Source organism: Rana temporaria, chromosome 5 (genome assembly GCF_905171775.1).
Source record: "Rana temporaria chromosome 5, aRanTem1.1, whole genome shotgun sequence".
Taxonomy (NCBI): Eukaryota; Metazoa; Chordata; class Amphibia; order Anura; family Ranidae; genus Rana; species Rana temporaria.
In genome coordinates, this window is record NC_053493.1 from 170978549 (window position 1) to 171200889 (window position 222341).

At 45.0% G+C, this 222341-nt stretch overlaps 1 protein-coding gene across 5 annotated transcripts; it reads right to left on the reverse strand.

Annotated features, from left to right (window-relative positions):
* Positions 1-24242: 24242 nt before the first annotated feature.
* On the reverse strand, positions 24243-218810 carry TERT (telomerase reverse transcriptase). 5 transcript variants are annotated; one of them, XM_040353377.1, is made up of 16 exons: positions 218369-218810; positions 210191-211805; positions 199786-199981; positions 180761-180947; positions 165649-165831; positions 157763-157924; positions 151919-152014; positions 130621-130706; positions 122432-122545; positions 111069-111140; positions 101721-101906; positions 97893-98019; positions 97740-97801; positions 66530-66654; positions 38491-38628; positions 24243-24879 (listed from the first exon to the last, which is right to left on the reverse strand). In XM_040353377.1, exons 1-16 carry the CDS (start codon positions 218636-218638, stop codon positions 24776-24778), a joined length of 3723 nt encoding a protein of 1240 aa, XP_040209311.1. In that variant the 5' UTR covers positions 218639-218810; the 3' UTR covers positions 24243-24775. The 5 variants fall into 5 exon arrangements, with proteins under 5 accessions (XP_040209311.1, XP_040209313.1, XP_040209312.1 ...); XM_040353379.1 differs by lacking the exon at positions 165649-165831; XM_040353378.1 differs by lacking the exon at positions 122432-122545.
* Between the last annotated feature and the right edge of the window lie 3531 nt (positions 218811-222341).

Consider the following 222341-nt stretch of genomic DNA (forward strand, 5'->3'; position numbering starts at 1 on the left):
TGGCGCTTCCGTTGAGTTCGGCGTAGAATATGTAAATGCATAGATACGCCGATTCACGAACGTACGTGCGCCCGTCGCAGTAAAGATATGCCGTTTACGTAAGGCATTTTCAGGCGTAAAGTTATTCCATCAAATAGCTGGACTAGTAATGTTAAGTATGGCCGTCGTTCCCGAGTCGAAATTTGAAAATATTACGTTGTTTGCGTAAGTCGTCCGTGAATAGGGCTGGACGTAATTTACGTCCACGTCGAAACCAATACGTCCTTGCGGCGTACTTTGCCGCAATGCACACTGGGATATGTACTCGGACGCGCATGCGCCGTTCGTAAAAAACGTCAATCACGTCAGGTCACCCCCTATTAACATAAAACACGCCCCCTCAGCCTAATTTGAATTAGGCGCGCTTACGCCGGCCACATTTAGGCTACACCGCCGTAAGTTAGGAGGCAAGTACTTTGTGAATACAGTACTTGCCTATCTAACTTAAGGCGGCGTAGCGTAAATACGATACGCTACGCCACCTTAAAGATGCGGCGGTCTTTCTGAATACACCTAAAAGACTGACTTCCTTTTTAGTTGCTCTCAGAACATGTCAGGTAGCCTGAGAAAGGAAGCTCTGTTTCGAAGTGATGCAATATGTAAACTTAAATCCCTGACCTTTTGGGGATGCTTTTCAGCTTGTAATATAAATCTCAATCCATATAGCTCTTACTAAGCACTGTCTATATGTGTGCTGTTTGTTGGTCCTGTTGTAATAATGTCCAAATTCTTAAAAAAATTCATCGGATTTTGAAAATGTTGCTTTCAACTTTTAAAGTATACCTATTCAGCTAAAAGCCCTAATGAAATAAGTTTATCGTGCCACAACAAGCTACTCCTTTGCACAACAAAAGCTTCTCGTAAGGCCCCTTTCACATGTGCGGACTGTATGTCCGCATTTTCATCCATCCGTTGCGGATGAAAACGGTACATACATTGGTCCCTATGTGATTGCGGGTGTCAGCCGATAACCTTTCGCTGACACCCGTAATCACCCGCCTCCGCAAAGATCCGATTTTTCGGACGGAAGAAAATCCTATTTTTCTTTGGTCTGGCGGATCGGATTGGGTGGACACGGACATACGGTCCGTGTTCATCCGATCCCCCATAGGGGAGAGCGGAGGAAAGACAGGGCGGTCCCTGCACAGTGTGCGGGTACCGCCCTGTCAGCCGACAGCTCAGCGGGGATTTTACAGAGGATCCCCGCTGAGCTTTACGGACACACGGAGGCGGATCATTACTGATCCGCCCCGTGTGAAAGGGCCCTAAGTCTTGCAATCATCCTAAAAGTCGTCTGAAGTCACTATGGGCAGTGGGCACCCTTATTGAGCCTGCAGCAGCTCTACCACTAAGCAACAGAATATACTATCTAGAAACAGCGGGCAACATTTAGGTTAACATAGGTCCTAATGATATAACTGATCTGGCAGAAAGATCCTCCATAAACAAAATACATGAAATGGTTCATAGGAAAATTGAAACCTTTAAATAGATCAAGGGGGTGAATAAGGTTCAGGAGGGCAGTATTTTTAATATGCATCCAAGACCAAGAACACGGAGACATGACCTCAAACTAGGAGGAGGAAAATTCAAAACAAATCTTAGAAAGTATTATTTTACCAAAAGAGTAGTTAATGCTTGGAGCAGACTTCCAGCAGAGGTAGTGTGTCTGTCAGACAACAGTAAGTGGATTGAAACATGTTTCGCAACAGATCGATCTCTCTCTCTCTCTCTCTCTATATATATATATATATATATATATACACACACACACACACACACAGTATATATATATATATATATATATATATATATATATATATATATATATATATATAAATAAGAAAAAGTTGACAGACTCAATTTTCTTTTCTGCCGTCATTCTTCTTTGTTTCTATGAGAGCTTGCATTTATACATGTATGGATATGTAAACGTCTGTACAGGCAAGGCAAGATTAGGAACACGGGACATGACCTCGAACTAACTGGATGAAAGTTTATTTGTTTTCTTCTTTTAATTTTATTTTGCCTTCTTTCCTCACTTTTTTTCTTTTGCTGATACCTTTGTGATACCTATGTGTAGGAAATATGGTAGGCACTTTTCCCCCATCTATTGTGAACACTTGTTAGAGACTTGAAATTGTGGTATTTACCTGACCTTGCCTTTACACAATTTGTTCTGCATTGTCAATTTATTTTGAAAGATTCCAATAAGAATATTGAAATTATTAATTTACTGAAAGGGTAGGTAAAGCTCTGAATATACCTCCAGCAGAGGTAGTGAGTCAGGTAAGTGGAGTAAAAACTTGGGACAAACATAGATCTATATATAAATGTATATCTATATATATCTCTATCTATATACATATATAGATAGAGATATTATATATATATATATATATATATATAGATAGAGATAAAGGGCCAGATTCACATAAAAAGTAAGCCGGAGTATCTATCTGCTGATACTCCGGCGTACTTTCAAATTTGCCGCGTTGTATCTTTATTTGGAATTCTCAAACAAAGATACGACGGCATTTGGCTAAGATCCGACAGGCGTACGGCTTTGGATCTTAGGATGCAATACTTCGGCGCCCGCTGGGTGGAGTTCGCGTCGTAAAGTTGCGATTGCTATTTAGGTGGTGTAAAATTAGACAGCCCATGTTACAGTATGGCCGTCGTTCCCGCGTCGAATTTTAATTATTTTTTTTTTGCGTAAGACGTCCGAGAATAGGAAAGGACATAACGTACGTCGCCGTTCAAAAAATTACGTTGGTGCGACGTCATTTCACGCAAAGCACGGCGGGAAATTTCAAAACGGAGCATGCGCAGTACGTTCGGCGCGGGAACGCGCCTAATTTAAATGATACACGCCCCATTTGAATTAGGCGGGCTTTGCTGGACGGCTTTACGCTACGCCGCCACAAGTTTACAGGCAAGTGCTTTGTGAATCAAGCATTTGTACCTAAATCTGGCCCATTATATATATATATATATAGAGAGAGAGAGAGAGAGAGAGAGAGAGAGAGAGAGAGAGAGAGAGAGATAGACAGATAGATAGACAGATAGATAGATAGACAGATAGATAGATAGACAGATAGATAGATAGATAGATAGATAGATAGATAGATAGATAGATAGATAGATAGATAGATAGATAGATAGATAGACAAAATACAGTACACAAACATGTGTCAGACTTGATGGATCACTTGGGCTTTTTTCTTCCATCACCCATCTATGTTTCTATTTCAAAAACAATACCCGGTCACGTCCAAGGAAAATAAAATAACAGGCTTTTTGCTTGGACAATGGAAGCCAGCAGAGCTTCACCTCATTCACTAAGCTAAGGGGTAGCTAGATTTCTTGTACAGTGAACAGCCTATTTGCCTTTAGTAAATCAACTCAATCTCTATATAGAAATAAATATTCCAATAAATTGTGTATAGTTTACAGGAAAAAATAACTAACCTTCAGTAACATTCCTTGTAATGACATATTGGCTTAAAAAAAACAGCAACAGCCATCGAAGAAGTGAGCCCCTGCTAGTACATACAGACGGCTTTCGTGATAAATGATCCATCTCTTCGGTAGAACAACCATGAAATGAGTTCCTCGTTCACCAAGGTAGCAACTACCTTCAAAAGGAAATGCATCCATTGTAGATATATGCAGATTAAAGCTGGAAAGGCTTGGTGCACCACCCCTTTTCACCTCTTGTTAGCAACACAAACAGTTTAATTAACTTAAAACCTGCAATCACATAGACAAATGTAAGGATTTATAACTCATTAATATATTTGTTTATTATGATATTTTTGTTTATTATGATATTGTTTTACTAAGTACTTTTTATTCTCTTTACTTTAATAAATGCTTCATTCTTTTATTTTTACAATACTGCCAAAAAGTATTTCTGTACACAGCACATTTATATATATATTTAGGTCTTAGATTTTATTTGCAGATTTGTAGATTCCTTTTTTTTCTGTGTATTTAGGCGTTTCTGATGAGTTATAGTTTTATACACTAAGCCATTGTAGTACAACCTTCACGTATTCACTGGTTATTGGTTGTGGAAAAAAAGGGAAAGTCATAGCAAATGATGTTCAGAATTATCTTCTGTCTGAACTAAAATAACAATATTGTAAATGGCAAAAAGTTTTTTTTTTCCTTTTAATCATGACAGTATGAACATGACAATCCATAATCAATGATATCCGTTAATAGAAATACGTATAACATGAACAGAGAATTAGTAGATATCAATAAAGTAACAGATCAGGTATCAGCACAGCAGCATAAAGTATCCATAAACTTTGAGCCGTAGCCTCTACAGCAAGTAAATCCTGCATTGTGGTGGAGGAAATATAGAATAACATAATTGTTATGTGCATACCAAAAGGAACAAAAAAGGTACAAAATAACAGGCACAGAACCACTATGAGGGAGTAAAGCATATGTGGTACCTGTGAAAAGGCCATTTGCCCTTCCCCTCAGTAATCGTACCTAACCATAGAAGCATATCGAGTATTATTTTTCTGGGTTGTAGAGACAAAGGGCCAGATTCACGTAGATGGGCGTATTTTTGGGCGGGCGTAACGTATTTGATTTGCGTTACACCGCCGCAAGTTTTTCAGGCAAGTGCTTTATTCACAAAGCACTTGCCTGTAAAGTTGCTTTGGCGTAGCGTAAATCACCCAGCAGAATTAAAATTTGGCGGGTAGGGGGCGTGTTTCATTTAAATGAAGCGCGTCCCCGCGCCGAACGATCTGCGCATGCGCCGTCCCTAAAAAATCCCGGCGTGCATTGCTCCAAAGGACGTCATTGGTTTCGTCGTGAGCGTAACTTACGTCCAGCTGTTTTCTGAATCGACGTACGCAAACAACGTAAAATTTCAAAATTCGACGCGGGAACGACGGCCATACTTAACATTGGCTGCGCCTCATAGACCCAGGGGTAACTATACGCCGGAAAAAGCCGAACGCAAACGACGTAAAAAAATTGCGCCGGGCGGTCGTTCGTTTCTGAATCGGCGGAAAATCCTCATTTGCATATTCGTCGCGTAAAAAAAACAAAACGCCACCTAGCGGCAGGCCTGGAATTGCAGCCTAAGATCCGACGGTGTAAGACATTTACACCTGTCGGATCTTAGGAATATCTATGCGTAACTGATTCTATGAATCAGTCGCATAGATATGACTGGCAGAACTCAGAGATACGACGGCGTATCAGGAGATACACCGTCGTATCTCTGTGAATCTGGCCCAAAAAGTAGATGTCTAGATAAGGGGTAAAATGAAAATAAAAATGAGGAAAAGGAGAAAGAAAGGAGGAAGGGTGGGGAGCAAAAGCACAAGACGTCAAGTTCCCTAATGGGAAAGACCTCAATTTAAAGGGGTTGTAAAAGTAAAAACTTTTTTACCTAAATATCTTCCTTTACCTTAGTGCAGTCCTCCTTCACTTACCTCATCCTTCGATTTTGCTTTTAAACGTCCTTATTTCTTCTGAGAAATCCTCACTTCCTGTTCTTCTGTCTGTAACTCCACCCTTGAGGGGGAGGGGGCAAGCAGGAGAGTCAGGATGCCCACTAACACACAGCTCATTTCTCCATCTGCAACGTAGAGAGCGTCCTGACTCTCCAGCTCGCCCCCTCCCCTCTCAAGGGAGGGGGCGAGCACGACACTCCACACCAGGGAGAAAGCCTTGCATTACTGTGTGGAGTTACAAGCAGAACAGGAAGTGAGGATTTCTCAGAAGAAATAAGGACATTTAAAAGCAAAATGGAAGGATGAGGTAAGTGAAGGAGGACTGCACTAAGGTAAAGGAAGCTATTTAGGGATTTTTTTTTAACCTTTAAGAATAGGCCAAAAAACTTATGTAAGGGCCCTTTCACATGGGTGGATCCCATGATGATCCGCCCGGTGAACATCCGCTTGCTCAGCAGGGATCGCTCCGTTGATCCCCGCTGATCCGGCAGATGACAGGGCGGTCCCCGCACACTGTGCAGGGACCATCCTGTCAGATTTCCGCTCTTCCCTATAAGCGGATCGGATGAACACGGACCGTCTGTCAAACGTCAAAAACAAGATACAAAGCCTTATCCTTCTTCAAAGGGACTGAAGTTACTAATGCCATATGGGCATGCACATACTCAAGGCTCTGTATATGCAGTGGGTGTGCGGGACAGTTTACCTTGGGGCCTGATCCAATGAATGTTGATTTGAATATAGTGGGCCAGAGCCACAAAGCGCGGCGCTTCTTTACGGCCGGCGTAGTGTATCTAAGATACACTACGCCGCCGTAACTTACAGCGTATTTCCCGTATTCTCAAAGAATTTGCGCCGTAAGTTACGGCGGCGTAGTGTAACTGTGTCGGCGTAAGGGTGTGCAATTCAAATGGATGGGATGGGGGCGTGTTTTATGGTAATACGTCTTGACCCGACATAAATTACGTTTTTTCTGAACGGCGCATGCGCCGTCCGTGGGGGTATTCCAGTGCGCATACTCGAAATTAACCCGCAACAAGCCAATGCTTACGACGTGAACGTCATTCTACGCAAAGCCCTATTCGCGAACGACTTACGCAAACAACGTAAAATTTTCAAAATTCGACGTGGGAACGACGTCCATACTTAACATAGGATACGCCTCATATAGCAGGGAAAGGACGTAAAAAAATGCGCCGGCCGGACGTTCGTTTGTGGATCGCCGTATCTAGCTAATTTGCATACTCGACGCGGAAATCGACGGAAACGCCACCTAGCGGCCAGCGTAAATATGCACCTTAGATCCGACGGCGTACGCCAGTCGGATCTGGCCCAGCTTCAGGCGTATCTTGTTTTGTGGATACAAAACAAAGATACGCCGGAGCAAACTAGAAGTTACGCAGCGTATCAATAGATACCCCAGCGTAACTTTTGTGGATCTGGCCCAGGGTTTGTAGTTGGACCTGTGGTGTCAGGAGACAGAAGAGAGAGGTCGGACATAAGGAGGGTCAGTCTTCTGCTCTCCTCCTGCCTGGACAGAGCCACATTTGAGTGGAGGTAACTAATCCGATATAAAGTGTCATATTGTGATTTATTTGCCATTTAAGTGTGCCTCTGCTTTTGTTGTTATTCTCAGGTTTGGAATCCCCTGAAAGCAGCTTGAATATAGTATTGAGCTATATTGCTCTTAATCTTAGTTATTGCTTTCCAGATGATACTTGAATATATACTGTTACTTTTCACAGAAATATTGCAGTAAAGACAATTTCTGTGTTTTACCATAATGTGTGTGTTTCCCATTGGTCATTGCACTTACACTATTACCATGTGTGCCAGGAGGGGCAAAGACTGGTATTGGGGTTGAGAGGCAGAGTACGCAAAAAAACATACTTAAGCGGCTCCTGTGGGGGTAGTGCTACACGGAAAAAATCCCAGTATAGCCAGCATGTGTTGTGTTCCTCTGTCTTGTCCCTAAGGGCAGAGGTCAAATGATCTACCGTAGCTGTTGAGTATCGTTCACCCTGGCAAAACATTGCGGCACAGTAGGTGGGCATTGTTGTTTCCACAGGCTGAGGATGCATGCCCTGGCTGCAAATAGTAGATGTTTCAGCGGGGATTTACTGTATTTCTTACTGGACATTAGAGTCAAATTAAAGAGCACTGCCGCTGGATTGGCTAAAAAGGGAAATGTCTGAAACTTTGTAAACAATCTGCAGTACCTGCTGCAAGAAAGGGCACAGCTTTGGACACTTTCAGAAGACGTTGATAAGCACGCCAGTCTGAGTACCGCATTGCCAGCATTGTGGGCTGTGTCTGGGGAATATTGGAAATGAAGTCCGGTACCAACGAGACAATTTTGAATGTGATCTCCTGGTATTTGTTACAAATAGAAGACTTCTGAGCATAGAAGAGAATCTGGGTCTTTTGGTCCTCTGAGAACATAGTGTTAAGATCTCTTTCCCATTTACTCAAATATGGGGGGTCATGTTGAGATGATAGCTGACAGTAAAATACCATAAAAGTAGGAGAGAGATTTTCGTAAGGGCTTATCTCCCAGGGAGAGATCTTCAAATGAAGTGGGTTGTCTGTGGAAACAGGTATGGTCTGAGAGGGCCTGAAGAAAGTGGCAAAATCTTCCACCTGCCTAAAATAGAGGAGTTGAGGGCCCAAAATAAGACTGATGGCCTGATCCATCCAGAGGGGTCAAGAAAGGTTGAAGCTCTAACCAGGTTCAGGTCCGGCTGGAGTTGAAAGTTTTTTAGTGAAGCCTGGCACAAAGTCTAGGTGGCCAATAATAGGCGTCAGTGGAGAGGGAAAGCTGGTCATCTTAGCCATCCTGCAGAACCTGCAGAGTTCCCGTAAAGTGGGCTCAATCAAGGAGTAAAAGTAATCTTGTCTCTACACTTCATCAGTACTTAGGGCTTTAAAAAAAAAAAAAAATCTGTTCTATGGGGTTTATTTAATAAAGGCAAATAGACTGTTCACTTTGGAAGGGAATTTTCCCAGAGATTATTGAATGAGGTGAAGCTCTGCTGACCTCCATCACCCAATTATCCACTTCAGCTCCAGAAGATTTATCCCCCTTGATGACCAGGCCATTTTTTGCACTACTGTACTGGGTTCTTTTAACTGAAAATTTCGTGGTCATGCAATGATGTACCCAAATTAAATGTATGTCCTTTTTTCCCCACAAATAGAACTTTCTTTTGGTGGTATTTGATCACCTCTGGTTTTTATTTTTTGCGCTATAAACAAAAACATTTTTGAAAAAATATATATATATTTTTTTTTACTTTCTGCTATAAAACACATTCAATAAATAAAACATTTTAATTTCTTCATCAATTTAGGCTTATATGTATTCTGCTATATATTTTTGGTAAAAAAATCCCAATAAGTGTATAGTGATTGGTTTGCAAATGTTAAAGCATCTACAAACAATGGGATAGATTTATGAAATTTTATTTCTCTATTTATTTTTACTAGTAGTGGTGGGACTGCGAAATTGCAGTGGACAAATCGGACTCTAATGCCTTGTTTCCACTGCACGGAACGGTTCGGGTCAGTAAGAATGGAGCGGTTTAGAATGGACCGGTCTATTCTCGTGAGCGTTTCCACTGCAAATCGGACCGTCGGGGACCATTCAGGATTTAGAAAAAATGCCTAGCACGTCCACCAATCAGTGGAATGTATTGCATCTCCTCCCCTAATGGAACCGTTCCATTTCCTATGGCCCCACATCTGAAGCAGGACCCAGAATGGTCCGGTACGTTTCGGTTTAATGGCACACTTTCGTAGTGGAAACACCCAAAATAGCGTACCTAACCGAACCGTACCGAACCGATCCGCTCAGTGGAAACGAACATAAGTGACATTTTTTTGGGAGCCAGTGACAGCAATACAGTGATCAGTGCTAAAAATATGCACGGACCCTGTACTAAAGACACTGGCCCGGATTCAGATAGATTTGTCTATCTATCAGCGGGAGTAACGTATCGCAGATACGGTACGCCGCCGTAACTTGGGGCACAAGTTCTGTATGCAGAAAGAACTTGCGCCCTTATTTACGGCGGCGTAACGTATGTGTGTCGGCGTAAGCCCGCCTAATTCAAATGGGGATGATGTGGGCGTGTTTTATGTAAATTCACTGTGACCCCACGTATTTGACGTATTTTACAAACGGCGCATGCTCGAAATTACGCCGCAAGTCGTCATTGCTTTACATGTGAACGTAACTTACGTACAGCCCTATTCACGAACGACTTACGCAAACGACGTAAAATTTTCAAAACTCGACGCGGGAACGACGTCCATACTTAACATTGGCTACGCCTCATATAGCAGGGGTAACTTTACACCGAAAAAAGCCTAACGTAAACAACGTAAAAAAAATGCGCCGGCCGGACGTACGTTTCTGAATCGGCGTATCTACCTAATTAGCATATTCATTGCGTAACTATACGGAAGCGCCACCTAACGGCCAGCGTAAATATGCAGCCTAAGATATGACGGTGTAAGACACTTACGCCGGTCGGATCTTAGGAAAATCTATGCGTAACTCATTCTCTGAATCAGTCGCATAGTTACGACCACGAACACTCAGATACGACGGCGTATCTGGAGATACGTCGTCGTATGTCCTTTCTGAATCCGGGCCACAGACTTGAAGGGGTTAACATCAGGGGCGATCAAAGGGTTAACTGTGTGCCTAATCAGCGCACCTCCTTCCCGGCTCTCTCCTTGCTGCTTTCAGCACTGAGCTGACAGAAATATTGATCTGCTGTCACTACTCCTGTCAGCCTTATAGTAGAAGGAACTTGCGGAGCCCCCCCATCCCTACAATACACACTGTGCGCACAGGGCAATCCCCCCTTGTCCCGGCCTTGCTTGTACTAGAGGAAAGCATTTATCCATGTTCTGCTTTGCAGAAGCACAGGATTAATACCCTCCCTTTTGACAGAATGGCAGTCTGCCTTGTTTACAAAGGCAGACTACCATTCTGCTTGTGTCCTGACCGATCGGCAAGTCCACTGGACCAACTGATTGGCTCCAGTTGTGTCCAATCACAGTGGTAGCAGGTGGCACATGTGCGCGCCCCAGAGCCAGAAGTGCAGGATCACATACTAGGTACGTGATCCTGAGCAGGAGAGCCACCTTGCCACTCTAAATATACACAGTCAGGGTCGCCATTAGGGGTGTACAGCCAATACAACTGTAAGAGACCTGCCAGAAGAAGGCAGGGTGAGTGAAGGGGAGCTGTGTTGTGCACTATGGAAATGTTCTCTGCAGCTTCTGCTGCTCTGTGTCATTGAGCTCTTTACTGCCACCTCTGGCTACTATGTGCACCCCTCGTGTGAGCTGCTGGTACTCTGCTCCTCTGTGTCAGCAACATGTCCGCTTTGTGAAAATGAGCTGGGACTAGGTAGAAAGATTTCCTTTACAAGTAGGGGCTGCGAAGAAAGGGGAGGGGCCAGAGGATTGTGTGTTTACAGATTTGTTTATGTGTGGGGCTGATAGATATATATATATATATACACACACAGGTGTGGGGGCTGACATATATAAAAGGTGGTGGTGGGGGGGGGGGGGCGAAGCTGACATATACAGGTGTGGGGGTGCTGACATATATACAGGTGTGAGGGGGGCTGACATATATACACTTGTGTGTGGGGCTGACATATATACGGGTGTGAGGGGGGCTGGCATATATACAGGATTTAGGGGGGGTGACATATATACAGGATTGAGGTAGGGACTGAGTGCGTACAGGTGAGGTGGCTTGTGTGTATTTTCGGTGGGATGGCATGTGGGCAAGCCTTGGGGAATGTTGGTGGTCAGACTCGGGGGGGCCCAGGCCTAAAGCCGTGTAAGGGGCCCAAAAAATTCTGATGGCTGCCCTGTATACAGTCGGCAAGTGGTTATGTGCAAGCAAAATACTGTTTTTCTTTATTTTCCTTGCATTTAAATTAGGTATTCTTTGCAAAGTGAAATTGCACAACATGCAGACTAAAATCTGGGGAAGATTCCTCTCCAAAGTGCATCTTACTATATGAAGACATGCATACTAGCGTATTCATACTAAGAACATGATAAATTAACTTTCTCCAAATTAATGTGCTTTATACTGCTCACTAATAGTATATGCAAAGGTTTCCTATTGTTTCTCAGCAAAACGGTTTTAATAATGCATTAATAGAGAGGAAAGTGTGATAACAGAACACATACAGTATATGTTGAAGAAAACTGGAAAATACAATGCTTTGCGTACAACGTTTCTAACAGGACACCTGTGAGAAAATTAGCATCCTCTTGGTTTCACTTCACACCTTAATTATGCCTGTTCACACTTCTATTGTTACAGACGAGGAGGACATGTTACACTAAATGTTTACACACATTTGGTTTCTGTAGATCATCACTGATGTAATATTGCAAGCAACAGCATAAGCATTAAATAGTATGTGTATGGGAACCGAAGATTGTGACTTCTTTCAAAGACAGGCTGGGGTGAATGATTCTTTGTACTGTATAGCGCTGCAAAATGTATCATTGATGTATAAATATGTGAATATTACAAACTGTATACAATTTTTGAATACAGAAAATGTTCTACTTCTCCTTCAGTAGTATAAAGTGTATGTGTAGCCAAATGTTTTTTATTATTTTGGATAAAGTAGTGATGGTTAAAAACTAGGGTTGTCCCGATACCGATACTAGTATCGGTACCGATACCTGGACAGTCAGGGTAAGTGGCAGCTGGTGCTCAAATTTTTTGGGGGGCGCAAACGAAAAAAACAAAAAAACAATTGCAGCCTCACTGTGCCCATCAAATGCAGCCACTGGGCCCATCAAATGCAGCCACTGGGCCATCAATTGTCACCACTGTGCCATGCCATCAAACGCAGTCACTGTGCAATGCCAAACACAGTCACTGTGCCATGCCATCAAACGCAGCCACTGTGCCATCAATTGTCACCACTGTGCCATGCCAAACACAGTCACTGTGCCATGCCATCAAACACAGCCACTGTGCCATGCCATCAAACGCAGCCACTGTGCCATCAATTGTCACCACTGTGCCATGCCATCAAACACAGCCACTGTGCCATCAATTGTCACCACTGTGCCATGCCATCAAATGCAGTCACTGTGCCATGCCATCAAACGCAGCCACTGTGCCATCAATTGTCACCACTGTGCCATGCCATCAAACGCAGCCACTGTGCCATGCCAAACACAGTCACTGTGCCATGCCATCAAACGCAGCCACTGTGCCATCAATTGTCACCACTGTGCCATGCCAAACACAGTCACTGTGCCATGCCATCAAACGCAGCCACTGTGCCATGCCATCAAACGCAGCCACTGTGCCATCAATTGTCACCACTGTCCCATGCCATCAAACACAGCCACTGTGCCATCAATTGTCACCACTGTGCCATGCCATCAAACACAGCCACTGTGCCATCAATTGTCACCACTGTGCCGTGCCATGCCATCAAATGCAGTCACTGTGCCATGCCATCAAACGCAGCCACTGTGCCATCAATTGTCACCACTGTGCCATGCCATCAAACGCAGTCACTGTACCATGCCATCAAACGCAGCCACTGTGCCATCAATTGTCACCACTGTGCCATGCCATCAAACGCAGCCACTGTGCCATGCCATTAAACGCAACCACTGTGCCCTTTAATTGTCGCCACTGTGCCAATTGTCGCCGCTGTGCCAAGTAAAGTGCCCCTCCCCGCCCGGCACTTACCTTTCTGGGGGTCAGTCATCTTCCTTCCACGTCCCTCGATGACGCTTCAGCCAATCAGGTTACCGGTAACCAGAACCCGTAAACCTGATTGGCTGAGACGCCTGTCAGTCTTATCTAAGGAACGCACCCCCCGTACGTCCCTTAAATAAGTTACCTGGAAGCCGACTACAGCCTGAGGGCTGTACTCGGAAAACCTACCAGAGCCGCTGGCTCAGATAGGCACTTCCACACAGCTGCCGTTATTCAGGTGGCCGGCATTCACCATCTGGCCATCTGAATAATCGGCGGCAGTGGCAACAATAACATAGATTTATGCAATGCATGAATCTATGTTATTATAATCAGTGGCGGTGCAGGAGCCAGAGGGGCCGGCGCCCTCTATAGACGCACCGCCACTGGTTAGGGTGATCAGTGCGGTGGGGGAGTTACAAGCACCGATCACCGCTGACTGACCTTGTATCCTCCTCCAGCCCCCCTCCATTCTGCTGCTGTCTCCCTCCGTGTCCCCCTCCATGCTGCCGTCTCCCTCCATGTCCCCCTTCGTGCTGCAGTCTCCCTCCATGTCCCCCTTCGTGATGCCATCTCCCTCCGTGTCCCCCTCCATACTGCGGTCTCGCTCCGTGTCCACCTTCATACTGCCATCTCCCTCTGTGTTGCCGTCTCCCTCCGTGCTGCCGTGTCCCCCTCCATGCTGCTTCATGTGCCCCTCGGTGATGCCGTGTCCCCCAGCTGAGCCCTTGTCGGGCTGGGAGGGTTTACCTGCAGGCCCTGACTGACGAAAATACCGCTTCTGAGTGGAGAATGAAGGACCCGGCTTTCGGCGCGGCTCCTTCACCTTGGTGGACTGAGGGAGGAGAGTGCTCTTACCCCCAGTGACATCCTTGATAATGTCATCCAGCGAGGTACCAAAAAGCCTCCCACCCTTGAAGGGTCAATCTGCCAGGGCTTTTTTGGATGCTTGGTCAGGAAACCAGCATTTCAGCCAAATCAGGTGGCGCAAAACCACTGCCGAAACAGAAGCTCTGGATATCAGGGGGGCTGAATCCAGTGTAGCATTAGACATATACAAGGCCCTGGACCAACTGGTCAGCCAGTCTAATAAATTCGGGAGGGAGCTGGTGCTCCTCCACAGTCTGGTGCAAAACTTTTGTCCATTCAGTGAGTGTCTGAGACACCAGGGTTGTGGCCACAATGCAGACCCCAACATGGTAAATATGGAGCTGGTCAGTGCCTCGGACCTCCTATCAGTTTGATTCTTGAAGGCAGGGGTCCCATCTATAGGGAGAGTGGTCACCTTATTTAACTTAACCGGGCAACCGGGGGGTCCAATACCGGAAGAGAAGCCCATTTTTTCAAGGGGCTCTCCTCAAAAGGGTACCGAACCACCAGGCACTGAGGAACTACAAAGGACTTCTGTGGCTTTTCCCATTCCTTATCAATGAACTTGTCAAAGAAGGACACATAAAGAAAAACCTTCACAGAGCGGTCTGATTTGTGGGACCCAAAAAAGACCAAGCCCTCAGAGGATGCCTCAGCTGCACTATCCAGCTTAAGGGAGTCCCTTACAGCATTGATAAGAGCACTGACAAGCCCTGTCCTGTACTGACCCAAGTGAGGAGTCTTCCTCACAAGGAAGGTCCTGGTCCACATCTTCTGACAACACAGAACCTGGGACCTGAGCCGCAGCCAGGTCCAGGTCTGAGTCAGAGCATTCCCCAGGGGGATGGTGAGGGGAGGGGGCGCTTTTTACTCCCATTGAAATGAATTTATATAATTTATAAGTATGTGAGGAAAATAATCTTTGCACATTTACCACATAAATTTCAAAACTAATGTAAAAGATTGTTTTTTCAAACAATTATTCCATTATTCCATTAGCAGACCAAGCTGTCCAGCAAAAGTGGATTTCAAACAAGCAATTTAACCCTGGCCTTATATGGGGTATCCGGTTCCTGAGAGGCGGGGCTTCTGCTCATGTGACCGCTGTGATTGGCTGTCACATGGTCGGAAAGCTCCTGATTGTTCGTATGCATCTGGAGCTTTCCAGTACCTGCTGGCTACCATGTTTGGAGTGCACTCTCAGCACAGTAAGTTGTTGTCACAAGGCCACATATATGCACCTGCTTGGCGTTAAGGCCCACCAGTAGTGTGGCTGCATAATCATATATGTGTGTGGCCGACATCTAGGGGTTAAAACAATGACACAGGTGCTTATAATGGTTGGCTTTCATTAATCTCTTCCCACATCCTCCCGGTAGCCCTTTAACTGGGTGTTTACCACAGGGGGGGTAAGTGTCCTCATAACATGATCATTGTGATTGGCTGTCTAAGTGGTCACGTGATTGAGAGCCCATCCTGCTAGCCCACAATCATAACCAGAGACCGGAAGCTGCCAGTGGCAGCTCATTAACTGTGTTGGGCATGCACAGTAAGCACAATCTCAGCACAGAAACCTTGGCTGTTTTATGTGGTTAGCAAGAGGCTAAAACAGTTAAAGCTTATATCACTAGCTGGAGTTTGGCTTTAAACTGTAGGTCACTTGTGTCCATCTAAATCAGGGGTCCTCAAACCTTTTAAACAGGGGGCCAGTTCACTGTGCCTCAAACTGTTGGGGAGCCGGACTATAGCTTGAAAAAAATATGATCGCATTCCTATGTACACTGCACATATATTATTATGCAGAATGCAGGGTTCAGGAGTGCGTTACGCTCAGAACGCAGGGATCAGGAGTGCGTTTGCTCAGAACGCAGTGATCAGAAGTGCGTTTGGCTCAGAGGGCAGGGATCAGGAGTGCGTTAGGCTCAGAACGCAGGGATCAGGAGTGCGTTAGGCTCAGAACACAGGGATCAGGAGTGCAGTAGCCCAATAATTCAGGGATCAGGAGTGCGTTACGCTCAGAATGCAGGGTTGAGGAGTGAGGTTTTTTCCCCGAAAGGTCTGGTATGCTACGCCGTTTTTTTTTTGCAAGGAGTTTCTCCTTAATACCAGACTCAAAGGGCCTGGTATTGTCAGGTTCAAAGTCGGATCCCATTCATTGAAGTTGGACAGAAGTCAGACATGAAGTCACAGGGCAAAGTCGAATCCAGTCGTACGACTGTCGTGTCATACCAGTGTGAACCCGACCTTATCTGGTAAGAAATTAATCTCTATGCGACATGTTAAATTGATGGAAGGATACCAAGTAGGAGCAACACCAAGGTTTCAGGGATCAGGAGTGCGTTGGGCTCAGAAGGCAGGGATCAGGAGTGCGTTGGGCTAAGAAGGCAGGGATCAGGAGTGCGTTGGGCTCAGAACGCAGGGATCAGGAGTGCGTTGGGCTCAGAACGCAGGGATCAGGAGTGTGTTGGGCTCAGAACGCAGGGATCAGGAGTGCGTTGGGCTCAGAACGCAGGGATCAGGAGTGCCTTGGGCTCAGAACGCAGGGATCAGGAATGCCTTGGGCTCAGAACGCAGGGATCAGGAGTGCGTTGGGCTCAGAACGCAGAGTTTAGGAGTGCCTTGGGCTCCTGATCCCTGTGTTCTGAGGCGACCGCACTCCTGAACCCTGCGTTCTGAGCCTAACGCACTCCTGAACCCTGCGTTCTGAGCCTAACGCACTCCTGAACCCTGCGTTCTGAGCCTAACGCACTCTTGAACCCTGCGTTCTGAGCCTAACGCACTCATGAACCCTGCGCTCTGAGCCTAAGGCACTCCTGAACCCTGCGTTCTGAGCCTAACGCACTCTTGAACCCTGCGTTCTGAGCCTAACGCACTCATGAACCCTGCGTTCTGAGCCTAACGCACTCATGAACCCTGCGTTCTGAGCCTAACACACTCATGAAGCCTGCGCTCTGAGCCTAACGCACTCCTGAACCCTGCGTTCTGAGCCTAACGCACTCCTGAACCCTGCGTTCTGAGCCTAACGCACTCTTGAACCCTGCGTTCTGAGCCTAACGCACTCATGAACCCTGCGTTCTGAGCCTAACACACTCCTGAAGCCTGCGCTCTGAGCCTAACGCACTCCTGAAGCCTGCGCTCTGAGTCTAACGCACTCCCGAGGCCTGTGCTCTGAGCCTAACGCACTTCTGAAGCCTGCATTCTGAGCCTATGCGGGGATCAGGAGTGCGTTGGCCTAAGAACGCAGAGATCTGATGTGCGTTGGCCTAAGAACGCTGGGATCTGGAGTGCGTTGGCCTAAGCACGCAGGGATCTGGAGTGCGTTGGCCTAAGCACACAGGATCTGGAGTGCGTTGGCCTAAGCACGCAGGGATCTGGAGTGCGTTGGCCTAAGAACGCAGGGATCTGGAGTGCGTTTGCCTAAGAACGCAGGGATCTGGAGTATGTTGCCTAAGAACGCAGGGATCTGGAGTGCGTTAGCCTAAGAATCCAGGGATCTGGAGTGCGTTAGCCTAAGAAAGCAGAGATCAGAAGTGCATTAGCCTAAGAATTCAGGGATCAGGAATGTGTTACACTCAGAATGCAGGGTTCAGGAGTGCATTAGAGGCTCAGAAGGCAGGGATCAACAGTGCATTAACCTAAGAATGCAGGGAACAGGAGTGCATTAGCCTAAGAACGCAGGGATCAGGAGTGCATTAGGCTCAGGAGTACATTAGGCTCAGGAGCGCGTTATGCTCAGAATGCAGGGTTCATGAGTGAGTTAGGCTCAGAGCGCAGGGATCAGGAGTGCATTAAACTAAGAATGCGGGGATCAGGAGTGCATTAGCCTAAGAACGCAGGAATCAGAAGTGCATTAGCCTAAGAATTGAAGGATCAGAAGTGCATTAGCCTAAGAACTCAGGAATGTGTTACACTCAGAATGCAGGGTTCAGGAATGAGTTAGGTTCAGAATGCAGGGATCAGAAGTGCATTAGGCTCAGAAGGCAGGGATCAGGAGTGCATTAGAGGCTCAGAAGGCAGGGATCAGGAGTGAATTAGCCTAAGAATGCAGGAATCAGGAGTACATTAGCCTAAGAATGCAGGGATCAGGAGTACATTAGGCTCAGAACACTGGAGTGTGTTACACTCAGAATGCAGGGTTCAGGAGTGAGTTAGGCTCAGAACACAGGGATCAGGAGTGCGTTAGGCTCAGAATACTGGAATCAGGAGCCTGCGTTGTATGGGAGCCATTCTCCCAGCGATTGGAGGGGAAGAGAGAGGCAAGCCGCCGCCGCCGGTTGTTTAGAGCGCGGGGAACATAACGGCTTTCATTTCATTAGCTGTGTGTTCCCCGCCGCACACCATCATATACAGTGCCTCCTCTTTGTCCGGGCACTTTGATAGACAAATCACTCATCAAATCCTGGACATGTAGCCTGCATTGGGGACACAGACTGCACTGGCAGACACAGGCTGCATTGGTGACACAGGCTGCACTGGTGGGCACAGGCTGCACTGGTGGGCACAGGGAGGCTGCATTTTTGGGGATGTTGTTAATATTTATTTTTATAACTTATTTCTGCATAAAACATTTAGGCCAGGTTCACACCTATGCGAATTGAGTGCGGTTTAAACCGCATCTAATTCGCAGGACATTTCAAAATACATTGTTTTCAATGAGGCTGGTTCACATATGTGCGATGCATCCGCACTGCGTATTGCCTCCAAACCGCATGCGGTTTTTATGTCTTGCGGTGCGAATTCAGTCCCATTATCTTCTATGGGTACGCATCTAATTCGCACATGTGTTCAGTTCTCTGCAGGAGTTTCTCTCATTCAGCTCAATACAATTCTCCCCCACTCTCCTCTCACCCGGAAGTTCTCCCAGGTCTCCAAATTCGCACCTGATCTGCAGCTAAACCGCAGTTGATCTGCAGAACACCCTCTAGAGAAATCTGCAACGACAACGCAGCTCAAAAAAGCAACGCACTAGTGTGATTCCGGCCTAAAGTGTAATTTCATAAGATAATTTATGAGGGCTTGTTTAGGGGTGGAATTAGGGGCAGGGCAGGCTAGGGGTTGGGCGGGGCAACTGGTGGCGGGTAACCCTTGAGGCCTGGCTAGTAGCTCAGGACTTGAAACTTTGAGCCCTGAATAAAGTATCATTTACTATTTCTGGCTCAAGTAAGCACTCTCCAAATTTGCTTTCTATTAACCACTTCCATTCAGGGCAGTTATACACACATCCATACCAGGCCTATTCTGGCACTTCTTTCCTACATGTACAAATCATATTTTTTTTGCTAGAAAATTACACAGAACCCCCAAACATTATATATGTTTTTTTAGCAGACACCCTAGGGAATAAAACGACGGTCATTGAAATGTTTTATCTTGCACGCCATTTGCGCAATAATTTTTCAAACGCCTTTTTTTGGGAAAAAAATTGTTTCATGAATTAAAAAAAGAACAAAACAGTAAAGTTAGCCCAATTTTTTTGTAAAATATGAAAGATGATGTTACACCGAGTAAATAGATACCTAACATGTCACGCTTTAAAATTGCGCACACTCATGGAATGGCGCCAAACTTCGGTACTTAAAAATCTCCATAGGCAACGCTTTGAATTTTTTTACAGGTTACCAGTTTAGATTTACAGAGGAGATCTAGTGCTAGAATTGTTGCTGGCACTCTAACGCACGCGGCGATACCTCACATATGTGGTTTTAACGGCGTTTACATATGTCGGCGGGACTTGCGTGTGCGTTCGCTTCTGCGCGCGAGCTACTGGGGACAGGGGCGTTAAAAAAAATATTGTTTTATTTCTTTTTTTACATATTTATTTATTTTTTTACACTTTTTTTTTATTTTATTTTTTTTTATTATCACTTTTATTCCTATTACAAGGAATGTAAACATCCCTTGTAATAGGAATGTGTGTGACAGGTCCTCTTTATGGAGAGATGCGGGGTCAATAAGACCGCACATCTCTCCTCCAGGCTGGAAAGCATGAAATCGGTGAAAAAAAATTCACCGATCTCATGCTTACGGTTGCTTAGCAGCCGCAATTGCGGCTTTGTTTACTTACATGTTTAATCACATCGCGCCCGGGTCCTCAGACGGTCATAGAGATGACTGGTGACCATCTGGTCACCAGTCATCTCTATGCTTCCTGCCAGCGCCGGACGATTCGTTCTCCGGGCCCCCGATGGCACGGGAGAGCCCGGAGAAGCACCGGATGGCGGCGGGAGGGGGGGATGTCCCCTCCCGCCGCCTGTAAGAACGATCTAGCGGCGGAATCGCCGCTATGATCGTTCTTACGTTGTGCAGAATCGCCGGCAGGAGAGAAGGCTATCTGAATGATGCCTCTAGCTGCAGGCATCATTCAGATATCCACCCGGAAAGCCCAGGACGTCATATGACGTCCTCCTGGATCGAGGAGGGGTTCCTGCCGCCGTCATTTCACAATGACGCGGTAAGGAAGTGGATAAAAAGAATGAGGATCTATTCAGCAAATCTGTAGTTTTTGTTATAATCAGTGTCTGAAAAAAAATTCATGTAATTTCAGCTAAAATAGGTCTACTCTCTGCCTACAAATTGCCCGTTATAAAAAAAGATGAGATTCTGTTCAGCAAATCTGTAAAATATTAAAAAATGGTGTCTGAAAAACATAGTTTCATGTAATATTTTTAACTGAAAAAGGGACTGCCTACAAATTTGCCTCTTTTCAAGAATGATTAGATTTTCTGCAGGAAATTGGTATAAGTTGTGTATTCCTTATCAGGAAAAAGAAATACATTCCGTTATTCCTTTATTGAATACTGCTCTGAGCAATTTATTGTACACCTTTGAAAACGTAAAGAATTTAAACAACAAAGAAAAAAAAGTACTTTAAAAACAATTGCCTCCCACTTGGACAAGAACATTTAAGTGGTTTACACAATGAAACAAATACTCTAGAATGTACCTTAATACGGTTTCAAAAATATACTTTCACAAATCTAGTGTACTTTAGTGTATAATCCACTTGCCCAGGGTTTCTGTTACCCATTTAAGCAGATCCATATGGCATCAGTAATTGCCCATTTCCCTTTTTTATAGGGTATATAATCTGGTGTTATGTGAACACAAATTACCCATTTAAAAATGCAGGCCATGTATTCTCAATTCAATCCATGGTTAGTTGTATGTGTCTCAACCAGGTAAAAACTGTCATGCCACGTACACACGACCGTTTTTCGGGTTATAAAAAAATGACATTTTTAATGGTCTAGAAAAAAACAAAGTTTTTTCCAACCGATTGTTATGATCGTGAAAACAAAATGCTCTAGCAAAGCTCGGTGACGTACAACACGTACGACGGCACTATAAAGGGGAAGTTCCATTCGAATGGCACCACCCTTTGGGCTGCTTTTGCTGATTTTGTGTTAGTAAAAGACGATTTGCGCTTTTCAGTCTTTTTACAACCTGAAAAACGGTCGTGTGTACGCGGCATTAGAGTCAAGGGTAGCTTGTGAGAGTCTTACAGCAGCAAGGGTGCTGAAATTATTTATATCATTAAAGTGGTAATAAACCCACAAATATATATATATATATATATATATATATATATATTACAGCTTACCAATCATTACATGTGGTGACTACATCAGTTTGCTTTTCTTTGGCTCATTTCCCTCTGCTTTCACCTGGTGAGCTGGCCCGTAACAAACCTCCTGTATTAGAGAAAGACACCACTCTGGAGGAATGAGAAGAGGAGGCACACCAAACCCCATTATTGGCATTCTGAGGGGGAGGCTAGTGTTAAATGTAATGGCAGATTTAGAAGCACTAACAAATTGAAGCCAAACTCCAGCTCACACTTTATAAGCAGTTACAGCAAACATTTTTATTTATCTTTTGGGATAAAGGTTTTCCATTAATAAATAAAAGCTGATCATTTTTATCACACCTGCCAGTGTTTAGTGTTTTTTCTCATCCCTGGATTACCAAATGAAAATAGAAGAAAGAAAGCCTAAAAAAAGGAAACTAATGCAGACATCACATCTAAGATTTGGTAAGCTGCAATAAAATAATGTTTACTTTTGTGTTTAACCACTTGCCGCCCGCCAATGACAAATTGACGTCGGCAAAGTGGTTGTAGAATCCTGACCGGACGTCATATGACGTCCTCAGGATTCTCAGCCGCTGCGCGCCCCCGGGGGCGCGCATCGCGGCGATCGTTGTTGCGGGGTGTCAGTCTGACACCCCGCAACACTGATCTCGGTAAAGAGTCTCTCACGGAGACTCTTTACCACGTGATCAGCCGTGTCCAACCACGGCTGATCACGATGTAAACAGGAAGAGCCGTCGACGGCTCTTCCTCACTCGCGTCTGACAGACGCGAGTAGAGGAGAGCAGATCGGCGGCTCTCCTGACAGGGGGGGTTCGCGCTGATTGTTTATCAGCGCAGCCCCCCCTCGGATCGCCACATGGACCACCAGGGAAGCCCACCCTGGACCACCAGGGAAGCGGGCAAAAAAAAAAAAAAAAGGCTTGAAAAAAAAAAAAAAAAAAAGTCTGAAAAAAAAAAGCAATAAAAAAAGATGCCAATCAGTGCCCACAAATGGGCACCGATTGGCAACATGTGTAAATCAGTGCCGCCCCACAGTGTCCATCAGTGCCACACCACAGTGTCCATCAGTGCCACCCCACAGTGTCCATCAGTGCCACCCCACAGTGCCCATCCATGCCCAGTGCCCACCTATCAGTGCCCATCTGTGCCACCCATAATTATCCATCAGTGCCGCCCATGAGTGCCCATCTGTGCCACCTACGAGTGCCCAGTGCCGCCCATGAGTGCCCAGTGCCGCCCATGAGTGCCCATCAGTGCCGCCCATGTGTGCCCATGTGTGCCGCCCATGTGTGCCCATCAGTGCCGCCCATGTGTGCCCATCAGTGCCGCCCATGTGTGCCCATCAGTGCCGCCCATCAGTGCCGCCTATGTGTGCCCATCAGTGCCGCCTATGTGTGCCCATCAGTGCCGCATACCAGCGCCGCCAATCAGTGCCACCTCATCTGTGCCCGTCAGTACTACCTCATCGGTGCCCATCAGTGCCGCCATATCAGTGCCCGTAATTGAAAGAGAAATCTTACTTATTTACAAAAAAATTAACAGAAAAAAATAAAAATTTAATTTTTTTTCAAAATTTTCAGTCTTTTTTTAGTTGTTGCGCAAAAAAAAAAAAAATCGCAGAGGTGATCAAATACCGCCAAAAGAAAGCTCTATTTGTGGGAAAAAAAGGACGCCAATTTTGTTTGGGTACAGTGTAGCACGACCGCGCAATTGCCCTTCAAAGTGCGACAGTGCTGAAAGCTGAAAATTGGCTTGGGCAGGAAGGTGCGTAGGTGCCCTGTATGGAAGTGGTTAATACTGCTTAAATATTTGTGTTGCTTTTATGTGCCCATTTGGATACCTCACATCTTTTGGTCCAAGCTAGAATCTGATAAATCCTGTATTTGCCAAAAGACCTAGTTTGTCTCGCTGTACCTGCAGATTAGTCTGCTTTATTGGCCTTTACAACAGCTTAGTTTAATAAAAATAAAAAATCCCACTGCACCATATATATTTGTGGGTTTATTACCACTTTAATGATATAAATAATTTCAGCACCCTTGCTGATGTAAAACTCTCACAAGCTACCCTACCCTTGCTATGCCCTGTCCCAGTCTATCTTTGTCTGAGAGAGCACATGGAGGATTCCAATGTCTAATGATAATGTCTGACCCGCATATAGATTAAGGGATCATTCACCCCATAAGGTGCATCCAAGTTTGCACTTTTGGCAGACCCTTAAAGCAGTATTTAACCCACAAGAAAATATATTGTAGCTTACCAATTCTTAGATGTGGTGGCAACATTTGGTTTCCTTTTTAGGCTTTCTTTCCTTTATTTCACCTGATGATACAGCCAGCAAGTCTGGTTTATTTGTATATTTAACAGAACAAGCTGTCCTGCAAAGGTAGCAGCTAAGAGGACTAAGACAAACTATTTAACACTGACAGGGGTGCTTACAATGATCAGCTTTTATTTATGTAAAACCCCTATCCCAAAAGGAAAAACTAATTGTTGCTGTAACTTCTTAAAAAGTGTAAGCTGGAGTTTGTTAGTCCATCTATATCTGCTAGTGCGTCTAACATCAACCTCTCCCCAGACTGACAATACTGCTGTCCAAAAATAATACAGCCACCCTATCTAATGATTGGTAAGCTGCATTAAATTTTTGGTATTGGGTTTAATAAGGGTATATTTTTAATGGTCTGCACTATGCATGTAAAAATAGTGAAGCATGATTTTCAAAATTGTGCCTCACCAAACAGCATGGTACTGTTGTATGTGTGTTTGCCAATGCATGAGGGAGCCATTAAGAATTGTGGTGCAGGAAAAACACACAATTTTGCATATGTTCCCACAGCACACCTCGTGTGAACATGCCCTCTGTCGCCACAAAACCAGATTGTTAGTCTCACGATCTGTATATGAATGAAAAACAGTAGCCCTGGGCAGGGGTATGCTGTCTCTTTGAGAAGCTCCGATTTTAAACAGCAAAATTCATTACAGTTTCAACACATACTATACAAAGTAGCAATGTTAATCTGTTATAGTTGAAAAGTCACGATGAAGTGAAGGATGAGTTACTGCTCTTAACAGGCTAGTGGTTTCCTCGGGCAGTATTGTCGTCACCTGAATTTTGCCTAAAACAACACAAAATAAAGTAAGCAAGATGTCAAAATAAATAAGCCTACAGAAACATACAGCATAGACTTTAGATGATCGCTAAAACCTGTAGATTTGGAACCTAAAATGGAGCTCCACAATATATATTCTGAAGCCCCCATTTTAATGCATTTAAAACATAAAATTGTCTATTATGAAAGACATTCTTTAAAATATTTGGGCTCCCAAAACAATTCCAACATGGCCAGCAGCTGAAATAGGTTCTTTCTTAGGCTACTTTCACACTGGGGCATTGCGCCGTTGGTGGTAAAGCGCCGCTATTTTTAGCAGCGCTTTACCGTCATTTTTTCATTGCTTTTAACCCCCGCTAGCGTCATTGATTTCAATGGGCAGGGGCGATTTAGGATCGGTGTATACACCGCTTCTACAGTGCCTCAAAGATGTGGCTGGCAGGACTTTTTTGAGCGTCCTGCCAGCGCACTGCTCCAGTGTGAACGCTCTAGGGCTTTCACACTGGAGTGAAAGAAGAGGCTCTTCCAAGGCACTTTGCAGGCGCCATAAGATTTCCATCGGACAAATCCGTGGATTTTTGTCAGAAGGGCATTGGCTGTGAAGTTGTTCTGCATACAGACGGCAGGACTATTTCAGCCAACATTCACAAAACTGTGTTTTTTCTGCTCTTTAGCGCTACCCTTTGGGCAACTTCTGCTAATGTTGTCTTATGGTTAGCATTGGTTCGGAGCATGCGTGTTTGAACTTTGGATTTTAGTCCGACGGACTTGTGTACACACGACCACATAATCCGACAGAACACATTTGTTGTCGGACAATTTAAGAACATGACCATCCAACATTTGTTGTTCAAAATTCCGACAATTGTTCGATAGAGCATACAGACGGTCGGATTATCCCTCACAACACGTCTATCGGACAATTATTGTCGGAATATCCGATCGTGTGTATGGGCCTTTAGTGTTTCTTATTACTGAAAAAAAAACAGGTACCTCTCAGTAGTGTATCCTTGAAGTTAAATTCAAAAAGACCTAAACAAACTTATTCAAATGAAAAAAAAAAAAAAAAACATAATAATTTGCCTGCTTAAATATTTATAATTGGTTCATCTGTATTATGCATCACATCTCGTTCAAATTTCAAATCCGATAATTGATTTTCATGTAATATTTTGGTTCCAAAGTTTCTGTTTTTGATTCTGTTCAGCAAATCTGTAATTTTTTTTAATAAAGTCTTTGAAAAATATACAGTTTGTTCATTTTACAAGTTGAAAGTTTGTCTGCCTCCAAAATGTCCTTGCATTAAGATGGAGGAGATTCGGTTTAGCGAACCTGTACATTTTTATAGTGTCTTTTAATAAAGTATAATTTATTATTTGTGGCTGAAGTAAGCCAACTCTCAAAATGTTCTTTCTATTAAAAAGGATGATGATCAATCAAGCAAATCTATAGATTGTTAAAATCCGTGTCTGAAAAAAATACAGTTTAATGATATAATTTTGGCTGAAATACTCTCTGCCTATAAATTGGCTGCTATAAAAAAAAAAAGATATAATTCTGTAAAATATGTGTAGGCTTTTCACCTGGCCTACTGTTTAGTTTCTTTAATAATTTCAGGAATATTTAACCACTTAAGGACCCGCTCATGTACATATACGTCGGTACTTTAAAGATGGATATCTCGGCAACGGCAGCAGCTGCTGCCACAACCGAGATATCCATTTTCACTGTGAGCGGTCCTGTAAACGATAACGGTGGTCTCCGTGGCAGATTCGCCCCGTGATCACCGATATCAGCGGCGGGAGAGGGGCCCCCACCCTTCTGCCGCTTACCGGAGCCTTCGGTAGCGGCGGAGGCGATACGGTCCTGTCCCCTGGTCGGCTGGGATACGAGTGAGGGCAAGATGGCCCCCCATCCATAGCAAGGCAGAAGTGACGTCAAAACCTCACTTCCACCCATGCTTCTTAAAGCAATATTTTCTAGTTGTCATTTTTTTTAAATGACCATTTTTTTTTTTTTTTTTGCATTTAAGTCTAAATGTGAGATCTGAGGTCTTTTTGACCCCAGATCTCATATTTAGGAGGACATGTCATGCCTTTTTCTATTACAAGGGATGTTTACATTCCTTGTAATAGGAATAAAAGTGATCCATTTGTTTTTTTTTTTGTTTTTTCAGTGTAAAAATTAATAAAATAAATAAAAATAAATAAGAATACAACATTTTTTTTTTAAAGCACCCCATCCCGACGAGCTTGTGCGCAGAAGCCAACGCATACGTGAGTAGCGCCCGCATATGAAAACGGTGTTCAAACCACACAAGTGAGGTATCGCCGCGATCGTTAGAGCGAGAGCAATAATTCTAGCCCTAAACCTTCTCTGTAGCTCAAAAGATGCAACCTATAGAATTTTAAACGTCGCCTATGGAGATTTTTAAGGTTAAAAGTTTGACGCCATTCCACGAGCGGGCGCAATTTTGAAGCTTGACATGTTGGGTATCATTTTACTCGGCGTAACATTATCTTTCACAATATATAAAAAATTGGGCTAACTTTACTGTTGTCTTTTTTTTTTATTCAAAAAAGTAAATTTTTTCCAAAAGTGCGCTTGTAAGACCGCTGTGCAAATACGGTATGACAAAAAGTATTGCAATGACCGCCAATTTTCTTCTCTAGGGTGTTAGAAAAATATATATATAATGTTTGGGGGTTTTAAGTAATTTTCTAGCAAAAAAAAATGTTTTAATTCAATCTTATTTTATTCAGAGGTAAAAGAGAAAAAGATAGAGGGACAAATATCGTCTCAAACATTACATACAGTAAAAGCAAATATAACAACTGTAAGCATCTTGTTTGCCGTAGAGAAACCATGTCTAAGTTATGTGATAAAAGGGAAAAGAGGGGAGAAAAAAAAAATTATATCCCCTATTCCCGTTATATGGAATAGTAAGTAGTTGTGTCTATCAACCTCACTTTAGTGAGGGGTTCAACTTTGAATCACACGCGGTATATTAGGAGAGATTATACACGGATCTGGAAGTAAAATAAGACCCGTGGGGGTCTCACAATGGGTAGATAGTAGAGGTCGACCGATATATCGGTCGGCCGATATATCGGCCGATATTTGACCGTTTTTAAGAAATCGGCATCGGCCGATTATTGTAAAAAAATCGGCCGATTTTCGGCTGCCACACTAAGTCCCGCTCCACCTCCAGCAGCACAAGAAATGAATCCCTCAGCCACGCTGCTGGTAGTCTGCGCGCCGGCCCCGCCCCCCCCTTTACCTCGGCGGGCTGTAGCAGAAAGCAAACATGTCACAAGCCCGAGTAGCTGCAGTAGTTGTCTGTGCGGAGATCACACTTGTAATGCTTCCTGCATGCTGGGACGGTGGCGGGATTACTGAACATGGGCTCTAGGCTACAGCTCCAGCCGTAGCCTAGAGCCCATGTTCAGTAATCTCGCCACCGTCCCAGCATGCAGGAAGCTTTTGTGATCTCTTCGCACAGACAACTACTGCAGCTGCCGAGGTAGGGGGGCGGGGCCGGCGCAAAGGCTGAGGCTACCAGCAGCGTGGCTGAGGGATTCATTTCTCGTGCTGCTGGAGGCTGGCAGCCTGATACTGGGGTAATGTACAGTATTCATATTATCTATGATAGGTGCCTCGGCTCTCTAGTGACAGTACTCTACTCACGTGGGAGCTCACAGGTGTCATCCAATGGGCAGTGCTGGAGGGAACAGTGTGTACATGTCAGAGCACACCCCTCTCCTGTATACAAACTCATATACATACTCCTGTATACACACACATTTTATATATATCCATCCCCCACCCACGGCCAGCTCCATCCATCCATCCACCCCCCTCTACAAAGCATCTCGCACCCACGGCCAGCTCCATCCATCTCATCCTCCACAATGCATCCCCCACCCACGGCCAGCTCAATCCATCAACCCCCCTCTACAAAGCATCTACCCACCAACGGCCAGCTCCATCCATCCACCCCCCTCTACAAAGCATCTCCCACCCACGGCCAGCTCCATCCATCCACCCCCCTCTACAATGCATCTCCCACCCACGGCCAGCTCCATCCATCCACCCCCTCTACAAAGCATCTCCCACCCACGGCCAGCTCCATCCATCCCCCCCCCTCTACAATGCATCTCCCACCCACGGCCAGCTCCATCCATCCACCCCCTCTACAAAGCATCTCCCACCCACGGCCAGCTCCATCCATCCACCCCCCTCTACAAAGCATCTCCCACCCACGGCCAGCTCCATCCATCCACCCCCCTCTACAAAGCATCTCCCACCCACGGCCAGCTCCATCCATCCACCCCCCTCTACAATGCATCTCCCACCCACGGCCAGCTCCATCCATCCACCCCCTCTACAAAGCATCTCCCACCCACGGCCAGCTCCATCCATCCACCCCCCTCTACAATGCATCTCCCACCCACGGCCAGCTCCATCCATCCACCCCCTCTACAAAGCATCTCCCACCCACGGCCAGCTCCATCCATCCACCCCCCTCTACAAAGCATCTCCCACCCACGGCCAGCTCCATCCATCCACCCCCTTCTACAAAGCATCTCCCACCACCCACGGCCAGCTCCATCCATCCACCCCCCTCTACAAAGCATCTCCCACCCACGGCCAGCTCCATCCATCCATCCCCCTCCACAACGCATCACCCACAGCCAACTCCATCCATCCACCCCCCTCCCTCCATCCACAGCCAGCACCATCCATCCACCCCCCTCCCTCCATCCACAGCCAGCACCATCCATCTCTTCCCCTCCACAATGCATCCCCCACCCACGGCCAGCTCCATCCATCCATCCCCCTCCACAATGCATCCCCCACCCACGGCCAGCTCCATCAATCCACCCCCTTCCCTCCATCCACAGCCAGCACCATCCATCTCTTCCCCTCCACGGCCAGCAACATCCAGCCATCCCCCTCCACAACGCATCTCCCACCCACGGCCAGCACCATCCATCTATCCCCCTCCACAACGCATCCCCCACCCACGGCCAGCATCATCCATCCCCCTCCACAACACATCCACCGCCAGCAACATCCAGCCATCCCCCTCCACAATGCATCCCCCACGCACAGCCAGCACCATCTTTCCCCCTCCACAGCGCATCTCCCACCCACGCCCAGCACCATCCATCCTCCTCCACAATGCATCCCAATCCAAAAATCGGCCCAAAATATCGGCCGCAAAAATCGGCATCATATATCGGCCATCGGCTGCCCCTATTTCAAAATATCGGCATTGGCATCGGCCAGAGAAAAACCCATATCGGTCGACCTCTAGTAGATAGCCATAGGCAGGTCGGGGCCACGATACGTTAGCTCCATGAGGTCTTAGGGAAGCATTTAGAGATCAAGAAAAGGACAAGAAGCAGGGGCAGGTAAAAAGGGGGGCAAAGAGATCGGGGACAGGAATCGAGAGGCAAGGGTCACTCCATCATGGCTTCAGGGTCACATCTTCCACGCCACACTCGGCCCAAGATGCAAACTCAGAAGAGTATCGGAACATGGACCACGAGGTCCAGGTGAGAGAAAACTGCTCACTCTTACCACCCTCCTCTGCCAACAGACGCTCAAGGTCCCTTATGCGGTCCACTTCCACAGCCCAGTCCCCCAGGGAAGGCATGATTGCCGATCTCCAATGACGGGGGATCACCACTCTGGCCGCCGCCAGGAAGTGACGTAGTACATCATTTTTGATGGATTTGAGCGTGCCAGGAAGTATAGATAAGAGGGCCATCTCAGGGGAAGGGTGGATAGAGGTCGCCATCAATTTGCAGTATAGTTCGAAAATCCGCTGCCAGAATCCCCTCACAGGAGGGCAGTCCCACCAGATGTGGAGCATGGTTCCCTGGGATTCAAGACACCGCCAGCAGGTTTTCGGCACTGCCGGATTGAAATGATGGATAATTGTCGGGCATCTGTACCATCTCGTTAGCAACTTGAACCCCTTCTCTTGGGTCTTAGTGGCCAAGGATAGTTTGTGTGTCAGGACAAAACACTTCTTCCAGTCAATAAGGGAGATAGAGTGGCGAAGGTCCATTTCCCAGGCCGCTGTAAACGGCGGGGGGTCAGGGGAGAAGGTATTAAGCAACAGGGAGTAGAGCTGAGATACCACATGTGTTGGAGGATCCGCCTGCAGAAGCAGCGCCTCAAACTCCGTTGGTTCAGCAAGGATGCCCGGAATGGATGGGAAAGTCCGAATGTAAGAAGTAATCTGTTGCCTCAGAAGCCATTGCATGGGGTGTCGGGAGGTCAGATCGGTCGGGGTATCAGTCCTCAAGGTGGGGTCTGCACGGAGGACCTGGGCAAGTCTCCCATGGTCCTCCTTTCGCCACGGTCCGAGTCTCGTTACGGACATGGCCGGCGGAAAGGCAGGGGTCCCGAAGAAGGGAGTCATGGGCCCCATGTGGTCCGATAAGCCCCTCCTAGATCGTAGGCGATCCCAAATCCGGAGCGTTTGAAGGGTAAGGTCGCCGAAAGGGCCCGAACTCCCCCGAACCATGGGTAAGGTCCACGGGAGAGCGGAGAGATCAACAGGGTTCATGTGGCTTTCCAACTGAACCCAGAGTTTGGTTGAAGAGTGATGGAACCAGTCTAATATACGAGTGAGCACCGCAAAAAAAAATGTTTTAGTCTTGTAAACGCCAAATCCGAAAAACAGCCAAGGTCCTTAAGTGGTTAAGTAAACTTATGCTCACCACTATGAAAGCCTGGGAATAAAATATTAATACAGTACCATTAACTCTCACAGGCAAATTCAAACCTCCCTTATTTTTGTGTTGCATACCGTATGAAAACTGAATCTCATATTGTTTTTTTACTTACATTTAACAGATTTTATTTCACCCCACCCTCAGTATAATGCTTTTTAGGCTTTTTCAACTCTACCCTGCTAGCCAAGAACTTTTTTCATAATCTCCCTGATTTGGTAAACATACTCACCTATAACTAATATTTTCAAAAATAAATTAGGTAGTTGCCCTTACTTTGAGTCACTCACTGAAATTCTGAAAAATCAAGCATCTTTTTTGATTTGTGTATGGGAAATACCCCAAAGAAGCAGGTATAAAGTGACCAGTTTAAATTTTTTACAATGCTGGTAATTGTTCTAGTTCAATGGTTCCAAGTCGATGACGCAAACCAGATGGTCAGCATAATAGACTGGTGACCATCACTTTCAAAAGAACAATGAGTGCCCACATATTTATCTTACAAAAGATGTATTTTTTAAACCCTGCTGTAATTTATATGACCCTGTCATTTTGCCCTTCCAATCTAACCCACTGTTTAATCAGTAGTAAATGGATTTTTAATTGGTTTGTTAGGGGACACATGGGAAATAATGACACAAAAGGGTAATACTGCTGCCTATAGGAGATTGAACACTTGAAAAAAAAAAAAGATGATAGCCTAATAAAAGAGCTCCCATCAAGCTCTGAAAGTTTTTTAGGAGAATGGATGTTGTTAGTCACTGGGACCAAGTGGCTTGCACCCAAGGGTTCTTAAGGAACTAAGTCAAATAATTGCCAGATCACAGTTCCTAATTTATAAGAACAGTCTACTGACTGGAATGGTACCAGCTGAATGGAGAAAAGCCAATGTAGCACCAATATTTTAAAAAGGGCCAAGATACATCCCTGGGAATTACAGACCAGTTAGCCTAACATCAATTGTATGCAAGCTCTTGGAGGGAATGATAAGGGACTATATACAAGATTTTAGCAATGACAACAATATCATTAGCAGTAATCAGCATATATTCATGAAGAATCGTTCTTGCCAAACCAATCTATTAACCTTCTATGAGGAGGTGAGCTGCCATCTAGATAAAGAAAGGCCCATAGATGTGGTGTTCCCCATAAACGTTTACTGTACAAAGTAATGTCCGTTGGCATGGACCATAGGGTGAGTACATGGATTGAAAACTGGCTACAGGGGCGAGTTCAGAGAGTAGTGATAAATGGGGAGTATGCAGAATGGTCTGGGGTGGAAAGTGGGGTCCCCCAGAGTTCTGTCCTGGGACCAATCCTATTTAATTTATTCATAAACGACCTGGAGGATGCGATAAACAGCTCAATCACTGCATTTGCAGACAATACTATACTAAGCAGGGCAATAACTTCTCCCCAAGATCCCCAGAACTTTGCAAGAAGATTTGAACAAATTAATGGGGTGGGCAACTACATGGAAAAATGTAAAATAATGCCTTTGGGTGGCAAAAATATGAATGCAATCTACTCATTGGGGGGAGAACCAATGGGGGAATCTAGGATGGAAAGGACCTGGGGGTTCTAGTAGATGAAAGGCTCAGCGATGACATGCAATGCCAAACTGCTGCAAAGCAAACAGAATATTGGCATGCATTAAACAGGGAATAAACTCCAGAGATAAAACGATAATTCTCCCACTCTTTTGGGCCGCACCTGGAGTATGCTATCAAGTTCTGGGCACCATTCCTCAAATTGTCATTAAACAATCCAGAACTGCTAGCATGGAGAGATTGCCAATTCACACAGCTAGGAAGATCAGAGGAGAACAGGGTGGAGGGGGGGATCTCATCTCTTACGACTCAACTCATGTAAATTAGCATAAATTAACCAATGCTTCACAACAGATGTCACTGCACAATCCATGGTCTGTCAGCTCATCCTCACTTAGCAAGATCACTACCTGCATTGGCTTAACTGGGGGATTGAACCAGAACATTTATAGAACCCAGTGGGACTATACTCAGCAACTGATCCCTCGGTCAATCATATTCTTCTCTGGACAACATTCATCTCACATCCACATCCAGGGCTTAATATCCTTATTATCCCCACAGAAGGTTATTACAACTTGGAAACTAACAAGGAATTACACCAAAATCAAAACCGTCTTTATTGACCAAGAATTATTGTTCCATGCCCCCCTAGATATATAACTGTGTGGGTAACTCTGTCATCATTCAGAAGGGATGCAATCATGTTATAAATCTATGGATTATTCCCATATTGCACAATGAGCAGGATACATGATTGATACCCCAATCTGTGTTGCAGACAGACCCTTCTCACTCTTCAACAGAGGAGTTCATGGGCTCAGTGTGTGCTTTTTTCTTTTATTAAATAACAACGTTGTTATTCGGTGACAGGTGGAGGGTTTATACATTTTATGATGTTTGTCTTTGCAATATTGTGTGTCCAATAAACTCATTACATTTTGATACTGCATAAACAACATCTGGGGGTCACTTTATACCTGCTTCTTTGGGGTATTTTCCCATTAATACATTTAGTCTCTCTCCTTTTTTCTGGTATGTAGACCCACCCCTCTGGAGGGGGAATGACGAATGCTTTAAGTCCCAAGTGATTTCTCGCCTCTAGGGTGAGTCCTTTTTCTTTGCTGTTTAGCATACTCGTATCAAAAGGGCCTGAGTTCCTTAACCACTTGACCACTGGGCACTTAAACCCCCTTCCTAACCAGACCAATTTTCAGCTTTCGATGCTCTCACAATTTGAATGACAAGGGCAACCATCCGACTACTTTTGTGGAAGACCTCTTGCGAGAACTCCTGCCGGAGGCCTGCTTCTCCCCTCAGTATGTGGTGGAAAGGGCTCACCAGGTCCCCCCGAAGCCGGCCCCCCCTGGAGGCCTGCCGCGGACCCTTATTCTCCGAGTCTTGAACTTCCGCGATAGGGATGAGATCCTCCGTGCCTCCAGAGCCCTGGGGGAGCTGCGGTAACAAAACAATAGACTGCTCATCTTCCGGACTACTCCGTGAACACAGAAAGCACGCAAATCGTTTGACCAGGTGAAAGCGGCCATGCGGGCCAGGAATATTCGATACAGCGTCTTGTTTCCAGCGCGCCTCAGAGTCCAAGTTGGCGAGTCCACACGTTTCTTCAACTCCCCTCGTGAGGCCTCCGCGTGGCTGGACACCTTGCCGCGGGATCATTGATGCCTGGAACTGTGAGTTTGATTCTATGCTGCTGACGGTGTGCCCCCCGGAGGGGGAGACATGCCAAAGTTTCGGCTTGTGTTGCACCTGTTGTGCCTTTGGTAACCATCACCCACAGTTTAAGAATCTACCCCTGATGGAGTCAGGAGAGGACAGTGAGCTACTTCTCCGCAGGAGAAATCTGAGATATATTGGTGTTTGATGCGTCCATTTTGCCTGGATTACACCATGCTGCCGTTTGTGGGGGAATGACTGTCACTTGGACCCCTTTTCTTTGTGTTATTTTTAACTACTTTTTTTTTCGTCCTTTCCAGTCGAGATTACCCTGGGTTTCCTCCCGCATGGACTATGTAATGGACCTGGCGGGAGCAATGGAGCGTTGTCCCTGTAAGCCCGCTCAAGCCCCCCAAGGATTTTGTGGGGAGGCAACTTTGCCGCCTGCACAGGCCCTCATCTGGAGGCCGGCAAGCCGACATGTTCTTTGGGTTGAAGACCCTCCTCGGTTCCAGGAGGATGGGTGGGGTGGGGGGGACGTTTGGCCCCATGAGGGCTGTTTTTTTGTTGGGGATTTTGTTTTTGGGGTGTTTTGTGGTTTATTTTACTATTATGCCTTATTTCTCAATTCAGACAATTAGTGGTTCAGCATTGTATTATTGTAAGCTCTGTCCGTCCGAGGTCCTGGGACTAGTTTCGGTGGCTATTTTGTACACTTATCCTTACCTGATTATTGCTCCAAGAGTCCATGTCCACACTTAACATTATTTCCTGGAACACCAGGGGGCTCAATTCACCTACTAAACATTCTCTTGTATTCCAATTTCTCAGGGCACATCACCCGCATGTATGTATACTTTTGGAAACACACCTGGTGGGGAGCAGAACTCTCGCATTACATAAACCATGGGTGGGCCATCATTATCACTCTACATACTCTAATTTTGCGAGGGGGGTCAGTGTGCTGGTGCACAAGTCCCTTTCGTTTCGCCTGCTGGATCCAGTCTTGGACCCGGACGGTAGATTTGTTATACTTCATGCTAAAATTCACTCCTTAACCTGGACCGTAGTGGGGTTGTACCTGCCGCCTCTGGCCTCTCTGACCCTGCTGAACCAAGTGACGACTAAGATAGCTGAACTTCAATATGGTCCCTGATCCTGGCATGGACAGGATGTCGTCGGTGAGGCAGGCCTACCCTGGTCTGGCCAACTGGGCGGACACCTATGGGCTCACGGATGTGTGGAGGTGGAGAAACCCCCAGGCCCGAGCCTATACGTGCCGATCGGCGTCCCACAAGACGTTCTCTCGCATCGATCTGGTATATGCGGGAGCTCCTGTCATCCGGTCATGGATGTTCGCATATTGCCTAGGGGGATCTCGGATCATGCGCCACTGCTCCTGGTTCTAGATCCTTTTTTTGGGTCTGATCCCTAACCTGTGGAGGTTGTCGAGATACTGGATCTCAGATGCTGAGGTGGAGGGACAGTTTGGAGTGGAACTGACCGGCTACTGGGCGACCAACGCTGACTCTGCTGCGGCGGTGACGGTGTGAGAGGCCTTCAAGGCTGCGACACGGGGTCACTACCAGACCATTATTGCCAGAGTTCGTAAAGAGCATAGGACAGAACTGACCAGAGCTGAGAGGGAAGCATCACTAGAGGAGGCAACTTATGTTAGGACTAGAGACCCCCGGCACTATGCACAGCTACAGGCCCTGACTAGAGAGGTCCTCCGCCTGCGCACCTCGCTCACCCAGAAGAAACTGTTGGCTCAGTCTCAGAGAATTTTTTGAATAGGGGGAAAGGTCGGGAAGACTTCTGGCCTGGCTCTCTAAGGAACAGACGGGGGGCCTAAGCATCTCGCAGATACAGAACTCTGTTGGGGTCGCGGTACACTCCCCGGCTGAGATTAATCTCTGCTTTGCTGAATTTTATTAGGCACTATATAGATCCAGGGTGGATTATGGGAAGAGGACCTAACTCGCTACTTGGCTGATGTCGACCTACCGGTCCTCACATCTACGTACAGAGATCGATTGGACTCTCCCATTACGGTAAAGGAGATCCTCCAGGCACTGAAGTCTATGCAGCCTGGCAAGTCGCCGGGGCCTGATGGTATCCCTGTAGAGTTCTACAAGCACTATGCAACTGAACTAGCCCCTAGACTGCAGGTCATGTTTGCCTCGTCGAAGGAATCCGGGGGACTTCCTGACACCATGAAGGAGACGGTCATTGTTGTGATTCCCAAGCCCGGGAAGGACCCGTTGTTCTGCTCCTCGTACCGCCCCATATCCCTCCTGAACGTGGACGCAAAAATATTGGCCAAGGTGCTCGCCACTAGGTTAAATACGGTCATAGCGGCTCTAATTCACCCGGACCAGACTGGGTTTATGCCGGGCAGGGGCACGGATATTAATATTAGGAGGCTCCTTACCCACATAGACAGGGCGGATGAGGACTCAACGGGTGTAGTGGCCTCACTCGATGCAGAGAAGGCTTTTGATTCTGTAGAGTGGGGCTACCTTTGGAGGGTCCTCATGGGATTTGGGTTTGGTCAGGGGTTCCTGCACTGGGTGCGTATGTTATATACTAGCTCAGTAGCCAGAATCCGTACCAATGGCTGCCTCTCAGAGACTTTTTCACTGGCCCGGGGCACGCGACAGGGGTGTCCACTATCCCTGGGTCTATTTGCACTTGCGCTGGAACCGCTGGCCATACAGCTTAGAGCCGAGGAGAGGCTGCGTGGGCCCGCGGGAGGAGAAGTTGTCCCTATACGCGGATGACACTCTGTTATATCTGGAGGATACTTCATCCTCGCTGCGAATGGCATTGGAGATGTTTAACCGATTTGGGCGCTACTCAGGGATTCGCATAAACTGGGACAAGTCGGTCCTGTTTCCGCTCAGTCCCAGCCTCCTAAGACCCCCGTTAAATAGCCCGCTCAGGTGGGTGGACGAGTTCACCTACTTAGGCGTTTAGATCATGATCAGGGTGGAGGATTATGTGGGAAATAATATACAACCCCTAGTGAAACAAAATCCGGCGGTGGCACTGAAGGCGGCTATCTTGGGCTCGTACGCAGCACTCAGCAACCTGCTGTTCCGGGGTCTCGGGGCTAGTCCCTCCATGACATCGCTCATGCGTACTCTGGCCGAGACCCGGTCGTATGCATCCCCGTGAGGTGTGTAACTCGCCATCCAGTGAGGCTATGTCGCGGCCGACCTAGAGTGAAGCTGTGGTCTGCACATGCTCGCTGGCCAGTTGATTGTAGATCTTGCAGGAAAAAAGATTGGTTTAAAAATAAAAAATAAATAAAAATTGCCAGGACCAGAGATCCCAGCAGGGAACTAGGTCCTTACTCCTGACTAGGCAGAAAACAAATCTGAAGCCCTATAGCAGAGAGGGGGATGTATACCACCTAGGACTGCCCATAGGCATAGCCAAGTCTTTTTTCTGCATAGTGTCCTACTCCTGTAATGGAAGCGGTATAAGCCAATGGTTCTGAATAAGGCAGCGCTGTGTCTGTCAATGAACGGAAGAGAAATGCATTTTTATTCAACAGCACTAGTGTGAACCTAGGCTAGCAGATTGTTATCACTAATATCTTTGTGACCCAACAAATATCACAACAGCCATCTACTTACAATGTTGAAGCGAGCCAAGCAAACATTTGTACAAAGCCTTGTGCTTAGACAACTTGGTGATGAATGCATGGTAGCAGAGCCACTGCGCTGATTCAAAGGAGAATAGTCCAGGTGCATTCTTCGTTCCAAGAGCAATTCCTGCAGATATATAAAAAAATACAAATGATACGTATACATGAAAAGTGTAGATTATGTTACAATTAACAAAATTATGGAAACAAAATGATAATGCATGGCAAAAAATTTTAGAAACAATAGATATGTGTAACCCAGTGGGTATGTGCATTTTTTTAAAAGTAAATAGATACCGAACATGTAACGCTTTATAATTGCACGCACTCGTGGAATGGTGACAAACGATGATACCTAATAATCTCCATAGGCGGCGCTTGAATTTTTTTTACAGTTACCAGGTTAGAGTTACAGAGGAGGTCTAGTGCTAGAATTATTGCTCTCACTCTGACGATCGCGGCGATACCCCACATGTGTGATTTGAACACGGTTTACATATGCGGGTGCGACTTCCGTATGCGTTGTCTTTGCTGAGCGAGTTATTTTGACATTATTATATTGTGTTTTAAAAAATAAAAAAAATTTGATCACTTTTATTGCTGTCACAAGGAATGTAAACATCCCTTGTGACAGTAATAGGTGGTACTCCTTATGGAGGGATCGGGGGTCTAAAAGAGCCCAAATTCCTCCTTTACACGTCAAAGTATTTAGATCGCCGAAAACAGCAATTCTGAATACTGTATATTTTTTTAAATCTGGCGCGTGTTTACATTCAGGAGACTGGCAGGAAGCCATTTACGGCTTCGTGCCAGTCTCTCTCTAGGTGCCGCATCATGGATCGGGTCTCCCGGTAGGATGGGAGGCCCGGTAAGAGCGGCGGGATGTCCCCTCCCACTCCTCCAGGATTCTCACCGGAAAGCCGATGCGTCCGACTTCAATGAATGGGGATCCAACTTCGATCCCCGACAATACCAGGTACTGTCAGGTATGAATCTTGAGGAAAAACGGCATGGATATCCCCTCTAAGAGCATACCAGGCCCTTTGGTCTGGTATGGATTTTACCATACCATACCCAAAATCCATACCAGACCCTTATCCGAGCACGCAGCCAGGCCGGTCAGGAAAGGGGGTGGGGATAAGCGAGCGCTCGTCCCTCCTGAACCGTACCAGGCCACATGCCCTCAACATGGGGGGGTGGGTGCTTTGGGGCAGTTAAGCCCTGTGCCCCCCCACCCCAAAGCACCTTGTCCCAATGTTGATGAGGACAAGGGCCTCATTCCGACAACCCTGGCCGTTGGTTGTCGGGGTCTGCGGACAGGGGCTTATCAGAATCTGCGAGCCCTCTTTAATAAGGGGGCCCCCAGATTCCGCCCCCCCACCTTATGTGAAAGAGTATGGGGTACATTGTACCTCTACCCATTGACCTGGAAAAAAAAAGTGTCAAAAATAAAACAGACTAGACAGGTTTTTAAAGTAATTTATTAGGCAGCTCCGGGGGTCTCTCCGACTTCTTCTCTCCTCTCTCTCCGGTTTTTCTCCCTCCGTCTTCTGCCGGGTCTCCTCCACTATTTTCTGCTCTTTTGCTCCCTCTTGCCTGATCTTCTCCATTGTCTTCTTCCCTCTGCTCTTCTTCCAATGTTGACATGCCACTATATATATTGGCATGGGCGGGGTGACATCTTTCAGAGGCCCCACCCCTTATGATATCACTGCCCGTGGCATGATGGGTGGTGACGTCACAAGGGGCAGGCCTCGGTGACCCCACCCCATGCCAATATAAGAAGTGGCACAGAGCGGGAGAGAGTGTTGTGTCAACATCGGAAGAAGAGCAGAGGTAAGAAGACAATGGACAAGACTGGGCAAGAGCGGGCAAAAAAGCAGAACTTAGCGGAGGATAGCAGAGGAGACTTGGCAGAAGAACCGGAGAGAGAGCGGAGAAGAGCCGGAGAGGGCAGAAATCGGAAGAGACCCCCGAAGCTGCCCATTAAATTACTTTTTTTTTTCCCACCCTACGCAGCCACATCCCCGTAGTCGGAGGATAATTTTTCTTCCATAGAAGTGGAATGCAGGCCTTGGCTGCATTCAGGAGGTGTCTCACAATCGACTTTTTGTAACTCCGAGCCAGGATTGAAGTAGCATGGAGCAAAATAGCGGCTGGGTCGTCTTTGATTTGATGGTCTGTACATTTTTGAGTGACCTCGCGGACTGTCGTCCAGTATTGCTGCAGTAGAGGGCAAGACCAGAAGAGGTGGAGGAGCATCCCCCTCCCTATCTGACATCTCCAGCATCTGTCTGTGGTGGCCGGGAAGAGCTTGTGTAGTCGGCTGGGAGTGTAGTACCATCGGTCAGAATCTTATAATTAAGTTCCTGAATCTTTGTGCAGATAGAGGTTATTAGAGAGCACTCGATAATAGATTGCTTCTGGGCGTTGGAGAATGAGCACTGCAAATCTGTTTCCCATTTTTGTAAAAATTGCAACTCGGGTTGTTCCGCAGGGGAGGTGAGCATAGAATGGGTTTTGGATAGAACATTGGGCACCACACCCTCCCCCCCACAGTAATCCTCAAACGTTGTCAAGGCACGATTGTGTTGCGTTGGGTTAGGTATTGAGTGGCGGAAATGATGCAATCTCCGTGAATTTCAGAAAGGGAGCCTAAACTGGCCATATGTCGTCCGTTAACGTGACCACCGAGGGCCAACGATTGTCAGTCAGAAAATCAAAGGAGATTGTGGCGCTGAAAATTAGTGACACATGGGTAAAGAAAGAGTCCGCTGAATGGATGATGAATCCTTGTTACAAAAAATAAATCAAGAAAATTCAAAAAATGAAAAATGACAAAAATAAAATAAGAAAAATGTGAACCTGGGAATGATGAGTGATGCGATGGGTCTTGGAGGGAGAGACACTGTTCTGTGATGAGCTGATGGTCCCAAAATCGCTGTCCTAGGGCAAGCCTTCCAAAGCAGGGGAGACCAGAGCAGGGACTCCAAACATGTATGCAGGATAAGGAAAAATAAAAAACAGAGGGCGCCTCCAGGTTAAACGTTTAAAAAGCTTGTTTAATACACAGACAACAGTGTTAACTTACATAGTAAAATCTTAAAATCCAGTATGGAAATTTACTCGTTCAATGCTGGGGGGGGGGGGGGGGGGGTAGAAGGGACGTTGATCCGGGCTAGTTGTTATGCTGATCTTGCTCTCTGGTTGCTCTCCTAAGCCAGTCAGTCCTTTTGCTGTGAAAACAGCTGGTCCGGAGGGATAGTGGAAACGAGGCCCGGATCTCAGCGTAGGCCGCGGTGACGTCACCAAATGCGACGACGTTTCAAAGCTGGCGCCGTCGAATGACTTAGCGCGCATTTGGTGACGTCACCGCGGCCTACGCTGAGCTCCGGGCCTCGTTTCCACTATCCCTCCGGACCAGCTGTTTTCACAGCAAAAGGACTGACTGGCTTAGGAGAGCAACCAGAGAGCAAGATCAGCATAACAACTAGCCCGGATCGACGTCCCTTCTACCCGCCCCCCCCCAGCATTGAACGAGTAAATTTCCATACTGGATTTTAAGATTTTACTATGTAAGTTAACACTGTTGTCTGTGCATTAAACAAGCTTTTTAAACGTTTAACCTGGAGGCGCCCTCTGTTTTTTATTTTTCCTTATCCTGTCAGTCAGAAAATGGAGGGCCTAATCTCTGCCCGATGTCCGAATCGTCTCATAAGCCGCCTCGTCCAACCCGGGGGAAAGGCAGGATTGCCCAGTATCGGATACATGGGTGATTCCCTAGAGGAAAGAGTGGTTGTAAATAACGTGGAGACGCCTCTCCGGAGAGTAGTGCCTATCACCGGGTGTAGTTTCATTCCTGGGGGGAGTCGATCATAGCACCAGACGGCCCCTCCTAGCTTGGCGGCAGACTGCGCCTGCTCTAACTGTGTCCACAGTTTGTTTTTTGCCATGCCGGTTCCAATCTATTATTCTCCCTAGGTGGACTGCAGAATAGTAGTGCCGGGTATCGGGGAGAGCCAGTCCTCCGTAATGTTTAGGCAAAGTTAGATATCGCCTCTTCAATCTAGGCCTAGACTTTGCCCAGATAAACCTGGTAAAAAGGGAATTCACTTGTTTGAAATATTGGAGCGGGATCCTAATTGGTAATGCCTGAAATAAGTAAAGGAACTTTGGGAGGATGGACATTTTCAGAAGATTACACCTGCCGAACCAAGAGTGGAGGCCACCAGTTCATTCCTCCAAAAGCAACCTTGTTCTGGTCAGCAGAGGTGGGAAGTTGAGCTCAAATGTACATTTCAAATCTTTAGGAATCAGATTTCCCAGGTAGGAGAGGGAGGTGTCAGACCATCTGAATCCGAAGTGCGATTGCAGCAAGTGAGGTTTACTAGCCGGTATATTAATCCCTATGGCAGGTAATTTATCATAATTGATTTTAAAGTTAGACAGCCTTCCATACCTGTCGAATTCCTTAAGTAGGTTCGGGAGAGACACTATCGGGTTAGTCAGTGAAAACAGAAGGTCATCCGCATAGGCCGCGATTTTGTATTGGCCCCCGCCCACCTTCACCACCGCTATATCCGGATTGGACCTTACAGTACACAAAAGGGCTCCAAGACCAGTGCAAAGAGAAGGTGCGAAAGCGGGCAACCCTGTCTTGTACCATTTGTAATCTGAAACGGTTCCGAAAGGATTCCGTTTGCCTTGACTTGGGCCGAGGGAATAGAGTAAATGCTGATAAATTACTTTTTAACCTCGTACCAGTGTGAACCTGGCCTTAAGCCTCCTACACAGCTGTTTCAGTTAATGATGGTGTTTCAAACTACATATGAAACTTATTATCATTGGCACCTGCTTAGTATAATGGTTACTCATTCACCTGACTCTAATTCCACAAAAGCCCCAACTTTGGGCAAGTGTACAAAGTGTGCAAGTGTAAAAATTGATGCTGGTTTAAAGGCAAAAGGGTAGACACACCAAATATTCATTTGATTTAGATTATTCTTCTGTTCGCTCACTTTGCATTCTGTAAATTAATAAAAATAAACAATTAAAAAGTAAACATTTTTGAAAGCATTCTTACATTACAGAAATTCTTCACAACTACCTAGAAATTTTGCTGTATACTGTATATATACTGTATATATAAGGAGGGGGGGGGGTTGTGAGGAGAGAACATTAATAGAAGTGAGGGACAGCAAGAAATGGCAAGGCAATTCAGGAGAGGTGGCAGGTGAATCCTACGGACAATGCCAAGAAAAAGGCTAGTTCTTGTTCCAAGCTTGCACTTTCTACTTCCTTGAAAGAGTAATTCCCATATGGTAAAGGCTAGTCACTTTCTTGTGTGCATCATAGTTTGTGCTACCCAAGGATTGGTTTTGAAGTGGAACTAAACTCAACGATTTAACAGTTTCAAAAGGCAGTTACATGTCTTTTACAGTTACATGTGTTCTGTAAAAAAAAAAAAAACAATTAGAGATCTCCAATCACGTCACTTCCGGTTACTGTAAAGCATCAGTAATTGGAGATTTACACAAAATTACTGTTTTGACACATCATCGGCAAGCATGTACACTCTGGTACATGAAGAGTTTGCCGTTTTGACAGAACAGTGGCTAAAGTTGGCGCCGCCTTGAAGGTGGCCATGTTGTTGGTTAGTATCAGATGGACCAACAATGTCTGCTCATAATATTGTGTACTGGAGTGTATACACGTGTAGTGTCAAACCAGCAATTAGTGTAAATCTCCAATTACTGATGCTTTACAGTAATCGGAAGTGATGTGATTGGAGATCTCGATCAATTGGCTATTTTGACACAACACTGAGGTAAATGCTGTCACATTTGCTTGTGCTGTCAACCAAACTACCAAACCATCAAATGGCTAGTGTCACAACTGATCACATGTGCAGCACCATGGCAGTTGCAGATCAAACAGAGGCCAGATGGCAGCTTCCTAAACAGAAAAGTATAGGAGGGTTTAGTTCCACTTTAAATCATATTATCCCCAACTGTGTAGCCAGGGCCTGGAGTAATATATTGGGCCAAGGGAAATTCAGTGTGAAAAAATAGTGTATGATGAGCTTGTTTTAGGGCTCAGTCATCATACCAGGTTCATAGGGACTATGTGGGGCAGGATTTCCCAGTGCAGTACCACCACATGACAAGGTGAAAGGCTTGTTCCCTATAAGATCAGTTCACACAACCATGGCCTAATCAAGCTGCTTACATACTATTCAGTTGTATCAGGTATTATGGGAGCTAGAGGTCCTATCCTGTGTACAGTTTCTTCCATCTCTTGACAAAGTTGACTTGAATGAGGAGGGGCATGTTAAATAGATCTCTAGTGTCTGGATGGTTTCAAATATATTTTCTGGGGGCGTGGCCAAGACCGGCATGTGAGAAGACGTGTGTCGCACAGCGCCTCCACGGCACAGTCTATTGATCCTCTCCCAGCAGTGATCTGACAGCTCCGAACGGCTTTCCCACTGGCTATCAAACCGGTCACCCTCCCGGTCCACCCGCCGGCTCTCTGCACTCGCAGAATGGCAAAAAAAAACGATGATTTTCCGGGGCTCTAAATCCAAGATTGCGCCGCCGCAGCCCTGGCTAAGCGCACGCCACGAGGCACTGAGAAGTCCAAGGAGGGGACCAGTAAGCGGTCGCTAAAGGCGCAGGGTAAGGACTACCTGAGAGACATGACTTATACCCAAAAGCTGGGGGGTCCCCAAGATCAGACCGCGCGGGGGGGGGGGGGGCATCAGAGCAGTCCCACATGGCAGTGCAGGCCCCACAGGAGCAGTCAGATGGAGAGGCGGGGAGCAGTGGAGAGCTGGTCGGTAGAGTGGAGCAGTCTCTTCCCCAGCAAGCAGATACAGATGCTGATGCAGAGGACACGGTGCAACCGACTCTGGCTGAGATACTCAGGGCGGTACATGTTTGCTCTTTAAGGGTATTCACTGAAGCAGTGCAGTTTGGGGGACTGAGAGAAGACGTATCCCTGCTGAGACAGGACTTACAAAAGATCCGTGAACGCACAACAGCGGTAGAAAGCCGGGTGAGTGAGAATGAAGATAAGCTGCCCCCAGTTGCTCGGGAGGCCCATGTTGCACATCAGCTTGCCAGAGACACTAATAACAGAGCGGATGACATGGAAAACCATTTAAGGCGGAACAACGTGCGCATAGTGGGGTTGCCAGAGAAGACCCAGGGCCGGGACCCCACGACCTTTGTTGAAGGATGGCTGATGGATGTCTTCGGTAAGGAGTCCTTTTTTCCCATTCTTCACGCTAGAGAGGGCGCATTGCACGCCTGGTCGCCCACCACAGCCTGGTGCCCCCCTTAGACCCATCCTTGACTGTCTCCTGCATTATAAAGACAGGGAGGCAGTGCAGCGACATGCCAGGGAGAAGGCTAATGTCCAGGTGAATGGAGTCCGGGTGTACCTCTACCCGGACTTCTCGGCGGAGGTGCAGCGACGCCGGGCCAAGTTCTCTGATGTGAAGAGGCGCCTACGGGCACTACAACTGTGCGGGGATAACACTAAAAGTGAAAAAGAAGAGGGTGCGTGCTGAAGTGCTATAGAATATATACCAAACCGAAATTTCTAAATGTGAATTAAACAGAAAGGTATATATATATATATATATATATATATATATATATATATATATATATGGAGTGCAGACCAGTGTTGGATATATCACATATGTGAGAAGATAGTGATACAAGAATGAAATCTATTAGTATAGTATAGGAATAAAAGAAGGGGAACATCCCTATGTGAACATAGGTTTCCAAAATTATGGAAACCAGAGACCATACATGGATAGATAAAAAGATCGAACGAGTGAAAAATGAAGGGCTATATGTGGTGCTAGTCAATTGTGATTGTACATGAAAGTATGTTGTCAAGCCTTCTTGCCACCATTGATGTGGAGTCTCTGTACACGAGTATTAAACAACTTGACGGTTTGAAAGGGGTAGAGAAAGCCTTACATGAATCAACTCATATGAGGCAGGAACAAATCTCCTATATATTGGAAGGTCTACAACTGGCTATGCAGAATAACCATTTTTGGTATAATAGGGAATACTTCGTACAGACCAGGGGTGTAGCCATGGGGGCCCGCTATGCCCCCAGTGTGGCTAATTTATTCATGGATATGTGGGAAGAACAGTACGTCTATGGCCGCAATATAACACAAATGAGATTATACAAACGTTACATAGACGATATCTTCATTTTGTGGGAAGGAACACCTGAAACATTAGAAAACTTCATGAAAGACTGGAATAACAACATATATGGCATCAAATTCACGGGCAAATGGCATGCAAATACTATAGAATTCCTGGACCTCGAGATTTTCAAGAGCGAAGAAGTGCTGTGTACCCAGAAGTTTTTTTTAAAAACGCACCGGAATGGGTACATACCCACATCATGTTGTCACCACCCCAAGTGGATATCCAACATCCCAAAGGGACAACTCCTAAGGATTAGGAGGAATTGCCACAGGGTTGAAGATTTCGAAAGACAGGCGGATGTCTTAATCAAAAAGGTCCGTGGAAAAGGGGTACCAACTAGCACAGTTGACCAAACTTAAGGAACAAATACGTAAAACAGAAATAACCACATTATTAAGACAAAACCCACACAAACCCAAAAGGAACACCAATGACATAGCCTTCATAACAGGGTACAGCACCCAACATTGCCAGCTGGAAAAAATCTTGAAGAAATACTGGCCCATATTAAAGGAAGACAGAACACTAGGAAGTATTCTGCCAATGAAGCCCAACTTCATTTATCAGAGGGCACCTACTCTGAGGAACCATTTGGTCCACAATGTAGTAAACCCACCAAAAACAGTGGAAATATGCCCAGAACTGAAGGGTTTCTACAGGTGTCAAAGATGCCTCCCCTGTAAGAAGAGTAAAAAACAAGCCAGAAGACGTCTGAAGTTTACATCTAGCACTAACAAAAAGGAATTCCAAATCAAAAAGCTCATCACGTGCAATGTCACATACGTAGTGGAATGCCCCTGCAAATTACAGTTTGTGGGGCGTACAACCAGACCCCTTAAAGTCCGCATTCGAGAACACATAAAAAATATACGGAAAGGATTCCCTAATCATAGCCTATCCAAACATTTCAGTGAAGCCCACAAAAAAAGACCCATCACAAACGATCTTTTATGGGGTGGACATAATACAAGACCACTGGAGAGGCGGAAACAAAAAGATACAATCCCAGAATGAAACAGAATGGATATACCGTTTGAGGTCCTTAGCCCCTAAAAGGGATGAACTTGGACATAGACCTCAATTGTTATATATCAAATTACTAGAAATCCTATGCTCACCCCAGCAAGCCATCAGCTCTCATTCAACAAAATCACTACAATCAAATATCTCATGCCGTTACTGCAAGGCAGAGAGGGGTTCCCTACTGACTATGTCTGGAAAAACTCATTCAGATTCAAGAAAGGGGCCACCCTCCAAGTGATTGGATCCATCTACCACCAGTCCTGAACCTATTGACCCACTGCCCCAACCTCCAAGAATTTCTCCTTGGGGAATGAGACAAATTTCTCATCCCACACCAGCTGGTGTGGGGCAGGGACTGTCAATCATATTAACCCCCTGTAGGTGGGGGAGATTACAACCCTGTGCACTAGTTCATGCTTTTAGTCACATCTTATATAAATAATCAAAACCACTTTCACTAATGGCACCACTGCCAATCACATGACACTAAAGAGGCTGAATGAAGCCCCAGACATATTACAGCTCAACACAGAAGCACAATATTACTCTTAATTTTCACGCACGATTTAAAAATGTTATGCACTAGCTCTTTCTCAAACAAATTCCTTGAGCCTCCAAGTTACATAATAACAAATTATGCACAGCTTGAGGGCACTTTATGGTAGTTCATACTGCACATACACCCATAGGAGAGGAAGGCTCCTCCCCCACCCTTAAACATCTGATTGGGGTATGTGTCATAAATAACTGCTTATATGCAGTAGGGACAGAGGAGTTGACTTTCTCATTTATTTCATTTTATATATATATATATATATATATATATATATATATATATATATAATCATTTTTTTTCACTTTGATTACCAACCCCTGTTTGATACAAGTGCATTTCTGGGGACTAATTTTTTCCTTTCTCTCTCTCCAAAGTTGTACCCATGCATATGATGCTGGTATAGAAGACTGACCATATGGCTAACCGGCATCCGAGACCCTAGTTAAATACCAAACCCTGACACCACTGGCGGTCTCCCTTAATTATAGTAAAAATACTTATTCCACGCGTGCCGCTGTACTCACAGCAGCGCAATTACATCTTTTTCAGTATAAACCGAGACCCGCCTGTGAATCTCTCATACACAGACACCACTCTAAGGATCCGATTTGTGCGGGAGGTTTTGTATACTCCCATAAGGGAGGGACCTGGCTGCCGATTAGAACATAAAAGTAAGTGTGATGTGATAGGCTGGTATCACCTTTGATAACGTCCATTCGACGAAACGCTTCAGGTGACTCAGCCGCAAGCACGTCACACGTCCTACGTCAGAGCCAGTTCCGGGTAAGGAGTTTACTGCGGTGGAACGCAAACACACTCCACGCTCGCAGCTTAGCCGCAGCACTACCCAGGACCTGCCTGACGCTCTGCTCCATTATTTTTAACAATTTTTATTGCATCTCGGCCAGTTCTTGCTTTTTATTTTTAACCCGATTTTTATTTTCTGTTGGAAACTGTTGAAGTTTTTTACAAACAAATTCGCCCAGAGTACCTGGACCTACTACTCTATGTGGACTTCTTTTTTCCTTTCACGTCCATCACCTTAACCACCACTGCACGAGGTTCCTGTGGACCGCAAAGGATCCCACCTGGTATCAGCTGGTAAGCGATCAACACACCCCATTGGTTCCGTAAGGCTCAACACCCCCTTGTTGGGACTACTATCATGGTGAGTGGGGACCCAGAAGGGGGGAATACAGAAGTCCGTTTGCTGATCCAGACATAGGATTTAAGGCTGGCAGCAACTGTTTATCCACCTATCACTGTATTATGTACTGCACAATTTATTGCTAAGATACGGGACTGGGGGCAGTAAGATATATTGTGGAACCTAGGGGGGCTCCCCATGATCAGTCACCCAGTCACAGAACTTGCATCTGTTTATTTGTTGCTCATCACACTTTTATATATAAGTGTGGTTTAGTGCATTGGTCAATCACCACAGATTTTGTTTTTTATATATAAGTGTGGTTTATCGCATTGGTCAATCACATACGGATTTTGCTGTATTTATACACGTTTGATCAGTGGGAGTGCATCCCACTGAATTACTTCACATCAATTCCATCTGTTTCTTCTGTGTTTGCATCACCATTTTGTTTTTTTCCTTGTTTGCACCACTAATCAATATTTACTCACACACCTTAGTGGAGGTGCAGGAGGGAAGCTTAGCGGTTTAGGATATACCGGACACACACCTCCAGGACATCACTGGCTAAGCACTTCCATATCACTTATAAGCCCATCAGTGGGTATAATTTATCACAATTACTCATTAACTAGGGGACCTTCTAAACATTACCGGAGGCTCTTTGTATGAGCCCACCGCACCAAGGTGCCCGACACTCTAATAGAGAAATGGATGGACAGCCGCACTCCAAAAAGTCTTGAAAAAGACGTGCTGTTTATTGATGGAAAAAATGCACAGCATACAATCAGCATACAGTGGGGAAAATAGCTGACACGTTTCGCATTGACTTTCAATGCTTAATTATAGCTATGATTAAGCATTGAAAGTCAATGCGAAACGCGTCAGCTATTTTCCCACACTGTATGCTAATTGTATGCTGTGCATTTTTTCCATCAATAAAGAGCACGTCTTTTTCAAGACTTTTTGGAGTGCGGCTGTCCATCCATTTCTCTATCCGCATGTCCTGTGCATTGCCAGCACCCATTTGGTTCCTGAGCAGACAGTGATTGCCTGGAGGTGCTCACCTGGAGCGGCGGCTTTCTCACCTGCCCGACACTCTAACTCTTATTGGTATAATTGGTCACATTGAAGATAAGGACACACAAAATACTACACCTCAGCAGCGCCACTACCCTGAATTCAGCTTTCATCTCAACCATAGGGCATTATTAAGCTCCTTTTTAAAAAAAATAAAAATAAAATAGAATGAAAAGGGTAAAACAGGAGTACAGATCCAGAGCAATCCAAGGGGAAAGGGGAACGAGGGTTATATGTTAAAGGGATTTTATAGGGAGAAATTGTATGCATTGTTTTTGTCTGTCTGTTTATTGTTTCTTTTTTACTTTGATTGGAAAATGAGATTTGTTATAATAAAGGAAAAAAGTGATTACAAAAAAAGTGACACGCCTGGTAATATCAGGAACCCAGAGGCCACCACTCCCCTTAGCATCTTTAATTTGTGTTTGTGTATCCTGAACTGTCGGCCCACATAAAGTAGAACATAATGTCAAGAAACCAAGTGGTAATGCACTGGAAATTGTTTGTAATAAGTACAATACTTTGGGGAGAATGCTCATTTTTATTATCTTATTCTGCCAGTCCAGGAGCAAGAAGTCCTTTGCCAAGCCTTTAAGTCTGATTAACTGCCAAACATTTATTGTATGATGTAGACGAGTGTCTCTCAGCCAGGGTGCCATAGCACCACTGGTGTATCGTTTCCAGATGCCAGGGGGTGCTCCGCTGTGTCTGGTATTTTTGCACAGTGTCATATGTTTCCGCACCATGGGAATGCATGATGTTAATTCAGGGTGGGCAAAACAGTCCCAGCATTCAGAAGGGATGGAAGTTTATCCCTTTAAGAGCAGCTCAACCTCCCACCCACTCTGCCATGCAGGCCCGTCGGAACAGGACAGGCAAAGCAAGCAACTGCTGGGGGCCCCCCGAGCTGGCCAGGGGCCCCCAGCAGCCACTTGCTATAAGTGCTGCAGCCTGTAGCGTTAGGCTGACCAGACGTCCCTGGAGGAAGTTTGTCCCCGCTTTGCAGGGTCGGGGAAGTCCGGTCACTGACAGATCGAGACAACAGACTGATTCTCCCATCCGTAGGACAGGAGAATCAGTCTGCACATTACGGGCCAGTGTCTGCAGCTGAGTGGAGTGAGTGTCTCTGACACTCCTCTCACACAGCCCAGCGAGTTCACTCCCCCCTCCCTGCATTGAACATGAGACACCACAGCTCCTCCTCCTGTCTCACCTATCATGATGTACAGCTGTGTGCAGGAGAGAGAGGGAGAGATGTGTGCGGGAGATATGAAGAACTGCAGTCCTGGCTGCTACACATTCCAAGCTGTGTGTATGATGTCTGAGCCACCAGCTTCCAGCCTCGTCCATCCAATGAGTGAGCTCTGCATTTACACTTTGTTCAGTGAACTGTACTTTACACTCTGCATTTACACTTTGTTCAGTTAACTGTCCCTATATGCTTCCCTCCTCCATCTACCACCCCCCTTGTTGTTCCATTTAGAACTTTTATGCAGCAAATACTTTGATTGTTTTTTTTTTTTTAATCAGTACACCAGTAAAAATATATATATGATCCAGTTCCCTCCAAGTGGATAGGAGAATTCTCCCACTTTGCACCAATGGCTGAACAATCAGGGTTTCGGTCCTACCCCTGTAATTGACAGCGCTGGTCTCTGTCTCTATGGCAGAACAATTAGGACACAGTGCTGGTTATGTTATGGGGCTGATAGGCACATGTGCAGAGCGCAAGTACAATTGGCTTTAGACAGGCTATGTCTGTGTTAAGGATGAGCTCTGGCGTGTTCGCATAGAACACGTGCAGAGCCCGCCAGGAAGTGAGCACGGCGCTGTGCTAATCACAGCCAGGGAGACATTGTCCCGATGCTCGGCTGCAGGGATCGTGAAATGTCTCCCTGGCTGTTATTAGCGCAGCGCCGTGCAGACTTCCTGGCGGGCTCTGCACGTGTTCTTATATGAACACGCCAGAGCTCATCCTTAGTCTGTGTACTGTTGGGTACATTTCCATTTACTTCCTGTCACAAGGATGCAACAGGAAGTGAAAGGAACTCATAAAGTGAGGAAAAGTCCCCTCTAGGGACTCATTCGCATGTGCAGTATCCCGTGAAAAGCAATCCACTTTGAATCATTCTTCATAGGGCATTTGGCAGGTGGCGAGGTGTTATGTCACTTTCTCACTGCTTGATTTAACCCCGTAAATGCCGCACTAGTGTGCTGCAATCACATGCATTGCATTTGGTTGTGGGGCAGTTGCGGCACTCCCCTTAGGCCCCATACTCACGAGCAAACATGTCTGCTGAAACTGGCCCGCAGGCCAGTTTCAGCAGACATGTTTGCTCGTGTGTGGGCGCGAGCGGGCCGAATTCCAGCAAACATTTGCCCGCCGGGCCTTTTCCCAGCGGGCAAATATTCCTGGACTTGTTTTAAAACAGCCCGCTGGAATTCAGCCCGCTCGGACATGTACGGTCGTCAGTACAGACCTACCGTACATGTCCAGGCGCCCGCCGTCCCTCGCATGCGTCGAATGACTTCGACGCATGCGTGGAAGCATTTTAAAGGCGGGCCGCCCACGTCGCCGCGTCATTGTCGCGGCGACACCGCGTCATCGACGCGGCGACACCGCGGACACGCCCCGCGTATTGTTTACGCGCGGACTTCTGTACGATGGTGTGTACAACCATCGTACAGAAGCCCTCTGGCAGACATGTATGGTGAAAACGGTCCGACGGACCGCTTTCACCATACATGTTTGTCCGTGTGTACCCGGCCTTAGACTTGCATTGGTTGGTAACGCCCACCTAATGTGACATGCTATTTAATTTTTGCCATGGCATTGGTACAGCTCTGAGCGGACAGACTAGCAGGCTCAAGGGCCTGGTTTTACCATCCCCCAGCTGCACATGTGAATGAAGCCTTAAGCCCCTTTCACATGGGTCCAGAGAAGAGCAGGCAGATGACATATTTGTGACCGCTTAGTATCTATGCTGTGGTTCTTGTAGGCTTTGCGTGCGGGGAGGGTTGGGGGGCCTCCATGTCCAATTTGCTTGGGGCCCCCAAATTCCTTCAAACGGCCCTGCTGCCATGCTGCCATAAACAAGCTGTTGAAGATCAGAAGGATAACTCTCTTGTAAATATAGGGGGGAGGGGGGCGCTGAGGACTCTGATGTGAAAGGATGTGAGGAACTGAGGACCGTGATCTAAAAATGGAGAAGGGGGATTAGGACTCTGATGTGAAGGGGGGGGGGGGCTTCTGATCTGATAGGTAAGCCCATTTTAGGTTGGGATGCCTCAAGATTTTGCATACTTTCAAAAGTGCCGTGGCTGAAAAAAGGTCGAGAAACACTGATGCAGACCATGTGAAACTGAATCTTTTCTTCAGGGAGGTTACTGTGCTATGTGTACTGTTTTGGAGTGGCATATGACACACCTCTCCATTCTAGCTTCTGCTTTTTAGGCTGAGAGGTTTAAGTAATGCAAGTATATAATTCCATCCTATTCTGTCAATTGCCTTCCCTACATCATTGGATAAGAGGGAGACTGTTAATGCATTTGTGACCACAGAATGTGATTTATAGCTTTTGTGGTATTGTATGATTGTAGATGGTGATTTGCCCTATGGAAGCCCGGTGTAGTTTAGATAGATCCTTTTGGGTGAAAAAAACATAGTGGAGTCTGGAGTAATTATTGTGAGTGTGGGAACGAGTAGTTCTTATCTGAGGGGTCCAATGTGCACCAAGCGGGAGATTAACTAAAACTGGTGCAGCTCTGCATAGTAACCAATCCCCTTTCTAACTTGGGTTGTTCAAACGAGTCTGGATTACATCCACATAGGCTAGGCAATAGCTCAGTTGTTATCCACAGCAAGCTGTAGAGATCATCCATGCATATACCTTCCTCCACCTAGACAGAATTAAACAGAGTAGTATTATAGATCTATATGCATACTATACCTCTATGTTAACTTATGTTCCTCTGACTTGTCTCATAAACAGGGCTGCCATCAGGGGGGTACAGGCAGTACTCAAGTAAAGGGCCCAAGCATCCCATGGGGCCCGACTGGCCAGGGCCCGCTCCTTCTACAGAAACTTTTTTTGGCAGCAGCCAGGGCCGTCTTTAGCACAGGGCAAACGGGGAACCTGCCCTGGGCCCAAACTTCGTAGGGGCCCGTGCTACCTGTGAACCAATGATGGCTTTGCAGAGTGCACAGAGGACATGGGAGGCTGGATTCCTTCCTAATCTAGCCAGCAGTGAGGGGGTGGGGCCGGGAGCTCCACTGACATGCTGACCCCACCCCATGTAGCATTTATGCTCGGAACAGAGTGGCTGTAGTTCGAGCAGTGATTGGAGTGGGCACGTCAGTGGAGCTCCCGGCCCTGCCCCCTCTGTACTGGCTAGGGAATACAGAGGTCCGGGGAGCTCCACTGATGCACCCACTCCGATCATTGGCTCTCACTACAGCCACTCTGTTCCGAGTGGAGCTCCCGGTCCCGCCCCCTCTCTGCTGGCTAGCGCGCGAATACAGCCTCCTGTGTCCTCTGTGCACTCTCCAATTCTCGGGTAATCTCATGCAGTATGTCTGCAGTCTCTGGTAATTTCGTGCAGTATGTCCGCAGTCTCTGGTAATCTCGTGCAGTATGTCCGCAGTCTCTGGTAATCTTGTGCGGTATTGTCCGCAGTCTCTGGTAATCTCGTGCAGTATGTCCGCAGTCTCTGGTAATCTCGTGCAGTATGTCCGCAGTCTCTGGTAATCTCGTGCAGTATGTCCGCAGTCTCTGGTAATCCCGTGCAGTATGTCCGCAGTCTCTGGTAATCTTGTGCAGTATGTCCGCAGTCTCTGGTAATCTCGTGCAGTATGTCTGCAGTCTCTGGTAATCTTGTGCAGTATGTCTGCAGTCTCTAGTAATCTTGTGCGGTATTGTCCGCAGTCTCTGGTAATCTCGTGCTGTATGTCTGCAGTCTCTGATAATCTTGTGCAGCACGTCTGCACTCTCTGACCCTCTCCTGTAGTATGTGTCTTAATGTGCCACTTTACTTGCTCAATTATATGGGATTGCTCCACTGCTCAGCAAGTGGTAATGATGTGCATTAACCAATAGCAACTTATCAGTGAGCGCTAATAATATGCAGTAACCTCTAGCAACCAATCGGCAAGCAGAAATTATGTGTTGTAACCTCTAGCAACAAGCCAGTGAGCGGTAAGGATAGGCTGTAACCTCTGGCAAACAATTGCAATTGCTTCGTGATCTGCTGCAGTAAACAGATTTTGAGTCTGCTATTTTTTTGTAGGTCTCAGAATGGAGGGGGCAAGAAAATGTTTGTCCAAAATTTCTGATGGCAGCCCTGCCCATAAAGCAAAGATCAGCTCTTCCATTTGTTCAAGTTGATTGGTCCTCCAGCAATCTAATGTAAGAGGAGCTCGTCCAGAGAGCAAAGTCCCTGTAGTTATCCAACCAGAGTATTTTAAAAACAGAGTACCTCAGAAGTCCCTGTGGGGCTTGCGAAAGAAAAGATGTGTCAGTGAGACCGGGTATGAACCCCGGGTGACCAACAAGTGGCGTCATTGGGCATGGAAAGGCCAACAAGACAAGCCTCGGCAGCCTCCTGTTCCAGCAATACCCAGAGTTTAAAGTCGCTGTGTCGGTGTCATGAATATGCAACAAGTCTGTCTGCTTACCTGATCTTCATGTGTCCATTAGAGGCTGACCCTGCTCTGGTTCCCCTTTTTATCACTTCCTCTTCCTGTATGGCTCCACAATAGTCCATCCCAGGAAGCCTATATTAACCGTTGCTCTACAGGTCTGCAGTGCTGTTCAACAGTGTTCCTATGCTTAGTTCCTGTCTGCAGTATAGTTGCTAGTTCCTGTTTGCAGAGTGCTTCGTTCATCTTCCGTGTACCGTTTTGGCTTGTTCCTGACTTCCTTGTCTGCCTGTGCCCCTGACTATTTGCATGTCCCACGGTTATCCTTGTCTGCCTGTTGCCCTGACCTCGGCTTGCCCATCACCACTGTTTGTCCTGCTGACTGCTTCCCCTTTCTCCCTGCGGAGTGTGACTTGAGGAATCTCGGGGATGCGACCTGGACCCAGTTGCGGCCAAGACCATCCTTACCATCAAAGGCTCTGGTGAATACAAAACTGGGTCTTAGACTCCGCGCCCTGGGTGATCTTAGGTTCACGCTTCGTCTCTGCTAGCAGTAGTCGGCCATAGGATTCACCACCCTGTGGTGCATCCCTGACCCCAACGGGGTGCACTTGTCACCTGGCTATGTGTGACCTGACAGTTTGAACAGCCATGAATCCGGCCGACATGCCGCTCCCCGCAGATGATCCATTACAGTGCATTGTTCGCAGACTCGAGACGCATGAAGCTAATCAGGATCAGGTGATGCGTTTCCTTCAGGATATGGCTTCCCGCTTTGATCAGCTTCAGACCTCGCTGGGAACCCCGAATCCGCAACCCCAAGTACAACCAGCAGCTGCACCTGTTGCACCAGTCGCATTCACTGAAGTTATCACCTCCAATCCGTTTTTCTGGAGACTCCAAAGCCTGCAGGGGATTCCTTAGCCAATGCACTATTCATTTTGAGCTCCTGCCCCAGTACTTCTTGTCTGATCGGGCCAAGATAGCCTATATCATTTCTCTCCTCTCCGGGGAAGCCTTAGCCTGGGCTGCCCCTCTGTGGGAATTGAATGATCCAGTGGTTTCTAGCCTGCCTCTTTTCTTGAAACTTTTTCGGAATATCTTTGAAGAACCGGCTTGTGTCTCTTCAGCAGCCAGCGCCCTTTTACGTCTCCGCCAAGAATCCCGTTCAGTGGGACAATATTCTCTTCAGTTCCGTATCCACTCAGCTGAACTGAGCTGGAACAATGAGGCCTTAGTCGCAACCTTTTTGCATGGCCTATCTGATAGAGTGAAGGATGAACTAGCAGGAAGAACCATCCCCACTGATCTGGACGGAGTGATCTCCTTGTGTAATCAGATCGATATTCGCTTTCAGGAAAGGACCCTAGAAAAGCGACGCCAACATCCCTTGGCCCTTAGTCAGCCTGAGCTCCCCTCTCTTCGACCCGTGGAGCATCCCTTGCCAACTGAGGAACCCATGCAGCTGGGTCGGACCAGGCTATCCCCTGAGGAACGTGCCAGGCGCAGAACTCAAGGCCTGTGTCTATACTGTGGGGGCAAAAGTCATTTTCGTGACACTTGCCCTCTTCGCCCCGAGAAACGCTCGGGTTCAATACATCTGGAAGGTGGAGTATTGGATCCAGAAATATCTCCTTCACCTTCTCGTCTTTTTCTTCCTGTGTCCTTTCATTTTGGTGCTTCTTCTCATTCGGTCTCGGCATATCTGGATTCCGGAGCCGCTGGCAATTTCATAGACTGGGAAATCGCATCGTCCATGAGACTTACCCTTTTGCCCCTCACCACACCATTGGTGGTCTCGGCAATTGATGGCACTGTTCTCCCGGGGGGTCCTATTCGCTTCCAGACAGTCCCTGTTAAGATGTCAGTAGGCACACTTCACCAGGAGTGGATATCCTTCCTTGTTCTACCTAAAACCTCAACTCCTATTGTTTTGGGTCTTCCTTGGTTAAGACTCCATTCTCCTCACATTGACTGGACTGCCGGACAGATCCTGGCTTGGGGTCCCTCCTGTTCCACGTCTTGCCTTCCCAAGGTTGCCCCAAAAGAGAAACTTCCTGTTGCCACCATTCCAGAATCTTTTGCTCGTCCTACCACATGTAGTGGTGTCCGGAATGTGTCCTGCAATAGTCAGGCTGATGCACTTTCTAGCCAATGTAGCACTCTGGATGAGGAGCCCGTCTGTGAACCTGAGCCGATCATTCACTCCAGTTTACCGTTGACTGTCCCTAAAACGCACAGCCAGGCTAACTTGTCTGCGAGTTCTGCAGTCACTATGCCTTGTGATGCGATTCGGGTAATCACTACACCTGACTATGCTATTCAATCGGCCTCTGCATCAGCTACGCCAGGTCAGCCCATGCCCAGTGAGCCTCCTACCTTTTCTTGTTCAGGCCCTCCTGCAACCTGTCTAAGGGGCTCAATCCATCCTTTGGATAGATTGCCTCATTCGGCCAAATGGGGTTTTCTACCTTGTTTTCATGGCTCTCTGCATTCTGCTGGTTTCCCTGCTATCCAGCTTGACTCCTGTGCCCTGTCACCTTCTAACCAACCTGACTTCAGTGTTCCTCTGACTCCTGCCCAGTCTGATGGTCCTGTGCTTAACCCCCAGTTCATCTTTAAGGGTCTGCTTGATCCTCCTCGGATTCCTGTTGACCCTCTCATGCCCTTACTTATTCCTAAAAGGCCTTTGGTCCTCAATAAATCCTCTCCTCCTGTCCCTACTTCGGTTCTGGTCAATGAGGATACTCAAGTTCTGGATTCTCATCTCTGCAGAGGCATTCTTCAGTACCTTGTGCTTTGGAGAGGATTTGGTCCTGAGGAGGCGTCTTGGATTTCTGCATCTGAGATCTTTGCGCCCCATTTGTCGAGGAGGTTTCTTCTGGGATTCCCCTTTAGCCCTGGCTCCAGGCTGGGGAGGGGGAGGGGCCTTAAGAGGGAGGGTACTGTCATGAATATGCAACAAGTCTGTCTGCTTACCTGATCTTCATGTGTCCATTAGAGGCTGACCCTGCTCTGGTTCCCCTTTTTATCACTTCCTCTTCCTGTATGGCTCCACCCTAGTCCATCCCAGGAAGCCTATATTAACCGTTACTCTACAGGTCTGCAGTGCTGTTCAACAGTGTTCCTATGCTTAGTTCCTGTCTGCAGTATAGTTGCTAGTTCCTGTTTGCAGAGTGCTTCGTTCATCTTCCGTGTACCGTTTTGGCTTGTTCCCGACTTCCTTGTCTGCCTGTGCCCCTGACTATTTGCATGTCCCACGGTTATCCTTGTCTGCCTGTTGCCCTGACCTCGGCTTGCCCATCACCACTGTTTGTCCTGCTGACTGCTTCCCCTTTCTCCCTGCGGAGTGTGACTTGAGGAATCTCGGGGATGCGACCTGGACCCAGTTGCGGCCAAGACCATCCTTACCATCAAAGGCTCTGGTGAATACAAAACTGGGTCTTAGACTCCGCGCCCTGGGTGATCTTAGGTTCACGCTTCGTCTCTGCTAGCAGTAGTCGGCCATAGGATTCACCACCCTGTGGTGCATCCCTGACCCCAACGGGGTGCACTTGTCACCTGGCTACGTGTGACCTGACAGTCGGTACCAGTACACCACCCTGGTCATATGTGCCGCAGTTTAATACAGGGCCAGGTCCGGGAAACCGAGACCGCAACTAAGCTCCTGTCGTAACAATAATGCTCTGCTAAGACATGGGTTTTTACCTCCCAAAATGATTTTGATAAATTGAAAGTACCGCTGGTAAGTCTTGGGTATTTTGACAGGCAGTAAGTAAGTAAGTAATAAGTACAGGCCAGAGAATCCCACTTTTTAAGATCAGCAGTGAGTGTTGACATGAGAGGCTGGTAGTCGAGAAGAATTTAATTTAGGTTTGGAGAGAAATTTTTGTTCCCAGGTATTGAATCGGCAGCCCATTTGAACGGGAAAAAGGGGCATACGTTTGCCATGGTAGAGTCCAACAAGGAGACATTCAAGGCCAACGAGTCTTGCAAGTTGACCTCAAAATTAGATAGCGTACCATAACGTTTTAATTCCTGTAACAAGGAGGGTAAGGAGGCAAGAGGCTCAGTAATATAGAATAAAAGATCGTTGGCATAAGCCACCACTTTGTGTTGGTATTGGCCAGTTTTAATGCCTCTGATATAGTGTAGAAAGGGGTCCAGGGAGAGAACAAATAGCAAGGGAGACAGGGGACAGCCTTTCCAGTGCCGTTTGAGATGGAAAAAGAGCTGGAATCATAGCCATTTACCGGTACTGTAGTGGTGGGATTCTTAAAACTGGCTGAGATCCAGGACAGGATGGGGTCTTGTATTCCCACAAATTTGAGCATCTCCTGGAGAAAAGCCCAGTCCACACTGTCGAAAGCCTTCTCAGCATCTGTGGACAGAAGCAGGAGGGGAATATGGGATCATTTTGCTTTTTTCTATGATGTTCAGTGCCCAAATAGTGTTATCCATGGCCTTTCTAGTCTGTATAAAGCCAGCTTGATCTGTTGCAATTAAACATTGCAACAAAACATTCATTCTAGAATCCAGGATTTTGGTGAATAGTTTCACATCACAATTTAGAAGGGAGATGGGCCTGTAGCTGGCACATAATAATGGGTCCTTACTCAACTTGGGGATCGCTGAAATAGAAGCACGCAGCATATCCACAAGGAAGCTGTGTCCATCTAAAATGGCGTTTAAGGCCGTGAGAAAGAAAGACGCCAAAGAGTCCTGGTACGTTTTATAGTAGGGAAGGGTGAATCCGTCAGGTCTGGGTGCCTTACCAGGCACAGTATCAGCTATGGGCTTAGATAGATCCTCTCACTTTTCCATCATCAGTGAAGGAAGGTCGGTTTCTCGAAGATAATCGTAGATGTCTGAAGAGTTATGGAGCTTCGACCGAGAAGTGGAAGTTGGGCCCAAATTGTATGGAAAGTCTTCATCAGTTCTGGGGAAAAATTTACTTTGGAGCCTGACGACAAGAAAAAAAAGCTGGAACATACATCTTAGAGCGCGTGTCTGAATTTGTCACACTGCCATAAAATAGTTAACAGTTAAAGAACTGAAATGTTACTTCATTCCCAACTTATCATCATTTTCATTTAAGCTATCGCTTTCTGATGGGTTTTCCCCTTCCTTGTCAATGGCTACAACACCAATATTCAAAAAACTTGTTGGAACCCCTCAGCTCTGTCTTGCTTCTTCCCTTTAAATCAGAGTTTTCAAACTGGTGGCCCTCCAGCCTCGCAATGCCTTGTGGGAACTGTAGTTTCGATGCAGCCGGAGGGCCACCAGTTTGAGACCCCTGCTTTAAATAAAAGCAATGGAATGACACATTAACTGAGACTAGCAAACAATCTCTCTACTTTTCCCTGTCAAACATCTAGCTGACTTATTCTACTTGAATTTTTTTTTAAGCCTTTGACACTGTTAACTTTTTGTTGCTACTCCATACTAGTTTTAGCTATTAAAAATCTTGCTGCTCCATGGATTTGCTCTTCAGAATGCTCATCAAGTAGATGAAAACATACCCCTGCATACACACCAATATAATTATATTTGTGCTTTTTTTTAACAAAATATACTGTTCCTTATTAATAAGGAAGTAACTACAGTATCTCACAAAAGTAAGTACACCCCTCACATTTTGTAAATATTTTATCATATCTTTTCATGTGACAACACTGAAGAAATTACACGTTGCTACAATGTAAAGTAGTTAGTGTACAGCTTGTATAATAGTGTAAATTTGAGGTCTCCTCAAAAAGACTCGGCGCACAGCCATTATTGTCTAAACCGCTGGCAACAAGTGAGTACACCCCTAGGTGAAAATGTCCAAATTGGGCCCAATTAGCCATTTTCCCTAATGTGACTCGTTAGAAGGTCTCAGGTGTTCATGGGGTGCAGATGTGTTAAATTTTGTGTTATCGCTCTCACTCTCTTGCACTAGTCACTGAAAGTTTAACATGGCACCTCATGGCAAAGAACTTTCTGAGGATCTGAAAAAAAAACATTGTTGTTCTATATAAAGATGGCCTAGGCTACAACCGTATGCAAATGTTTAGGAACCCAACAATTACCATGATTATCATTTATAAATATTTGGGTGTTTGGATCAGCAATTTAATTTTGATCTATCAAATAACTGAAGGATACAGTAATATTTCGGTAGTGAAATGAGGTTTATTGGATTAACAGAAAATGCGCAATATGCATCAAAACGAAATTATACAGGTGCATAAATTAGGGCACCCCAACAGATAAATCAAATCAATATTTAGGAGAGCAGAAATAACAGCCTCTAGACGCTTCCTATAGCCTGTAATAAGTGTCTGGATTCTGAGTGAATGTATTTTGGACCATTCCTCCTTACAAAACATCTCCAGTTCAGTTAGGTTTGATGGTTGCCAAGCTTGGACAGCCCGCTTCAAATCACCCCACAGATGTTCAATGATATTCAGGTCTGGGGACTGGGATGGCCATTCCAGAACATTGTACTTGTTCCTCTGCATAAATGTCTGAGTAGATTTTGAGCAGTGTTTTGCACTGGCCACACAGCCCCACAGCATGATGGAACCTCCACCAAATTTTACTGTGAGTAGAAAGTGTTTTTCTTGGAATGCTGTGTTCTTTTGCCGCCATGTAGAACACCCCTTTTTATGACCAAATAACTCAATATCTTTGTTTCATCAGTCCATGGCACCTTATTCCAAAATGAAGCTGGCTTGTCCAAATGTGCGTTTGCAGAAAAGGCTTCTTTCGCATCACTCTCCCATACAGCTTTTCCCTGTGCAAAGTGCGCGGAATTGTTAAAGGATGCACAGTGACACCATCTGCAGCAAGTTGATGTTTTAGGTCTTTGGAGGTGGTCCGTGGGCTGTTTTTGACCGTTCTCACCATCCTTCACCTTTGCCTCTCCAATATTTTATGTGCCTGCCACTTCTGGACTTAATAAGAACTGTGCCTGTGGTCTTCCATTTCCTCACTATGTTCCTCACCGTGGACACTGACCCCTTATATCTCTGCGATAGCTTTTTGTAGCCTTCCCCTAAACCATAATGTAGAACAATCTTTGTTTTCAGGTAATTTGAGAGTTGTTTTGAGGCCCCCATGTTGCCACTCTTCAGAGGAGAGTCAAAGAGAACAACTTGCAATTGGGCACCTTAAATACCCTTTCTCATCATTGGTTCCGCCTGTCTATGAAGTTTAAGGCTTAATGAGTTAACCAAACCAATTGTGTGTTTCAATCAGTGCCGATCCTGACCTCCCTGGGGCCCTAAGCAAAATTCTGCTGAGGGGCCCTCTACCTGACCCGTAATGCCGTGAGCTATGTAAATCATTTGCCATTGCCACACAGTCACACCTGACACTTCAGTGCTCCCAATACAATCATCCCTCCTTTAAACGAAACAGTCAAAGAATAAGTACAATATAGAACAGAATGAGCACCCAGCAGGGAGACCAGAGGATTAGGATGTGGGCAGCACACAGAAGGGAGACCAGAGGATTAGGATGTGGGCAGAACACAGCACCCAGCAAGGGGACCAGAGGATGTGAGCAGAACACAGCACCCAGCAGGGGGACCAGAGGATAAGGATGTGGTCAGAACACAGCACCCAGCAGGGAGACCAGAGGATTAGGATGTGGGCAGAACCCAGCACCCAGCAGGGAGACCAGAGGATGTGGGCAGAACACAGCACCCATCAGGGGGACCAGAGGATAAGGATGTGGTCAGAACACAGCACCCAGCAGGGAGACCAGAGGATTAGGATGTGGGCAGAAAATAGCACTCTGCAGGGAGACCAAAGGATTAGGATGTGGGCAGAAAATAGCACTCTGCAGGGAGACCAGAGGATTAGGATGTGGGCAGAACACAGCACCCAGCAGGGAGACCAGAGGATTATGATGTGGTCAGAAAATAGCACTCTGCAGGGAGACCAAAAGATTAGGATGTGGGCAGAAAATAGCACTCTGCAGGGAGACCAGAGGATTAGGATGTGGGCAAAACACAGCACCCAGCAGGGAGACCAGAGGATGTGGGCAGAACACAGCACCCAGCAGGGAGACCAGAGGATTAGGATGTGGGCAGAAAATAGCACTCTGCAGGGAGACCAGAGGATTAGGATGTGGGCAGAACACAGCACCCAGTTATTCTCTAGTCTATTGCCAATCATGGTGGAGGGTAATTTCATTTTGCAGATTTCCCACACATTAGTGAATTCTGCAATTCAGCCATTTCAGCTCTGCTTTGTCCCTTGTGATGGTGCATTGTACATACACCAAGAGATTTTCTGATTTCTGTCGACTTTAGAATCACCATATTTACCCCTGCCACACACACAATACAGAGTGCACCTTTTCTGCCTGCCATCTGACACATCTGTTACTTCACTGTTTACACAAGCCTTGTAAAAAATTATTGCAGTGGGGGCTGACTGTTCACTTTGCATGAAAAGAGACAGCTTTTAGAAGTCAGGCACAGAGGGGCTCAGGGTGAAGAGGCAGCTCAGCACTTCCAGAGGGAACAGTAATGAGAGGCGAGGATGAGAGTCATACAGCAGATAGTTAAACAAGCAGAAAGATCAGACTAGAAGGATCCGAAGGTGGTGAGAGTCAAAGTACAGGGAGCAAAATACAAGGGGCTTCTACAACAATGCATAGGGAAGAATTACGATCACTCACGGTACCTCAGTAATTATATATTGACCACGCATCACTTCCCTGCCATCCCACGCTGACACACTAAGCTGTGTCAGCTCTCTTCCACCCCCTGCAGGCTGGAGGGAGGAGAACACACACTCTTCTCTCCAGCTATCTTACCACACTCAAGGTGGCAGAGCCGATCCGCCCTATAACACGAGTGGAAGGCGGGGCCCCAAGTAATTTTCGGGGGCCCTACGCAGCTTGTGTTGTGAGCGTATAGGGAGGATCGGCTCTGGTTCCAATTAATCAGTGCCAAGTAGTTACAGGTATTCAAATCAACAAAATGACAAGGGTGCCCTAATTTAACTACTGAAATATTACCGTGACCTTCAGTTATTTGATAGATCAAAATGAAATTGCTGATCCAAACACCCAAATATATATAAATGATAATCTTGGAAATTGTCAGGGGTGCCTAAACTTTTGCATACAACTGTACAAGAAGATTGTCAAGACACTAAACCTGAGCTGCAGAATGGTGGCCAAGACCATACAGCGGTTTAACAGGACAGGCCCCACTCAGAACAGGCCTCGCCATGGTCGATCAAAGAAGTTGAGTGCACGTGCTCAGCATCATATCCAGGGGTTGTCTTTGGGAAATAGAAGTATATGTGCTGCCAGCATTGCTGCAGAGGTTGCAAGGGTGGGGGGGTCAGCCTGAAAGTGCTCAGTCAATATGCCGCACATTGCATCAAATTAGTCTGCATGGCTGTCGTTCCAGAAGGGAGCCTCTTTTAAAGATGATGCACAGGATAAGACAAGCAGACTAAGGATATGGATTACTGGAACCATATCCTGTGGTCTGATGAGACCAAGATAAACTTAATTGTTTCAGATGGTGTCAAGCGTGTGTGGCGGCAACCAGGTGAGGAGTACAAAGACAAGTGTCTTGCCTACAGTCCAGCATGGGGGTGAGAGGGTCATGGTCTGGGAGTGCATGAGTGCTGCCGACACTGGGGAGCTACAGTTCATTGAGGGAACCATGAATGCCAACATGTACTGTGACATAGTGAAGCAGAGCAAGAACCCCTCCCTTTGGAGACTGGGCCACAGGGCAGTATCCAAACACCTCCAAGACACCACTGCCTTGCTAAAGAAGCTGAGGGTAAAGGTGATGAACTGGCCAAGCATGTCTCCAGACCTAAACCCTATTGAGTATCTGTGGGGCATCCTCAAACAGAAGGTGCAGGAGCGCAACGTTTTTAACATCCACCAGCTCTCTGATGTCGTCATGGAGAAGTGGAAGAGGACTCCAGTGGCAACCTGTGAAGCTCTGGTGAACTCCATGCCCAAGAGGGTTAAGACAGTGCTGAAAAATATATTGACACTTTGGGCCCAATTTGGACATTTTCACTTAGCAGTGTACTCACTTTTGTTGCCAGCAGTTTAGACATTAATGGCTGCGTGCCGGGTTACTTTTAGGGGACAGCAAATTTACACTGTTATACAAGCTGTACACTCACTACTTTACATTGTAGCAAAGTATCATTTCGTCAGTGTTGTCACATGAAAAGGTATAATAAAATATTTACAAAAATGTTAAGGGGTGTACTTACTTTTGTGAGATACTGTATGTGTTCTTTCATTTGTTAATATATAATTAGAGTATTTAAATATAAAATTATTTCAGTTGCTGTAATGTACCTTTGTTCTTGGCTTTAAAAATGACGTATAGACACGGAGCCATTTCAGAAATTACAGTAAGAAAAAAAGATGGATTATTTTTCACTCTTTGATTAAACGGAAGCTGTAAAACACATGCATGGAACCTAGAGTGGGTAAAAACAGGTTACATTTTTAATATAAAAAGAAAAATTCTACCACTAGTACCTTGGTGACATCCTAGTTTAATAACGATACATACATTTTCTGCATAAAAAACACATGGAAAGTAGGTTATATGGTTTAAAAATGGCATAGTTCACACCAGTGCTTTCAGTTCCAGTGCATTCCAGTTCCAGTGAAAAAAGTAGAGCATGTTGCATTTTTTCTGCACTGGACTTGCATGTCCATATGTAAGGTTAAGAAAAAGAGAGAGGAGGAAAAAATGCACTGGATTGCGTCAAAAACGTGCATGCAGAAAAGCATCCTGACTGTGTTTCTGTGGTGTGAACTGGCCCCAAAAATGCATGCAGTGTTTTCCATGTATTCCAATGGCTCTAGTTCACACCAGTGCAGTCAGTTCCAGTCAGTTTCTGCACCGGAAATTGACCTGGAACTGACTGCATTGGTGTGTAAACCAGAGGGGTCCTGCCATGTACTTGCCTAAAATGAAGGGCCACACTGTGTTGTTTGTAACCATTACCCGGTTCCCGACCGGCTCACGCAAATATACTGCGGCAGAATGGCTCTCCTGGGTGAAATCCCATACATATACGACTTTGCCCAGAAGAGGCACCAGAGGACGCGCACGTACGCTGCACAGCGAGGGACCCAATGCACGTGATCACGTGCACGAGAGCCAGCACGGGGATTTGTGTGTGTGTAAACACACAAATCCCTGTGCTGTCAGAGGAGAGGAGACAGAGAAACTGTTTCTACAAAGTAGGGAGAACGATTTGTCATCTCTCCTAGTTAGTTCCATCCCAACACAGTGAGGCAACACACAGTTAACCCCTTGATCACCCCCTAGTGTTAATCCCTTGCCTGCCAGTGACATTTATACAGTAATCAGTGCATATTTATAGCACTGATCGCTCTATAAATGTAAATGGTCCCAAAAATGTGTCAAAAGTGTCCGATCTGTCTGCCGCAATACCACTAAAAATCGCAGATCACTGCCATCATTTGTAAAACAAATAATAATAATAAAAATGGCATAAATCTTTCCCATAGTTTGTAGACGCTATAACTTTTGCAATCAATACACGCTTATTGCGATTTTTGTTTACCAAAAATATGTAGAAGAATACATATTGGCCTAAACTGATGAAGAAATGTATTTATTTTTTTAAATCAGGGGATATTTATTAAATCAAAAAGTAAAAAATATATATTTTTTTTTCAAAATGTACTTTTTTTTGTTTATAGCTCAAAAAATGTTAACCGCAGAAGTGATCAAATACCACCAAAAGAAATCTCTATTTGTGGGAATAGTCAGTTAAAGCGATGCAGTGCCAAATTGTAAAAATTGCTCTGGTCAGGAAGGGGGTAAAATCTTCCGGGGCTGAAGTGGTTAATGTTCTGCACATGCTCTAAAATCAGTTTTCTCAAGGGACATTTTGGGTGACCTACATATTGCAGGCCACAAGGACATTATAACACATACAAAAAATGCTAGTGTTACAAGTAATGAGCGTTCTTGTGAGTTTCTGACCTGTGGGAAGCGGTGTTTCACCAAGTCCACACAGGCGGACTCTGTCGCTACATCGGATAACAAGTCCCTCTCTGCTCGCTGACCGAGGAGGGGCTTGTGCAGAGCCGCCATCTCCTATGGGGAGATCTGATGAAAATAAACAGCATGTTCGTTTTCATCAGATCTCACCCAATCCGATATGGACAGAAGGGGACGTATTGCCATCAGTCCGATTTCGGCGGATTGAATGTCAGCGGACATGTCTCCGCTGACATCCGACGCTCCATAAGACTGCATGAAGCCGCGGTTCAGGTTCGCCGTAAAAACTGACAGGTGGACCTGAACGGTCCGATCGTGTGAAGGGGGCCTAAGTCACAAGGTGGCATCATGAAGATTAATGAGCACACTGAGGTTTGGATCGTGCTAATGAAGATTTGTATTTTGAGAGCACATTTAATGTTGACATCTGTATCACGTGTGCTTACACCAGGTAAACTAATGTATATTTGAAAACATATGAACGCATACATTTAAGTTGGTGGTATTTATTATCCACTAGGGTTCCGACTAGGGTATTGGTATTTAAGAACCACTGGATTAAAATAAAGGAAACAGACCATTTATGCTGAAAGTAAACACAGCTTCACTTACATTCTCCAAATAAAGCTGTCAGAACAGTACAAACACCGTGGGGCGGTGAATTTTTTATTTGTTTCTTACATCAAAGTTTTTGAGTGGCGGGGCACAGGATATTGCAGCCAGTTACAGCTGATATGGGGGGGGGGGGGGGGTTGCCTGCGACCGTCCGACAGAGTAGATTAGCGGGGGGAACGTGTCTATGCGGGAAAGTCCCACGGAATCCGTGCGGGTTGAGAAGTATGCAAACACCCCAACAAAAACTTTTTTACCACAGTTCGTTAAAAATTAGGAAATATGCTGGTGTATAAAAAACACACAATGGTGCAATAGATACAGTAGCATCATAGGTCATACATGGGAGGAGGAGATGAAGGATGTAAAGCAACTGGTCACATATAGTGGAAAGATAGAGATTAAGGGATTCATGTTCAGATGTGTATGATGATGGAAGTGAGGGGTTAATATACAGGTCATTAGAAACAAAATGGAGTTCAGATGTAGAAGGGAGGAGGCTGAGGTGAAAGAGTTAAAAAATGATCCCATAATAAACCCCCTCCTACCATAAATCTGTTTCTTTTGCCCTGGAACTAGAAAATTATCTTTCATTTGTTAGTTCCTCCTGTTGTAAAAGGAAGGGACTGTAGTACTGTTTCCATTTTGTTATCACTGTGATTGCTCATCACAGTGATTCACAGATGTCCAGGAGGGAGCTGGGCCATCATCTGCCTCTGCCTGTCCCACACCTTCATCCCCTGAACATTGTGACCCTGACCCCCTGGTCACCAAGAGACATTGGTGGAGGGGAGTGCCCAGACCTCCAATGAAGAGGTGGTGGAGGATGATGTTGTCCCTATGGGTGAGGAGGTGTGCCTCAATTTGGAGGAATCCTACCTCTCGGCTGAGCTGTCGCACACCTCAAGCCCCATCTCTTCCAGCCCCTAAAGATCCAGCCCCATCACACCCACTCCCTCAAGTGCCTCCCCCTATGCCAGGCCTCAAGCCTCTCCTGGCCCCAGGAAGGCTACCAGGAAGACCAGGGGGGTTCCCGAGTTCCTTCTGGAACATTTTACAAGGGCACAGGACTCCCAGACCCGCCATATGGGTGAGATGGCCGTGGAGATGCGGCGTGTGGCAGAAAGCCTGGCCTCCACGGGCAACATAAATGATGCTCTTCGCGTTTTTTTTCCCCTCAGGTCATGAGGTTTTTTTCCCCCCCTCAATTACTGCACACGGTGAGGCGTGCAGATTATAGTGCGACTGGTGTGTGAATGGGGGGGGGGGTGACACTCCTGCCAGCAAAGGGGTGTCACCCTCGGTCGTTGGGGAGAAGTTATCCCCACGACTGTGTGAATGTGGTATGAATGGTCAGCGACATAATTGGAGTCTTGGCGTGGCGTTGCTGCTCCCAAGTCCTGCATGGTGGACTTGGGCTAATCCAATGTGATGTGGTGTGTGTGAGCTAGGGACCACAGTGGTGTGCATGCGTGCATTCTCCTTGTGCCATGATGAATGTGTGTGTTTAACGTGCAAAGACACGTTCCACGAGGCATCTCTTGACTGCTGATCCCTCAGCAGACGGGGTAGCCTCGGGCAGGGGGGGGAATGTCTGGTTCAGGGGTCAGGTCATCACGTATGTCAATCTCCAGGCCCTTTCTCTCGGCAAAGTTGTGCAGCGTGCAACATGCACCGATGATCTGGCACACGAAGTTTGGGAAAAACAACAGGGTCCTCCTGGACTTATCCAGGCATCGGAAACGGGACTTCAGGATGCCAAATGTGCGTTCCACCACTGCACGGGTACGTATGTGTGCTTCATTTTAGTTTCTCTCTCCTCTGGTTTGGGGATCCCGGAATGGAGTCATGAGATGGGGCCCAAGTGCATATGCAGGGTCACCTGGAAGGGAAAAGACAGGAGGATGTTTTTTTTTTTTTTTTTTTTTCTTTTTTATCCGCCTCAGAGAACTATCAGGATACTCAATCAATTTGCGTTCAGTTCGCAGTCTCCTTAGTTCGCATCATGGTTGGAAAAAATTTATTTTATTTTTTTTATTTTTATTTTTATTTGTTGTTTCTTTCTTTTTTTCTTTGTTATTGCAAAAGTGCTTTTTTTAAATATGTGTCAATAAATGTACAAAAGGAGAAAAAGGAAAAAATACTTAAATACATAAATAGATACATTAGTTTCCCCAAGCCGAACAAACCCTCGCCCCTTGGGGATCCCGGAATGGAGTCATGAGATGGGGCCCAAGTGCATATGCAGGGTCACCTGGAAGGGAAAAGACAGGAGGATGTTAGTCTTGCATGTGCCCCTCATGATGTCTGCATCATGGGGTCGGACAGTCATGCCTGACTCCCATGTTACTCACCAACCAGCCAGCTGTCCCCATACACGTTTTGTTCTAATTCCGTTGGGATGTTGCTTTGACGGTATATGTAGCTGTCGTGGCTGGCCCCTGGGTGTTTGCCACGGACGTGCCATATGAGGCCTTGGCCATCGACTATCACCTGTACGTTGATGGAATGCCAGTGCTTCCGATTGCGGTATATGTGCCCTGTGTCACAGAGGGGCCGTAGTGCCACATGTGTGCAATCAATGGCCCCCACGGTGCGTGGGAATCCTGCAATACTGAAGAAATCCTGCATTGCCTTATGCCGCAGGTGCTCCTGGGTGGGTCTGATGATGTGGTTGGACATGCGTCTGAGGATTGCGGGGACAACCTGGTGCACACATTTGCTCATGCTGGTTTGTGACATCCCAGCCACTACTCCACTTGTACGCTGAAAAGATCCACTGGCGAGGAAATGCAGTGTTGCCAGGACCTTGACCAGTGGCTGCACTGCATGTGAGCGTTGTGTCTGGCTGGTGATGTCATCATGCAGGGTTGTGGCTAATTCCAGGATGGCATCAGTGTTGAATCTGAAGATGCGATACACCTCAGAATCCCCCATGCCAAAGACGTTCATGCGCGTTCGGTATATCCTCTCCCGTGCCCTCCTCCTTCTACGCGCCTCTGCACACACTAGTAGTGCTATGACCATGCCTGCCCCTGGCATGTTGGCATACGAATGTGTTGTCCTGCAAGTGTGGTTGCTCAGCTCGTCCGTAACGGTGCTGCTGTAGTTGCTCTCCAGCTGACTTGCGCACGTCTGGTGCAAAGTTACCCCTGCTTTATGAGGGGTAACTTTAGGCCGGACGTATGTCTTACGCGCACCGCGCATAGCCTGCGTCGGACGCACGTACGTTCCGGAATCGGCGTATCTCTCTCATTTGCATATTTGAATAGGAAATCAATGGGAGCGCAAGATGCGCCCAGCGTAAATATGCGCCCACGCTACGCCGGCGTAGAAAAGTTACGTCGGTCGGATGAAGCCCATTTTCAGGCGTATCTGATTCTGTGGGTACGGCGCATAGATACGCCGGCATATATATACACTTACGCCGCGCATCTCGAGAAACGCCGGCGTGTCTGTGAATGATCGTTGATGGCTCAGTGCACAGACTGTCTGAGGGCTATTTCTGAAGTGCCATTTTTAAACAGCACTCCAGAAATAATAGTCTATAAAGGATATACAGGTGTTGGAGGCTAAAGTTTGTAAGCAGGACAAAAGTGTTTAAAAATTCATTTTATTTATCCTTAATCTCCAACCCAAATTATTTGTTTTAGTTTTGGACAATATCGTGGAAGGATTTCAACTTGCTTGCTGTCCATTTCCAGACTGGGGAATTTCTGCTTACTTCCTGTCCTGGTGATAACACAGAATCAAACCTCTAGGTGTTAAAATAAGAGTAAAACATTTATATGGCTGTCTTTGTCATGCTGACAGAGCAGAAAGTGAGAGAAAAATCTCATCAGTTATAGAAGTAGCAACAAAAAAATTGTTTTTTTGGACTGAACATTAAATCCTTCTCTCTTACGTTCATGGACGGACACAGCCTTCACAAGTCTTGACAAGTGGGTTATGTTCCTGTTCATAGGAGAGGACTAGGCAGAACATGTTAGATATTTAAATACATGTTACTTTAACAGAGTTGAACAGCCCCGCACAGGGGGCGGTCCCTCAGGACATAACCCTCCTCCCTGCAGCCTCAGTTTGTAACAAGCAGTACAAACCTAAAAAAGAAGGGATGGGTGCTGTGTCCTTCCATGGACGACAGAGAAAATAATTTTATAGTGAGTACAAAAAATCCTATTTTCTCTCATTGTCCATGGACGGACACAGCCTTCACAAGTCTTGACAAGTGGGACGTCCCCAAGCAGTGTCAAAAAACGAGGGGTGGGAACAGTATCAGTAAACAACAAACAACTACACCCCAAACAAGCAGAACTCCTCAATGGAGGAGGTGTAACTCTAAAAAAGCCACCTGCAAAATCTTGCGGCCGAAGGAAGCATCTGAACATGTACTCACATTAACCTTGTAAAATTTGGAAAAGGTGTGAATGGACTACCAGGTTGCCGCCTTACACACCTGTGAGACAAGACGCTTGATGCCGCAAAGCCCAGGAAGCACCAATTGCCCTGGTTGAATGTGCTGTAACCGGAAAGGGGGGCGCCTGCCTCTTAAGAGCATAGGCCTGTATGGTGGTCTGCCTGATCCACCGAGAAATGGTGGCCGACGAGACCACCAGGCCCTTTTGTGGAACAGATACCGACACAAAAAGTGAGTCAGACCTCCAAAACTGAGCTGTAGCAGACAGGTACACCCACAAAGCGCGTACCACGTCCAAAGTATGTAGTGCAACCTCCTTAGGATGTGCCGGCCGAGGACACAAGGATGGAAGTACGATGTCCTCGTTAAGGTGAAAGGCCGAAACCACCATCGGGAGAAAGGAAGGTTACGGGCACAACACACCTTATCCTTATGGAGGACCAAGTATGGCGACTTGCAAGACAAGGCCGCCAACTCAGAAACACGTCTGACAGAAGTAATGGCCACAAAAAAAGCCACCTTCTTTGATAGTGTCAAGAGAGGAATCTCTCTGATGTTTTCAAAAGGAGGGTCCTGAAAAACTGAGAGCACCAGATTCAAATCCCATGGAGGAAGAGGTGGTTTAAGAGGGGGAAGTATATGACCAACCCCCTGCACAAAGGTACCCACCAGGGAATGGGCCGCTAAAAGAACACAGCCAAGGCTGAAATCTGTCCCTTAATGGTGCTTAAGGCAAGTTTCTGATCCACTCTACGCTGTAAAAACCATCTCTGCACACAAAGATATATAGGCCTTCCAGGTGCGATGGTAGATCTTCCTGGAAAAAGACTTCCGTGCCCTCAGCATGGTTCAGATGACCGAGTCGGAAAGACCTTGGTCCCTCAATACCTGGCTTTCAATAGCCATGCCGTTAAAGCCAGCGACTGTAAAGCAGGATGAAATATGGGACCTCGAGACAGAAGGTCCGACCACAATTGGCAGGCGTCAGGGTGCATCCGCCACCAGGCGCACGACGCGATTGGCGTACCAAGGATGCCGGGGCCAATCCGGAGCGATTAGAATCATTGGAATCCCTTCGGCCAGGGGATGCTCCTCCACCTGATGAGCAGACGAGGAAGCAACTTCAGTGGGGGAAAGGCATAAAGTAGCCAATACTGACCCCACGGGGCCACCAACGCATCTGCTCAGGGATCTCTGGACCTGGCCATTACCTAGACACTTTGCGGTTGAGGCGAGAGCCCAGGAGATCCACGTCCGGTGTGCCCCACCTCCTGCAAAGGAGTTAAAACACCTCCAGATGAAATGACCATTCTCCCTGGTCCAGCATTTGGTGATTCAGGTAGTCTGCCTGGCAGTTTTCCACGCCTGAAATGTAGACGGCCGACAGAACCGGCACGCTTCTATAAGCCCACCGCAGGCTGTGAGCGACCTCGGACGCTGCAGCCAAGCTCAGTGTTCCCCCCGATGGTTGACATAAGCCACCTCCAAGGCGTTGTCCGACTGGATCCTGATTAGGTGACCTTGCAACCTCCTCGACCACGAGGAGAGGCATAGCCGGATCGTCCGAAGTTCCAGGACATTGATTGGCAGATGGGATTCTTCTAGAATCCATTGACCCTGGGCACACTGGACCCCCCCCAGACGCCCCCCCCAACCCGCGAGGCTGGCGTCCATCGTAATCACCTTCCACTGGAAGGGAAGAAACGACTTCCCGGACCAAAGAGCCGGGGATCTCAGTCACCAATTCAGAGAGACTCTGACTAGTTGGCTTGCCTGAATCTGACGATCCAGAGACAATGGAGATTTATTCCATTTGGAGAGGATCTCCTTCTGCAACACTCGAGTGTGGAACTGGGCATACGGTACTGCCTCGAAGGAGGCAGACCCAGGAAGGACTATCAGACCCAGGACTCGCATGCAAAAATGGAGAGACGACCATTTGCGTGATGCCAACAGCTTCACCGCAGACTGAAGAGTCTGCAATTTTTCCAGGGGGAAGAAAGACTGTCGCCTCCGAGGAGTCCAAAATCAACCCTAGGTACTCCAAATGCTAAGTCAGTACCAGGACCGACTGCTGAATGTTTAACACCCACACGAATTCTTGGAGGGTCTGGCTGGCTATAGACACATCCACCTCTAATTCTGAGCCAGAAACTGCTCTCAGAAGAAGGTCGTTTAAGTAGCCCACAATGGCAATGCCTCGCAGTCTCAGCAAAGCTAGGAGCGAGCACCTTGGTGAAAACTCTTGGTGCCGACGATAGTCCAAAAGGAAGGGCCACAAACTAATAGTGGTCTTCCACTATCGCAAAGCGCAGAAACCTCTGGTGACTTGCGCAAATTGGGACATGCAAGTATGTGTCCTTGATGTCCAAGGACGCCAGAAAGTCCCACGGATGGAGTGCAGCCACCACTGAGCGAATGGATTCCATGCGAAACTTTCTTACTCTCACAAAGGCATTCAGGGTTTTGGAGGTCCAAGATTGGACGGACCCCGTCCTTCTTCGTGACCACAAACAGGTTCTAATAAAATCCCTGAAACCTCTCGTCCTGCAGAACGGGTAAAATTACCCCGCAACATAGCAAAGTCTTGCACTGCCCCCAATAGGGCAAACCGACGAGCCAGAAGGAGAGGGAGACTTGAGGGAAATAATTTGTTTGGTGGATAGGAAAGAAACTATCTTTTACCGCAAAGAGACCACCTCGCAGTCCCACTGGTCGGAGAGCAGGGAGGTCCACCGAGCTGTGAACCTGCGAAGCCGCCCCCCAACCCATGAGTTGGGCGGGGGCAAAACTTCATGCGGTGGAGGGTTTGGATACCGGTTTGTTCGGCTTACGCACCCAGGGACGTTTCTGTCCCCCAGCTGAGCACTTGTCGGCCTGGGAGAGTTTACCCGTGGACCCTGACTGACAAAAATACCTCTTCTGAGTGGGAAACAAAGGACCTGGCTTAGGGCGTGTCTCCTTCCCCTTGGTAGACTGAGGGAGGAGAGTGCTCTTACCCCCAGTGACATCCTTAATAATGTCATCGAGCGAGGTACCAAAAAGCCTCCCACCATTGAAGGGTAAATCTGCCAGGGCTTTTTTGGATGCTTGGTCAGCAGACCAGCATTTCAGCCAAATCAGGCGGCGCAAAACCACCGCTGAAACAGAGGCTCTGGATATCAAGGGGGCTGCATTCAATGTAGCATCACAGACATGTGCAAGGCCCTGGACCAACTGGTTGGCCAGTCTAATAAATTCGGGAGGGAGCTAGTGCTCCTCCACAGTCTGGTGCAAAACCTTTGCCCATTCAGTGAGTGTCTGAGACACCAAGGTTGCAGCCACAATAGGCCGACAATGCAGACCCCAGCATGGTAAACATGAAGCGGGTCAGCGCTTCAGACCTCCTATCAGTATGGTCCTTAAAGGCAGGGGTCCCTTCTATAGGGAGAGTGGTCACCTTATTTAACCGAGCAACCGGGGGGGGGGGGTCAACCACGCAAAAGCCCATTTCTTCAAGAGGCTGTCCTCAAAAGGGTAACGGACTGCTAGACGCTGCGGAACCACAAAAGACTTCTGTGGATTTTCCCATTCCTTATCAATGAACTTGTCAAAAAAAAGACACATAAGGAAAAACCTTCACAGAGCAGTCCGACTTTTGGGACCCAAAAATTACTGAACCTTCAGTGGATGCCTCAGCTGCACTATCCAGCTTAAGGGACACCCTTAACAGCACTGATAAGCGAACTGACAAGTGTCCTGTACTGTACTGACCCAAGTCCATCGTGTGTTTTTTTTTGTTTTTTGCATCTCTTTGGAATTCAGATTACCACTACAAAAAAAATAAAAAAAATGTATGAAGAAAACATTTTGGCCACAAGCTATAGTTTGCATAAATATAAAGATAACATGCCAAAATGCCTTTATGGAAAAAAAAAACAGTACACTTAAAGACAACAGATATTGCTGTTCGCTCCCCTTCAAGATGCCTTTGTTGGGCGCAGTGCGTCCATCGTGTGTTTTTTTTAGTTTTTTGCATCTCTTTGGAATTCAGATTACCACTACAAAAAAAATAAAAAAAATGTATGACTGTACTGACCCAAGTGAGGAGTCTTCCTCACAAGGAAGGTCCTGGTCCACATCCTCTGACAGCCCAGAACCGGGTCCTGTGCCACAGCCAGGCCCGGGTCTGAGTCAGAGCATTCCCCAGGAGATGGCAGGGGAGGGGGCGATTTGTACCCCCTTACGCCGCTTCCACCCTGGCAACAAATGTCTCCAGGACTGCCAACAAAGTGTCCATGGGAACTGCAGGGGCACCTCAGGCATGTTTGGGGAAGAAGAGGCAGATACTGACTTCATAACCACAGATCGCTCTCCGGACCTATTCAAGACCTGAAAAAGCCAACCCCCTTGCTGTGCTGACTGGGGGGGGGTTACCCAGGGGACTCACCAACCCAGCAAGAAACTGCTCAGCGCCGCTGCCTGCCCTCTGTACACAGCGTGTGCTGTGAGGAAAAAGCTCTGAGGTAAGAGGTCTGTGAGTAGATTAGTGCTGGCTTCTGAATGGTGCGCGGCACATGAGGCCAAAACCCCACACAGAATGGCCGCCGGACGCCTCAGAGTAAACAGGGCATGGCCACGGTAAAATGGCAGACCACAATAACAAGCTGCACCAGGGGACTCACCAACCCAGCAAGAAACTGCTCAGTGCCGCTGCCCGCCCTCTGTACACAACGTGTGCGGTGAGGAAAAAGCTCTGAGGCAAAAAGTCTGTGAGTAGATATGTGCCGCGCACCATTCAGAAGCCAGCACTAGAGGCCAAAACCCCACACAAAATGGCCACCGGACGCCTCAGAGAAAACAGGGCACGGCCACGGTAAAATGGCAGACCACAATAACAAGCTGCACCATAGCGCGACCACAACAAAATAGCCGCCAATGGGAATTTCCAATACAAACAGCAGACTGCAAAAAAAATCTGAGTTAGACTTACTAGTAACTCTGTTTCCAGGAGTCTTCCAGGACAGCCCTTGAGAGATGGAGCTCCTCCCTGGACAGCAAACACATCACCTCCAGCTCTTTAAAAGGCGGTCCCTCAGGCACCTGGTCAGTTTTATCCAAGAACCGATGGACGGAGCTGAAATACAGTTAATACCGTACATACAATTTATTTTATCTATGTACATATACATACTCAAAAATAGGGTGGGAATGTGCTGTCCTGGAAGACTCCTGGAAACAGAGTTACCGGTAAGTCTAACTCTGATTTTCCCAAGCCGTCTTCCAGGACAGCCCTTGAGAGGATGAGCAAGCACTCACCAGTTAGGGTGGGACCACTGCTTGGAGGACTTTCCTCCCGAAGGCTTGATCTTGATCACTTAAGACGTCCAATCAATAGTGTCGTATGAACGTTGACATGCTTGACCATGTGGCGGCCTTGCATATCTGCTCTGGGATAGCGCCGTCTCTTTCTGCCCAGGACTGTCACCTGTCACCCAGCTGGCAGTTGATAGAAGAATCTCAAAGAAAGAAAATTAAAAATAAAATAAACCGAAAAGTTTCTTCAGGGCGCTGGGCCCAAAGGGAGCCACGTCCTTCTCCTTGCTAGGCAGAAAAAAACTGAGGCTGTATGCTGCAGGGAGGAGGGTTATGTCCGGAGGGACCGCCCCCTGGGCGGGGCTGTTCAACTCTGTTAAAGTAACATGTATTTAAATATCTAACATGTTCAGCCTAATCCTCTCCTATGAACAGGAACATAACCCACTTGTCAAGACTTGTGAAGGCTGTGTCCATCCATGGATGATTAGAGAAAAAACATCCGTGCCTTATCTGTGCCCCATCGGTGCTCATCCATGCCACATCAGTGCTTAATGCGTGCCACATCAATGCCTCATGCGTGCCACATCAATGCTAATCCGTGCCACATCCATACCTCATCTGTGCTCATCCATGCCACATCATTGCTCATCCGTGCCGATTCATGCCTTATCCATGCCACATCAGTGCTCATTCGTGCCACATCAGTGATTATCCATGCCACATCAGTGCTCACCTGTGCCTCACAAAAGTGTAAAAGGTAGTCAGGAAATTAGATGTGTAATTTATGTCCCTAGAACACCTGATGGTGCTCCCTGTATGTTGGGCCTTTGTGGCTAGGCGGTTTAAAAACTCAGGAGGCGTAGCAGAATGTATTTTGGGGTGTAATTTTGCTATGTACATGATATGTGTTAGAAATATCTTATAAATTGACAACTTTGTATTGAAAAAAAAACAAAAAAACAACGTTTTTATTTTGGGGTCATTTTGTGGGTGTTTCCATTGCCCTGATGCTTCAGGGCCTTCAATAGTGTATTAGGCAATAACGAAATTAAATTGTAAGTGTAATTTTTTTTTGTTTTTACGAAAGCTTTATTGGAAAGATTAAATCATGACAGAATTGCAGTACATACAGAATACATTATACAATGTGACATGGCATTGAACAAGAATTGTATACAGAGGAAATATTAGATAAGGATAAATTAGAGAGGGGGAGTGCAAGTAAAGTAAGATGCAATATCCAGTGATTATATGCAGTTATTACAAAAGAGTATAGTAGCGTGAAGTCTACAGACAGAATAAATTATGGGTGTAGGGAGAACTAAGTATTATATTATCATCCCAATGGAAGTTGTTATTGGGGGAGAGACCAGTATACAAATTTCTTGTCAAAGGATTGCATATTATCTGAGAGTGTATGATGGATCCTCTCAGTTAGTCTTAGAGCCTCCATTCTAGACAGGACTTGGGACCAAAAAAGGTTGTGCGTTCTCCAGTTTAAAGCTATCATCCACTGGATAGCACCGATTAATGAGTGGAGTAGTTTATTACAGGGACGAGGGATATTTGGAGCATCTGCGAATAAGATACAGATTTGTGGAGAAAGGACGATTTTGCATTTCATAGAGGATTCAAGTCTGTCTATAGTAGCTTGCCATATGGATTGTAAGAATGTACAATTTTAATGTCCCTAGAACACCTGACGGTGCTCTCTGCATGTTGGGTCTTTGTATGTGGCAAGGCTGTGAAAAAGTCTCACACATGTGGTATCGCCATACTTAGGAGGAGCAGCAGAATGTGTTTTTGGGGTGTAGTTACAAGTATGCATATGCCATGTGAGAGAAATAACCTGTTGCTATGAGAAAAAAAAAAAGAAAGAAAAAAAATCTTAATTTTGCAAAGAATTGTGGAAAAAAATTACAACTTTAAAAAACTCACCATGCCTCTTACTAAAATACCTTGGAATGTCTAAGTTCCATTGGGGGGTATTTGTACTGTCCTGGCTTATTAGTGTCTCAATAAATGAGGCTGTCAGTACATCAGGTGTGATCAATTTTTAGTGATTGGCACCATAACTTTTTGACTCTATAAGAAAGACTCCTTTCACACTGGGGTGGTGCGGGCGTCAGCGGTAAAGCGCTGCAAAATTACTGCTGTTATAGCGGGGCTTTTCGGGCCGCTAGTGGGGCGCTTTTAACCCCCCGCTACTGGCTGAAGAAAGGGTTAATAGCGCCTGTGTTGCAGCGCTGCCAAATCGTTTTGGGGGTGCTTCGGCAGCGCTGCCTATTCATTTCAATGGGCAGGGCATTTTGGGAGCTGTCTATACACCACTCCCGGACCGCCCCAAAGATGCTGCTTGCGGGACTTCTTTTCCTGTCCTGCATGCGCACCGCCCCAGTGTGAAAGCACTGGTGAAAACCTACGTTAGACTTAAGTCCTGCGATGATAGACTCTGATGCCCTGCTTCTCAAATTTCGTTCTATAGTGAGGGATGAAATCACCACAGCCTCCCGCAAACTCTCTGCTGACCTAGTGAAGGGTCTTAAAGAGCTAGGCCACCGCGCTAACCAGCTTGAACAGCGTATGGACCTGGCGACGACAGTTCTGGAGGGACATGAGGATGAAGTTGATAAGCTGCACGCAGAACTGGTGAGCCTGCAAGATAAGCTAGAAGATGCAAAGAACAGGGCCCGCAGGGACAACCTCCTCGTTCGCGGACTGCCTGAATCCATCATGGACCTCCAGGGGACGGCCAAGGCCTTCTTTCAAGAGATGGCACCTGACATTCCCCTTGAGCGCCTAGAATTTGACCGCATCCACAGGTCTCTGCCCCTGAAACCAACTGAGGGTCCCCCTAGGGATGTTATTATTAAATTTCACTTTTACCGCACTAGGGAGAGACTTCTGCGAGCTGGGAGAGACTGCCAAGATCTCTCCTTCCAGGGTAACTCCCTACAACTTTTTGCAGACCTTTCCCCGGTCACCATCGCTAAACGGAGGAACCTTAAGCCCTACCTACAAGTTTTACAAGCCCAAGGTATCAGATACAGGTGGGGGTTCCCCTTTAGACTCTCACATCACGGCCATCAGTTCCATGCTTCTACTCTGCCAGAGCTGCGACGGCACTTCCAGGAGCTACAGCTTGACATCCCCCGGTCGCAGAAGGAGTCGTCACCCTCCTCAGCCCGCCCGGGACCCGCAGGACCTTCTCGCAGGTCACCCCAGATGTCTCAGTCGGGCTCTCAGGCCCTTCGCTCCCTTCAGGCACAACGTTTTCAAACTGTGCCCACTGGCTGACGAATCGGATGGGACTTGTTTTATGGTCTCAGAGTCTATAGGGGCCCCTCGACTTCGAGCCCCGTTTTTTTTTTCTTTCTTTGTGAGGAGCCCTCGCTCCCGCTGTTTACTTTAGATGTAGGCCCACATTGAACTTGGGCAATTATTTTTGTTCATCACTGTTCACCGGCTGACCCCTGCGTCCTGACTTTGCTTGCTTAAATATTATTATATCCCTTTTTTTATTTTTTTTTGTTCTGCAGGCCCTCGACCTTGTGTTGCCCCATCTGTGAGATGGCGGCATTGGGTTGCGGTACTCTAGATCTACACTGTACTCAGTGATTTTTATGTTTATGTTGTTTTCTTTTATTTTTGCTTCACAAATATTTGTGTACATGTTTTGGGCGGATGTATGACATTGACTGTTTGCGGGAGGGGGTCCCTCTGCGGTGGGTTGGATGCTCCCGGACGTGTCTGTGGGGCCCCCTGCTCATTGCGGACGGCGGGGAGAAAAGAATAGAAAACCTTTCTACTTGGGATGTAGCCCGGGGCTCCGGGCTTTGGAATTTGCCTTTCTTCTCCGCCCAGGATAATCATTATGTAGTTGTGTTTGAGATTATTTGTCTGCCTACCTTTGCTGGTCTATTGGCTGCGCTTAGGTCGCCCACCTTGGGTCCCCTCGCATGCGTGGGGGTGTCCCTGGGCGTTAGTGTCTGACCTCAGCAACACGGTCATATTATTATGTATTTTTTCCTTTTTTGCTGTCTATGCTTTGTTTGTATTATTCATTCAGGGAAAAAGTAATAGTTGTTCTTGTGCACAGTGCCTATTTCAATTCCAGTTAACATTATGGTTTTAGTCAACTGCCGGGTGGTTCCGATGGATCACTGCTCCCCCGTATGTGCCGGAACTTGGTCAGGGCGTTAGCCCTGGCCAACCTCCGACCCACCAGTGGGCCTTTTGACCCACTTGCCTATGCCGCTATGCTGGCAAGAGCTTTACAGTTCCGAGTATTGCTCGGTCTTTTCTTTATGATTTTTGTATTCTTTTCTTCTACTTCTCTATCTGATCTTCTTTGCCTCTTCCCCTTCTATTTCCTCTATGGGTCCGCGGGGTTTGCGTTCAGGGGTACTACTTTAGGCTCCTTTTTATTTCCCCGATGACGCTTAATTGGCTGTCCCTGAATGTTCAGGGTATGAACTCCCCCCAAAAACGTGTGAAAGTTTTTAAATACCTTAAAAAACAACAGATAGATATAGCGTGTCTGCAGGAGACTCATTTTTCATCCATTTCATGTCCGAAATACTTTGATGCACAATATCCCCAGGTTTTTTTTGCTAATGGTCCAGCTAAACAAAAAGGGGTGCTAATAGCTTTTCGGAAGTCGGTCCCTTTTAGTTGCACAAGACAGATAGCAGATCCGGAAGGCAGATATTTGTTGCTAATGGGTACTATTCAGGATACTGAAGTCACTATCGTGACGTATTATGCTCCTAATTCTACTCCTGGACCCTTTCTGACCCATGTCTGCAGTCTTTTGGCATCTCACCGAAAGGGAACCCTTCTTCTCGCGGGCGACTCTAATCTTGCTCTTTTCCCTCTTTTAGACAAGTATCCGTCGGAACACGTCACTCCCTCCTCTGATGCTAGGAAATTTACTCGTGCCCTGCAGGAGAACGATCTGGTCGATCTCTGGAGGGAACTTCATCCACAAGGTAGGGACTACACGCACTATTCTCACCCACATCACTCCCACTCCAGAATAGACCATGTGTTTATGTTGAGGAAACTCCCCTTGGTAGTATCCACTTCTATTCTAGCTGCCCCGTGGTCAGATCATGACCCCGTTCTGGTAGTGTGTCGCTCTATTCTTAGTAGGCCACCTTGTTCCCCATGGGTAATGAACGATTCGCTATTGTCGTTCAAAGAGATTAGGGAGGACATTCAAAGGGCTTCTGAGAATTATTTCCGTACCAACGCTGGTTCGGTTTCATCCCCTGTAACTCTCTGGGAGGCATATAAGGCGGTCCTTCGGGGCCACATTATTCAGATAGCATCGAGACGAAAGCGTGAACGTGCTCAGCGACAGCGTGATCTAGAAGCCCGTTTGGACTCACTTTCTGTTGCGTTTAAACAATCCCCTACTCCTGCCAATCGCAATCTTTTGGATCAGGCCCGCTCTGAGTTAGACTTATGTCTCACGGACGGGGCTGAGCGTGTGTTGCGCTGGTCCCGCCAGAAGTGGTATGTTAAAGCGAACAAGCCGAATCTAATGCTGGCCCGTAGACTTCGTACCTTTGCTCCTAAAATTACTCCTATCATGCTCCGTACTAGACACAACATACTTACTGGTAACCCTGAGAAGGTTTTGGAGGAATTTCGTTATCGCCTAACCAAATTGTACTCCGCTTCTGACCATACAGGCGGCCGGGACACGGACAGTTTCCTTAACAGCCTCCAACTCCCTTCGTTGTCAGAATCTCATGCGACACTCATGGATCGGGACATTCAAATTTCGGAAGTCCTCCAAAGTATCAAGGATTTGAAAGTGGGTAAACGACCAGGACCGGATGGCTATACGGCGCTGTATTATAGGAAATTAGCTGACGTTATTGCCCCACACCTGACAGCAATGTATAATTCTGTTAAACAGGGCCGGAACTTCACCTCGGACCTGCTAACGGCTAATATCGTCATGATTCCTAAACCTGACCGTGACCATTCCTCTTGGGCCAACTTCCGACCCATTTCATTGATCAACATAGATATGAAGATTTTAACTAAAATTTTGGCCACCCGCTTGAACTCTTTTCTTCCCCGTTTGGTTAAGAAGGATCAGGTTGGCTTTGTGCCTAGGAGGCAGGCAGGTGATGCTATTCGGCGGATTTTACAACTGCAACATGTAGTCCAGAAGCGCTCGTTGGAGACTATGCTGCTATCTTTAGACATGAACAAGGCCTTTGACACTTTGTCCTGGCCTTATCTCATGTCGGTTCTTCGTCGTTATGGCTTTGGTGCCTCGTTTCTACGGTGGATGGTGGCCCTTTATGACTCCCCTAGGGCCAAAATTAAGTACTATGGCTTTGAGTCGCCGCTGTTTCACATCAGTAGGGGCATGCGTCAAGGATGTCCACTCTCGCCACTACTGTTCATCTTGGCTTTGGAGCCTCTGGCGGAGGCGATCCGTTCTCACCCCGATGTCGGCGGCATTGAGCTTGCGGGTTCTTCCCACAAGGTTTCATTGTTCGCCGATGATATTTTGTTGACATTAACCTCCCCCAGGATCTCTCTTCCTAATTTGTTTTCTCTTTTGGACTCCTTTGCCTCCATCTCAGGTCTTCAGGTTAATCCCCGCAAATCCAAAGCGTTATCAATTAATCTCTCCCATTCACTCTTGATGGACTTGAAATCTTCCTTTTCTTTTCAATGGCTCACCTCGCTACCCTATTTAGGAATTCGTCTTACTCCTACCTATGAGGGAATGTTTCGGGCCAATTACCCACCCTTGCTCAAATCTCTGTCGGAAATGCTTTCCTCCTGGTCCCACCTACCATTATCATGGTTTGGCAGGATAACGGCCATTCAAATGTCTTACCTCCCTAAACTTCTTTATTATTTTAGGGTCTTGCCCATCTCTGTCCCCTCGCATATCTTGCGCATACATCAGCGCAAAGTTTTACATTTCATCTGGGGGAGTATTCGCCCCAGAGTTAATAGGCAGGTCCTATATGCCCGGCGGGTTAACGGTGGCCTTTCGGTCCCCAATCTGCAGGCTTACTACACGGCAGCTGGCATTGCCCCGCTTTCCCATCTTCATGACACCTACCAGATGCCACTATGGGCCGTGTTGGATCTTGTGGACACCAGTCCACTACCCATCTCTTCTTTGCTGTGGCTTCCTCCTGCCCAGCGCCCGAAGCCATTAGGACCATGCTTGATTCATTCCCTGCACTTATGGGACTCAGTCAAATATTCCGCTGGCCTGATCTCTCCTCACCTCCCATTGTTAAAAATTCTTCACTGTCCATTGTTTCCTCCGGGATGTGAAAATCCAGCACAATTTTCCTGGTGGACCAAGCATAGTTTTACAGATGTTCACTCTCTGTTTACCCCCACTAGAATACTAACTTTTGACGCTTTGCGTTCTTCTCATGATATTCCATTGAGGGAACACTATAGATACTTACAATTGAGGCACTTTCTTCAACAACTCATACGGTCCAGCTCCACTCCATACTCTGACTCCTTTTGAAAGCTTATGTAGAGCTAGACCCCATTCCCCGGGTACGATATCTTTGATTTATTCGTCTATAATTTCCACTAAGACACCTCCACTTAGGGCCTATCATTCCCAATGGGAAAAGGAATTGGGGAGACAGTTGGACCTGGAGGACTGGAGGGCTATGACTATGGCCCTCTCTAAGTGCTCTAGAAACGTCCTTATATTAGAGAATGCCTATAAAGTGTTATATCGGTGGTACTACACACCAGCTAGATTGGCTGGATTCATTCCAACCTATTCCCTGCTTTGCTTTCGAGGCTGCTCACAGGAAGGCTCTATGGCACACATTTGGTGGTCTTGCCCGAGGGCGTGCAGACTATGGGTCAGAATTTATACCATTCTTCGTAACATGTTTCATATAGATCTTAAAAGGGATCCTTTTGAAGCCCTCCTCGGGAAGCCTATTTTGGAGTTATTACGCCCAGAGCGGCAATTGGCTCAGCATCTCTTTACTGCAACTAAGTTGACCATCGCGAAAGCTTGGAAATCCCCTGCGCTCAGTTATGAAGCGGTAAAGAATCGTATGAATGAGGTCATGGTGAATGAAAAATTGACTGCTATCCTCTCAGATACGCATGACAAATTTCTCAGAGTCTGGCGGCCATGGCTCGCATACTCTCAACCCTCCCGATTTGATGACACGCTCCTTATGATCTGATGCTCACCTGTGTGCACGCCCCGTGGACCCCTCCTCTCTACCCTTTCTCTCCCCCCCCCTTTTTTTTTTTCTTCTTTTCCTCATCTCCTTTACTTTTTCTCTCCTTTATACTGGACTTTATTTCCCTTTTCATCGTTTCTATCTTCTTTTACTTTTTTCTAGGCATTCCTTCCACAATTTTATTTGGCCTTCAGGATTTGGCCGAGCTGAGATGGTTGTAATTGTAATCTCATAGTTATTGCACTTTATTTCTGATAATTTTTTTTTTTTTATAAGGAATTTTGCCTGAAGGAGACTTCTTTAGTTGCACAGCTTTGCTGACATGACTAGGCGACTATGCTGTGTTTTTTTGACCATGGTCGCCCTATCCACCCAGAGACTTTTGATGGGTAAACCTTGTTTTTTTGTTTTTCCATCTCGTTGTATGGGACATTAGGTTTGTTACCAGGGTGTGTGATACGGGTCTCTTTGTGTCGTTTTGTATTATCGTTTTTTCATCACCTTGTTTGTCTACTGTACGATGTAACCATCTAAAGAATTTGTCGTTATATGCTGGATTTTATGCCAATAAAACTTTTTGTAAAAGAAAACCTACGTTAGACTTACCAGTAACGGTATTTCTACGAACCTTTCAGGACGGCACACCTGAGAGATGAAGGCTCCTCCCCACAGCAAACACAATCAATTGACAGCTTGTTATAAGTCCCCACCCTTCCCCTTGATCCCCAGTATGTAATAAAGTAATCCCGAACTGGTTCACAAGGGACATCGTTCCACATAGGTACTTGGCACCTAGCGTTTAGCTTATCTTTCCCTCCACATAGGGTGGGAGGTAGGCCTGCCGTCCGGGAAGGTTTGTAGGAATACCGTTAACGGTAAGTCTAACGTAGGGTTTCTCCTATCACCTTCCAGGACGGCACACCTGAGAGCATAATAAAGAAACCACAGGCCTACTTTAGGGTGGGACCCCTGCCTGCAAGGCTTTTCTGCTAAATGTCAGAAACACACATGAGGTCACACTAAACCCATACAGCGTCCCCTAGTGGTTAACTCCTAAACTGCAATTAGCATTTTCACAGTAATCAGTGCATTTTTATAGCACTTTTCGCTGTAAAAATGACAATGGTCCCAAAAATGTGTCAAAATTGTCCGATGTGTCCGCCATAATATCGCAGTCACGAAAAAAATCGCTGATCGCTGCCATTAGTAGTAAAAAAAAATATTCATTAAAATGCCAAAAAACTATCCCCTATTTTGTAAAAGCTATCATTTTTGCGCAAACCAATCGATAAACGCTTATTACAATTTTTTTTACCAGAAATAGGTAGAAGAATACGTATCAGCCTAAATTGAGAAAAAAAAACGTTTCTATATATATTTTTGGGGGATATTTATTATAGCAAAAGGTAAAAAATATTGATATTCAAAATTGTCGCTCTATTTTTGTTTATAGCGCAAAAAATAAAAACTGCAGAGGTGATCAAATACCACCAAAAGAAAGCTCTATTTGTGGGAAAAAAAGGACACCGATTTTGTTTGAAGAGCCACATCGCACGACCGCGCAACTGTCAGTTTAAGCGTCGCAGTGCCGAATCGCAAAAACTGGCCAGGTCCTTTACCTGCATAATGGTCCAGGTCTTAAGTGGTTAAGTAGATCTCTACTACAGGGAATTAATTCTATAGTAAAAGACGAATTTTGGTTAGTCACATCCAGTGTGTCCAAGGGGGTGACATGAAGGATACCTGCCGAGCTGTAAACTTATCGGATTGGGTGAACCCGGTTAGATAAGTTCTGATGCTACATCTTCAAGCCAAAAAACTCCTATGAGCATAACTCCCTAGTTCGAACTAAAAAATCATTATAGGTAATTTTATGTCCTTCTTCCAGTGTCCTATAACCCTACTGGGTTCAGGTCTAGGGAATGCCTCTGGCATGCATAAATGCAAAGGACTGATTTTTTTGCAGTCAGAAATCCTGTTCCCTCTATGTGCATGGAAAATAAGGTCTGAAATAAAAGTGACAAATATATAATATCACAGGGTCTGAAATAAAAGTGACAAATATATAATATCACAGATATATAGGCCATAATCTTGTATTTCTGAAGGGTAGCAAGCTCAAGCTTTATATGGAATAAAAAACACGAACCTTGTACTGTTGTACTTTCTGATATACAGTCACCTGTAGAACAGAGAAGACACAAACCAAACCTAAAATGTGCATTTTGTAGTACGTTTTAAGATACCATATAACCTAAGCAAAGAGAAAGGACACAAACTTCCAATGTGTGCTTCTGATGCTTAATAAGTTAAGGTCATACATCCAACAGAAAGGACACTAGCAAATATGGTGTTTTTCTGAGCAGTATGAAAAACAGAAGACAGACATCTTCCACTGCTGTGTTTTTCTGATGTACAGCAAACTAAGGTAATAGATGCAAGACAGAAGGACAAGGACGACTTTGGTGTTGTGTATTCCTGATACCGAACCAACAGAAATTATACTAACACATATTGTGCATTTCCGATGATCACAAAAATGCAGTCGCATAGCCAGTATGACAACAGAAAAGACTCATGTGACCTCAGTTGTGTATAGCTGGTGCTAGACCACGTGCAGTCATAACTGGCAGAGAGTGGCACTAACAACAGGGTATAGACATAAAACAGAAATGTCACCAACAATAATTCAACGTTGTGCACTTCTGATTAGCAACACTGCAGTCATATAACCAGCAGAATGTCACTAGCAAAAACTCAATGCTGTGCTTTTCTGACTAGCAACACTGCACAGTCATTTAACCAACAGAAATGTCACTACGGTAGCAAAAACTCAATGCTGTGCATTTCTGAATAGCAACATTGTACAGACACATAACCCACAGAAATGTCACTACCAATAATACAATGTTGTGCGTTTTTGATTAGCAAACTTGTACAGTTATATGACCAACAGAAATGTCGCTGACAACTCAATGTGTTTCTTAATAGCAATCTTGAAGATTAATCTAACCAACAGAAATGTCACTAGCAAAAAACGAAATGCTTTGCGTTTCTGAATAGCAACCGTGTATAGTCATGTAACCCAATAGAAATGTCACTACCAATAATACAATGTTCTGATTATCAAACTTGTACAGTCATATAACCAACTGTCACCATCAGTAACTCAATGTCATGTGTTTTTGATAAGCAATAGTGTACAGTCATATATCCAACAGAAATGTCACCAACAATAATTCAATGTTGTGCGTTTCTGAATAGCAACCTTGTATAGTCATATAACCAACAGAAATGCAGCCGACAATTCAATGTTGTGCATTTCTGATTAGCAAACTTGTACAGTCATATAGCCAACAGAAATGTCACTAGCAAAAAACTTAATGCTGTGCATTTCTGAATAGCAACAGTGTACAGTCGCATAACCCACAGAAATGTCACTACCAATAATACAATGTTTTGCGTTTCTGATAAGCAAACTTGTACAGTCATCTAACCAACAGAAATGTCGCTATCAGTAACTCAGTGTCGTGTGTTTCTGAGTAGCAAAAGTGTACAGTCATATAGCCAACAGAAAATGTCACTAACAATAATTCAATGTTGTGCATTTCTGAATAGCAAACTTGTACAGTCATATAACCAACAGAAATGATACTGACAATTCAATGTTGTGCATTTCTGATTAGCAATAGTGTACGGTTATAAAATAGAAGTGTCACCAACAATTCAATGTTATGCATTTCTGATAAGTAACAATGTACAGTCACATAATCACATAGGGCCAAATCCACAAAAGGGATACGACGGCGTAATTGCTGTAACGCCGTCGTATCCCTGTTCCTAACTATGGAACTGATCCACAGAATCAGTTTTCCATAGTTAGGCAGAAGATCCGGCATGTGTAAGGGACTTACACTGCCGGATCTTAGGATGCAGTACCGCATCCGCCGCTGGGGGCATTTCGTGTGGAAATGCCGCCTCGGGTATGCAAATTAGCACTTACGGAGATCCACGAAGCTTTTCAGCTTCGTTTTTTCTCCGTAAGTTTTAGTTTGCATACGCAAAATTAGGGCTGCTTTTAGATGGTGTAAAGTTAGAACACCATGTAAAAGCAGACCTTTCTGTCCAGCGACGCGATTTTTTTTAAATTTTAAATTTTTTTTTTTCCCGCCGTATCTTTTTTTTTTTCCCGACGCAACTTTATTGACCCGTTGCAATCCACAAAGCTCGGCGTAACGTAATTTCGCGCTATGCACGTCGGGAAAATGACGTCACGAGCATGCGCAGTACGGCCGGCGCGGAAGCGCGCCTAATTTAAATGGGAATCGCCCCCATTTGAATAGGAACGCCTTGCGACGGCGGAATTTAAGTTACACAGCCCAAAATTTCTAGGTAAGTGCTTTGTGGATCGGGCACTTAGGTAGAAATTTTAAGGCAGTGTAACTTAAATGGAAAAAATTAAGTTAGGCACGATCTTTGTGGATTTGGCCCATAATCAATATTATGCATTTCTAATGGGCCATAAGATAGATATACAACAGAAAATACACAAAACAAACTTCCAATGTTGTGCATTTCTGATGTGTGGTCAGACCAACAATATATCCTAGGCAAAGCCTGAATTCCAGATACTAATCCTTCATCCACCAGTGAAGGAACATGGTAGTTCCAAATAATGGAAGTCTGAGGTGTGTGACTATACCACAGTAGTGGTAGCTGCTATTCTACTACTGCATAATGTAAAATAAGGAGACCTAACTAATTAAGACACCATTGGCTGCTTAAAACCGAATGTTTGTCACCAATCAGGTCAAGGGGAAGGGGGAAAGGGGATTTTGGGGGGGACTATTCACGGCACTGGTTAAACACAGTATAATAAAAATAACAAGTATTTATTGAACATAAGGGGGGGGAAAAGAAAAGGGGGGGGGGGAAACGGAGGGGGGGGGCAGGGGAAAAGGGGGGAGGGGGGGGGAAAGGGAGGAGGGGGGGGGGGGGGGGGGGAGGGGGGAAGGAGGAGAAGGGGAGAAGGAGGGGGGGGGGAAAATGAAGGGAAGGAGGGGGGATAGTGGGTATGTGTAGTGACACCATAAGAGTAAAGTATTTTAAAGTTGCTGAGGTGGAAAGGGTTGTGTTAAAAAAGTAGTAGTGAAGGAAGGGGCAGGAAAACAAAACGGGGGGGGGGAGGGGGGGGGTGGGGGGGGGGAAGAGGGGGAAGGGGGGGGAGAGGGGGAAAAGGGGGGGGAGGGGAGGGGGAAAAAGGGGGGGAAAGGGGAAGGGCAAGAGGGCCGGAATGGTTAGGGGGAAAAGGAGGATGGGGGCTGGGGAGGGGAAGAAATGGGAATGGACGGGAATAGGGGGGGGAAGGAGCAAAAAGAAAAAAAGAAATGAGCCGAATAGAGAAGAGAGGGGAAGGGGGGGACAGGAATTGAAGTGAGATAAAAGTGAGAAAGGGAAAAGGAAAAAGGGGGGGGGAAGGGGGGGGGTTGTATTCTAGGAACGGAATGGGAAGGAGGGGGAAAGTGAAGAAAAAATATATAATAAAAAGGGGGGATTAGAGTAATAAGTAAATGTGTTTAATTCTGCAAACATGCAGAGTGACTGAAGTGGACGTGAAAATATAAAATTAAAGGAGTGCAAGGAATATCAAGGGAATCAAAAGTTAAGGAAACCAATCACCAAGCAATCTAATAATATTTATATAGGTAGACCCTGATGGGTCCTTACCATAGCTGTATACAGGTTATATATACTTGATTATACTGGGGCCGTAGACCCAATGGGTCTACGGCCGCACACCCATTGATGACGTCACATATTGCCGTCCAGGGATCCTTACAAAAGCGGCTGAGAAAGCCGCTGTTGTGAGTTAGCACGGACGCTCTCCCTGGGGACACACGTGGAAGAATATCAGCCACGGTAAGTCAGATCACTACCCATTTATTGGGTTCCTGTTCTGATTGACTTGCATGACTAACTGGCCCTCTGCCTTCTAACTCCCTCAGCTGGAACCAGTGCATTGCACTGTCTATACCCCGGCAGTTGAGCAAACTCTAGAATGGACTGACAGAGACTGTCTTTCTGTGCCCCAGTATAATCAAGTATATATAACCTGTATACAGCTATGGTAAGGACCCATCAGGGTCTACCTATATAAATATTATTAGATTGCTTGGTGATTGGTTTCCTTAACTTTTGATTCCCTTGATATTCCTTGCACTCCTTTAATTTTATATTTTCACGTCCACTTCAGTCACTCTGCATGTTTGCAGAATTAAACACATTTACTTATTACTCTAATCCCCCCTTTTTATTATATATTTTTTCTTCACTTTCTCCCTCCTTCCCATTCCGTTCCTAGAATACAACCCCCCCCCTTCCCCCCCCCCTTTTTCCTTTTCCCTTTCTCACTTTTATCTCACTTCAATTCCTGTCCCCCCCTTCCCCTCTCTTCTCTATTCGGCTCATTTCTTTTTTTCTTTTTGCTCCTTCCCCCCCCTATTCCCGTCCATTCCCATTTCTTCCCCTCCCCAGCCCCCATCCTCCTTTTCCCCCTAACCATTCCGGCCCTCTTGCCCTTCCCCTTTCCCCCCCCCTTTTTCCCCCTCCCCTCCCCCCCTTTTCCCCCTCTCCCCCCCCTTCCCCCCCCGTTTTGTTTTCCTGCCCCTTCCTTCACTACTACTTTTTTAACACAACCCTTTCCACCTCAGCAACTTTAAAATACTTTACTCTTATGGTGTCACTACACATACCCACTATCCCCCCTCCTTCCCTTCATTTTTCCCCCCCCTCCTTCTCCCCTTCTCCTCCTTCCCCCCTCCCCCCTTTCCCCCCCCCGCCCCCCCCCCCCCTCCGTTTCCCCCCCCCCCCCTTTTCTTCCCCCCCCCCCTCCCCCCCCCTTTTCTTCTTCACCTTCCCCTCCCCTCCCTTTCCCCATTACCAATTCCCTTTCCCTTCCCCCCATACTCCCCTTTTTTTATTTCACTCCCAACCTTTCACTCTCCTTAATTCACCTTCGTCACTATGTTATATCATTTTTACACACTCCACGGTGATCCCCACCCTATTAAATAACTGACCACCTCGCTACATATGAAACTATCAATTTTATTCCTCAATAGAGCCCGTTCTAAATAAATATATCCCCCTCCTTGCGCCAAAGAAGGTTTTCAACTGGGTTCCTGGCTCGATCAATTGACCAGTCTGGGTGAGTTTTTTCACTCCACTATATGGCATGTTATTTGGATTATGTTATAAAATGTTTACAACTACTGTATAAACTTGCTTGTATATTTATATGTTTTATGCAAATCTTGTAGACAAACCCTCTCCTGAAGAAGCGGTATATTACCGCGAAACCGGTCGAGACGATCAACTCCTTACATGCAGATATAGTTTGTGTATAACTTACTGTTGTGCAATGTGGGGATTGTTTTTAAATGTTGCTCTATGATACCTGTTTTATGTTCAATAAATACTTGTTATTTTTATTATACTGTGTTTAACCAGTGCCGTGAATAGTCCCCCCCAAAATCCCCTTTCCCCCTTCCCCTTGACCTGATTGGTGACAAACATTCGGTTTTAAGCAGCCAATGGTGTCTTAATTAGTTAGGTCTCCTTATTTTACATACTAATTGGGATGAAGGCACATATTTACTTCTTATACCTTTAGTATAAAAGAGACCATACTCACTCCTTTTTTCTACTACTGCATAAGTCTGAGGAGGTGTAGCTAGCCACACACAGGTGGGAGCGAGTCCAAGCCTCCCAAGCATCTAAGGTCTTGGGCCCCTTTCACTCGGGGCGGATCAGTAATGATCCGCCCCGTGCACCTCCGCTTGCTCAGCGGGGATCGCTCCGTTGATCCCCGCTGAGCCGGTGGATGACAGGGCGGTCCCCGCACACTGTGCAGGGACCGCCCTGTCTTTTCTCCGCTCCCCTCTATGGGGGGGATCAGATGAACATGGACTGTGTGTCCGTGTTCACCCGATCCGATCGACGGATGGAAAAGTAGGTTTTTCCTCCGTCACACTTTGGCGGATCAGAGCGGGTCGGATGTCAGCGGGCATGTCACCGCTGACATCCGCGGCTCCATAGAGGAGCACGGAGCGCCTGTACAGGTCTGCAAAAAAAACTGACAGGCGGACCTGTACGGACGTTCAATGTGAAAGAGCTCTTAATGAGCACAGACCCAGAGATCAATTAAGTCTCTCAGTAAGAGGTGATCACAATCTTAGCCTGGAGGCAATCAGACACCTGTAGGGCTTTACACCAAATACAGGCTAGTTTATGTAGCTTTAGCATTCGAGGTTTGCACCAGGAACTCTTCAATTAAGGGTTGCAGGATAGCATTTTATGCTTCTCATACAGCTCACAGGTGGTTTGTAGCCCAAGCCACAAGAGGTCTTGATTAACTCTTACACACTGATAGATATAGCAGCAGAGCAAGGAGGAAATAATAGGTTGGAAATTGTGGAGATGTTGCACATAATAAGCAACCCCCTCAAGGATAATATGTTCACAAGGGTGCCCCTTATTGTGCCACCCCACCCTATGGGTAAAAATTTAGGATGCAGGCTTAAAAAAGCTAAAAACCTCTAAATGCACCATCGTGAGCTACCTGCCAGATTCATAGCAGCTGGCCCTGATCCTTTAGGGATTGATGGAGTGGGAACACCCTGGATTGAGCCTTGCTCAGCCCCCTATATACCTATATGCTGAGGTTATTCTAGGGGCTTCTGTAATCTCAGTGGCCTATATTGCCTGCAGGAGTCCATCCAGATCCTCGAGGGTAAAGAGGCGTCTCCTTAACCTTGAATCCTCCTGAATCTGGATTAACAGGTCTAGATCCAACTCCCCTCTGAGCTGTGTTCTGACCTGGCCTGGCTTTCCATATCCTCCCTGTCCTCCTTTTCTTCCTCTACTTGGGCTAGAGGGAGTGATTGTGAGGGTGGGAAAAGGGCACTAGGTCCCACTCCGAAAAGGCTTTCCTGGGAGGATGTGCCTTCTCTAGGGGTAAGCTCCTCTAGGTCAGGACCTTGGGTTACTGACTGCCCGGCGGCTTCACAGAAAGCTTTGACTGTTTCCAGCATTTCCGTCTGCATAGATGAGACATTTTCTCATCATTGCAGAAGCCTCCTTCCCTGCTAAATTATTAATGCATTTATAGCAGGGATAAGCAATTAGCGGACCTCCAGCTGTTGCCAAACTACAAGTCCCATCATGCCTCTGCCTCTGGGTGTCATGCTTGATGCTGTCAGAGTCTTGCTATGCCTCATGGGACTTGTAGTTTGGCAACATCTGGAGGTCCGCTAATTGCTTATCCCTGATTTATAGCAAAAGGGCTTTGAGTGGGAGTTTATTCTTACAGTACCCACATTTTTTTTTGTTGAGGAGCTGTGCCCTGTAGCGGCAGGAGGCTGTTTATCTGGGGCCTCCTGGGCTCTGCTGGGGACTCTGTAAGACAAGAGATCCAATACATGTACATGACGTTATTCTGTCTTAACTGCGGGTTTGTACTGGGGAGGAGGAAAGGGTAAGGTGAATGGTGAATCCCAGTCCTGTTCTGGCTGGCTCAGGGATTCTCAGACCCCTGGAAGCCAGACCTCTCACCCCCTTCCCCTTCTCCCTTGCCAAGGGGGGGATTTGTACTCACAGGGCCCCGACCTGGATCTGCCCGCAGTTGTAGCCGCCTTCCCTGTCTCTTGTTCCATAAGGAGGTTGGCTGGGTCCTGGGCTGCTGGTACAGCAAGCCGACCACTCTCCACTGCCTTTCTGTTTCACGCCACTCTCCACGCTGTCTCCCAGCGTTTCTGGCACTTCCAGGTTGTGCTGTACCGCCACCCGCTTCCTGTGATGCGGTCGTTTCCAGAACAAGGCTTGAAGTGCAGTGCTTCCTGCAATAGGGAACCCGGAAGTGAAGAGAGTGGCAGAAGGCAGTGGTTTTATGCAATACAGCGATGGCACACACTTCCTGTGGCCAGAGCGCTGGTGCACACTTTGAGACCTGTGAGAAGGAGCGAGCCTACAGGTTAGTTTAGCCATCCCTAGAACCTGTCTCAACAGGGGTACCACCATCAGACCCTCCCCGGTCATTTGGTCTTTAAACAAAACAAAAATGTTGTGTTCGGGAGAGACACAATCAATACTGGGGATCAAGGGGAAGGGTGGGGACAAGCTGTGAATTGATTGTGTTTCCTGAGGGGAGAAACCCTCATCTCTCAGGTGTGCCGTCATGGAAGGTGATAGGAGAAAAATAAAATACCCAGTAGTGATTAAATACCACCCAAAGAAGGCTCTATTTGTGTGAAAGAAAAGACAAAAATGTCATATGGCTACAATGTTGCGTGAATAATTGTCATTTGGAATGTGAGAGCATTGAAAACTGAAAATTGGCCTGGTTAGGAAGGGGGTATAAATTCCAAGTGGGCAAGTGGTTAAGAATCATTGAAAAATAATTTGTATGTTTATGTTAAAAGGAGAAGTACAGCTAAAACTCGCTTTGGCTGTACTTCTCCCGTGGATCACAGAAATGCAGTTTGTTCTGCACTCCTGTGACCCATTTTCAGCAGACAGCGGGCTGAAGTCTGCTGATGTCACAGAGCTGGTCCAAGCTCGTGACCATATGGTCAGCAACTGCCCACAGGCCTAGACCAGCACTCGGCTCAGCCTCTCAGCAGGCCGCTGAGAGCATAAGTCTGCCACTTCCGCCCCCTCCACAGCCCAGTGCTCCAGTGAGCGCAGGGGAGCAGAGCAGAGAGCTCTCTGCTCACGGAGCTGTGTGAACCAATCAATCGGCGGTGTTTGATCGCTCGGTTTTCAGTGTCAAAGCTGGCGGGGGAAAGATGCAGAATCGGAGAAATGCTGCATCTAGCTAGGCAAGTACGATTCTACAAAAAACTATTTCTGTACTTCTCTTTTAATAAAAAATTTTTTTTTGATTTTATATATAAAAAATCTAGGTAGCATTCTACATACCTGTAAGCCTGGAGTAATAATATCTTGTAAACATTGATGCATACAGTTCGAAGGCTATTTATCTACAGTTTAATACAAACATTAGTTAAGTGAGATTCCAAAATACCAGAAATATTTTTTTAAATCAATATAAACAAATAAAGTGAGACTTACTTCAAGGTCAAGGAAGAGACCATGAGATTTAAGTTGAAGAACTTTTATCAGTTTACTTTTCAAAGCACTGCCTGCTGCCTTGTAATGGCAAAATGTCAGACTGGATCGTATTGAAGTGCAAGAATATCTGCAGGGCCAATAAAAATATGTTAATGGCCATTATGTAGATAATCTAAATAAAAATACGGATCTAACTTCATGTAACAAAGAAACAATCCAATGCACAATAAGCCTTGAAGTACCAGTTATTGGCTTAAAGCCGAGTTCCACCCAAAGTGGCACATTTCCAACCACATTTGGCACATTTCAGGGGGGAGATGTAACGGTACCTATTTTTGACAGGTACCCTTCCCCACTTCCGGGAAACTACACCACAGCGCTATCCCTTGGAAGCTTGGCCCCTCTCCTCCTTCCTCAGCCGCCGGGCCAGTTGGAAAGTGCAGCGCGCTTCACACGTGCGCAGTAGGGAACCGGATGTGAAGCAAAAAGGCTTCACTGCCAGTTTCCCTTAAAGTGGATGTAAAACCACTCATTCTTTCTAAACTACTGTCATAGTGCTGATCTATAAGGATATACATGCCTCCTGCATGTATCCTTACCTGTCAAATATCTCCCCTCTGTCTGTTATAAGAACTGAAAAACTGCAGATTCTGTGGGTGGATCTGTTGTCTGGAGCTCGGTGGGTGGAGTCGGGATGTCAGACTCCCCGCCCACCTCTACACTTCCCTTGTCAACATGCATTTTGTCCTGTGTATTTCTTACACTAAATTCTGCTATGATCACTAACATCCAGTCGAAATCCAGAAAAGTAACCACATGACTTCAGAAAAGGAGTGGGGGTGGGAATTTAAAAATATTCCAGGCTAGTGCATGAGATATGTAAATAACCTGTCATTCAGAGCAAGGGGGAGGAACGGACAAAAGTTTTCTCCGGTTTGTCCGTTTATCTCACCAAGAAAAGAAAAGAGGATTGCTCAGAGCCAGATTATGTCTTTGTGACAAGACTGGGCACAGATGATAGGATATCTTTTACTCTATGTTGTGACAGCAAAAAAAAATAAAAAAATTTGGGTTTACATCCACTTTAACATGAATGGCGGCGGCGGCAGCACCAGAGAGCCAATCTAAAAATTGGCCTGGATTCCCGGTGAGCTTTAATACAGCTACATCTGGATGGTGCGAGTTGCTGAACAGCCCTCTCACAACAGATGGCGAATCTACACTGAGTGCGTGTCTGCTGTTGTAACAGCAGCCAACTTTTCCAGTCAGCGTTCATTTCACAGGGATGCAGTGGATAATTCCAGAGCACTGTACTGGATCACCTCTTCACTTTTCAAGCCACCACCAATTTTTTGTGCACATCTTTGTGTTTTTACCAATAAGTTTATATTGCTGATTCTATCATGGGACTGTGAATTTAATCGAATTTAATTGAATCTATAGCGGAACCTCGGATTGCGAAAAACGCGGTTAATGATCATTTTGCAATACGAGCATTTTTTAAAAAAAATCCTGACTAGGTTTGCGATTGTTGTCTCGCAAAACAAGCAGGATTCAAGCATCTGCGGTGTGCAGTCCTGCATTTGGCCAGAGGCGCAAGGGGCGCCGGCGACACTCGGAGCCATTCGGAAATACTCTGTTCCTGAGGGTTCCCAAGCGATCTCCGACTCCCGTGCGCGTGCCCGGCGTGATTGCTCGGTACAGAGCGGGGAGCTGTGTGTGTAAACACACAGCTCCCGGTCCTGTCAGGGGGGGAAATGCTAATCCTCTGTTCATACAATGTATGAACAGAAGATCAGTCATTTCCCCTAGTGAGGCCATCCGCCCCTACAGTTAGAACACACCCAGGGAACATACTTAACCCCTTCCCCGCCCCCTATTGTTAACCCCTTCACTGCTAGTGGCATTTTTATAGTAATCTAATGCATTTTTAAAGCACTGATCGCTATAAAAATGCCAATGGTCCCAAAAATGTGTCAAAAGTGTCTGAAGTGTCCGCCATAATGTCGCAGTACCGAAAAAAAACGCTGATCGCCGCCATTACTAGTAAAAACAAATATTAATAAAAATGCCATAAAAATACCCCCTATTTTCTAAACGCTATAACTTTTGCGCAAACCAATCAATAAACGCTTATTGCGATTTTTTTTTTTACGAAAAATATGTAGAAGAATACGTATCGGCCTAAACTGAGGAAAACATTTTTTATATATTTTTGGGGGATATTTATTATAGCAAAAAGTAAAAAATATTCATTTTGTTCAAAATTGTCGCTCTATTTTTGTTTATAGCGCAAAAACTAAAAACCGCAGAGGTGATCAAATACCACCAAAAGAAAAAATGTGGGGAAAAAAGGACGTCAATTTTGTTTGGGAGCCACGTCGCACGACGCACGCAATTGTCAGTTAAAGCGATGCAGTGCCGAATCACAAAAAGTGCTCTGGTCTTTGGGCAGCAATATGGTCTGGGGGTTAAAGAAATTAAATGAATGATACATGTTGAATTGATGCATGCCTACCTGGGAGCTTCTCTCTTCTCCGTGCTATTGACAAAGAGCCAGGGGGGAGGTTACATATCCTAACTTCCTCCCTAAGATACCACGGAGGAGGGTATGCAGAGCATTAGGCTGCTAAGACCTGCCAGCCAGTGTCACACTAACTAGCTGCCGGTCTATCCGAACATCCTCACCGGCTGGTGTTATTATGCCGGCAAGCAGCAGTGTGGCTGCTTTATCGGGGCACCAGACTGATTTGCCTCCTGGACCCTGTCCCCCAGCCCACCCCACCCCATAAGACTGGCGCTACACACAGTAAAAGTGTAGCACAAGCCGGTGGAGACTTTTTGTGTGGGAGCTGGGAGATCGCTTTTTTCATTTAGAAGGGCTTTTTTCTGCCCTCCTGCAAAGTGCCACCCTTAGCCTGGGCCTTGTCGGCCGAAGCCAATATACAGTGATGCATAGAAGTCCATGGGGTTCTACTGTACCGGTGCAACCAGATGATCTCAATCAGAGCAGCAGAAGATTCCTGTGGGCCAAGTCAGGTATAAATATATATTTATATGTATATAAATCTGAGCCAGAGAAGGGGGAGATAGTTTGGGTCAAGGGGTGAGGGGAGAGACACACAAATTTAAAAAGTCAGCTGCGCTTTGTATGAAAGCACAGTTATCTTTTAAAGCGAAGTTCTACCCAAAAGTGAAGCTTGCGCTTTAAGGTCTCCTCCCAGCCCCTGTTTGTGAAACTGAGCTTTTGTGGAGGACAGGGGGAGCAGGTACCCGATTTTAAAAAGTACTTGCTCCCATTTCCTTTCTGGTCACCTTAGGAGATCGGAAGCAGAAGCTCTCCCTCCCGAAGTCTTCTGGGACTTATGACAGGTCCTAGAAGACATCAAGACCAGTCACAGAGCCCAAGCACAGTGGGCACCCATCTATGAAGCCATAAGCTGCCACAGCCGGGTGCCCATAGTAGAAATGACGGCGCCAAGGAGAGAGGACACAGGGTGAACACAGCACGGGTGAGTGCACCGCTGGATCATGGGACAGGCGAGTGGCTGTTAATTAAAAGTCAGCAGCTACACTTTTTGTAGCTGCTGACTTTTAATAAACAAATGACTGGAACTCTGCTTTAATATGCGAGATGATGCAAATGAAGAGGCCTTGTAATAAAGCACATGGTCTTCTTTATTCTTGCTGGTTACATAATACCATAAGCAAATACAAGCACTGTACATTTATACTATTTTACTTTTAACTGAAAATGATAAAGCATAAAAACAACCTTCAGTAAATGAAAAAAAAAAAAAATAGTACATTATGACGAGCCTGTTTTACCGAGAATAATCACAGAAAACTTCCAAAGTCTGTGTATCGAGCAGTAGGCCACACCATGAGAATAATGTTTGAGCTGGTAAGTGCTGTACTCCTGAGCACCTTGGAATATCATCAATAGGAAAATTCACCATGGTCTTATACTGGCTTATAGAGCACCCATATTCAGGAATTCCTTCTGCTAGGATTCTAAAATAACCGAAACATGATTAAAACATACTGTACAAATGAGTATAGTAAAGATTATATATAAAAAAAAAAACTATGCTGATAGTAAATATGAAATGGAGAACATTAAAGACCTAAATATAAAATGATTTATAGTCAATGAAAAAGAGAAAAAGCAATTCTACAGCTTGGAGGTGACTTAGGAATTTGTGAAGTACATAAAAAGAAAATAAATAAGTAATAAACCATATTGTTTCATAATTTTATCTAGATAATTTGATAATTAACGTATATTGAAATGAAATCGTGATATGATATGAAGCCTGCCTAAGGTAAATCTACAAAAGCTTAAAATGCCTATAACTACCGGTATATCACATTTGAAGCACACAATTTGTCAGCTGGATAGTAATAGAGTCACTTTCAACAAGACTTGATTGTAAAACAATATATATATATATATATTTTTTTTTTTTTTCAACCCTAAAAAAGTGTAGTAAATATAAATATAAGCAGGTCTATAAAAGGGTGAAATGTCAGTTTTCACAGAAAATCAACAAATAATATCTATAAATATCACCCTGTGACATACATCTGTGACAGTGTATATATGTGCACAAAACATAGGAAGGGCGGATACATTTGTTACCATTTATAAGACTTGACTGTAATGTTAAAAGGACATTTTCTACTGTAAACTAATAAGTTGGTGCTACAATACACATTCCTGTATTTAAAATGTTTTCTTATATACAGTATTATTTATTTAAGGTTTAAATAGACTTGTTTGATCCTATTCCTATATGGGTATGTGGAGCTAATCCCACCAACCTGTAAACAGGTTGGCATATGTGGGAACAAATTTCATGCAGACACCAAATCTCTGGAGATAGAATTCACAATCATACTGGAAGTAGTTGCGTGTCAGCAAAAAATTGAATGACTCCCAAATAAACCATTTCAAATCCTTGGCGTATTCCGTATAATGGTCCAGGTGATACTTAGCACGGAAATAAACTGTATCCAAGCAACACAAACAGAAAAACGCTGTTTAATTAATGTTGACTATCTAAAGCAAACACACCCATCCATCTATGTCGCCATGCTTTTTTTTGTTTTCAAAATCAATGTGAAAAATACCCCCCTAGCGTTTATTGCTACAGCCATCTTGAGAAAGGGCAGATGATTCAGGTAGCATTTACTTCCTGAAATCATCTTCACCTTGCTAAAGCATGCGGGCAGGAGGGTGTGCTTAGCAGAGAAAGCCCCTTCTTCCCTCCAGATGGAAAAAAATAAAAATAACCATGCAGACTCCTGGGATGTATGACATATTTACATCTATTTATGAATGCTAGCAGCTTAAAGTTGAAGAGGTTGTAAACAAAAAAGGAAAAAAAAAACTGTAAGACGGCTGACATCTTCCCCCGTGTTTCTTCTGGGTTTGTGGGCTCCAGGACTGCGATTGGCCAGAGCCACGATGACGTCACTCACGCGGGAGCCGCCGGTCAAAACACAGGGCCCTAAAGAAAGGGCATCAGCAAAACGGGGAGGATGACGTGGTGCACGTGAAGCACGCACGTCTGAGGGAGGGCTTCCCCATGCTACGGACCGGAGCCGAGAGGAGGAGACGGAAGGAGGAAGATCCGACGCAGCAGTGAGCGACAGCTACGATGCAGAGCGGGAGTCTGCGGAGCTGTTGGAGGCTGAGTGCGCCGGACACCTGACACGCTGCTCCACGCTGCTCTCCAGGTCCCCAGCCGCCCCCTAACCACTGCCCCCCCGAGGAGAAGGTAGGCACGGTACAGTGCAGAGGGAGGCAGGGACGCCTCCATTGGCTGGTTAACATAGCAGCCGCCCTCCACCCCCTCTGCCTGCCGTGATTCTGCTATTTTAAATCTCCAAGCTGTGTGTTGAACATGGGATCGAGCCCTGACAGCAGAAGGATGTGGTAAGAGTGTCAAGCATACCACTGCACTGTAAGGCTCACTCCATATGTAATAGATGCAACTTAGCTAGTGAAACTAGCCATGGTCTCAGTTTGAATAACCTGTGCAATATTGTTTTAAACACCTTGGGTCACCCAGCTGCCCAGTCTCCAATAAGATACAACCCGCAACCATTATACAGTTTTTCCTAAATGTATTAAATGAATTAAACATCCACGGACGGTGAATCCTTACCCCATAAATACCCCATAAATATTGAGGACACTGGTAAGGGGGCGTGGATGAAAAGGCTCCAGCTACCTAGAGACATTATACCTCCCTCGGCGTCAAACATTGTTAAACCACAGTGGGCTGGACTTGAAGCATTGGCGGAAATATTGGAGTCATTTATCTATTGATTTATTTATTTTTTCCTGTTTTTTTTGTCTCTCCTCCTCATCCCCACCATCTGACCACTGTATGAGCACTGCTTGGCCTGCTATATTGGTTCAGCAGGGGGTAAAACATCCTTAAAAACAGTGCGTGGGGGATCTCCCCCCCCCTGTCCACAGTTTAAGCGATAGGGGACGACCCCTTGACCCCCTAGAACACCAGCGTAAAATCTCCAGAAGGTGAAGCTAAGGCAGCTTTGTATTACCCTCCCTTCTTAAATAAATAAAAACCACCGCCTAAAAAAAAAAAAAAAAAAAAAAAAAAAAAAAAAAAAAGAGGGAGGGGAGGTGACCATCTGCTGTTCAAACTGGGGAAACGTATTAGAGGGATAAAGAAATATAACATGAATAAATCTACAAGGGGTGCCGCCCCGAAAATCCCCAAAGATAACCCCCCCACCAGTACGATCAGACACTATATGACCTCTGAGGGGAGCTCCAAGAGCCCAGGCCTGCCAAAAAGAGCAGAAAAAACTGGGACAACTAAAAAGGGAGCAGGGGGGGCAGCTACCCCAATTACGGACTCTTCAATAGAAAGTGAACATGAGGTTAGTCAAATTGACGACCCCAGACTGGACACTCATATCCCCACAAAGGGGGAACTGGATGGGATGTTAAGGAGAGTGGAAACCGTGATAAGAGAAGAAATTAGCGCATTAAGAAAGGATTTATTTCATATGTTGGAACGGATGGAGGAAGTGGAAAAAAAAATGGAAAAACAGGACCTAGAATTAAACGAACTAAAAATCCAACATCAGACGATGAAACAAAACCAGAGGTGGTTACAATACCGATTAGAGGACCAAGAGAACCGTAACAGAAGAAAAAATTTAAGAATACGATCTATCAAGGAGGAGAAAGGGGAAGATTTGAGAAAAATTCTCAACGATCTATTTCTCCCCCTCTTAGATAATGGCACGGAGGGCCCCCTCAAAATTGAACGTGTACACCGGGTAGGAAAGATGAGAGAGGGAGGAGGCAAATGGCCTAGGGACATTATCGTGAGCTTTAGATATTTCGAAGACAAAGATGAGATCTGGACAAAACTCAGGAGAAAGGCCCCCCTACGCTATGACGGGACTGATATTCAGATTTTCACGGACTTGGCCTGGGAGACTCTGGCCAGGAGAAGGTCTCTCAAACCCCTTCTGGAACAGATGCGCCAGCTTAATATTAAGTATCAATGGGGTTTCCCGGCATGTCTGATTGGCCGCAAAGAGGGGATCTCGGCAAAGTTGACATTCCCCGAGGACTTGGTAGGGTTCTCCCGCAAACTGGACATGCCGGTTTTGGAGATCCCAGGTTGGGATGAATAGTTCATTTCGATACAGATAGCCTCCTCAAGCGGTTAAACGAAGGTTAAGCTAGGATGATCAAGGGGAACAGGGGGGTAAGGGGGAGGGAGGGGGGGGATTGAGAAGGGGAGCAAGAAGGCCAGGTCCGTACCCTACCCATGTAAGATCAACCCCCAGAAGAATATCTCGGGGGGGAAAATGGGTGGGCGGGACGTGTGGAGGCCTACCTCATCCATGAGAACCGACGGGTAGGGGAGACCGAGGATCCCTACGGTTCAGAGGCGATGGATAGGCCTAGGTGGGGGGGGGGGACGTGGGTGTTCGGGGGGGGGGGGGACGTGGGAGGGGGGGGAGGGATGGAGGAGGGAGGGGGATGGGGAAGGGAAAAGGGAACTTGGCTCCCATGGAATCTCATGGACAGTTCATTAAGAAATGATCCAGCCATAGAATAATGACTGAAGTAAAATTTCTATCATACAATGTTAAGGGTTTGAATTCAGCCGTTAAAAGACTCAAGGTCCTCGCAGAGATCGAACAACTTAAAGCGGATGTCGTGTTTATTCAGGAATCTCACTTAACCATAGAGGCGAATATTAAGCTTTTTTCACCCGCATACCCCACTTGGTTTTACGGGGATTCTATCTCGAAACGCGCTAGGGGCGTGGCAATTGGGTTCTCAAGGGGGTTTGGATTTACCCTAGAGGCAAGGAAGACAGACCCAGAAGGGAGATTTATATTCCTTAGGGTAAGGATTGACAACATGGTCTATACCTTAGCGAATATCTACGCCCCAAATGTTCATCAAACCCAATATTTAGGGAAAATCCTGGGAAAGTTAAAAGACTTCGCCGAGGGCTATACGATCCTGATGGGGGACTTTAATTTTGTCCTGGACCCGAAAGAGGATAGTACGTTCCGTGGGAGGGTGACAAAAAATGGGCTTCTACAAAGAATTAAACAAAAGATTCATGACCACCAATTAGTCGATGCCTGGCGGATTTTTCATCCCAAGGAACATGACTACACGTTTTACTCTCCCCCCCACGGAACGTACTCCAGAATCGACTACATCTTGGCAGACCACAGGCTTCTGGACTCTATAACGGAAACGGACATAGGAATAATGACGGTGTCAGATCACGCTCCAATCTCTATGAAAATTAAACTGTCCATACAAAAGAGACAGAGGCCTGTGTGGCGCCTGGATGAGAGCCTGATACGCGATGAAGGAGGGGCAAGCAGGGTGGAGGAGGAATTAAAACAATTCTTCCTCATCAACGATACAGAAGGGATAACCAGCGCAACCCTTTGGGAGACACACAAAGCCTACATCAGAGGAATTTTAATTGCGGAGGGCGTAAAAAAAAAAAAAAGAGTTGAAAAGTAAAGCAAACACCCTGACAAAAGAGATAGAGACCTTAGAACGCGAACATAAAGCGCAGGGATTAAAAGAAAAATACCTTAACTTAATAATAAAGAGAGTCGCCCTCAAGAAGACCATGGAACAGGAAGCGAGAAATAAACTTAACTGCATCTCTAAAGAGAGATATGTATGGGGAAATAAACCAAGCAAGCAATTAGCTAAAATGGCTCAAAAAAAGAAAGCTAGAAACTATATCGATAGAATAAAAAGGAAAGATGGGAATATGGTTTACGCAAATAGAGAAATAGCGGATTCTTTTAAAAATTATTACGAGGAACTTTATACTCTAAAAAATCCAGGGTGGCAGGCAGGGGAAAGGGAGGGGAAGATCCGAGAATTTCTAGACAGGGCAGGACTTCCTAGTTTAGAGGAGATGGAAAGCTTAAATATGGACCGCCCCATAACTGAAGATGAAATAAAAGAAGCTCTAAATTCCACCGCGGGGGGTAAAAGCCCGGGGCCAGATGGGTTTACCCCCCAGTACTATAAGAGATTCAGCAACATTTTGATCCCTAAGATGTGCAAATACTTCAACGGGCTAGGGTCTGAATTTGAAATCAGCAGGGAAGCTACGGCGGCCACGGTTGCAATAATTTTAAAGGAAGGGAAAGATAGCTCTCTCTGTTCGGCGTACAGACCTATCTCTCTGTTAAATACAGACATTAAGCTCTTTGCCAAGATTCTGGCGGGACGACTAAAAGGGGCTATGCACGTTTTGATTCACCCCGACCAGGTAGGATTTGTGCCCAACAGAGAGGGCAAAGACAACAGTCTCAGGGCTATCCTCCTGCTTCAGACCATAAGGCAGAATGGGCCCCCAGGTCTATTCCTGTCAGTCGATGCTGAAAAAGCTTTTGACAGGGTAGACTGGGGGCTCATGATGGAGACTATCAATACTATGGGAATAGGAAAAAGGATGTCTCGCTGGATTAAAACACTTTACCATCACCCTTCAGCAAAAATAAAAATCAATGGGATACTATCGGACCCCTTCGAGATGAAAAATGGGACAAGGCAGGGATGCCCCCTGTCCCCCCTTCTTTTCATTCTTTCTTTAGAGCCTCTGTTGTCTACCATTCGTAACGACCCCGACATTAATGGAGTCAGAGTAGAAGGGGAGGAACATAAATTATCGGCGTTTGCCGATGATATTTTGTTCTATCTAACCAATCCGGCCAAATCTATCCCGAAGCTCTCCAAAGTGCTGCAACAATATGGGGCCATCTCTAATTTTAAAATTAACGAAACTAAATCTGAAATTCTGAACATTAATTTAAACAAAAAGGAGGTGGGTCAGGTCAAGGCGACCTGTGTGTTCCCCTGGACCAAAGAATTAAAGTACCTAGGAGTCAAACTGGCCAATACAACCCAGAAGATGTATAAAATAAATTATATTCCCCTACTAAATGAGATCAAGAGCGAATTAAAAAGAACGGTAAATAAACCCATTTCATGGATCGGACGCATTAATATGCTAAAGATGGTTGTAGTCCCAAAAATTCTTTATAAATTTTTATTACTCCCAATAGCACTCCCTCAGCAATTTTTGAGAATTCTTAATTCCTTGTTACTAAACTATGTTTGGAAAAATAAGAAGCATAGAATATCCCTCTCTATCCTAAAACAGGGTAAGCCATTCGGCGGTCTGGCAGTTCCGGATATTAAAAGTTACTATAAGGCGGCGGTCTTAGCACGTGCGGTAGAATGGGCACGGGATAGGAAGGACAAAAGGTGGGTGCAAATTGAGAAAGCACTAACTAGTAAATATCTGAACAATATTATTTGGATTCCTGCACAACACAGAGTACTAGACCACAAAACACATGTTTTAACACGGGACACTTTAAGAATGTGGGACAAGACCCTGACACAATTAGAGGGTAAATTTAATTCCCCATTAATGAACCTCAAAGAAAATCCGTATTTTGCACCAGGGGAAAATAAAATTGGAGGAAATTGGATTAAGGTAGACACGGTATATTTAGGGGATATTATTAAAGAGGGAGAGATAATGACCTATGAAGATCTTAGATCCAAAACGGATTGTTGGAACTTGGATAGGTGGCATTACTCCCAATTGCATCACTTTGTTAGGCACCTCCCCCGTCCATTACGGACAGAGGCTGAGCTAACTCCACTTGAGAAGATTTGTAAATCTAAGAATACAAAGGGCACTATCACTAAATTATATGGATTATTGGTAAAGATATGCTCACGGAGCGAAGCACCCTTCATAGGTAAATGGGAAAGAGAATTAGGAACCACAAGAGGGACAAACAGTTATAAGAGGATTATGCATCTTACCCATTCATCCGCAATTGACGTACGAACCGCCGAAACAAACTATAAGTGTATCTCAGGGTGGTATATTACACCAGATAAAGCAAATAAATATAAAGCAGATCAGACCGCAGAGTGTTGGCGGGGCTGCTCTGAAAGAGGCACGATGGCCCACCTTTGGTGGTTATGCCCAAAAATACAAACTTATTGGGACATAATTTTGAGTCAAATTAAAGTTATTACGGGCAAAGACTTAAAGAAAGACCCCTGGGTCGTGCTCTTTCATTGCAGCCAAGAGGGGAAAAAAAAATATAAGCAGTCTTTGATCCCTCATCTCCTAAACGCCGCAAAGAAACTTATACCCAAAAAGTGGCAGGAGACGGAAAGTCCACACGTTTGGAACTGGATAGATGAAGTGGAGGAAACGTACAGGCTGGAAGAGTTAAAGGATAGGCATCTGGAGACGAGCGGCGGGCATGGGGAAAAATGGGAAAAATGGCGGGAGTATAAAAAAACATGGAGTTATGCAGAAAGAGTTAGGGTATGCTACTAACAAGCCATATGCTGGCAACATGGAAATTATAACATTTCCCAGGCTAGGGTCATTCCCTAGAGCGAGTCACATACTATTCACGATCAATGAACGTCGGAGATTGTTTTAGCTTGCGAAGGAAAAGTTAGGAGATTCCGGGGAGCCAAGAGGGGGGGTGGGGGGCCGTTTAACCAGTATAGAGCCATAATGGTAAGCCAATGTCACAATCCATCACCATCACTATTATAGGGTTGGCCTATATTTATTAAAAAAAAAAAAAAAAAAAAAAAAACACAAGAAGCATAGTAAATATACCACATATGATGCAAACCACAAAATGAGACGTAAGACGCATCAAACCATGAGCCGGTCTCAAGGATTTGGTAAAAGCTGAGGTGGTAAAAAAAAAAAAAAAAAGAAAGGGCACGGGCGGATGTTCCTTCAGAGCACATTCACCGATGACGTAATCGGCGCAGTATACAATAAATATCTAAAAGGTGCAAGATTCTTGTCTAATTGGCAACCCTGGTTAGATACTCGAAATTGGCCCCTCCTCAGCTTTTTAGGGATATGCTGCTCCAGATCAGGTACTCTTCATTTCAGGGTCTATTGTTAATTAAAGAATGTGAAACTGGGAGCAACAATATTGGGGTAACATCTACCCTCACCTCAAATAATTATGCACTGAGAAACACCTGCAAGGGTATCTGTATAGGTGAATATACTAGCCAAATGCCATGTTTTTATTTTGTACTGGTGTCCACTGGTCATTGGTATTGTTAGCTGTGCATGTGACCTATGGATAATATGCAAATGTTTCTGTCTTTGACATGTAATATGCCATGGAATACCTTTGGTTTGTGTAACCTGTCCTTGTATTAAATACCTCTGCTATATGTAACCTATCTGTTGTATGTGCACATAAACAAAAAGTTCAATAAAGATAATTGATTAAAAAAAAATAATCACAAAGATTTTCCAACATGCCAAAGAATCTTTAGCTGTGAATTGAATTTCCGACTTTCAATAGTAAATGCCAATGTTGATATTCTTTGCAAGTTTTGTGCTATGTTGGCACATACAATACTAGATAAGAGACACAGCTCTACTAGGTAATGCTTTCAAATACATGGAACTGATATGACTGCAGACAAAGCTTGTCATGATGTTTAGTGTCAGGAATTATCTGTGTAGAAATATACTGCATGCATTATGAAATTGGAAGTTCAAAAGCATGAGAAAATCAATGGACCAATAATGTACTAAAATAACATACCGTAAAAAGGTCTTAGCTTGTTCTAAATTGGTTGTAACCAGCAAGAAGTCATCAGAAAGTCGCATTAGAATTCTGGAATTAACAGGTAAAATCATATCAGGATACAGAAGCAGCATGTTACTGTTCTCTAATGCTGAAAGTGCAAAGTGCTAAGCCACTTCGATATTTGAGTAATAAGCTGGGTTGGTAAGAGGCTGTTAATTCACAAACAGCCCGAAAAATTAAAGTGATATTAAACACATATTTTTTTTAAGTAACAAAACATGTCATACCTACCTATCTGTGCTCCTGGGTCCTCTGAGTGACCCCTAACAAGCCGCTTACTATAGGGGCTCGTGTGCATGCTCACTCCCGAGCGTGTCCCTAAGACACACAGAACAGGGCTTGTCCCTGCCCTCGCTCCTACCTCACTGGCTGTGATTGACAGCAGCGGGAGCCAACAATTCCTGCTACTATCTCTCAGACAATGAGAGGGCAGAGACCCAGGAGAGCAGCTACTCTCCTGCACAATGCTGGATTGCAATCAGGCTTGAGTAAGTATTGGGGAGGGCTGCACAATAAAGGTATTTTACTTTCATGCATAAAGGTAAAAAACCCTTCAGCCTTTAGAACCACTTTAGGGAATACAATTTAAAAGTAAGCCACTGGATTACTAATATGCATGCTGTATCTTCTGATGTGGGAGTCAGTAATAGCCATCTAACAGTTCACATAACATTCCAACAGGTCTCCTTCCACAGCATTTCTGTGGGTTGCTCTACCTGCCACATATAAACCAATAGGCATGCCAGGGAGCAGTTAAGACATCATTCTACTCCTTCCTTCACCATCAGCACCACAACGGTAAGTGCTGAAGGTCCTTGTGTTATTCCCTCAGGTTATGACTATTTAAGTTGCAGCACCAATTTATCATAATATTTGCTTATTTAAACCAAAAATTCAATTGAGCTTTGACAATGAAACACTAAGAGCAACACATAAAGGGACAGGCATAAATAGAAATGTGTCCAACACATGTATTTTAGTTGCATGCGAATGCAAGGCTTTTGACATAATAATAGGATTTTTTAATACAGCTTACCTGTAAAATCTTTTTCTTGGAAATGCAACACGAGACACAAAGCCTTAATTACTTAATGGGTTATGTAGTCACCACAGGTGATTGGACACTGGCAAACCCAATTAAAATTTAGTTCCTCCCCTATATAACCCCTGCTAAATGGAGAGTACCTCAGTTTTGTAGCAAAGCAATAAGTGTTCCATGTTAACTCCGAAGAGGGGTGGGAGTTCTGTGTCCTGTGATGTATTTCCAAGAAAAAGATTTTACAGGTAAGCTGTATTGAATAATCCTATTTTCTTGATCATACATCACAGGACACAGAGCCTTAATTACTTAATGGGATGTCCCATAGCAATGCTAAAATTTGAGGGGAGGGAGACACAGATCAGAATAGCTTGCAGCACACTACCCCCGAAGGCGGCATCCTCGTAACCTCGCACATCTACCTGGTAGAATTTAGTAAACGTATGGACCGAAGGGGGCGTGGCCTGACGCGGCATGGAGTAGGACGTGTGCACCCTAGGCTCCGTCCATTACTCCTGTATTCTCTATAATCCTGGACTCTGAACACCTTCCATCCACCTCTGCCACCTGCCTGGGGTCCCCCGCCCCTCAGCCATCTGGCGGCCCTCCCGTGCGGTAGCCGCATCCAGGAAAGTCTGCGGCTTCGGCCTATTCACGGAGGCCCGCGGCCATCTTGGCACTCCTCCTCCTGGACCCAGCGCTAGGCTCTGTCCCTGTTACCGGACAAAAGACGGCCCTCACACCACACCTAGCCTCCTTTGACCCTCGGCAATCCGCTGATCCGACCCGAGCGGCGTTCCCCCTGCACGGCGGCCGCATCTAGGCAAGACCGTGGCTTCGGCCTACACACGGGAGCGGCCATCTTGGTACTCCTACTTTGCCTCACTGCCTTCTAACTGCACACCTGGCCTCCCCTGACCTCCAACCATCCAGTGGCCCAAACGGAGCGGAGATCTTCCCGCACGGAGGCTGCTCTCGGGCAAGACTGCGGCTTTGGCCTGTACTCGGAAGTCCGTGGCCATCTTGGTACCCCTGATCCTGCACTGAGCCCTGTCCCTGTTGCCGGCCTGGAGGCCTTCTCCCCGTCCTTCCTAGCCCACTGAGCCTGATAGTCTCACCCATCACACCCACTATCATGCCCCCCCCAAAAAGCCAAAAATCTATCGCGGAAAAGCTCGCACAGTACCGCCGTAATGAGGGGGAGGAGACTGAGGAAGATGGCAGCGCTGAGAAGACGGGAGGTGAGTGCGGGCAGGGAGACACGGATAAACTGCTGGAGGCGATTATTCTCTGTAGGACCTCCCTCACTGCCCAGATTGAAGAGGTCAAGGTAGACATTTCCTTGATTAGACAGGATTTTCAGAAACTTTGCGGCTGAGTCACGGAAACAGAAACTCGCATCAGTACGGTGGAGCACGTCCTGCCACCATTACAGGCTGGATCTGACCACATGCAGAGGCAGATTAATCAGTTGATCACCAAGCAAGATGATATGGAGAATCACCTCAGGAGGTGCAACATCCGATTCATCGGTCTCCCGGAGGGAGCGGAGGGGAAGGACCCGACGTCATTCCTTGAACAACTCCTGGTAACCACATATGGCCGGGAGGCCTTCTCTCCCATGCTGGCGGTAGAGAGGGCTCATAGGATGCCTGCTAAGCCTCCCCTCAGGGAGCTCCCCCTGTACCTTATTGCAAAATTTTTAAACTATACAGACCGGGATGCTGCGCTGAGGCTGGCGAAAGAGAAGGGCAACATCCCTGTAGGAAACATCAAAGTGGCAATATTCCCTAGCTCCTCGGCTGAGATAAAGAAACGCTGGCAGAGCTTCATGGAGGCCAAACGCAAGCTGCGCAGCCGTCACTTGAAGTATTCCATGCTTTTCCCTGCACGCCTGAGGGTGGAACATGATGGACGCGTATCGTTCTTTGAGGATCCTGAGGTCATCTCCTGGCTGGAGCGCAGGCCTGTGCATGGAGGAGCCGACTGACCGCTCATCAGGTGAGCAAGAAACTTTTGTTTCGTGTTTTTACTGCTACTTGACCTGCCTTAAACCATCCTTATTGCATTGCTATCCTGACCTACGTCACATGTTTAAGAGTGCGATTGGCCTGTAACTAGCGCACAGGGAAGGATCATTGTCAGGTTTAGGGATCAACATGAGAAACTACCTTTGCTTATCCGAGGGAATAGGGATAAGCTGCAGAAAGGCATTAAAAAGTTTACACATATGCGGAAGGAGAATGGGGAGGAATGACTTATAATATTGTGATGGTGGGACTCTGTGCTATGTGAAAGATTGCTGGTTTACGCTAGATTTTGGAGAGAAAGACACATTAATTGCACAGCTGTCTTGGGCTTTTTAGTTCTGACCTGACATGGCTCAGAGCCCCACCCAACAGACAGGAAGACGCCAATCTGTACCTGGTACCTGGGGGAGTGGAAAATACTACTGTTTACGGACACTTTTGCATGTAGCTATACCAGGCACACCAAAGCCTGGTATTGCTACATAGATTATGTCATCATGATAAGGGACGGCCCTATCGCACCCTTGTTGGAATTCTTGGACTACATCAATTCCAATAATACATTTAATCTCCCATTTACAATGATCTATAACAAGTACACCATTTCTTTTCTGGACCCGACCATCACCAGAACTGCTAATGGTTCTTTACAGAGTGAATTATTTAGAAAGCCCACGGCAGGCAATACTATTCTGGAAGCATCCAGTTCTCATCCAGAAGCCTTACTGACTTCCATCCCTTTTGGTCAATATATTAGGGCCAAGCACAACTGTTGTAGTTACATAGTTAGTCAGGTTGAAAAAAGACACAAGTCCATCCAGTTCAACCACAAAAAAATAAACAAAATAAAAAACATAGTACAATCCCATACACCAAACTCCATACCCACAGTTGATCCAGAGGAAGGCAAAAAACCCCAGCAGAGCATGATCCAATTTGCTACAGCAGGGGAAAAAATCCCTTCCTGATCCCCCTAGAGGCAATCGGATTTACCCTGGATCAACTTTACCTACAAATCTTAGTACTCAGTTATATTATGTACATTTAGGAAAGTATCCAGGCATTTCTAAAAGCAATCTACTGACCTGGCCAGAACCACCTCTGGAGGGAGTCTGTTCCACATTCTCTTACTGTGAAGAAACCTTTCTGTATTTGGAGATGAAATCTCTTTTCCTCTAGACGTAAAGAGTGCCCCCTTGTCCTCCGTGTTGACCGTAAAGTGAATAACTCAACACCAAGTTCACTATATGGACCCCTTATATATTTGTACATGTGGATCATATCCCCCCTTATTCTCCTATTCTGCAGAGTGAATACATTCAGTTCTTCTAATCTTTCCTCATAGCTGAGCTCCTCCATGCCACTTATCAGTTTGGTTACCCTTCTCTGCACTTTCTTCAGCTCCCCGATATCCTTTTTGAGAACTGGAGCCCAAAACTGAACTGCATATTCCAGATGAGGTCTTACTAATGATTTGAACAGGGGCACAATTATATCTCTCTCTCTGGAGTCCATACCTCTCTTAATACAAGAAAGGACTTTGCTCGCTTTGGAAACCGCAGGTTGTCATTGCATGCCATTATTGAGCTTAAGTGATGCCCTTTTTGACAAAGAAGCTGGCATACTCCACCAGAGATTACGGGCCAGAGGATACTTGAATTGTATCCTCAAAAAAGCATATAAGAGGGCCAAGAACAAGTGTAGAAGGGATCTCCTTTTTTCAAAAAAACCTATTGGTTTGTCATTACCAGATATTGCCAACAACACGACAAATCAGAAATATACTACAGAAATATTGGCACTTATTAAGCATGGACACCATCCTTGCACCATATGTATCTACACAGCCTCTTATTACATACCGACGAGCATCTTCTTTACGAGATAAACTCGTGATCAGCGAATTTCAAACCAATAGGCGTGACAGAAAAAGATTGACTGGCACCTTTAGATGTGGCAATTGCAACTATTGCCAATATATGGACACCACCAAAATGTTGGGTATAGTTTATCTGATGCAATGTGAATGTGGGTGTTATTATATTGGTAAAACAAAACTAGCTTTTTGGCAAGATAATTATTGCCACATTGTTAGTATCAATAAAAAGAACCCTGACCTTCCCATTGGTCCACATTGCCATATAGTACACCAGTACGTTTTCTGGCTTTGGACCATATTCCCTCCAGTCCCAGAGGTGGCGACTCTAACAAAGCACAAATGCCACCACACCGCCTGGCCTCAACTAGGCATTTAATTTTAAACCCTTCCTGGAAGGATTCCAGTCAGGGGCTTGGGAACTGGACCTCTAATCTACAATTCATGTCCCATGGGTGTATTTATCCATGCTCTTTTATTATGGAAAACATGGTTGTGTACAGAATCACACAGGGTATGTTTACTATTTATGCCATTCCTCCCTATTTCTTTCCTTCTTTTGCCTTCAGCGATTTTGGTTTGTTTCATTTATTGTACCTGACAAATATTCTGTTTGTTCCTAGATTCATTTAGAAATTGATTGGCGATGCGATTTCCTGTATGGTTCTCATGCCTGAGCTGATCACCTTTGACCACTGGGTGGTACCGTCTCTCCCTTCGGTTCTGACACACTTGATCGATACATACATACATACATACATACATACATTTTTTCACAGTTCTCTTTTTCACCACACGGGGCGGGGCTGGCTGCTGTGTATTACTGCTTGGTGCGTGCTAGACCTCCAATTCCACGCCTCACCAGCGGGGGACACAGTGTCTCATTGCCCAAAAGGAGTTTTGCCTTTGCCCCTTCCTATTTGCGTCGCAGCCTGGGGCACAGTGGGATGGGCTACACGCATGCTGATGGCAGGAGGGCGCAGGGCTGGCGCCGCACGCCATCCCATCAGGGAACTTTGAGGCAGATGGTTGCAGCCAACATGGTGTAATGCTCTGCGTCATTGACCACAGCTCAGCAGGGTTGCTTTCAAGCTCCTTCTCATCTGCTCTAATTAGCCATACAGGCTATTTAAACTTCCTGTCAGCACCAGCAATCACAGACTTGTGATTACTTCCTTGCATGGTAGGTTGATTTGATCACTTCATTGTAGCACTCAGCTTTTTTGAGCTTTACTACTACATATTTACTATCACCATTCCATTTTTTTTTGTCTTCCACAGACAGGAAGCCATTAGTCTAAGGTATTTTGTACTTTTTGGCCTACCCTATACTGATAGGAGTGGTCACTCCTATTATCCCATCCCTGCCAGGTCCCCCTCGTGGTTAATTGGTGATCGGCTCATGCAAGTGAGTATCAGTTTTCCACGCCTATTTTTTGTACTTGCACGGATGTTCTATTCCATGCAATAGGTTTATCAATGTTAAAATTGTACTATTATACTAATGTCTAAATATGTTAATTTTATAGATGTATGTATTAGGGGTGCGCATCTTCACTGGCCTCACGATTTGATTACGATTATCATGTCAACGATTAGTTTAGATTCTGCGATGCATCACGACTACAGCGCAATTGCGCATGGTTTTCAAAAAAAATAAAAAATAAAAGTACTTAATTTTTTTAATTCTATCTGTTCTTAGAAAAAAAAATACCTGCATGTAGCAAGATCTAAACACAGCAGACAACTAAAATAAGCTCCAGGCTCTCCCCCCAAAATACTAAAGGAGATGATCATGATCAGAGACTGCAGACATAATACAGGAGAGGATCAGAGACTGTAGACATGCTACAGGAGATGATCAGAGACTGCTGACATAGTACAGGAGATGATCAGAGACTGTAAACATGGTACAGGAGATGATCACACGTCAGCAGGGAATTCTCAGTGTTTGTATATGCCGCGCTCATGTGACTGCCCAGAACGGCCCGCCAATTCGGCACCCCTAATATATATATAAAATTTGTCCACATTAGAATGTGTTTTCTACCTGCTTAAACCACTGTGTAGCCAGACAGTACTGGGACCCCTGTTCTTTTGAACTCCAACCCTATTGCATGGTCTGCTTTGGCTATGGTTACCCCATTAACCACTAGCCACCCGGCGGCCGACTATATACGGCCGCAAGGTGGCTCTAATCTGCCGGAAGGCCGTCTATATACGGCCGTGCACCACGGGGGGCGCGTGCGTGCGCGCCTGCCGCGGCACACAGGTGCTGATGCGCCAGGCACCCGCAATCGGCAGTCACAGAGCCAGGGACGTGGATCTCTGTGTGTAAACACAGAGATCCACGTCCTGTTAGGGCAGGGGTCTGCAACCTTTAAGACATAAAGAGCCACTTGGACCCGTTTCCGAAGGAACAAAAAAAAACTGGGAGCCGCAAAACCATTGCGACATTTAAAACAAATATAACAATACTGTACAATATCAGATAAGATTCCACCTCCACATGCCCAGCAAATGCAATACTGTACAATATCGGATAAGATTCCACCTCCACATGCCCAGCAAATGCAATACTGTACAATATCTGATATTGTACAGTATTGCATTTGCTGGGCATGTGGAGGTGGAATCTTATCTGATATAATTGATATTGTACAGTATTGCATTTGCTGGGCATGTGGAGGTGGAATCTTATCTGATATTGTCAATATCAGATAAGATTCCACCTCCACATGCCCAGCAAATGCAATACTGTACAATATATCAGATAAGAGTGCATGCCCAGGCTGGCCCCAGACTAGGCCGCTCTCCCCCCCAGTCCCAGACACTTCAAATCCACACATGATGCCGGTCCTCACCTGCGCTGCCTGCTCTAGTGCTCTTACTGTCTGTGTCACTCGTCGTCTGTCTCTCTCTCTTCGCAGGGCCACGGTCTTTGATCCGGAGCGCAGCCTCTGCGGGGGGATATGTCGGGGGCTGAGCTGAAAGCTCTCGAGTCGTGACAGGCTGAGGCGGGCGGGAGACTCCGTGCGCGTGCATGCGCCAGCGCCACCCGAGCTGCAAGCACAGACAGGCCAGCTCTGTGGCCAGTCACATGACGCGCCGTGACCGAATCACAGGCCAGCTCAGGCCTGTGGCCCCCCCGCACGCCGTGCGGTAGATGTAATTGCGGTAACGCCGCTGAAAGTAATGGGAACGGCGTTACCGCGAGGGTAAGAGTAATCAGGTAGATTACTGGTTACCCTCAAAAGGTGCCCTGGAGCAGACACCTGTGTTAGGGAGAGGAGACAGATGGTGTGTCCCTTCTACATAGGGACAACCATCGGTCACGTCCCCCAGTCAGTATCCTCCCCCCACAGTAAGAATCACTCCCAGGGTACACATTTAACCCCTACCGCGCCCCCTAGTGTTAACCCCTTCCCTGCCAGTCACATTTATACAGTAACCAGTGCAATTTTATCGCACTGTTCGCTGTATAAATGTGTTCCCAAAAATGTGTCAAAAGTGTCCACCGTAATATCGCAGTCGTGACAAAAATCACAGATCGCCGCCATTACTAGTAAAAAATAAATAAAAAAATAATTTAAAAAAAAGTAATAATTCTATCCCCTATTTTGTAGGCGTTATAATGTGTGCGCAAACCAATTACTATATGCTTATTGCGATTTTTTTATTTTTACCAAAAATATGTAGAAGAATACGTATCGGACTAAACGTTTTTTTTTTTTAAATGGGATATTTATTATAGCAAAAAGTAAAAAATAGTGTTTTTTTCAAAATTGTCACTCTATTGTCACACTATTTTTGTTTATAGCGCAAAAAATAAAAACTGCACAGGTAAAAAACTACTACCAAAAGAAAGCTCTATTTGTGGGAAAAAAAGGACGTAAATTTTGTTTGGGAGCCACGTCGCACGACTGCGCAATTGTCATTCAAAGCGTGACAGTGCCGAAAGCTGAAATTTTGCCTGGGCAGAAAGGGGGTATATGTGCCCAGTAAGCAAGTGGTTAATAGTGGAGCTGGGAGACAGAATCGGGAGCAGAAAGTGTTACACAACAGTTAATGTATGAAATATTTAATATCATTATTTTTTTCATTCTTCTTCTATTTTGTCTGTAGTCAAATTAAAAAAATAGTTTCTCTCTGAGTTAAACTGCAGTAGAAGAAACTTTTCCTGGGTATGCGATTTCTACCACATGTTATTTTAAGGTAGCTGAAATGCGGCCTTGTTCTTGGCTTGTCCCGGAATACAGGACGAAGCCATCAGGTTCATAGTTAAAAACACTCGGCTCTGCCCCCTGATCTGTTTGATGTGGACTTTCTCTCTCTCTCCTCTCTGCTCTCACATCTCTCCTGGCTTCAGCCCCTCCCGCCTCTCTTCTGAGCTTGATAGCTACAGTCAGTGGGCGGGGCTGACGCCAGGAGGGACATGAGATGTAAGAGCAGAGAGGAGAGGGGCGGGCCGGGCAGTCACAAGAGTGCGGCATATACAAACACTAGGAAATTAGGTAACAGCTGCATGGAAGTGCTCTCCCGGGAGGGGCGGGGCTTGACATCGATTATTACGATCGCATGCATCGGGGACACCTGAATCGCGATGCACCTATTAAATTCGGCACCCCTAGTATGTATCCTTTAGATGACATTCAGCCTATGAAGAAGGACCTAGGGGTCTGAAACATGTCAGGCGTCATCTCCAACAGATACGTGCAATAGCACTTCATACCAGAGGGCACCTACATTTATGCTTGTATTTTTTTACTGCAATTGATTATACTTTTCTACTGTATAGATTATCAAATGTCTTCAGTAAACAATACCTTTTAAATACTCACCCGGTCTGTTCTAAAAATCCTGAGGGGTTATGCTGTGCCTATAAGCACTAGGTTTGTCTTTTCGTTCATCGGATTGGCCAGACCAGGCCACACACACACTGTCAATCTTTCATTTTCTAGTATATTTCACTACAGTATTCCAATGATCTCTCTGGTCAGTCAGAGCTAGTGCTCCCTAAGTAGCAAAGCAAAGCTAGCATATATAATAAAACCTGCCCATTACTTGCCCATAACCTTTTTTTTAAGGAAACTAAACCCACTGATTTAAAGTGATAAAGTCTTGTTTTTTTTGTAAGAAAACAAAAACAAAACAAAAAAACAATCATTTTATACTTACCTGCTCTGTGCAGTGGTTTTTCACAGAACCGCCAAGATCCTCTTTCTCTGGTCCCTCTTCGGCTCTCCTGGCCCCTCCCTCCTGTTGAAAGCCCCCACAGCAAGCAGCTTGCTTTGGGGTCACCCAGGCAAATCCGCAGCTCCCTTTGTCCATTCAGACACAAAGCCACGGCTCGGCCCCCTCTCTCTCCTGCTGTCTCAGCCAATGAGGAGGGAGAGTCCCGGGCAGCCGAGTCTCTCGTGCAACATCGCTTGATTGAGAGGGGGCTCAGGTAAAAAAAACTTCTGCCTTTAGAACCAAAAATTCAGTTAAAAAAGGTTCAATAAATTGTACATTCAAGGTATCCTCCTAGTGATAACTGCCACAGTTGCCAGTGTGCTTAAGTCAGCTCTCAACAAATCTTTCAGGCTTTCAAATGGCTGGTGTCATAGCTGGTAATTTTTGCATTCTTTGCCATTACAATCACAGTTCTAAATAAAGGCTGATGGAGTTGTCCTTGACAGATAGAAGAATAGGAGAGGTGAGCTACGCTTTAATATTAACTAGCATTTGACAACATTGTATGTACAGTGTGTTTATCAAATATATGTATACCCACAGCATTCCAGGAATCCCAGAGGAAGTAAAAAAGTGCAATAACTTAAAGGGGTTGTAAAGGTAAGAAGAAAAAAATTCCCTAAATAGCTTCCTTTACCTTAGTGCAGTCTTCCTTCACTTATCTCATCCTTCAATTTTGCTTTTAAATGTCCTTATTTCTTCTGAGAAATCCTCACTTCCTGTTCTTCTGTCTGTAACTACACGCAGTAATTGGAGGCTTTCTCCCTGGTGTGGAGAAAGCCTCTTGAGGGGGGAGAGGGCGAGCAGGAGTCTCAGGACACCCACTAACACACAGCTCATTTCTCCATCTGCAAAGTAGAGAGCGTCCTGACCCTCCTGCTCGCCCCCTTCCCCCTCAAGAGGCTTTCTCCACACCAGGGAGAAAGCCTTCCATTACTGCGTGTAGTTACAGACAGAAGAACAGGAAGTGAGGATTCCTCAGAAGAAATAAGGACATTTAAAACCAAAATTGAAGGAGGACTGCACTAAGGTAAAGGAAGCGATTTAGGGAAAACATGTTTTACCTTTACAACCCCTTTAATGATGCAGTTATTTTTTTTTAAATGATTATTTTCATAGTAAAATAAATTCTGCTTACCCATTTTCTTGTACCCCATTAAATACTTTGTTTTCCAGATCACCATAGCATAAGCTACAAAGTAATGCTGACAACATGAAGCCTTGAGGTATTCCACAGCGCTGTACAAAATATCTAAATCGAATAAAAAAAATATATATATTATTTTACAAAAAATTAAAAATATTTAAAGTGTATCCAATTCCAAGAACAAAAATGTAATTAAAGAGGTTGCAATAGAAATTTTTAAGCAATACGGGGATGTACTGTTACCGGAGCTATTACACACTCTGAACCACGCTTTTTCTAAAGGGTATCTCCCTCCCTCCATGATGGAGGCAACAATCATTATAATTTATAAAGAGGGAAAAGATCAACTTGACCCTTCTTCATATCGTCCAATTTCACTGCTTTGCACGGACGTAAAAATCCTTGCAAAGGTACTGGCAACACGATTAAAAGGGTGTATCGAGAGTCTAATTCATCCAGACCAGTCGGGATTTATTCCCAACAGGTCAACAGGCCTGAACATAAGAAGGGTTTTCTTAAATATGCAGGTTCCCACCGATAACGAGGGCCCCAGGGCATTGCTGGCCTTGGATGCTGCTAAGGCATTTGACAGCCTGGAGTGGACGTATTTATGGCGGGTACTGGAAGGCTTTGGGTTTGGCCCGTCCTTTATTAGGTGGGTCAAGCTCCTATACAATAAACCACGTGCAAAAGTTAAGATTAATGGCGAAGCATCAGACCTATTTGAATTGGAGAGGGGAACGAGACAAGGCTGTCCTCTGTCCCCACTCCTATTCGCATTGGCTATGGAGCCCCTAGCTATAAAAACTAGGTTTAAGGAAGACATTTTGGGATTCAAAAGGGGCCTAGATGAAGACAGGGTGTCGTTGTTCGCGGACGACATCCTGTTTTTCATAGGGGATGTTAACTCGTCGGGCCCAGTGGTCCAAATGGTTAGGGAGTTCGGTAAGTTCTCAGGATTAATTATTAACTGGGATAAGTCGGCTCTGTTTCCAATAGATACAGTACAATATCGGACGCCAGCCCATATGCCCCAGTTAAAAATCCAGACTACATTTAAATATTTGGGGATTTGGATTACCAGGGATGTCAATGAATATATTGGCACAAACATGGCCCCCTTATTATTGAAACTGAAGCAAAAAAAAAAAGACATCTGGAGCCGCCTCCCTCTCTCTGCAGCCGGGAGATGCAGTCTAATTAAAATGATCTGGCTCCCTCAGATATTATACGTCCTCCACAACTCTCCGATTTGGGTCAACCAAGTGTGGTTTAAAAGGGTGGAAACGCTATTTCGCGAATTAATGTGGAAAGGCGGATAGGCCAGAATCGGGTTGCAGACCATGCAACTCCCGGTTGGGGAGGGAGGGATGGCGGTCCCACACCCGAGAATTTATTTCCTGGCGTCTCAGCTACAGCATATCGCAGGGTGTGGAATCCCAGACCTGAGAAAAGATTGCTTAAGATTAATGCTAACAGGGGCTCCGCATAAAACACTAGCAGAAGCTTTGGAAGCAAATTCATTTGCTCATAAGTGCCCGACCATAAATTTAATTAATAAGGTATGGAGGACAACAAAGGCTCTATTGGGATACCTTGGAGTAACTGAGTTCGCTCCCCTTTGGAACAATAAAAATCTCCCTGAAGTCAAGGGGGTGGGAAAATGCAACATTTGGGAGAGACAGGGAATTACGCGCCTTGTCCATCTGTATGAGGGAAATATTATGAAGTCATTCTCAGACCTAAGACAAGAATTCAATATCCCAAATAAAACCTTTTTTAAATATCTCCAGATCAGGCATGCCACTCAGACTCAGTTTAAGACTCATTCGCTAGATAGGATGCAGACCCCGATCCTCAACAAAATAGCCCAAAGAGATTCCACGAAAGGGTTTATTTCAGAGCTATATAATAAATTGGGGGCCAGGGCCATAAACCAATCGGGTTCACTAAAGAGTAGAGAAAGATGGGAACAGGACTTGGGACCGATAACGCAAGAGCAGTGGAGTAGGATCCTAAATAGAGGGGTTCTAGTATCTATTTCTCCAGCACAGAGAATGTCCCATCTATTTTTACTACATCGGGTTTCAACTAGGCTGGAAACCGAGAGACGAATGCCCTAGATGTAAGGCTACAGGCGACCTCGTCCATATGTTCTGGAGGTGTCCCAAACTCTTCAGATACTGGACAGAGGTCATCAACAAACTTAATGGCATTTTTAAGACCTCTTTAGAGCCAGACGCTAGAACCTGCCTCCTGGGAGACATGGAAGACCATAGAGTTCCCCCGGGAACATTGGAGGGTGTGTTGAGAGGCCTATTTCATGCACGCAAACTAATTGTGCAACGCTGGCAGGCGAATGGCCCCCCATCTGTTAGAAACTGGATTGGAACCATAAATATACTGATTGAGAGCGAGAGAGTGGCCTTTATTAAACAAGGCAATCACAAAAGGTTAGAAAAAGTGTGGGGACCCTGGTTGAGATACACAGGCTTCCCTCCGTAGAGGTAAAAGATCGTCACCATTAGAAGCTTCCCCCTACCATAGAAGATAACAATTTTTCAACAACCAAAAATCAAAGCAAGTGATATCAAATTTTGGCTCCTCCCCAAAAGAGATTACGAGCTATAGTCGTGAAAGAGGCAACTTCACCCCTCCACCTCGGTTGGCCTTTATCTTTCCTTACAAGAAGGCATTAGAGATATATCGAGGGGGGGGAGATTAGGTAGGGGAGGGGGGTGGTGGGGGGAGGTGGTAGGAGGGGGGGGATAGGAGAGGGGGTGGGAAGAGGTAGAGTAATTTTAGTATGCATGCTATGATCACTGTTGGCGATGGCTTTGTACTTTACTGCATGCACTATGCACCTTATGCTATGGATGTGAGTAACTCTGTAAACACTGTACTTTGGGTAAAAAACAAAATAAAGAAGAATTAAGAAAAAGAAAAAAAAGAGGTTGCAAACCGCTGCACATTTATTTTTCTTTCCTGCAGGGCAAAGGCATAATGCGCTATAGTATGCATCACATACTAGCACGTTATGTGAAACTTACCTCAAAACTAAGCAATGTAATGCCATTGGTGGAGATGGTATCCATCTTCACCCGGTTTTTCTTCTGGGTTCACAGACTCCGGCTCTGTGACTGGCCGGAGGCACGAGGACGTCACTCCCGCATATGCGCGCGGGAGCCGCCTATCACGACACAGGGCTCTGAAGAAACAGCATGGGCAGCCGCTGTATCTATGGAGAATCAGTACTGATACTCTAGAATAGAAGTGTTTTAGAGCTACAGAACATTTCCATCTATCCTCATCTATAGAACATAGAAGGGAGAGATAGCTGGGAACAATAACTGACAACAATTGGCACAGTAAGCTCCAAAGATGTCTGGATGGATCAATGGTATTTTTTTACTTATATAAACAAAATTCTTTAAAATGGTACATTTAACAACTTCCCGCCCGCCAATGTATATAAACAGCCGGTTGGATACTCTGTTCCAGGAGGATACACTCGTACGTCTTTTTGCTCATGCACCATGTGATTGCTGAGACCAATTAGAGCGATCATATGTCAAACAACTCTCATGCATGCCATTCATTCATGATAGCATTGTTTATTATTGTAATCTCTGTAATTGGTTACCGTGATTACAGGGTACAGGGTCAATCACAGCAATCATAATGGTAAACAGTGACTCATGAATGAAAGCCATTTAAAACAATTGCTTTTACAGTGATCGCGACCTAACCCCCCCCCCCCCCCCCCCTCCAGGGTAGTACAGTTTCACGGTGGTTACATTGCACTACTCTGGTGACGGTATATAAAAAGTATATTAACCTCTTGGCGCCCGCTCTATAGACAAAAGACGTCTACAGCACCGCGCCCTTCCTGCCGGGTGGACGTCCATGGACGTCCTCCTGTTTACTTCCGTGATGCGCGCCACCGCGGGCGCGTATCAGGGAAAAGCTGTGCCCGCCGTGTCACGTGGGTGTCAATGCGAGTGCCTGGTGGCCGCGACGTCCGCTAGGTACCCGCGATCGGCAGTCACAGAGCCAGGGACGTGGATCTGTGTGTGTAAACACACAGATCCATGTCCTGTAAGGGAGAGGAGACCGATGGCGTGTCCCTTGTACATAGGGACACAGATCGGACTCCTCCCCCAGTCAGTCCCCCTCCCCCACAGTAAGAATCACTCCCAGGGAACATATTTCCCCTTCCTCACCCCTAGTAGTCAGTGCATATTCATAACACTGTTCGCTGTATAAATGTGAATGGTCCCAAAATAGTGTCAAAAGTGTCCGATGTGTCCCCCGCAATATCGCAGTCCTGACAAAAATCGCAGATTGCCGCCATTACTAGTAAAAAAAAAAAAAAGTCATAATTCTCTCCCCTATTTTGTAGACGCTATAACTTTTGCGCAAACCAATCACTTTACGCTTATTGCGTTTTTTTTTTTTTTACTTACCAAAAATATGTAGAAGAATACGTATCGGCCTAAACTGTGGAATTTTTTTTGTATATAATTTTTTTTTTTATTGGGATATTATAGCAAAAAGTTAAAAATGGTGTTTTTTTAAAAAAAAATTACGGTCTTTTTTTGTTAATAGCGCAAAAAATAAAAACCACAGAGGTGATCAAATACCACCAAAAGAAAGCTCTATTTGTGGGTAAAAAAAAGTACGTCAATTTTGTTTGGAAGCCACGTCGCTGAAATTTTGCCTGGGCAGAAAGGGGGTATATTGTGCCCAGTAAGCAAGTGGTTAAAATTAATTAAAAAATGTTGTTACCAGTCAGTTCCCCTAATCACCACTACCTGTCCCTAAACACTGCCACTCCGGTTAGATTGTCCCTAATCACTGCCACAATAGTCATAGTGTCACCATAAGGACTTGTTCACACGTGCAACACTCTGTAAAGAGACATCAATTTTAGGATGGCTCTTCATTAGTATGCCGTCGGATCTAAGGTGCATATTTACGCTGGCCGCTAGGTGGCGTTTCCGTCGATTTCCGCGTTGAGTATGCAAATTAGCTAGATACGGCGATCCACTAACGTACGTCCGGCCGGCGCATTTTTTTAAGTCGTTTCCGTAAGGCTTTTTCGGCGTATAGTTACCCCTGCTATATGAGGCGTATCCTATGTTAAGTATGGCCGTCGTTCCTGCGTCGAATTTTGAAAATTTTACGTCGTTTGCAAATAGGGCTTTGCGTAGAATGACGTTCACGTCGTAAGCATTGGCTTGTTGTGGGTTAATTTCGAGCATGCGCACTGGGATACCCCCACGGACGGCGCATGCGCAGTTCAGATCAAACGTCATTTACGTCGGGTCAAGACGTATTAGCATAAAACACGCCCCCATCTCATCCATTTGAATTGCGCGCCCTTACGCCGACACAGATACACTACGTGGCCGTAACTTACGGCGCAAATTCTTTGAGAATATGGGAAATACGCTGTAAGTTACGGCGGCGTAGTGTATCCGAGATACACTACGTATGCCGTAAAGACGCGCCGCGCTTCATGGATCTGGCCCTGATGCCGCGTACACACACCATCACTTTCTGCGATGAAAAAAAACGACGTTTTGAAAAACGTCAATTTAATTGACCGTGTGTGGGCAAAAACGTCATTTTATATCTTCTGAAAAACGACCAAAAAAATTTGAAGCATGCTTCAATTTTATGTGTCGTTTTTGGCCGACGTCGCTTTCTAAACATTGACCGTGTGTACGTAAAAACGTCGTTTTAAGCACGCGCATGCTCAGAAGCAAGTTAGGAGACGGCAGCGCTCATTCAGGTAAAACGACTGTTCAGAATGGAATAAGCACATTCGTTAGGTCTTTTTCAGCTTATATACAAGAAAAGAAAGCGCTTCTTTAACCCCTGCTTTTAACTGCTACCCAAAAATGGACGTTTGTTGCGGCTGATCTTGTTACATAGTTATGACAAGCTTTTAAGTAGTTTCTTTCTTGTTTGATAATGTTTATGTTTGTGTTCTGTTATTTAGTTGTATCTTCCATCTTCAAAATTTGAAATATATATATTGGGCAACCTTTTTTTTTTTTTATTTTGTCACCAATTTTAGTGGAAATCTCTATTTTGTGTTGATTTGGGAGTGTGTGAAGTGGCTGCAACATGGCTAGAAAACGGTCGTCAAATCAGATCAGACTAAAAATTACGCCCTGAAGTACAGAATGGCCTCTGAAGAACGACCTGCTAAACAGCACCGTGCACACAAAAACGTAATGCCAAAACAAATACGTCCTTAGTACAAGCACTGTATCACAGATCCGACGACAAATACACAAACTGTACAACAGAAAACGAAATTTAAAGCACAAACACTGAAAATCACGAATCGTCTCTCACCAAACTTTTACTAACACGCAGCAACACGATATCAGCAAAAGAGGCCGTCTTCCGCATGGAAATGACCCTTTATAGTGACGTCGTGCGTGATTGACGGAACTGCGCTTTGCTAGAGCGTTGTGAAAAAGTGATGGTGTGTATGCTACGTCGTTGTTCAAATTGAAGTTTGAAAAATGTCGTTTTTTTCCATCACATAAACCGTCGCATTTTTTCATCGCAGAAAGTGATGGTGTGTACGCGGCATTAGAGTCTAACTCATGGGTGCTCAAGCGATTCCCTTAATTTTCAAGAATGTCCTCTCACTTTCTGTTTTGGCTTTGGGACAGGAAGTGAAAGTCAATCTCCCCAATGAGACAAGGCTGGCAAAAAAAACATCAGGAGTTATAACCCTCCCTTACAATATTCAAAATAAAAATAAAATAAAAAAGTTTTTCTATAGTTCTACTTTAAAGATACATAATAGTATACACGTCTGCAACAGGATGGTGGCATTAGTTTCAGAGGAACAAGTTTATAAAAATGAAAACTATAAAAATAGTTCAATATTGTTGTAAAAGCTGTGATATCAATGGAAAGCACAGTAAATTATGTAAATATATATGTACAAAACAATCCGTGCTTGTGTCAAAAGAATTTACAGTATATGCCTAAAAGCTGATACTTGACATTAGAATACAAGGAAAAAAAAAAAAAAAAACAGTGCAGCGCTTAAATATTGCACACTCAAAAGGTGAAAAACAAACAGAATAACTTAAATAATTCTATACAGCAGTGATTTCTGTGTCCAAGGGAAAAGTAGAAGTCTCAAATTTCCAAAGTCCAAATGGTTGAATAAAAACGGACAGTCCCACAAGCCGTGTTTTAGAAGGTCATGGAAAGCAGAATGTCACCAGAGAGTGCTGTTATTACGCTTACCAAAACACATGAGGCCACTAAGAAGTGGGCAAATCACGCTCTGAAATCAGGGGAATTCGATCCACTTTCTGGGCTGCGGAGAACTCCTATTCACCTCCTCCTCCAAATCACCAAATACAGAGAAGGCTTAAAGGGGGTTGTAAAGGTACATGTTTTTTCACCTTAATGCATTCAGGTGAAAAAACATCCGAGGATTAGCAGCCCCCGACCCCTCGAAAGTCCCGCGCCGTAAACGCACTGGCTTCTTGGTTCATTCATTGGTTGATTGATAGCAGCGCAGCCATTGGCTCTTGCTGCTGTCATTCAAATCAATGACGCGGGGGGCAGGGCCAAGTGATACAGTCGGCGGCTATAGCCGCCGGCTGCATCACGGGAGCGCGCCCACAAGCGAACCCCCTTGGGAGAGAGCTTCCCATGAAGGGGGTTAGCTGATGCGGGGAGGAGCCGAGACAGCCACAGAGGGACCCCAGAAGACCAGTATTGGGGCCACTCTGTGCAAAACGAGCTGCACAGTGGAGGTAAGTATGACATGTTTGTTATTTTAAAAATAAATAAAAAACAGGAACCTTTAAGTGTCCCTTTAATTCTCCTGATTATGAGCAGGATTTGACCACTTCTTAATCTTCTGGTAATCGGAATAAGAGCACTCTGGTGACAGTCTGCTTACCTTGACAATTCACCTTCTAAAACACGGCTTGTGGGACTGTCAGTTTATATTCAGCTATTTGGACTTCGGAGATTAGGGACTTCTACTTTTCACTTGGACACAGGAATCACTTCTGTATTGAATTATTTTGTTTGTTTTTCACCTATTGAGTGTGGGATATTTATACGCTACACTGTTTTTTATCCAAATTATGTAAATACTTTGTACACAAATAAAAATGAAAACTTACTGTTCGTGTATTCTCAAGATATGGTTACATATCATTTCCTGTAAAAATGCTAGTAATTTGCTTGAGCTCTCATTCAGAAAAAGGTTCTGAAACATAAAAAAAAAAATGACATTTCAAAAGTTTAGGCGTATGTTGAGGCAAAAAATAAATAAAAAATAGCAGTTGAAGTAGCGCTCCCAGAAAGTGTCTGGTTCTTTTACAGAAGCTGAATGATTCTGCCTGGTTGCCCATATGCCAGGACTAACAGCAGAGAGCTGTACATCTGGCTGCAGCTAACATGCAGAGGCATCAGCACAACAGACACATCATTCTGACCAACATTTTTGACCCATGTGCTTATTTTTCAGTTTTCAATTAATTGAGATACCAGCTCCTAATTAAAGTTATTTGTTCTGTGCAATGGTACTGTACAGAGCAGTCCCAAACTCCCTCTTCTCAGGTCCCCTGCCAGTGCTCCCGATTCCTCCTTTTCTCAGTGGGCCCCCATAGGAAGCTTTTTTTTTATGGGGGCCCCATCTAAGGCTTGCCAGAACTGGACTGTGTACATCTCTTGACACAAACAGCGTGGCACGGCTCTGCCCCACAAATCCCTCACATCACAGGATTTGACTGAATGTCATCTGTGAAAGGGAGCAAGAAAGGAGAGTGGGGCTTCCAGCAGGGATATCACTGGATTGAATGTCAGGTAAGTGTTTGAGATTGGGTTAAGGAGAGATGCACAGATAGAAAAGTTTTTTTTTTACCGGATGCATTCTCTCCAAAAAATGTTTATGCCTTCACAACCACTTAACCGTCGGAAGATTTACCCCCCTTCATGACTAAGTAATTTTTGCGCTACGGCACTGCGTTACTTTAACTGACAATTCCGTGGTCGTGCAGCGCTGTACCCAAACAACATTTTTGTTCTTTCATCACAGAGATTTCTTTTGATTGTAATGGATCACCACTGTGATTCTTTTTTGCCCTTTAAACAAAAAAAAGAAGAACATTTTGAAATATATATATTGTTCTGCTATAAAACATATCCAATATAAAAACGAAAAAAATAAAATAAAAATAATTTCTTCATTAATTTAGGCCAATATGTACTCTGCTACATATTTTTGGTAAAAAAAAATCCCAAAAAGCATGTATTGATGTTGCTGCTTTACAGGAACACAGGATCCATGCTTTCTGTACTAACATAACAGTGATCTGTCTTGTTTACATAGGCAGATCGCCGTTCTAGCCCTCTGCCTAATGATCGGCGGGTGCCAGCGGACATCAAGTCCATGTTTTCCACAGATCAGCTCCCGTTGTTTCAGATTATAGTGGGAGCGGGTCGGGGGCAGCGCGCAATGCGCACCCATGACCCAGTAGTGTTGTATCACGTGCCTAGCACGTGATCCGACGCAGCAGTGCCACCTTGCTGCAGTATATGTACATTATACTGATGGAAAGTGGTATGAAGCATATTATGTTGTATGTTTCTGTAAGTGCTTTTTGAGACAAAGGGCATTTTCTGCTTTTTGTTTGCAATCATTTTCATAAAAAAATATCTACTATTCTTCTTTGAAACAGTACTATTTATACGCTCATAGGAAGAAAAAAAAAACAGTAGGAAACAGGATTTTGAACAAAAAAAAAATCACCATGTGTACTTTTTAAAACAGCTCTACAGACCTCTCTGTACAGGTCAGAAGCACTTTTAAGAATAGGAAAGATTTCATACAATGCACAAATGTAAGTGGGCCCCCAATACTTAATTTTTAAAGCATCACACGGTAAGTACAGAAACCATATAACAGAAACAGACACGTCAAACAAAATAACACGTTCAAAATGAGACTCAGCAAGGGGATCACACGTCTCACATGGAAATCAATTCCATGTGAGACTTTCTTTAATTTAAGAGCGGCAAGGATGCGGAATTCCCCTTCACAGGCGGTGGTTTCAGCAGGGGGGGGGGGGGGGGGCATCATAGTTTAAAAAAACTATTAGATACACACCTGAACAACCGTAACATACAGGGATATACAATGTAATACTGACATATAATCACACACATATGTTGGACTTTTTTCAACCTCACCTACTATGTAACCATGTGATTGCAGGCATGGGTAGATATGCAAGAAGGTGTCCCGAAAAATCAGGCACTAGGGAGTCTCTGTACCACATGTGGCATTTTACAATGAAATTACCGTTGGTAAGAGAAAACAAAGAAGGACGCGCAAAGGAAGACTTCGAAAGAGGAGAAAAGAGGAAGGAGAAAGTGATAAAAAGAGGAGACAAAAACAAAACAGGGAGATAGAGAAGTTGTGAAGGGGAAAGAGGGGGGCCGGAGAGGAAAGGGTATATTCCGCCATCTCTCCAGGACCAGGGGACCCAACGGTATGACCACCAATGTGGACGATTTAGTTCAGCAACACCCTGTGCTCCTCAGAGTAGACAAATTCATGCCAGTAGAACCAGTTTGAGGATATTTTTCCGAAGGCTCCCCTCCGTGGCCACCAGGTCTTCCAGTTAAATGATTTCAGCCACCTTTTTCAACCAGACGGCTTTAGACAGAGCCTGTGTCTGTTTTTAGAAAAGAAGAATGCAGCCCTTTGACGCAGTGATCAATAGTGGTAAAATGGAACGATAAAATAATAGAAAGTGTAAAACCAATCCTCACAACTACGCAGCTGAACACTTGAGGCCAAAATACCACATCCTAGCAAATCAACATAATAGTGCAGAGCTAAAACATAAAAAATAAATAAGCAAGAAGATTTTTATGGAAATGTTAAAGTTCATAGCGAGCAGGACACATAAGAACCCAAAAAGTGTCAAGATGTGCATCTAAATTTTCTTGTGGGTGTATCCGTGAAGAACCGACACCGCAGATAGTAATAGCAGCTCGCCTCACTGCATGGACCCCTGAATTAACAGACGGGTCATGCATGCATTCCCATACAGGGTAATCATGGGGAATGCCTGGAAATGTCCTCTATTGGTGGCGATTGTCAAAGCAAGTGGAGATTGATATACTCATGCGCCAGTAAATGCAAATGCTACAAACCTAAAGCAGGGGTGCCCAACCTTTTGAGGAGCGAGGGCCACTTTATCGACTTGGTAACCGGTCGCGGGCCACAATGAGCATCAGTGGCGTATGGTTTGTCAGCGCCCGGGGCAAGGCAAGTAATTTGCGCCCCCCTAACCTGTGGACTTTTAGCACCCCCCAAGTCCCTTCACTTCCTACAATAGTACAAACCAGCCTGATTCCCACACTGACCACTGCACTAACCTACCTACCTGACCACTACACTAACCTACCTGCTTCCTATACTTGCCACCACTACACTGACCTACCTGTCCACTACACTACCCGATTCCTACACTGTCCACTACACTACAATGACCACTACACTACACTGTCCACCTCACTACACTGCACTGTCCACCTCACTACACTGGCCACCTCACAACACTGCACTGTCCACCTCACCTCACTGCACTGTCCACCTCACAACACTGCACTGTCCACCTCACAACACTGTAGGGGTGTTGAAATTAATCGCAGCATCGCGATTCCGGTGTGCCCGATGCGATTTCGATGCATGCGACCGTGAGAATCGATTACACCGCCCGCCCCTCCCGGGAGAGCGCTCCGTACGTTACCTCATTTTGTTTGTGTACATGCTGCTCATGTGACTGCCCGTCTCTCCTGACGTCAGCCCGGCCCGCCTCTCTCCTCACGTCAGCCCCGCACGCCTCTCCTGACGTGTCAGCACAGCCCGCCTCTCACATCTCTTCACGTCTCTCCTGATGTGTCAGCGCGGAACGCCTCTCTCCTCACCTCAGCCCCTGCCCGCCTCTCATGTCTCGTCTCTCCTGACGTCAGCTCGCCTGCCTCTCTTCTGAATCTCTGATAGCTACAGTCGGTGGGCGAACTTGAGAATTCCCTCAGGAGAGACGTGAGAACACCGGTGTTCTGTCAGATTCTCCAACAGCGGTGGCTGGAACAGAGATCGGGGGGATGGTGAGCAGGCAGATCCCTTCTCATCTACAATAATAGAAATAGTATGTCGGCATACGGTACTTACTAAAACAATGCAGCCACACACATGGAGATTTGATTAAATTAGTGAGATTGATTAAAAATGTGATTATATTAGTGAGAGTATATATATTCTAAATACCGTATTTTCCGGCGTATAAGACGACTTTCTGGATGCAAAAACATGCATCCAAAGTCGGGGGTCGTCTTATACGCCGGGTACAGTCTCAGTACTCACTTTTTTTCCCCAGCGCTTACAGTCTAACATGCTGCGAGTGCGAGCGTTAATGATTTCAAAGCCGCACCTTCACTGCAGAGTGTTCTGTGATAGGAGGAACAAAAATCTTCCCAGCAGCGCCTCTGTTCTTTGTTCCTCCTATCACAGATGCCTTCTCATCCTCGGACGAGATGAGAAGACGTCCGTGATAGGCGGAAAACATAACAGAGGCGCTGCTGGGAAGATTTTTGTTCCTCCTATCACAGAACACTCTGCAGTGAAGGCGCGGCTTTGAAATCATTCACGCTCGCGATCGCAGCATGTTAGACTGTCAGCGCTGGGGAAAAAAAGTGAGTGTTATTGCACTGGGGGGGGGGGGGGCAACAAGTTCAGGCACAGTGGGGGCAAGTGATGGCAATGTGGGGGCATGTAATGGCACAATGGCAATGTGAGGGGCAAGTGATGGCAATGTGGGGGCATGTAATGGCACAATGGCAATGTGGGGGCATGTAATGGCACAGTGGCAATGTGGGGGCATGTAATGGCACAATGGCAATGTGGGGGCATGTAATGGCACAGTGGCAATGTGGGGGCATGTAATGGCACAGTGGCAATGTGGGGGCATGTAGTGGCACAGTCTGGGCATGTAATGTAATGGCACAGTGAGTAATGTAATGGCACAGTGAGTAATGTAATGGCACAGTGAGATTTGAAAAAGCCTGTTTCTGTCAGCGGTTCTGGCTCCCCCCTCAGCTTCCAGAAAGACAGTAAGAAGGGGGTAGTCTTATACAGTGAGTATATCCCAAAATCAAAATTTTTCATGGAAAATTAGGGGGTCGTCATATACGCCGAGTCGTCTTATACGCCGGAAAATACGGTACCCCACCAAGGTTAATGGTGTCCCGGTGTAGAAATATATATTTTTTTCTTAAATATATTTGCTGGCATATTCGTGAATATAGTGAGACCACTATATGAGTGCATAACTAAAGAACATCCAAATGATTATTTAAATCAATGGATAATAATTACTGATAATGTAAATAGATGAATATATTATTGTCCGCAGCCTCTGATCATCTCCTGTACCATGTCCGCAGTCTCTGATCATCTCCTCTACCATGTCTGCAGTCTCTGACCATCGCCTGTAGCATGTCTGCAGTCTCTGACCATCGCCTGTAGCATGTCTGCAGTCTCTGACCATCGCCTGTAGCATGTCTGCAGTCTCTGACCATCGCCTGTAGCATGTCTGCAGTCTCTGATCATCGCCTGTAGCATGTCTGCAGTCTCTGACCATCGCCTGTAGCATGTCTGCAGTCTCTGACCATCGCCTGTAGCATGTCTGCAGTCTCTGACCATCGCCTGTAGCATGTCTGCAGTCTCTGACCATCGCCTGTAGCATGTCTGCAGTCTCTGACCACCGCCTGTAGCATGTCTGCAGTCTCTGACCACCGCCTGTAGCATGTCTGCAGTCTCTGACCACGGCCTGTAGCATGTCTGCAGTCTCTGACCACCGCCTGTAGCATGTCTGCAGTCTTTGACCATCGCCTGTAGCATGTCTGCAGTCTCTGACCATCGCCTGTAGCATGTCTGCAGTCTCTGACCATCGCCTGTAGCATGTCTGCAGTCTCTGACCATCTCCTGTATTATGTCTGCAGTCTCTGATCATCTCCTGTATTATGTCTGCAGTCTCTGATCATCTCCTGTATCATGTCTGCTGTGTTTAGACTTTGCTACATGCAGGAAGTGTTATTGTGTTTTTTTTTTTTTTAAAAGATAGAAAAATAAAATGGAGTACTATATATTTTTTTCATGACAGCCATGCGCACTTGCGCTGCAATCGTGATGCATGGCGGAATCGAATCGTGGACTTGATAATCGTAATCGCATCGAATCGTGAGACTGGTGAAGATGCGCAGCCCTACTGCACTGTCCACCTCAAACCACTGCACTGTCCACCTCACAACACTGCACTGTCCACCTCACAACACTGCACTATCCACCTCACAACACTGCACTATCCACCTCACAACACTGACTTCTACACTGCACTGACTTCTACACTTATACCGACACCAGAAGTTTTTTTTTATTTATTTAACTTTGGCTGCTCCCTCTCTCCCCAGACCGTATCCACCCCCTAACCTGCAACTTGTATCTTCTATCAGTCTGGAGGTGAGGGGGGGGGGGGCTGGAGGTGAAGGCAGCAGTGTTCACAGGGGTGGAGGCGGGACTCCAGAAGCCAGCACGGTCACGGATAGGCCAGCCCCACCGTGATCACGGATAGGCCAGCCCCACGCACATGACCCCATTCACTAATGCTCGGAGATGGCAGGTCGGGAGCCCGCTATCTGGGCATGCCGACCCACCATCTCAGAGCAAGACATGGCGGGCCAGCGGTTGGACACCCATGATCTAAAGCTCTAAAAAACAGGGTTTTTAAAACCGCTTACCTGTAAAATCCTTTTCTTGGAGTACACCACAGGACACAGAGCCATTCTTTACATAATGGGCTAAGGGTCACTGTAACAGGAGTGACTTTAGGGGCACAGGGTGAATGAGAACCCCACTATGGTCTGTGCTAGTCACATTTAATGCGGTCAGATATTGTATATATTGTGTATATATATTGTGTGTTGGCTGATGTATACTAGTAAGCTTGCTGTGATGAAAGGGGTGGGGTGTGACTGCATTCCATTGTCTATTGTGGTAATTAAGTCTGCTATGTGGATTGGAGCTTGGTAGACAGTCTGAATACCTATTATGGGATGTTAAAGTGTCTTGCTGTGAGGAAAGGGGGGGAATCACTCCAGCAAACCCCCCTCCCCTGCTAAGACTGTTTACTGAAGGAGAAGTTTGAACACACCTGACCTGTATCACCATTGTAATTGGACAATTTAACCCACCCTGTTTCCCAAGGGTGGGAGGGATGTATTTTGAAGAGAAATGTGTTACCATGTGCAGATAATAAAGTTTCATTCCCTGTTTTGAACCTCAACCAGAGCTGTGTGTCTAGTTTCTGGGGGGAATGGAATATCGTGTACGGATTTAACCCCTGTCCCATTTGGGGTTCCGTTACAATTGGTGGCAAGCAGTGAGATGATCCCACAGCCTTAAAGGACAGCTACAAGGACACAGGACAATGGAGACACAGTAGGAACGGCTGAAGCACTCTACCCTCAAGGACTTACTGGAGAGCCGGGGCAGAGCAGCCAGAAACCATAAGAAGATGGACGTGATCACAGAACTTGTCCAAATGGATGGAGCGGAAAGACCCAACATAACGGAAAGGCCCAGCGTAACAGACAGGACCCCGGAGGAAGAAAGTTTTGATCGGGCTGTTAAGCTAAGACTGGCACACTATGGTCCTAACCCTCCACCGGAGATCATAGACCGGGTTATAGCTGCTGTGGACGCAAATTGGCTACGGAAAAGACGTCCTGCAGCAGCAGAAGTCACAGCAGCACCAACTGAAAGGAGAAAGATAAATTTTGCTGCTTTTAAGAACTTCATTGAAACTGAAGGGGAGATTGATGGGTACCTTGCTGATTTTGAACGGCAATGTGCCCTACACCGGGTGCCCACAGAGGAATGGGTTACCATTTTGTCTGGGAAATTGTCCGGCCGGGCCAGTGAAGCATTCAGGGCCATTCCAGACAAGGATATTATGAACTATGGACTGGTAAAAGAAGCACTTTTGGCCAGGTATGCCGTCACACCAGAGGCATACCGGAGGCGGTTCCGAGAGACAAGCAAGCAGACTGGAGACTCATATACCGAGTGGGCATGCCGCCTACACCGCACAGCATCCCACTGGGTCGATGGATGCCAAGCAGAATCCGGGGAAGAGGTGCTGCAGGTGTTCCTGCTGGAGCACTTCTTTGACAAACTGTCCCGGGAAGTCAGAGAATGGGTCCGGGACAGAAACCCTTTCTCCTTGTCTGAAGCAGCTCGCCTGGCGGACGAATACACAGACGCCCGCAAACTGGACAACTCTGTGGTCAAGACCACAGCTCGGGTGGATTATGGATCAGCGGCACCCCCGCCGCCTATTGCCTACAAACCCCAGTCGGACCATCCTACAACACCACCTCCAGCGGCCACTTATCCTCAGAAGCCTAGGTTCAACTCCCAGGACTACTCACAGTCCATCAGGTGTTTTGGGTGTAAACAGCTAGGACACAGAAAGCTAGACTGTCCATTGAATCCACCCAGGCAGTCACAGTCATGGAGACAGCCAGAAAGGGGGAACCCCCGCACACCCATGCCTGCGGCCCACTGCGTTGAGGAGGAAGAACATTGGGACGTTCTGCACGAGGCAGATCCGATACAAGCAGCTAACCAGGACAACAGGCAGCAACACAGGCAGACTGTCTGGGTCAATGGAAAGGTAGCCAATGGACTACGCGATTCTGGGGCCACGATGACCCTGCTACAGAAAAAACTCATCCCAGAGAGCCAGCACACCGGAGACACCGTAGCCGTAAGAGTAGCGGGAGGCACCGTCTTCCGGCTACCCGTTGCCCGGGTTCACCTGGATTGGGGGGTTGGTTCGGGACATGCGAATGTGGGGGTGATGAAGGATTTGCCAGCAGATGTACTACTGGGGAATGATTTGGCCCCCCTTATTTCTGCGTACGCCCCGATGTGCCCCGCTGAAGCCCACACAGTGACTACCTGTGCCCAGACCCGCGTTGCTGGAACCAACTCGCTTGCTGCTGAGACCCGGGTAAGACTACCTTCCCCGACATGTACTGTAGATCCGGCACAATATCACAGTCTAAAATGGGAATGTGACAAGTTGGCCAGTGAGAAATTAGAGATGCAACGACACTATGTCATGTATTATGAGATGTCCCGTGGCTTGAACATTGAAATGCACAAACAGGCGGAAATTGTCAAAAGATTAAATGGGATTTGCATCCAGGTGGTGCCTTATCTGTCCCAAGAGCATCAGCAACAGGTTTTGGGAGCCATTGAGAGAGCAAAGCAAGTGAATGTTCCAGAGCTGAACTCCATTATTCACCTTCACCATCAGCTACCGACCTGGTAAGCCAGATGGCAATGCTGATGGTTTATCCCGGCAAACAGACGTTATCCCGGCCTCCTAGTTCCGGACATCCCCAAGTTGACCCGAAAAGGATCAAGCCGGGTCTGCCAGAGTGTTCCACAAGGAGGGAGCCATGTAACAGGAGTGACTTTAGGGGCACAGGGTGAATGAGAACCCCACTATGGTCTGTGCTAGTCACATTTAATGCGGTCAGATATTGTATATATTGTATATATATATTGTGTGTTGGCTGATGTATACTAGTAAGCTTGCTGTGATGAAAGGGGTGGGGTGTGATTGCATTCCATTGTCTATTGTGGTAATTAAGTCTGCTATGTGGATTGGAGCTTGGTAGACAGTCTGAATACCTATTATGGGATGTTAAAGTGTCTTGCTGTGAGGAAAGGGGGGGAATCACTCCAGCAAACCCCCCTCCCCTGCTAAGACTGTTTACTGAAGGAGAAGTTTGAACACACCTGACCTGTATCACCATTGTCATTGGACAATTTAACCCACCCTGTTTCCCAAGGGTGGGAGGGATGTATTTTGAAGAGAAATGTGTTACCATGTGCAGATAATAAAGTTTCATTCCCTGTTTTGAACCTCAACCAGAGCTGTGTGTCTAGTTTCTGGGGGGAATGGAATATCGTGTACGGATGTAACCCCTGTCCCATTTGGGGTTCCGTTACAGTCACCAAAATGCTTTCTTTTAATTTTGAGGTTTATGGCTTACAGCTAGCAAAATATATTGTGAATAAGTTAATTATTGTGGACTCATGGTGTCATACTCTAATTAGCTAATTAACTCAAAACACCTGTAAAGGTTTCCTGAGCCTTTAAATGGTTTCTTAGTCTGGTTCAGTAGGTTACACAATCACAAGGAAGACTGCTGACTTGACAGCTGTCCAGAAGACAGTCATTGCCACCCTCCATAAAAAGGAGGGTAAGTCACAAAAGGTCATTGCTAAAGAAGCTGGCTGTTCACAAAGTGCTGTATCCAAGCATAATAATGGAGAGTTGAGTGGAATGAAAAAATAGGATTTTTATAACAGCTTACCTGTAAAATCTTTTTCTTGGAGTACATCACAGGACACAGAGCCTTGTTAATTACTTAATGGGTTATAGCTCACCTTCAGGTGCTGGACACTGGTAATTGATATAAGGAAAGACAGGATGGACAGCCGCACTGCAAAAAAAAAAACATAAGGTTGTCTTTATTGTAAAAAAATGGATAAAAAATGCACTACAAAACAAGCAGAACACAGGGAAAACAGCCTACGCGTTTCACACTCTGATTAGTGCTTAGTCATGGCTAACATAAAAGAAAACACACTTAAAATATTTATGATTACAGCTAAAACATGTGATAGGCACTGACCAACTGCGGGTAATACCCAATTAGTGAGGGGAACTTCCTAGACCGATCGGAAAGTGTCTTCACATGTGTGTATGAAATTTACCCAAATGCAAAATTGAACTCGCCTTTAGAAAAACACCCAGGTATATACATATAAAAATAAAGAATAACAATTTGAAGTGTGCAAAGCACTCCCTTTATTGGAATAAATAGCAATATGTGAAACATAGTCTATGGGACATTCACAGTTGTTGGCTTATGTCGTCCATGCGACTGTATCATATTGTGGGTAATAGTAGTAGGTCGGAAACAATCCGACATGTCATAAGTGTATTAACCCCAAGGTCAGTGCCCATCACATGTTTTAGCTGTAATCATATATATTTGAAGTGTGTTTTCTTTTATGTTAGCCATGACTAAGCACTAATCGGAGTGTGAAACGCGTAGGCTGTTTTCACTGTGTTCTGCTTGTTTTGTAGTGCATTTTTTATAATTTTTTTACAATAAAGACAACCTTATGTTTTTTTTTTTTTTTTTTAAGTGCGGCTGTCCATCCCGTCTTTCCTTATATCAATTGCTTCGTGCATTGCCAGCACCCTTGATTTCCTGAACCGTTGCTGATTTTCCCAACACACCCACCTGGAGCGGTTACTCCCTTCCCTTCGTCTGCTGGACACTGGTGTGATCAATTAGACATAAAATGTCCTCCCTATGTTATATACCAGGAGCGCCTCAGTTTTTGTAGCAAAGCAATGAGTGTCCCAAAATCCTCAAATAAGAGGGGTGGGAGCTCTGTGTCCCGTGATGTACTCCAAGAAAAGGATTTTACAGGTAAGCTGTTATAAAAATCCTATCGGGGCAGATCCACAAAGATCTGCCCCGGCGCAGCGTATCTGAGATACGCTACGCCGCCGTAACTTACTTTTTTTGGTTTGAATCCTGAAAGAATGGGGGGGGGGCGTGTTTCATTTAAATGAAGCGCGTCCCCGCGCCGAACGAACTGCGCATGCGCCGTCCCTAAATTTCCCACCGTGCATTGCGCTAAATGACGTTGCAAGGATGTCATTGTTTTGACGTGGACGTAAATTACGTCCATCCCGATTCACGGACGACTTACGCAAACAAAATATTTTTTTTTAAATTATACGTGGGAACGGCTGCCATACTTAACATTGGCCAAATAGCAGCTTTAACTATATGCCGAAAAAAGCCGATTAGAGACGACGTAAAAAAATGCGACGACCGCTCATACGTTCGTGGATCGTCGGAAATAGCTAATTTGCATACTCGATGCGGAAAACGACGTGAACGCCACCCAGCGGACGCCGAAGTATTGCATCTTGGATCCGAAGGCGTACGAAGACGTACGCCTGTCGGATCTAACACAGATGCCGTCGTATCTTGTTTTGAGGATTCAAAACAAAGATACGACGCGGGAAATTTGAAAGTACGCCGGCGTATCAGTAGATACGCCGGCGTACTCGCTTTGTGGATCTGTCCCATCTTCTTTTTCGTAAATCACGGGTGACAGACATTTTTAATTAGGTAATGTGGGGGTGCTCTCGCGCCTACCTAGTAAACCTTGAGATGAGAAATTAAAAAGTGTAATGGACTGGGGTGATAATGCTGCTCAATCTGATGGTGTATAAGTATAAATAAAAATACAGTAAAGTGATGAAAGATAAAGTGACGAGCGCAATAATGTGACTGTGTATCCAATGTGTTAATCAGTGAATCAGACTGATAATAAACTAAAAATGAAACACAGTGCTAAAAAAACATCAATAATAAATGAATGATTTAGCCAGCATGTGGCCAGTGAAAATACATGCACAAAACAACTGCAAAATGTCAGCAGACAAAATGAAATGAAAACTAAATTCGTCCTGAGAAAATAGGCTAATAAGCCTTAAAGTATCATGTGCAAAAATACAATGTGATGAAAGTTCCATAAAGCTCTCCAAAGGTGGTGATGTAGTGTTTTCAAGGATCTTCTAATGTGGATCTTCAAATAATGTGTGCTCACAAAGCGCTTACCTTCCCAAAGAAGTAATCAAGCCTTGATTATATGGATGTCCATCAGGGGTGCTGTTGGATCTGCAACTAGCTATGGATGTCCAAGGCGTCCTATGTAATCCTGTATTTGTAAGCTCCAGACTTCTAGTGGGCAACGATGGTGCTCAGCATGGGGAAATAAAAGAGATAGCTTCCCATAGTGCAGTAAACAAGGGCTGGTTTATTTATAAAAAATGCTACATTTGCATTGTTCACAGCTTCCTAGTGTGTTGCTTAAGTCAGTCCGTCCCTTACATGTTATGCCACGTCACGTGGCTTCATCAGAGGTCGTGACGTGACGTGGCGTAACATGTAAGGGACGGACTGACTTAAGCAACACACTAGGAAGCTGTGATCAGCTGTTTTTTCTAGTTTCGTTTTTACCTTATCTTTGACAATGCAAATGTAGCATTTTTTATAAATAAACCATTTTGCAGTTGTTTTGTGCATGTATTTTCACTGGCCACATGCTGGCTAAATCATTCATTTATTATTGATGTTTTTTTAGCACTGTGTTTCATTTTTAGTTTATTATCAGTCTGATTCACTGATTAACACATTGGATACACAGTCACATTATTGCGCTCGTCACTTTATCTTTCAGACATTTTTAATTACTTAATGGGATGTCCCAAAGCAATGCTTAACCTAAGGGAAGGGGGGCACAGATTAAAAAGAAGACCGCCATCGGACAAAAGGACCTATACTGCATCCTGCAGCACACTGCGCCAAAAAGCGGCATCATCTTGCCGTCTTACATTCACCTAAAAAGAAATTAGTGAATGTATGCGCTGGCAACCTAGTTGCGGCCTTGAAAATCTGAGTCATAAAGGCTTGGTAATGCACCGCACATAAGCGCTTACTGTCCTGGTAGAGTGCACTCTAAAAGAAACAGGGAGAACCCTCTCTTTAAACCACAAGCCTGACTAATAACCTGATGTATCAACATTGAAAACAGTTGATTTAGATGCTGCCTGCCCTTTCCTAGGGCCTCCTGGTAGCGCAACAAACATCAGTTTTCCATATCTGAGAAGCCACTTCAGATAGGCCTTGACTGCTCCGACTATACGAGAGAGTGTAACCATTTTTTTTTTTTCAAATAACAATTTTTTATTTATACAAAACTGTTCACAGTCTGCGATAGAACACATACATTAAAAGGTCAAAGCAAACATGTGCCAAGAATTACGAAGACTATTCCCACAAATCGCGGGAGTAGGAGGGATTGGGCCAATGGCCAGCGAATAATGGCTATAAGAAAAACTAGTGCCTCCAACGATCATGTCAGTAAACCTAGCACAATGAACCGTATCACACATTTAGTGTCGCAACCAACACTGCAACAGTAGTCAATTAGAAAGAAGGGGGAGAGAGAAATTGAAAGAGAAGAAAGAAGGGAAATACAGAACAAGAATAGGTTCTAGGTTACCGTGTCAGCTCCCACACCCGGCGTATCCTACCGCCAATGCCATTCCCTCCAGACCTCATCGTGGCCGTCCAGGCCATCACGCATTCTGGCCGTCATCTTCTCCATCAGTTCCACATCCTTGATCCTAGCGTACAGGGCCTCCTTTTGTTGTTAATAATAATAATTAAGTATGGTCCTATACAAAGGAAATCTGCCAACACTGAAACTCTCTTGCGGAGGCTACCGCAACCAAGAACACCAATTCCCTTGTGAGAAGGATGAAGGGAAATGTGGTGCATCGGCCCAAGGTGCTGTGCTTGTAAGCCGACAAAACTAGACTTAACCCCCCGGGCACAAGGACGACTTAACTGGCGGACTTATATGCGTTACCCCTGTATAAAGGCCCAGGTCAAAGACTGTGAAGCAAGCGGCCTTTGAAAACACTGACTAGGCCAAGATTCGACCCTTGATGAAACTTAAGGCTAGCTCCATCTCCTTTCCTAATATAGGAAGGTAAGAATTCTATCTATCTATGACATACCTGCCAAGGATGCCATCCCTTGGTTTTACACCAGAAACATGGGCCTCCCAGATCCTAGGATACATTGTCCTGGAGGCCAGCTCTCCTGTACTAATCAGGGTAATTGTCACTGATCCTGAAGCCCCGCTCCTCAAAAATGCAAGCTCAAATAGCCAAACCATTAATTTCTATGTTTGCAAGACAGGATGGAATACCGGCCCTTGCAAAGTAGGTCTGGACGAGATGCAAGGGACCCAGGGTCCTCTACTACCACACTTACGATCCCTGCACAGTAATGTCGCCTGGACCTGCCAAGGATGCCATCCCTTGGTTTTACACCAGGAACATGGGCCTCCCAGATCCTAGGATACATTGTCCTGGAGGCCAGCTCTCCTGTACTAATCAGGGTAATTGTCACTGATCCTGAAGCCCCGCTTCTCAAAAATGCAAGCTCAAATAGCCAAACCATTCATTTCTATGTTTGCAAGACAGGATGGAATACCGGCCCTTGCAAAGTAGGTCTGGACGAGATGCAAGTGACCCCGGGTCCTCTACTACCACACTTACGATCCCTGCACAGTAATGTCGCCTGGATCATGCCAGAGCTATTGGGTCGACTTCCGTTCCCCTCTCATATTGCACAGAAGCCGCTTTAGTTGCGGCACTGGGGGGGGGGCATATAAACCAGTGACAACTGGTCCCCCGGGTCACTAACGCATCTGTCCCGTATGCGAGTGGATCCTTTGTCCTTGACACAAAGCTGTCCAACTTCTTGTTGAACCTGGACGCCAATCAATTTTATGTCTGGGGTACCCTCTCTCTGGCATCTGGTCAGAAAAAAAAGGTGTAGAGGCTAGGACAGGCGAGGGCAAACTCGGCCCTCCAGCTGTTTTGAAACTACAAGTCCCATGAGACATTGCAAGACCCTGACAATCACAGGCATGATTCCTAGAGGCAGAGGCATGATGGGATTTGCAGTTTCACCACAGCTGGAGGGCTGAGATTGCCCACCCCTGGGCTAGGGTGTAGAGGCTATTCCCCCCAGGAACCATTGTTGACAGCTCCAGAGAACCACCTACCAATTCTCCATTTTATGAAATGAAGATTGTCAATAGGCAAGGCCCAAGCTCCTCTGCCCAACCCAGAACATGGCTCACTTCCTTCTGATCGCCTGACTTCCAGCGACTCCTTGATAAATGAAGTAAGCCACTGGTGTGGCATTGTCAGATTATACTTGACAGAACAAACCTGCAACCAAAGCACCCAGGCCATTACGCAAGACGTGCCATTCGAAGCTTTAGAATGTTGACAGACCAGGCTCTCTTGGAGCTTAACCACTTCCTCTGGGCAGTGGTTTCTTCCGGGACTGGTCCCCATCCCTTGAGGGCAGCCTTCTTATTCACCACCTCCCAGGTAACCGGCATGAAAGACCTTCTCTTTCTGCCGATCTTATTCGTCAAGAACCACCAACTGAGACTGGCATATCCCTGGGACCAAACCCTTTGAATAATGCCAGGTTAGGATCCTCTTGTTCCAGGCAGACAAAATTATGTTTAAAGCAGCCTTGAATGGAACTGAGCATAGGGGACCGCTTTGAATGAAGCTACCATCATTCCTAGCACCTTAAGCAAAAAAGGTGAATGGAAGGAACTCTTCCTTGCCTTGACCACGTAGACCAGCTTTCTTATAGTGCTGATTTTGAGGCCAGAAAAAAAACTCTTCTTGGGCTGTGTCCCAAACACTCCAAGCTTCTTACCAAACATAAGAATGTACCTTTAGACTGGGATCCTAACCCAGGTGTTCCAGATACTTGCCATCGTCGGAACCAGCCTCGTCCCCAGGGGGAAGAGGGCTACATGCCCTGTCCAGGTTGGACGCCGTCCACCTCATCGCGGTGGCCACAGAGGCTTGAGGGGCAGGCGAGCCCAAGGCACCATGCTGGACACAGGCATTTCTGTGAAAACAAGCCTCTCTGTATGATCAAGTATCCTTGAGTAATCAATGACTCTTGTGTGACCAAGCATGTTTATGTGGTCAAGCATCTTATGTGACTAAGCACTTAAATGTGACCAAGCATTCTCATGCGACTATGTGAATAAAAACCGCAGAGGTGATCAAATACCACCAAAAGAAAGCTCTATTTGTGGGGGGAAAAAAAGGACGTCAATTTTGTTTGGGAGCCATGTCGCACGACCGCGCAATTGTTAGTTAAAACGAATCGCAAAACCTGGCCTGGGCATTTAGCTGCCTAAAGGTCCGGGGCTTAAGTGGTTAACTAGCTGAAAGTCATAATCATCAAAACTAAAAGAAAGAAACGCTTGAAATATATCACTGTGTGTGTGTAATGAATCTATATAAATATATGCATTTCACTTTTTTAATTGAATTACTGAAATAAACTTTTTGATGATAGTCTAATTTTCATGCACCTGTATATGCAAGTCGAAAGGTCAGAGGTGGGGTCACAAGCAGATGATTGGTCTGAGAAACCACATGGCGCAATGGAGGTTTCTGTAGACATAAGAGCTCAAATGTAGTGAGACAACATCTAAAAGCGTCCAGTGATGGAGAAATCCGATAAAATTAACCAGCTGAAGATTTTGCCAGAAATATAGTCCTGCATAGATTGGATCTACAATCTGGTGTCCCAGCAACCATCCACTATAAAATGCAGGGCCTGAAAAAGGACAGCATATTTAAATTCCTGGAATCTTGAGTCATTTAGGCCAGGGCTAAAGGAAGGCTCCAGACTATGGGGATAAGCGGGGAAGGGTTCGGAGAAATGTAGGAAGATTGGAACATTTTGGAACAATCGCGCCAGATTTCACCCACCGTATTCATGAAGGAATCATATTAACAATCCCCGACACACCCAGGTAGTGTCCAAGGTGAGTGGTGGGACCACACCGGAGTGAGACAGCAATATCATAGACCACCGAAGGTCAAGAAGATCCCGGCCACTACATGCTTTTCTGCAGCTTCTCCAAAGTCTATTGAACCAACCAAAAAAAAGCAAAGTAAAAAAAAAAGTCTAGCTTTAGAATCACTCACTTCCTGCCGAGGACTACATGTCCCATGAGGCATTGCTCCTCACACATTCACAAGTTCTCAGGCACTTACTGGCCTTTATGGATTGTGTACTGAGCTATATGTGTGCTGCACTGTGTCTTCTGACATGTACGGATGGTGTAATGAGCTGTAGGTGTGCTTTACTGTAATAATGCATTCTGTATGCAGGCCAACTAATCAAATTTTGAAAATTGTTGACAACTATTTTCATAATTGATTAGTTGTTTAGGCCCTACATTATAATTATAGTTGCTACTAATAGTAATGAAACAGGTAGCATTTTCATTTGTAAAAATGTTGATTGGTTACTTTGAACAACTATAAAGGGTCCATTCACACTTATGTAGCATGGTAATGTGAATTACAGAAACACACGATTGTCAGTGTGGTGCTATTTATTTTAGGGTTTAGCAATACCTTTTTAAAAAGCTCGGAAATAAAAATAAAAAAACTATACTCACTGGCTATGCAGGGAGTGGAAGCAGCTGGCTCAAGCTCTCAGCAGCTCACTGAGAGCCTAAGCCAGTTGCCTGTCCAGGCATCTGGGTGGATCAACATTAAAGTTGTAATCTCTCCATATTGGACCAGCTCCGTGACGCCTGCCAACAGCAAGCTTTAACCCACTGTCAGCTGAAAATGGTTCACAGGACTGAAGCACTCTTGTGACCCACAGGGGAAGTAGGGCCAAAAGCGCTTTGACCCTACTCCTCTAAATAATGGGCTGCCTTGTTACACAGTGCCTTCCGGCATAATTACAACCCCCCTCCTCTATATATATATATATATTAGGGCTTGACAAATCCCGGTCGCCAGGGCGACTAAAAATAGTGTCCTGGCGACTTGGCTTTTTGTGAGCTGGCGCCATCTGGTGGTGAGCCGTTGGTATTACAAGTTATTACCACCAGATGTGAGCTGGCGCCATCTGGTGGTGGCTGTTGGTATTACAAGTTAAGCATTACAAGTTAAACAGCAATTCTAATGTAATTTTTCAGAATGTTTCATTATTTTCACTGCCATCTTATTCCCTCTAATTAGAACCCCCAAACATTATATATATTTTTTATCCTAACACCCTAGAGAATAAAATGGCGATCGTTGCAATACTTTCTGTCATGCCGTATTTGCGCAGCGGTCTTACAAGCGCACTTTTTTGGGAAAAAATTACACTTTTTTTTATTAAAAAATAAGACAACAGTAAAGTTATCCCCATTTTTTTTAATAATATGAAAGATAAAGTTACGCCGAGTAAATTCATACCCAACATGTCACGCTTCAAAATTGTGTCCGCTCGTGGAATGCCGACAAACTTTTACCCTTTAAAATCTTCATAGGCAACGTTTAAAAAAAATCTACAGGTTGCATGTTTTGAGTTATAGAGGAGGTCTAGGGCTAGAATTATTGCTCTCGCTCTACCAATCGTGGCCATACCTCACATGTGTGGTTTAAACACCGTTTACATATGCGGGCGCTGCTCACGTATGTGTACGCTTCTGCGCGCAAGCTCGTCGGGACGGGGTGCGTTTTCTGGCTCCTAACTTTTTTAGCTGGCTCCTAGATTCCAAGCAAATTTGTCAAACCCTGATATATATATTCCCTAAAAAAAAATCCTCTAGTTAATTCAGCCTGCTGTACACATCATATTCTCAATTAATTCTTATGCTGCTCTAGGTACTTTTTTTAGATGATAACAGGACCCTTATAGTCTAATGAGATTGTTAATTTATCTATCGAGATATACTTGCATATAGACGTTCATAGCTATGACAGTCGTTAACCACTTCCCGCCACCGGGATCAGTGGCTCTCCCTGTCAGAGGGGGGGTCTGTGCTGACAATCAGCACATTGATTATCAGCACAGCCCCTTAAGATGTGTCACAACACCTTTTAAATGTGCCCATAAGCTGTCAGTCAGTGCCCCATAAATACACAGATCACAGTGGCAATCAGTGCCCATATCAGTGCCCATCTCAGTGCCCAGCAGTAAAACCTGTCAGTACCTCATGAGTGTTGCCCATCAGTGCCACCTGTCAGTGCCAATCAGTAAAGCCTGTCAATCAGTGCCCATCACAGCCGCCAGTCAGTGCCCATCACAGCCGCCAGTCAGTGCCCATCAGTGCTGCCAGTCAGTGCCCATCAGTGCTGCCAGTCAGTGCCGTCTATTGGTGCCCATCAGTGCTGCATATCAGTGCCCATCAATTCTACATATCAGTACATCCTCGCCAGTGCCCATCAGTGCCACCTTATCAGTGCCAACTCATCAGTGCCCATCAGTGGAAAAACACTTTTTCAAAAATGTTGTTCTTTTTTAGTTTGTTTAGCAAAAAATAAAAACCCCAGGGGTGATCAAATACCACCAAAAGATAGCTCTCTGTCGAAACAAAATTATAAAAGTTTGGGTACAGTGTAGCATGACCACGCAATTGCCATTCAAAGTGCGACAAAGCTGAAAGCTGAAAATTGTCCTGGGCGGGAAGGGGCAAAGTGCCTGGTATTGAAGTGGTTAAATGAGTCTCCTACAAATCCCTGATGTACTAGCAGAGGCCACTAGAGAAATTACCTACTTCCAGGAAAACGCCAACCAAGATTGAGGCCCACAAAACAGTCCTTAGGGGGATACTTATTAAATACAGAGCATGTCTTGAGAGGACGAATGGAACAGCTTAACAAACTCCTTACCAAACTGACTTTTGTGGAATTCCGCCACAAACATGCCCCTCTCACTCCCTAGAGTTGGAGCTCAGGACACTACGCAAGCATATTAATGACTTGCTGCTGTACAAGACCAAGGTGGCATTGCAACGCTGTCGGCAAACCACTTACAAGTCAGGAGACAAATTCTCTGGCTAGGTCTATCTGGGAACAAAAACTTGCAGCCTATATTCCCCCAAATGATGTGCCCCAATGGCCAGAAGGCCACTCTGGCGGTGCAAATATCACAAGGATTTAGGGACTTTTATTCTACCTTATATAACTTACCGAACAGAATGACCTCTCAAGTGGATATTGAGGAATAAATTGAGACCTCTCAAATCCCGTCCCTTCCCGCAGAGGAGCTCCAACTAGCGATTGGAACCATGAAACCAGGTAAGGACCCGGGTCCAGACGTGTATACTATCCAATACTACAAAACCTTTCTTTGATCATTGGCCCAAGAATAGTAAGGTTTTTCAATGCATTAGGAGCTGAAGCCATCTTTCCCAGAGACACGCTGAAGGACCACATCTCCCCAATCCTCAAGGAGGGCAAGGAACCCCCTTCCTCTCCTATATAGACCAAAGATGGCCATTTTACATTTCACAAGCCTGAAGGAGCACACATTCTCCGAACGCAAGCTCTACCACGCCCCCTGTCCTTCACGGCTGACGCGCTTGCCGTGCTGATCTCATCCAGCCTCGGATACCATCGGAGTGCCTGGGACTGCTGATCACCCCTGCTCAACTAGACCGACGGAATGCCCATGATTTTGTAATACACAAATGCCCGCTTACTTCTACTCAAATTTTAGTTGAATACGTTTGAATAAACTTGATGCTTTTACCTTAAAATTTTTGTAATTTTGCTTTGTTTAATTTATATAAACCAGCTTTCATTATATCTGTACCTGTTCCACAATGATGCTGTTCTGCACCAAGTTTCTCTCTTGAAGGTGTGACAAAAAACTTTTCATGTTTGGCATAAAATCAGTGAAAGTAGACACCTGAAAAAAAGAAATGTACGCGATGAAAAAATGTGTAACTCAAGTAAGTAATATCTTGGTCGGAAGCAGCTCTTTGCCAAAACTACAAAGAATAGTATAGCTAGCAGGAATTAAGTACCTTACAGGTTTTCAGAGTGTTTTAATTTCATTTCTGAAATTCTAGATTCACCAGTTTGAGGGAAAAAAACAATTGTTTTCAAATAAACCAATAGGAGAGAATGAAATGAAAAATGACTTCGTAAAGCTTCTCAACTAGAAGTATTACCTCAGCACACAGACCACTGCACGCAGAATACACAACAGTGAACACAGTAATCAAAGTACAAGTTCCAACTGTATGTTGCTAAATGGCTCCCCCTAGAGTGCAGTTCAGAGTGATACACAATTGTATAGCAGTAAAGCTTTGTGAAAAAATAAAGTATTGAACGTTCCTTCAGTTCCAGTTTTCTTGTCTTCAGCTAGCTTAATTATACTGCAGTGTGAGGTGGTGCACGTTTTGTAATCCAAATTAGCAAAGGAAACAGTAACTGTAGAATCTGGTGAGATTGATTACTTAGCTGAAAACTATCCCCACGTGCAATTCCTTCTGTGAGTGAACAGTACAGTGCTGACCTTGCAGCATGGGGGGAAAAGGAAACAAAAAACCCTAGGATCCAGCTATAAAATACTCAGGTGCAATAGATCCACAGTCGTGGGACTACAGGTCTCAGCGGCAGTCTGTATAGCAGGCAATCACTTAACAATAGTACAGTCACTACATGGATAGACAAATGCCTTCTCACCACTCTGGATCCCAGCTGGCTGTGGACTCTGTCTGTATAGATGGCAACTCTGCGCCATGCTTCTCCACCCGGTATGCTAGAAGGCAGGTGACATCAAAAGCTCTGAAGCACAGGCTGGTTCTCCTGCTCGATCAGCAGGGCTGCTCACAAGGATCCTTCTGGGGCAGGCAATCCGCTCTCTGCTATAGGCCACAGGCTCTCCCAGCCCTGGGCACACACACACAGGCCTCTTGCTGGTTGTTGAGTGGCGTCCAGAGAGAGAGAGAGAGAGAAAGCAGGCCACACCTGTCCTTTTATCTGCTTACCCAGCAGGCTGTGCTGTGACTTGGCATTGTGGGTTTGTAGCTTGGCATTGTGGGTTTGTAGTTCCCAGCCTGATTTAACAACATGAGTACTTCCTCATTGTCCTATATATCCCACAATGCATAACTGTTTTTCTTAACCAGAAGGAAATATCCTGATAAAGTTTCAATGGCCACTAGAGGGGGCCAAACCCTTTCTAAAGAACAATACATTTCTTAAATTATAACTTTGGTAGTAGACCTGTGCTAATATATATATATATATGTATATATATGTATATATATATATATATATATATATATATATATATATATATATATATATATATATATATATATATATATATATATATACACACACACACACACACAGTTGCAAGAAAAAGTATGTGAAACCCTTTTGGAATGATGAATTTCTGCACAAATTGGTCATAAAATGTGATCTGATCTTCATCTAAGTCACAATAATAGACAATCACAGTCTGCTTAAACTAATAACACACAAATAATTAAATGTTACCATGTTTTTGTTGAACATACCATGTAAACATTCACAGTGCAGGTGGAAAAAGTATTTGAACCCCTAGACTAATGACATCTCCAAGAGCTAATTGGAGTGAGTCAACTGGAGTCCAATCAATGAGAAGAGATTGGAGGTGTTGGTTACAGCTGCCCTAAAAACACACACACCAGTTCTGGGTTTGCTTTTCACAAGAAGCATTGCCTGATGCGAATGATGCCTCGCACAAAAGAGCTCTCAGAAGACCTACGATTAAGAATTGTTGACTTGCATAAAGCTGGAAAGGGTTATAAAAAAAAAAACTATCTCCAAAAGCCTTGCTGTTCATCAGTCCACAGTAAGAAATTGTCTATAAATGGAGAAAGTTCAGCACTGCTGCTACTCTCCCTAAAAATGGCTGTCCTGTAAAGATGACTGCAAGAGCACAGTGCAGACTGCTCAATGAGGTGAAGAAGAATCCTAGAGTGTCAGCTAAAGACTTACAAAAGTCTCTGGCATATGCCAACATCCCTGTTAGCAAATCTACGATACGTAAAACAAGAATGGATTTCATGGGAGGATTCCACAGAGGAAGCCACTGCTGTCCAAAAAAACATTGCTGCACGTTTACAGTTTGCACAAGAGCACCTGGATGTTCCACAGCAGTACAGGCAAAATATTCTGTGGACAGATGAAACCAAAGTTGAGTTGTTTGGAAGAAACACACAACACTATGTGTGGAGAAAAAGAGGCACAGCACACCAACATCAAAACCTCATCCCAACTGTGAAGTATGGTGGTGGGGCATCATGGTTTGGGGCAGCCTTGCTGTGTCAGGGCCTGGGCGGATTGCTATCATCGAAGAAAAAATAAATTCCCAAGTTTATCAAGACATTTTGCAGAACTTAAAGCGGAGGTTCACACAAAAAGTGAACCTCTGCTTTTTGGATCCCTTCCCCCCTTCGGTGTCACATTTGGAACCTTTCAGGGGGGGGGGTGCAGATACCTGTATAAAACAGGTATTTGCACCACTTCCGCAGGAGTCAGAACCCGGGAGTCCTGCCCCTTCACGTCACCCCCCCCCCCCGCTGTCTTCTGGGAAACACTGTTCCCAGGAGAGAGCGGGGACCAGTGTTGGCGTGCCGCATGCGCAGTAGGGAATCAGGCAGTGAAGCCACAAGGCTTCACTTCCCGATTCCCTCACCGAGGATGGCGGCGGAAGCAGCCGATTACCGAGCGATTGCTCAGCCTCGTCTGCTGACATCGCGGGCGCGCTGGACAGGTAAGTGTCAATTTTCTAAAAGTCAGCAGCTGCAGTATTTGTAGCTGCTGGCTTTAAAAAATAAATAAAAAAAACAGGTGGACCTCCGCTTTAAGGCCATCTGTCCACCAGCTGAAGCTAAAACAGAAGATTGGTGTTGCAACAGGACATCGACCCAAAGCATAGAAGTAAATCAACAACAGAATGGCTTAAAACAGAAGAAAATACGCCTTCTGGAGAGGCCTAGTCAGAGTCCTGACCTCAACCCGATTGAGATGCTGTGGCATGACCTCAAGAAAGCGATTCACACCAGACATCCCAAGAATATTGCTGAACTGAAACAGTTCTGTAAAGAGGAACGGTCAAGAATTACTCCTGACCGTTGTGCACGTCTGATCTGCAACTACAGGAAACGTTTGGTTGAAGTTATTGCTGCCAAAAGAGGTTCAAGCAGTTATTTAATCAAAGGGTTCACATACTTTTTCCACCTGTACTGTGAAAGTTTACATGGTGTGTTAAATAAAAACATGGTAACATTTAATTCTTTGTGTGTTATTAGTATAAGCAGACTGTGACAGTCTATTATTGTGACTTAGATGAAGATCAGATCACATTTTATGACCAATTTCTGCAGAAATCCATATCATTCCAAAGGGGTTCACATACTTTTTCTTGCAAGTGTGTGTGTGTATTATTTATATATATATATATATATATATACAGTATATATATATATATATATATATATATATATATATATATATATATATATACACACACACACACACATACATACATACACACACACACACACACACACATATACACATACACACACTTATGTAACCAAAACTAAAATAATAATAAAATGTGTCCTCATATCTCATGTGTTCCCTGCAAGCACACTTACTATTTGTCTACTTTGCCTACACTGTGACCACAAGATAGAAAGTTTATTCATATGTTAAAATAAAATGAGCAAAACAAAAAAGTTTTTAACCACTTAAGGACCGGCTCACGTATATATACACACACGTCAACACAATGCTTCCTGTGGGCAGAGCGACGTATATATACTACCCCTTTAAGATGCGGCATGGGTGCGTGGCCGGCCGCAAGCTCTGTGAGTCTGACCGCGGGACCCGCGTACTCCATGTGTGGGGGGATACCCACGATCGTGTCACGGAGAGGAAGAACGGGGAAATGCTGATATAAACAAACATTTCCCCAGTCATCCTAGTGACAGGACACTGATCACCGCTCCCTATAATCGGGAGGGGTGATCAGTGCTCAATAGCATTCCCAGTATTGTTATTAGTGGGAATACTTCAGCAGTCCCACTATTTTTATTCCCTTTTTTATTTATCTTTAATATTAATTTTCTTGTTCCGTACGTTTTTTGGCTCTGCGTAACTTCTGCATACTTTCAGCTATTAAAACCATTCAACTTTTAAAATGTTAAACTCTTTCAGCTGATGATGGGACTTCTTCAATTTTTCATTTTTTTACCATTTATACTTTTTAAAATATTAATCTTTTTAACACTTTTAACATTGAAGTCAATGAGCGCATGCTTCAAATCCTTAAAATCTTATTCTGCTCCCAAAAGTTTCAGCTCCTTCATACTTTCACCTACAGACGCCAAACAACCTTTAACATGTTCACAACATATTCAGCTATTCGGATATATCTTTTCAGTTTGATATCTTTTACAGTTTTTGTGAAAAAGCTGTTTAAGTTTAGTGATCATTTCAGGAAATGTTATCGATTAAACAGAGTGCGTATTGGGCTATTTAGAGTGGATGATGTCATAGCTAGAGCACAGAGCCTTAAAAAAAAATACCTTAGTTCCTTCTCTATAAATTGCTCTCACGCCTACAAGATCTACTTGTCATACACAATTTATACATCAAAACAAAGGTATTTTTTGTCAGTTTTGTGATACGCCTTTTACTTTTGGCTGGTTGAGCTTCCAAATGACAAGAGTTCTACACTTTCTTCCATTGACTGTCCTGTATAAAATTCTACACATTTCCCAGTGAAACACACAGTGAACTTTTTTTTTAAATCTCTGACATGCCCACATTTTTAAGTTTATCAACATAAATTTTATACCGATACGTTTACAAAGGTTGCGTGTCTCTAATGGTGAAGTCCGTGTTTCGATAGCATGTACTGTTGTGGATTTATTAAGGCTTGTTTGAAGGGTTCTCTCACACTGTCTCACTCATTAGATGTGGGGATTAATGATCCAAAAGCTTTTCAAAAAAACTTTAAATATTCCACATCTTTCATACATTAGTGGTGGTGTTTCACTTCAACTTTTTCTTACGGATTTAAGCTATTCATCCAGTTAGCTTTAGCAATTCAGCATTCCCATGCATTTTCTACAGGAAATGCATTTTCTAGTTGACAGGTGAAATTTAAGGGTTCATGACACTTCTTGAGATAACGCAGAGCGAACAGTATATAAGGTAGAAATAGATTTGTGGCTGGAACAACATATATTTTTTTGCACTTTTAGAATAGATATACCAGAATATTTTTAATTATATATTTACCACCAAGGATATACACCAAGTTATTGGACCCTAAAGGAAAGTCATAAACATGCACCTCACCCACAGGTTTTTCTGTTTGCACACACCCTGGATAGAGGCCAGTCTGTCTCTGACTTCTCCTTACTATCCAGGGCTTGTATTGTCCGGTGAACTGTAAAGACTGCACTTGTACTTAGCTTGTCAGTTCTTATCTCTATCATCAGACTTTTACTCTTCAATAGTATGCCATTATTCCAATAATCTATCTGAAGCTTGGACTTTGGTCACCTGCACTTGACCTGACAATCTTTCTAAGATCACAGAAAGAGCACAATAAAAATTTAAAAAAGAAAATAATTTTTACATGTTGTCTGAATAATTTTCTTATCTGGCCATTTGAATCGATCCATAGCTTGGCATAGCGTCGTATGCAGTATTTCTCTTCAATGTGTGGATTTATAACTTTCCTGATCACTTCATTAAGCTTTGAATGGGGAATGGTTTCATAGGCTCCCTTCACATCAGTCTGGAATCAGAAGAAAAAGCACCATTTTACTGGCACTACATTAAAACAGAAACTTTCCTATCAAATACTTACTGTGATTTTCTTTTTTTTATGAACTCCAAGGTAGCATATATATGGGTTAACACTGCCTCCTCTTCTATCCTATTGAACTCCACTACAATAAATTTTGGCTCAGTCCCGCCAGAGGCCGCGTTCCATAACTAGCCTACTTGAGATATTGGGAGGGAAATCCTGCTGCCATGGAGTCCATCAGGAAAGGAAAATTACAATAAGTATTTGATCTGAAATTTTCCGCATTCCTGACAGACTCCATGGCAGCATACGTATGGGAAATTACTAGCCATACACACCCGGGTTTTATTTTGTACTTTCAACGAACAGGACTTTGTTTCAATTGTTTTTATTAAGATTTTGAGAAGAGTAAAATCAACAAGATCACTGTGAGAAGCAGCGAACAATCCTTGCTGCTCTGTATAGACAATAAGAAATGGTACAAAAGTAGAGGGGGAAAAAACAGCAGAAAATCTTGGCAATTGGGTAGGTCTGCTCTAAACTCATATTTTGCTTTATAACATAGATAAACAACAAAAACAGTGTAAACACTGGGGGGTGGTCATCCATACGATTACCCCTTGGATCATAATGTGGGACAACAAAACCCAAGATTTTGAGACCACCTTAAATCGTAATCTCTGAAAGTAGGCACACCAGGTAGGAAAGCCCATGTAGCGGACAGGACTTTCAAACCAGAACAGAGGATAAAGAAGCAGGCTCTACAGAATAATGAGCCATAAAATGTGTTGATCGAGGACCATGAGGCTGCTTTACAAATCATCTGCAGGGGTAACAGGTTGCGAAGCCGTCCATGTTGCAGACACACCCCTGGTAGAGTGTGCAGTCACCGCTTCTGGAGGCACCAAGACCGTAGCTCTGTAGACCAGTTGGATGGACTGAACAAGCCACACTGCAATAATTCTGGATGAGGCACGATTTCCTTTGTTCTTCCCATAAAAGAGAAAAAACAGACGATCAGATAGTCGGAAGGGAGCTGTGGTTTGCAGATACAGTTTTAAAGTTTCTCCCACATCCAACGGATGTACATTGTTGCTTCCAGCCGATCTGAAGGTTGGAAGAACAATCTCTTGGTTCTCAATAAAGACCAATGTTACCTTAGGATTGGAGTCAAGCATAAGTATGAGTACCACCTTACAGAAAAAAAAATTTAAATAGAAGGCTCGCATACCTAGTGCATTACCAAAAATATAAAAAAAAAAAAAAAAAAAAAAAAAAGATACTCACAAGAGGGCAAATAATCATAGGCCATAAAATCACAATGATGAACAGGCTGGACATGATTGTACCGAATTCACATACACAGGGTATACAACTGACATGTTTCGGGGGGCGCACCCACTTCCTTAGAGCAAAGCTTGTTTTCTGTAGTATCTATCGGACAACCCCATCTGAAGAGGGCAGCATTCGCTTAGTTCTGTGGGATCACCATTGTCCTTGTGACTCCACACTAAGGAAGACCTCATGACTGTTAGCATGAGTACCACCTTATCTTGGAAGAACGATAAGAATAGTTATTTACAACCAAGAGCTCCTTTTTGCAGATGGGATTGCCATGAGAAATGCAGACTTAAGGTAAAGCTTTCCAATTGAGCTTAGCCTCGTAGACTCTTTTCCAGCTTCTGAGAGAAAATTGAGGACAAGAGGGAAGTCCCACTTGGGGCAGCTTGGCTTTCTCTGAGGTCTACGTATCACAGCTCCTCTGAAAAACAGACAGACAAGAGAGTGTCTGGCCCAGGGCACCCAGTTGAAGGCCGACACCTGCACCCTGAGGGAGCCAACTGATAAGGCAAGGTCTATGCCTGTTTTTAGGAAGCACAGAATATCCTGAATTTGTGGTCACTGTATGACCAGCCAGTAGTGGTGTTCTATGAACCTTGACTAGATTCTGCCATAGATTTTGTTGGTGCTCATTCTCCTGGCATTTATCAAAGTAGAGTAAACTCAAACAGGACAGCCTAGGGACTCCAGTCTCCCCTTTTCAAGAACCAGACCATCAGATGTAGCTGAGCCGGGCATTGGATGTAGAGTTGCCCCCTGCGACAGAAGTTCCGTTCTGGGAAACCGGACTCCAAAAGCTGAGCTGCGTCAACAAGGGGAACCATGGCCTGTTTGCTCAGTATGGAATTACAGCCACTATTTCCACATCTTCCACCCCCAGTCTTTGAAGGAAACGGAGGATGACTGGAACCAGAGGAAACGCTTGGGCCTTGCGAAACCTCCACTGATCCATCAAGGCATCTGTCTCAAAGACCGGGGCATAATTACTTTTCTAGTTTGTTGTTGCATGGGGAGGCACACAGGTCGACTTCTGGGCTATTACCCAGGGTCAGAATACAATCGAAGACTTCCACATGGACAGACCATTTGTTATCTAGTTGGATAGATAATCCGTTTGCATGTTTTAAACTCCAAACACATAAACCCATTGATCTGTTGGATAGGTTCTTCTGAGCCCAGGACATGTTTGGCTCCACTTCCCATAACAAGGATAGACAAATCCTCCCCCCTGCTTCCTTATGTAGGAGACCGCCGTGGTGTTGTCTAACCTTAAGAGCACTGACATTTCCACCATCAGGTGAGGAAAGACTTGTAGAGCTTAGAATGCTGCTCGAAGCTCCAGAATATTCAACACGATTCTGTGAGAGGGAAAGCTCCATCTGCCCCAAGCTATTTCCGATAGGCAATGAGTGCCCCATCTCGTATTGCTGGCATCTGTTATGGTGACCCAAGCAATGGGGGAAATGGGATAGCAGTTGAGATTTTTTCATTGCAGCCAAAGACTGTCCCTCAATCGAGGTTATGTAGGTAACTTGGTCCCTGCTTCCCAGACTTCGTTGTTGAAGAAAGCATTTTAGGAAGGGTCCCATTCTCCACTGCACCCATTTCATAAAAGGAGCTGTGGCCACCATGGTGCTGCTGATCTTAAGGCATTGGAAGGCATGAAGGTGTGAGGAGGACAGGGCCGGTAGTAGCCTGTTTGGGATCAATGGGATCTTCTCCGGGGGTAGGAAATGGTGCCCCTGAGGGGGTCGAATTGGGTCCCGAGATATAACGGACTGTGTGGCCTCTAGGTGACTCTTCTCCAGGTTCAACAGCCAGCCGAACTCGAGAAGCGTATAGACGACTTGAGCTCTTTGCTCCTGCAGCTGCTGTCTGTCAAGGGACAAAAGAGGATCGTCCAGGTAATGGTGCAGACATATACCACTGCCAATAAGATATTTGAAAAAACAATGTCGAAAGCCCAACGGGGAGACAGGTGAACTAGAGATGGATCTGACCTACAGCAAACCAAAGAAACTTCGGAAAATCTTCAGCTATGGGAAGATGAAAGTAAGCATCCCTCAGGTCTATGGACACAAGCCAGGTCGTGTTGTGAATAGTCTTAATTTCGAACTTTTCCTTTCTTATGAACGTGTTCAGTTGTGCAAGGTCTAGAACAGGCATCCATGAGCCGTTTTTCTTCAGAACCATGAAGAGGGGCGAGTACATGGCTTGAGACTTTTTGCATTCCAGAATTGGCACAGCAGCACCCTGTATGACCAGAGAATCTACGTATGATAGGAGTGTTCGCTTCTTCTCCAAGGAGTGCGGCAGAGCTGTGGGAATGAACCCGAGATGAGGAGGGCTCCTGAATGACCAAGCGTGTCCCAAAGTCTGTTTTGACCATCCAATTGTCCTGGATTGAGGCCGCCAAGACATGATGAAAATGGAGAAGACATGCCCCCACTTGGCCTGCCTGAGCGGGTCCAATACCAAAAGGACTCCCCGCCACCCGAGGTTGAGCTTTTAGAGGACTTCTGAAAGGATGACTGGCTTCTCCTCCAGCTACTCTTAAAATTCCCAACCTGGTTTGTAAGGCCGTGTACACACCAGCAAACATGTACGATGAAACCGGTCCGCCGGACCGTTTTCACCGTACATGTCTGCCCGGGGCTTTCTGTACGATGGCTGTACTAACCATCGTACAGAAATCCGCGCGTAAACAATGGCGGGCGCTCGGACATGTACGGTAGGTCTGTACAGACGACCGAACATGTCCGAGCGGGCAGGATTCCAGCGGACTGTTTTAAAACAAGTCCAGGAATATTTGTCCGCTGGGAAAAGACCCGGCGGGCAAATGTTTGCTGGAATCCTGCACGCTCGGGCCTACACACGACCGAACATGTCTGCTGAAACTGGCCCGCAGACCAGTTTCAGCAGACATGTTTGGTCGTCTGTACGGGGCCTTAGAGTGTGCTTCTCTTGCACGTTCCGAACTCTGTCTTCTGGGTTGTGCCCTCTTCCGGCCTAAAAGACGCTGGTCCTGGGGCAAGAAATCCGACTTGCCACCCGTGTTCTGGGCTATAGCACTGTCCAGCTTGTTGCCCTTCTTAAGGGATTCTTCATGATGCCTGCTTAGAGGTGGGATCCGCCAGCCATGGCTGAAGCCACAACGCACGATTGGCTGTAACTAAGAGCATGACCCGTGCCACTAGGCGAATGATGTTGATTGAGGCCTTAACCAGGAAAGCCGATGCCAGCTTCAGCTCCTGAACAGCGGAACGTCTGGCCACTTGTTCTTAGACACTCCTCAGTACTGCATCTACATGATCTGTCCAGACCTTCATCGCTTTGGACATTGCTGCAAGGGACAGAGCTGGCATATAGGCCATACGTGCCGTCACAAAAATCAGTTTAAGATCGGTGTCAATTTGCTTCTCAAAGCTGTCTTTAAAAGGAAACAGCATCCTCCAGTAGGAGTAGCATGTTTCACTAGCCTCATTGCCTAGAGCAGCGTTTCTTAACTCAAGTCCTCAAGGTGCCCCAACAGGTCATGTTCTCAGGCTTTCCATTATTTTGCACAAGTGATTTAATCAGTTTCACTGCCTTAGTAATTACCACAGTCGTTTCATCTGACAGAAATCCTGAAAACATGACCTGTTGGTATGCCTTGAGGACTGGGGTTGAGAAACGCTGGCCTAGAGGAGCTGTCGCTATACTATTCACTTCCTCATCCTTGATTGGATCGAGCTTAGGAGTATTGCTTAGCAGGGAGTTCTGTTGACGTTACCCCATTCCTCTGTAAGAATATCTCCTAGCTCCTCGAGGAATGGGAAATTCAAACAATTTGATTTATTTACAATCTCTATTGAGATTTTAATGACTCTTCCCACTTTAAGGCCTCCTTCCTTCAACAAGGAAGGTGCCAGGGCAAAGTCAAAGCCCACATAGGGATTCTCTTCCTCTGCCTCACAGTCTGAGGCCCCAACTGATCGGTGGCTTGGCTGGGAAGGCTCCAGAAAATCGTGACTGTCCTTTGGTAGGGAACACACCAAACTACGGGTGTAGACGGGTCTGGACTACGGATGCGGCTAGTACCCAACTCTTCAAGGGACTCTTGTACTATTCATTAAACCAAGGAATCTACCTGCTGGTTAACACTTTCCATTTCACCGACCGCCCGGGCATAGCATGACTCACAAACAGACTTACTGTCTGGGATCTGAGTCCCTCCACCTTAACAAGCTCTTCCCTCAGAGCAGCAGGCATGGTGGAGAGAGCAGTGCCTGGTGGATTCAGAACTTCACCCATGATGCCTGGATCTAGACGGAGGCCTATGGCGTCTGGATCTAGAAGAGGAGTGATAGTGTTGTGACCTAGAAGGATTTCCGTTATCACGTGCCATCTGTTGTCGATCAGACCTGGAAGGGCTACGAGAACAAAGCAGACAAAACAAAAAAAGGGATGCCCAGACAAGCGAAGAAGTTAAAAGGGCTAAAAACACCCACTCATACCTGCAGCGCAAGGCATAGTTAGGATACAGCAGGCAGTAGACAGGGAGGTCAAATGGCCATCACATAACTCAGGCAGAGAATAACAGTGCCTGGGGATACGGCCACCTATAACCGCAGGGAATCCCATTGCAATAGCTTTGACAGCAGTTTAAATTCCCCGCCTGTGCTGACGCCACCGTAGTGCACATGCGCCGAGTCCTGTGTGACCACCCCCATCTTAAAGGAAACGCACTTAACCAACGCTCGATTCCAGCCAAAGTTCCCACATGCGCAGCACCAACTGAGGGCACTGGCCAGAACACAGAGTGCCGTTCCGGAACACAAATCCGCTCCAGCCGCCACAAGAGGCCAAAAACTAGCACCAAGGAAAGACAAACAGAAAACACACATAACCGGCTGCCATGAGATTATAAAAACATGTACATCACCATGGTAACGGCACTCACTCAACCCACCTGGAGCAAGGAGACTGCTGCATCTGATCAGGGCATTACATTACTAGTAGGACTATCTGGCTGGCTGCCGCTTGCCCGCCAATGGCAGGGCCTTAGCTCTTCAAGGAATCATATCCTTCTGCCCCTTTTCCACTCCGCCAATAGCTGAGGACTGTTGGAACTGAATAGGGACACCTCTCTTCACATCTTCCGGATATGGCTTGCATGCTGAGCCACCAGGCCTTGGTCGTAGATGTGATCGATTGAGCGAAGGAACAAGGCAAGACTTCAACCTTAGGGTCCTAGAAGAACAAAAAAGGAACACAGCCTCGGGCACGGAGCCAAAATTTATAGGAGTTAGGTCCTATAGGGTAGGAGAGGAGGCGAGGTTTACCTGTATGCTGCATGGAGTCTGTCAGGAAAACTTCTATAAAACGATTTACAAAACAAGAGAAATACACATTTGCATAGTTATATATGCAATTGGTTATATATGTCATTATTTGATATTCGTTAGGTGATCATGAAAGCATATTTAACGTAAAACATTATATATATAAATAAAAGCAGTACATAATGGGCAGTGAAAAGTCCATGTACATGCGAGTAGAACATATGTGGTCAGTATTTATTACTTCAGAATTAAATCAGGCTTTGGGAGGTGAAATGAGCCCTACATCTCTGTGGAATGTACAATAATACCAAGAAAGAAAAATGGGACTTTATAGTGCATAATATCTCAGGAATTAAGACATTTTTTTAAGATAAAAAAGATCTTTCATTGGTTTACAAAAAAATAAAAAAAGCTTTTTCTTAAAGCCTGAATAGATTAAGAATAATACAGCTAGTGATGGACACAAATCCGCCTCCAAGCCCCTTCACATAACAAGAAGAAGAAATGATGTACTGTACAACATCATAGGAATGATTACAAATCCATAGCTAGACAGGTGCGTCAAGGCAATTGAGTCATCTCTACACATTTTGACGGTATGGCTTCATCAGGAGAATCATTGTGTCTAGACATATGTCAGTGTAGAAAAAACTCTCATAGTCAGTATAGAGGATTGAGCAGGGGTTTTTTAGTGGGTCCATGCAGATTTGTGTCTGGCACTAGCTGTATTGTTCTTAATCTATTTGGACTTTTTATCTTTTATAAACCAATAAAAGGTATTTTTTATCGTAAAGAATGCTTCCGTTTAATTCCTGAGATTTTAAGCACTGTAAAGTCCCATTTTTCTTTCTTGGTATTATTGTACAGTATTTGATACTTACAAACCAGCCAAGCAAGAAAATTTAAGCTATTTAATTGCTGTTTATCGCCTAATAACTTAAATCATGTGGATGTCAACAAGCCTGCCCAAGACTAATAATGAACCTTATAAACTTGCAGCAAACCTTTATTACAAATGTAGCAAGATACATTCAATGCAATACATACCTTTACAAAATAAAATTTGACCCTTTCTGCGTTTGATGCTTGGATCCCAAGAACAAATTTCTTCCACTTCTTGTATATGTCATCCAAACCAAACACAGTAGAGCCTATGATGCCAGGAGACTTGCTTCTCTCAAAGTTAAGAACACTAAAAAGATTTTTAACTTCACTGTTGAAATTGCGTATCTAAAACAAATAGGTGAAGGAATTTATATTTAATATATATATATATATATATATATATATATCTTTTTTGTATACATTTTTTTATATGAAAGTCAATAATAAAATTATTTCAGGAAGCAATCCAAAAGTCGTTAGTAGTTGTAGTTGTTGTAGTTATTTCTTGGTTTACAGAGGCAACATTTGGAAATTAAACTGTTGGCCAACCAATAACTACAGTATGTGCATCCAAGAGGTGACAAAGAAAATGTCTTCTTTCCGGACATGTTTTTCAATTTTTTACCTCTTGATAATTTGGGTACTCAAATTTTCTACACCCTCATTTGTAGATTTTATCAGCCACCCCCCTTTATGTTACTGTTGAAGAAAACATGAGGAATAAACTGAAACCAGCATTTTCTAATTATTATTGTAGGCTTTGATCATTTATGAACCTGGAAGTAGATATGTAATTATGCAACAATCGTTTTTAACTGCTCTGCATACCAAAATTATTTTTATTTACATTTTATATATTTTTTTAAGCACATATAGGGCCTTCATTTGTGTTGAAAATACCCTGAATATATTTGAGAATTAAGCAGAGAAATTCTCAAAAATGTGAAAAAAATTCAGTATTATTTTGTTTATAAAGTTCAGCAAAACTATCCAAATTATCGTTAGTATTTGAATTATAATAATTTTAAATTATTTCAAATTCTCATTATTTACTCCTACTTGCAAACTACGCCTAGAATTTGATGAAACCACTTGCGCAGTACATGTCAATTTTTCCAATCCCCTACAACAGTTTGCAGCCCCCTCCCTGGGTTCTGAACCTGCAAATATTAAAACATACATAAGCGTACTCGCAGCTCAGGGCACTTGCTGGGGGAATGTTCATGTATAGATTGTGGATGGACAAGGGGTAAAAATTGCAAGAGAGAATGTACCAAGGTCTTAGGCCGCGTACACACGGTCGGTCCATCCGATGAGAACGGTCCGAAGCTGACTGATGGTCCGATGTGCCTACACACCATCGGATTATAAACCGAGCGGGTCAGAACGCGGACACGTAAACCACGTACGACGTCACTATAAAAAAGGAAGGCCAAAGCCTTCGGCGCCACCCTTGAGTCTGCTTTTGCTAATTCCGTGTAACCGCGTGTTAGTGAAAGTTTGGTTAGAGCCGATTCGCGCTTTTCAGTCTCGGTGCTTTTTTTAGATCGTATTCTCGGGTTCAGTGTGTGCTTGTGGGTTCGTATTTGGCATTCAGTGCTGGCTGTCGGGTCGTTTCTGCTTTGCAGTGCCGTCCTGTCCGCTCGTATCTGTTTCCAGTGAGTTCTTTACAGGTATTGCTGGATTTGGGGGTGCTTTCTGTTTTAAGTGCGTTCTGACCAGCCGACCGGTTTGAAGCCATGATGGAGCAGCATGCTCATGCTAGAGTTCGTGCTGCGTATGGGCTGTCTTCTGCAGTTCATACTCACTCAAGGTCTTTGGCCAGGAACAGGGCAAGGAGGAGTTCCTGGGCCAAGAATTGGTTTGCGCCAGCGTGACCGATTCTCTCATATGCCTCTGCTTAGGGAAATCCAGGAGAATAATCCTGACGATTTCAGGAACTTTCTCTGTATGATGGACCCCATTTTCCACCGTCTATTGGATCTTCTGTCCCCCTTTATAAACGAGGCAGGACACTGATGCGCCAAGCCATCACGGCCAAGCAGAGGCTTATTGCCACCTTGCGGTACCTGGCGACTGGGAGGAGCCTGCAGGACCTCAAGTTCTCGACAGGCATCTCCTCCCAGCCGCTTGGGATCATCATACCGGAGACGTGTTCTGCCATCATACAAGTCATGCAGGAGGAGTATATTAAGGTAAGTTTCCTCCTTTAACATCACAATCTATGTCTTTAATGTATGCTAATGTCTTGTATTTCTTGCATTTTTCCCTAATTACCATGATTGTAATATGCTGTGAATGTCCCCTTTTGTCCCCATGCACGTTGTAAGCTTTCCATTCTCTTTTTTTGGCCTACATGCATCTTTCCCTTCACTAACCTGTCCAGCATGCTATCCTAGGCCCAAACACACCTAGCCTAGTCTTTTTTCAACCTGATTTTTGTCTGCTCCGTTGTAGTTCTGCCCCCCCCCCCTTAAAATGTGTCCCAATGTATTTTTTCTCCTTCAATTTAGGCAGAGTGCTACCCGTTTTTAATTTTTGTGCCTAAACTCAGCTAGAACCCCCCCCCCCCCAAAAAAAAAAGGTTTAATGGCCCATCAGAGGGGTGGAGGAGTCTGATAAGTGGGCTTCTTTTTTTGGGCCATGAAATACTCACTCCAATAATAAATGTTATACTGATGTTGCACAAGGATGTTTTTTGTATAGTGATTGCAATGTTTATGTGCCAAAGTACTAATTGTATTTTTTTGTTTTTCCCCACAGTTTCCCTCCACGCCACAGGAATGGCAGACTGTGGCTTCCCAATTTGCCCAGCGGTGTGACTTTCCGAACTGCGGAGGGGCAATAGACGGGAAACACGTCCGAATAGTACCGTCACCCCGTTCGGGGTCGTACTATTACAACTACAAAGTTTTTCATAGTATCACGTTGATGGCGGTGGTGTCGGCACAGTACGAATTTTTGTATGTGGATGTGGGGGAAGAACGGCCGGCTGTCTGATGAGGAGCGTTCGCGCAGACGGAGTTTGCCAAGCGTCTACAGTCTGGTGGTCTGGCACTGCCACGGGATGAAGACAATTTGGAGGGACTTCCATTTGTTTTTCTCGCGGATGAAGCTTTCGGGCTTGGACCTCACCTCGTGCTGCATTTTCCCCAGAGGCCCCTTACCCAGGAGAGGAGGGTTTTCAATTTTCGGCTGGCCAGAGCCCGGAGGGTAGTCAAAAATGCCTTTGGGATACTCGCCAGCCGGTTTTGCCTGTTCCAGACAGCAATACACCTGGCGGAATATAAACTGAACTCCGTTGCATTTGCCTGTTGCATTTTGCACAATTTTTTACGTAGGCACTCCCAGTCGTACCTAACCAACATTGGTGCTGAGGCAGGACTACCCTCAGATACCTTGACACTGGTCGCGCTGGCTTGGCCCCCCAATCTGCTCGTGAGGCACGCGACAAATATGTTGAGTACTTTGTGGGTAGGGGGGGCCATTGCTATGCCAGAACATATATAATTTCAAAATCAGACCACCTTTTTCTGAGCTGCTCCTTGGACCTCCTGACCCCAAATATGCCAAAGTCTCCTCGCCACTTTGTCCATTATTTTGGCCTTCCTCCGATTAGGGGTGTTGTATGGGCCATGATCTCCATCATAATCTTTCCTCCGTAGTATATCCACCATCTCTTCAAGTGACATATTTGTCGCTTTGTAGCGCCTGGGCCTGGATCGTGACGTTCCCGCCTCCGGCCTTTCCTCGTCAGGACAGGGTATACCACACTCCTGTGACACTGCCATATTCTCGTTTCACAATGATTAGGGGCGTGAAAAAGAGGAAAGGGTCCGTCATGGGCAGGTGAAGAGGGCGGCGTTTCACACATGCGCGGGGTATATAAGGAGAACGACGTGACTACGTTTGTTATGTGGAGTCTGCTCGAGCGGAAGTGACGAACTGCAGAAACGAGGGTAAATCTGAAAATGTGCCCAGCAGAGGCCAATAGACTTGAGTTATGGGATGGGGGGTTTATATGTTGATTGCACCCTTGCGCAATTATCTTGGGGCCCCCCATGCAATTTTGCTCTCAATCTGCTCGGAGACATCTCCAAAATATACATGTGAGACTGCAAAACCTCTTTATTTTATTGTGTATCAGATCAGGCAACGATTGTGATTGTTGGACAGAGGTAATTAGGCAGTGTATCATCTCATCAATGCTGAGGGGCATGATATCTACACATGAATGATGCCTTGATGAATGCTCTCATTACTTTTGCATGTTTTTATGCCACTTATTTAGTGAAATGTAAACACAGAGTCTGCAGGTAAAATCATCATTTCCTACAACAATGGGGCAGAGCTGGGCAGCATTTTAGTGGCAGCAGGAGACACTGTGTTTGAAGCTCAAAAGAATGTGCGCAGATTGTGACAAGGTAAAAGCTGAGCCTAGTGTTTATATGTTTATGTTTTGCTATTCTAGAAAGAAAATAAAAAGATGGAAAAATTCAATATACCGGACGTGCTTATGAAATTTATCGACAAGTACAGGAAACTCGCCTGCCTATGGGACATCAAGCACCCAGCGTATAAAAAAGCAAATCTGAGAACGGCAACACTTGAGCGATTTGCAGAATACATGCAGACTTGGATTCCGGAGGTCACATGCACCATGATCAAGAATAAAATCAACAACCTCAGGGGCACATACAGAAAGAACTACCTCAAAGTGCATCAATCTCAGAGGTCAGGAGCAGCAGCAAGTGATGTAAAGGAGCCCAAGCTGTGGTACTACAAGCACCTCATATTTTTGGATGATCAAATGGATGCCCAGGAATCACTTTCCAGTCTTTCTCCCACCCTTCCTTCCACCCTTCCTTCCAGCGGCCCTTCCACGGTTCCCCCCACCCCTGCAGAGTGTGCCCAGGAGCTGGCTGACACCGAGGAGCCAGATCGACGCATCTTCATTGAGGTATAGTAGTTTACAACATATTTCTTGCGTGCAAATTATTGTTGGTTTTACAGGATGATTTTGTAACCAAAAAGGAAAGCTTGGAAACACAAACAAAAGTCGTGAGCAGAAAGAATTGTGTCAGGGATGCCAACTGCAGGGGTCAGAATGAGAGTCTGTTAAAAAAATAAAAAAACAGTCAAGAACTTGAATGTGTGTGATTGATTTTGCAAAAAATTAAAACATGTCCCTTTTTTCTACACAGGAAGAGACCAGCCAGGAGGCGGCAGCTCCGGAAGGTGTCAGCCAGGAGGAAGGGGTGAGTGGCAGCCAGAAGGAGGCTGGGCCGAGTGGCAGTCAGCAGGTGCCCAGGCCCAGCGGCAGCACCATATCACAGGTGCCTCCCCTCCAGATGCGCCCACCAACAAAAAAGAGCAGGTCATCAGGGAGGCAGCTGAGATCATGAGGGCCCCCCTGAACCCAGTGGAAAGCTACGGCTCCTACCTTTGGTGGAGGGACAAAGGGGCCTGGCCCAAGACCTGATGGCATCTGTGATATGGTGGGGGAGAAGGGGCCTGCTGACTGTGACCACCGAATTGAGGGACCCGGCCCGGGCTTCTTCTTCTCCTCCTCCTCCTCCTGCTGCCACATCGTCACCACCCGCAAGGAGCCGTGGACGGGGCCGTGGAAGGAACGCTGCATAGAAGCCTGGAGGGAAGGCTGTAAGGAAGACCAGAAAGTGATTCCCTGGCTTCCAGCTGATTTGCCCCCAAACTGAGGTTGTTGTAGTACCACAGCTTGGGGTCATGTATGTCATCTGCTGCTGCTTCTGATTTCTGGGATTTGGGGAGCACATTGGGACTCCTGAGGTTGTTTATTTTGTTCTTGATCATGGTGGAATGTGCCTTTGGTGTCCAAAAAGTCTGCATGTATTTTGTGAATTGGTCAAGTGTTGCCCTTCTTTTTATAATTTGGGTTTGCCAGAATAAATGGTAATTTAATTTACGTTAAAACCTAGTCTATTGTGTTTTTCTGGTGAAAAGCCATCAAACATTTCCAAAATACAATGTGTAATTAACAAAGGACACAACCTCCTTGAGGGGGGGGGGGGGGTGAAACAAAAACATTGGTGTGATAACTTGCCAAAAAAAAAGAAAAAAATTAATTTCACCAAAAAACTAAAAGTCCAAAAAATTATTTGGGAGATCTGGCTTTCTAAAAAAACATGAGATCACAAGCAAAAAATAAAATAAATCAGTATGGGAGAACTCTAAATAGCATCAGCAAAACAACGTGTTTATTCTAGCATTTGAACGAAGAAAAAAATACGCTGCAATAAACGAGACACTAATTTTAAAAATGTAGAATGTGCCATTTCAAAAACGAACGCAAGTTTTACAAGAACGAGCGCTCCCGTCCCCTCATTTAGTCTGAGCATGCGTGGATTTTGAACTGATGGTCGTGCGTACTAACCAGGGCTGTGGAGTCGGAGTCGAGGAGTCGGGGGAAATTTTGGGTACCTGGAGTCGGAGTCGGCAAACAATGCACCGACTCCGACTCCTACTAAATTTAGATTGGAATTAAAAAAAAAATTCCAACAGGAGTTTTATAAAGCACTAAAAGAAGTTGAAAAGTATGATCGCTCATCAAAACTTACTGTTGAAGAAGCCATCCTTATTTATCCAGAGATCGTTAGTGATGTGGCCAGAATAGTTACTGCAATGCCACCCACCCAAGTCAGTGTCGAAAGATTATTTTCAGCCCTAAAAATAATAAAGTCTGACTTAAGAGCCTCTATGAAAGAGGATCTGGCAGAGGCAATTCTCTTCCTTAGAACTCTACATTGAATTGATTTGCATTTGCTAAGCCTATAACTACATTTCAAGATTAATATAAACCATTTCTAGGTTTTACAGATTTTGTTTTTGGTTCATTATAGATAAGCTTTGTTTTTGTTCTAAAACAACCAAATAATGTGGTTTGTATTTTTGAACTGGTAAAGATCCTGTTCCTGATGTTTATGCCTGCTGCTACTATCCAGCCACTTGATTGATTAATATTTTTTTTTTTTATAAAAAACTTTGTTTTCATTGTGTTTGTCTTTTGCTTAAACTGTGCAATACAGTAGACTGTTGGCTTCCCAGCCAGTAGTCCTGTGGTAGTAGGTTGCGTTTCTTTCCCTCAAGGAATGTATAAAATACATTCGCATATTAATACAGAGGAGTCGGAGTCGAGGAGTCGGAGTCGGAAGTACATAAAACTGAGGAGTCGGAGTCGGAACATTTATCTACCGACTCCACAGCCCTGGTACTAACGACCGGTTTTGACCTATCGGTTAGGCGTCCATCGGTTCAATTTTAAAGCAAGTTCTCTTTTTTTGGACCGAAGGACAAATGACCGATGGGGCCCACACACGGTCGGTTTGGACCGATAAAACTGAACTTCAGTCCGTTTTCATCGGTTTTGTCCGATCGTGTGTACAAGGCCTAATGCCGCGTACATACCATCACTTTATGTGATGAAAAAAACCGACGTTTTTAAAAACGTCACTTTAATTGACCGTGTGTGGGGGAAAACGTCATTTTATGTCTTGTAAAAAACGACCAAAAAAAATTGAAGCATGCTTCAATTTTATGTGTCGTTTTTCAAAACATCATTTTTTACTTCACATAAATTGACCGTGTGTAGTAAAAAATGTCGTTTAAAACGAAGTTTTTTCACCCGCGCATGCCCAGAAGCTACTTATGAAGCAAGCTTCAATGGAAAAAGTGGTGAGAACGTAACCTCGCTTTGCTAGAACATTGTGAGAAAAACAATGGTGTGTAGGCAACTTCGTCTTTGAAAATTGAAGTTTCAAAAAAACGTCATTTTTTACTTCACAGAAAATGTCGTTTTTTTTCATCACATAAATTGATGGTGTGTACGGGGCATTAGAATTACTCTTTTGGCTGCTAGCTCCATAAACCATCTGGTTAAACTAATGCCGCGTACACACGATAATTTTTCGGCATTAAAGAAAACGCTGTTTTTCAGCATGTCTAAAAAACGAAGTTTTCCAACTTCATCATTAAAAACGATGTTGCCCACACGCCATAGTTTTTAAAAATGATCTAGCAAAGCGCGGTGACGTACAACACGTACGACGGCACTATAAAGGGGAAGTTCCATTCACCTTTGGGCTGCTTTAGCTGATTCATTGTTAGTAAAATACGATTCGCGATTTTCTGTCTGTTACAGCGTGATGAATGTGCTTACTCCATTCAGAACGGTAGTTTTACCAGAACGAGCGCTCCCGTCTCATAACTTGCTTCTGAGCATGTGCGGGTTTTTTAACGTCGTTTTAGCCCACACACGATCATTTTTTACTACCCGAAAAACGACATGCAGCATATGTTTGAAAAAGAAAATTGTCGTTTTTCAGAACATGATCATTTTAAATGACGTTTTTAAAAAATGTTTTTTTCATGCTGAAAAATGATCGTGTGTACGCGGCATAACAGCTACAAGTTAGACCAACCTTTTAGACGCATGTACAGTCATGGCCAAAAATATTGGCACCCCTGGATTTCTGTCAAATAATGCACCACTTCGTCCAAAAAATTGTTGCAATTACAAATATTTATTCATTCTCATGTTTATTTTGTTTGTATTAATATGGCACAAAAAATCAGAGAAACCAAAAGCCAAATCTGACACATTCCACGCAAAAATGGACAGGACAAAATGATTGCGCCTTCTCAAAATTGTAAGAAATAATTGCATTCCAATTTTGTGATGCTCCTGCAATTTGTAATTTAGAAAGCAAGAGGGTAATGGGACTTTAACCACTTCCCGCCCGGCCTATAGCAAAATGACGGCCGGGCAGTGGTCCAGTTATCCTGACTGGACGTCACATGACGTCCAGCAGGATAACAGCCGCCTCGCGGCGATCGGTGGTGCGGTGTGTCAGTCTGACGGAGGCTCTTTACCACGTGATCAGCTGTGTCCAATCATGGCTGATCATGATGTAAATAGGAAGAGCCGTGGATCGGCTTTTCCTCACTCACGTCTGACAGATACGAGTAGAGGAGAGTCGATCGGCTGCTCTCCTGACCGGGGGGGGGGGGCTGTGCTGATAGTTTATCAGTGCAGCCCCCCCCTCGGATCCTGCCCAGGACCACCAGGGAGCCGCTCAGAACAACCAGGATGGCTACCCCACTGGACCACCAGGTATGCCCCCCCCCCCCCCAAGACCACCAGGGAAATGCAAATCTGTGGCCCGGTAGCTGCCAATCAATGCCCAGGTAGCTGCCATTCAGTGACCACCCACAATGCCTATCACTGCCAGTGCCACCAGGGATGCCTATCAGTGCCACGTATCAATGCCCACCAGTGCCACCAGTGCTGCATATCAGTGCCACCTACCAGTGCCCAGTGTCGCATTTCAGTGCCCATCGTCGGTGCCTGTCAGTGCCTGCTCATTGGTGCCACCTCATCGGTGCCGCCTTATCAGTGCCCATTAGTGCCACCATAACATTGACCATCAGTGAAGGAGAAAAACACTTATTTACAAAATGTTATAAACAAAAACAAAATACGCAAAACATTTTTTTCCAAAATTCCGTCTTTTTTTGTTTGTTTAGCAAAAAATAAAAACCGCAGAGGTGATCAAATACCACCAAAAGAAAGCTCTATTTGTGGGAACAAAATTATAAAAAATGTATTTGGGTACAGCGATTGGCTTGGGCAGGAAGGGGCGTAAGTGCCTGGTATTGAAGTGGTTAAATGATGTGCATGATTACATGCACCTCCGTCCCTAAATCGTAAATAAAAAGGCGATTTTTTTGTAAGGTTTTTTTTCTGTAATTTGTAATTAAACTCACCTGTATCAATTAACAGCTGCTGACAGTATAGAAATCACACCGGCAACCAGTTAAAATGGTGAACAATTGACTCAATCTGTTGTGTGTCTCTGTGTGCCACACTGAGCAGCGAGAAAAGAAAGAGTAGCAAAGAACTATCTGAGGATTTAAGATCAAAAATTGTGGAAAAGCATGAACAATCTCAAGGTTAAAAGCCCATCTTCAGAGATCTTAATGTTCCTGTGTCCACTGTGCGCAACATCGTCAAAGTTTACAGCCCATGGCACTGTAGCTAATCTCCTGGGCGTGGACAAAAGAGAAAAAAATTAAAAAAGTAAACTTACTCGAGGAAGCCAAAATCTATTTGGGAAAATGGGCTGTGGACAGACAAAGCAAAACGACAGCTTTTTGGTAAAGACCATCATTCTACTGTTTTCAGAAAAATAAATTAAGACCCCTTTCACGCTGAGCCGCCTATTCGGCTGCTTTTACCCCTGCTAGTGGCTGAAAAAAGGGTAAAAACCACCACAATGCACTGCTGCAGTAGCGCATTGCCAGTGGTACAGAAGCGCTGTCCCATTGATTTCAATGGGCAGGAGCGGTGGAGGAGCGGTAGACACACCGCTCCAAATATGCAGCTAGCATAACTTTTTTTTACCGTCCTGCTAGCGCAACGCTCCAGTGTGAAGCCCTTGGGCTTTCACACTGGAATGAATGATGCAAGCTGCTTGAGGGCGGATTGCAGGCGCTATTTAACACTATAACGCCCTCAGTGTGAAAGGGGTCTAAAGAAAAAGAATACAGTGTTCTGTCTCAAGGACATTCAGCTAAACCTTCTTATCCCATAAACTTCATACCAATATTTCTTTGATCTCAGTTTATAAGAACAAGTAGTAAAAACATACTTTTTAAAGTTCTCTAAGGTAAGGTGAACAGATTTTTTAAATTAAATCCGGGGACATATTTTTTTTTTTTACTAGTAATGGCGGCAATCAGCGACGTCGCTGCTGCCCACCTCACAGCCTGTCAAGTCTTACTCTCCGGGTCCCGGCTACTACTGGGTGGGGAGCGGAGGAAGATAACTCTGCCAGGGAAGGCAAGGAGATAAACGGGTAGGCAGCTGACTGGCACCCGAAACTGAAAAAATATTCCCTCCGACCAGCACATGATCATCAGAAAGGGGCACAGATAATGGAAAAAAATACACCCCCCCTAAGCTAGTAGGAGTGGCAGAGCGGGGGTGTGTAATTCAAATATATATTTTTTTATTCTGAGACTGACTGTCTTTGAAATTGCCCCAGCCCCTTTTCAAATCCAATCCGGGAACAAACTGGGGACAGACTTGGTCCGGGGACAGTGTCCTCAATGCAGGGACTGTCCCCTGAAACCGGGGATGTATGGTCACCCTACTCTAAGGGGTCATGTCCTGCTCCCTGGAGCGTCTTCTCAAAGCATGGTGGCTGTTCACTTCCTGTGAAGATTCTACCCAGAATTCCCCCTCTTTACTAACAACTTCCTTAACTACACACACAGTAATTAAATAACCTAGAACTGAAGAAATACCAAAAAAGAACACTAGATGGAGCCTGAACTCCACATATGGATTGTCTTACGTAAATTACAAAACTTTACAGATAATCAGAATATAAGTCTGGTGGACAGAACATACAGTCCCTGTGAAAAGTTCTCTAAACAGCAGTTGGGAAAAGAAGCCCTTCCAATCTGAGAGACCTGGAGCAGCTGGCGAAATAAGAGTGGTCCAAAATTCCAGTAGAGAGGAATAAGAAACGTATTGATGGTTACAGGAAGCAATTGATTTCAGTTAATTTTTTCCAAGGGGTGTGCCAACACAAATTAAATTGAGTGTGCCAATAATTTTGTCCAGTCCATTCTTGGAGTTTTGCATGGAAAATGTCAGATTTAGCTTTTTGTTTCTCCACTTTTTTTATGTGTCATACCAATACAAACAAAAGAAATAAAAACATGAGAATGCCTAAACATTTGTAATCGCAACAATTTTCCGGGTGAAGTGGTGCATTATCTGACAGAAATGCAGGGGTGCCAATATTTTTGGCCATGATTGTATCAAATGGTATGCCTTAAATGCGCAGTTCTTAAGAGGAGGCCTTAAGAGGCCTAACTTGAAGGAACATGGATCGCCCTCTATATAAATGTCTGCACCAAGATATAATTGAAAATTGGCACTGGAAAAGGATTATGAAGGCAAAAAAACGTGTGATTTGATGGAACTCAATGGCAGGGGCTGACCCATCCCTGCTGCAGAAACGATAAGATTTTACCAGTTGGGAGGGTAAACTCCCAGAGACTTGCATTGGGCTTTCTAGATACATTTGTATACCTTGGGAGAGATGAACTTGCAAATCTAAAGGTGTGTGGGAATAGTTGCAGACTAAGAAATGTTCTCTCTTTCAGCACCCAGGCTTTAACAAACATGCCATTAAAGTCAACAACTGAGAAGAAGAATGCAAGACCTTGTGTCACATGGTCCAGATGTAACAGCGGATTCCATATAGTAAGTGTGTCCCAGCAGAAAAATTAAATCTGTATACCAGGCCCTTCTGAGGCAAATGGAGACATGAGTATGGCAGGAATCACTTTCAACCTGATCCTATGCATCAATCAGCATGGAAGTCTCATTGGTGGGAACGTGTAGTTTATGTAATAAAGATCCCATGAAGCTACCAAGATATTTGTTGCATCTGCCAGCAGATCCTTTTATCATGTACCTTTCCAACATCTAACTGAAACTAGAAATGATTGATCTGACCACCAAAGAGACATATATTTGATGGCCAAGCTGGGAAGACTACAATGATTTGGGATGTCCAATCAAGTCAGCACTTGATCGAAGATCTCAGATATAAAAAAAAAATGAATCTGGATTTCTTTGAGACAAAGCCTTAAACCAGGGGTCTCAAAGTATCGGCCCGCGGACCGGTTTTAAATGGCCCGCAGGCAGGGCAGGTGCCGTGGAAGTGTAGATCGAGGTGCATGAAGAGTAGCGCAGGAAGTGTCTGTCATAAGTTCACTTGTCTCTCATGTCACACTGCTACTCCCCGGCGGCCCCTGCTCTCTTCTCGTCCATCCCCATTTGCTTGTGACATCTGAGATGGACGAGAAGAGAGGGGGGGCTGCCGGGGAGTAGCAGTGTGACATGAGAGACAAGTGAACTTATGACAGATGCTTCCTGCGCTACTCTGCCTTTGAAGAAAACAACAAGTAAATGCTGACCTGTGCCCTGGTGTGCTCTCATGTGCCCTGATGTGCTCTCATGTGCCCTAATTGTGCCCTAATGTGCTCTCATGTGCCCTGATTGTGCCCTGATGTGCTCTGATGTGCTCTCATGTGCCCCGATGTGCTCTCATGTGCCCCCATGTGCTCCCATGTGCCCCGATGTGCTCCCATGTGCCCTGATGTGCTCCCATGTGCCCTGATTGTGCCCTCATGTGCCCTGGTGTGCTCTCATGTGCCCCGATGTGCTCTCATGTGCCCCGATGTGCTCTCATGTGCCCCAATGTGCCATCATGTGCCCCATGTACCCTCATGTGCTGAGCTCTGTACATCAGGGTACCCTGTGCCCTGATGTGCCATGTGCCCTGTCCTGATGTGCTGTGCCCCATGTGCCCTGATGTGCTCTCATGTGCCCCATGTTCCCTGATTGTGCCCTGTTGTGCCCCATGTGCCCTGATATGCCCCATGTGCTCTGATTGTGCCCTGATGTGGCCCATGTACCCTGATGTGCCATGGGGCACATGAGAGCACATCAGGGCACAATCAGGGAACATGGGGCACACCAGGGAACATGGGGCACATGAGAGCACATCAGGGCACAGCACATCAGGACAGGGCACATGGCACATCAGGGTACAGGACATGGCACATCAGGGCACAGCACATCAGGACAGGGCACATGGCACATCAGGGTACAGGGCACATGAAACAGCACATCAGAGTACAAAGCCCAGCACATCAGGGCACATGGCACATCAGGGTACAGGGCACATGAAACAGCACATCAGGGTACAAAGCCCAGCACATCAGGGTACATGGGGTACCCTGATGTGCTGGGCTTTGTACCCTGATGTGCTGTTTCATGTGCCCTGTACCCTGATGTGCCATGTGCCCTGTCCTGATGTGCCATGTCCTGTACCCTGATGTGCCATGTGCCATGTCCTGATGTGCTGTGCCCTGATGTGCTCTCATGTGCCCCATGTTCCCTGGTGTGCCCCATGTTCCCTGTTTGTGCCCTGATATGCTCTCATGTGCCCTGATATGCCCCATGTGCCCTGATGTGCTCTGATTGTGCCCCATGTACCCTGATGTGCCATGTGCCCCATGTACCCTGATGTGGCCCATGTACCCTGATGTGCCATGTGCCCCATGTACCCTGATGTGGCCCATGTACCCTGATGTGCCATGTGCCCCATGTACCCTGATGTGCCCCATGTACCCTGATGTGCTGGGCTTTGTACCCTGATGTGCTGTTTCATGTGCCCTGTACCCTGATGTGCCATGTGCCCTGTCCTGATGTGCTGTGCCCTGATGTGCCATGTCCTGCACTGTGCCATGTGCCCTGTCCTGATATGCCCTGCCCTGATGTGCCGTGCACCCTGATGTGGCCTGTTGTGCTGTACCCCTATGTGCTGTGCACTGATGTGCCCTGTACCCTGATGTGCTGGGCTTTGTACCCTGATGTGCGCTGTGCACTCATGTGTGCTGTGCCCTGATGTGCTGTACCCTGATGGTGAGTGGTCAGTGTGTAGTGTAGTGGTCAGGGTTAATAATGCGTTCGCTGACACCAGTACTGTTTTTGAAGTTTGAATGCGGCCCCCCATGGGATATGGAAACTTGTCTTGTGGCCCTCAGGTGATTTGAGTTTGAGACCCCTGCCTTAAACACACAGAGCTGGGTGACAGATACCCTTCCTCTTTTGATGTTCCAACAAAAAAACGAAGAATTTTGTCAGTTGAGTTTGGCCAATAGTTGGTGCCATCCCCTTAGTTGTAATTTTAAACGTCAATTCCGCCTATAGCTCTTAAAGGGCCATTTTTTTCTTCAAATGACAACATTTTTATTTATTTTTTATTGCAATTTAGTGTGACCGCAGGTCCCACAGGCGCTATGTCCGCCGGGTGCCCGCGATCGTGTCACAAAGCTGCAGAGAGGGGGGATGCCTGTGTAAACAAGGCATTTCCCTGTTCTGCTTAGTGACAGGACACCGATCTTCTGCTCCCTGCCATCATGAGCAGTGATGAGTGTTGTGTCACATGTAGCCCACCCCCCCACCACAGTTAGAATCACTCCCTAGGACACACTTAACCCCTTCCTCTCCCCCTACTGGTAAACCCCTTCCCTGCCAGTGTCATTTACACAGTAATTAGTGCATTTTTATAGCAAAAAATAGTTACAGTACCACCAGCATAATTGCAGCATAACAAAGTGACAGTTTATAATGAACGTGCAAGCAGATTACCTTCTTCTGCAGGACTTCCTTCCTCGGTTGCAACTCCAAAGCAGCATATATTTTTGCTATGGGGCGCAATCCATTTTTTTTTGGAATGAAGCGTAATGTGGATACCAGGGGATGTTTTTTCTTTTGTTGCATGCTCACTATTTCATCAGGTGACATTGAATGCAACTTTACATTTGTCAAATGTTTCCTTTTTGAAATGAAAATAAACAAACAGTTTAAAGTTATATTGGGTATATACAAACACACAAATATCATATCAATTTTAGATCACATAAAACATGTACTTTAGGAATTGCAGACTTGCAAGTTTTAGGACTGCTAAAATTATTGTATGTATGTAAAACTGCAGACAAGCTGCATATATTCTCCCTATCACTTTCTTCAGTACTCCCTAGATTACAGGAAACTGCTTGCCAATATTGGAGAAATATTTTTTGGGGCATAACTCCCAACTATCTAATTTGTCCAACCCTTAATTTAATTTTTAAGAAATACCTACGTGAAGCCTGGGAAGAGGAAGTTGTAAACTGAACTCTGCCTACAAAAATACTTGGTCCAAAAGGGTGGGATAAATCTTCAGGAAAAAATTGTTTGGACTAGAGTTACTTTACTTCATTTTTAAAGAGGTATCAACAGAGAACAAAGCAATACAGCACTTTATTACAGGTGGTACATGTATGCTCTACAGAAACATGAGTTTTATAGTACAGCTATTAATTATGACTAATGATCAAATACAGTTTTGTTTTTTCATGGTCATTAAATATTATAAAGGATTCCTACCAAAGCCCAAAAAATATGACTGTGCATTAGGACAAAACAAATTTTAACAAATTTTTGCTATGATGTGTGGTGTTTGAAAACTTTTACCAATAAAAGGCAACCAAGAGGTTTTTTTCAGAGTGCGGCTGTCCAAACATTTCTTTCTACATAACAAATTTACAGTAATAAAGGAAGCAAATACTGCAGGCTAGGGTTATATGAAAAAGAGATTTAAAGTTTGTTTGATTTTCTTGCATTGGGTTAGTGTCTTTGTTTATTAGATTCATTTTTTATCTAACGATAAGATCTTTTTAAGCTTCAATGCAGAGGGAGGCCCGATATGAATATGAATGCAAGCTGCTTTGCAACAAATTGAATAAACCTGTGTTTTTCAGGCTATCTACATTCCAAAGGCAGGACCAAGTTAGACTTGCGTACATTTTACGCTATCTGGTTCCACAAACAGCAAAAGCCAGCTGATTTGTGGTGAGGTCTCTGTTTACAATCACCAAAAATGTAAATGTAGAAAAGATTTTCAGTAGGGTGCCTCCTTGATGACTAATGTAGGTCATGGCCATGTCACCGTCCAACTATATTCCTATCAGGTGCACTTGCTAGAGAATTCCAGGGTTAAAAGGATAACTGAATTTACATGAAGCCGGGTTCACACTGGTACGACAAATGCTCTGACATTGGGAGCTCATGTCGCATGGCGTGTGAAAATCAATGTTTCCCTATGGGAGCCATCTTAACTTGCCCGACACAAGTCGGTCCGACTTTGAAAATACTCCCTGCACTACTTTGGTCCGACTTTGATCCTATTAAGCCCATTGAATATCACTGAAGTCGGATCGCCCTCTTGCATGATCCGACTTTGGCATGCGACTCTTTCTGATGATCTTGAGGGGGAACTCCACGCCAAAAAAAAACAGCATGGGTTCCCCATCCAAGAGCATACCAGGCCCTTCGGACTGGTATGGATTTTAAGGGGAACCCCCTATGCCAAAAAAACGGCGCGGGGTCCCCCCAAAATCCATACCAGACCCTTATCTGGGCACGCAGCCCGGCCGGTCAGGAAAAGGGATGGGGACAAGCGTTTTTTATAATTTATTAATTTATTAGGCAGCTCCCATGGTCTCTTCCAACTTTTGCGTGCTTTCTGGTTCTTCTCCCGCTGTCCCGTGTCTTCTGCTGGTTCTCCTCTGCTACCTTCTGCTAGCTCTTGCCCGGTCTTCTCCGTTGTCTTTTTCCCTCCGCTCTTCTTCCGATGTTGACGCAACGCTCTCTCCCGCTGTAATGCAGTGTGCACAACGACTTATATTGGCATGGGGCGGGGTCACCGGATGAGGTCATCTGGTGACCCTGCCCCTTATGACATTACAGCCCCATCATGCCCCATGCCAATATAAGTCGTTGCGCACATGGCATTACAGCAAGAGAGCGTTGCGTCAACATCGGAAGAAGAGCGGAGAGAAAAAGACGACGGAGAAGACCGGGCAAGAGCTAGCAAAAGAGCAGAAGATAGCGGAGGAGACCCGGCAGACGACTCCAGACAGCAGGAGAAAAACCGGAGAGCTTGAAGAAGAGGCTGAAGAGAACAGAGAAGTCAGAAGAGACCCCCGAAGTCGGAAGAGACCCACGGAGCTGCCTAATAAATTATTTTATTTTAAAAACCTGTGTAGTGTTTTATTTTTGACACTTTTTTTTCCAGGTGAATGGATAGGGGAACAATGTATCCCATACTCATTCACATAGGGTGGGGGCCAGCATCTGGGGGCCCCTTTATTAAGGAGGGTTCCTAGATTTCGATAAGCCCCCGCCCGCAGACCCCGACGACCAAAATTTTCGGAAAGAGGCCATTGTCCTCATCAACATGGGGAAAAGGTGCTTTGGGGTGGGGGGCGCAGGGCCCCCCCGCCCCAAAGCACCCACCCCCATGTTGTGGGCATGCGGCCTGGTACGGTTCAGGAGGCTCATCTCCACCACCTTTCACGACCGGCCAAGCTGCGTGCTTGGATGAGGGTCTGGTTTGGATTTTGGGGGGCCCCCCATGTTGTTTTTTCAGCGTGGGTGTTCCCCTTAAAATCCATACCTAACCGAAAGATCTGGTATGCTCTCAGAGAGGGAACCCATGCCGTTATTTATTTATATTTGGCGTGGCATTCCCCCTCAAGATTCATACCAGACACAGTGCCTGGTATTGTTGGGGATCGAAGTCGGATCCCTGTTCATTGAAGTCAGACGCATGTCGGACTTCAAGTCACAGGGCAAAGTCGGATCCAAAGTAGTATGACTGTCGTGTCATACCAGTATGAACCCAGCCTGAGTTCCAGAATGTTGATTAGGATTTTTACATTGCACCTTGTACAAAATGGTGCAAAGCAAACATACGCAAAAATGTTAATATCCAAATTTAATATGAAGGTTTTCATTTTTCCCTTAAAGCTTTTAGAATTTGTGAACAAAATAAAAAAAATTCTTTCGGAAAGCACATGACCTGTAGCATAAAAAGAAGGCGCTACTGATTTTTTAAGACCCCACAATATTTGCACAAGTGTTAAAAAAATATTTTCGCAAAAAAAAAAACACTAAAACCCATTATTAGCAGATAAAAACACAGCAAATTTTACAAAATTCCTACCAAATAGAAAAAGCTTAAAGCGGGGGTTCACCCTATAAACGAAAAAAAAAAATTTTTTTTCTTCTACCATAAAATCAGGCATTGTAGCGCGAGCTACAGTATGCCTGTCCCGATTTTTTTACCCCCGTACTCACCTTGTACTCGTACATCAAAGATACCGACTCCCCTCGGGGAATGGGCGTGCCTATGGAGACGGAGGATGATTGACGGCCGGCTCTGGCGCGTCACGCTTCTCCGGAAATAGCCGAAATAGGCTTGGCTCTTCACGGTGCCTGCGCATAGCCTGTGCGCAGGTGCCGTGAAGATCCGAGACCTACTCCGGCTGTCTTCGGGGAGAGTGACGTGCCAGGGCCGGCCGTCAATCATCCTCCCTCTCCATAGGCACGCCCATTCCCCGCGGGAGCCGAAATCTTTAATGTACGAGTACACGGTGAGTACGGGGGTAAAAAAATCGGGACAGGCATACTGTAGCTCGCGCTACAATGCCTGTCTCGATGGTAAAATCATGTCAGTGAGGGTGAACTACCGCTTTAAACGGTGTTGAGTTAACCACTTTAAGACCGGGCCTATTTTTCAAACTTGTTGCTTACAAGTTAACCACTTTAGCCCTGAACCATGTCAGCCTAAGGACCAGAGGTGTTTTTACAATTTGGCACTGCGCTGCTTTAACTGGTAATTGCGCAGTCATGCAATGTTGTACCCAAACGAAATTTGTGTACCTTTTTTTCCCACAAATAGAGCTTTCTTTTGATGATATTTGATTGCCTCTGAGATTTTTTTTTTTGCGATATAAAAACGGAAGACCGAAAATTTGGAAAAAAAAATAAGATATTTTTGTTAAAAGAAAAATCTAATAAAAACTCAATTTTAGCCATACAATTTTAGTCATACAAATGTATTCAGCAAAAAAAAATGTCAGTAAGCGTATATTTATTGGTTTGCGCAAAAGTTACAAGCGTCTACGAACTAGGGTACATTTTCTGGAATTTACTCAGCTTTTAGTTTATGACTGCCTATCTAATTTCTTGAGGTGCTACAATGGCAGGGCAGTACAAAACCCCCCAAAATTACCCCATTTTGGAAAGTAGACACCCCAAGGAAATTGCTGAGTTGAGTTGAGCCCATTGAATATTTTTTTGTTTTGTTCCAAGTGATTGAATAATGACAATAAAAATAAAAAAATTCAAGTTAGACTTACTGGTAAACTTGTTTTCCAGAAGCCTTTCAGGACAGCAACTTGAGATAGTGACTCCTCCCACCAACCACAGGAAACACCTTCTTCCTCCAGATCTTTAAAGGGAGGTACCTCCCTAGCATAACTCATTTGTCTCAGAGAACCACCGGCCCTGGCTGGAACACATAAACACATGTTAGTCACAGCATAGTATATTAAACCAATAGGTCTGGTTGTTACTGTCCTGAAAGACTTCTGGAAAACAAGTTACCGGTAAGTCTAACTTGAATTTTCCCAAGGCGTCTATCAGAACAGCACCTTGAGAGGATAACAGAGACTTACCCCCTTAGGGCGGGACAACAGCCTGAAGGACCTTTCTGCCAAATGCCTGGTCACTGGCAGATGATCAGTCCAGTCTGTAATGCCGCACGAATGTGCGGAAGCTTGACCATGTCGCTGCTTTGCAGATTTGCTCAGGGATGGCACCAGCTCTTTCTGCCCATGTGGCCACAAGTGCTCTTGTTGAATGAGCACAGATTCCTACTGGTGGCACCATGTCTGCGTGAGAGTAGGCTTCCAGAATGGATAACTTTAACCATCTAGCCAAGGTACCTTTTGAAGCTTGGCAACCTTTTTTGTTGCCCCCAAAAAGAATAAAGAGTTTGTGCGTCTGAAGCTCTTTCTTATTTTTAGATAGATGTAAGAAGGGCTTTGTTATGCTAACATATGAAAAAAAGTTTCTTTATCCCCTGAGGGGTTTGCACAGAAAGTAGGTAGCACTATTGTGCTGGGGATGATTAATTGTCAAGGCCACCTTAAGTAAAAATGTGGGATCTGTTCTGAGAACAATTCTGTCCAAAAAATAAAGATAAATAGGGTTCCCTTATTGACAGGGCATGTAACTCACTGATCCTGCACACTGAAGTGATAGCGGCCAGGAACAGAGTTTTTAAGGCGAGATCTCTGAGAGACACATGTTTTAAAGGTTCGAATGGTTTCCCTGCCAGGGATTGCAGAACTATTGAGAGATTCCATTTCGGGAAACCCTTGATCTGGGTCGGTCTAGCTCTTGTAAGGGCTTTGAAGAACCTAGCTACCAGTAGTTCTGAGGCCACGGATCTTCCCTGAAATACTGATAGAGCAGATACCTGTACCTTCAAAGTACTGACTGCTAGACCCTTATCGGCTCCCTCTTGTAAAAACTCCAAAATCGACTTAAGATCGTTCGGATCTTGACCAGATGAGTTGCACCAGAAGTTTAAAACTTTCCACACCTGTGTGTATATGGCCCTCGTCACTTTTTTCCTACTTTCTAGTGTTGAGTCTAAACGGTCTGAAAAACCCTTCTTCAAGAGTTGCCTTTCAGATACCACGCTGCAAGGGAGAGACTGGACACATCTGGGTGATTTACAGGACCCTGTGGTAATAGATCCTGTCTGAGAGGCAGATGCCAATATGGTTTTGTCGCCATTCCTAGGTCCCCTGGATGAAATTCTTTCCTAAGTGGGCTCCCCATCCCCATGCACTGCCATCTGTGGTCAGTCTCTTTTCTACTGGAAAGGACCACTCCAGATTCCTTGCAAGGACCTCCCGATCTTTCCACCAATGAAGTGACCTCTTCACTCTAGATGGGATTTTTATCTGAGTGTCCAGGGATCTGAGACTGTGAACCCATGACCTCAGGAGAAAGGCCTGTAGGCATCTGAAATGCAATCTTGCCCATTGAATGGCTGGCATCGTTGAAGTCAGAACTCCCAATGCCGACGTTACTTGCCTTATTGTTATAGGCTGGTTGGACTGCAGTCGCGACACGAGGTCCTGTACTCGGTCCTTTTTCTCCTGTGGGAGAAACATTTTTTGGTTCACCAAAATCGACTTGGTAACCCAAAAAACATTGAGATGGCACCAGGGAGGACTTTTGTAGATTAAAAATCCAACCCAGAGATTCCAGGTGGTTTTGCGCTATGGATAGGTTGTCTAGTAAACTTTCTTTTGATGGGGCGAAGAATAACAGGTTGTCTAGGTAGGATATAACTGCACCCCCCTGTAGACGAAGCAGGGCTAGGGCTTCCGCAATCACTTTGGTACAAATTTGAGGCTAGGATGACAGCCCGAATGGAACTGTAGATGATGTACCACTCCCCCCATCCTTACTGCCAAACTCTGTGACTGAGGGGAGATTGGGATGTGCAGATATGCATCGCTCAAGTATATTGACGCCATATAACACTCTGGCGTCAACAGGTTTTTGACCGAAAATATTGAGTCCATCTTGAATTTTCTGTATTTGACAGACTTGTTCAGAGGTTTCAAGTTTAGGATCATTCTGAATTTTCCTGTTGGTTTCTCAGGAAGATGTGTGAATAGAACCCCAGTTGCTGCTCTTCTGGAGGTGCTTGTACCACCACACCCTGTTGGATCAGTTCTCTCAATGAGGACTTCATGAGTCTTTTTGGGTATTTGTTATCAAAAACCTCTTTGAGGGGGCCTCCAAGAACTATTTGACATAACCCTGAGTGGTCAGGATGTACTGATTGGATGTTACCGCTGACCATTGTGGAAGAAACTCCTGTAATCTTCCGCCTACCCGCACAGCTGAGTCATTGGAATTTCTCAGCTTGTGTAGGAGGATGGAAAAGGATTCCACCTTTTCCTTTTACCTTCTGTGCGGCCCAATTCCTCCTACCCCCTTGGGGTTTGTTGTCTTTTTCTTGAGTTTTTTGAGGTTGAAAAAAAACGTCTTGGGGGTCGTTTCTTCTTTTTAACTGGAAAAGATTTTTTCCTATCAGCCATCCTGTCTAGGATACTTTCTAGATCAGGCCCAAAAAGAAGGTCCCCTGAAAAAGGAATGCTTATTTTTTGAAGCTGCATCACATGGCCAAGTCTTTAACCGCAATGCCCTTCTTGCGGTATTAGTCAAGGCTGCGGATCTTGCCGACATCTTGATTGCTTCAGCTGAAGCATCTGCTATGTAAGCTACCGCAGAAGATAAAGTGGAAAGAGAGTCTAAGATTTCTTGTTTAGGTGAATCCTCCACTATATGGGACTTTAACTGGTTAGTCCAAAACTCAAAGTTTCTGGCTACACACGTTGTGGCCATAGCGGGCTTTAAATTATTCATGATCGACTGCCATGACCTTTTAAGTAGGAGATCCATGCGTTTACCATAGGGTCCAGACCATAGGGTCTTTGAGAACCCCCATGTCTTCAAAAGACAGATCAGTGGACCTGAAAACTTGAGAAAAGGCCGCATACAGTTTGGGGACCTTATTCCAAACTGCAGAGGGATCTTCCTCAAAAGGAAAACGCCTTTTATGGGCTTTTGAGAAAAATGTTTTTTTTTTCTGGATCTTGCCATTCCTTTTTTTATGGCATCAGAATTGACCGGGTGGACCGGGAATGTCCGACCCTTGGGTTCACTTAGGCCTGCATACATGCGGTCATGTAAACTTAAATCTTTCCTTTCCTCACTTAGACCCAAAGTAACATAAATGGTCCTAGGTAAACCATCCACCTCCTCCAGGGATAATTTAAATTTTGAAGGGGACACTGCCGACTCCTCCCGAGTCCTCTGAATCCTTGCTAGAAGGTACGTGGGACTGTCCTTCCCTGGTAACAGGCTCTTCAGCTAGGGATTCTAGTGCAGGTATAGCCACAGACTCCTGAGAGGACTGTGAAGTGGAGGCCTGGGTAGTAGTCGGGGAAACGAATGAGTCACGAAAAGTTTGAATCGTGGCAAAAAGTTCTTTCTTTAGAGAGGCAACCAACTCTTCCCGTACTGAGGCTGATTCCTCCTGAACGAAAGAAGAAATGCACAGAGACCCAGTCTCTGTAGATGGACCACCCCTATAGGTGCACTAGGAAAGAAATTTGAAAATTCCAGTGTCCAGACAGGCCCCTTGCCGCTAGGGGGTATTTAGAAATAAAGGAGGCAGGAAAGGGAAAAGGCAGACTTAACTGCTGCCTCCTACCTGAGCCTTGCTGGTGCCTGTCCCCACCGCTGTAACCTCTGCATCCTCCATTGCAGATGTACAGCGCTCCACAGTGGCTCACAACGTTTCCAGACTCCCACAGCGCCTCTGCACCAGACCGGAAATGGAAATAGGCCCCAGTCTCTGTCCTGCCTCTTCCCCCTGCGGTCGCACCGGAAATGACGCTCGCGCTGACCCAGCGACCTGCTGTTACATCCTGGACCACGCCCACGCTCCTTTTTCAGGCCACCGAGCGCTTTTCGGCTCTCTCCGAGCACTAAGGGGGAAAACGAGCCTGAATGCTACCGCTGCCGTTTGGGTAGCAGGGGAGGACAGGCAGTCTCAACGGAGGAGAGTTAAGGAGGGAAGCCAAGCCGTCTTTCCAGGAACACCTGAGTAGATATTGACTCCCCTCACAGAAGATGTTCCCTCCAGGCCGGAGGAAACACAAAAACTAAAGGGAGGTACCTCCCTTTAAAGATCTGGAGGAAGAAGGTGTTTCCTGTGGTTGGTGGGAGGAGTCACTATCTCAAGGTGCTGTCCTGAAAGACGTCTTGGGGGAAAAAAATTACCAAAAAGTTGTTACTAAATGATATATTGCTCACACGCCATGGTTATATGTGGAATTGCACCCCAAAATACATTCTTCTGCTTCTCCTTAGTATGGGGATACCACATGTGTGGGACTTTTTGGGAGCCTAGCCGCATACAGGGCCATCTGGGCATTCCCAGAGAGAGAGAGAGAGAGAGAGAGAGAGACACACACACACACACACACACACACAATAAAACGACAACTATTTTTTTTTTTTTATCTTATATTTTTTTGTGGTTTTTTTTTTACTTTTTTTTTGTAACTAACGGTTCGGGTCTCTCAAATGCGATGGCATCTTGGAAGACCCTGTGTAAGTGTGTCCTAGTCTGTGAAATGCTGTACTCTACGCTAAAACTTCACTAGTGTGTGGTAGCGTTCAACACATTCATCAAAGCAAAGACCAGGATTGTCAGGACAGCATGGACAATAATAAACGGGTGTCACGCCTATATCTGCGCTTGTTACAGACACGACATCTTCTTTGGGGGGTTCGTTGGGTAGGGGTACTCTGGAGGACATACGGAAAATGCTTCTCATGCAGCCGGCTTACTGCATTTGGTTGGGAATGGTGAGGTGCAGCACCGCCTGGATACAAAAGGGCTGCAACAATCTCTTCCTGGAATTCAAGGAAGGATAAAGTCTGTTCTGAAGCTCTGTATAGCACATGAGCGTTCAGCAAAGCCAATTGAAATAAGTAAAACAGACTCTTTTTTGTACCAGAGTCTGGCCTTACGGCAACTAGGTACAGCGCCAACTGGTCGTTGAGGTCCACCCCTCCCATATTTTGGTTATATTCGTGGACACAGAGGGCATTCTCCACAACACCAGTCGCCATAGAAATTTGTACTGTCGTGTCTGCGTGAAGGTAGGAAAGAACGAAAACATTCTTTTTATCCCTCCACTTGTATACCCTAGCCTCTGTGTATAGGGGTGGGCTGAAGAGGGCCCCATCAGGTAGGCCGTACGGGACCCATGATTTAAAAAAAAAAAAAAAATGTTACTGGTACATGTTTTGAGTTACAGAGGAGGTCTAGGGCTAGAATTATTGCTTTCACTCTAATGTTCGTGGCGATACCTCAAATGTGTAATTTAAAACACAGTTTACATATGTGGGCGTGACTTACGTATGAGCACACGGGGACAGTTGTTAATTTTTCTTTTTTTATTATTTTTATTGCAAGTTTTATAGACAAACAAGACACATACAACTTAAGTGCTTACAGTACTCATGAACAACGACGGTGCTACATTACAATTCTGCAAATACGGGTATGATGGATAAAGATACATCAATTGTATGGTACACAACCTCATGCCTAGAACATGCTCTTGAAAAGCGTCAGAGTGGGCTTCAGCAGAAAACAATAGAAAAGAGAAAAAAAAACAAAAAAACAAAAAACAAAAAAAATATATATATAAAAAAAAAAAAAAAAATTCACCATCAGGCCGTTTCAGGTTCAGCCAACCATGTACGCCAGACTTCATACTTTAGTGGGCAGCCTCTGTTTACGTAAGTATCCTTGTACAAAGGAAGGCTGTTGTTTCCCAACTGTTTCCACTGAACCAACGAAGGGGCAGTGGGTTTTTTCCACTACATTGCAATATTTTTCCGGGCGTAAAATAGTTACAGACCAATCATTGTGCGTTTAGCCATGGTCGGTATGATAGTTTCAATGAGTCCTAGTAGGCATACCTCCATTGCCAATGGTAAAGTGACTGAAGCGACTCTATTAAATCAATTCAAGCACCCCCCCCAATACTGCTGGACCCTAGGGCAACGCCAAAAGATATGGGAGAAATCTCCTGGCGATGCTCCACATCTCCAGCACTCTGAGGAATGTGCAGGGTCCCTCTTATGGAGTCTGTGTGGGGTGAAGTATGCCCTATGAACCATTTTGAACTGCACCAGTCTCACGAATGGTAATTAGCAAACTGAAAGGGAAGTCCCAATCATCATTATCTAGTGTGGGAATGTCACGCTGCCAGCAAGACCAAAGTTTGTCCAGCGGTGGGAGAGACACAAAGATCAAGTGTGTATACAAATGTGTCCTCTCCAACTCCGTATTTTGTTAATTTTACTTTTATTTTTCAAGTTCGAAAAAAAAATTGTTTTACTTTTTTTTTTAATCACTTTTATACCTATTACAAGGAATGTAAACATCCCTAGTAATATAAGCATGACAGGTCCTCTTTACAGTGAGATATGGGGTCAATAAGTCCCCACATCTCACCTCTAGGCTGGGAAGCCTGAAATTTATAAAAAAAAAAAAAAAAAAGAAGAAGAAGAATTAGAGGATCTCAGCTTCCTAGCCGAGGCAGTGTTTTTTTTAAAACACAGAGACAGAGGGGGGGGGCACTCTCTCAGGAAACAAAACAGATTATTAGCTAGATTCATGTATGGTGTCCTAACTTTGCGGCGGCGTAGCTTAGCGTGTTTAGGCTACGCCGCCGTAAGTTAGCGAGGCAAGTACTTGATTCTCAAAGTACTTGCCTGCTAAGTTACGGCGGCGTAGCCTAAAGCCGGCGGGCGGGCGCAAGGGCACCTAATTCAAATTTGTCTGAGGGGGCGTGTTTTACAATAATGAGACTTGACCCGACGTGATTGACGTTTCTTATTTAACTGCGCATGCGCCGGGCGCCTACATTTCCCAGTGTGCATTGCGGGCAAGTCCGCCGCACAGGCCTATTGATTTTGGCGTGGACGTAAATCCCTATTCACGGACGACTTACGCAAACGACATAAAATTTTCAAATTTCGACGCGAGAACGGCGGCCATACTTAACATTACTATTCCATCTATTTGATTGAATAACTTTAGGCTGCCTATCTCTTACGTAAACGGTGTATCTGTACTGCGTCAGCCGGGCGTACGTTCGTGAATAGGCGTATCTAGTGATTTACATATTCTACGCCGACCGCAATGGAAGCGACACCTAGCGGCCAGCCAAAATATTGCAACCTAAGATAGGACCGCGCAAGCTGTCGTATCTTAGATAGGTTTAAGTGTATCTCTGTTTGAGAATACACTTAAACCTAGGTCGGCGCAGATTCTGAGTTAGGTCAGCGTATCTACTGATACGCCGACCTAACTCTTACTGAATCTAGCTATATATTAATATGTGAAAGTGGTTTAACAACCACTTTAACCACTTAAGCCCCGGACCATTTTGTTGCTAAATGACTGGGCCACTTTTTGCACTGTTTTTTTGTCAATTGACATTTTCATATGTGTATTTATCATCTCTTTCTTTAATTGCCCCCCTTTCACTATATTGGAGACTTACATGTTCTATGTTCTATCTATATGAACCTTTCCACTAGGTTTGTCGGGGGTTATGTGCCTGAAATCTTTTCCGCACACACATATATAGGGAGATAATTATACAACTATAAACGTATTGGAATGCTCACATCGTTATACGTGTGCATTTTTACTTGCACACCTACAGGGTTATGGCCATTTGCCAATTCTCATCACTATCTGTCACAACATATTTCATTATACTTCATCACATCTATATTTAAATCCTTATGTGTTATAATGTTATAATTTCATTCACTATAATAACTTTCATGTCATAATTTTAGTGCCACATAATTGGCCTTTTACATGATTTACATAAAACGCAAAAACTAAAATGTATAAAAAAACATAAATAATACTCATTTACACATTATATTGATTATTTTTATTTCACCTTTTATTACATCACATTAGAAATATTTTTAATATTTTCTATATTTTTATGCATTTTAGGTGGTAACTGGTCATTTATATATACAGTGCCTTGCGAAGGTATTCGGCCCCCTTGAACTTTGCGACCTTTTGCCACATTTCAGGCTTCAAACATAAAGATATAAAACTGTAATTTTTTTTGAAGAATCAACAAGTGGGACACAATCATGAAGTGGAACGAAATTTATTGGATACTTTTTTAATAAATAAAAAACTGAAAAATTGTCGTTTAAAGTTTGCCACAAGCCACCTGGGAGACACACCAAACATGTGGAAGAAGGTGCTCTGGTCAGATGAAACCAAAATCGAACTTTTTGGCAACAATGCAAAACGTTATGTTTGGCGTAAAAGCAACACAGCTCATCACCCTGAACACCCCATCCCCACTGTCAAACATGGTGGTGGCAGCATCATGGTTTGGGCCTGCTTTTCTTCAGCAGGGACAGGGAAGATGGTTAAAATTGATGGGAAGATGGATGGAGCCAAATACAGGACCATTCTGGAAGAAAACCTGATGGAGTCTGCAAAAGACCTGAGACTGGGATGGAGATTTGTCTTCCAACAAGACAATGATCCAAAACATAAAGCAAAATCTACAATGGAATGGTTCACAAATAAACATATCCAGGTGTTAGAATGGCCAAGTCAAAGTCCAGACCTGAATCCAATCGAGAATCTGTGGAAAGAACTGAAAACTGCTGTTCACAAACGCTCTCCATCCAACCTCACTGAGCTCGAGCGGTTTTGCAAGGAGGAATGGGCAAAAATTTCAGTCTCTCGATGTGCAAAACTGATAGAGACATACCCCAAGCGACTGATTACTACAGCTGTAATCGCAGCAAAAGGTGGCGCTACAAAGTATTAACTTAAGGGGGCTGAATAATTTTGCACGCCCAATTTTTCAGTTTTTTATTTGTTAAAAAAGTTTGAAATATCCAATAAATTTCGTCCCACTTGTTGTTGATTCTACAAAAAAAAAAATAGATTTCTTTATGTTTGAAGCCTGAAATGTGGCAAAAGGTCGCAAAGTTCAAGGGGGCCGAATACTTTCGCAAGGCACTGTATATACACAAACACACACACACCACTTAATAATTTTTAATAGTTCCTGGAAGTGAACAAGATTTACTAGTAGTTTTTTCACTGCTTGATTTTCACTTTCATTTTCATTCCCTACAAATCATATATTTTCACCATAAAAATCATATCACAAAGGGCATTCTATTTATTAGTTAACAGGTGTGTACACACGGTTATTATAACAATAGTCTTATCACTAGATACACACATCTATTTAATTTAATTCAATTAATTCACTGCATTTTCGATACGGTACCACTATATTTACAGATAAATTCATATATTCTTAGCCATTTTATTTAATTTTTCTTTAAATATGAGCTATATTTTTGCATTTACATTCTTTATACGAGAAACATTCATCATATTTGTTTTCTATTATACACTTTCTAACAATCCAGATATTCCGGGGTTAAATCTCAGTTATCTCTGAGATCTATTCACATACACAGATGATTGTGGTTTGGGATTTAGATCTGGTTACTTGGTTTTGACCTATCAGGGGCCAGCATTGATCACGTTTTTAAAAGTTTATTATATATTAGGCCCCGTACACACGATAGAATCTATCCGCAGATAAATCCCAGCAAATGGGTTTCTGCGGATAGATCCTATGGTGTGTACACGCCAGCGGATCTGTTTCCGCGGAGAAATCTCCTCTGGGATGGATTCCAGCAGATCGAATATTTGTTGTGCTGCGCAACATATCCATCTGCTGGAATCCATTCCAACGGATGGATCCGCTCGTCTGTACAGACTTACCGGATCCATTCGTCCAAAGGGATTCCCCGCACGCGTCGTAATGATTTGACGCATGCGTGGAATTCCTTATATGACAGCGTCGCGCCCGTCGCCGCGTCATAATCGCGGCGACGGCGCGACACGTCATCGGCAGAGGATTTCCGCGCGGATTTCAATGGGATGGTGTGTACACTCCATCCCATCGAAATCAGCGGATTTCTTTGAGAGGATTTATCCGTGGAAACGGTCCGCTGGACCGTATCTGCGGATAAATCCTCTCGTGTGTATGGGGCCTAAGATGTGTTTTTTTTTTTTATTATAAATTGTCAGCTATGATTAAGCACTAGTTAATAGTGCGAAACGCATCAGCTGTTTTACCCCTGTGTCGTGTGCTGTGACTTGTAGTGCATCTTTCCTTTTTTAAATAAAGACAACCATCAAGGTTTTTTGGAGTGCGGCTGTTCATATTTCCTATTTCTACTTGATGCCTTGTGCATTGCCAGCACCCTCGATTTCCTGAGATCATACTGATCATTCCAACACAATCCACCTAGAGCGGTAACTTTTTCTCTTTCACTTTTTGCACTGTGTCGCTTTAACCGACAATTGCAGTAGTGCGACGTGGCTCCCAAACTTTTTTTCCCACAAATAGAGCTTTTTGGTGGTATTTGATCACCTCTGCGGTTTTTAATTTTTGCGCTATAAAACAAAATTAGAGTGACAATTTTGGAAAAAGATGCAATATTTTTTACTAATAAATATCCCCCAAAAATATATAAAAAAAATACTTATTCTTCTACATATTTTTGGAAAAAAAACGCAATAAGCGTTTATTGATCATTTGGGGAAAAGTTATAGTGTCTCCAAAATAGGGGAGAGTTTTATGGCATTTTTATTAAAACATTTTTTTTTTTTTTACTAGTAATGGTGGCGATTTGTATCGTGACCGAGACATTATGGCGGACACATTGGACACATTTCTGGGACCACTGTCATTTTTACAGCGATCAGTGCTATAAAAATGCTCAGATTACTGTGAAAATGACACTGGCAGTGAAGGGGTTAACCACTAGGTGGCGCTGTAGGGGTTAAGTGTGCCCTAGTGAGTGATTCTTGCTGTAGGGGGGATGGGCTACATGTGACAAGACAGTGATCACCACTTCCGATTACAGGAAGCGGTGATCACTGTCATTGTCACTAGGCAGAGCGGGGAGAATCTGTGTTTACATCAGCATCTCCCCGTTCTTCCTTACCGTGAGATGATTGCGGGTATTCCCGCGGCGATCGAGTCCGCGGGACCCGCAGTCGGGCTCACGGAGCTCGCAGCGTGCGCCCACAATGCAGCGATCTTAAATGGGACGTATGTATGTATATATATATATATATATATATATATATATATATATATATATATATATATATATATATATATATATATATATATATATTAGGGGTGCACCGATATAATCGGTGCCGAAACATATCGGCCGAAAACAGCTGTTTTGGGCAAATGCCGAAACAGCTTTAAAATTGCCGATATGACTAGTGGCTGCAGAGCGGTAAAACACACTGAAACTGTCTTCGCTTTGCTCGCACACAGCCCCGCTTGCTCCTAACCACGCTGTGTTAAACAGAATGCCGTTCTAATGCTGAGATGTTTTCTGTCTATCGCAGCGTGGGGTTAGGAGGAGGCAGGGCTGTGTAGCAGAGCGGAGACAGTTTCATCCTACGGGCGGCGGTGAGTTTCTTTTGTTTTCTAACCGGCGGGTCTCTGTTGCTGGAATTCCTGGACTGCAGGCCAGCGTGTAGAGGAGGAGAGGAATAGCCCGGCATCCAGGAGCCGTCCATCTGCCTATCTGGAGACCATCCCCCGAGCCGGGGCCGCGCTGTATTAAGTAATGTTGGCTCAGGCTGCGGGCTGCTCCAGCTCCTGCATGGGGCTCTCTGCACTCCGCACACACATCCGTACCAAGGCTGAGAGAGAGAGAGAGAGAGAGAGACAGCCCATACACAGCAGCACTGTGCCCAGTCCTAATGCCATCCCTGTGTACTGCTAGAAGGATGGTGGTGGCACCAGGACAGACCTGCTGGATGCTCCTCTTACTGCTGTTACAGGAGATGTATACTCTCTGCACTGAGTGAATGGGCAGCAGACTGTGCTCATTGTCTCCTCACCACACTCATACAACATGTTTTTGGAGGTGACAGGGTTAAAAAAGAGAACCTGTCACCTCCAATTGCTATCACAATTGCTAAATTATTAAAATAAGTAATTAAAAAGTAAATGAGAAAAATAATATTAAAAATAAGAAAATTATACAAAAATAAAAAAAAGTAAAACAAGCTACAAAAAAAAAAGTGATAAAGTAATAAATAAAAAAAAAGAAACAAGAGGCGGCAATTCAGGGCACAGTGAGGCGGTAATGGGGGGCACAGTGAGAGTATGTTTTAACATACAATTATTTAAATAAAAATGTAATTTTCGGTTTCGGCCTGACATTTTTTTTTATTTCGGTTTCGTTTCGGTTCTGAAATTTCCATTTCGGTGCACCACTAATATATATATATATATATATATATATATATATATATATACACACATATATACATACACACACACACATATATATATATACACACACACGTCCTTCTGCCTGTCTGTGCCATGCTTCCGACGTATATAGTTGTGCGCTGGTCGGCAAGCAGTTAATGGTTGAACGACAAACTGAAATCTTTTAGGTGGAGGGAAGTATAACTAAGAAACTAAAATAATATGGTTGCATCAGTGTGCATACCCTTAAAACTAATACTTTGTTGAAGCACCTTTTGATTTTATTACAGCACGCAGTCTTTTGGGGTATGAGTCTAAACAGCATGGCACATCTTGACTTGGCAATATTTGCCCACTCTACCCTGCAAAAACACTCCAAATCGGTCAGATTGCCAGGGCATCTCTTGCGCACAGCCCTCTCCAGATCACCCCACAGATTTTCAAATCAGATTCAGACCTGGGCTCTGGCTGGGCCATTCCAACACTTTAATCTTCTTCTGGTGAAGCCATTCCTTTGTTGATTTGGATGTATGCTTTGGGTGAAAGATGAAGTTCCTCTTCGTGTTCAGATTTTTAGCAGAAGCCTGAAGGTTTTGTGCCAATATTGACTAGTATTTGGAACTGTTTATAATTCCCTCTACCTTGACTAAGGATCCTGTCCCAGCTGAAGAAAAACAGCCCCAAAGCATGATGCTGCCACCACCATGCTTCACTGTGGGTATGTTGTTCTTTAAGTGATGTGCCGTGTTGTTATTGCACCAAACATATCTTTTAGAATTATGGCCAAAAAGTTCAAACTTGGTATCAGACCACAACACATTTTCCCACGTGCTTTTGGGAGACTTCAGATGTGTTTATGCAAAATTTAGCCATGCTTGGATGTTTTTCTTCATAAAAAAAAGGTTCCGTCTGTTTTCACATGTACCACACAGCCAGTACTTGCCAGATATTCCTGCAGCTCCTTTAATGTTGCTGTAGGTCTCTTGGCAGCCTCCCTGACCAAGATGCTTCTCGTCTTTTCAACAAATTTGGAAGGATGTCCAGTTTTTGGTAATGTCACTGTTGTGCCATATTTTCTCCTTATGAGGACTGTCCATGGTATATCTCATGCCTTGGAAATTCTTTTGTACCTTCCTCCTGACAGATACCTTTTAAACAATGAGATCCCTCTGATGCTTTGGAAGCTCTGCGGACCATGGCTTTTGCTGTAGGATGCAACTAACAAAATGTCAGGAAAGACCTACTAGAACAGCTGAAATTTATGGTTAATCAGAGGCACTTTAAAATGACGGCAGATGTGTACGGACTCCTATTTAACATGAGTTTGAATGTGATTGCTTAATTTTTAACACAGCTACATCCCCAGCTATAATGTAAGAGGTTGTGCACACTTATGCAACCACAAATATTTTATTTTTTCTTTCCCCCTCTAAAAGATTTTTGTTTGTTTTTCAATTGAGTTGTACAGTTTATAGGTCACATTAAACGTGGAAAAAGTTCTGAAATTATTTAGCTTTGTCTCATCACAGAAACCTGACATTTTAACAGGGTTGTATAGACTTTTTATATCCACTTTATGCAGAGGTATGAAGCTTCCCCACACCCCACCATGAATGCTGGGAGAAAATGAGTGTGCAATACTATCAGGAGGATCTATGTCATCACAAGAACTAAGCTGAAATGCATCTGCTAACATCTGTTTCAGTCAAGACCCTGGTACAAGATGTTTAAATAAAATATAATTACATACAAATTATAAAAGCAAAATCTTACCAAATTCCAATGGTTTGAAGTTTTCTCCAGATACATTTTCTGTAAAAGAAAAGCTTGTTTTTCTGAAACATGGTTTCAGTGATGTAAAAAAATGCCTTTAATAGCTGAACAACATAAGTGTCCATCAGCCAGTACAAGAATTCTGCAAGTATTCTCTCTCTTAATAAGTGTTCTGATGCAGGAACAAAGTGATAACCTACAATTAAAAACAAGAACTTTGGTTAAAAAATAAAATAGACCCAAATACTATAGGGCAGAGATATGCAATTAGCGGACCTCCAGATGTTGCAAAAGAACAAGTCCCATGAGGAATAGCAAGACTCTGACAGCCACAAGCATGACACCCAGAGGCAGATGCTTGATGGGACTTGTAGTTTTGCAACAGATGGAGGTCTGCTAATTGCATATCCCTGCTATAGGGTATATGAAATTTCTTTCTTTTAAAGCAGAGGTCCCCAACCCCAGAGCTGTGGACCGGTGCTGGTCCGTGGCCTGCTTGAAACCGGGCCACATTAAATGTGAGTGGCGGGTGAGCAGAAACCTGGCTTGTTGTTTATATTCAGCCCTCGTATTACTGCCCACATCACCACCGTAGGGTCCATCTCCTCTGAGATCAGCAGCCCATGAGATTGTCATAGGAGCGGAACCCTACTGTTAACTGTGCACGTGCCAGTTTTAGGTACCCCGCACATTGAAAATGAAATGCAGCCAGATGCCTGCTGAGGCGGTAGCACTGGAGAGAGAGCAAGGCTGTAAGAGGTTTTACTTTAGTAAGTTAACTACTGCACAGAGAAAACGCTGACAACGCTGCAACTGGTGGCAGGCTACAAAGGCAAAAGACAGGCAGCATCTGGTGGCAGGCTACCGTGGCAAGTGACAAGCTATGGTGAGTTTATATATATTACAATAATAAAAATAATGTAATGTGCATCAACCTGACACTAATTTACCGCCGTGGTGTCAGATTGACTGAAGCACCATTAACCCACCCCCGGTCCGTGGAAAAAAAAATCACAATCACAGAGAGGGCCTGTGGCAGAGGCTTTTCCCTGAGTCCATTTCAGGAGGATCTGTGGCAGAGACTTTTCCTACAAGTTCGAGCGGTACTCTGGCTGCCAGGTCAGTGAGAGTAGGCCTGTCCAGGTACGCTATACCCAATCAGGCTAGAGTGGTGGAGAATACAAAGCATTGTTGAAAGCAGGACTGTTTTCCTATTGTTGCACCGGAGTCTGCTATTTCTTCTTCTACTTCACCTCTACTATTCATCACAAGTTTTAATGTTTTTACCCGGCTGGGTAATAAAGAGCACAGCAAAAGACACCTGTCGTGGACATTCTGTTTCTGCTATATGCACCGTACACACCTAGGCCGGCGGAAGAGCCATGAGGTAACATGCCACCCAAAACAAACCAGCAGCTCCTCCGGGGGTAGTGCTACACGTAGAATAGCTTGTAGACTAACTTTCACACAAGCCAATAACTGGGGGGGGGGGGGGGGGGTCAACGATCGGAGGAGAAACCCATTTTTTTCAAAAGTCTCTGCGGCCATTCCTATTCCTTATCTATGAACTTATCGAAGAAAGACAAATAAGGAAAAAAACTTTAACAGAGCGGTTCGCTTTGTGCGACCCAAAAATGGGACTGAGCCCTGCGTGGATGTCTCAGCTGTATCCTCCAGCTTGAGAGTCCCTCACAGCATTGATAAGTGCACTCACAAGTGCCCTGTCTTGTGCTGACCCGGACGAGAGATCCTCCTCACTGGGAAGGTCCTGGTCCGCATCCTCTCAAAGTCCAGAACCTGGGTTCTGTGCCGCAGTCAGGCCCGAATCTGAGTCAGAGCATTCCCCAGAAGATGGTGGGGGGAGGGGGGCGCTTACGCTTGCACGCCACTTCCACCCTGGCAACAAATGACTCCAGGACTGCCGACAGCGTATCCATGGGAACCGCAGGTGCAGGGGCACCGGTTGTTGCCTCAGGAATGTTTGCGAAAGCAAAGTCAGCCACTGACTCCATGTTGCCCACTGACAGCCCTTAGACAGCCCTCCCTCTGTTGACCTTTGTCTTCCTTCTCTTGCTGGGCTCGCTGTGACCGGGGTATACCTTTGTGGGTCTCCAGGTCCCGGTTATGGTCTGTGGGGGTGTCCAGGCCCGCTCTCTGTGGGGGGTAGTCTTTTTAGTGGATAAAAACAGGGGTGGGTGTAATGGCGCTTGCAAATAACTATGCTAATAAAATATTAAATAACAATTCCTGTTGATGAATAATTCTCCACAGAACAAAGAAATAAATCCAAATGACGAATGGGTCAATCCGCCACCTGATGTGGGTCTAAACATGTTCCACTCTAAATATATCCAAGAATACCACCCAACATTAAGGAATAATGTGGAGGGTACTGAGAGTGGTGAATAATAAATACCTAATAACAGGTAAACAAATGTGCCAAGACTCTGCACAATGTTAATATACACCATAAAATCACCATAAAAAATATAAAATAAAACGGCAAGTAATAAATAATTGGATGCAATAAAAATCAGTGATAATCCATGAAGTGCTTCATCCATTAAAAGTGCATAGTGCAATGATTCTGTGAAATATTAGTGAAAGAATGTCCCAAAAAATATGAATATATAAATATAAATAGTAGACACAAAAAAACTAAAATTAGAATAAATAAAATGCACAGGTGGGCATGAAAATAATGATGATAGTGCAGTGAAAAAATAATAATGTCCCAAGTGATCCACCAAGGGATCAAACGAAATCCAGTGTAATATTAAACGTGTCCAGTGCACAAACCGTAGAAATATTAATAATTGGTCCAAAATGATCAATCAACAATAGTTTTTAAGTGCAAAAGTGCTCCAAAGGATCCATAAATCAAAACTTCAGTGCTTGATGCTGAACGTGCATGCGTGCTTGTAAATATCACCGTCAGGCATCCCACAGTGTCTGGCAGATAAGTGTTCCAGCCCCATACCTTAAGAAGGCTTGTATTAAAGCCTATGTAATACTGCTCCCACAGCCAGCCTGCTGCTGATCCACTCCCATACACCACGGCTCAATAGGGGAAAACGATGTCTCTCAAATAGAAAATAAAGGAAGGGAAGCCTCCATAGCGTAAAATCATTAGGGATTTATTAAATAAAAACAAGTAGGCACTCACAGACAGCTACGAATAATCGGCGTGTAAAACCATGTGTCTCCGCTCTGCGGCCGCGAGCGGATGACGTCACCAGCAGCTCTCCACATCCTCATGCGTATCGTGACAGCCAAACGTCACTTAATCATAGGATGGCTATGATTAAGTGACGTTTGGCTGTCACGATATGTGTGAGGACGTGGAGAGCTGCTGGTGACGTCATCCGCTCGCGGCCGCAGATCAAGCACTGAAGTGTTGATCCTTTGGAGCACCTTTGCACTTAAAAACTATTGTTGATTGATCATTTTGGACCAATTATTAATATTTCTACGGTTTGTGCACTGGACACGTTTAATATTACACTGGATTTCGTTTGATCCCTTGGTGGATCACTTGGGACATTATTATTTTTTCACTGCACTATCATCATTATTTTCATGCCCACCTGTGCATGTTATTTATTTATTTATTCTAATTTTAGTTTTTTTGTGTCTACTATTTATATATTCATATGTTTTGGGACATTCTTTCACTAATATTTCACAGAATCATTGCACTATGCACTTTTAACGGATGAAGCACTTCATGGATTATCACTGATTTTTATTGCATCCAATTATTTATTACTTGCCGTTTTATTTTATATTTTTTATGGTGATTTTATGGTGTATATTAACATTGTGCAGAGTCTTGGCACATTTGTTTACCTGTTATTAGGTATTTATTATTCACCACTCTCAGTACCCTCCACATTATTCCTTAATGTTGGGTGGTATTCTTGGATATATTTAGAGTGGAACATGTTTAGACCCACATCAGGTGGTGGATTGACCCATTAGTCATTTGGATTTATTTCTTTGTTCTGTGGAGAATTATTCATCAACAGGAATTGTTATTTAATATTTTATTAGCATAGTTATTTGCAAGCGCCATTACACCCACCCCTGTTTTTATCCACTAAAAAGACTACCCCCCACAGAGAGCGGGCCTGGACACCCCCACAAACCATAACCGGGACCTGGAGACCCACAAAAGGTATACCCCGGTCGCAGCGAGCCCAGCAAGGGAAGGAAGAAAAAGGTCGACAGAGGGAGGAAGAGGACAGGAGAACCCCCTTCCCGGGAATGCCCAGCTGTTTCATCCTGCCGAGGCAGGAGGAACTGTACTTGCCCGTCCCTGCGAGGACCTGCTGGTGCGTTCCCGACAGACCTACAACCAAGTAGTACAGAGTAGCTGTCGACCCGGTCCACTATGACTGAGACAGCAAGCAGCCCGGTCATATGTGAACCCTGGAGCATATAGCTCACCGGCCACCCCTGGAGCCATGGGGTATGTCGTGGCCAACCCAGCGCGTAGCTAAGGCCTGCTCATGCTCGATGGCCGGACTGGGGGGACTACAAGGATCCATATTATTCAGCCTGTCACCTAGCCGGCAGTTGATAGAAGATTCTTCAAAATAAAATCATAAAAATAAAATAAAACATTTCCTCAGGACCGAGACCAAAAGGTAGCCAGGTCCTCCTCAATTAGGCAGAAAAAAACTTTGACTGCAATGCGGAGGGTTATGTCTGGAGGGACAGCCCCCTGGGCGGGGCTGTTCAACTGTTTGAAGTAACATGTATTTAAATATCTAACATGTTCTGCCTAGTCCTCTCCTATAGAACAGGAACATAACCCACAAGTCAAGATTTAAGGAGCTGTGTCCGTCCATGGACGAAAAGAGAAAATAGGATTTTTATAAACCCTCCCATAACAGGAGTACAGTTTTTGTATCAAAGCAATAAGTATCCCAAGAAGAGGGGCGGGAGCTCTGTATTCCCATGATTTACTTGAAGAGAAGGATTTTACAGGTAAGCTGTTATACAAATCCTATTTGCTTTTTGGTACATCATGGGACACAGAGCTTATAGTAATAACTATGTGGGATGTCACAAAGCAATGTCCCTTGAGGGGAAGGAGACACAAACAAAGCAGGACGCCATCAGACTTGAGCATCTAAACCGCTGCCTGAAGTACACTGCACCCAAAGCGGTATCCTAATGCCTTTGTACATCCAGCTGATAAAATTTGGTGAATGTATCGAAGACCAAGTTGCGGCTTTGCAGATCTAAGTCATAGAGGCTTGATGATGCACCGCCCATGAAGCACTAACTGTCCTGGTAGAATGTAATCTAATTTGAAAAGGCGGAACTCTTTCTTTCAAACCATAAGCCTGAAAAATACCTTGTCGAATACACTTGGAAATAGTAGACTTCGATGCTGCCTGCTCCTTCCTAAGGCCTTCTCTTCAACTAGGTTCTGTAAAAAATGAAGGGAGAACCACATCTTGGTTCAAATGAAACCTTGACACCACTTTAGGGAGAAAGGTTGGATGAGGACGTAACACTACCTTATCCTTATGAAAAATCAAATATGGCTCTTTACAAGAAAAAGCAGCCAATTCTAAAACCCTTTCTAGCAGAGGATATGGCTACCAGAAAAAACAATTACCTTGTTAAAAGAACTAATGAAATATGGCATAAAGGCTCAAAAGGCTGCTTCTGCAATGCTGACAGACCCCAATTCAAATCCCATGGACACAAAGGTGTCCCGACTGGGGGGTTGATCAGCGTTACCCCTTGTATGAAAGCACGGACCAAAGAGTGCGTTGCCAGTGGTCTTTGAAATAAGATCGACAAGACCGAGATCTGACCCTTGATAGTACTCAGGGCCAGCTTCAGCTCAACGTCCAACTGTAAAAAGGCAAGAATCCTACTTCTGACATACTTTTGAGGATGCCAATCCTTAGACTAGCACCAAGTCACATTCGCCTTCCAGACTCTATAATATATGACTGTTGCAAAAGTTTTTTTATGTCTATTGTGTGACTATTTATAGGAATTAAAAATGGAGTCCAATTTCTAAAATGGCTTCTAAAGACACGTTGCTCTAACAGGCATTTTCCTATTGTTTCAACTTACTTCCTAGAATCATAAGCTTTGCTATGAATTGTAAAGAGACACTGCGATTGGCAAATAAAGCTGTTATGCGTCATGAGCCACCAGTGAACTTTTAGCCAATAGTATTCTTCCTGTCGATTTTCTAAAAAGGTCACACAAAAGGTTCCCCTTTTGCAGATTCCTGGCCACCAACCATCAAGTGAGGCTCCGACGCACCTCCCAGGTGAGGCACATTGGCAAATCTAGTATTTGGATATTCTTGTTCCATGCAGAAAGGATACCATTTTGAAACAGCCTTGAATGAAATTGGGCATATGAAACGGCCTTGAATGAAGCCACCATCTTCCCTAGCACCCTCATGCAAAGACGAAAGGAGGGACTCTTCTTCGCCAACATTACCTGGACCAGTTTCTTTGAAGTGTTGACCTTTGCCTGGGGCAAAAAAAAAAAAAACTCTCCTTTGGTCTGTATCTATGACCAGACCTTTTTACTGGATGCAGGGATGATTTCTCTAAATTGAGAATCCAACCCAAGTGTCTCAGAAACCTGATCATGCTATCCACAGACTGGTTCAAATGGTCTATCGACTGATCCACCAATAGCAAATCGTTCAAGTAAGCTACAACCGTTATGCCCTGAGCACTTAGACTGGCCAGGAGTGGGGCCAGAACCTTTGTAAACACTCAGGGTGCAGTTGCCAGACCGAAGGGTAAGGCTATGAACTGATAATAATGATGTTCTACTTCGAATCTCAGGAATCTCTGGTGAGCGGGGAAAATAGGTACTTGCAAATATGCGTCTTTGATTCAAGCAATTCTCCTCCCTGAAGGGTGGAGACTACCGACCGAATTGATTCTATGCAAAAAGAGCAAATTTTTAAGAAGTGATTCAGCCCCTTGAGATCCAAGATGGGTCCGACATCTCCGTTTGGTTTTGGCACTGCAAAGAAATTTAAAATCTTTACGATCACCCCCTGAGCTAGCAATCGGTCTAGTGCCAAAAATAGGGACATTCTCTTTAGTGGATCTTTGGGAATGCTGGATTTCAGGAGGCGAGGTGGTGGAAACTCTGGCAACTCTAGCTTGTAACCTGGAGATACGGTAGAGATGACTCATCTGTCCTGGATCTCTTTTTGCCAAGTTCCTGAGAACTGCAGAAGACTTCACCCCACCCGATCGAGCAGGGGCGCCCTTTCATAAGGAAGCTTTAAAACTCTGCTTAATAGGCTTCCGCCCCCAGTGCCTCTTGTGTCCCTGGGTCTGACCTTGAGGTTTTCCCCTTGACTCTGATGGCGGAGGCCATCGTCACTGCCTAGAGATTGCTGTCCCTGGAATCGGAGAGGAGGCCCATTTAAAAGGAAGGACGCCTACTCCTCCTTTTAACAGGTAAAAGAGTACTCTTTTCACTAGAAATCTTTTGAATGTATTTGTCCAAATTATCCCCGAACAAATGTTCCCCTTGAAACGGAAAACGGCTAAAAGCTTTTTGCATGGTGCCTCGGCTGACCAATAGTTCAACCACAGGATTCTATGCATATGCACCAACAGGAGCGTCAGACGGGAGGTCTGGTGAATAGAATCCTTAATAACGTCAACAGCAAAGCATAAAGTCTTTGGTAGATCGGCTAAGTCTCAAGCTTGCTGAGCAGGAATCGCCATGAGGGTCTGTTTCACCTGATCCTTTAGGGGTTGACAAATGCCAATTGCTGCCACTGCAGGCTAAACACCTGCCATAGAAAATGAGGCCTTCAATAAAGATTCCAATCTTTTATCTGTCGTGTCTCTAAACATCTGAAAATGTTTATCTGGATAACCCCAATCCTCATATATAAGCTGCTCTAGCAAGAGATGGGCAGGTAATGCATGCAGGGCCTGCAGAGCTTTTAAAGAACTCAAGGAAGACACAGGTTTGCCAGTAGGCTCTGTTAAAAGCAACTTAAATTCAAACCATACCATCTCTGTAAGGGATTGCACCAGTAATTTTTCAGACTGAAAATCCGAAAAGGGCACCTCTGTGGTCGATTCTTCAGAAGAGCCATCAAACTGACCCTCTTCTTTAACTCCTGAGAGAGACTCATCCCCTACCAGCCACTGCTGGTCAATAGGTGAGGACCCGGGGTGGGAGAGGGAGACCTAGCCCGCTTTGTTCCACCCTGGGAAGAAAAAACCGATTAGAGACGCTAAACGCTCCTCCAAACCTACGAAAGCTGAAGAGAGTACATCCTCAGTAATATAGGCAGGGGTCTGGAGGCTGGGAATGGCTGCAGTACTTGACAGCCCCTATGACTCACCCTGATCAGCCGCACCTGGTCCCTCTGGAGAGGCTGGTATAGCGGAGGCATGACCAGGAACCTCAGAGCCTGATGGTGACACCTTTTGGAGGAATTCACAGCTGTTTTAGGAGTTTTAGACCCTGAATTCCTGGAAGACATAGTCCTAAACACAAAAGCCAAAGCACTGCAAAAAAACAACTGCTGAAATATAGTCCAGCTAGACAGAAAAAAGAAAAAAAAAGTTAACAAATCGTGGCAAAATACGCCGCGTATGCCGCGTGAATGCAGCCTTAATGACCAGTAAATTTTTTGTGGCACGGCACTACATCACTGTAACTGACTGTTGCGCAGTCGTGTGACACTGTACCCAAACAAAATTTACGTCTTTTTTTTCCCACCACAAAAAGAGCTTTCTTTTGGTGGTATTTGATCACCTCTGCGGTTTTTATTTTTTGCAAAAAAAAAAAAAAAAGGAAACAATATTTTTTACTAAATATCCCCCCAAATTTTGTTTTAAAAACAAATTTCTTCCTCAGTTTAGGCTGATATATATAATTCTACATATTTTTGGAGAAAAAAATTAAATTTTTTATTATTGTTTTTATTAGTAAATGGCGGTGATCAGCGGAACTGCAACATTGAAACAGACAGATCATTTTGGGACCATTGACATTTATACAGCGATCAGAGCTAAGAAGATCCACTGATAACTGTATAAATATCATTGGCATGGAAGGGGTTAACACTAGGGGCAATCAAGGGGTTAAATGGGTGTCCTAGGCAGTGATTCTAACGGTGGGGCGGATGGGACTGACTGGGAGGGGAGACTGATCATTGTTCATAAGCAGTAGGAACAAAAAGAACAGTCTCCTCACCCCTGACAGAACGGAGATCTGTTAATTTACATCGACAGACCTCCGTTCTGTCTCTCTCAGGAGTGATCGCGGGGTTCCCGGCGGACATTTTGACTGCCGGGCACGTGCATTGGCTCTGTCGTCGCATGCGCCCCCTAGTACACTTAAAGAAAAAGATCACAGTCCCTACAAGTCAAACAAACATAATGGAGGTTCACTGATATTTTTGTGTTGCTTTGCTGCTTCAGGCACTGGTGTCTTGATTGTGTGGTGTCTTGATTGTGTGCATAGAATTAAGAAATCTGAAGACTACCAAAGAATTCTGGAGTGCAATGTAGGGCCCAGTGTCAGAAAGTTGGGTCTCCGTCAGAGGCCATGGGTCTAACAGCAAGACAACGACCCAAAGCACATGTAAATAAAACACCCAGAAATGGTTTAAGACAAAAGCGCTGGATAGTACTGAACTGGCCAGCAAGGAGTTCAGAGCTAAATCCCAGCCGTGGAGAGATCTCAAAACAGCAGTTGGGAAATGAAACCCTTCCAATCCAAGACACCTGGAGTAGTTGGCAAAAGAGTGGTCTACAACAGTGTTTCTCAACTCCAGTCCTCAAGGCACCCCAACAGGTCATGTTTTCAGGATTTCCCTCAGATGAAACAGCTGTGGTAATTACAAGGCAGTGAAACTGATCAAATCACCTATGCAAAACAATGGAAAGCCTGAAAACATGACCTGTTGGGGCGCCTTGAGGACTGGAGTTGAGAAACCCTGGTCTACAATTCCAGTAGAGAGGTATAAGAAACTCATTGATGGTTACAGGAAGCAATTGGATGTCAGTTATTTTTTTCCCAAGGGGTGTGCTACCAAATATAAAATTGAGGATAACAATAATTTTGTCCAGTTCATTTTTGGAGTTTTGCAAAAGTGTCAGATTTGGGTTTTTCCATTTCATGTCATACCAATACAAACATAAGAATGCCTAACAATTTGTAATTGCAACAATTTTCTGGGCAAAGTGGTGCATTATCTAACAAGGGTGACAATATTTCTGGCCACAATTGTAGGTATGAAACATTCTCAAGATACTAGCAAAGCTTAGATCTCGTTGCATGTGCCATTGTAAACTGTAAAATAAGTGAAAGGTAAAACAAAATAAAAAATAAAGGGATATAAAATGAGCTGAACAATACAAATACCTACTTTTCTTAAGATGTAGCCAAAGGCAGTCTTCAACTTTTATCTTCCACATTAGTTCTGACAAACACATTTTTTCAGATTTGGGAGAATTAATCAACAATTTCACATTTTTCAAAAAGCGGCATTTGTTATGGCTGGAACCCCATAGTGTCTCCGGTACCACTCTGTGCAAACATTCCCTGACAAAAGAATACACTTGCCAGACACTGTTATGCTTCTCAAGAAAAAACAACACCTCTGTATCATTAACAGATCTTGTAGTTCGTTTTTCACTTTTAGTGGCATCCTCCACAAGGTTGTGCAATGAAGATACGACTGTGTCAGTTCTTTTAAAGTCAATGTTTAAGGTACTGCATGGTTTCATTTCACTCGGCTGATCACTGTCAATGTTTAATAAGGTATTGCCATATCTATCAACTTTCATCCCTTTTTCTGTTACATTACAACATTTCTTTAAGAGTTCCAAGTAAGGACATTTTTTATGATTTTGTATTAATTCTTGAAAAATGTGTCTCATTTGCCAGTAACGATTTGGAAGTTTCTTACTATCCATACGTTGAAAATGGCATTCTGTATGGGAGTTTTCTATGAATGGGCTGGCTCTCAGGAATACAGTTTTAATCAAAGTCAGACTTCCTTTGGCGTTTCCTTCAAGTGTGTTGAGCAAAAACGTTTTTAAAAAACCTTCCTTTGAAAGGTGCCTTGAATACAAGAGCTTTCCAAAATCAATGTAAATATTGTTGCCTTTATCTGGCGTTGTACCCATTAAAGAGTGTGAGGTAGGACAATCTTGTGGCACATCATGGTTACGTAGTAGAAGAGCATTACCAGCAGCATTTGTTTCAAGGATGTTGTGTTTCGAGATATTCTGCTTTTCTGAGAATGATGTTAGTGACACATGGTACATACCTTCGACTTTAGGAACAGGAGGATTAACCTCTTCCATTGTAAAATCCAAACTGCAGTCGTTCAATGGCAGCGCTGTCCTGCATTTCTTACGTGGAATACTACATATATCCAATTCTGACAATCTTTTATTACACTTTGTTTTGGTGGAAGAGGCACCAACATTTCTTGGATGTCTCAGCTCTAAACTATTAGGTTCTGGTATTCCCGTTGCAGCCCAATTTACAGAGGGAAAAATCTCTTTTCTTTTTTCTGGTGTGTGCTTCATCCAGCTCTGTGCTTTGAAAGAACATATTTTAGAAGATTTTGAGCTTTTCTGAGTGAACTGAAATAAAATATTTCTCCTGTAAAGTGATGAACTCTGTTTAAACCAAGCAGGTAAAACAGTCTCTGTCCTGGATAGACTGTACACTGGTACACCACTAATTTGATAGCAACATGTGGGTGGCACAATCATAAACAAGGAACAATTTTCAAGTAAGTGCATCATTACACTGTCCCCTACTCTACCGAGAAGGGTTTCCCAGAGAACACTGGTGCTAACAGTAGTTGTCGTTGAATTAGGATAATAACTACATATATTTGGTGCAATTATGACCTGTAGTGAGTTATTTTCATCAGCCAAGCCATAACCAAACGCTAGAACGTTCTTTTTCTTCTTTTCACAGACGCGTTGGATCACTCTGGCAACAACTTCTTCTTGATTTGAGGTCTAAACAAAAATGAATAAAATTATTTTACATATAAAAAAGGAGTTATATTCATCAAAATTATCTACATACCTATTTAGGCTACTTTCACACTGGGGAGGGGGCGGCGTTAGCGGTAAAGCACTGCTAGTTTTAGCGGTGCTTTTCAGCCGCTGGCGGGGCGCATTTACTCCCCTCTAGCGGCCAAGGAAAGGGTGAAAAAAAATTGCACGAAAAGCGCCACTGCCGAATCACTTTGCAGGCACTTTGGCAGCGCTGCCCATTGCTTTCAATGGCAGGGCCGGTTTAGGAGCGGCGTATACACTGCTTTCGCAACGCCCCAAAGATGCTGCTTGCAGGACTTTTTTTTCCCGTCCTGCAAACGCATTGCCCCAATGTAAAAACACTTGTCCTTTCGCACTGGAGAGGCATAAGAGGCACTTTTCAGGCGCCCCAGTGTGAAAGGAGTCTAATGGAAAGGATGGAAAGAACAGTTTGGTTTTCTGGAATGCATTCACTCTGTATGTTGTTGTGGATGAAGAATGCTTTGTTAACGCGATTTGCTATTGGATTATGACCAACACAATTTTAGGACTCTTGCATAGATTTTTACTATATGGCAACAATCATCATCAGATAAAGCAAGTTAATCTATTTCTGTGAATATTATTCTTTGAATCTCAGACAGAAATTAATGCCAAGTTACACAAGTGCATGACTCAAGAAGATATACAGTATGTCTGTAGGATTGTCTCCTGACAGTTTACAACCAGCAGTCCGCAATGAACTGAACTATGTGAACAGTGGGATAGAATGGTACAAAAAAGTAGTCCATATGCAAGAGAAACATCAGTAGCAATAAACAAGCAATAAAAGGCGGGTTTAAAATATGAATTACCTCTAGAACAAATCATTCATCCACCACAGGACTGACCCTACATTCACCCCTGCCACAGTGGCATCAACGCACACCTCTACCTCAGTGGTCATACATGTGCAATTTAAGATTTAAGATAGGAACTTGCTGTGTTTGGACTAAAATCTGTGACGAACTAGGCAAGCCCTAAAGCAAATAAGAGTGGATGCATAGTTAAAACTTTATGAGAAAAATATCAGAAACTTCACACAAAAAAAAAAAACGTTGTTATGCATACAGCTTAACCCCTGCTTTAAAGGATCACTAAAGTTTTTTTTTAAATAACAAACATGTTATACTTACCTCTACTGTGCAGCTCGTTTTGCACAGAGTGGCCCCGAGACTGGTCTTCTGGGGTCCCTCGGCGGCTGTCTCGGCTCCCCCTGCAAGGACTCAACACCTTCATGTGAGCGAGCTTGCATGGTGTTGAGTTCTTGCGGGCGTGCTCCCGTATCACTCGGCCCCGCCGTGACGCATCATTGGATGTGATTGACAGCAGCGTGAGCCAATGTCTGCGCTGCTTTCAATCAACCAACAAACGGGCCGAAAAGCCTGCATTAAGGTGAAAAAACTTTTACCTTTACAACCCTTTTAAGCAGTGTTCGACAATTCCCGGGTGCCAGGTCGCAATTGCGACTAGAATTAGCGACCTGGCGCCTGGGGTATCCTGCATCTCCGTTCCCCCCCCCCCCCCCCCCCCCCCCGCCGCGCGATCACGAAACGCCGCTCTGGCCGGCAATTGAGGCTGTAGCTTTGCGGCCTACTGCAGGCCTATAATTCCTACTGTAGTCTGGCGCCATCTTGTGGTCACCGCTGGTATGACAAGAGACAACCAGCAATACTAATGGGGATTTCTGCCAGTATTTACTGCCCGTCCATCTCTTTCCCAAAGTGGAGAAGAGCAGGAAGTGATTGTGGCCGTCATCTGGTGCCTTTTGTCTAATGGTGAGTGTGGGGGGGAGCTGGTTTAAATAGCTTCATATAGCCTTTTTTTTTTTTTTAATAGCCTTTTTTGTTTTTCTTAATTAAAATGGTTTTATTATTTGTCATCTCCCTGCTTGGCCTCTTTCACCTCTTTTTATATATATTTTTTATTCTAACACCCTAGAGAATAAAATGGCAGTCGTTGCAATACTTTCTGTCACACCGTATTTGCGCAGCGGTCTTACAATTGCACTTTTTTGGGAAAAAATACACTTTTTTAAATTAAAAAATAACACAACAGTAAAGTTAGCCCAATTTTTTTGTTATATTGTGAAAGATAAAATTGTGAAAGATAATGTTACTCCGAGTAAATGGATACCCAACATGTCACGCTTCAAAATTGTGGAATGGCAACAAACTTTTACCCTTTAAAATCTTCATAGGCGACGTTTAAAAAAATTGGGTCGCGGGGCGCTCCCGCGACCTGGTCCGAAGCTCCGTGACCGCGGGACCCGATCGCCGTTGGAGTCCCGCGATCGGTCCCCGGAGCTGAAGAACGAGGAGAGCTGTGTGTAAACACAGCTTCCCCGTTCTTCACTGTGGCGCTGTCATTGATCGTGTGTTCCCCGATATAGGGAAGCACGATCAATGATGTCACACGTCCAGCCCCGCCCCCCTACAGTTAGAAACACATATGAGGTCACACTTAACCCCTTCAGCGCCCCCTAGTGGTTAACTCTCAAACTGCAATTGTCATTTTCACAGTAAACAATGCATTTTTATAGCATTTTTTGCTGTGAAAATGACAATTGTCCCAAAAATGTGTCGAAATTATCCGATGTGTCCGCCATAATGTCGGGGTCACGAAAAAATAAAAAACATAAAAAACGCTGATCGCCGCCATTAGTAGTAAAAAAAAATATTAATAAAAATGCAATAAAACTATCCCCTATTTTGTAAACACTATAAATTTTGCGCAAACCAATCGATAAACGCTTATTGCGATTTTTTTTACCAAAAATAGGTAGAACGTATCGGCCTAAAGTTTTTTTTATATATTTTTGGGGGATATTTATTATTGCAAAAAGTAAAAAATATAATATTTTTTTCAAAATTGTCGCTATTTTTTTGTTTATAGCGCAAAAAATAAAAACCGCAGAGGTGATCAAATACAACCAAAAGAAAACTCTATTTGTGGGAAAAAAAGGACGCCAATTTTGTTTGGGAGCCACGTCGCACGACCGCGCAATTGTCCGTTAAATCGACGCAGTGCCAAATCGCAAAAACTGGCCAGGTCCTTTACCTGCATTTTGGTCCGGTTAAGCAAGATCTGTGCTTGATTAGCTGCGCTGGAGACATTGGGAGTCTAAAGGCCCGTACACACACATGGATATTCTGACAACAATTGTGTGATGGAAGGGTTGTGTCGGATAATCCGGCTGTCTGCATGCTCCATAGGACAATTGTTGTCGGAATTTCCGACAACAAATGTTGGATAGCCATGCTCTCAAATTGTCTGACAACAAACGTGTTCCGTTGGATTATCTGATCGTGTGTACACAAGTCCATCGAACTAAAATCCAAAAGTACAAACACGCATGCTATGAACCAATGCTAACCATCAGACAACATTAGCAGAAGTTGCCCAAAGGGTGGTGCTAAAGAGCTGAAAAACCACGTTGTTTCGTGTATGTTGGCTGAAAAAGTTCACAATCAACGCCCTTCGCACAAAAATCCACGGATTTGTCCGATGGAAATTCAATCGTGTGCAGGAGACTTAAAGATTCCTACACACGATCTGATTGTTGGCAGGGGATTGTCTGTTGACAACCTGTTGTCCTAAAATCTGACCGTTAATACGCTCCTTTTGTCAATTGTTGGATGACATGCTAGTAATTTTTTGGCGGACACAAAAGTCGAAAACTACCAACACGCATGCTCGGAATCAACGCTCACCAAACATGAAATTAGCAGAATGGGCCCAAAGGGTGGTACTCAAGAGCTGAAATTCCATGCAGTACATCACTACGTTCGTGTTTGTTGGCCGACAATTATGTACCGTTAGTATGCAAGACAAGATCCAGGCACACGCCCTGAAGGCAAAAATCAGACACTCGGTTGGCCAACAATCGGATCGTGTGTACGAAGCTTAAGGCTCAATTCACACTTGTGCGACTTGTCATGCCACTTTGCACATCAAGTTGCATTAAAGTCATTCCCCGTGTTTTCCAATGATAACCATTGGAAAACCTAGCCCACCAGGACAACAATTTCATATGGGTACAGTGTTGCATGACCAGGGTTGTGGAGTCGGTTGATAAATGTTCCGACTCCTCAGTTTTATGTACTTCCGACTCCAACTCCCCGACTCCGACTCCTCTGTATTAATATGCGAATGTATTTTATACATTCCTTGAGGGAAAGAAACGCAACCTAACACAGGACTACTGGCTGGGAAGCCAACAGTCTACTGTATTGCACAGTTTAAGCAAAAGACAAACACAATGAAAACAATCAAGTGGCTGGATAGTAGCAGCAGGCATAAACATCAGGAACAGGATCTTTACCAGTTCAAAAATGCAAACCACATTATTTGGTTGTTTTAGAACAAAAACAAAGCTAAATGAACCAAAAACAAAATCTGCAAAACCTAGAAATGGTTTATATTAATCTTGAAATGTAGTTATAGGCTTAGCAAATGCAAATCAATTCAATGTAGAGTTCTAAGGAAGAGAATTGCCTCTGCCAGATCCTCTTTCATAGAGCCTCTTAAGTCAGACTTTATTATTTTTAGGGCTGAAAATAATCTTTCGACACTGACTTGGGTGGGTGGCATTGCAGTAACTATTCTGGCCACATCACTAACGATCTCTGGATAAACAAGGATGGCTTCTTCAACAGTAAGTTTTGATGAGCGATCATACTTTTCAACTTCTTTTAGTGCTTTATAAAACTCCTGTTGGAATTTTTTTATTTGGACACTTACTGGTTCTCTAATTCTTCGTTTGAAGAAGATGATCCGGAGTTACCACTATTGCTTAAAACAGGGATCTTCAAACTACGGCCCTCCAGCTGTTGCGGAACTACACATCCCATGAGGCATTGCAAGACTCTGACATTCACTGACATGACTAGGCATGATGGGAATTGTAGTTCCTGAACAACTGGAGGGCCATAGTTTGCATGCATTGGTCTTTATTCTTACAGTAGAGAAGTCATTAATTATAACTTTTTGTGAATTGGGACATTTAAACTTGATTTTTTTTTTTTATTACAATCTAAATTTAGTAGGAGTCGGAGTCGGAGCATTGTTTTCCGACTCCGACTCCAGGTACCCAAAATTTCCCCCGACTCCGACTCCACAGCCCTGGCTGGCAGGACGCTCAAAAAGTCCTGCCAGCTGCATCTTTGAGGCACTGTAGGAGCATTGTATACACCGTTCCTACAGCGCCCCTTCCCATTCAAAATTAATGGGCAGCGCTGCCCAACCGCTATGCTTTGCAGCGGTTGCACCAGGGTTTCAACAGCATACATACATCGCATAACTAATTCGCCATGCACCAGTGTCCCAATCACCTACTGCTTGCACCAAGGTCCCCAGGCCTGAAGGCAGCAAGGCAGAACCAGGGAGATGGAGCAGGTCTTGATGGCAGAAGTTTCATCCTCCAGTCAATTCAGGGGCTAGCATCTCACGGGTTGCTAGGATGCCAATGGTCCTAGCAACAACAATGGGAATGGTGACAAAGCAGTAGGGGGCTGAAGTAATCTGAATTCACAGTCTGTGCACGTGGAGGATATAACACTAACACTAGCTCAGGACCCCTGTTCTACACTAGATCAGTGTTTCTCAACTTCAGTTCTCAAGGCGCACCAACGGGTCATGTTTTCAGGATTTCCCAGAGATGAAACGGCTGTGGTAATTACTGAGGCAGTGAAACTGATTGAATCAAAATAATGGAAAGCATGAAAACATGACCTATTGGGGCACCTTGAGAACTGAAGTTGAGAAACCCTGACTTAGTGTAGATCAGGGGTCCTGAGCTAGGGTTAGTGTTATATCCTCCATGTGCACAGACTGTGAATTCAGATTACTTCAGCCCCCTACTGCTTTGTCACCATTCCCATTGTTGTTGCTAGGACCATTGGCATCCTAGCAACCGGTGAGATGCTAGCCCCTGAATTCACTGGATGATGAAACTCCTGCTATCAAGACCTGCTCCATCTCCCTGGTTCTGCCTTGCTGGCTGCAGGCCTGGGGACCTTGGTGCAAGCAGGGGGGGGGGGGGGACTCCAGTGCAACCTTGGAGGGGGGGGGGTTGATTGGAACACTGGTGCATGGTGAATTGGTTATGTGATGTGTGTATGCTGTTGAGACCCTGGTCCAAGCAGGGGGTAGTGTTAGGGGACGAGACACACTAATAGGGACCCTGTTGCGAAGAGGAGGGGGGGCTTGGTTGGTGACTCTGATGGGGACCTGGTGGGGGGGGGGTGGACCTGGTGCAGGGGGGGGGGGGGGGCGGTGGACTCAGTTGGAATCCCTGGCGCAAGAAGGGTGAGTGGGTTGGGGACTATGATGGGGGGCCCTGATGGAGACCCTATTGCAAACAACGACACCGATGAGAACTCTAAAAGTTTGGAGGCCCTTGGTAGAATAACGTCTGCATATGCAGACTACACGTTAGGCATCCTTACAAAATATTCTATTTCCACCAACCCCGCCCCTCTTCATGCCAATGAAGGTCTTACCTGCTGGAATGATATGGGGGTGGGGGGTTTCTTAGCCCCCCAGGGAATGCAAACCAAAAGTCCGGCTAACAAAGTCCGAAATTGCTCCGTATCCCCCTCCCGGGTGATGAGCGCTCTCTCCGTACTGTACATGTGTAACATCTCCACATAGTCCGCAATACAGAACACTCCGCTGTACAGAGCGTGCAGCATGTCCACAGGCGGCACACACCGGGCTCCCCGCTCCATCTTCCCTGCACGGAGAATACACGGGCGGCTCTCACTGCTCATAATGTAAACACATTGCACGTTACACTCCCTGTAATCACGTGTCTTCACGTTCTAGTAAACAGGAAACCCAAGTTCTTCCTTACCGCCTCCCTCGTGTATCGGGTCCCTCTGTAATAGGAAAGTAAACATCTCAGAGTAAAGCCATGCCACTCTGCTAGACATGTCACGTGTACTCTCCACCAATCACAACACTTCTTCATATGCCTCCCATTCCCGGTGTATTCTACTTTCCTGGTGCCTTCATGGCATTATTTTATGCGTATGCTACCATGGATAGGCACCAGGAAAGAAAAAAGTATTACATTTTCCATTATTGCATCTCACCGGGCATGGCATACATCATCTGAGGACATGGTTTAGACCAAGGTGACCAGATTTTTAAAATTAAAACCATTGACATATTATTTTACTAGTAATGGCGGCAATCAGCGACTCTATCAACGTCGCCACTGCTGCCCACCTCACAGCCTGTCAAGTCTTATAGCCAGATTCAGAGAGGTTTACGCCGGCGTATCAGTAGATACGCCGTCGTAACTCTGAATCTGCGCCGTCCTAAATTTAAGTGTATTCTCAAATTGAGATACACTTAAATCTAGCTAAGATACGACAGCGGGCACCGTCGTATCTTAGCTGTCTATTTAGAACCGCTAGGTTCGTGTACGCTGATTTATGCCTAGAATGCGTAAATCAGCGAGAACGTGCGCTTGCCCGTCGCAGTAAAGATACGCCATTTACGTAAGGTGTTTTCAGGCGTAAAGTTTATTTCAACAAAAAGCTGGCCTAGCCAATGTTAAGTATGGACTTCGGTCCCGCGTCAAATTTTGAAATTTTTACGTCGTTTGCGTAAGTCGTCCGTGAATGGGGCTGGGCGTCATTTACGTTCACGTCGAAACCAATAAGTCTTTGCGGCGTAATTTGGAGCATGCGCACTGGGATATGTCCACAGACGGCGCACGTCGGGTCAATCACTTTGGGTCACGATTCATTAGCATAAAACACGCCCACCTCTTCACAATTTGAATTAGGCGCGCTTAGGCCGGCACATTTACACTACGCCGCCGTAACTTAGGACACAAGTGCTTTGTGAATACAGCACTTGCCTCTCTAACTTACGGCGGTGTAGCGTAAATACAATACGCTACGCCGGATCAAACATAATCCGTCCTACGTGAATCTAGCTATTAGTTTCCAGGCCCTGGCTACTACTGGGTGGGGAGCGGAGGAAGATCACCAGGGAAGGCAAGGAGATAAACAGGCAGGCGGCTGGCCGGGACTTTAGCCAAGGCAGAAGAACATGAGCGGAGCTGAATGGGAATGCACCCGAAACTGAAGAAATATTCCCTCCACTCCAACCAGGATGCACTGTATTTGAAATTGCCCCAGCCCCTGTTCAAATCCAATCAGTGGACAAAACCAGGGACAAACTTCGTCTGGGGACAGTGTCCTCAATCTGGTCACCCTAGTTTAGACCCCTTTCACACTGAGGCAGTTTTCAGGCGTTTTAGCACTAGAAATAGCGCCTGAAAACTGCCTCTATTCTCAGCAATGGGTGCTTTGACACTGGGGTGGTGCACTTGCGGGATGTTCGGAAAAGTCATGCATGCAGCATCTTAGGAGAATGGGCAGCGCTTCTGAAGTGCCTGAAAAGCGTTTCGAAAGCGCCGCATCACAGGAGTATTAACCCCTAAAACGAGCGACGCTTTGCTGCGGTCACGGTACCAATGGGAAAGGGGTCTTAGGAACAGCTCGTTCTACTTTGGGGAACATTCCAGTAGTGGCGTTAGTAGAAGGAGTAACTATACAGTCATGTGACTGTCACAGATTGGTGTGAGACTATGCTGACTGAATGTGGTCACTAGCAGTGGCGGCTGGTGCTCTATTTTATGGGGAGGCGACAAACAAACCACCAATGGCGGCCAGTTCTCACTATTTTGGAGGGGGTGGCAGACTAACGCCACGCCCCCCTTGCGGGTAATGAACGGAAAGGCAGTAATCCCCCCCCCCCCCCCCAGGAGCCACACAGGAAGGCGGCGATCAGAGGCATTACCTTAGGAGGCAGGGGGGAGGAAGAGCCAGGCCATTGCTTCTCTTCTTGGCTGAACAGGAAGTGTGTTCTGAGACCCAATTGGCCAGGGAGTCTTAGGACCCGCTTTCTGATTGTCCGGGAGGAGAATCAGGAAGACAATAGTGAATATTAATTTGCTATTGTTGCATAACTGGGTGGGCTCGGAGCAGTGCTCTGCGGCCCAAGCCCACCCTTATTTGAAGCCAATTAGAGCCTCAGGCTCTAATCATGTGCTTAAAAAAAATATTGAAATCCATGCGTCCGGCGCCATGCATGTAGATCAGGGGCCGGGCGCATGGATTAGGGGGGTGGCGCCCCTGCACCCCTTATGGACAGGCCACCGCTGGTCACTAAAAAAGTTATCCATTTGGTATATGTTCATTATTGTGGTCATCAGGTTAACCACTTGACCTCCTGAAGGTTTTACCCTCCCTCATGACCAGGGCTTTTTTTTTCTATTCAGTACTATTTTAACTGACTTTTGCACCCAAATGAAATTGTTTTCAAATAGAGCTTTCTTTTGGTGGTATTTGATCACCACTGGGCTTTTTACCTTTTTGCAATATAAACAAACAAAAGACAGAACATTTTGAAATAAAAAACAATATTTTCAACTTTCTGTTATTAAACATATTCAATAAAATCAAATTTTTTCATGAATTTAGGCCAAAATGTATTCTGCCACATGTCGAATGTCATGTCACAATAAGTTAGGGGTGTCAAATTGAATCGCTGCATCGGTGCATCGCGATTCGGGTGTCCCCAATGCGGCACCGATGCATGCGACTGTGATAATCGATGTTTAGCCCCGCCCCCGTCCCTCCCGGGAGAGTGCTCCGTTCAGATGTTACCTTCTCTCGTCAGCATCAGCAGGGTGTTTGTATATGGTGCGCTCATGTGACTGCCCGGCCCGCCTCTCTCCTCTTACGTCTCACGTCTCTCCTGGCGTCAGCCCCGCCCACTGACTAACTATCAGATCAGTAGAAAGGTGGGAAGGGCTGACGCCAGGAGGGACGTGAGACGTAAGAGGAGGGAGGCGGGCCGGGCAGTCAGTCAAATGAGCGCGGCATATACAAACACCCTGCTGATGCTGACGAGAGAATGGACGAGAGCTGGAATGGAGATCGGGGGATGGTGAGCACTGCAGGCAGATCGCCCATCTCATTACAAGGCTGCAATGACAAGTAAGATGACTGTATTCTACAAGCCCTATTTTTTACAACCTCTGAAGTTTACTTCTGTGGTGTGGCACCATCTATGTGATTTTAAGAAGCAGAGCGGTCACTTAATGTATGAAAAAAGATCAGATTCTCTAATAAGTGCTATTGCTTTTACTCGTGTGAGAAAATGTGGCAATTGATTTAAAAAAATAAATAACATGGTAGTGTAGTCCAAGTCCTCGATGTACTGATATTTTTATTGAGGGTTCATTGTCATCTGTGCATTTTTAAAGGGCGTATTGATGACAATGGCAGTACATAAAAACACACTGAAAATGCACATTAGTGTATTTTAAAAATCCACAATAAAATGCATAAAAACATGCATTGAATGGTGACAATCCAGCCTAAAGTGGGGTGCACACTATAAGAAAATCAGGCAAATGTATTTTCCTCATTGTTCCCTCCAATCATCCTC

What these genes read in the sequence shown, in the direction of transcription:
- TERT (XM_040353377.1), bottom strand. Translation starts at nt 218,638, where the DNA reads ATGAGCAGTGAGAGCCGCCCGTGTATTCTCCGTGCAGGGAAGATGGAG. An exon ending in AGGAAGTCCTGCAGAAGAAG is followed by an intron (nt 165,832 to 180,760) that starts GTAATCTGCTTG and finishes TATTTGTTTTAG; the next exon opens with ATACGCAATTTCAACAGTGA. An exon ending in TTTTAAAGCCAAGAACAAAG is followed by an intron (nt 38,629 to 66,529) that starts GTACATTACAGC and finishes ATATATCTGCAG; the next exon opens with GAATTGCTCTTGGAACGAAG.